The 229,721-nt window shown below is 41.6% G+C and overlaps 5 protein-coding genes across 19 annotated transcripts; 4 read left to right on the top strand and 1 right to left on the bottom strand.

Moving 5' to 3' along the window:
* The first annotated feature begins 42,634 nt into the window (after positions 1–42,634).
* RUBCNL (rubicon like autophagy enhancer) lies at positions 42,635–64,857 on the top strand. Of its 4 annotated transcripts, none has more exons than XM_013104430.5 (16): positions 42,635–42,784; positions 44,405–44,503; positions 46,724–46,832; positions 48,750–49,427; positions 53,165–53,250; positions 55,979–56,186; positions 57,000–57,104; positions 58,405–58,447; positions 58,833–58,965; positions 59,347–59,492; positions 60,012–60,076; positions 61,146–61,384; positions 62,120–62,181; positions 63,486–63,639; positions 63,760–63,850; positions 64,366–64,857. In XM_013104430.5, the coding sequence occupies exons 2-16, from the start codon at positions 44,444–44,446 to the stop codon at positions 64,476–64,478; spliced, it is 2,292 nt and encodes a 763-aa protein (XP_012959884.3). In that variant the 5' UTR covers positions 42,635–42,784; positions 44,405–44,443; the 3' UTR covers positions 64,479–64,857. The 4 variants fall into 4 exon arrangements, with proteins under 4 accessions (XP_012959884.3, XP_005024861.3, XP_027327565.2 ...); XM_005024804.6 differs by lacking the exon at positions 42,635–42,784 and adding an exon at positions 43,836–43,884; XM_027471764.3 differs by lacking the exon at positions 42,635–42,784 and adding an exon at positions 44,110–44,235.
* Positions 64,858–72,690: 7,833 nt separating this feature from the next.
* LRRC63 (leucine rich repeat containing 63) lies at positions 72,691–95,655 on the bottom strand. 5 transcript variants are annotated; one of them, XM_013104433.5, is made up of 11 exons: positions 95,531–95,603; positions 93,475–93,592; positions 93,052–93,160; positions 88,640–89,479; positions 85,550–85,684; positions 84,789–84,949; positions 79,456–79,554; positions 77,782–77,918; positions 76,926–77,009; positions 76,091–76,330; positions 72,691–75,345 (listed from the first exon to the last, which is right to left on the bottom strand). In XM_013104433.5, exons 4-11 carry the CDS (start codon positions 89,445–89,447, stop codon positions 75,186–75,188), a joined length of 1,824 nt encoding a protein of 607 aa, XP_012959887.2. In that variant the 5' UTR covers positions 89,448–89,479; positions 93,052–93,160; positions 93,475–93,592; positions 95,531–95,603; the 3' UTR covers positions 72,691–75,185. The 5 variants fall into 5 exon arrangements, with proteins under 5 accessions (XP_012959887.2, XP_071888649.1, XP_071888648.1 ...); XM_072032547.1 differs by having other exon boundaries at positions 72,697–75,345; positions 93,042–93,160; positions 93,439–93,592; positions 95,531–95,601; XM_005024811.6 differs by having other exon boundaries at positions 72,697–75,345; positions 93,042–93,160; positions 95,531–95,601.
* An 89-nt stretch (positions 95,656–95,744) lies between these two features.
* On the top strand, positions 95,745–141,008 carry LCP1 (lymphocyte cytosolic protein 1). Of its 2 annotated transcripts, none has more exons than XM_038173425.2 (16): positions 95,745–95,801; positions 121,238–121,320; positions 123,241–123,392; positions 124,265–124,394; positions 125,528–125,660; positions 126,224–126,305; positions 128,238–128,403; positions 131,797–131,939; positions 133,154–133,249; positions 133,876–134,071; positions 135,346–135,424; positions 135,626–135,740; positions 136,590–136,723; positions 137,631–137,754; positions 138,210–138,334; positions 139,575–141,008. In XM_038173425.2, exons 2-16 carry the CDS (start codon positions 121,254–121,256, stop codon positions 139,705–139,707), a joined length of 1,875 nt encoding a protein of 624 aa, XP_038029353.1. In that variant the 5' UTR covers positions 95,745–95,801; positions 121,238–121,253; the 3' UTR covers positions 139,708–141,008. The 2 variants fall into 2 exon arrangements, with proteins under 2 accessions (XP_038029353.1, XP_005024862.1); XM_005024805.6 differs by lacking the exon at positions 95,745–95,801 and adding an exon at positions 111,885–112,124.
* Positions 141,009–149,856: 8,848 nt separating this feature from the next.
* Positions 149,857–166,525, top strand: CPB2 (carboxypeptidase B2). Of its 2 annotated transcripts, XM_027471848.3 has the most exons (11): positions 149,857–150,011; positions 153,558–153,633; positions 156,173–156,297; positions 156,391–156,499; positions 157,065–157,166; positions 157,721–157,825; positions 159,676–159,792; positions 160,500–160,590; positions 163,957–164,159; positions 166,049–166,133; positions 166,269–166,525. In XM_027471848.3, the coding sequence occupies exons 1-11, from the start codon at positions 149,941–149,943 to the stop codon at positions 166,451–166,453; spliced, it is 1,269 nt and encodes a 422-aa protein (XP_027327649.2). In that variant the 5' UTR covers positions 149,857–149,940; the 3' UTR covers positions 166,454–166,525. The 2 variants fall into 2 exon arrangements, with proteins under 2 accessions (XP_027327649.2, XP_027327652.2); XM_027471851.3 differs by lacking the exon at positions 153,558–153,633 and having other exon boundaries at positions 149,865–150,011.
* Positions 166,526–167,932: 1,407 nt separating this feature from the next.
* ZC3H13 (zinc finger CCCH-type containing 13) lies at positions 167,933–215,254 on the top strand. Of its 6 annotated transcripts, none has more exons than XM_038173407.2 (20): positions 167,933–168,238; positions 173,974–174,096; positions 174,539–174,648; positions 180,014–180,125; positions 186,768–186,876; positions 189,477–189,616; positions 190,380–190,540; positions 191,851–192,048; positions 193,397–193,570; positions 196,852–197,162; positions 198,154–198,618; positions 199,493–199,672; positions 201,882–202,425; positions 203,472–203,575; positions 203,913–204,926; positions 205,959–206,468; positions 209,375–209,530; positions 210,437–210,637; positions 214,010–214,173; positions 214,776–215,254. In XM_038173407.2, the coding sequence occupies exons 2-20, from the start codon at positions 173,980–173,982 to the stop codon at positions 214,944–214,946; spliced, it is 4,941 nt and encodes a 1,646-aa protein (XP_038029335.1). In that variant the 5' UTR covers positions 167,933–168,238; positions 173,974–173,979; the 3' UTR covers positions 214,947–215,254. The 6 variants fall into 6 exon arrangements, with proteins under 6 accessions (XP_038029335.1, XP_038029338.1, XP_038029332.1 ...); XM_038173410.2 differs by having other exon boundaries at positions 167,956–168,238; positions 173,971–174,096; positions 209,375–209,524; XM_038173404.2 differs by having other exon boundaries at positions 167,956–168,238; positions 173,971–174,096.
* Positions 215,255–229,721: the final 14,467 nt, after the last annotated feature.

Genomic DNA, 229,721 nt, shown 5'->3' with positions numbered 1-229,721 from the left:
GTACTTAAAGGGGGCTTGTAAAAAAGATAGAGAGCAACTTTTTCCTTGGGCTTATAATGACAGGAGAGGGGGAAATAGCTTTAAACTAACAGAAGAGAGATTTAGATTAGATGTTAGGAGGAAATTCTTCCCTCAGAGGGTGGTGAGGCCCTGGCACAGGCTGCCCAGAGAAGCTGTGGCTGCCCCATCCCTGGAGGTGCTCAAGGCCAGGCTGGATGGGGCTTTGGGCAACCTGGGCTGGTGGGAGGTGTCCCTGCCCATGGCAGGGGGTTGTAACCAGGTGGTCTTTAAGGTCTTTCCCAACCCAAACCATTCCATGATTCAATGAAAATTTTCTCATGTGAAGGAGTGCTGCCTGCCTTCAGCTTTACAGCAACTATTACAAAGCTCTAGCAATACTAAGGGTGGCTAGAGTTTAAATGAGGTTTTTCCCCGTGTATTCCTTGCCTACTATTCCTCTCAAGGCTCATTTCATAGCTCATTAGAAGGAAGAGCAGCAAGGTAGGCTGTTCAACCCTCAGGTTGCAATCTGCTTGCAATCTGCTTCTGTACTTAATGCAAGGCACAACAAGCAACACCAAGGGACAGGGGAATTCCAATTATTTTGCAGCCATAAAAGCCTGTAATGGTTGCTTTTAGCTGCAGTGCTGAAGGGAGCCATCACGCTGGCAGTCACTTGAGGAGCAGTTCCTCTCAGTGACAGCTCATGCAGTCCTATTTGTTCCGCCTGCCCCCAGAGTTATCTGTGCAGTGAGCCAAGCAGGGAAATGGACTGAACTTTAAAGCAATTTTGCTTTGGTTTGTTTGTTTTGCTTGGTTTTGTTTCTGCTGAAGGTGTAGAAGTCAGGCTGCGTGTTTGGACTGGGGGGGAGAAAGACAGTAAAAGAGTTCAGGGAAGAACAAAGAGCTAGCAGGCTGACACTTACTTAACATCTCCTCCTCTGCCAATGCCATGCAGAACACTGCTGGGTAAAACCTTGTAGCCCCCCTAACATATTTATTTTATCAGCAGAATATTTTTTTGTTTTGTTTTGTTTTTTGTCATGATTTTTGTAATGCATTAACATCTCCAAATACGCAATTAAAGCTGCCCTTACTTAGCATTGTATTTCCAGAAGAGAATGAGGGGAGCAGTCTGTTTTGATTAACAACTGGTTTAATGTTTCTGGGACCAAAGGCATTGCTCCGTAGTAAACATTGCTGCATTTATAATTCATAAGCACGGGGAGTGCCAAGTCCCACAACAAGGACAAAGGTAAGATTGATTAGGTGCCTTGGCTGTAAATTTCCATATGGCACTGTGTTTTCTTTAGGTTGTTTTCTGGTACATTGATTCTTTACTCTGAATATTCTAGGTTTGCTGTGCACATTTGTACCATAAGGAAATTATTTCTGTGTTTCATTCTCACCCTTTGTAACTGATCTGTATTCCTAACCATTGCCTCAAATGTGCCTATTCCTTAGATTTCTGTTTGGTTTGTTTCCCAACCATTTTTCATTTTGTTGTTGTGATAAGAATGACTGGTCAGGAAAGTTTCAGCTTGCTGAATTTTGGCTAAGGACTTGCTTCCAGCTGACCACTGCCCTGTAAACACCCACTAACAGCCAGAGAAAGCATCACCTCCCCTGCAGTAAGGATGACCAGACAAGTCATGAAGCCTTTTTGAGTCTTGTTCACCGTTGTTTTAAAACAAACAAACAAAATAATGCAGAAAATAACAGAAGAAAAGACCTTACTTTGCTTTGTTGAAACATTATGAACTTTAGGAGGTTCCAATTACATGTGGAGCTACCATCAGCTGCCTAGTCTACCTTCTCTAGGTAGAAGGCTCTGGGTAGAAGGCCCTACCTTCTCTGCCTCGTGTGTGGCAAGCCCAGGAGGGCTGGATGGGATTAGTAGTGATGCATGGAGGCCAGGGTATCTCCAGCTAGGAGATTTCTCACCAGGCTTCAAGATTTTTCCATCTCCAAGCACTGAGACCACTGCCAGCAGTAAGATGTCCCTCATAGGCAATGCATGCCCAGAGGAGCTGTGGATGCCCCATCCCTGGAGGTGCTCAAGACCAGGCTGGATGGGGCTTTGGGCAACCTGTGCTGGTGGAAGGTGTCCCTGCCCATGGCTGGAATTAGAAGATCTTTAACCATTAATCAAACCATTCTATGATTCTATAATTCTTTGATTAGCTGGGAAATCAAATGTGGTTCCTTGTAAGGTGCTGGTGCTACCAAAGAGAGGATCCTTCTTACACTGTATGCTTGGCATACATAAAAATAAAAAATTAGCTTATATATTTTCCATAGTAATAAATTCTCATAACTGAGAAACTTTAACTGTTAATTTATCAAAAAACAGCTTGAACTTTTCTCAAGCTGCATGTGAACCTGATTCATTCTTTCAAAGTCATTTTTTGAACCAGAATCGAAAGCGTGGCTAAAAAAATGTATCTAGATATTGGTTTAAAGCCGTGGTTCGTTGAAAAATGATGTGGTAAGGCAGGTAATTTTTCCTTTTCCTTGCCCTTTGCCCTGCCCTTCTAAAGCCAACCACAAGTTAATTCAACAAGCTGAAATGCATTAACTTGCCGATTAAATCATTATATGTTCGTGTTAAAACACCTTCAGCTGCAGCTGAACCTGGATCAGAAATAATCTGGAAAATACAAGAGTGCATTCCTAAATTTTGCAGGCTGCTATGGGAACATATTCTCATCTGCTTGACAAACACATAAAAAGTGAGATTGCTCCATGATATTATTATCTATCAGATGAAAGGACTACCTAGATGTACGATACTTAAGGGGCTCAGTTCTCCTCTCCACCATTTCACTAACTGGACTCCATGAATTTACATTACTGTCGATGTAAAATAAATTGGATTTTAACAGAGGGGTCAACTGGTTACACCAGGTCACATCCCAGGTCACCCACTGAAATGGCTTCCTGACAGCCTGCATTGCTGGCAATGATTTCTGCATCCACAAAATCTCCATCACTGAAGCGTGCATGTTTAGAGGCCACTGGCAACACACTGGGATACATGAGATACTGTCAAATTGGTACAAAGAATTGCCAGATCATAAAGGATAAAACTCAGTATTGTCCAACCCATTCTTTAAAACCCCTGTGTGTTTGGCTGCTTTACTTAGGGACAGGCTTATTTTGTCATAAAGTATTCCTGAATTTCACTAATCCTTTTTTTTCCTTTTTTTTTTCTTTTTTTTTTCTTTTTTTCCTACAGTTAGCTGCATATGGGCTAAGAATGCTCAAGTATTTGGGGCTTTATTTACATTTGATAAATGAGAAAACAGCACAGATCTAATCTTATCTAATCTTAGCTCAGTACAAATTAAGATTTGGTTGGTGAAAGTCCCTAGATTTTGCAAGCCATTGTAGAAACTTATTTTCAGCTTCTTGGAAAGCACATGAGAAGTGAAATCTGGGCCAATGCTGGACAATAAGAGCAGCACCCAAATGCTAGACTCCCTATTATTATTTGTCTCCTAAGTGACAGATCCAGAGGAGACACAGATGTCTGAAGGTGGCCTTTGGCAGAATTTGTCATCCAAATCCAGAGTAGCAATGCTGGAAACAACTGGCCAGTCCCCACGTGTGCTGGAGGGGGATGTCAGCAATTTCAAAGCTGCCTTAGCTGGCTGAAGGTGTATATCTGTGCCTGAGCAGCAGCAGGGCATTTGGGCCATGCTGAACACATCCTGGAACAGGAAGGTCCCTAAATCTTCATAGTGCCATTGGTGGCAGATTGTGGGGTAACCTTACACTCCACACATAACAGAGATGCCACTTTCCTTAAAACCTGGCCAAGTGGATTTATTGTCCCTTATTAGACTGGTGACCACCCTCTCCATGACACTTTCCCCCTACTTTTGTTGCCTGGGGCACTCTGCACATGGATGAACTGCCCATGACATTGTTCCCTAACACAATTCAGCCAAAACAAGCTGCATTCACTTAAAAAAATTTACAATAAATAGGTCTTTCCTGTTGAAGCCCAACACATTTCACCTGAAAATGGATTGGGGGTGAATGTACAAGCAACCAGACTATCTGTCCAGCAATGGCAAGGACACAGCAGCAGCCAGAAGCCTACGACCCCGCTGAAGGCAAGGCAGAAGCTTTTGGTGGGTCTTTGGTGTGTGACCAGGGCCACATCCACTTCTGTGACAGGGAGCATGGGAAAGACCTGGGACAAATCCTTGTTGCATAATTTGAGATCCTCATAGAGAGCTGTCTATACCTGAATTGGCACCTCTATAAGAAAAGGAGAAAATAAGACACTTCTAAGGTACATATCATCTTATTTTATACGCTGCCATCTGTCTTGTCCCAGATTTTTTTTCTCTCTCTCTAGCTTTCACTGTCTTTCTAAGCTCTGTCAAGCAAGGTAGACAGAGGCTTCCCCACTTGCATATAGGGCAAGTGCTCATCATGGAAAGAACATGAGATACATCCTTCACCGAGGCGATGGTGTGGGGCCTGTACTCAGCTGGACACCATGGATATCCCATGGAGAAGGGTGGGAGGTATGACCGAAGATACCCAGCCCCGTGGCTGTGCTCCATCCCATTTGGGCAGGGCACTGTGTCCATTGGGGTGACACCAGGGGCTGGAGCAGCATCAATCCCTTGTCACAGCGAACACCTGCGCAGCTCAGCGCTGAGATACCAGCAGCACAGAGGCCAGGTTTGCCCTCAGGGTAGGCAACGAAATCAGGGCACTTCCCTGCTCCTATCCCAAGCCACCTCTCCCCTGCCGTATGCTCCCGGAGGCACTGGCTGGTTTTGGTCTGGCTCTTCCAGTTTTGCTGCATTCCCACCAGAAGCACGACTATCTACGATCACAGCAGATCCTCCAGCGTGATCTGTCACATAAGCAGGCAAACCATGGGTCTGGGCAGCTGCTGTGTGTACAGCAGGGTAGGAGAAAGCCATTCTGGCTGCTACGCAGTCCTTTTGCATACAGCTTTTCTTTACTTTGGACCATATCCTTGTGGCTACGTTTAAGCAAAACTCTGTCTGAAGCCAATGGGTGTTTTCCCTCTAGAAAATGGGAATTTTCCATAGCTTTCCAACCCATTTCAAAGCAAACCTCTATCTGGCCCGGGATGAACCAGACTGGTCTGGTTAGGGAAATCCTGAGTCTGTTCATCCCTCTGAAGAACATTCCCACCTGCCCTCCCATCCCAGAAAAAAAGGTGCTTCCTTCACCCCTGGGGGCGTGGGACCAGTCTTATGAAACCAACAGAGACAAAAATTTGTTGGCTTTCTCTTCCTCTTCTTCTTTTTCCTTTTTTTTTTTTTCTTTTTTTTTTTTTTTCTTTTTCACCACAAATAAAGCAGGACGGACTTGTTAGCTATTGTGGGGTTTCCTGCACAAAAACACCAGAACTCCGTAGTTGCAAAACCTGCTTCCCTGACCAGATTTGAGCTGTGCAGGCTGCTGGGATGGAGAAGAAGCTGGAAGGCTTCCAGGCAATTTTGTCTTCTCGGAGACAGGCTGCTGCGACTACGGTACTGCTCATTTGTCTGAAAGGATCAGCTCTGCAGGTGTCATCCCCCACCAAAAGGGACGAGGACAAAATGACCCGTTCAATCACCCAGAGAGAAGCGTGCATTGCAAATAGTCATAGTTGCATTACCACGACTCCTCCATCTCAGGGAAGGACGTGGTGTTTCAAAAAGAAGTGCTGGAATAGCCAGGCTGGAATACCAGTCCAGATCAGGACTAGAGAGGAGGCCAGGAGTGACTTAAAGGAGGAATTTTGGTGCTCCCCCCTAATGCACCTAGCATTTATCAGCTTCTGATGAAGTATTCCCTAGCCAGTGATTTCAGAGCTGCCTCCCTGAACCCACCGGTGCCTCAAAATCTCTTCTCTGCAGCTCAGGGATCCCAGAGGCAGTCCCCACGGTGCACACAGCATGGATGCTTCCCCCCCCAGCCTTGCACAGAGCTCCTGATTCATTCGCTCGCAAGTGGATTCATGTTTTCCTGCTATTTATACATACAGAGTCATCCCCGTTGTGCAGTAGGGTGCATGATGCACGCTATCATGACCTGACATCTTTCCCCATCTCTGTGCATGCTTGACGAGACCGTGAGTCAAGGCGAGCAAAACCACGTGGGATGCTCCTTTGAGTGCCAGGCATGCATTCAAAACTGCCATCTGTTGGGACCTTCTATTAAGATAAGCTTTCTGTACATGTTCACCAGCTATTATATGGTGCTCTATCATATCTGAACGAACCAGGCTTTCTATTGAATTTAAATGAATGTATCCATACAATGCTCTAAACATAGTCACAGGAAGAAAGCGAAACACAGAAAGATCACACCAAATGTTTTCAGTGGTGACCCTCAGTCTTGGGCACCTACCATGCAAGGTTTTTCTCCTGTGCTTGATATTTCTTTGTATCCCTCTTTGGCTTGTGTTGACAACTCCGCTATTTACTGGGTTTTGCATGTAAAGTCCTAATTAATGTCAGTAGAAGTTCTGCTTGCAGATAAGGGAGGAATATTAAATAGATCTGCAGTGCAGAGAGAGATGATATTTTAGCTCATTTTAAACATTTTACTTAGAAAATAACCATCTAGTTGACTGGTACCTGAATTCCAGAGATTTCAAAGTACTCTGCTTGATACCCAGGTAGAAGAATTCCTGCCAGTGAATTGAGGCTCCTCCTGGTGTGGCATCAGAAGCTAAATGACAACCTGCCTTTCAGGAAAAGTCATCGGAAAGAAAAACCAGCACAATACAAATGAGGTAGAGTCTTACCCAAATATACAAGATCTGCCATATCTGGATGAAACAGGTAGGCCTGTTCAGAGCTGGCACCCCCAGGCAGAGCTGAGGGGCTGAGCTGAAGGCACATGAGCAGTGCCATGGACCACAGTCCAATTTATCCTCAGTGCCTGCAAGAGTCTTTTTATCAGCTACCAAGACCAGGGGCCAATCTGGTCTGTCAGACTTACTTACAGCCCTGAACATTCACCATTCAAACCAAATCATTGGGAGGAATTTGTACCCATCCAAAAGAGGGCTTCTCATTTGGAAGAGATTTATCAGCCCAGTCTGAGTATCAAATCTCCAGGCTACAAAGCCTCTCCCCAGATTTCTCTGGTGGAGCTCTTCTTATATAGCGAAGATTCAGCATCAAAATGATCTCTTGCTCTTCCTACCAGCTGGCTGTAAGACCCACGAGGATGACCAGCTACTTTTGAATCTCCCTCTTTTGAAGAGGACAGCAGTTCATCTCAGATGGATGCTTGTAGAGACGCTCAACTGTTTTTCATTGCCATTATGGGCAATGGAGGCATTTCAGATGTCTTTTTAATACCTCCAGGGTACCACACTGAATATAGCAGGGAGTAATTCAGACGTTTTTCAGGCACTGAAGTGGAAATAGCAGTGGGCTCATTCACACAAAAGATGAATGTGCATTCTCAGCCTCCCTTTCTGCTGACTGCTGCTCAAATTTATTAGAACTAGACTTTGTCTGCAGTGGTGGGGATGGATGTGCTTTTAAACACTGTTATCATAACACTACTTTTGCCTTCACTTTCTAAAGTGTTTAGCTGTGTACACCTCGTGCTAAGAAGCCAACTTCCCTGTTATCAGTAGTCAGGTCTGGCTTTGTCCTCAAATCTCATTCTCACCCTCCTTTGAAAAGCAGAAAATCCAAGGAAGGCAGCATTTTGGTGATAAGCCTATGCTGGCAGGAACACCGCTGTAAAACTTGCAACAAAAGCTTTCCAAAGCCAGTGCAGTGCCATAGCACTTATTTTCAGAGCCTATCAAATTATAATTCTCAGAGCACTGAGGGCAGGAGAACTTGTCATGCCTCTTCACACCTCCCTGAACATTTTTTTTTTGCCTGTGCTGTTTGACTGGTTACAGAAAAGGACCTTGATATGGCCAAAGCCACTCCCTTTGCTAAGGCAAATATTTACAGGAGGTTTGTTGAATTGGTTGTTTATGTCTATGCTCCTGTCCATCTAAACCTTTACTTTTAGCACTGTCATCAAGCAGGGGTAGGAAATGAAAGCTTGGCAGCTAAAAAGAGGAGAGGTGGCACAGAGGAGATGGGGAGCAGGAAGGCCACCAAAGATGTGCAGGAGACGGGATGCTCCTGATAACCAACAGAGGGGCATCTGCCCCAGCATTGCCTTTCAGGAGGACATCAATGCCCTTCTCCTCAGCACCTCACCCCTCCAGAACCTTGATGGGGCCAGGAGGGGTTGTCCACCTCGTCCCTAAGGGCTAATGGAGCAGGTGCAAGCAGCTGAAGAAGACAAGGAGGCAGCAGATGCAGCAGCAGCAGGCAGAGGGGAAGGAGAAGCTGGTAAAGATGCTGGGGATTGCCCACCAGTCCCACAAATCTCCCTGGGGATCTCTAGGCTGGCAGCATCCCTTCCCCTTTTGGGCTGCCTTAGCGTAATTCTGCAACCAGACGTTTCTTTGCAGCTACATCCTAGGGACAAGGGGAAAGTCCAAGAAAACATCTGAAAAAAAAAAAAAAAAAAAAAAAAAAAAGCAAAAATTAAAATAAATGGGAGGTTAGAAGCAGTGCAAGCATGAGCAAAAAGAGAAAAGCATGATGCTTTCGCAGGGAGTTGTGACGATTCTGAAAATAAAGAAAATACAGCATGGAGCAGGCAGGGTCTCAATGAAGGGTTGCATGAGAAGGTTTCTACTCCTGAGAAGCATTCTGAGTTTAGCAACATCATCAAGCTCAGGATTTCAAACCACATATATCAGATCCTTGAGAAGCAGGAAGCTGGATTTAAAGCCATGAAACGTTTTCCTTTGTTTGCTTTTTGGTTTTGTTTTTAAATAAATTGAAGGTTCTTTCAGTTTGCCTTCTGATTGCTGAGCCTCTAGAGCTGAATAGATTTGCATTTTCAAGACTTATTATATAACAGCCTTTAAAATCATAGTACCATAGAATTGTTTGGGTTGAAAAGGACCCTTACAGGTCATCCAGTCCACCCTCTTGCCATGGGCAGGGATATCCTTCCCTACACCAGGTTGCTCAAAGCCCTTTTAAAAATTAAAAAAAGAATCGACTCTTCCCAGTAGTGGCAAAATGCCAAATAGTGTGATGATGGTGATCAACGAGCAAGATGAAGAACTTAAATTTAGTACCGATAAAGATTTCTGATAAGGAACAAGTAATTAAGAGTGATTACATCAATTATTTTTACACACTGTTGACCAGGATGATATTGTAAGTGCTGAATATGTGCTGTAAGTGTGGTCTTTTGATACTTCAAGTATAATATATATCAAGAAAATTGATGGTATTCATATATTTATAGATATACTGAAGATTGGGAGTTAATGGCATGCTGAAGAATGGCTGTAGTGATTTGATGAACTTCAGTCAGCCCTGGGGATGAGGAGGGCTGGTAATATGCAAAAGAAGAGAGGCACCAGGCGACTGTGACTGGGGTGCACATATTTTGAGGGATTCCCGGAGAGGAACTGTGACCCAAAAGTCACATCTGGAAGTGTGCAGTTCTGCCTGCCTTTCTTTAAAAGTGGGCTGGCAGTAAAGGATGTAACTGAGGTATGTCTGCTTGCAAAATGGGTGAGATAAAGGAGCTTGGGCTGAAGTGGAAAAGGAGATTTTAAGCTGATTGTGGTAGGGTGGAAGTTTGTCCTTTCCTAGAAGCTCATGAGACAAAGGTAAAACAGGGCCCCTTTTTCAGAAGGCTCTGAAAAAGGTGTCCATCCCTCTGAGCTGCTGTCCAACAGCAATTCTTCAGCATTGCTTGAAAGAAGCTTTTTCTTCTGTTTGTTTTATTTTTGTTGTTGTTATTTGTTTGTTTGTTTTTTCCTGTTTGTTTTTGTTGTTGTTTGTTTATAAATAAGGAAACTTTTATGGACATTATTCTTCACAGATGTCGTTCAGTATCACACCAGAACATATGCAAAATCTAATCCAAGGATATTGTAGATCAAAGTGCTGCCCCTGCTGCTGCCTCATATCAGATACAGCTTTTGCAGCAGGGCTCAGCTTGGTTTTCGCTTTTTAGATAATTCTGCTTCAATATAAGACCAACAAAGAAAAAAAAATGGAGAAAAATGCTGTTACTGAAATTAAAGCTTTCCCTGTGAGCTCATATGCCAAGAGACCCCCAGGTATTAGCATGGGAGAGTGAAACATTTGTTTGCCTTAAGAAAAACAGAAATGGTGCCATCTCTCCCTGTTAGCTCCTCACATGCCCTCTCTCTGACTTTGAGAGCTGCCTGGGTACCTGTTTTACAGCACCTCTGCCAACCTGTATAATACTAAAGGGGATTTTTTTGGATAGGAAAACATGAGTGTGAGAAATGGTCTACAGCACCTTTGATTCGTGCTGCTGCTGCTGGGATGCATCTCAGGGCCACCAAGCTGTTTTAAAACTTTGCTGAGAGCAGCTGTGTATCTTAGACATTCCTGCAGCTTTCCCGTTTTGCTGCAGCCCGTGTAATTCTGGTGTTGCTAGGATATGTCATCTCCGAGAACATAAACCCCACAAAGCCCGACTGACAAGAGGATTAGAAGAGCCTGTCTACCAGTGGATTATGCATACGAATGAAGAACAAAATTAAATATAGAATTAACTATCAAACACTTGTTTTCTGGTGAAAATGAGGTAGCTCTGTGCACGCAAACATGACATAATCATCTGTTGTGCACCCCCAACCGATAATGCTCTGCTCCAGCTGTTCCCTCAGGATAGGTCTCTGCAGAAATCCCGTGGCTGTTCAGACACCACCACAGACTTCTCCACCATCTGATTAAAGGCAGACAAATCTGAAGCACACGTAACTAGTCACCACTTGAGCTAGTCACCCTCGCTTCCTCTTCATTCAGTGGAGAGAACCACACGCTCTCAGGGAGTGCGTCATCCCATCCCACGACGGGTCAGGAGTTGTGCCATCGCAGTGCCCATTTCTCTCCACCGCCTGGGAAGGATTTCTGGGAGGCCCAGCTCTGATGGCGACATCTGCGTGTGCACTCAGATGTTGTAACTCATGGCACGCCTCGGAGGATAAATCAAACAGATGGGGCTTTCACCCATCGCTCGTGTTTATAGCTGGAGCCCAACCAGGAGCAGTCTGGATTCATTAGCAGGGCTCTCCACCAACCCCACAGCTCTGCTTCTCCAGCATCCCACCCCGCGCTCACTCACCAGCTGCTACCCAGCAGCATCAGCAGAAAAAATGTGTATACACTCCTCCATGCACACATACACATATACACAAATATATGTATGTACATATGTGCTTATACATATGACCCAACAAAATAGGACCTGCTTATATATGTGTGTATATGTATGTGTTACATGACCTATGTTTTTTTATCCATCAGATTCAGGAATCTCTAATTTTAATTAATTTCCTCTCTAAGCATTAAATGGGAGCTGTTAGAAGAATTGTACCTATACCCATTGGGTCAGTAATTGGTCAGTAAACAGAATATTTTGTTGCAGAGGCCTGATGATATGCCACAGATCTTTGTGCCTGAATGCTACAGATCATTGTGTTTGAAACACGACTCACTGGTACTGAGCAAACCATGGGCACAGGGAGACACGAAGAGCTGGAGACACGCTAGATTTGGTGAATTAGTATTAAATCTGAATGTTCAGCTGCTCCTCTGCAGTGCATTGCAGTACGTATGTGTCTGCACCAAAAAGATGTGGTATTTGACCTTGGCTTTAGATTATGACCTAAACTCTGACCTAGATCATCTCTTTCCCATTTACCATCTTGACCTTGATCTTTTGGAAACTACAGGTAGCATGGGATCTGTCTGCTATTCACTTCTTTATGAAAGTTCAGGAGGTTTCAGAGTCTCTAAGATCCCCGGCGGCATTTTTTTTAGCCTGTGCACCAAAAATAAATAAGTAAGTAAGTAAGTAAATAAATAAATAAATAAATAGACACAGAATTCTAGTCCTTATTTACCTCTGAGATTCAGTTTTGTTTCCCAATACTCAAGTTCTCAGACTCCTTAAGGTTGCGAGCTCAGGAACTTATCAGTCATACAGCTCTGCATCCCTTCTTCTACACGGCTAAAAGTCTGCATTAAATATTACTTACGGCGTTAAATAGTGTGAAAACCTCACTTTGTTTAGGTTCATCCCTTGACCCAGTCATTTCTATAGAACAACCCTCTTACCTTTGATATCTCCCCAGTTCTATTCTCTGTAAGCACCGTGACTTCTTCAGGCTATCACAGGGAGACACTGGGGTGGTGACAGGTTGCAAGCACAGCCCCATAGCTTTTGGCAAACCAGAAAACACATCGAGGGGGGCAGGCCAGAAAAACTTGGTGTGCTTCCTCACACCTCATGCATGCACACTCACGGTGTGCTCAGCAGCAGGCACCCATATGCAAAAGAGAGCTCAGATTCAGGTAGCTACAAATCTTAGTTATCCTGAGCAGGCAACGACAGGCAGGTTCCTAGAAAGAGGAGATCTTTAATATATCCATGTGCCATGCTGACCGGACAGCAAAAGGAGTAGCTAAGGCAGACACAGCGTTCCTAGAGCATCTGTACTGTCTGCAGGGGCATGCACAGCTCCACATTTAAGGTTGGAAAGAAAATTAAGGTAAGTCCAGGCTTTCTCCATCAGAATGAGCTGAGGGTTAGCAGAAATCTGTGCATGACTACTATCAAGGTTGCTCTTGGACAAGACAGTCTGAGGTGATTTTGGCCCTAATGAAGTAGGGTTCTCCAAGATTTGCTGGACAAAGAGCTGCTAATTTCCATTAATTTAATCAATTTCTGGATTAAATCCATTAAATGTGATGAAATCCATTTTCATCAGGACTGAAGTGAAGGCAGCGGATAAAATCCTGGGACAAACGGTTCTCTTTCAGGTAGGCCAGGTCAGAGACAAAATGTCTTGCAACACCTGGGAGCCTTTGCTGTGGTTAAGGCAAATGCAAAACTGGCCAGCGTGCTACTGTTCAGACTGGCTGGAGGGTTGCTCGTTCTTGTCCATCTAGCTCTGCTCAGCACAGCACAGGACAGGCTAATTTCAGACTCATTAGTGGATGTCCTGGAGGTGTTTGAGGTCGATGCCTCAAGACAAAGGAAAAAGGCTTGCAGATCAGAGGAGAGCTTTGATCATCCAGGACGTTATTTTTACGAGCTGGGCTAGGGAGAAAGAAAAAAAAAAGGGGGGGGAGGGGGGGGCATAGAGCAATAGGTGGCTTATCAGGAGACTGAAATTCCAAATTCAGAGGTGGCTTTCTCAACTTGGCAGCTGCTGAGTTGTACAATTTATGGCTTTGCATGTAGGAGGTAACTGCTGTTAATAGGAAGTGACCTACTGGTTGAACAGAAGAGCAGGGTGCCTGTGGCCCTTGGTGTTGTTTCCCACATCCTGTCTTTTGCTGCCAGTATTATGTTTCAGATCATCACTTCAAAGGTTAATAGGAAGCTCTGCATTTGTCTGAAGAGCCATGAACCCAATACTGGTTGGGGAGTGATGCATCGAGTTGGGTAGCAATGGGAATCCAGCTTTGCCCTGTAGATGAAACCAATGGCACATACAAGATAAGGGACTGGTCCTCTATATGTGAACCTATGTGGGCTGCCAGAGCTGGGAAAAAGGCATGGGGGAGGTTGTAAAAAGGAAAATTGTCTTTGTCTTAACAGGGTTGTTTCATGTTGTGGAAGATACAGTATGGGTGGAATGTCTTAGTTGGGTGACCTCACTGGATGAGCCAGAACAGAAAGCACATAGGAGAATGGTGTGGAGTGGGACTACGTTTCCCAAATTACATTCTTTTTTGCTCTGAAATATATATATATATATTATATATATTTATATATATATATATATATATATATATATATATTTTTTTTTTTTTTTTTTTTTTTTGTCAGGGAGAATCTTTACAAAGTTCAGATGTATAGGCTGTGATATATCTACTAATATCCTCCAGTGCTGTTACTAGCTATAGATATTTCTCTTCATTAGACAGATACATACATATTTGCATTGACATATACTCTAATGACTTATTTTTGCAAGTGCACTGTTGCTGGGCCAACTTCATCCCTTGGCAAGAGTTTTTTCTTTGTGAATGGTGCCTGTCTTTCCCGGGGTGCAATGAGTCCGAAGAGTTTTAAGAGGAATGATCACAACATCAGCTTGCAACACTTATGGCCAGTGATTGGTAGAAAACCTATTCTTTGTGTTCAGAGAAATATTAGCAAGATGTCCCTGGACTGCAGAGGCATGAAGTATTCTCACAGTGCTTCAACAGTGCATGCCAAGGTCACTGAGACAAAATCTGTCAGCAAAAGGAGACGTCAAAGTTTTGTCCTAACCCTTCACTGTGTTCTGTAAGCACCCATCATTCAACATTCATAGCATTGAATATCTAATTTTTTAAATCACTCTGACAGACACTGGAGGCCAAGCTTTCAGTCACGTCTCAGCAGCTTCAGATCAGTCAAAACCATCCAAAGGGTTGCTGGGATGGCTGCGTTTGTCGCGCGGCTGCTGCTGGAGGTGACAGGGCTGCATGGGCCCGATTTGCCGCAGCTCTTCCGCTCCAAGGTAACGAGGGGTGGTGAAAAGTTTGGCAGCCATCCAGTAACTGCAAACATGAGTTGGAAAGGGTGGGAACCACTGACCCAGTTTTATGTATGTCCAGTTAATTACCCACAGGAAAAATTCACACTGAGAACAAGCTTTTTTTTTTTTTTTTTTTTTCCAAGCTTGAGCTACTTGGGTAAACAATTAAAAAAAAAAAAAAGGATTTCTTTTCCTGACACTCTCAAAAACAGTCATTGTTTTCCCTCTTCCTGCGCTGCTAAATCACGGTGCAAGTCTTATCACGCTTTGGCTCGGTCGGACAAGTCACATGTCAGCAGCAAGGCAAAGTCATCCTGAAAGCAGCACAGCCCTCGCCTGTAGACAGACCTATGCCTGTAGCAATGCCAACAAGCCACAGCCTCTGCTAAAAGATTTGCAATACTTGCTTCCTGTCCCTGCAGCCCACAGTGTATTTTCTAAGTCGGGAAAATCATGTAAATAGTCCCCTGTGAATCACAGAATTGCCTTTCAAGTGGCAAGGCAGAAGTAACCTGTGCTGCACAACCCGCCCCTTGCCCACAGCTAAAGGAAATCAAAGGAAGGCTTTTGTTGTTCCAGTGGAGCCAATAAATGTGTTTCAGGGGTCATTAATTTGAAATCCATTCTTTTGGAAAAAAGATTAAGAGCACTACTGTACCTTATCCTGAATCCCCTGCCAAGCTTTGTTTAGAAATAGCATTTTACTGATATCTTTTATTTTATTTTTTTTCCGTGAGAAAAAATCTTCCCGCACACAAGGAAGCCGACTACACATAGCAAAGAGCTCAACTGCATACCAAGTGCCATCCTATACTTGCAAAAGCACACTAAAAAAGCCCAGCTTCTCTTTTTATTTTGGGATTTGTTCAGGCAGTGGCAAGCAGTTGAATTCCTGCAGCTCAGCACGCAGCACTGCATAGGAAGCGAGCTGCTTTTTGGCCAGCTGCCTTTGGGGTGGCTGAGGTCCCACATCAGCATCTGCTGGCTTTGGGCCACTTGCATCCTGCCAGAGAAATTCACCCAACTCTTCTTCTCCTTTAAACCCTTCTGACGAGAAACTACCAATCTCAGAGAAATGAGATTTTGAGCAAAGGGCTAAGGATGAAATGTGTCATTTGGCAAAGGTGCTGGTAGAGAGGCAAGAGGTGGGTGAACATTACGGCTGGGCAGGGAGTTAATGGCTGAAGCAGTGCTCCTGGGGAAGGAGAAGAGGCAGTGGCTGGGAAGTGCGGGGGCTGAGGGAGACCGTGGTGATATTTCACAGAGAGACAGCCGGGCTGAGGCTGTCAGGGAGCTGTGGAGGCCCTGTCCCCAAACACCGCTCCAGCGCAGGGTGCCCAGGGCCCTGTGCAGGCGCCTTGTGCCGCTCTGCCAGGAGGAGCCCCCCCAGCCTCTCTGGGCAGCCTGGGCCAGTGCTCAGCCGCCCACCCAGCACAGAAGTGCTGCCTGGTGCTCAGAGGGAGCCTCCTGCCTGCCCCTTGGTGCCCACTGCCCCTGGCCTGGCGCTGGGCACCCCTGAACAGAGCCTGGCTGCGGCCTCTTTGCCCCCTCCCTGCAGGGATTCCCAGCCCTGGGGGAGATCCCCCTGAGCCTCCTCTTCTCCAGGCTGAGCAGTCCCAGCTTTCCCGGCCTCTGCTCACGGGAGAGGTGCTGCAGGCTCACAAAACTGTGCTAACCCCACTGCTTGCAACAGGGCAAACCCACATCTAGGCCTCTCACAAGGAGGAATGGGACAGAGCAGAGCTGAGCTAACCTGAGCCTCTCCACCTGGCCAAAAGAAATGCAAGAAGAGCAGCGTTAGGGCCTTGCAGGAGGAAGGACGTTTTTGGGTCTGGAAGGCCATGGCAGGAGGCCGTATCCAACTAAAATACAATGAGCATCAGAGTATCTGATGGGCATCTGAGATCACAATAGGGGCAGGATTCAGCCTATTTCCTACTGCAAGACTCCTGAAACATGTTCAAACAGCTGTGCTGAGTCTCCTGATGTACAATTAGTCTTATGCAAATATGCTGTATCCAGCTTTCCGTCAGGCTGAAGCCACACAGGAGAATTTACACAGCCTTGAAAGTCAATTTTTTTTCAGATAAATCATCTTAGACTAAGGACTTCTCTTTGCTGAAATTAAAATGTGAAGATGAGTACTTGGGTATGTGAATAAAGTCACTTTTTTTCTTTAGTAAGTGTTTTAGATAAGAGCTATAATTATGACAGAGGAGCCATTTATATCTCGTGACTTACTTCTCAATGAATGCACGACATAATTAACTTCGGCACATATGTCATAAGGCTCTTAATTTTGAGGTTCTCATAGAACATAATCTTGTGGCCCATTGTGAAAGAAATACAACACTAAACTTCTGATAATACCCTTCTGTCAACCACATCTGTGGCTGTTTAAGAATTTAAAAATGCAAATGAGAAATCTTTATCTAATGTCCAGTGAGATAAAGAATCTCTTTATTTGTTTATTTGTTCTATTTCTATTACTCTAGAAAATATTTTATATTTTTTATAATACAACCATATGGAGATAACCATCATGCGGAAACATACTTTGATATGTCAAGGATCTAAATTTAGCCAAAATGGAACCTCTCCTGCATTTCTAAAACTCTTGGAAACCAAGAAAAGGTCTTTGTAAAATTTGTTAAAAAGCTTTTAAAATCAATTGGTCAATGTAATGTACTTCACTGCATAATGCTATATGAGAGGCTGGAACAGATAGAAAAAAAATACCATTTTCTTTTCTGCTAGTCTGTAATCAGAGAGGCATCTTCAAAAGTTAGCATTTGCGTTATCAGAAGCTACTGATGACACCTTGTCAGAATTCAAATCATTCGAATGTATTCACTTTTTACATTTCAGCACATTCCTTGTGCTGTTTCATCACCGCATTAAAAATGATAAGTTTCTGTTTCATGTTCATCCTGTACTCCGGATAACATGACAGAAGGAACTTTCATGGTTATTTTTGTATGACTGGCTTTAACTGGGGCAAATCCCACCTTGTGATATGGCTCCAACAGCAAAGACACTGAGATATATAATAATATATCATAAAAAGAAAATCAACAGGGATATTTCTGGCTCATCAGCACCAGAGGATTACATGCAAAGGATTTGCTGACCAAGAGGTGTTTTACCTTCCTGGGACTGTGGACAAGGGATTAGCCACGTGGAGGCTGCCCAGGACTATGGAGGAGCTCAGACCTGCCTTGGCTTTGGGCTAGATCAGTCGTGCTCAGAGCCAAAGCAGCAGCAGCAAGGAAATTTTGGATTACACGTAACCTGACCGTAGGGGAGACGCCACAAACCATTGATGCTGGAGGGAAAATAAAGGAGAATGGAAAGCAATTTCTCATTACAGTGACAGTTCTCCCTCAAAGGCTTTGAGAAGAGGACTCTGTGTCTTCTTTCGGCTGTCCTGAATGGCTCGGCAGATAAGGTGATCTAAGCAGGTCGTTTCATGATGAGCTGATGATCTGTGGTCTGTCCCTCAAGGTACATTTAAGCATTTGCATTCCCCTCAGCAGAGTTGTGACTATGCAAACTGAAGGCTGAAATCAGCCCATCAGAAGTGAGTCAAAGCAAAAGAAACTGGTTCTCCCTTTGGGCACGGTATTAAACAGATCTGTCATCCTGGTGCTAATGTTGGTGCTGCACCAGAAGAATATTCCCCCACCTCCTAGGTAATGCCTGCCTGTGTGTTTATTAATGACCTTTGCCTTGGGCAGGTTAAATTATCGGAAGGCAAACCTAATAAAAGCCCACATCTCAAAAATACAATAACCCACCCCACCCCCCGGCACATCTCATTCTATTTATAACTGTGATATTTCTTGCTGTAACTCTATTACATTAGGAAGTGGTTTTCTCCCTGTTTTGTCTCAGTTCTGCTCATATGGTATAATATATACCCAACCAGGGTGCTATGAAAACCAAAGGAAATATAAATGAGTCTAACGCTGGTATGCCGGCTCTAATAGCACAAGCTACCAGTAAAATACCTAAGAAAAAAATGAGAAATAAAATGCAGAGGAAATTCACGTCCTATGAGAATCTTAAATTAATCAGGATACTGCTGACAAGTTGCACAGCCTTTTCTGTGGAAGTGAACCTGGTACATCAACCATCTTGCTTGTGACCATGCATTAATGCTGTTATAATTCGCTTTGCGTATAGGCCTGACACAAAATGTACACAAGTCTGGAGATATGCACCTCTCATAAATTATAAACACCCCTAGCTGAAATGGTTTTACAACCACTCATGTCATCCAGTTTTAAATTTCATCCAGTGAAAGGGCTGGAGAAGCCCTGAGGAGAGCTATTTGAATAGATACTGATTACACAGCTATAAATGTGAGAAATACGGGAATTTCATGCACTAAATTGATCATTGCTCCAGGAGCTACTGTAAAACAGGGGAGAAATATGAGCTGATGAGGTGAACTTGCTTAGTTAAGAGAGCCTGGCCTTTGGGTATACACTAAATTGTTGCATAAAACCTGGATACCGATATGGCTGCAGCATTGTCCTGCACTCAGACCAGTCTCTCAAAGCAGTCCAGTGTGGGAGGTGGGAGATGCTCTGCTTGCTCTGGTGGAGGCACTGTCCTTAGAAGAAAGGGGAGAGTCCCCACCAGCCAGTTGAGCTCCCCAGCACCAGTAGGGCCGGTCCTGCTCCCTCCCCATTTGCCTGCACATGAATGTACCTACACATAGCACACACCACAAACATGCACCACACATCCCTGTCCCGCAGAAAGCAGGAAATATTTTGGAACCAGTGTTTTTTCTGGTCTTTCCCAGTCCCAGGAACCTAGGGCTCTTCTGAGGTATGTTTACATGGGTATAATCCAGGTGTGCAGCTAAGAATATGGCGATATAACCCAGATATGTTGATGCCCCGACACATGGCTGGAGGTGCTGGGAGCTTCACCTTTTTCATCTGGCTCCAACCTGCAGCAGCATCCTCTGGACTGAGAGTAACCAGAGATTTTTAGTTCATTAAATCGTGAAGATATGATGAATATTCTCAGAACAGAAGATTTAGCCCAGACTTTCTTCCTTTAGTGAGCAAAATAAAAGAACTGTTTTCTTTTAATTGTTGTCAGAATGAAGGAGAGACCTGTGGAGGGGTTGCCTGGGGAGTTTTCCTGATGGGGAGATAAACTCTATCAACGTCGTTGTCAGAAAGTCTGCTCTGCACTGAGCAGCCCACCGGAGGTGATTTATGTCTGGTGATTTATAGCCATCAAACCACATATTATGTATGTGTTGCCTCCCTTTAGTCAGGGAGGACAACAACACTATGCTTCTGGCATCATCCTCATCTTGTTTATCCAGCTACTGAAATCATTTGAAGTGATTTATGCAGAACTAGTATGATTTTAAATTTCCTTCTGCTTCTTTTTTTTTTCTTTAGCCTGCATAATTTGTAAACTTTTGTTATGCTTTTGGAATCATAACATCGTGCTAAGGCACTACGTGCACAGGAACATACAAAGGGACATGTGGCCTTTTCCTAGCCATGCAGACTGAGGTGGCTCCACCACAGAGCTGAGAGTTTTGGAAGATGCCTGCACAGGGTGGGGTTGTGCTGTTTCCACAAAGAAATACCAGAAACATCCAGGAGGAGACATTATGGCCATAGTTTATCAACACCCAGCAATGATGGATGGCATTTAGGGCCATTCTGACCACTTCTTCTGGCTGACATGGTGTTCCCTGGATCTGTTCTTGTTTCATATCCAAAGACCTGTGATGGTGTATCTGGAGCTGCCCTGTTCCAAAGAGACTTGGATTAAAATGCACTGTGCAAGCACTTAAAATGCAAACACTAGGGACCTGTTGCTCCTCAAAACTGAAACTTTTTCTGAGATGAGAGCCAGTTTACCTTCTACTTGCTAGACCAAGCTAAGAATGGAAATGACTACAGCTCAAGGGAGAACAACCTCCTGCTCCTGCACAACATTGCCCTAAGCTTATGTACTCCATACACATATCAGCTTTTTTATTCACAACATCACACTCCAGCTGTTTATTCCCTATGGTTCCTTGAGTATTTTTAGTTGTACGTTGTCTTCTGGGCTCCCTGCTCTATGGTCACTGGCGCTTAGCCCCTGCATGACTTGAGAGGTCAGGGGCTGGTGGGAACCCTTTTCTGTCTCTTCAGACAAGCTATAGAGTAGGGCTGATCAGTTGGGTCATGTGGGAAAAGGCTTGTCTGTGAAACCACAACGAGCTGATGGATGACTGCAATTTGAGTCGCCTGCCAGCTGTACGGACTGCACAGCCTTGCCCTTGCAGCTACTGAGAAGCAACGTTCCTCCACTGCTTGCCACCCAGGAAAACTTCTTCCAATAAACTTCATCACCTTCCTGCCCCTTAGCAAGCGCCTTTTATCCTCTCTTTCTGAAGAGCGTGATTATTTATATATATATATATATATTTATATCTCATAAAGGTAATAAAAATACTGCTTATTCTTCCTGGTCTGAATTCTGCAAGAAGGAAAGCAGAGGACTTCAGCTGACATTCCACAGTCAGGCACTGGAGAATTAGCAGGAACTTCAAACTTAAATCAACAACTCAACCAACTTAGAAAAGGCAAGCTGTTGAATATAGCTTAGAAACGCACTGTGATACATCAAGTTGTTATTTAGGCCATAAATAATCATTCATGGTGGCAGAAAAAAAAAAACAAAAAAAAACACACGAAACATAAATTATGATAAAATCTGCTTCATTGTGCTTCTCAACTGAAAATACAAGATGTTGAGATAGGATTCTTTCATTAAAGCTTGCTGAGAAATTTTCAATGAAGTGGCTTTTATTTTTTTATTTAGTTTTTAATCATTATATGCCATTTTGGCTAACTTTTTCATGAAAACATTGTTTCAGTGAAATTTAAGTCAAGAAGGCTCTTGTTTCCAGGAAGGTCTTTGTGTGCACTGTAAAATAACTCACAGATCTATGGTTTAGTGCACATAACTAAAACACAAGAGACCCCCCTGTTTGAATTTATTTTAAATTTTAGGTTTGGAATCCTGAAATGCTTTAGGAGTCACAAATGACAAAAAAAAAATATAAAATAAAAAAAATAATCACACTTTAGACTTTACTTCCAGACCCCAGGAATGAGGCATCCAGCTCTTTCCTTCACGTCTTGCTGCAATGGTAAAAGACCCTCACATAAAAATTCCTGCCTCATTTTTAAACTTTATTGTTGGTTTAAATGAGCTAAATTACAGCCATTTATTTCCGTTAAGGCTCGCCCTCCAAAAGAGGCCTGCATTTTCTCTCAGTCAAGGTACTTATGCAGTACGATGCTGTCATCTCTTAATTTTATTTTTGAGATGTTATAAAAAAGGACTCTCCTGTTTGCTTTCTTTCAGGTATTTTTTCAAGTTCTTGAATATTTCCATGACTCTTCTCTCTGCAATTTTCAACACTTTTTTTTTTTTTTTTTTTTTTTTTTTTTTTTTTTGCATAAGCCCTGCAGATGCCAGACTGCTTTGCTGGGGCCCTCAACTCTTGGCCCCAGATGCTCCTAACTAGCTGACTCCGTCCCTGGCCACGGCCTGGAGTCTTTGTTCTTACTTGGATGTCCTTTCATGTGGCTGGGCCAAAGCAAATCAAAGTCTACAATAAGACCTTTCAACAAAATTGTTATTAATATGTATTACGGCGGTGCCCGGAGTTGCCAGTTGAGATGGAGACTGTATGTGCTGTCTCGCTAGACATTGTCTCTGTCCTCAAGTGGAGACAATTTCTTGGTAAAGTCTGCCACACTCCCCTGGAGTATCATGTTGCTCAAAATCACTAGCTCCATTGAATTCAGTGGCACTGTCCATGCATCAAAGAACATTTTTTTCATGAATGACAGCAGCAGCAAACAAGCCAAAGCAATCTGGTTAAGTTTAGAATTACCCTGTTCCCTGGATGTGTGATATTTCTTGAATTCATTAGGAAAAACAAGCTGAAGAAGAAATAACAGAAAAAGAAAATTAATAGGGCTGCTTTCAAATCCTTTATAAAAATCATATTTCTTCTATTAAAGCAGTATGAGACATTTTAAAGCTAGGCTTTTGGAATGGCAATTCATTAAACTGGTAGACAAGGACATAATGTATGTCCCTATGTGTGTGTCTATTGAGATTTGAATGATTCAATTGATAATGCATAAATTAACTGATTAAAAACTTTGATGGAAGATTAGTATACGAGAATGACACCTGCCTACTCTGTTTCTGCTTTACTAAACTCCATTATTAATATATTCTGGCTCTTACTGGGTTATAGCACTGCATAGGGGCTTGCTGACCCAACAAGCCTTTAGAGTTTAATTAATGACAACAAACTGCTGCATGTAAGTCTTTCAGATCAGGTAGTAAATTGTATTTAAAATCTGTGCTTGAGCATGAATAAATTACAGATTTATTCTCATGGGTGCTACATCCTTCTCAACAGGACAAGACCTTGGTCCATGGTCAGAGCACTTCTGTTCTGCTTCAGAAATGTTGATGGGACCACATGGCCCTGGGAGCTAACTTGAAAAATGAAAGAAAGATCACGGCACGTCCTGAGTAACTGCCTAGTGCATAGTTCCTTTGTCTCTGTGCTCAGTCTCATTCAAAATGGGTAGATAATACGGAGGATAAATGAGCCATTAATATTAATTTACTCTCATTTCCAGAAGGGCTTCTGTGAACACTGCAGAATTCCAAACTTCTTAACCCACAGCTTTAAAAAGATCATTTATACACGAATTTGAAATATAGACAGAATTATAAATATAGAACAATAATTTCTGTCTCTTTTAAGACAATGACACAATAAATCTTTTTCGTACAGATTTGCTCAGCTTCAGACAAGGTAGGAACGTCTAGATCTCTTTGCCTAAAAAAAAATTTCAATTGCTTTGTTCTTTTTCTTCCTTTTTCTTCATAAAGAAGCTAAATTACGGTGCAGAATTTTTAGAACTATTTTTTTCAAATCCTGTGCAAATCAGTTCAATTCTCTAACAGCTGAAATGGACTCCTGTGTCATTGTGTGCTTTGGGGATTAACTCAGAGAGGAAGATGAGGATGCCAAAACCCCCGCAAGCTGGTAGTGAGATCCACAATGACTTTTGGGCACCGTGATGCTCATTGCTGCAACGTCTATAGGATGATGGGCCTTGGAGAAGAAAGCAGAGAGTTTGGAAGGAGTTTGAAGCCCAACCTTCTTTCAACAGGAGCAGAAGTAGTGTTCAAACCTGTATTTTCCCCATCATGCCTGGGGGAAGACTCTGCTTAGCCCTGTGAAGCTTTGCAGCAAAGACTTGAAGGGGACAGCAGCAGAGGGGATAGGAGAATGAGCAGAGTCCAAGGGTTAAGAGACCCACCCAGGAGGTCAGAAAACTAGCTTAATCCCTACTTCAAGAGCTGTTTATGCAGAGGAATGCAAAACAGGTAAGCTGCCTGTGGAAAGGACTGGCATGATAGTACCGCTCTTCATTGAGGAGTGAGCCCTGATGGGACCAGGAGTAGCAAGGATGCCTCTAAAAGGATGTCCTCTCAGCGATGCTGGGCAGCCTGAGGACTCTGCAGGGCTGAGGGAGGGTCAGGCACAATTCCAGCACTGATTGCAACAGCAACGAGACGGAGCCCAGAGATTTGGAAGCATTTGGGATGAAAGCTGCTGCATACAGCCAAATGACTGTGTAATAAGGCATCACTTTAATCCATTAAATCTCCATTATGGGCTAAGTATGTTTCTTAATTACTGAGAGGGTGACTTAGGAGAGTGGCTTAACCACATGATTCTCACTCACATGAAAGAGAGGCTCGTTGTTGCATCCTCGACTTTGCCTAATATCTTCATTTCCCACTTAAAGCTGTGCCTGCAGGCAGCAGTCAGAAGAGAGCCATTTAAGGAGAAATGTGTTTAGCATCAGCATTCAGGATTTAGTGCACAGAGCTTGATCCTCTTGTCATTTGTAATTCCCTGTTCAGTCGTTTCACTTCTGCGCTGCAAGAGCATCCTGCAGTGCTCTGACCAGGCCAGGCCGAGCAATAACATTTGGTGCAATTATAGCAGAGCTGCTTTTCCTGGAGTTGAGGAACGTGAACATAGGATTTTCTGGGCCTGTTCATCCTTATTTTATTTATTTACTTATTTAAAATCAGATTGTGTCAAACACAGAACGGGATGCAGAGAACAGATAGGGCTTTTAAGGTCTTGTTCAAGCTCCCTTGGGCTTCCTTCAGTATTATCATCGGTGCAAAAAGCCTGGTTCTCCTATGGTTTGTGTTCAGCTGCTGTGAGCTGCTGCCTCCCTCCCCCTCTGCAGCCCCCTCAAGGGCTTTGCAACAGCTGAGAATAACAGGAATGCAGCGGCTCAGGTCACCTTTCTCTCCCTGCCCTCCCAAATGCTCCTCATCCACAAAGGAAAGCCATGGCTGGGACTGGTAGTGTTGCGCTGTTTGGGAAATCTCCCCAAATTCACAATAAGGGGGGGAGAGATTAGAGGTGTCAGCGCAGAGCAGACATCCCTGCCAGTGATAAATCTGGTTGAAAAACACTGCTCTTCTCTGTTTCCACCCCTCCATTCCCCCCACGTGCTGCAGGCTGCACTCCCCCCGGCTGTGCCGAGGCAGCTGGTTTGGGGACTGCACTGTAAACACGATCAGCTAACCGATCTGGGTTTAAAAATAACCCTTTTCTTTATTCCTTTGCTTAAATTACTCCAATAATCCACTTTACAGCCCAGCCACCCAGGCTGTTGCATTGCTCAGTGGAGGGGGAGCTGTTTCTCTGAAGTACAGACCCGCTGTCCCATCAGGTTCAACACAACCTGGCTGTTCCTGTGTCTGTGGGTCATTAAAACTAATCAGGACACCACTTGATTAGGCAGCTGTATGAATTTATGCCCAGGCATGGACACACCATTGGACATCTGCTGAATCTGTGAGATAAGGCACTACTGAATGTTATTTCTTTATACTTTCCCCGGGTAAATAAAGACTGCAGGGACAAAGTTACCTCATCAATATTTCCAAAAGTGTGAAATTAAGTTCAGTAAGGGGAAATAAGCACCTAAATTGAGCCCATAATTGGATAACGACTGCTAGTGTTTTGGAAGGAGACCCTACAGGAAGACCCATGGCTATTCAGCACTGGTGGCTTCTATGTCGTGGCATCCATAAGGAAAGGAACCCCACTTTTGACTATGCCAGTCTTAGGCTTCAGTGCCCAGAGGTGCTAACGAGACCTTTTGCCGTATGTGAGGCAGCCCATGGAAATGGCAAAGAAGGAGAAGCAGCTCTCTCCCAAACCTCACCTACGTAACACCGTGCTCAGAAGTATTCAACCAAGATTGATATCAGACATTGGGACGCAGACTGGAAGAGCAGGGTGAGGCAGGAGCTGCTTGACAGACCAGTGAAGAGAGAGCCCAGTTCATTTAGGTCACAACTGAAAGATCATGAGGCTCAGTGAAGGTTTTGCCTGGATAGTGTGTGGTGCAGAAGGCGCTGGTGAGGATGAAAGCTTTTGTTTGAAAGCAAGCTCGAAATACAGAGGTGTGTTTCTAGCTGGGAGCCATCACTGGAATTGCTCAGCTCTTGTGCATCCCTAGGTGATTTATCCAGATCAAGGATTAACCATATTGCACCCAGGCTGGTTCTGTGAGAAATGAGCTTGGGTGTCTTGGTGCAATATTACATAGGTTGAGTTCAATCAGGCTCATAAACCCCAGTGCACCAAGGCACCACTGCTTGTGCCCTCCCCAGCTCCCCTGCAATCAAAGACTTCTCACTGCTCAGCTTCAGCTGGAATGAATGAGACCTACAGCAATGCAAAGCCGGTGGAAACTAGGCCAAACGTATCTCGATGTATGTACCTCACACGAATCAGCATTTCCACGAATGTCATCTGAAACATCCAAATGTTAGCTACTAGATGGGAAGTGTACATATATGCCATTCCACGAAAGCTCAGGATGTTGTTTTTTTTTTTTTTATTTCTCTGCAGTGGAAACAGGCATAACTTGAGGCAATAAAGTGACATTAGAGAATGAAAAATTTACATTAAATATGAGCAGTAAAATAGTGCTGGATTATGCAGTGCCTTCCATGAGGAACAGCCTGGATTTCTTATATTCAACAAAGATCGGATTAAATATTCAGAGTGCAGCATTGGGGTATAATTTGTCATAGAAGATGAGACAGACACAGAGATAAATGCACCGGTCTTCTTCCCTGTCTACTTTCCATGATTCTGAGAATGATTAATGGATTTATTTCCACAGATTCTGTCAAAAAAGAAAAAAAAAAAAAAAAGGAAAAAAAAAAAAAGGATGAGCACTTTTTGATTTGCCTGAAAATGTCATTGCAGCCACTGCCTTTGCATCTGAGTCTGAGCCAAGGCAAATTTCTAAGCTGGATCTACAGCACACCCTGCTCCACACATGGGTTTTATACTGATTTTAACTACTTTGACCCCAAGGAAGTTAAGCGCCACTGCCCTGGTGCAGATACTTAGATTGTATTTCTACTTGCAGCTCCCATAAGGAGGGTTGGCTATTTTTACTAAATCCCCATCCAACCCAAGCGAGGGGCTGACATGTTGTGTGTAAGCAGTCCTTGCATTATTACTGACCTGAAGCCAAACTTCCTCAGCCTTTTTTCCTCCAAGGACCCAGAGCTTGGTTGCTTTGCCCTGTTGAATGGGACAGCAGCAAACATTAGCAGACTTTCCTTGACACTGTATTTAACTTATTAAAATGGATATTTACTCTTCAGCTAGTCAGGCAACATCCTCACTCACCACCTGCATCTATTTATCTGACCCTTTTCTTGCTTTTTTTCTTTTTTTATTTTTTTTTCCCCATGAGTAAACCTTCCTCAAAGAGACACTGTGACTCAGACAAGGTCCCTTGGAAACAACTTTGTCAGAAGCTTTTTCTGTGTAACCCTGTTGTTGTATTCTTACATTAGAGAAAGGTATTAGGAAATGTTTCCTATCGATTCTTCTTTGCCTTTGGGTCTCAGCTGCATGTATGTCTCCTAGCTATCACTTCCAAGGTACTTGTTATTCTTCATTAACAGTAAAATGGAGCAAATAAGTCTAAATAAGGAATTCTAGATCTCTCTGCTGAAGCCAGGTGCATTAATGAGCCTTGAGCTTAATGCAGGAACCAGATATGGGAGACAGGAATATTACATATTGAGTTTGTCCTTGTAACTCCCCATGAGGCAGGGAAATACTCTCCTTATCTCACAGGATTTTTGATTATGCTATTGTTGGCTCAGAAAAGCATTAACCTCTGCAATTTCTCCTTTATTCCATTTCAGTTCTTCCTGAACTATTTTCTCCTGATATGCAGTATTGATAAGGCTTACATCATGAGTTCTTGTGACTGAAACACAATTTCCTATGCATTTTGGTAAGTTACACAGCCTGAACGCAGAGGGATTCACATTTTCTGCAAATATCCCAACTGTAAATGTGAATGGCAGCTTTCACTGAGAGCAGGCACTGACGCCAGCAAGCTGTGCCAGGCCAGGTGGAGGCAGGAGAAACAGCTTACCTCAGTCATTTCATACCTGCCAGCAACATCAGCACAATGCTTCATTATTCCTCTGCTTACTTATGGGATTTGTATTTTCACCCCTGCAGTATCTGACAAAGTTAGTACTGAATGTCCATCTTCACAACTCCTCCTCTTCTCTGAAGTGGAAATAGGCTTTGGAAAGTGTAGGTATTGTGTCTGCCCTCTCCTATCTTGCACTGCTTGAATGCAATCTTCCTAAAGAAGTGGTTTCGTAGAGATCTTTCTGTGTAAGGAAATAAGCTGGCACGAGACAACATGGTCTAGATATGATCCTGATTGTTGACACTGGTTATGCAAACATCTCTCTCTTTTTCACTTATTGGATTTGGAAAAATAAACAGACCCAAGGGTCCTGGCCCACTTGGCTTGCTCTGTATTTGGAGGACAGGTTGGTTTGTCAGACATGCTGGAGCATCACCAGCCCCGGCTCTATCACACGCTTTCTTTACATGGATTACTTCTGATGGAGAAGGACACACCTCAAAATGCTGGAGCTGACGGAGACGGCTTTGGTTTCGGCCGGGCTTTGAGGAGCTGAAGTTGTTCGTTCACGCATCAGGGATGCTCCACTCGTCTGTTAAGGACCAGTGCGGTAGCGTTGGGCTCTGCCTCCCTCTGCTGGGCACTCCTAAAGCAAACCCCAGCTCTGCAAAACCTCTTTGACGGGGAAGCTGCTGCTGTCTTTGGCTGTTGTCCTGTGGCATGAGAATAACCCAAAGAGCTTTCACTGGAGTCCCTGCTGATAGTGTGCTGCCTTCATGAACTTGCCAAAGCCTTTCGGATTTTCCTCCTGCCATCCGATGTGAGGAAGATGGGTTTATACTCCAGTTGTCTGTATTTCAGAGCATTTTAACATGGTAAACACAATATAAGTCTACTCTGCAATTTCCAGCATCCCAGCACAGCTTCATCCATCTGCTCGCCAGGCACGGGTGGCTATATAACAATAACAAAAGCACGATCAGGATCTGAATTCCAGTAATCACTCCAGGGGAAATTAGTATACAATGTCCACTGGTATTAAGAGCACTTGCCATTATTTAATAACCTATCAACAAAGAAGCCTGTATGAGGATTTCTCCATAGATGTTTCCCCTTTCTCAAATTCGAAACTTCAATTTTGGGAAGTTGGTGCACAGACATGGCACGGAGCCAGATCCCACAACCGTGCATTGCCACCCATGTGCCCACCAAAGCAACCAGAGCATGAAATAAGAACCAACCACTCTGTGATGCCTTAAACCCATCTCATCTGCGGCTAACATGGTCATCTCTCTCTCTTTCTTCCCTCCCTTCCCAGAAGGTGGCATCACTGGCTTCAAAAGGGACATATGACCCGCCCAGCTGAGGAGCTGAGGATGTAAATTTAGTTTAGAGATGTGCCTGCAACTACTCCTGGGTATAATGAATATTTTACTGCTGCTGCCTTCCACCAACAAGTAGAAGTTATTTCAGACAGCCTGTCAAATTGGGGAACTGAAGAAATATAGCAAAAGCAGAGGGATTCTTCTACATATAGCTATTCTACTTCTAGCATGAATTACCCCTGGCTTTTCTGTAGACTTATAAACTGTCTTCTTGATAATGGTGAAAGAAATTGGATTGTGCTTGGAGCTACCCAAAAAATGACACTATCCTCTCCTCAACACCACACAAGAAACAAAGAAAATCTCTGTGACTTTTTGTCAGTACTTATGTGCAATGTTTTTTTTTTACATGCCTGGTCTAATGACTTCACTCTAATTCCTTGGACAGCAGGCATGCTGCAGCTGCAACCAAATTACCTGCAGCAGGTCAAGCAAGGTACAACATCAAGGCCCTCCAACCCTCCATGTGACTTCTAATTAAGCTAGTACTTTTCCTAAATAAACCTGGAAACTGTGGCATACTTTCTATTATCCGGATCCCAGCACATTTTATTCCACAGATTGATTAGATCACCTAAGTCAGTTGACCTGTACAAAGTAGGTCTTGCCAAGAAATGGAACAGAAAACATTCTGGAGAACTCATCGTCCCTTTTTCTTTAGTGTGTGTTTTGATTTATTATTTTTTTTCTGGGAAAGCAGTAACTGGAAATCTTAATCTAAGTACCTATCCTTTTTTAAAATATATTATTCAAAGGTTAATTCCTCCTTTCACTGATATAAATGCCTAAAACACCTTAAGTATCAATTCAATAAATCTAGCACGTTCTTTGCTCAGTTATTACCACGTATCTCACTGCTGCTAAGCAATGCTGAGAATTGATTGGGGGTTTCTGTGCTCATCTACCTCCATAACAAGAAACCCATGTTGCTGCCAGTGCCTTCATTATTAATTATTACCAGTTATTTCCTTCATTCAGAGTCTCAGTTGATACAGTGAACAATTTAGCATTGCATGATGGCTTTAGTTCCCAGGGAACGTATGGGCTATGCTTTTATGCCTATGACCATCAACGACAACTGTGTTGGTCTCAGCTGGAAAAAGCCAGATGCTTATCAGACCAAAATAAAAAAATAAATAGTTCTATGGTTCTGGAAGAAGGGGTCATAGTGCCCTACACAGGGAGCAACACATCACTGTGTTGGGCCATCCCCAGGACCTGGAAGACTACTACCACTGAGCTGCTGCATAGACCCCTGGTAGGTGATAAATATTATCCACAGGTGATAAAGATTAGCCACATCTGACTTCTAAAGCCCTGCCTGGATCCCACTATGGGGCTGGGAGAGCTAGGACTGGCCTCTCAGAGGGGATAAGAGAAGATGGCAGGGCTGTGGCCTGCTCTGTAGGCTGACCATGGTTTAGGGACTACCTTGGGGCTGGGGAGGAACTAGATGGGGGGGGTATCTGGCATACCCCAGGGCCAGGTCCCACAGCATTTGTCCCATGGCTCAAGACATCCTGAGATATCAGTCATGGAGCCACAGGAATGGGGTTTTACCATGGAGGATGAGCCAGGAGCAAGGGCTGACCTAGGCCCAGGCTGCACAGCCATGGCCTCACAGCACACAACAGGGAGCTGAGCAGACTTGGTGATGGTAACCAGTGGAGTGGGGATCTTTGGACAAATTCAAGGTCATAAGTCTGGTTTAGGTCAACCTTTGGGCCCAGGACAGGGGTTCCTGGCAAGGCTGATCAACACCTAAGGCCTGTTAGCACTCAGAACCCATGGAGGTGTAAAAACCCAGCACCTCTACACAACCCCCTCGGTCCTTCCTGGTTCCCTCAGAGCTAAACGCAGCACTGGTCTCTTTTATCTCAATGTAGATCTACTTCAACTTAATTCGCTGAGATGCTGGTCTGCAGCAGCTGGTTTACCACTGCAGAAGTACCAAAATAGCAGGAAGCCTTGGCCACAAGTGGGATTACCAAACTGCTCTCCAACGCCGGCCTCGGTGGCACGCTGCAGAATAGTTACTTCATTCAGCACGGCAAGGCTTGTAACCCAAGGCTCCAATCCCATGAAGTCAGAACGACTCTTTTGTATGTTCCCATATGTCATTAGCTTTTATAAAAAGGAATCAAAATGTCAAGCAAAGGGAAGAAAGAAAACAAATATAAATCACTTAAATGGAGAATAGAAAGTAAATAGAAAAAGGGAAAAAGAGGATGTAACAAATGCTGTATGCCTGAAGCAAAAGAACAAACCCTGCATTTACTTGTGGTATTCAAGTAGAGAAAAAATTTCCACTGATTTCATTGAGAGCAGAACCATACCTTGGCTTGGTGCCTGCAAGATTGCAAGAAAGGATATCTATGTTTTCCATTTGGAATAACCTCCGCATACACAAGTGATTTCTGAAGATTCAGTGCTTCTCTGTTTCGTCAGCCCTGCCTATTGACAATTTTTCATCATCATCACTCTTGCGTTTAGAAGGGTGTGTGGTTTCGTGAGTGCATTTCAGGGATGTTTGGTGACCCATGCAATCCTCCTGTGTTTCTGACAACCACTGCCACACTCGTCTCTTCAAGCAGCAAAGCCACCTGCTGGGGTTTCATCCAGCTTCAAGGTTTTCAGTGGCTACTGAAGTCATAACAAAACCCAATACCTTCTCTCCTCATAACTAAGTCATGTATCTAGGGTCATCTATAAATAATCAAGATCTCTGCACTCAAATTAGAACACTGATTTTCTATGAGGGCTCTGTGGACTATTTGAGTTTCGAAAAGTAACTAAGAAAAGCAATGGTATGGACAGCAGACTTCCATCCACCACAGAAGTTTAGTGCTCCTTTGAAAAAAGGATGTTTGCACATCAGAACATTTCAAAGGCCCTACAGACATAATCAGGAAGGAAAAAAAAAAAAATCAGAACTGAAATGAGACAGAGAGGGAAAGATGTAAGAAGAGAGGCAGCTGTCCTAATGGGTCACCATTACAAATGAAGATAAAATAGAAATAAATAGAAATAAAATAGACAGACATGACCAAACAGGTCCTGTCATTAGTTTTCACCAAATCCATTGCTGAATGCTGGATCCTTTGTTGTCAGATTAATGCTTCTTCAGTTAACCAAGGGTGTCTGGTGTTTCTCTTCTGTTCAGTCATTAAGTTCACATACAGTAGACCATCACACCTCTGAGACTGGATTTCCTGTCAAAGGCACTTTGTGCTGAGCATGGTTCAAATTAAGGGCTGTCTCCCTGTCCCCGCACCCTCACACGAATGTCCTGACAACTAATCTACAGCCTCAGCTTGATCTCTTTTGGGGTTTTCAATGACTTTTTTGTTTTATGTGGCATCTTCAGCTAGAAGGAGACCGAACATGAGCACATCCAAGCAACCCTGAACCTGGTGCCTGAGGCACTCGAAGCTACGTGCTCTGTGTGTGAGAACCCTCCCAATGAGGAAGGAATTGAATCCACCAAACCTTCAGCTTTCTCTAAGAACCAGACACAAGAACACTGCCTCTTTCAGAAAACCCAGCTCTTTGCTTCCCCATCAGTGAAATGTAGCATTTTCTTCAGTTCCCAACGAGTTTTCTGTAGAGCAAAAGTCAATTATTAATCTTTAAAATTTTCACAAGGTATGACTGTGACTCTTGTTTTTTTTTTCAGCTGTTGAGATGGACAGACAAATAAAAACAAGACTTTTTCAAATACGGCTACCCATATGCTAATAAGTTGTTAATTCACAGGTATTGACACAAACCTCCTTGTGGTTAACATAGTCACTGCGTTTGCAGCATATTTCTCAGAGCTGATAAAAGACTGCAAATCCAGAAGGTTGCCTGCTTTATCTCTATCTAATGTCAGTTGTCCTAACGAGCAAGGAAACTTGTCCTTCCTTCCATCCTTGCTTATTCCAAAATTTGAAGCTTCTTAGTAGCTATTAACAGATCATTTTAGAGGACACACCCCTAAATTTCAAATGTAACAGTGCCTCTATTATCAGGCCTGCATAGAAAGGTGATGTCCTCTCCCTTCCCAGTAAACAGCTTTCATTATCTACTGAAATAATTTACCTTCACCATGAACTGATTTTTAAGAATTATCCAAAATTTCACTCAACTCAAGCCATTTAGATACAACCAGTGGCCCAATTTCCAACATAATTCATGCATTCTAGATGTTAAATGTTCAAAAAATATCACAACCTCAAGCACTCCTTCACAAAGCTTTCTTCCCTATTTAGTGGCTTCCCTTTGCGGTACTACAACATCTATAGGTCTAGTTTTCTCAGTAGGACTATACACGTGCTAAGCTAGTGCAACGAAGCAGAGAACCAGGCTGCAAGGCACATATTTGGAATTAAGTTGCCCCTTGAAGAGTTATCAGATGTTCCTTATACATTTTTATTGACATATGTTCCCCAGACCCAATGAGATGAAACCCATTGCAAGACTAGCTGTTGGCTGATGCTGGGAACTGAAGAGTTGATTTGGTTTGGCTTTTCACCCTTTGCACAGATCTTATTAATAAGAGTTTGGATCCAATTAAGGTCTGTTTCCAGCAGACTGCAGAGCTACGATAAACTCCGTGCTTGTGTGCACACAGCGAAGCTCACTGACAAGTCTGTACCTGTGAACAGCTTCAACCCAAATTCATCTGGCAACCTGGGCACACCTGGTATTTTACTACTCCAGCTTCTGCCACCCACCGCCCACTGTGGATTTACAAATTGGTGTCTAATTGACAAGTAATTACGTAGAAACCTGGATCCTCTCCTCTGTATTGTGAAAGAAATTGCCTTCCCCATAACCAGTTGTCCTACGTCTTACGGGCACTTTAGATTTTATCTGGACTAAAGGACGTTGCCAGCTGAAGTCCTGCTAGCACAGGTTTCTGCTGGTGGTTTTGGAAAGCTGCCCAGAAAGGCACCTTGAAGCAGCCGTGGAGAGTGCTAGGGAAGATGGCAATAAAATCTAGCAAGATTCACTGCGTCAATGCTCAGAGTAAAAATATATACCACAGCTGGGCTAATCTGAAACCTCTGGACACTAAAATGGGTGATGCTTTTCACTTTTCCTCCCCTACACCTCTCTCATTTTGCACCTCCCAAGGCCACGCTTCCTCCCATTTTCACTGTGACAGGTCTTCTCAGACATCTGCCTCTGCCAGTTCAAGTCCCTAACCCAAGAGATAGACAGCTATTTATCATTGAGGGAGATGGTTTCCCTTTGACAGCAGTGAGCTGTTAGATCAGATTGGGCTGAAAAGTGAGAATTTGCACATTTGGGCATCTCCTTTGCTCAGAGATGCTCTTGCAAATAATCTGTCAGTCCATAGGAATCTTAACTAGAAACTTCATAAAAGCTCATTTGTTCAGCTGTCAAAAATACATTTTCCCTAACTCAGAGAGAACAAAATAAGGTTAAAAATTACAGCAGGACCTATGGACTCATTGAAGATCTTTTTTAATGCCAGGTGATCAAAATAGAGCATTTTGGATTTGCAGGAATTTCTGAAATTTAGTTTGCTTCAGGTCAGTATGTAAGCAGTTTTGTAATTTTTAGCATCTAAAAGAGGTGCTGCGTACTAGGATTTGGTTCTACTGATATAAACTATATACAAGGTAGGATTTTTTTTCACTTAAATTGTGCCTGTATAATATTTCAGCAAAATTTTTCAGCTACAGACTTGACCTAAAAAACAGCTGGTTTTAATACCTTGGAAAAGCAATGCAGTCTCAATTGGTGATATTAGAAACAGCTGATATTCTCATTTATGCAGTAACAGAAAAAATAAAATAATTTGATGTTCTGTTCTGTATCGTAGTACCTAATTTGCTATCTCAATGTTACCAAATCGAAATTGAGATGCTCCTTGTCATTCTCCTCCTTTCAACAACAACAACAAAGACAACTAAATTGTTGGCAAAAATGCCAGGATTTCATGGAAATCCTTTTGTTTTGACAGAAGGTGTTTTTGAAAGAAAAATTACATGTGGAAATTTATTCTGACCTGCTCAAAGTAGCAACAGAATTATACGGATATTTGAGGGAGGATGAAAGAGATATCTAAGGGAGAAAAGCAAAGGGCTGCTGCTGTTAAATATTTATCCACTGACATTTAGCTCTGAAATTAAAAGGAAGAGTCAGTGATACACCAAAATAAGCACTCTACCTTTTACGGGACATGTGATGATTTTGAGTTACGGCTCAGCTCTCTAATGGATTTAATCGATTTAAACAGAGAAAATACCAAAACAACAGTCATAAACTGTGTCATGGAAGAAGCCATTGAAACAATGAGGCACAGGGCTGCTTACTCAAGTGTGTTGCTGCCAGGAAGGTCATTTGTTTCACCAGCTACGTCCCTTTCCAAAGCACACGAAGCAGCCAGTGAACTGAGTTCACTCCCAGGACTTAGCATCTGAGCTGCAAAAAGATCATCACCATTGGCGAAGTGCTGCAAAGTCTCAGCTCTTCCCGAACTGCTCTAATGAAAGCAGTGGGATGGAGAAGCTCAAATAAACCTGACCTCCACAGCAACCTTTCCAAAAGTTCATGAGTTGACCAACACCATGCAGTTCATCCTGAAGGCATAGCTGGAGCTTCAACAAGACATATGTAGCACCTGAGCATTTTCCCTAGCAAGATGTTCTGATTCATTTAAATTAATTTATGGCCTCTGAAGATGTGGTTGTGCCAACTTTTTTTTTTTCTTTTTTTCTTTTTTTTTTTTTTAATTGGCTACGGAGCTCCCATTCCCCTTGCAAATCCTCATCTCCGTGTTATCCCTTTGCTGAGGCAGATCAGGTGTGTGGGCAGCCCCATGGTAAAACAGACCAAGGAACTGATTGGGCTGGAAAACAACCTCTACCTGTGCAAACTGCTGTGCTGGTACACGGGTGGATCAAGGAGGTGATGGGAACAAATGGTTGAGAAGAAAGGAGGGAACTGGGCTGGGAAAGCAGCTTCGGCAGCACTGCCACCCGATGTGAAACTGCTCTGGTGCTGTACGAGTTGCAAGGAAATGAAGGAAAGCCACAATAGCGTGCAAACAAGCGCTGGCTTACAAGCCCCTGGCACAGGCTCAACCACATGCAGGACAACTTAAGGCCCAGCCCTGAGCCCCTCACATTGCTGTTATAGAAATCTTTAGGCTGCACAAAGAAAAATGGGAGGAAAACAGAGCTGTAAATAAATTTGGTGAAGTTAGGTCACTACTGTCACCGTGTAAGTGAATTCAGGAGTGGATGTGCTCACGAGGTATCTTGGTGAGGGAGAGAGAGAGCATAAAGCCTGCAGCTGACACACTTGTAATTAGTTTTATCCCATGATGAGCCAGGCCAGACTGCTTTCTGCTCTCCCATTCAGTAAAATGTTTTAAACAAAGTATTCATTCTTTAAAGGCTGGAGCTGGGACCCTAATTTAGACGTCTGCAGAGACAGTTTCTAATCTCTTTTAGATGTCTCCTCCTAGGAAGAACTGAATCACATCCTGGACGTGCACGAGCACCAGTCTGCCTTAGGATTTTGGCTCAGAAGTGGGCACCCGTGATGGAAGTGCTAGGTGAATGCGTGCCTCCTCGTCTGCAAGATGGGAACGAAGCACACAGCCCCCTCTCTGTGCCGTAGGGTGGGTAACAGCAGCCGACGGGACATGAAAAAGTGTGAGAGAACAGAATCCCCCAAACCAAATGAGAGGTTGTTTGTCCTGAAGCAGGTCATGCCGAGGAAATTAATAATAATTAAGTTTGCTTAAGAGATGGCCATCAGCTGGATTAAATAGTAACCAGGCAATTACCGGGAGACTTCTGGAAAAGGGAGAGAGAGCCAGCTTCAAAAGAAGTATAAACAAAAATTCATAAATTCATCATGAGGATAGGAAGAAACAGCAGCCCAACCTGACCTGATAATGTGAGAAATGACCCCATTGGCGTGGGGTGGGTGTGTTATGGTTGCCTGTAGGGGGGCTTAAACTTTGGGGGATTATTCACAGAAGGGTGTTGAGGTATTTGTAGGTGTTTGTTAACATTTCCGCTTGTGTGCTGGGTTGCTGATACCAATCCTAAATGTGGAGCACAGTGATTTACACATAATTAAGTGTCATTAATAAACCAATTATCAATTATTGCTGCCACTGGCAATAATGCAGACTGAAATGGAAATAATCATAGAACCATTGAGGTTGGAAAAGACCTTTGAGATCATCTGGTCCAAACATACCCCCACCACCAATATCATCCACTAGACCGTGTCCTTAAGCACCACATCCAACCTTTAAATAAATGATATAAATATTAATATATACTATATATTTATTATATACAATTTTAAATAAATATAAATAATGCTGAAAAAACTTATGTACAAGTTTAGTCATGTAGTTCTTCCCTGAAACACTACTCCTTCTGGAATTCTGATCTTTTGATAGTAATATAACTAGGGCAGCTTGGATAATCTGATAAATTTCCCCATATGGGAAAGTATCAATATCAGATGATGAATTCCACTGTTTCTTCTATTTCATGCCAGTAACATGACTTTCTTCATCATTACTAAATTCAATGATGGTCACAAGCTGTTTTTGCATTTCTAGTTGGAACTACAACGTTTCTTTTTTAACCAGCAATTTTCAGTGACAAATATAGGATTTCAGTGCATGTGTGCGTGTGCGCATTTCATCTATGCCTAGAATGGAAATCCTCTGAAACTTAAAAGGAAACTTAAACCAAGCACTTTTAATGTAGAGTGTTTTCTCATTCACTGGTATGGGATTTGTGCTGCAGCATCTAAGAGTACAAATTTCACCCATTTGAAGTGTGAGCACACAAGATTATTTCAGTGATATTAGAGCGTACGAGACGGTGTGACGGTGGTGATACAACACCAGTGCTGTGGTCCCTGGGGGCTGGTAGATGATAGCTGAGGCACCATAAATTCTGCGTGGACAAAAGTGTCTCTGCGGAGTATTTATTACATTTCAGTGGCATTATGAGTTTGTATGAGACTGCTCTCAATGAGATGAAGGGCTTCTTGTGCTCATGAAAGCCAGCCTGTTCTTCACCATTGAATCATCTGGGCTAAGAAAAGCTATTACCTCTCACTGTAGGCATTGCCTCTCTTACAGACATGAGACGGTTCAGAAGTTTTCTTCTCTAAAATAGCATCTTTCTGTGTTCTCTATCACCAGAGCAGTGCGTTAGCAGAATATATTCATTTTATGAATTAGACTGCTCTGTTACAACAAGAAGACTCCACAAGGAGCACTCAGCTGGGTTGCTCCCATTGAGCTTGCTTGGGTGGACAGCCATGTCTCAGTAGTCCTCACGACTTCCAGGGGGCTCTGTGAGCGAACACTACGCCAAAAACAAGACTTTTGGCTCTGCCTCTAGTACAAACACCACACTGATTTGTCGGTCAGTCTAATTTAAACAAATGCATGGCTGTCCTGGAGTAAAACGTCAACTGCTTTTGCTAGATTTGTTTAGTTAAACAACTTACTGATGCAAACAGCGAAAAGCAGAAGTTAATAAAATAACCTCAGCACATGGACTGGTTCGTGTTACAGCTGAAGGGACAGTGGATATCTAAATAGCAGAACTCCTGTTTAAAAACAGAACGCAGAAGTAAGCGAATGACTAGTCAACTGTTTCAAAGATGCTGAACTGTGAACATCTGCATTTCCATCAACATTGCTAACTGTGATGGAGTGTACCAACAGTAATTACTTCACAATCTACGATGAAGACAAAAAGCTGGGAAGAAAAAAAGACTTCTTTGTTAAAATTGTGCATGCCTTGTGTACTCTGCCATGCAGATACTGATGCAAAACAAGTATCTTGAAACTACTGAAAATATTTTATAATGTGATGTCACTTTTTAGCTTCTGCTGTTCATCATTCAAATGTGATTTTTTTCATGATCCTTTTTTATTTTTATTTTTATTTTTATTTTTATTTTTATTTTTATTTTTATTTTTATTTAATCCATAACAAACAGCAGATGTCACCAGGATTTATTTCAGAAACTGACTTTTTAAGCAGAGGCCCTGCAGGCAGAGGAAATGGCATGAGAAGACATTACAGAACGCTCTCTGGCATTGATAGAAGCTTTGTAGGATCTGCTTCTGACAAGTGGACCTCTCTAACACTTCATAGGGTAAGGCACCCTGCGAAAATACTCAGTTCTTCCATTATGTTTCCTGAGAACTGCTTCTCGCCAGAACAGACCAAGCGTTACTTCCTCATAATGCAGCTCTCCAACTCTGCAATTACAAGGTTCAGACATCAGAAGTCAAACTTGTGATGCTGGGAGCAAAGCACTTATCACTTATCTGTCAGGAACTAAGTACTTGAATCAAAAATAACTTTGCCTTTCCTTTTGTTCTGTTTAAATGAATGAGAGGGCTTACTGTAAATTTGGTGCACTAACCTCACATCTTCACATTATTTTCCTTAATGTCCCAGCAAAGACTGGAGGAAAAGAAGCTGTGTCTATTGGCCTTGTCTGTTAAAAAAAAAAATAAAAAATGCAGTGAATAATCCTGCTTAATCTTTTAAATTTATCCATTTGCAAAACACAGTTCTTTATATTTTTATTTCAGAGATGCCTTCCTGCATTATCTAGTGCAGGTGAAATCATTTGAACTTCTACAGAAGTTTCATCCGAAGGGTAAATTCTTTCCTGGTAGTAAGCTATTCAGCATCTGTGCTGGGCAAAATCAAAAAAGAAAACACATATTTCTAGTAGTGATTAGTCTAGTGATATACAAGTAGCTGTAGTTACTTGATCCATTTTCCTCTGTGACAAAGGTGCTTTAACAAGCAACCTACATTGCCCCATCTGCTTTTTCTTCTCACACACACACTCTTCCTCAGCTCTATTAGTCTGATCGCTTGTGGATCTGTGGATTGCCAAATAATGAAATTTAATAATAACCTGTATTAACTTCTTTATTTTATTTTAATGTACGGCCTGAATTACAGTGGCACTGGAAGGAGAAATAAACTGTGAGAGTCGATGTGGGAACACATAGCTATGAGACAAGATAGGCAGCAGCAATGACAGGAACTTCTTAAGCCAGTTTTACCATCTGAGAAAATGCATGGTGTATTTATTCCAATGAGACACAGAGATACACAGTGCCGTTAATGATATCTCTTCTCCCAGTGAAGTCACACATTCGTGCCAAGAAACTCCACAGTCGTCAGCAAGCGGCGTGCAAGCCTGACTCTCACCCCACGTAAAGAAGCCTTGCTACAGTAGGGTGTAAATTCTCGAATGTCCCCATTTCCTGTGTCTTTAAGATCCTGTGTGATTCACCCTTCTCCCTTTTTCTACTCAATGCACCCTTCCGCAGATGCTTTACTTCACACATCGCTATGCAAATCATGTCTTTTAAATTATTAGGGGGCTTAGCTGTCCTCCTAAGTAATTGCTATGTCCTGAGCCATGCAACAGGTTAACCAACAGAAGGTAATTATATATGCATGTACATAAGGTATTTTAATGGCTCTGAAGACACAGTATATTCCCTGCCTCAGCAGTTGTATTAGTACACAGTTTGCTATTAAAAAACATCCAAAAGAGGTGTTTTTTCAACTGTTTCTGATGTTCAGTTCATAGCTTCAAGGATTAGTCTTTTCCCTAAGATGCCAAGTTTCCCATCTGCCTTGCAATGGATATTATTGGAAAGCTGTTTTTAAAGGAAAACTGCAAGGTCTTCATTATTCTTTCTTTCACCTCTCGAGTCCAACTCTGCTCCTTCCAAGATTAGCTCTGCTAATCCTTTGCTCTCTGACTTCCACCGATTAAAGAGACGTGTGGACAGAAACTTGGTTCTGTATCGTGAGGACATTCACTATAGCAGCATATAGACGGGTTTAATCTCATCTAAAATATGAATGTGTGTTAGTTGTTCGATGGCAATTGCAGAATATTGGTAATGTGAAAGTCAGAGTTCTTGAACAGGAAAGGCTAAGGTACCTTCAGTTCACCTTGCCCTTCCACCTGCAAAACAGCTGTCAAACTACTATGATTAAATGGTATAGTCACAGAAATTATGGTCTTTGGCTGCAAGAGCATTTACTCTACATTTGTAAAGAAACACCCACTTGATGAGAGCAGGATGTGCGTTGTTTTGATGAATATGTGCTTCAGTACCATAAAATCCATCAGCAAACTAAGGCTGACCTAGGAGTGATGTGGCCAGCCTACCAGCAGCTGGATGGGGAGCTGGGGACACTGTCACAAGCTGTCATCCACTGCCAAAGTACCAGCATCCTCAGACATGTTTTATATTTTAACGCGGTTGCGTGCATATCTGGAATTCTTTAGAGGGTCAGTTGACCATCAATTTCCTGGATTTGTTTGGCTTGGACTAGTTATTCTTCCCTTGTAATTATTTTGTTTCCATGTGTATTAATTTTATACTTCCTTTTCCAAACATATTGTAGATATTTTTAACTTATACCCATTCCAGGTAGCTTTTTCCTTGAGAATTAAGAAACATTACACTTTTCAAGCAGCAGAATTCAAAAGCAGGCCTGCTTCATTCACACATTTTGATGTATTAAACTCCTGTCAGGAACAAAGCCTTGAACTTATTTAATTAAACAGTATTAGAGGTACCGTGGATATTTGCTTTCAGTTCCCTCCACTGTATCCTCCTGTAGCTGAGATCCCACTTTTTGGCTAATGCTGAAGTCTACAGTCTGTTTATTTCCTTGACCCTGTTTCAGGCTGCAGGAAGTAGGAAAATTCCTCTCCAGAAGCACACTTGTGTAAGTTCTGAATCCACCACCTCTGCTTCCTATCCCCTACTTTTATTATTTTGACATTACTCTGGAAGGGTTTGTCCAAGCTCTTTATTTTGGTTAATACATATACCATATAGCTTGATTTGCCCTCTTCACAATCCAATACAAGTTGTTCTGGAGTTAGGACAAGATGACATTCTGGTGTACCCTGGCTTTTGCTGAGTTTCCAGCTTTAAAAAGAGGCTGGCATTTCCTTCCCCTTTTTCCCTGCGATTGTGCATCTGCCCAGTTGTCTTATACTTGTCTTGGTGACATCTGCAAAAAGTAGAGAGGCTTTTAATCAAATCTCAAGCAAGAAGTATGAGACAATACAAGGGTTCCTGACCATACACGTATATATATAAAGAGAGCATCAAGGAGAAGAAGAGCAACAACTAGGTATGAAAGTCTTTCACACTCTTCTTGCATTGCATTGCTTTCAGACATGTTTAGTATTTTGCATTTATGTAACGCTTTTCATGTAAAGATTTTGGAAAACTTTATGGGGATGAAACACAAATTACCTAGGTGATTTTTGTGAAGCCTTAGTAAGAAATCTAGCACAACTAGGAATGAGTCTATAGCCCTTTTCACCATACAACCTGTTCTTTCGTGCCTGAATATGTAGATTTTGCAAACGTAGAAATATTTTTACAAGTAGTGGTGTGAAAATACTGCTTTATACTTGGGAATTTGAAACACACAGGATCAGAGAACACAAAGACCAAGTTCAAACAACTTGGTCTTTTGCAGCTTGGCCAGCAGCTAAAACTAAGTTTACACAGCCCAAATCCACTGCGCTATTTACTGGCCAAGTCAGCATCTGTGCTTGAATTATGCCACACTGATAGAGAAAGGCAGGCAGCTCCTCCATCACATCTGAAGGCTCACATTTTCAGCTGCGGCTCTGTTTTGCATTTTGCATACTGCTTCCAGATACTCCTGAAGGGCACAATCTGCGCTCTGTGTCCTTTCTACTTCCTCATCCTTTGCAGTTTCCTAAGCTCCTGCACACATCTCTTATTTTTTTGCATTTTTACAGGCAATCAGCAATTTTTTAGATCCACAAATACAGCTCAGCTTTCCTTCAGTGTTATTTTTAGCCCAAACTGGCTACTAGGAACCACAGTTGGCTTGTTCTGAGCCCACTAAGACAGCTGACTCGGAGATGGCAGATATCTCAACCCTTTTGTAACTCTAAGGGATAACGGATTTGGGAGGACAATTTCTGTCAGGACGTGTGGCCCCAGTACAGCTGGCTGTACGAGGTGTGTCCACACGCCTCGCCTGTGGTGTCCCCCACCCCAATTCAGCAAACACACCACATTCACTCCTCATTGATTTATCTTTATGGGGTTGCTTTTGTTTTGTTATTGGGTTGGTTTTGTTTTGATTTGCTTTCCCTTAAATAGTGCTGCGGCAGCAAGGGCTGACTCGCAGCTGACCGCTTGCAGGGCCGGTGCACGCTGTTCACTCTGCGGGACAAAGAGAAGAGCCAGGTCAGGCTTTCGGAACAATCCCATTTTATTAATGCCAATCCCTCCAGCAGGGATTACCCTGGTTTATTTCACCTAAACTCTCACTCCTGCAGGGGATTAGGCCGAGACCAGTCCTGACTGTGGCGTGGTTGCAGCCTCACTCCACCAGCGCTGGCCTGGCCGCACCCCACACCATCGACCCCAAAACACCCCAAAATTTATTAACTCGTTTCTTTATTTCAACAGAAAACAGCCCTGACCAGGCTGAGAAGGAGGCGGGCGGGAGGAAGGGCAGCACCGCCCCGTCAGGGCGTCCCTCCCCGCCCTCTCTGAGGCCTCACGGCCGCCTCAGCGCCGGGACTGGGGCTGCAGGTGGGGACCGGGCATGGCCGGGGGGGACCTGGCACGGCAAGGGGGGACCCGGCACGACAAGGGGGGACCCGCCAGCCCTGTCCTGGTGCGAAGTCAGGGCCGAAATCGCTTGAGGACAATGCATGCGGAGCCTGCACGGAGTCTGTAATTCTTTCCCGGTTGCTTGCAGGTCCGAGAGCGGCAGGAGGAAGATGAGCGTTTCCCCACCATGTCTCTCCATGCAGTGGCTGTAGCCAGCTACAGCGGGGTCTTCAGGCACTCCGGCAAGGTAAGGCTCCGGGCCGGCTCAGTGTCAGTAGCTGAGAAGCTTTTTTTTTTTTTTTTTCCACAAAAAACGGCTTTTAGATGCTAGCGGTTGCGGTAAATACCGCGTTTTCTCAGCTGACTTGGATTTTGGAAATGCCTTCCCGGTGTTGGAGGGGAAAAACTGGTTGCTGTGAAAAATGTGGAACTGTCAGGCGCTCTTATTGAGTGTGCCTACGTGTTTTTGGATGCCTCATGCACCTCTCTTGTCTGTTATAAGTGCTCGTTAATTACTTCGTGTTGTTTGGTAATCAAATACTGAGAGATCTTTCCCCCGATCAGTGATGTAGCCGAAGTCGCAGCGCCCTGAAAGTAAAGGGAAATCTTTGATCAAAATTCTCCGAACACAAATTGCTTACGATGCGATATGAGAGATGGGAGGTTTGGTGGTTTTTTTTTAAGATACAATCTTGACACTCAGCACTCTGATACTTGTGCCTACTGATAAGGTCCTTGCACTTAACCTGGTGTCAGATAGTTATGATATAAGCATCCTACGATGTAGAGCTGGTTAACTTTTATTTTTTTTTTAATCAAAATAATTGCTTAAAATGAGTTCCTGTAAGAATTATTTTATCCAGTAATATCCATAATATTATATTCATGTGTATAAAGTCTGTCTGCACAGCAGTTCTTTCTGTTAGTGAAGGGGTGGGGAAAGCACGATCAGATCCTAACAGAGCGTTTTTCCAAGCACTGACGCACTCAGACACTAAATACTTGAAATTCAGCATGTTATTCTCGTTCCAAAACGTTATTCTTCAGTTAAAAGGGAAATACTTTGTGGTTTTCAATTTGGAAACTTCTGCTTTCCGTGATCTGCTATCCAAGTCCCCTCACTCTCTCGCAGGACCACATTAAGGTCAGCGTGGGGTGGTGGTGGGCAGCTCACCTTTTCACTCCTTTCTCTCTGGGATCACAGCGATCCTAGTCCTTTTAACAATGTTTTCCATTTAACTCCTTCGATTTTCCTGACTTCTGTAATGTATTCTGCAGATCCACAGCATGCTGAAGCAGCAGGAGGTGAATGCGTAGCCCTTGGACGGAATTTATGAGCTTAGGGAGGAGACCTGTTGCTTTGATGGCCTGGGTGTATCCTGCTCCTATATTGGAGTATCTTGGTGTATCCTACTCTGTCAGGATCTGTGCTAACCTGCTTGCCCCAGTTCGGCTCACACTGGTTTGGCAATATGGTAAATAAATCTGGCATAGAGGGTCTAAATAATCAGAAATATCATGTCCGCACAAAGCAAAATGCTGATCTGGTACGAACCCGCTCAGTCAGTTCAAACGTGTTCAAAACTTTTTGTCAGCTTATACTGGCAGGCCGTATGCCAGGTCAACTATTATCTACTTGTGTCACTCCTTGCTTCGTTCTGGATCAACCAAGTTGCTGACGTCAGCTCCATTATCCTAATGTTATATCAAATTAGGCTGCCAAGGTGATGGGACCACACTTGATCACAGTCAATACTGCTGGAAAATCAGGCAGCCTGTGGATTGTGGCCTCGTTTATATATTCAGTTCGTAGCTCGTATGCATCCAAACAGGCCTTTCCTTCCAGCTACACATTGGCGTCTCCTTGAATTCTTTCGCCCTTCATTACTGTTGTTTTCACAAATATGTAGTTATTTGAATTCAGCATTTTATCTTGCATATCCCTTACACACATTTAACTCTCAGTACGAGGAGTGCCTTTTAAACCAAACCAACCAGTGCTTGTGATAAAGGAGGCGCACATGTGACTGAGTAGTTATGGTAATTTCTCTTGCAAGAAAATGAAAACATGCTTCTAAAAAAATAAAATAAAATAACATCATTGCCTTGCTAGGTGGGAGAAAACAATCACTCTTTTGAGACTTTGTATTATTTTTGGAACTTGTTATTTTGTAATTAAATGCTCAGGGCTATAGACAGTATGAGCTTGGGTGTTGAAGGTCACTTACCTTTTGAAGTGAAATGCAAAACACAGAGTTAAGATGCTAATGCTCTTTATACCATGCATGATTTTTGGGAGATTGTCGGACAACCAGAATTATAGGCGCTGGCAGTGGTTGAGTAAGTGCCAGCAGGCCTTGGCACAGTGTTTTTTTGTGTCCCCTGATGGCATGTTTGTGAGACTGAGGGTATTGCTACCAGAGTACTGCTGTCTTCTAACCAAATTGCCCATGTGTTCTTGTCCTAGTTAAACCACAAAAATCTAAAGGTGGCTTTCACAGAGTCAGCGTTTTCTTCAAACCCCTCAGCAAGGATTAGCTGTCTTGCTCCAACACCTCAAATTTCAGTTCTCTCAGGTAAGTCAATTTGTTCTACGATGTCTCCTTCTTCTAGGGAGCTTTACTGGTGCTTGTAGTGATAGTAAATGCTATTTATCTTGGTGTGTAGCTGTAATCTTGTTAGAGAGGCAACCCTGCTAATTGACGGGACAACATCAAAGTTGACTGTACAATTTCAAAGGAACAGTTTCTAACAGTTTCTTAAACTTTCACGTTACCATAATTACTCACATGAGTATTTGTTGTAAAACTGAAACTGATTTTTTTTTTTTAATTGGAACCAAGCTATTCCCAGTAGTAGCTTAAAATACAGCTCTTTGTTTTTTCCCCAGGCTCGGCATTGCAGAAGCCTGAGTTAAATTTTTAAAATTTGATCTCTTTTCTCTTAACAAGTAGAACAAGTATTTAGCAGATTAGGTCGGCATGGCTGTATGATTTGTGCTGGAGATGCTCCGTGATGCTGGTGTGGTGGAGATGACATAGGATGAGAGGGAATGGAAAGGCTGTCAGGATGGGCTTTGAAATATGAAAATATTTCAAATGAAAATATGATAATATATGAAAATATGAAATAATTTCGACCTGGCTTTACAAGGACAGCATTGCAGGAGCCCTTGCAGGAACTCTTGCAGTGCATCTTGCACATGATATTCTTAACAGTTAACGTTTTCAGTTTCTCTTGATGCGGACTGCTCTTTATAGACTTGCTTTTCCAAAGTGCATTGGGTTTTTGTTTTGTTTTGGATCCCTGCATTAGTAAACTTTCTTATCTAACAAGCAGTTTGTGTGCATGCTGGCTTCCAGGTGAGTGACTCACGGAGAGGTTTGTTGTTGTCAGATGAGGTATTTCCAAGGAGAGCAACCTCTGGGCAAAGTCTGCAGTCTGCAAGACCTGCTGCTTTTTTCAGCAATGGTGTTTAACATTCCTTGTGGTCCTAACTAATAGGTCTGTGCCCTGGAAATGAGTCTCCTTGATTGTGCCTATTCTTAGAATTTTACAACCGACTTATCTTCCCCAAAGGAGACAGTTGTTAGCTTTGTCGTGATACGGTTGATAGTTTCTTCTTGAGGAACACAGACTTTGTGCCTAATCTGTCCATTGCTTGGGTGATGGCAGTTCCTATGAGGCTTTTTTTGTAGAAGGCAAAACTTCAGTTTATTTGTGAACAGCCACTGATCACAGTGCATGCTCCTACATCACACTTCTGTTGCCCTGTTTGCCAGTAAAGGCAGTTTTCCCATTTTCTGTTGAATCTCAGTTTTACAGTAGGTCTCTTAGGACCATGGCTGGCAGCATTCTTGATTCCTCCAAGAGACATAGTAATGAGCTCACTGTGACAGAGCTGATTTTCTCTGTGGGTTCCCATAAATGCTGCTGTTCCTCTGAATAACGAGCTGAGGGTTACTTTCCACATGAGCAGGGGCATCAGGCCAAGCTGAAACATGCAAGCTCATGACCTTTTACTACTAAGTGTGCATTTCTTTTCTTATTTTTGTTTTGATTCTGTATGTGTCTTGCTATTTAACGTGTCTTTCTATTTCCTGGCAATAGAGCCCAACCAAGCAGTCAGTAGCAGGGCTGTAACAGTTACTTGGCTGTACCTCGCCCAGTCTTGTGGAAGTGGGATGTTTTTGAGCACACTGACAATCAGACCCCATTAAGGTATTAACTAATTGTTTGCGTTTGGCTAGAAGCAGCGTACTTTACTGCTGGTTTATTACCTAACCTTATCAATGACTGAATTGCTTCCTGATTGCATCAAGCAAGATCTCTCTTGAAGGAGGAGGCAGGACGGAGTGGTGTGTGAATTCGGTTCTTCCCTTTCTTCTTGCTCGTGCTGAAAACGACGTGTTTTATTCATGTTGTAAATTTAAATTAACTTTTTTTTATTATTATTATTGTCTCCTAACCTCTCTGTTTCCTTGTTTGAACAGACGAGTACTCAAGGCCAGCTGTAATTGGACATGCTGGAAGTTTTGGATCGTACCCAGATAGCGCTGAAGCCATCAAAGACATTCTCGTCTCTGTTCTAAGTGGATCTGGCTTGAAACCCTCTCTGCTTTCGGAGCAGAGCACCATGCAGGGAGCTGAACAGCCAGACAGTGACATGGAAAGGTGGGAAGAAAGCAGCGATGGGGATAACAACGAGGACAGCGACAGCGATTCTGCGCATCACAGCGCTGCCTGTACGCAAACAGACATCAGGTTTACGAGGCACCGGGCGTGCTGGGACAACACGGACTGTGATTCCTCCAGACCTTCGCTGGATACTTTCTTTCAGCCACGTTACTCTGACAGGGACCCTGCTACTTCTTCCCTGAATGGTTTCACCCTTTCGGACGTATCCCCTCTGAAGCGGGACTGCTTCACCCAAGTGACGTTAACAGGAGGCACCGTCACGTCGGCTGTCGTGCATCCTGTAAAAGAATGCCAAAATTCCCTAAGCTCCCCCGAACGAGACGTGACTTTTACAAGGCTTCTGCCAGATTCAGCCATCAGTAAGCCAGCAGCTCTATTTAAGTACCCCGCAGCTTCCGAGCCTGCAGAAGTCAGCAGCAGTGACAGCAGCTCTCCCCCTGTGTTTCCCCAGTCAGAGCCTTTCAGTCGAACAGGTAACTTTACGTTCCATTTCTGTTTCACCATTTCTGTGCTGAGAAGGAGAGGCGTTGGTAATTGAAACTGAAATGGACCTTGCTTATGGTGAATGCTAATGACTGTACAAATGCTGTCATTCGAAGTAGGGGAGAGGGAAGAAAGAGGAAGCTTCAAAATGAAGGAGAGCCAGTGAAACAGGAGGCATTCTGGCTTGCAGTGCTGTCTGCTGACACAAATGCTTCTTTAATATGCACCCTCTGGTAAAATGGAGAAATCACTGAGCTTTGATCAGCCTGGAACACCCCAGGATGAGGTGCCAACTAAAGGCTGTAGTGAAGTGTATCTGCTGAGCTGGGCTTCCTCCTGTTCCTGCAGCTCGCTGCGGAACAGCAGAAGAATACTGTTTTTTAATACCTAACATTTATATTAGGAGCCTTTGCTGCAGCATGGTGAAGCTTTTTATTATTATTTATAAAGGGTGTTACCAGTTTAAACCAGTATCTAATGGTTTAATCTCACTAGATGCTGAGCCCCAGATAGGTGCAACTGAGATCTCATTTTTTACACTGAAAAAAAAAAAAGACAAAACTCCCATTTCCAAGGTCTGGTACTTCCCATATATTCCTTCAAAGCAGCTCTCAGGCCTGAAGCTGGTGGCGAGACCTCAATTCCCCCATCCCTCTGGAAGAGTGGGAGCTTTTACCAGTAAGAAGTTTGTCATCTGGGGCAGGATGGTGGAGATGATGGCTGTTGGCTTCCGCTGGGGAGGTTGTTTGCTGACCCGTGCAGGATGGAAACCACACCCCGTGGTTGGAGCTGGGCTCAGCCAGTCGTGCAGGTTTTCGGGAACTCCGTCTGGGAAACAGCCAAGCCTCTAAAATGTCATCAGGGACCACAGGGTGCGTGTGTAAGAACAAATAAGTTGCGTGTGACTCAGTTTTCTGGCACAAGCAGGACGTGTCACAAGCTTCTCTTGGGTCAGTAACGCTCCTGGTTCTCTGCAAAGTGAACAGAGGAGCACAGTGGCCAGGTGACTGAGGAAGCAGTGCCCTTGTTTTTTATTAACAAATAATCCTCGAGGGAGCTGGGATCCAGTTATACACTGTGCAGGCAGGCTCTGTCTGTGGCAGTCTGAGATTTCTGTTCAGTACAAGTGAAAAAATTCTGCACTTCACTCTTCTTTGGTGTTTCGAGCTGTTTGAATGACTGATGCGTGGTCCAGAATGGGGGGTTTGAAGGTTGTGAAGTCAGATTTTTTGAGGTTTCTTTCTCCTTTTTGTGATGTTCTCCAATGAGGACAGGGAAGACAAATGGCAAACTGAAAAAGAAGAAATAAAATGTGTAATTTGAAGGAAGGAATTACACAAGAGCATCTCCTGATTGAGGTTCCTTTTGATTGTTGTTTCAAAGATGGTAGATTCTCATTTTCTTGGAGGAGAACAAGTGAGGGATGCACAAGAGGTAGGAAAATGACAGTCCCTGTGGCTTAAATCAGAGTAAATATATATTTTTTTCAGTGGGATTTAAAGAAGTAGTTACTTCTGCTGATCCTGTGAGACTCCTGTTAGGGCTTGTCCCATTTTCATGCTTTTCAGGCCCACTCTCCAGTGGCCCCATGCAACCTTGGAAGAGGCTCCATCAGTGCTAATGAGGAGTCTGTGACAGAATTTGGGGTTTTCTGGGGGCTTTGTTGTGGCTGGTGTGTCACGGGCATTTCACAGGGCTTGTTCTGCCTTCCAACCTTGGTGAGCATCAAGGGCATTTCCTTCTGCAGCTCCTGAGCAGCCTTTCCCCAGCCTCCAGGCATGCTGCTCAGGAAGAGAAGGGCAACCACAATCTTCTGCGTCAGGCCCAGAGCTGCATCCCGTTGCTGGATGCCCCAAGCTCCTGTGCTGCTGAAATACCAGCTGGAAAACCCTTGTCCTTGCCCGGGGAAGGGACTTTGCCTTGCTCCAGCAGCTCCTGCAAGCCTTGCTGGGTTGTTACTCAAGCTCAGAGCCAAAAAAATAAATCTCCTTATGTCATCTGTAGAGAATCCCCATTCTTTTAGATTTTTGTCTGTCCCTAGGCCCTCTTTTGTCTGTGTTTTATCTTGTTGAAATCAATTCCCACCACTTTCTTTTCATTTCGTGAAAAAGAAGAAATCTCAACTCTGAATTTTACCCTTACTTACGTTACCCAGCGGCATTAGCAGCATACGACGTGCTGGAAATCTTCTGTGGTTTTGGAGAGATCCCTACGCTGTTTGTTTGTTTGATTGCTTTTCTGTATGGCACCCAGATGTCCTGTGGAGCAGGACTTTGTTTTCATGCAAAATGGAACCAAGTTTTAGTTAAAATTACTAAATCAGAGTGGTTTTTTGGCTTTACACTATTTTAGCATAAAGGTGGAAGTGAGTTGTAAAAAAAAAAAACAAAACAGGTAAGCAAAAGAGAAAACGCATTAGATTTTGAAATAATATGTAAGACCACTTGCATCTTACATTTTAAAGAAAAAGATAATTTTCCCATTTCCTTATTTCTTCTTATTTTTAATTCAGAGGATGTTTGTTATCTTAACTGCTGAGAAAGTAGGCTTTTACCAAGCTGTAGGGTCTTTAGCACTTACTTGTACTCCCCACACACGACTTGCCCAGTAAGGTGAATCATCAAGTAGGTAAGTAAATAACCTAATTAGCTAGTGACTTTGCTTCAGTGATTAAAATTTGTTTTGAAAAATCAGATCGGCAGCCTCTCCCATTTTTCTCCATGGTATATAAAATGCAGGTGTTAATAATTCTTTATAAATCTCTACATCCATCTCATCTCACCTCCTCACATCAAAATACAGCGCTGACTTCTCAGCCTGATTTCACCAATGCTTAGGGGCAGTGTAATGAGGTTTATTTACGTAAAACTGTATAAAGAATCCAAACTAGGCCTGGGTGTTCAGTGTTGTTTGGCTGGAGAAAAAAAATCATAAATTATTCTCACATTTTTGGGGGTTTCTTTACCCTTTATGTGACTTTGGAACGATTCATCAGTGGCAGTTTTGTTTTAGGAAGAGCCTTGGGTTACACCCTGTTATTTGTAACAGCTATAAAGGGCGTGTGATGGCAGCATTTAGATGTGGTATATTTTATTCTATAAGCATCGCCACAGTGAAACAGAAATTGATTGGTATAAGGTCAAAGAAGAGGCAGCGACTAAACACCAGCCGGTGTTAAAAATCAGAAGTCTTTTCCTTTCCTATCTCCTTAGCATCTACATCTACAGGCATTATGTGTGATCTTCATCACACATCTCAGCAAATTTCACAGTGGTTGCGAGTGATTTGGATGCGAAACGTTAGGGCATGGTCTGACACCCTCAATTTTTTGGCAAAGAAGGTTGGGACTGCGTTAATTTATATGTAAAGAGCAGCGTAAGTCTACAGAAAAACAGCTGTGTTGCGCTGCATAGTGCAAAGTTAATGGGAAAAGAGATGAATTTTGTTTCACAGACGTAGCAGGAAATGCCAGGAAAACAAAACTGCTGTTTGGGAAGCAGGGAATCCTACAGTTAATGGATCTGCTCCAGTTCCATGTCTTAACACGTGGTATGGGTTGCGTTTGAAGACAGGAGGGAGATTCCCTCACAGGACGGAAACAGAGTGGCCAAGTTTCTTCCTTCTTTGCTGTAGTGACTAAGGGAATCTCTGGTCTGGGCATGTAAAGAGATGTATCAAATATTGGTGGTTATTACTATAGCTAATAAAGTTGTTTTTACACCCACAGGTTCTGCTTCACTTTTGAACATAAGCGCTGTACCCTTGAATCGTTCTCTGCAGGACATCTTCGTGCTTCCAGAAGATGTGGAGAAGGTGAGGATGACAAAAAAAAATTGCAATATTTTTCCATTTTTATAGTAGTGAAACCAAGTGACAGGAAACATTTCTCAATAATTGCTGTCATTTATTACTAAATCTGTGTAGGCACTCGACTCTCTGTTTGACTTGGTTATCAGCAAGCTCTTTTTTTCCTAATTTTTACAACTACTGTATTTTCCCTGTTCTTCCCCTTGTGAGTCAAGCTGCCTAAAATGCCTACTTCTTCATTTGGTTTTACTCTCAGTCCATAACTATTATTTAAAAATAATAGAAAGATTCTAGAACATTACACACTTCTTTTCACTCCACCTTTTTCGCAGAACTACAGAATGGTTGAGGTTGGTAGGAACCTCTGCAGGTCATCTACTCTGTTCCCCCCTGCTTAAGCAGGGCCAAGAAATATGTTTTCCCATATTCCTTGAGACCAAACTTTAAGATTAGTGTAGTCACAGTAAAGTTACAGTACAATTTGTTGCAGTTACGTGCATGTGAATGGGATTAATCCATGATTTTACAGTCATTTTACAGATGGGGCTGTTTTCTGTGTTTTTCTGCTCATGAGGAGCCTGTGAGATTGCTGTAAAGGAATCTCAAAAAACTGCAACATCTGCAGTAGTTTAAGCTTGGCAGCCCATTGGAAGAGAGCTAAAGATGACAAGATAGTCTTGTAGCACATATCTCTGGGTGCTAAAGAGGCTCTTAATCTTTTCCAACAGCTGGGAAAGAAAGGCTAATGTTATAATTAATTATAGCGAAGAGTAGGATTTATTACTAAAAAAGTTTGGAAGTGTGCCTGGAAGAGGAGCTTTTTTTGCTGGACTGCTGCTTTGCATCTAGTCCCATGTCTTGGGCCCAAGAAGTAATCACTGTGTGCAGCACGGGTTTTACTGGAGTGGCAAGTTCTGCATTTGACTTGAAGCTCTCGTTGTTCCTAGGGTGCATTTAAAGCAGAGAGGGGAGAAGAAAAAAAAAGAAAGGGCTTGTGAGCTGGCTTTTTCATGTTGCTTTTTCTAAAAGACACTTCAGAAAGGAGGTGACATTTCTCCACCTGTGATGTAGGAACCAATACCAAAGCAATTTGCTCTCAAACACCAGAAGACCAGGGAGTAGATTTAAAAAAAAACCACTAAGGTGCATGAAGTGTCAGAAAGTCTGAGAGTCGTAGTCCTGCGCCAGGAAGGAGGTGGGCCAGATGGACTAGGGGGACTTTCCACTGAGATGTGAGTGGGAGGGAAGAGAAAGGAGAAGGTTGATGTGTCACGACCCAGTTGGGCTCCTTCTTAGGGTGACAGACCTTACCAGCAGAGCTGAAAGCTGATAGTCATGCTGAGTGGAGGGGTGCCTGTATTTTGTTCCGTCATTTTGCGACAGATACTCTGATAACAGTTTTTATCAGCAGGACGTGCTGATACGCTGTGCTCTGCCACTAACTTGGGGTTAACCAACGCCACGCAGTCTTAGACAAAAGATAGAAGTTTCTTGAAACACCCACAGGGACTCGTGGGCTCTCCCTAACGTTGAGATGAATGTGGACAAAAAAATTAGGCTGTGGACAATCAGAATGCACATGCAAAATCCTAGGGAGCACAGCAGCTATATCTAAACACCGGTGCATATCTTCACACTTCCTGTACAAGTTGTAGGGGATACTGGCAGGAGCGGTTCAATTTTCTGAGCATAATACATTTTTTAGAAAAATTTGTATTATTCTGCACTCAGAACCTCTAGCCTTAGTACAGCTGTGGTGTTTTAGAGGTCTAGTTTTGGACAGCACAGGCATGCACAGTTGAGAGGAGGGAGGGAGGGTATCCTGAGTGTTTCGGGAGTTTTTAATCGCACACCCAATTGCACCTATGCCTCCGTCACATGTTCACTTTTGGGCTGAGCCTCTTGGACCGCTGGAGAGAGGATACAGCAGTGCCATTGGGTAGGGAACCCCAGATTTATCTGGAAGTCTCAGTGGCACTGAAGGTGGTCTTAGTTCCTTTTTCATGGAGGATGGATGACCCAGGCAGGCAGACTGCTGAGGAACCCTACGGGGAGGGTAGCTTCTGGTGTGGAAGTGCCATGGTGAAGCTTTGAAATTACAAGCTTTTATTTAAAGCAGGGGATGAGCTTTTATTTAAGGGCAAACTTTCTATGCAGCCTTGAGTTGACGGTAAGCTATCCCACTCCATATTCCCTGCCTGAACTCTTGAACACATGAAAACACTTCACTGGCTTCTGTATCGCCTGCCAGATCTGAAGAGCCACAGTCTGCTTTAAACCTGGCCCCATCCAGGTTAGCATGCATGCAAAACTGTTTGTACACAACTGACAATGATTCTGTAACTTGAAATTCAATCCTTTTAAATACAGTACGTGGATTAATACTTAGATACTAAAAAAAGCAGCGCACCTAGAAGCCCTAAAATGCATCCGTACTCATCAGTTAGGGATGTAATCAAATTTCTTTCCAACTGGTAGATGGACAAGATAAAAGTAAATGGTATGCTTTCATCAAGGGTGAGACAATTATCTGGGCAGTTGCCTTCTGCTTATTGTCTCAGAAGTGCTCTTGAGGTGGTTTTCTTTCTGGTGTGTGTGCAAATGAAAGGCAAAATAGCTTTACATTTTCACTTCTTGAATCGGAAAAGTACCGGGAAAAACTATATATTTAATTTCCCCTTAAGTGAATATAAAGTATGCTGCTTATTAATGAGTGTTCCTGTCTTGTGTCCAGGAGAACGCGCACTTCTTCGTTGCAGATATGATTATAGCATCCCTGGAGAAGATGAAATGCAATATCCTAAGCCAACAAGCAGAGTCCTGGGGTGTGGATGAAACAAGCGGATCGGACGGCAGCTATCACACTGATTCAGAGTTATCCTCTTACCCCGGGGGGAAGAAGTCTGATTCTTCTGTTGCTTCTTCAGACAGCGGTTATGAAGGCAAGTTACTTAGTGTGTAATGCAGCCTTTTCTGACAGCCGTTGCTGTAAATTATTGTTCAAGAAAATAAGAAAGGAATTTAGAACCAACGTTGCTTAGAACCAAATGCGCTATCACCTGGTGTGAGTCTCTCTACACTTAGAGTTGTGTTCCCTGAGGATCTGTATTCCACCAGTGTTTTCCCCATGGGTCAAATTCTTCCTTTTGAATATTCACATTTGTGTTTTATATATTATCATTTTTATTTTTTTTCCCCATTCTCATGAAAGCAAGAATATTAAAATTGAGGTGGCCCATAGCAAGCACCACTCTTGATAACATGTGCCTGCCTTCTCTCTGCTTAAATCCTCTTGCAGGATTTGAAGCGTGGCTCTTTTCTTCTGTGCATACTTCTGCAGTCTGCAAATCCGATCACCCAGTGGATTTGAGTGAAATTGCCCAGAGTATTCATGCACGTGTAGTCTGAGGCAAGATAATAAGCGCTCCTGGCATTATAAAGCTTGTGTCATCACTTGGGTTTTTAAGTAGATTTAAGTCTTGAGTGATGCAAATCTCCCACATGAGAACAGGAGAGACTCCTATTAGTACAAAAACTTTTATTTCAATTTCTAGAAACTTCTCCCTAAAAAAACAAGAGGCTTGCTATATGACAGGTTCTCAAGTATTTGCTCTGTGTGCATGTGTAAAAATTGCTCTGTAAATACAGGCTGCGTGCTAAAGTTTTGGGAAGTGGAGAAAAGCGATGAACATAATAATCTCAGCTACTCTGTAGACGCTGGATAGTTTTATTGGTGCCTTCTCTGTTCTGGACAGGCTGTGCTCTGCTGCCTGTCAGCTCCTCAGCACATCTACCATCACATCATGAGGCTGCCAGGTTCCCCTGCCACAGCGACTCAGAGGATGAATACGTAGTTATAGGTAAGACTTGAACATTTTATTTCCTGAAACAGCTTTATTGTTCAGCTGAATCTGTTGCGTCGTTTGGAAAACTTACTGATTTAGTAGGTGGAGAAATGACATGACAAAATGGAAAGAGCTGTGTATGACTCCGTATTAGAATTCATGCAGAAACCCCAGAGTGGTGCAGGATTTCCTTTCTGCAAAAGAATATCTTTGCTGGCTTCAATGACTACAACCCTTTTACTGATTAAACCTGTGAATGTGGGTGAGCAAAGTGTGAAACTCGCATTTAATCTGCAGCCTCAGACAACTATAGCAGCATTGTTTTGGGAGAATTCAGGACAGTATGTTATCAACTTAACTGGAGAGTGATGAGTTTTTAGGCAGCTCTACCTTTGCTCCAGAGCAGACTGTCTTTGTCCTATTAGTCACTATATTAGTCACCAGTGTTCTGCTCCTCTTCAAAGGATCCTAAAGTTTCTCTGCTTTCTGTTTTTTTTTTTTTGTTTTTTTTTTTTACATATGAAGAAATACAAACACTTAAAAATGGCCTGGGTGATGTTCAACCTCCATCTCATTTTCTCTTGTTAACAGATTATTTTATTATTATTGCTTCCTTCTAGTTTTACGGAGATCCACTTATTTTTCACCTCCTCTTTCCCCATCTAAGAATGGGGAGCTATCTCACAGAAAAACTTTATTTTTTGTTATCAAGAGTTATTTTGATATGGATGAACTGGGAAGCATTTGTCTTCAGAACAATACACATGGCCAAAGCTGGTGCTACCAGTGTGAACACCTTGTCTGCGTATTTTGTCCATATTAACATAATAAAGAAGTGTGCTTTGATTCCCTTCATCTCACCTGTTAGCTAACTCATTTATGGCATTATTTGGCATGTTTGTGATTGGTGTCTCCAAATATTTTTCAGCGTCCAAAAAAAGTGATGTAAGCACTGTTATTATGCATGTTAATGTTCATGTCCAGTTCCTTCTGGCTGGGCCTGGATTCAAGCACTCAATCTCTCTGTATTGATTCCCCTGCCCTTGAAGGGAGGCTGATGGAGATATTTGATGCCTTGCTGTTAGGAAATACTTTTCCTCACCAGATATCACAGCTCTGCAGAGGGCATCGGGCTCCGTGTGCCCATTTTACAACCAGGGCTGAGGTTATATCCCACATCCAGCAAGGCTATTGTAAAGACAAATACATTTGAGACTGACAGCCATAGTAATACAGAAGGTGGACATAAAACTGTGCTGAGTAACAGAAGCTTTGTTTCTCAAATGGTACGATAAAGCTTTCTCCTTTACTGCAGAACTTGAAGACCTTGAAAATCTGTCTGTCACCCCAGATGAAAGGTAATGCTTTGTATTTTAATGTAGTAGCCCTTGCCATGTAAACCCAGTACAGCGGTGCAAGGTTTTTTGCTGGGCCAGCTTTCTGGTGACTCTTGGATGGGGCGGGGAAAGGTGTGGGAGTGCTAAATTTGGTACTCGCCAAGGAAGGGGAAGGAATGCTGCTCAACAGCAAATGTCTTTGTGGTACTTGGCTTCACAGAGCATTCCCTTGGTCCTGGAGTCTTGCTGGAGGGTGGTGGCTGTGGCTCTGCTAGGGCCTGGGTGTATCAAAGCAAGGGAATGGGAATGAAGGGATGGGAGAAAGCTTTTCAGGGATGCAGAAGAGGCAGTGGATCTGCTGATGACACACTGCTATTTTTCACTGTCTTTCTTGCTTAACTTCCAGATCATCTTTTGAACCAGGCAGCAATTCTGCTGAAGCAACAGCTCAGGAGTTGTGCAGAGCTTTCAGAAAACACTGGTTGCAGACAGAATCTGCAGTGCAACTGTCTGGTTGCCTGAGCTCATCTAAGCAGAGAGTGAGTCTGAGCCGAAAACAGCAGGCTCTTTATCCTGTTCCCCAGATAATCATTGTCTCGCTGCAGCTGCCTCACTATTAGGGGAAAAGGGAAGCTGCAATTAAAAAATAAAATGCAGGCAAATACTCACAGATTATTAGTTAATTTTAGATAAATTTTTGGAAAATACCCTCTCTTATTAGTAATTTTCAGCACAATTGAGATGTGCAGATATGAACAGTGTACTTCTCCTAGGACTGATACAGAGGAATTTAACAGAGTGGGGATTATGTGCTGGTGAAAACCAAACTGTAAAATCCTGGTGTATAAAGGGAGCAAATTTCTAGCATTTATTCTTTGTCCTGCTGACTGGCTGTTCATGAGTTTGTCTTTTCCCAACAGTCTGTGCTGAAAGAAGAGATTCCGAGAGAGCTTGAGTCCAGTGTGAGTCTGGCTGAAGAAATAAAGATGATATCCAAATTAAGAGGATCTTCAGGCTGGACCCCACCGAGATCTCAGATTATATTTAACATTCACCCTTCAGTCAAGTAAGTCTGGTGGAACTGAGCACTGCCAGTAAAGCATGGGGAGCTGTGTAACACCTGCTGAAGCTGATGGAAGGAGCCTGGGTGATTTAATAAAAGCTAGGATTAGGCCTGTTATTGCATGGCACAGCCTTCTGCTGTGTCTGTCATCAGCTTTGCTAGAAAGCAGATGGCATCTTTTTCCCCTCTGCTGGCACGTCCTGATTAACATGGTGCACGCACTTTTACATGTGATAATACACATATTGTTTGGTGCTACAGTGGCAGTGCTTACTGGAATCTGAAGAATTCCGTTTTGTGAGATTAACTGGAGTATATTTTTAAGGCTTTCCTTGCTTCTTCCGTGCTCACATTTCAAGGGTGGTTTTCAGAAAGGAGGAAGAAAGGTAGTGTTTGGGGAAACTGCTAGTCTCACTCTGCATTAAACCATATTAAATGCACAAAATAGGCAGGACTTTGGGGAAAATTGCAATAAAACTGCATTTTGTTAAGTGAAACGTAACAATTTGTCTCTGTCTGCAGGAGAGATGCAGTGATAGCTGCCCAAAACTTTACTTGTGTTGGTTGTGGAACCCCAGTAGAAAGCAGTAAGTATTATCAAAAGAAAAAAGAAAAAAAAAAAAACTATCCATAACTGGTAATCAGCTGTGATTTTCATCAACGTAGATATTCCACAATTGTGAAATCTGTCTGAGCTAGTAGGAAAATCTTACTGTTGGATGTGCCTGCAATAAAATGGGCAGTGTAGCCAATTACCACTGCCTGAAATTTCTCACTGTAGATAGAATACAGCAGTTGATAGATGTCCTTCTCACAGTTAAAATTAGTAACAGTCAACAACAAAACAAGAAAAGCTTATAAAAATTAAGCCTCTGGGCTGGAAAATGCTATTTTTTTTTTTACATTTTCCAACAGTTTCTTTCAGTAATTCTATCTCTCTGCCAACTTACTCATTTCCAAAAGTCTCTAAAAGCAAGCTGATGGAATGTGTGGTTTTGTTCTTTTGGGTTTGTTTTAACAATTATTTTCCCTCAAATCTTGATCACAAAATCCTGCTTGTATTTGTGATACTCTGCAAGAACTGCTTGAAAGCATGGTGATTTTCACGTCTGGTAACCAGACCTTACCTAAGAAATCTTTGAAATGGCTTTCGAGACCACTTGAAAGGGCCTGCTGACAAAGAACAGCATCTGTAATGGCCTGTAAAGTATCAACAGTGATGGCGCATGGGCTTGAGCAAGCCTGAGATGCTGAGATAGGTGAAAAAAAAATCAAAAATGTCTTTATATGGAAAAAAATAGCATACAAATGTAACACCGAGATCAGCTTGTCTTTCCTTCGACAGCAGTATTTGCTGCTGGTTTGTGTGTTTGGTTTGGTTTGTGTGTTTGGGTAAAGTAACGATGGTTTCTCTAAGACCTCATGGTGATGGATATAATAAGCTCAGTCTGATAGATACAGAAATGAGGAAAAGTTTCTGTTCTAACAGAAAATACAAACCTTAGGGATGTGTTTACCACAATAACAACCCCACACCTCAAATAAAAAATCAAAAATAGAAAAATCTTGCCACTCACTCCAGTAGATACAGGTTATTTAGACAGGAGGTGTATCCCACAAACATTCACAGTGTCACTGCCATCTGTGTACCTGCAGAATATATCAGGAGACTCCGCTACTGTGACTACCTGGGGAAATACTTCTGTGACTGTTGCCACAGCTACGCTCAGTCTTCAATTCCTGCCCGAATACTGATGAAGTGGGACTTCAAAAAATACTACGTGTGCAACTTCTCCAAACACCTCCTAGACAGCATATGGCAGCAACCAATTTTCAACGTGTTGACTATCAACAAAGCCCTCTATACCAAAACGAAGGAAATGGACAGGGTGAGGGTAAGTGTGGCTGTCGTTTTTTGTTTGTTTTTATATTTGTGGCTCTGTGGCTTTTGGAGAAGAGCTCTTTGGGACAGGTTGTCCTTTGCTGTGTAAGGGGGGAAAGAGGCAGAGTTGTCTTCTCTGCAGTTCGATTTGTCTCATCAACACTTCTGGGACTTCCTCTCTCCTCACAGATGAAGCAGGGAGAAGTCTCCAACCTATGCCAGAGGTCTCATTTCCTCCCACGCCTGGGAGGTGTTTCCAGTTTCAGTTCAGTGTGGAGCTGGGCTCCTACAGTAAATATTTACTTCTGCTTGGCAGTTGGCTGTTGGAAAGCTCCAGAAGTTTTGAATGACTCCTTAGTGTTGTGGCCCATTAGGAATAACACCCTTGACTCATCTGAGGATTGAGGAAGGGTGCTGTGCAGACAATTACAAGCTGCCTGCTTGTCTGAGGAGACTGTTACTTGTTACACGTGTTTGGATCTGGCACCTTGGTGTGACAACATGGAGCACTTTGTACCATTGGAATTGCTTCCCTTGTCAGCAAATCATCAAATAAAAGTAGCATTTGCACTCCTTGACCTGTCACACATTAGAAAATCCATTTGCTTAATTTGGTGTGAAGTTCTTCTTTTTAGATTGTGACTGATATACTGACAAGGGTTGCTGACTCAAGTAGTGGTTTTGTGTTTTTATTTTCTCACAAATATTTAAGTAAGACTTACTGTTTTATTTCTCCTTCATCTTTTAGGAGGCACAGGAACAGCTTTTTCATTTAAAAAAGCTCGTGAAAACCTGCAGGTTTGGTGAAAGGTATGGGCCATGATCGTGCATAAAAAATAGCTTATTAAAACGTACATAAGGTACTTACAGAGCCTTCTCTAGAAACATCTGAATGCAATTTTCAGTGAGCTTTTTTGATCATCAGAGAAGATTCTGGTAACAGAACTTCCTTCTGTTGCACTGTGAATGTTGAGTAAAGAACAGCTTTTATGTGGTAGCTTTTTGTTTCTCTTAACATCATTAGACAAGTGTTTGTTTAAGTTTGAATGATTCTTGCTAGGTGTATATTTCCTTTCTTTGTCCCTCTCAGGTTGTCACCTGCTCTTGAAAGGCCAGAGATATTTATTTATATTAAGATATTTATCTACATCTCTGGGACAATTTGTCTTAGTAAAAAAACAAACACACATAAAAAGGAGATCCTTGGAGTTTAAAGATTTCTTCCAGAAATCTGGCATATGCTCAGTTCAGTTATTGTATACACGTACTAAAATGAAAGTAGTAACCTAACATGATAAATACCAGAACATGAGAAGGTAAAAAGCTGACCTTCTTTTTGCTGCAAGTTAAAGGTTTTTGGCATACACGTCCCCAGACTATGGGCATAAACAGCGGTTAGACATGTGAGTGATGAAACCTTCACCACAGAATTGCTGACACTTTTTTAAAACGCTCATGAGCAAAGGAAGCTTTTAAAGTAGGTTCTCTTATCTCTTCAACAGAATGTCTTCAAGAAAAGCTTCATGTAATTGTTGTCCAACAAAATTAAATAGATATTTTAATGTTTCTCTTCAGCACAACCCCCTGTGATTCTATCACAGAAATAAGCATTTGGATCCTTTGTAGCTTCTACATTGGGCATATGTGAGAAGTTTTAAAAGCAATAGCCATGTTTTCAGTGTTCACATGCTTAGCAGAAGTATAGTTTCACTTCATAGTGATCTGTGCACTACAAAAACAAAGATCTCCTGGCAAAAAAAGTAAATAATATTTTTTTTTTTTTTTTGGCATTAGATATAGTATGGGATTTTACATGCTGAGGTAGAACAGAGCCTTTTACCCATTATTTGAGAATTGCTGGGATAACTTCACATGGCAACTTCAGTGCCTGAGGAATGCACATTTGGAGTAGACATTTTATTCTAAATCCCAAACCCTGCATTTTCTTGTTAATGTGAACTAAGATTGGGAGGGGAGGTAGTATTTAGTATGAATCTGCTTTGTGTGATCCCGGGGTGACTGGAGAAGTGAAAGAGGCTTATTTTAAATAAGCTTGAAAGACATCTTTTGTAACTTGATTTGGATTTTCTTTTTTTTTTTTTTTTCCTTTGCAGTGTACTGAAGGAATTTGAACAGGTCCCCAGCCATCTGACAGAGGAGCTGCATCTCTTCTCATTGGATGACCTGGTGAAGATCAAACGAGGGCAGCTACTGCCTCTTCTTAAAGATATTCTGAAGACCTCCATCTCTCACGTGGATGGCTGTGAGGTAAGGAACAGTCAGGGCTCTTAGTGTCCTCAGTGTGAGCAGCATCCCTGCTGACATTTGCAAATACTATTTTCTTAGATTCAACTTAAAAAGTAAACAACTTTCTTTTCGTTCTCATAGCTCTGTCAAGCCAAGGGGTTTATCTGTGAATTCTGTCAGAGTGCCGATCTGCTCTTTGCATTTCAGATTGCCAAATGCAAAAGGTGCACAGGTATGTTCCAGACCAGATTTTTTTCCTCCTTCCCTGAGGGGTGTTGGTGTGTAAAACAGTTCCTACTTCTATTTTAGGAAAACACTGAGAGCTTGCTTTGTTGAAAGCATGTTTATTTGAAAACAATGGATAGCATGTGTGTTTGACAGCCAGCCTGTGGTGCCTGTGTTACACCAGTCCATTTAGAGGTCAAAAATATGAACTTGTTCGATCCGTAGTTATGTTTGCAGGGGGAGGCTGATTTTTTGGGGTCTGTGCATGAAAGAGAGCCTGGGACAGTGCTATAATACTGTTGCTATACCAGAAGAATTATTACATTCACTGTAAATCCTGGGAATCTTACCAAAATGGTTAGTCATAGTTGTTACAGTGGTTATTGTTGTCCTGGTCTTACACTTGTTCTGTTTACTTTTATACTTGGGTGAACTAGGTAGGAAATTCTTAAAGGAACATTGCTATTGATACTTTTTTTTTTTTTTTTTCCTGAATGTTAAACTGCTTGTATTTATAAACAGAGTGCAAAGCCTGCTTTCACAAAGCATGTTTCAAGTCTGGAGGCTGCCCCAAGTGCCTGCGGATCGCAGCTCGGAGGATGCTTTCAGAAACTCCATCAGCGGTGCCTCTGTGAAACTGGATTCCTCTGATGATGATTGCCCATGTCAGACAATGCTCGAAGACAAATCTTCAGGTGCTTGACTAAGGATTAAATAATGTTGTTTTAGACATTACTATTCTTAATGCACGTCTCCTTTAGGGGAAGAAGAAAGAAAAAGGAGGGGGGGAAGAGAAAAGGTTTTTAATATCATCCTTGAAAACTCTCCCTAAAGGAGTTTCATCTTAACTGGTGACCGAAAGACAGGGTGTTAATTCAGTGAGCAGCATTTTTGTTGCTATGTTTTGTCTTTGTATGTAAGATTTTTAATATTATATTTTTCCATGTAACATTGATTCTTCTCTGTAATTATGCAAATAATGTAAAGATAGTAAACAAGTGATGGAAATCCTTACCTGTGTCAGATTTTGGAACAGAAAAAGTGGTAAAATATGAAGTCATTTTCTCATATGGCTCTACAATATAAAAACCTTTGTCTGTTTCACCCATGACAGCAGTTTTTAAGTGATCTGCCTGTCTTTATCTTGGTCCATGAGCTTTTACATCTTATTTTCTCCCCTTGACCTGTTGAGGAGAGGGAGTGAGAGAGCAGCTGGATGGGTGTTTGGCAGCCAGTGGCGGTAATTCCACCACAAGGTGCTGTATGCGTCTGCTTTGCAGATAACTAACAATCTCTGTCATGGGCAAAACAGACTCAACTGGAGGAAAAATTATTTATTGTCAATTAAAAATGGAGTAGGAGGGTGAGCAACAAAGACAAAAATTACAATACCAACATCCTCCCTTTTTTCCAAGGCTTAGCCTTGCTCCTTCGTTCCCAGCTCCTCTCCCTTCTACCCCAGGCAGCTCAGGAGGAATGGGATTTGTGGTCAGTCCATAAAAGTTCCTCTCTGCCACTCCTTCCTCCTCACACTTTCCCCTTCTTCAGTGTTGGGTCCCTCCCATGGGATACAGCCCTTCATGAAGTGCTCTAAGAGCAGGGCTTTCCTACAGGCTGCAGTCTTTCAGGATCAACCAGATCCTGGGCGGGCTCTCCACAGTTCCTTCAGGAAGTATCCACTGGCTCCTGTTCGTGGGCTGCGGGAAGATATCTGCTCCTGTGGCTGGAGCAACTTCTGCCCCTCCCTCTTCTCTGACATTGCATGTACTGAAGCTGTGCTCTCTCCAACAGGCTGCTCTTGGTATTTTGCATTTGTCATTCTCATTTTGCATTTTGTTCTTCCTCTCCCCACCTGCTAGCTCCAGGTTTGTAAGGAAAAGGACAGCTGTCTGTAAGCAGGGTCTGTTTAAGTTCACCTCCACAATAACGCTCACACCATGCAGAAGTAGTGAGCTTGCTAATTGTTCTGCTTAGCTACTTTTTCTGTGGCCAAAACCAGATTAACTACTTACTGCTCAAGCAAGATTATCATCTCTTACTCAAGATCACCAAACGGATACTGAGGTAGGGTAAGACGGAGTGAGAAGGAGCCTGCTTGTGTAGCCGACTGCACTTAATGTTATGCAAGAGTAAATTCTCATTTACGTTGCATGCACAACTAACTGAATCACATGAAAGGCCTTGCTGTAGGGATTTTCTTCTTACAAAAGGAGCTCTCTTGAATAATCCTTCCGTGGGATAACCTGCGGGGCAATTTAATACATCTTTTTCATTATTCACATATTTAGAAGAGCTAATCTGGTTTCTGGCTGTGCTTTTCACAAATGTAGGAGTGACTCAGATGTATGGAGGAGGGGCAGAGTCAGGGAGGGTGTTTCATGTATGAAGTGCTGGAACTCTGCATGTCCTCATCAGCCGAGTGCAGTGAAATACAAGAGAAGATCCCTGATGAATGTGAGGAGCTGGAGGAAAGCAGAAGACCCAAGAGGATCTGTGCTGCTGTAAATAAAAAAAAAAAATCATGAAAATGTTCAACTGCTGGTGCTAAAGCAAGGTTGGAAGGAATAATGGGGATTGTTATTTGCTGCTTTGGAGAGGTTGATGTTAGGCTCTGAGGAGGATCCTAACCAACACCATGTTCTTGTCTGCTGCTGTCAGCACAAGATACTACAGGAGCGTGCTGAGACCATGGTCCTGCTTCTCTGGTGAGAAGCAAGGTTTGGTTGACAAGCCACAGTGTGGGCAGGAAGGGGCGACTTCATGTTATGCCCCCTGTAGATGTCTTTAGGGAATAGCTGTGTTCTCTGAATTGAGTTGTGTGGTTTAGTACTGACTTAAGAAGCTTAATTTGCTGCTGCTGAGCATATCTCTGTAAGTAAGTATGGAGTTTGAACATTTCTGAGGATAAACTACACCATAATGCAGAACTAAGATAAGAACTTTCTAAGACACAAAAGCCATATGGCTACAGTGGGGGTAGCTGGAAGTAAAGTCCTGCACATGGAAATTTCTCTAAATTATTTGAGAGAAGAAAACGAGGATTAGATTGCCTTACCAAAGAATCAGGCACATTCAAGTTAAGCTACCTGCTAACTGGAAAGCTGAATGTATTTCACAAAGACCAGTGATGTAAGAGACACAACTCTTCAGCTAGAGAAAGAAGGGGAATTGTCTCACCTTTCCTTGGTCAAGTAACGAGGACCAATGCCCAGCCTTAATAGTGGTCACACAACACGAGCACCACTGAGATCCTACTGGATCTATATTCTTGGGGACATAGGAGAAGGATAAACCTACACCTAAAAGCTGCCTGCCTCACCCTGCAGGCAGAATTCAAGTTAAGACAATTTAATTACTAACTGCTGTAGGAGCAGGTTTTCAAAGGAACATGATACAAATACCTCACTCTCATTGCTAACTGTTTTGCCTGCTTTCCCTGCAATTTTGTTTGCACTGATTTGTTGTATTTTTGTAGTTTCAGCTGTAAGTTGTCCAGAGATGCAAGTGCTTTGCTAAGACTTTGTACAGTGCTTTGCAGCTAGGATCTTTCATGATTCGTCACACAGTTGTTACTGTAAATAATAGAATAATATTAATTGCTAGGTGTAGTATGGACTCACAAATACAGGTCTTCGACTGTAAGCAAATATGTCAAGCAATTAAGTAGCTTTATGGGGCTGACTAATTCTAGGGACGTCTGTCACACCCATCCTCTTTAGGAGAAGAAAATATTTCCATGGCTTATTAGAAATTATATTTTGTCAGGTTTTACACACAGCAAGCAAACTCCTTCAGCAGACCTCTTTCACCTCTTGATGTGCCTGTTTTTATGTTTTAATTATATTTTTTAAAAATTTACCATTATTTCCTCATTTTTGCTCTGTGACTGCTGCTTAAGGTGCACTTGTTGCCACTTAATAGAGTGCCTGGCCTAAAGGCCAGCAATCTGCATACTCTGAAAAACACCTCGTGTCTTCTCTCTAAGACACAAGCTGTGCTTTTTTAGTTTATCATTGATGTAATCATTGGTGTCCTTTGGTCTGGAGCATCTACACCCGCCAGGGAATTCTGAGCGAAGCTGAAACACCTTCACTTTGTACATGTAAGAGCCATATTTGACTGATCATGTGTTGCATATCTGCCTGACTGCAGCCTAAGTCTTCCACATTGCAAAACCAGGAGGTCATTAAAGAAAATCTAATCATTACAGGAGGTAAAGGGAGAGGTGAGGAAAAGATTTAGAAGAAGGACTGAGGTCTGGCTATAGCATTCACTTCAGTGGAGCATGGAAACAGCATGAAGCAGTAAAAAAGGGATCTTCACAGAAGATTTGCATTTCAGTGTGATAAAAATAAAAATGCAGGTTAGATTTGTATCAGTAAATTGAACTTGCCCAGGACTGCTTCTCTGGTACTGAAGGCAGTGCAAATTCACATACCCCATGGTTTTGTTCACCATGGGGTCGCTAACACCAGCATGCCAGTTGTGAGTGGCTTCTGGTTCCATGCTAACTCATCTGCATTTGGCAGCATGGGCCAGGATTGTGCCACATTTATTCTAACAATTTGCTGGTGCAGACATCAGTGTTGCAGTGCCCAGAACCACTCCTTAATTTATGTGTTATGGAAGTCCACCAAGCACAGGTCTCGGGCTCTTCCCTTCCACGTGGGTGCTTGGACTGCAGGCCAAGAGACATCTTCCCCTCACCTGTTCCTCTGGCTCCGTGACAGTGAGCAGGTTCCTTTGGTGGTCTGTGATGTCCTGATGTCTTGTGAAACAACCCCTGGTGCCAAAAGGGGCCTTGGTCACAAATTCCTCAGCATCTGTTCTGAGCAGTGAGTTGTTATGTGGAGGATGAGAGCTGCTGGGGGTTTGGAGTGATCACAGATAACAGCTGGAAAGGAGAAAGTCAAGGGCCTAGACTTTTAGGTTGTGATCAATACTGGTGTTTCTCATCAGCAAATGGGGACTGGGCTGAAATAATTCATTTTTGCTGTGTTTCCTATTTAGAAATTAATGGTTTAATTTAGAAGGAAATACCTGTGGCTGTCACTGGTTGGTGTAACTGCTCATCAGGAAAGCTTACAGCTTGGGAGCTGCTGCTTTCTCACTTTCCACAAAATGATGGTGTCCCCCTAAATGTGTTTTTCCCCCACCAAATTCCTGAAGGTTTGTTTATTCTGACTTTTTGAGTATGTCTCAAGGAAAAAAAAAATGTTTTCCTCCTTCCATGCAGATTTCCCCTCAGTGTATATCATTTAATGTTCAGGGACTTGCAATCAAACCAAACCCAACCAATGCCAACCTAGTAACAGCTGCTCTAAGGGCAGAGCTGGCCAGTTTGGGGAATGTTGGGCTAAATGAATTCCCTAAACATGCTAGATATACCAGGGAAGAACTAACAAAGCACTGTCTGCCTGAAATAAACAGCTGAGTTACGCAGAAGAATCAGCAAGTAGCCAAGGAAAGTGCCCAACTCTTTTTGGTGAGCAAGAACCCAACTTTGTATAAGGTTTGTGGACTAAAGGGTGAGTATGTATGAAAATACCTTGGGGTACCTTTGTAGGTGAGATGTAGAGAGATGATCTCAGGGTATGATTAGAACATCACACGGGGCGATCTGACGCAGGGAAGCAGCAGCAGTCAGACACCAAACTGTCCAGCTACAGGGGCTACATCCATGGCAGAGATCTGTGGTGACAGCGCTCGTTCCTTGGGCCTAGGGCGGGCGCCCACCTCCCCGTACATTGCACAGGGACAGACACCAACAGCCTGGATCCAATAAAAGGTTTTGAAATCGTAATTAAGGAGAAACTGAGTCAAAAATGGCAGTCTTACAGAGATGTAAATTCCCAAGGTCCTTCACAGTAAAAATTTCCCATTGCCTAGAGGTCACCTCCTCTTCCTCAGGCCCCAACTGTCCTAGGATGGGCAGCTCACTACCAGTTTCCTACTGGACTAGGATTTGGAAAAGGGGAATTCAGCTTGAGTGATGGACTGATCCTTGCTGTAGCAGAACTCAGGGAATGTTTGTGGGGGCAAGTTTCAGCTAATAGCTAAAACGTGATCTTATTGAAGTGCCCAGCATTGTGCTGCTGATGTTGTGAACAGGGAAGCACCCAGAACTGTTTGGACAATGGCCATTTGTAGGACCTGAGCTGGACTGACAGCTTGTTTTTGACAGCTTGTTCTGTGCCATTTAGCTGAAATAATCTGAGTCGCCTCCCTTCTCCAAAGGGCAGAAGCAGTTCTTGGGTTTCCTTTCTCTATTTTTCAGTCAAGGCCTTTCCAGTCGCCCACAGAGGCAAACTTAAACCAAGAGGCAAACATCTAATGTTACCAGCCTCTCTTCTCCTAGGCCTGTTTTCTTCACTAGCAGGCCTTAAATTAAGCCCAGCTGAATTTCTTTGTCAGACGTGCTTCTCGTAATACAATATTTTGTGGAATGACTGGTTTCTGTATGTGAAAATGCTATTCCATAACGTAAGAGTGATACTGAGGATGATGTTAGCAAAGAAAAAGGAAGCAAATTCATCGTGGTGGTGTCAGCCAGAAGAAAAGAAAAGGCGCTGTAGAGTTAGTTGGACAGACGGGTCCTTGGCAAGGCCTGGAAGGGCCTGCTGCCCGATGAGACAGCACGAAAAAGCGTTCCCAGGAAGACATCAACATCAAGGTGCCTCCCAGGAGGAGGTGTTGTGGTCAGTTCAAAGCAAGCCAGCGCCTCTGAAGCAGCTGACAAACGCCGCTGTTGCACATCAAGGAGCACGGTGTGGGGAAGGAGAATTTATTTGCCTCACCTGCAACCGGGAGCTGTTTTACTGTGCTCTCATCTGAGTCCAACAGTTACTGTAAATCGAGTTCCCTCTCCCCAGTTTCTCAGAAAGTGAAACTAAATCAAGCCAGGAATGGTTTTACTGGCACAGGACGTGTTTTCAGGCCTCCGACACTTTTCATGGATGAGTCAAAAGAATGTGAGTAGTATTTTTGTGCTCAGACAGCACAGAGGATATATCCGCTCTTCTCCTATAAGGGAGGATTTCCTAATCTAACTGAGCCCCCAGTAACATCTGGTTTCAATAGCAGTGTTCCCCTTGTGGAAAAGCTCCTTGGCAGGATACGCTACCTAGCACAGTGCTGACAGTTCATTCCCATTTCAGCTGGGAATGAAATCCACGTGGTTCTACCTCATCCTACAAAAAGTGTGGGGGTCTGTGGCTGAAGCACAGCCCCGTGGTGGCTTGGAAGCGTAACAAAAGATGGAGAAGACACCGAAATGGGAAAACCTGAAGAGATGAGCGCTTTGAGAAACGTGTTAGTATCATTTTGCAGAGAGCAAAGGGAAGCAGAGTGGGGTTGCAGCAGCCTGGAGGAAGCTGCTGGTACAGCTGGAAGCGTACCGTGGGTCTGGCCAGCATCCTGAGCACAGGTGCATCTGTCTTCCTTAACTTCTGGAGACACAACAGTGATAGAGGGAAATGTTCTCAGGAAGGATGAAATGCACAGGGAAGGGTGAAGAAGCCCTCTCTATTCCTTATAGTGAAGAGAATTTTGTTTCTTTCACGTTTCATCAGTTTTAGTCAAAACGTTAACAGCTCCACTTGTCAGCCACCTCTCACAGAATATGCCCAATGTGGGGGATCCGAGTGCCCCAAACTCCCCTCTAAATGCCTTTAAAGTCACCTAGCTCTCTCCATGTTGCCTAGCACTGCGTTTGGGCTCCTTCAGTCAGCCCCAGTGGCCAGGCACAAGTTCTGTACCAGTGTTAGGGAGGCCAGGCCAGACCCCCTGACCCCAATCCCCAGGATCTCGGTATTTGGCAGGCTGATGGGAAAGCAGAAATAACTACCAGCCCATCCTACTTCAAAAGTTCCTATTTCAAAACTGTTTTCTGGCTGGCTAATGCGTGCACTTCCCATTTCACAAAGCAAATGTGCAGAACTGCTGCTCCAGCAGGTGCTGTATGGAGATGGCTGTGCCCTCTCCCAGTGGCTCCTGCAGCCCCAGTCACCTCCCAGTTGCTCCTTCCAAGAGATGGGGAGATCCACGACCAGCACATCTGCTGGCTCTGGCCTCTGAGCCTCTGGTGCTGGGTCCAGGGCACATCTCCATGAAGGTCTCATCCCAGCAGTGTGCTAAGTGCTCACCAGAGGAGAGCGATGAGTTTCCCTTTATGTTTTCCCAGCAATATTCACTGTTTGCCACTTAACTTCTGACTGACCACAGATATTGTACAAAACCCTCCAATAAACACCAAACTTGTGTCGATTCGGGACTTCACTCGTGAGTTCTGCTTGGGTTTGGGGAAGGAGGAACAAGAGAAAAGTTGCTGACGCCGAATCAGTCTCTGTGAAATAAGAAAGGATCCAGGGATTTCCTGCTTTTTGCAAAAGGTTGGGTGCTTTGTTCCCTCCCTGTTAAGGAGGGAATGAGGGGTTAATGGCTGCATTTGCACGGAGTGAGAGGAGTGAGAACGGAGACCCAGGGCCCTGCTGGGAATGGCTGGTGATGGTGCCAGGGTGCTCCTCAAGCGACAGCCTCACGTGGCAGATGTCCCACCATGTGGCGGTTTGTACACCAGGGCTGCAGGAAATTGTGAAATCTGTGCATAAGCTTCAGTTTCTAGCTGTGTGCTGTTTGTCAACTGCTCATACAAACCCCAGGAGGCCAGTCTGGTGTTCAGGGCCTGTACAAGATTGTATGTTGCCATGCCCAGCCCTGGGTTTCTCAGCCACAGGCAACCAGATGCTGAAAAATAACTCGTCACTTACATTTTGCACTCTGCATCACCCAAAGACTTTGCCCTGAGCCAAGATGAGGGGTAATAAAGGAATGAAGAGGAGTGTTTTTTACACATCTATGAGAAAAAGGGTCAGGGGCCAGAAGCTGGGCACAGGACAGACCGAGGACAGCAGGGATCTGTACCTGTGAGATCAGTCAGAGGAGGAAATGAGGAGCAGAAAGGAATGGAAAGCAACAACAGGAGCACGTCTGTTGAGAATTTTGTAAATGTGATGGGGCAACAGGACGGAGCAGTTAAGCACAGAGCGTTGCAGATTTTCCTGTTGTGAACTCCACTCCCTGGCACATGCACTTCTTTGCTGTGCTTGCCTAACGCACAGCTGTGGTGCTGTGGTGGCTTCCTGGGAGGAGGACTTGTTCCAGAAGGGACCAGATGACCACAGTGCCTGCTCCTGATGGGCAATACAGCCCTGAGTCTTGGCCCAGAAACCTCGCTGTATTTCACAGGTACAAAACGTAGCCACACGTTTTATCAAAAGATAAATAAGGCTTGAAGGCTTTCACATAGGGGATAAGAGTTTGAGTTGAATTGAAAGCTGTGTATTCATCTGCCAAGCAGCAGCTTTGCTTGGTTTGATCACAATTTTCATTTCACACTTGGATGGAAACTTCAGGAGGTAGCTGGCTCCCTGAGCCTTGTTCTGTTGGGCAAGCCAGCCTGCAAGTGAGTCAGGCAGTTTAACTCACAGTCGTGTCACAAACCCTTCACACTATGCCTGATGTGTAAAAAGCAAAGCAAGTTTCCCAAAACATTAAAACTTCACAGAAAACACCACTAGAGGGGGCTGGTTCTACATAAGCCAGCTCAGGTTTGTGCAGCCCTAATGGACATCAGTCTGTGCAAACACGCCTGTGTGGCGATAGCTACAAAAATTGCCAGACCTGCCCAAACCAGGGGAAAACCCAGCGTGCTAACCTCAGCATGTGGCATTGCTCCTTACTCCCACACCCCCAGACTCGCCTACCTCTATTCCCACATTCCCTGAAGTCTTAGGCAAGAGAAAGCAAAAAGCTGCTGGAAAGTTTACCGTGGATCTTCCTAAATCCTGGATTTGTGATGCTTTGAAATTGTTTTGAATAATCCGCTCTTCAGCACGCACAAATCCTCTGGACTACATTGGTCCCAGACAAGTTTAAAGAAAGATAAAAATCTTCCTTGTTTCTCTACCATGGAGTTTTCTTCCCGTTCCTCTCAAAATCAGGGGGTGGTTGCTCAGGTCACCTGCTCTGTGGTAGGCACTGCAGCTGCTGGGGGGCCTAAATCTATTTCCTACTCTGCATGCAAAGACCTAAAACTTAGCAAATGGCAGTCTTCATGCAAGTGGCATTTCCCTGTTTTTCGTGTTTGAATAATCTTTATTATCATTTGCATAAAGTCCTTCAGATCTCTCTTCACCATAATGCCCATGGGTTCTCTTAAAAACCTCTGAATTCCCTCTTTCGGTTCTCTTTCTGGAACATCCATTTCTGCTTTTGCATTTACATTTCTCTAACTTCTTTCCCAGAGCAGGCTGCTGCCTGACCCCATTCCTGGCAGCCCAGGGCTGGGCACTGAAAGGATATTCAACCAAATGAACTGCCTCCAGCAACAATCCTAGCACAGACAAAGTGCTTTGGGGTTTTCAGTGCAATTAGTTGAGCAAGTGGAGAAGGAATCACAGCGGTGCTTTCATTGCTTTCATCCTTCAGCTCCAAAAAAGCAGATTCCAGGTGCTTTGACCTGATGGAGTGAAGCCTACCTCCATCGTTGGTTTGTCCTTTGTCCACAGGTGCCTAAATTCTCCTTGCAGCTTGCCAAGGCACCCAACTGCACCTACCTACTCATACAGATCATCATTCTGCAGGAGCCACACAAAGACAACACCGAGTCCACCCAATGCTGAAGACAGAGCAGCAGGAGGTCCATGTATTGGGCCCTGCCATTGACCTTACAGATACCTTTTATCTGACCATTATTTTGGGATAAGTTCTGTAATCTAACCACGGGAGCAGAGGCGGTGGCCTGTCCGTGGGAGTACTTGTGCACAAACAAGGCCTGTGTCATCAGTTTTCCATTCTCCCCTATCTTTTCCTTCTCCTTCCCCTTGGGCTGCCTCCGGGTCCTAGTGGCCTTCATAAGGGATTTTTGTCATTTAACTAAAACTATTTTGTAGTTCAGGAACAAAATTATTCATTTTCAAAGCAATGACAAGTACAGTGATGTAAAATGGCTTACTGGTAGCAGCAGGGGAGAATCTCTACCTTGTTAGGTATCACTGGAGGAACATAAGGTCAGCATAAACCTTCATTGATTTTGCATAGGGCCGAGTCTGCCTTTCATTTCGTATCAATGAGTATGGAGATGAATTGAAACAGACCACTCAGAGCTGAAAGCACTTTAAGAAAGACATGCTGATGGTACACAGCAAGTGATCCAGCACTCCAGCAGAGTGCCAGGCTGTCCAACAGAATAACACAACATGAGATCAGACATTTCTGAACTATTTTGTCCCATTCATAGTTTCTCTGCTGTAATCCAGATCGCTTTTCGCAAAGTACCGTTGTCAAGCCCCGGTCTGAGACACAAAGTTTCTCAGGCACGATGATGAGCAAGCATAAAAGTAAAAGGGAAGCCTTCCGAATTTAAATACATTCCTGTAAATTTGGATGAGCCGAAGTCCTTCACCATAGCGAGGTCCACTGCAGCAGTCACAGACAGTAAAACTGCAATGGGAAGAAACTGGGTCAAAAACTTTGCATCATCCTTCTAAGACCATATTCACACGGACAGCAGTTCAACTTCCGCACTCACAAGCACAAATGAAAAATTATCTGGCCTCAGAACATCTGTGGCTCATCGCTGGATTCACGGGAAGGGAAGGGAAGGGAAGGGAAGGGAAGGGAAGGGAAGGGAAGGGAAGGGAAGGGAAGGGAAGGGAAGGGAAGGGAAGGGAAGGGAAGGGAAGGGAAGGGAAGGGAAGGGAAGGGAAGGGAAGGGAAGGGAAGGGAAGGGAAGGGAAGGGAAGGGAAGGGAAGGGAAGGGAAGGGAAGGGAAGGGAAGGGAAGGGAAGGGAAGGGAAGGGAAGGGAAACACCCCCATGTGCAGCCAGAACATGAAGATGCAACACACATTTTGTCTGGAGAATGGGTGGCCATGTAAAAAAACAGGAATATTAAATAGAAGAATTTGCATGCAGTGTCCAATAAATTTTAACTGTAATTTAATTTTCATACAGATATACACAACATCTGAACTCAGCATACATACATGGGCACTATTGTATACACCACAGTATGTAAGAGCATACCACTGACCAGCATCAATTTCATGTGAAACAGTGGACAAAGTAGTAACTTCCACACTCCTAACACTTGTGGAATTACTCATCAGGGGCCAACTATGCATATTTCTTGCACACAATACTCCTATGGGGGGATCAAGTGAGAAGAGCATATTTCTGTTACTTACTCATCCAATATTTTTTCAATATCTTCTGTGATGTCTGTGTATCTTTCCTTTAGGTTATTTCTGGAGAAGCAAAGGGCAGCCAGATGAGTGAGCTTCTGAGGTTGGTTCTGCACCTTTTCATTCCATAACAAGGGGTGTATGAAGTTATTCTCTATTCTGAGGTATTTTAGTGGAAGATTCAAAACCCCAGATGGCAAAGCAGAGAGCTGGTTCCCTTCAGTGTTCAAACACTCGAGCTTCCTGCAATTTTAAGGACCACCAGGCATTTATTGATGGGCTGTTCACATTATATCCTACCTTGACCATGCTTATATAATTTCCTAATCCCCATTAGATGAACTACTGCACTGAGATGTGCATAAAATGCTCTGTGTTCCTCACAGTGCACTTCGTGTACTGGACACAACTGTAGATACAATATTTTTCTAATTATAGTTTCAATAACTGAGTTATCTTGTAAGGGTTCCATAGAGCTGGGTTTTAATTCTTGTCTAACCAACACTTCACACTGCTTGAAAGCCACCACACATGGTTTAGAAATGCATTTTCTTTTTCTTCATCATGCAAATCAAGTTTACATAAACACATACGGTCCAAATGAAAGAATGATCATATTTTGCATGGGAAAGGTTGACTTACAGCTATCTTCAAGTGGCACAATTATACAACTGCCATCTACTGTTTCAGCTGAAATGAGCCTTTCACATGGACAGAAGAAAGGGAAGAGAGGGTACAGTGAATATTCCCCATGTATTCACTGATAAAATCAATATCCAAATATGATTTATGGTATTATGCTGTAGAGAACTAGTTTCATTTTATGTTGCTTACATACCTTAAGTTCTTGATGTCATTAGGAATAACTCTAATACCATTATAGGCAATGTCCAGATTCTGGAGATTTTCTAATAGAAACAAACTATAATAAAAGAAAAGACAATGATGAATTAGAAACCTAGATGAGAGAAACAAATAATATCACAGAATCATAATAATTTAGGCTGAATGGTACCTTTGAAGCTCATCTAGTCCAACCCTGGAGCTCAAATCATTCTTAATTATTGCACAGTGTGTAGGTCTCTGTTTTATTACCTGCTATGAACATGTATGGTGACTTAGCTTCTTTTCCACATCCAAAAATAGGGTTCAGCTCTTCTGTGAGCTGAAATGATCTCTAGAAGTATTCTCTCCACTCAGTGTGGATGCTGAGATGGGTGCCTTAATTAAATATCTAAAGCCGGGGGGATAAAGCTGGGTCTTAGCAATCCAAAATACTCTAGAAATGGAATTTTGCCTCTGTATTTCAGCATCTCAACAAGACAGTTATATTTTAGTTTATTGACTAAATTTTAAAATGCTACCTATTTTTATTGCTACACAAAGGCAGGCAGTAGAGCCAAGGATGGAAGCCACAAGGCCATTCTTCTTTAAAATATTTTTAGTCTATTTACTGAAAATGAGCTACAGCAGACTAACATATATAGATGTAGTGAAGATTCACAAGGCAAGGTATTTTAGCTCCTTCGATATTTCCATCTCCTAGTACTATGAAAAAGTCTTTTTGTTTGGGTTAAAGGAATGGCTAGAATCAAAATTAGTGAATGATTATAATGTATAAAAATGCCAAGACAGAAATCCTTGTTTGTGCCTGTAAATGTGGCAAATCTCTCGATTAATAAAAAATACCTTACCCAGATGGAAGATCTGATAGTAAATTGAAGGAAATTGTAAATTTCTTGAGTGACTTCAGTCGTTGAATGTCATTTGGGATTTTTCTGATGGGGTTGTTGCGGAGCACAAGCACTTGTAAAGATTTAATATTAAACACCTGAGAAGGGAAGGGGACAGGGACTGATAAAACCAACAGCTGTTTATTGTAAAGCATGGCACGGTTCTGTTCTAAGTATTCTGCATTTCTAGTACCAGCAAACTATGCTGGAAGAACTAGGAAATAAATATTATAAGATTAGCTAATACAAGTACTGCATATGTAGATATAGCTAACTACTCAAAGTATTCCTGCAGATACAATATGAGACACCATTGTCAATCACTTTCCATATCACTTAAAACATTGTGATTGAGAATTGCAGGCAGAGCTGCTAGTGCTGCTGGCTAAGACTGTCCAGCATTTCTCTTTATAAGCCTTATTTTTGCTCCTGACATTGCATTTTACCTTTTAGAGATTAAATTCTTCATTTCTATAATGTATGATTCAAAAATGTTTTTTGCTAATAAAGATATGAATGGAAAGCAGAGGAAAAATATTTTGTTTGGTCTGCATTTGAGAAGACCCTAAAAAACAACCTGATAAATATTCCTGGTTTTGAAAGGGCTACTGCAGTGTTTTTCAAATCATGGGTAAGAATGACAAAAAGGATAGTGAAAGTTTTCAAAAGAGATTGTTAACCACTATAAGCACCATTATTTAAGTTACTCATCTCATTTCTTAAGGTCTTGTATGCTTGGCTGCATAGAGATGGTGAGTCAGAAAGGCAGGGAGTAGGGAGGAACATATTTTGGAAAAAGTTTGAAAAATAGCATTTTAGCTCCACAGCTCAAGATACCTCTGCTGTTGAGGAAGACATCTGAAGGTCTAAACTGGTGCTGCTTTGAATGGGGGTTTGGACTAGAAGACTTCCAGAGCCCTTCAAGCCTGCATCTACAACTTCAAGTTGGCCAAGGACAGACTTCGCCATGGCAGGCACAGCCCTGGGCCTGAGCTGGAAAGACCATATAACCATGTAGCTACTCTTGCATCAGGTAGCTTGGCAATGTGTGTGTTATCCTGGACAATTCTTGTTTAAAACAAGAAGCAAGGAAATGCCCACAGTCCCCTAACGTGGACACATCTGTCTGCATTGTCATGAATTTGCTCAAACTACAAGTGTCTGAAAAAAATATGTAGTCTGTATATGTCCACTAAACCTTTTCTAAATTTTAATAGCTCCTTATTCCTAGTGATTCTGTCCATGCTAAGACTGCTCGAATTTAGGTTTGCCCAGTAACTGCAGGTTTTTGGCAGCTGCAGATCATGTCTGGATACCTTAAGCGAGTTGGGCAGACTGAAACTATTGGGAGTTGTAGTTACAGATTGCTGGGGGGAGAAGATGGATGAAGAGACCTGTGAGAGCAGACAGAGGCTTGGGAGGACAGCCATGAAGACTTCTGTGATTCTTCCCCTGATTCTTACTGACCCCAAATAACCAAAATGGTAAAGAATTTGAGTATTGGAAGTTATTACTTTTAATATCTGTGCTATTACATTTGTGTTTAAATCACAGTTTGTCGAAAGTTACTTTTCATATCTAACCTGTAAAATTTCATCCTTATAATATTTTCAATGGAAAATAAGCAGTACATACCTCCACAGGAAAGAAGAGTAAATTATTGAATGACAGGTTAAGGCAGACCAAGGTGTCCATTAAAGGGGTCAGGTCTGGAAGGTGAAACAAAAAGTAGGCCTAAAAGATATATAAAAAATGGGTCAGCTGTGTAAGGAAGCCTCTCAGCCTTTTGATTTAAATGAAGAAAAAAAAAGTAACATCCATAAGAACAGTTCCTTGGGGCTCACAGATTTGTCATGAAAATCAGAAATACCACAACTTGATTCTCCTATGGATGAAGTCAGCTTAAGCCCAACCCATCTTACCTCTTGCCATGAAATCCTTTAGTATCATTCCTACTCCTTTCCATCACATCCAAATAACCTGTTGTTGTTTTTTTTTTCAAGAATGGACACAGTCCAGAATTTGACTTTCTGCTAAATTTACCCATTCAAGGAGCAATCAACTCTTGCTACATGTTATGTGGTACAGGGTGGCATGTGTCCACATTGCCTTGCTGACCTGCTTGAGAGCTGACTGCACTTACACTATTTAGTACTTGGCTAGGGGGTCTCCCCTCTGCTTTCATGGATAATTGTTATTCTGGAAGTTTTTGTTGTTGTTGTTTCTTTTTGTTGTTGTTGTTTGTTTTTGTTGTTGTTGACTTTAGACAGCAAATTCTGAAATAATTAAAAGGCATTCCCCGAAGTCTGCCATACCGGTTTCTTAATAGAGGGAACAATGACATACAGGGGGACAAGCCCTAAAGCATTCAATGAATATGGAAAAGGGAGATAAATCGGGTGCAGTCTTGCCCACGCTGCTTATTAGGTTGGGCCTTGCAATGAACCAGCCCAACACTACAATACAGTTTTGTTGTAGAGGGAATTGTTTGTGCACACCAAGAAAAACTGGGGATGAACGAATATTTTTGCAATGTAGATGAACAGGGAAACAACATGTTTGCACAGAGGGGAACTAAGATACAGGCACACAAGATCTACACCTGCAGCCACTGAGAACACCAGGGTCCTCTCTCATTAGTGCTCTGGTTCAGGCTGCTTTCCTAATTGTGTGATAAAATAAGTTGCCCAGTTTTGTTGCTGCCTCTAAGCTCTGTGATTTTTGGCTTACATTTTCGTTTTATCCCACTCTAATGTTGTTCAAGCTGTGCTAGACTTTCTTTCATAACCTTCTTAGGGTGTACAAGATATATGAGCTGAGGAAGACTTGCTAAGTTCTGGAATAGACTATCTGTTAAAGGATCCAAAACACCCAAAACATGCAATACAAAACATCTCCAGACCCAGGCAGTGAAACTCTTGTTCATTTCGTCATTCATTTACTAAATTCTTACTTTCATTTCTAACCTAAGAAACTTTGCACAAATCTCTGCTAGGAGAGATTTATTTATCATTATTCTGACATCTCAGGAAAAGCATAAAGTTATTGTTACACACTGCCTGAAACTACATAGATGCTGAGATAATATTTAATTAGTGTCACACACAATCTCAAACACAGTTTAAGATATAAATCTAGCATCTGGTTCCTTGCAAGCCAGAATTAATTAATAATTTTCATGACAGATAAACAGTAAAGTATATCTACATAACACACACTACCTACTAAATTGCCTGTAGTCATATCAAATCTAATTCTAAGGATTACAATACAAAACAATCTAAGACATAATAAATAGGTACATGAATATAAATAATGAGGATTATTTGAGTTCAGAATTTTCTCAGATTCCTGGAATCTGTTTTGCAAGAAAAACAATGTTTCATCTGAAGATTTCTCATGGTTATGCTACTACTAGATTGTCTATATTTCATTAAATTAAAAAAAAATAAAAAAATGAAAATTGTTCTGGATGTTAACAAAAATCTGCAAAATGTAATTCTAAATATGGAAAATATTTCCAGCAAAAAATGAAAATCCACTGCAGATGTTCCCACTGGTAGTTGTGAAATATTCCAGAGATGAGCAAGGTAGTTTGAGATACTGGAAGGATTTTGTCATGGAGTTCACATTTGTTATGGTGACGAATTGTTTCAAATTGGGTAGTTCATGAACAACAGATAAGAGCTCTCAAATATCAGTTCCTCATATGGAACAAAGTTCACTGATTTAGGAAACAGCTGCGACAATTCTTTCTGATTTTAAGTAACTGTCCTCGAGGATATAGAAGCAAAAACAGAAGCACTTTGTCTTCTAAGCAATATGATAACCCTGAGAACCAATATCTTGACATTTACTGAGCTGTGTGAATTGTGGTGGCTCCGCTTCACGTGCAGGTCCTTCCCTTTTTCATTTCACAGCATTTCTGTTTTTGAGCGTGTGAATGATGAGAGTATCTGAAACAGCAGCAAACCCTGGAAATTTGTCCTCCTTCAGCCTAAACCAGATGAACGCATCAGGATTCCTTGGTGGGCTTAGGCAGGAGAGCTGGCAGTCAGTGGTGTGGAGAAGACGAATTTCTGGCCTCCTCCTTTCTTCCGGAGTGCTCTGGAGTCAGCAGCTCCTGGGCCCTGTGCAGCAGGGGGAGTTTGGCTCTTTCATCACATTCCCCATTCAGACAAAGCTCTTTTCCTTGACTCCTCAAGGACAAGACAGTGGGCTGGATGCTTTGGTCCCCATCTGCTGATAGGATCATAAGAGCTTAAAAGTCAGGCAAATTTAGAGTCATGTGTCTCTAACAACAATCTGTGGGCAGGTACCACTTAGTCAAAGGACTGCTTTTTGCTGGAGCTTCTAATTACATCTTCAAGCACAAAAGCAAGACTTAGTGCAGAGTTGCATGAAAACCTGTTTTCATATCAAATATGTTTCTGAGACACTGAAAATATTTCCTGTTCCCAATAGAAAGCACTGTCAATAACATTTAGTACTGCTTTATATTCAGCAAATTTAAATTTCTTGATGACTCAGAAAGATACTAGTTTTATTTCATCCTTTTATGAACCTACAAACATTTTTTTTTAATAAATAATCCAACATGTTAAACAAAAGATGCCTTAGACAAATAAAAAAATGTGTTTTGCGAAAGAGAAATGGAAGAAAATTGGAAGTTTTGACAACTTCTGTAAATCAATCCATTGCAAAATTTTGGACTGTTTTTCTTCAATGGTGGCCAGGAAATAGGTGGAACACCAGAGCACTTACTCTGAACTGAGGCCCCTCCCCGGTTTTCATGTTGATTTTAAAGTCTGGCATGACTCTTGTGTATTGATCATGCAAATCCTTTACACACAGATCCTCACGGCTGTACAGCATACCAGAACACAGCAACCCAGATTTCTGGAACTTTTAGACACAGTGAATTTCCAGGAACAGAACTTCAACCTCAGAGAAGCATCAGGTCTCTCAGTTCTCTCATAGATAAAAAAAAAAAAAGGTGTAATATGACAAATCTTCAAATTTCTGTTATTGGAGCTCTCAGCAGACCTGCACAGATCATTGCACGCACAAGATCGCAGTAAAAGGAATTGAATACTTATGGCTAATTTACACAGAGCATTTGCTTAAGAGTGAGGTGTATTGCACAATGCTGTGATATTTAACTAGTCTGAAGTAGTTTAAATTAATTCAAGTAGCTACCCTCCAAAAAGTGTGAATGTAAAGAAGGTTTCACCAGTGATGACCATGAACCAAGAATCTTTTTAGTATGTGGCGATGCCTGACTGCATGCTAAAAATAACCTGACAAGGCTTGTCTTTCCCCAGTGAGACCTCTCAAAACGTCAGCAAAATGACAGCAATGTCAGCAAGTAATTCTCTTAACAATTACTAGGTAAAATGTAGATAAGTTGAATAAGGAGGAAGTGTTGTCCGAGGATCTCAGCTCTCAGCAGGTAAAGTGCAGAGTAGCTCCATTGATTCGGATGCTTTGGAGATGATTTATACAGCTGAGGAGTTTATATGCCATACGCTTTTCAGCAAAGAGAAAAAAGCTCTATAAAGACTTTTTTTTTCTACACCCATTATGGGGTATTGCTGGCAAGAAGGTGAAAAATCAATAATTGTTTTTTATAGCACCGAGAAAGAGAACTGTCAGCACTGTTTGCTCATGATGGTGGTTCTGGTATTTCCAATTCTGTTACTGCCACTTTCCATTTTGATGAAACTTGCAGAAATGGATAATAAAGTGACATAAACTGTTTGATTTGATAATGACACATCTTATGCATATGGTCGCCGTGAACTTCAAAATGAATAGGAATCAGACAAAATCTGTACCATATTGATAACTGGCAAACAACTCGGGGTACTTCTTGTCACGTCTTCCAAAGAGCCACATCACAGCGTGACATTTTCAGATACTGAGCAAGTTCACAGTGAATACTGACATTTCAACAGGTTTTCTTGATGACAGAACAGGAGAGAAAACAATAATACCAATTATTTCAAGATCATAGTAAAAGGAATTGAATACTTATGGTTAATTTACACAGATCATTTGCTTAAGAGTGAGGTGCATTTAAAGTGTATTCAGTTAGTATTATTCCCAAAGTCCCTGATCAATTTTTCCTGATCACCCTTCTGACTGGATATATTTATTCTGAGATATTAAAGTTGATACATAAAACCCATTGTCTACCTCCAAGAAGGACTTTGCTTATCCAGGTATCAACTGCTACTCCAACGGAATCCTGCAGCAGACAGTGGGGGGAAGCCTACAAACCATTTATAGAGCAGTGGCTTAGAAAAATATTTCCTCATGCTAATTTATGGACAGAAACAAAAATTCTGCCAGAGAATCCTACATAGAAATTTGGTGAAGCCTTCTCTGTCATGTTCAGCTAGGAGACTACAACTGCTCGTTCAGACCCATCAAGGGAAAAAATTTAGATCAGCAGACAAATTCCTAGAAACCCCAAAATATTAAACCTCTGCTGTTCCTTCCCAAAAGCAAAAGGAACCTTTTCTCATTGTCCACATCTGACAACCCTTTTGCATGGTGCTGACATAATTTAGGTTAAATTACAAACGTTTTTACAGAAGATACAGCACTGATCAAGTGCCATGAAAATTATGCAGGATGCATCAGAAAGAAAATAAGACACAGTGAACATACAAGAGAAATGGGGAAAGGAAGTGAGATAGAAGAAGAAATAAACAGTGGAAAATGTAGGCATGGGAACTACAGAAGAAAAGCATGTGAAACACCTATCTGTACAGCTGCTCTACTGTTAAAAAGAAAAAAAAAAAAGATTTTTAAGTCATTCCAGGCATTTCTTTTCTCATGCAGTTGTCCAGGAAGAATTTTAAGATGACTTTTTCTGTGGATGAAGTTACAAAGCCAAAAGATACTTTGAATGAAAGCTGCTCTTAAGCACAGCAATGTTAGTGCATCTTTAAATGATTTACCTGCAGGCTGAGAGCAGTCTTCCGATGCAAGGAGCAATGCCATACTTTCACTTGGGATCTGAACATCAGTTTTTCCTCTTCATCTTGCTTGCTTGCTATAAAGTGGAAAGTGGTTTCCCAAGCATCGTCCACACTATTGCCATCAGGGGCACCATTAGAGTCTATGATATGAAAAAGGATGCCAAGCATTACAGAATTTCTTAGAGGAAAGCAAACATTAGAAAATAAAGACTGAATAAGAGGTGTTCAGCAAACCTCCTAAATCTAATCATTTCGATTCTCTGTTGCCATACTCAGATGAGATTTTCACATAGTAATTAATTTAACTCATGAATATCTGCATAAAAATATAAAGATTTCAGGGTCACAGGGAGTAGATTTGGATTACGGCCTACAGTAATGGCAGCAGTTTGCCTCCTTCCACAGTTACCATTTGGAGTGACGGAGACGACAGGGTTCTCATTGTGCAGAACTGAACCCAACACGAAAGGGTTCAGAAGTGGAATCTTTCTCCCAAGTACTTTAGGTCTTACACCTTCAACCTCATTGTCACTTCAAAGCCAAGCCAAGATTGCAAATGATTTTGTTACACTATAATTTATTTTGCTAATGCAACAGCATGTAGTGGTAGTCCCCTACAATCTCGAGTTGTCATGGCACATTTCTGAGAATCTGATTTCCCGAAGTGCCTCTTTATGACTGTCACCCCATGCTGTTCCTCTGGTTTCATCTCCCAAAACTGACATATATCTTGTTCCTACCTGTAAAGGGTCCTTCTTCTCTTCCAGGTTCAGTTAGCCTTACATAGTGTATAATATATGCTTTTTCTTTCTTTTGTTCTTGCAAAAGTTGCTCTGGTGAACCAGATTTTCTAATTTTCTCGTGTGAGGTGATTTCTAAAGAAAAAGCAACAGCAGAAGACATTGCACACAAGAAATACAATCCTTAATCCAAATGACTCATAATTTTATTGTGTTAAAGCCTTGTACATTGTACAAATGCAGTAAGAAAGACCTCCTGACCACCTCATTTGGCCTCAGCTGGAGTGTATCACTATCTGTCTTACACCGGGGAGCCCCAAGTTGGACAGAGTACTCCCGACGTGGTTTAAGAAGTATTGAATATGAGGTTACGGACACTTCCCTTGACTTGCTGGCTACGTTTGGTTTAATACAGCCAGTATGTGGTTGGCCATCTTTGCCACAAGGACATGATGCTGGGTCATGTTCAGCTTGTCATCACCAGAACCCCTGGTGTTTCTGTGCAAAGACACTTTACAGCCCGTACTGGTGCTAAGGGGTAATTACGTCCCAGGAAATCTGAGCCTAAGATTGTGTTGTTTATCGTAAAAAGGTTTATATTTAAACAACTACAAAATAGTTTCACAAAAAAAGCATTCTCAGCATTAAAACTTGAGATCAAATACTAATAGGGCTGACCACTAGCAGGAGATAAATAAATATACAGCTTAAAAGCTGCACACACTCATGTACTCCTTCTCTCAATCAATCTGAAGGAACACCTCCCTCTAAGCCACAGTCACCAGATCTGTGTCTGTGGTGTAAGCAACCAGTACGGAGCCTCAGCACTGGTTACAGTGAACAGCTATGAGTTTCTGTGCCTAAAATAGACCTGCTATGGTCTGCTCCTTCTGCAGCGGGCCGTGGGTAATATGACAGAAAGCATAAGCCAGCAGATGACACTGCAAAGCTCTATTTTACTATAAATGGTCAAAAAGTAGACATTTGTTTTGTGCTTCATTCATTCCACCCATCTTAGGTGTTTACCTGGGGTTAGTAAAACTTGCCTTCTGGAAGTTTCTGTCCCTCTCTCCATAGCTCAAGGCAGAAGCATGCATTACTAGTCATGATTTGGGATTTGAAGTTAGGAGATATGAACTTCCCCCTTGAGGTTTCAGTTTCAGTTCAGTGCAGGAGACTCTGCACTGTCACTCAAGGTAGCAGCGCTTGGCCAACCTCAAAGATTATTATTTTTTTTAATGTTTTGGCCAACACCCACAGGCAGGAAGAAAAAGGGATGCACCTGCCTGAGAAACAGCGGGAGAAGGGGACACTACAGCGTCAGCTGTTCCCAGCTCTGATGATGCTCCTCAAAGGGACTGGAGAGGCTGAGAAAAGGCCCCAGAAAATACTTTGGATTTATTATACTTTTCTTCTTTCCAATGCAGCTGAAAAGAAACACATCAAAGTACCCTTCTAACAAAATACCTTTCCAGAAGGGTGAAACCTCCATGTGTTACCATCCATTTCCTCAAAACCACCTGTCTAGTTCCTAGTGACACAGCACCTGTATTCCCACCCATGCAGAGTTTGGACAAGTGGTGTGCTCAGGCTATTTAATCTAAAGAAAAGCCTGTGGCAACCACAAAATGCTGCTTTTATACTTCCACAAGTATAGGACTGGATACAAATAGGAACATGAATGCTACAGTCAGGTGTCTGTCACCGCATCTCATCAGAAAAATTGAAGTTCTACTTTTTCCTTCCAAAATGTACATTTCTCAAACTCTGACCACGGTGAACAGAGTTCCTGCCAGCGGAATAGATGCTCTCTTCAAGTTGTGTCCATGCAAGCTGTGTGACAGAACCCGTCAGCAATGAGAGTCACTTCCCCCGTACCAAAGCACATGTAAACCCCAAGTGTGATGATTTCTTGAGACTGTGCTTTCACTTTATCACCACACACCAAAACACCATTTCCACTGTGAATGATTCACGGTGGAAGCACAGAAATAACTGTGAACCTGCTTCTAGACCACCACAGCAGAAGGATGAGGAAAACCCCTCTTCCCATAGCACAGAGCTACTCACTACCCAGGAGTGGACAAATGGTACCCAGGAACTCTACATTTGAGACTTGGCTACCAGAGAGCCAAATACATCTAATGTGAAGTAATTAAAAAAATGTCAACTTGTGGCAGCACCTCCATGAATCTAAATCCAGTTGTGCAACCCTGCTTCACCATCAACGCATCTCAAGATGGAACCCATGGGGAAAATTTTCTCTACTATCACTGTGACGTTTCTGCTGGAAGGAGACCTGGTTCAGAAGCACTGACAAACCCGTGGTGTACTACACATAGTCCTCTGGGAAGGCAGGACTGTGGTTGCCCTTGGAGGTGTTCATCCCTCTTCCTCCAGCTCGGGCACAACCTCTAGTGCTGAGGTTTCATGCTATGATGGGACTGGAAGCAACACAAATAGAGCTTTTTTTAAAAAAAAATGGATAAATTTCTTGATCTCATCTGTAGCATGGCCACATAAGCACTAGTTTCAGTGCAGTTGTAGACGTAGATGGTAAATGGTTGTGAAGGGGAAGAAACAAGATGCCAGTATTTATTTTTAAACCTGCTAAACATGAGACCTGCTTAACATTTAAACCTGCTTAACACGGCTGGAGCAGCAGCACAATGCACCAAGAACACTCAGTGCTCTGTGGGTAGGAAGCCTGGGCTTACAGAAACTTGACATAAGCTCATTCTCTCTGTATGCATTTTCAAAGATTTACAGCATGGGACTTTTCACGGTCCCCTTTTACTATAATTTATAATTAATTTACACATTTACATTTAAATCATCGTTTGCTGTAATCTGAAAACACAACATTTAATTTAGTTAGCACAAGCTGTAATTCTCCACTGACTATTTCTCAACTAATGAGGACAAATTCCAAGACCCACACAAATAAAAACCCACACATAAATGAAGGTTAGTTGTTGTTGTTGTTGTTGTTGTTTTTGTTTGTTTTTCTCCCTGCAAGAGATGTTTAGGAAAATCTCACAATAAAACACTGTACCAACAAAAAATACTATGATATTTAATATAAATTACCTAGGATTTTCTGTTGCTCTGGCTTTCTTGTTTCAACTACTGGTAAATCGATATCAGACAACATCACTGTGTTAACTTCAGTCTGCAGGCTCCTGTTTTCAGTCATTAATTTGCTACTGAGGACTTCACAGTTGTAGTGGGAAACAAGTGGCTTTTTGAGCGTTGTCATCAAAGGCAGATGGTGAAAGGATGAACCTGCAGCTAGACTTTCCTGTGTAAATACAGGAGGAGTGAAATGGTCGGGGACAGTGCTCTGAAATTCTTGGTGCTTCACACAAGAGGATTTATGATTTTTGCAAAAGGCAAAGTTATCAGGCAAACTGAGATTTTTAATAGCAATAAAATTGCTCCTAGGAGTTTGGACAGAAAGGACGTTTTCCTGTTCACTCTGGTTTGGCATTTGGCTGCTTGCGTAGACAGGAATAATTTCATATTGGTCACGGAATTTCCTTTGGTCATGCAATCCTGTAGCTTTGGGCTGGATCTCTATTTGCCCATGGTTACTATCTTGCTTAAGCTGACCTACACGTCTGTGTTGGAAATGCATTGGGCAAGAAGAAACGAGTTCAGACGGGGGTTGGGTACTGCCAGGTAGGAACTGAGCCTGAAGGAGGTCTTTGAGTTGGACTTGTGTTTGATCGTGGCAAATCTGATGAATAGACAGAAACGTATCTTTGTGCTGGATTTGCAGCAGACTTTGGGACATCTGACCATGGCTGAGGGAAGCATCCTTCTGCTTGACTTGCCCTTGAGCACTGACATGACCTCCAGACACTGCTTTTCTAGTTTCATCATTTGTACTCTTCATCACTCTACTTAGATATCGTCCAGAAACCTTGCCTGTTAACGACAAAAGAAAAAATAAAAGACATTTAGAATGATGCATACTCTGGCGTTCTTTTCAAGGAAAAGTTTGTGTGACAAATCTCCATGCCCTTTAAAGATTTTTCTTCAGAGGAAATGAACAAATGGTTAAGACTAAGCATCTCAGCATTACCAATCACACAATAAGTTCGTATTTTTTTCCACACAAACAGAATTCACCTATACACTATATTGAATGACACGCAGCATGCAGTAGAAGGGTTAGATAACAAGCAGGACAGAAAGGGCAGGTTTTTTTACAAAAGGGCAGGTGAGTTATGTAGCTTAAGGAAAAATGAATGAGCAACGTTCTGCTGCATGTGAAATTCGTGGCCACCAGGTCCCTATTTAGGGATCCTGCATCTGTTCTGCTAGGTGCAACATGACAAGGCAATGAGAGCTGTGGGAAGGAGATGGGATTCCTTCAGTGAATGCTCCTCTTTCTGCTCTATTCTGTTCCAGGTATAATCTAAATCCCATGTTAACGCTACTGAAAAGGAAGGGGGAAAACATTTAGGAAAGCTCCATATCAAAAAAGCACCATGGAGTGGACTTGTGGCCAAGTCAGTTGTGGCCAAGCTGTGAAAGGAACAAGGAAATCAGTTTCTGGAGATTGTCTTAAAAATAAGTGCAGGATCTTTTCCAAGCTGTAGACAGCTTCAGAGAATTTATCATTCTTTTGCAGAAGCACTTCTATTTTGAGTCTGGATTCTTTTTTTCTGCTGTTGGGCACCCAGCCAAAACAGGTTCAGAAGCCTGTCTGCTCCTTGGTCCTGTTAATAATACAATAGGATATATAATTCCTCTCTTTGGGAGGGCAGAAAGACCCCTCAGAGAGTGAACCAGATCTTCGGCCAGCTAAACAACTCACTGGAATTGCTAACCTCTCTTCATTGACTACTGAGAGGCTTAGAAATATAATTTACCTAGCTTATTCACCTCAGTTCAATGAGTAGCATGCGTGATGGGATGGTGCTGAGCACTTGTGGTCCCACACCACTGAGAGCTCATTTCATACTCCTCACGTGTGAGACAGACTTTGCTACTAGGGCTATCCCTAAGACCTCATTCTGGAGGTCTGTTGGCTCCTTAGCTAGTTCCCAGTTTCCAACAGTACCACACCCAGCAGTCATTTAGCCCTGGGCATTTTTATCAACAAAGAAATACTTGGTAAATGACCTTCGTTCAGCCTGTGCAGTTCCACAAGCTTGGTGCTCTGTTTGCTTTCCTAGGGACACTCATTGTCAGGGTCCTGCTGAGGGAGAAATCATTCTCTACAGCTCTTCGCTACAGCTCAGCTCTCAAAGAAAGCTGGGACTATTCTGTGGGCTCATCTCCCTGGCTTTCGTGCCCCCCAGCATTGTGGTTGACCACTTCAAGCTCTCTACCAGGCACAGGCCACCACCACAACTCCCTGAAATTTCTTCTGCATTGTCAGCCTACTGCTTAATTGTGTTACATCCTTCCCTTTCTACAGTCCTCTGCAGGGGAAGACACTCATGCAACACCATTGAGGCTCATCTTTTTTTCAGAGCTCAGAACTCCTGGTCCCAGGTCTCAGTCTCTTCATGAAGCACGAATCAAGTCCGTCCCCCAAGACGATCAAATCATCGTTGCCGAAGAGCTGCTTTTTGATCAATGCTCATGCTGCTGCACAAGTATCTATCACATGCAATGGTTGCACTTGGAGAAATGATCCTTGAACAAACTTTACTGTGCAGCTCGTAGATTCTTGTCAGGTGTACTATATAAATACGCAATCTATAAATAGCACCCATCACTAATCATCGTGCTCTACTACAAGGAGAGCCATCATAATAAAACTTTGTTTTGGGATAAAAGGTTTATCTATCACTTTTAAAATGGTTTAAATCACTGAAGCACAGCTCTGGTACTGAGCCAGAAATATTTACATCTGTTTCGGCAGCGCCAGGCTGTGTTGTATAGAAATAGATTGTACCAGCCCTTCAAAATAATCTTCAGAAGGGCCTCATCATATCAAAGGATCGATCTTCACATCTTCGAAGTTTTCAACCTTATTTCTCTAATTTAATTCTCTTTAATATTTTTAATACTGTTATAAAGGTATTATTCTTGATATATTATTGTTGTTCCTTTTAAGTTAGTGTTAAATATTCATTAATAACAAATATGGTATGACAGTGTTCTAACAAAAAACAGTTGTAACAAGTCTGTAAGTCAAACATCAAAAAAATTATTATTTTTTTTTCTTTCTGGTGGTCTGTCTTGGTGATCATGTGAAGATTGAGCAGTTCTAGCTATTTAGATACTCTAACAGGAGATGTTTTAGATACTTTAGGAGGTTGTATGGAATGTAGAGGAAAATAAAAAATAACAGCTTGCTTTGGTTTCTTTAGCCCAGTTTGTAAGGACAGCACTGTTCTTTCATGTGACCTTTATTCTTTCATATTACATTTATTCTAACATAAAATTGACAAAATGCTGTACACCATACTTCTACAGCAGATCCTGGGGCATTGTAGTTTTGACTGTAGCCAGTTAATAAGTTAGCATCCTTCTTTACAGATCTGTTTTCGGTATTGGTGCCTAGTCTCCATTTTTTATTTATTTTTCATCACTTATGTTAAAAATATTTTGATTATAGATCATGTTATTGTTTTTCATTTTTATTTTTAAATGTTAGTGCTTAAATATTTAATCACTAGCTACTTTATATAAACTGGAAAGAGCTTTTCATTCACGTATACTGGCACACAAAATGTCTATTTATTTCTGAACCATACTGCACCACAAGTCCTTTGTTATAAAATAAGACTTCCTGGATGCCTTTAAAATAATATAAGCCAATATTTGTCTTTGAACATGAATGTATATTCTGAGAAGACCAGGACCATCCTCCCCGAACATGTTTCTTCATTTTGTCTGAATCGAAGTTGTATCTCACATCCCCTATGGTATGAATTGATCTGTTTCAATCTAGCTTTTCTTGAAACCAGCATTTTCTCATGTTTCATTGTATATTTTCAGATGAGCCTCTATTGTCCAGTAGGTAGTGTTCGAGTCTGACAGGTAGAAGACTCAGGTTCCAGCACACGCCCCAGTCACCCTTCCACTATTTTACATGAACAGCCTCGCAAAGAGATACAAGTCACACGGATCACCATGAAGTCTTAATCACAAGGCTTTGCACTGGTTGCTTACAACATTTGCTGACAAGGGTTATGCAGATGAGATTTATTGTTTGCTGAACAGCCATAGCAATTAGAAATAGAGACAGCACATTTTGTGCTGGGGTAAGAGGTTGGCAGGCTAGCATCAGCTCAAGTTAATGTGTCTGCAGTGCACATTAGCATATGGAGCCTGTTCTAGATCTCTGACAGCACTATCCAGGAGCTTCAGCATTAGAACTGGCTGACTGGAGCCAGTGTGGGTATCTCCAAGCACTCCACTGAGTATTCATAGATTAACCAATAGATCCATCTTCTTCTGTGTTAATTTTAGAGAGCACATGGAATCTGAAACTATGCACTATACGATCTATTTCTGTACAATTTACCTTTACCAACCTTCTCCCTTGGTGTAGATAGCTTAGATGGCAGCTTAGGAGGCAGAGGTCTACGAAGTAGTTTCGGCTGTTCATCCATTTTCTGCTTTGCCTCTGATCCTGACAGATGACTGCAGAGGTTTCAAAAAAATAAAAATAAATAAATAAATAAATCTGACAAGTCAAAACAAAAGACACAGGCATTTCCAGTTTAATGTGCTGAACTATTAATGTCTGCTCGTATAAAATGGGTGATAGGAGAATCATAAAACAGGACAAGTAGCCAAAAAGGGAGATTTGTTCTCTTAGTGACTGATTCAGCAGTTTTTCTAATTATCATTAGTGTTTCAGGAAATAAATCAGTGATATTATTAAAAAAAAATAAATCTGAAAGAGCTATTCTATTAACCTTGAAACGTTTGCATTAAAGAATGATTTTCAGCACCTCTGTCACAGGAGGTGAAGCAATCAGAGCTTCTCATCTCTGAGGAAAAGGAGGCACAGGAAATTAGAGAAACACCCCACGTTAAGCATTCTGAAATCTCCCGGAAACAGGTTTTCTGCTGCATAAACAGATTTAATAAGAGCAACAGTTAACCCTGGTAAAAAGGGGAAAAAAAAAGGCCAAGTGTGCAAATAGCTTCTGTCTTCTTATTAGTTCATGAATGCCCGTAATGATACTGAATTCAATCACAAAACTACTAATTTGGTGTCAGAAGTCCACTCATTAGTAGCTAAGTTTAGCACATTTCTGATTTCCAGTAATTTTCAAGATTATCTATGTCCCAAGTTACAGGGCTTAGGCTTTTTAATTTTTTGGTGTAGGACTAATGACATGTAAGACATCACACACTATAAAGACTCTGCCCTAAAGAACTTGAAATCAGAAGGGGAACACAAAAGACAAACCAATGATGAAAGTGACTTTGAAGAGAAACTAAAAGTGCAATCATCAGGAAGCTATTGGCTCACAGGAAGATACACAAAGATTAAGAAAATTCTCACATACAGTTAGAAACAACGGATCTGTAGGCAAAGAAAAAAAAGTTTCAAATATTTATTGGTAAAGTACATAAACTTGAGACTTCAGTACAACTTTGCATGTGGACAAGATTCACTTAAATAAAGTGCAGCATTATGCAAATTGTGATGAAAAGAACAAAAATATGCATTGAAGAATGAACACAGTCCTGAAGCACGTAAGGAGGTCCAAGATCAGATTTGAGACAGCTTATGGACTAGTAACTACACTGACTTACGTGGTACCTAGAACGAAATAAGGGGATGGAGAAAGGAAGAAGCAGGAGAAGCTTAAAAAGGGGGCCTGGAGTTCAATTTTTATGTTGAGTTTAAATGGTCGAATATCACAGGATGAGCTACCACTGCACAAAAACAACCAGAATGTGGCATGGTTCACACCCACTAGAGGCACAGTAGGAACATAAACAAACAAAAAACCTGGACAACAGAAAAAAACACACAAGGCAGGAATTATTACAAAGCCAAAGCTGAATTTCAAGAACAGGAGAAAAACACTCCATGGCTATGTCTGGTCTTCCCAGGTGATACATTGGGATATCATCGTAGCCTTTCACTCTTCAGGATAGGGCTTCTGCCTGGCACCTGCCACATAGATCAAAATAATTCATGTTGGGCCAGGAGGGTTGACTACAAGGTCCGAGCAGGTTACTCTTACTAGTAGAGTTGCAAAGAGTCTGATCTTGAAAACCTCCAAGGATGGAGACCTCCCAACCCTCTGGGCAACCTCTGCACCTCCTTCCAACGCTGATATAAAAATCGAGACGTAGAATTCATACCCGGAAAACGCACACATCTAAACATAGAAATATGTTCTTGGTTTCTTTCCTGTGTAGGCAGCCTGGGTTGAAGCAGGCTGGCAGGTCGAGGAGGGAGAGAAATGCTCTCAGACTTAGTTAAGAAGGAATCATCAGTGCCTTGAGCTCAGACAAGAAACCCTGCTGTTTTTGGCAGGGCTGGATGCAAGAGTTGTTCCAGATGCTCAAGACAGGAAAGATAAAGACAAAGGGAGCGAGAACTTGATTTTCTCATGAGATAACACCGGCCACTATAAATAGCCAAATTCTAGGTAAAAATCCAAGTGAGAGCAGAAGCAAGAAGTTGAAAGACTGTGGCCACAAAAACACGGCTGTGGTTGCGACTGTAGGGCTAATTTAGCTCGGGAGAGCAGTCAGCAGAGCCAACGATGCTGAAGACGGGAAGGAGCACATCAGAAGCGGGGAAATTCAGCCTGGTGAAGGCAGAGACCTTGCGATAGCAGCAAAGCCAAGGGCTGGAGAAGGGGAGACAATTTATGGACGTGTCATGAAGAGAGATTTTAGACGAGGATCCAAGGAAGCCTTAGATGTAGCTACCTCCTACCCTGACCACAACAAATTTTTGTGGTTCACCCATTCCTGGCCACTATGTGCACCCCAATAAGCCCCCCAGGCACCCCCCTCCCCATGAGCAGCCCCCCGCACCCTGCTGGGCGGGGGCTTCCCCTCCGCCACACAAAATGGCGGACACCCTCCCGCCACGGGGGGGGCCCCCACAGTTAGAACGCGGTGGGCGGGGCTTAGCGACGGGGGCGTGGCCTAACAACAAAGGGGGCGGGGTTTCGGCGGGATGGGGGCGTGGCTTAGCGGCAAAGGGGGCGTGGCCTGGCGTGGCGCCGGCGGGAACTGGCAGCGTGGCCGCGGCAGCCCGCCCGCCCCCCGCCGGCACCGCCTGCCGCAGCGTGCCTCCTCGCCGGTAATTACCCTCGCTGCCTGTTCTTATTTATCACTATTCTTATTCTTATTTTATCATTTTTATTTTCTACGAGGGGGGAGGAAATTCAATTAATTAATTAAATTATTAAATTAATTTAAAGCGAGCCGCCGGGCGCTCGCACCGCTGTGCCGGTCCCGCTGTTTGTAGGGTCGGGGCGGCTGGGAGCGTGTGCCGGAGCCCCCCCCGGGTTGGCATCGAGCTGGATGGAGCTGCAATATAGCAGAGGCATCGCGGGGGGTGGAAGCGCCGTGCCCCCCAGTGCCCGTCCCCGCAGGGATGGGGGTGCGGTGCCAGCCGGGGCGAGGGGGGGCAGAGCCCGTCGGTGAGCCTCGGAGGCTGGGTTGGTGCTGGGAGATCCGGCACTGCAGCCCCGAGGTGGGCAGCCCCCCGTGGATGAGGTGCGATGGAGGTGTCGGTGGAATAAAGTCAGTTTTGAAGGGTTTGGAAATAGGGGAGAGGGTAAAGAGGGGGCCAGGAGGGTTTGGAGGCAGGGGGAGATGCTCTGAGCATCTCTATGTGCTGAAGGCAGGTTGTGTTTCGGGACTGATGAGTAGCCTGTATCTGGGTTGTGCCAACGCTACCCACCCACCATCATCTCCCGTGTCAGAAAGTACTTAGCCGATACCTTCAATCCTAGTATTTATTTCTTAAATTCCTTTTTGTCCACAGGGTCCCACTAAAGACAACTTCTTTATAAGCAGTAATAGTTTGGAGAATATCTGAAGGTCATTTCTTTTGACTCACTATGGAAATGAAGAAGCTGTTTTGCATGTTGCAGATGACTCTGCTGTTTGTCCCCTCTCTGCAAGGTTATAACGTTTTCCTACCAGACTGGCAGCAATCAATGTCCCTGTCTTGCCTCTGCTTCTGCTCCTCCCTTGTGCATATCGCGCTGCGTAAAGGTTAGTGAGTGGAGTAGGCTGAGGGAGAAATTTGGGTCTCTTTCTACGGAAGAAGCCGTGTAAATGAAATCAAAGGTATGGCTGCAGCCCGCATAGCAGGCACCAGCGAGGAATTATTTACGTAACGCACCAAGGCATTTACATTTTCTTAACGTAGTCATCACTCAAGGATCGATCCTGTGCCCGAGTGATTTATTGGATCGTTTGCTTCCGTGCTTGGCGTTACAAGCTGAGAAGCAAAGTGGCACAGCTAAGAAATACCTCTGATGTCCACGCCGTGAGCCCTCCCGTGTTAGACTGTAAGCTCTTTTGAGCAGGTCTGGTGGTGGCACCATCAGCACCACAGCAGTGTTGGTGGCATCCCCACCCAGGTGTGGCCACCGGGGGCCCGAGGTCTGCCTGGTGGGACACCCCACCTCCAGCTCTATCACCCCATTCTGTGGGAGGCAGCACGGGGGTGGCTGATGGGTGCCTTGGGGTCTGGAGGTAGGGTAGGACCAGGGTGAGCATCCAGACCTGGGAGCACATCTGGGCTCCCGAATCCTCTGGTTGGATGCAGGCATATGTGCTGAAGATGATGCCCATGAGGAAGGCTAACCAGAAAGAGACCGGAGTCCTCCTGCTGAAAGATTTCAAGTGTGTTTGTACTGTTGATGACTGTATTGGCTTGCAGTCTTCCCATTGAGTTAAATGTGAGGTTTTTGTGACTGGCAGTAGGCATAATCCAACAAACCCTAGCCAAAATTGGTAATTTTTCTTTGCTTGAGCAGGGTTCGTAGTTTTGCTAACATCCACTGAGCCAGGTGTAGCTGATGGTGAAGCAGGTGATGGTAGCACGGTGGTGTGACCCCAGTGGCCGAGGTGTACTGGCTCCTGCCAGGCTGGAGGGGTCCTTTTGGGCAGTGCCACTGGTCTGTCTGGGTTGACTGGTTGGATGGTGTGTCTGCAAGCTGCCTTCAAAATTATCCCTCTGTTCTAATGATCATTAAGATGCACTAATTGTGAGTGAGGAGGTCAACAACAGCCCTGTAATAAATCTACATGTTGTTCCCGAGTTAGAAAACAAGGTGCAGCTCCCTTTCCACAGTGCTTCCTTTCTGCTAGTGCCTTCTTCCTTGCCACTGTCTTGATGACAGAGCTGTGATTCCTGAATTTTCCTGCCTGCAATGCATGTTTCAGATAGCCCTTGCTCCATTAAAGGTGTGATGATAAAAAAATATAAGCCCTGAAATAACTCATACCCTCATCTATGCAAAATCAGGAGGGAGCATCAGAGAACTGTAGACAGCTCTGTTGGGAGCACATGTTGGGAGATCCAGGGGAAGGGCTTGGAAATAAACTTCTTTTGCCACTCTGCCTGCACGTGTAACCTGTGCTGTTGCTAAATAACACAACTTTTAATTCTGAATTTGTTTTACAGATGATCATCATTTTTTTCCTCATGATTTGTGTAATCATTCATCAGAAATTTTACTCTTTTCCGTGTTATTACAGAATCTGTATTTCAGTTTTGAGGGCTGGGTGAAATAAGTACCAGTCACAGCAGTGTGGGTAACCAAAATAGACTGATTTTATCTGAGAAGGCGCTAGACTAGCGTGCTGCAAGTCCGCCTGCTGACCTTTAGTGCTGGAGACCCAGGGAGCACGACTGGAAAATTCACAAATCAGTAATAGCATTACGAGGTGGACTTGAGGGATGGTTTTCCAAATTGCTGCTGTGGTGTGCAAAGAAAACATCTGCTGCTTTCCTCCCTGTATTCTGCTTTTCTCAGCCTCTCCCTGTGCTGCCTGTGAGCAGGGCCCTGAGGTTGGTCCTGCTGCATGCAGGTGTAGGGACCTGAGTGGGATGCTCAGTGCCAGGGGGTGGGAATACTCCCAGTGTAAATAAATGTCTGTTGTTCGTGGGCTTCTTCTCCTTCCCACTGTCTGTGCTCTGGTGACCCTTAACGTTTACAGTGCACTCATTTCTTAATGGGAAGACAGCTAGTCCACTTAATCATCATTCTGAATAAACCCATTTTATGTTTTAATCTGTTTTGGCCATGTTTAATGTGTTCCGATTGTGATCATCCTTACACTTCCTTTTTTTTTTTTTTTTTCTTTTGTGGGTTTTAGTCTGAATCTATACTTAATGTATTTCCCCAGTTCATGTTTTCATGAAAATTTATGTATCTTTGTTCATTTTTGTTATTGAGCCTCAGACTGTGAATGTATGCCCTTGGCAACTACTGCTTCAGGAAGCCAAGCAAGTAGTTTTTTAGGGTTTTCTTCCGCAAACAGAAGCTCAGAAGAAGGTCAAAACATTTCTTTTTGTCCTGCAAGCCCTTATCCTGCAGAAGGTCAATCATTTTGGCTAGGAACAGTCGTACCTATGAGCTGAGTAAGCATGTGTGCTTTCACATCAGAGAAGTTTCCTTCCTCATAGCATTGCATTTTCATGTCACCCCCAAGCAGATTTGAGGAGGTGACTCCAGAGGTCCCTTCCAACCAACACATCCCTGGTCCTTGCTTGTTAGCCTGTTAATGCTGGGTACCACAGGATGGAAAAACATGGTTAAAAGTCCTGTGTCAACATATTTGGGACAGCAGAATGGCAGCACATGATGTTGAAGTCAAGTGAGGTCCGAAAGGTTTTGAAAAGGAGGCCAGAATCATTTCTGTAATTGATTTCCCCATAGATCAAGCACAGTAAAATTGTGGTAAGGATATGTTTGTTTCAGAGACTTGAGTATTTTACAGAATGGCTTTGCTCCTGTAAACAGAAATAGCCGTATGTCTTATCAAAACGGAATGTCTTGCCTTGATACAGTTCCTGTCACCTTCCTGTTATGTTGATTAACCTAGAAATGAAAGCAGTTTTGTTAACTTGTGTTTTATTGTTGGTTTTTTTTTCTTTTTTACAAATGCTTGTTGCTATGTTGGGATGGAATTCCTGATCCTTATCAATAGCAGAAAAAAAATACAGGAGAATTTTCCTTTTCTTGCACGTACTGATAAAAGGGAAACAGCGTGCTGGGTAAGAGTGGAACCGAGCGGCATTACTTTGGATTGAGGAAAGGATGTGTTCTGGGGGAGAAAAAAAAAAAAAAAAGAGCTGCTGCTTTTTCTTCTACCTTTTTTTTTTTCTTTCATAGTTTTATATGACTTTATTCATCATGTTAAATAAGGAAAAATGCGAAACCCAACAAGTGTCTTCTCTTAAGCAGAAGTCTCGAGTTGAATCAGTGAAGACATATCTAAAAATAGAAGCAACTTCTTTATTTCAGGGTTACAAAAAGATATGTGACTAAATGCTCTAATTTTTATATAAACAGAAGTTTCTGATTGACTCTAGGAAGTTGCCAACGCAGTTTTTCTTCTGTTGCTTATGAGAAGGAACTCAACAGATGAGATTTCAGTGGATCTTCCAGGCAAACACTTCTTTGCATTTGTAATGAAATAAATGATTTAAGCCTTATATTGAAATGTCATTTCAAGCTATACAGCCTTTTCCCTACTTTTGAATTTGGAAGCATCTTGCTCCTAAGTGTCAGCAAAATTTTCTAGCATTTCTGCCCTGTTGTTGTACACAGCCCTGGCTTGCCGATGTTCTGTAAGGAGAAACTTGAAGTACAGTTCGTGATATTTTAATCATGAAATATTGATAATAAAGGCTTGCAAATGTACTTAGTAGTTAACTTTGGCAGACTATTTTTTTTCTTCTTTCATGACCCATATATTTGCTGCTACGTTTACAAAAGGGGCATGTGGCTTCAGTCCGTAGTTTTCCCACCTGTGTATCTCAGAGTTTTCAAAATAAAACTTAGGTTTTAGAGTTTAAGACATAAAAAAAAATAATAGACAAATCTCTGGAAAGTGCTGACAAGCTGCTGTCAGAAAGCTGTGCTCTGTAAGGTCCAAGGGAAGAAGATGCATGCAGGCTTTCTGAAAGTCTCATGGACCAGATCTTCTTGGAAGTCCTCCAGATCTGGCCCTCAGAGTTCGCGCATTTCCACTCATGGTTAGCCCAAACAGCAAAGACCATACAGGATAAGTGGAAATAGCTTGAATTAAGCTTTGCAGGTACAGGGAGGTCATTTGCATGTATGTGACTTGATCAGCTTGGCTTTAATGAGCAAAGCTAATCAGAGCCATGATTAATACAAGGAGTGCAAGCAGGGACAATCAATGGGTGATAATCCTGGAATATGTATTTCTGCCAGTGAATTAAAATGAAGGAGTTTAAGTTTTCCTTAAATAAAATAATATGGTTTCTCCTAACAACTCTATGTTAAAATACACCCACTTGCCAAGCAGTCTGGTGGGATTAACCGTGTACAGGAGCATGGTGATGTCCCTTCCCCCTGGTGGGAGAGCCCTGCGATGCCATCAAGTGATAAGCCTGGGACATCTTCTGCCTGTAATCTTCTGCAGTAGTTACACCTCACAAGAGAGAGATGCTGCAAGGGGACAGAGGAATTAACACTGTGCTACTCCCTTCCTGATGAGGTGGGGTTGGCAGCTACTAAGGGTCTCCCGTGCTCATCAGATCTTGTTTCTCAGAACTAGCACCGACCAGAAACTCTAAGAAGAAGCTATCTTCAAATATGCACATCCTGATATTCGCACGAGTTGCTGGATTTTACGTAGTACCAGAGTTGTCAGTGTGTCAGTTATTTGGGGCGAATAACTGAAAGTCCTGCACAGGGAAAATAATCTTTTGCACATTTTCCTTTTTGACAATGGTAAACATTGTACAGGGTGGGGCAGTAATCAGTTCTGTTATTTTTATATCACAAATAAAGATCTTGTATCTTCTGTTTGCCTAAGACAAATTGCTTTATCAAAACAGAGGTACTTGTCAGAAAATGAGAAAGATATCTATAGTCAGAGAAGGAAAATGCCCTTTCTAAAGATCCTTTAGACTCACCTTCAGTCTCCTGTAAATATCAGGGTAACTGCCATGTTTTTCATCCAATTTCCAGTATCAGAAGGAATCAAAATATTTTACGGACTACCATCCTTCCCCCACCTTCTTTTCCTTTGGGGTGTTCACTCAGTTAAAAAAGCGATACAGTCTTAATGCAGTGACAGACCAGAAAGCCCCTCGGATGCTCCCACTAGTGATACTACGTACATAGGTGAAAAAAACATCAGTTTTTCAAGACAATTAAAAAGCAGTCCTCCCATGAAGATTGCCATTTTGCACTGATTTTCAGATAACCCCTCCTGCCCTCGCTGCAGAACTTTGCATTTGCCTTTGTGTGTGGTTCTCATTTGAATTCTTATTCAATATCTACTTTCCTAATTACGTGCCCCACGCAGACATGTGGCAAGTTTTGGGCAAGCAAAGAAAATTTTAGGAGAGGATGGACTGTCCAGTGGTTAAACCACTATGCCAAGCCACGAGAGATTTCTCTCATAGACATACATACATGTATGTATGTCTATATATGTAATATATATGTTTTTTAATAGATACATGATACATTAATTAGTTGCCACAATATTACTACCAGCATTTGAGCTAATTTGTTGAAGGTGGAATTTGAAGACTCCTGCATTTGCCCAGGCACACAGAAACCATGTATTTATAGAATATTTATAAAATATATTTATAGAAATATTGGGCAGAAGAATGTGACTTTTCCTTAAATGCTCATTTTCAAGGATTTTACTGTATGCAGTGTAACTTACCTCCCTTTCATTCATTACCCAACATCTCTTGCAACATTGCAGGAATATTGGGTGTAGAATAGCTTGAGAATCATGCCAGTTGTCCTGTTGGACATGGCCAGAAATGCACTTACCAGAGGTGTCCCTGAGCTTTAAGGAGAAAAACTGCGTACCAAAGTCTCACTGGGGTGTGGATATGCACTTGTTTTTAATATGAAAGGTAGCAGCTCTTCAGGAAACAGAGCTTACAACACACAGCTGAAACTACCGAGGAACTGTAAACAAGCTGAGCTGCTAAATCTAGTCTTTGCAAGGGCACCTGCAAACCCTCTTCAAACATGATTTGCAAATCAGAGCCTCCAGCATGCGGTCACTGTATCAGTGTGCTGCATGGAAACACTGGGTCTTACTCCTCTTACTGTGATATTAGGCAAGATCTGTTCGTGCTGGGTTGTTGCAGGCCATCAGAGCCATCCCCCAGTCTTTTCATCCTTTTCCTGTTCCAGTTGCAGGAGAAACTCATTGCTGCTTGTATGAAGCTTGTAACTCACCAGGTTAAGAAAGGGAAAGAGACTCCTGAAGGAGCGTTAAACCAGCCAAGGCAGGTGTAACCAGCAGGTAGACTGCTTCTGCCACGCTGAAGCCCTCTTTCACTTCAGCTATTTGGTGATTTGTGCCAATCTTTATCTCAGTGGTGCTCTCTCTCTCCTACCTGTGTGTCCTTTAGCCCTGGCTAGCAAAAGGGATCGAAGTGGTAGTTGATGCTGCCGCTTTCTCCTTTCCTCCACCCTAAGCATTTCTGCTTCTTGGGCATGAGCATGCAGGCAAAAGAAGGTCAACACAAAGATGCTAAGATGCAAAAACTCCACAGCCATCTCCCTGCCCCAAAAGTCCAAGCTGTCTGGGACCCCCCAGTTGCTGATGAGGCTGAATGTCACCACAGGCATGTGAACAGCGAGTCCTGGTTTGTAAGGCCACCTCCAAAACGTGTTTGGAGGCCTCTTTGTCTTGGAACCAGAAAATCCTACTGCTCAGGTGGCATTCCTGGCACCCATCCATCCTCCATGCACCAAACCTCCTCGGGGTGTCCATGCAGGGAGCTGCTTGGCAGAGCTTGGCTTTCATCCATGGCCTGTGAGAGCACAGAGGGCCTTGCTGGGATGCCTGAGGAGCATCACGAGGGTAGCACGGGGCTCTCAGCTCCAAGCTTTGCTGGCTCAATGGCTTGGTTTCTGAATTCCTGTCACCATCTACACACACACACACCATCACTGTGGTTGTGGTGGTTTCTCGTGCTGCCAAACTGTTTAGCACTGCAGTTGCCCCCATGCCTTCCGAGTGCTGTGTCTGAAGAGCAATTAATGTTTGCTTCAAATTCGTCTTTTAGGTAACACTCCAGAGCTCATGTTTTGTGCCCTTTTCTAAGAGCAGTTGTTTAGGGGCTCTTTTGAGTCTTCTGGCATTTGAAAACCCACCCGATGACTTTGTCTTGTTATTTTTTGGTGGCACAGTGGCACAGAAAATTTTGGTGGCACGGTGGCACAGAAAATGGAGCAGCCAAGAGCGAAGGCAGAGAAGAGAAATTGTTCAGCTTGCTTGAGGGTCTGCTCTGCCCATTTTCCAGGAGCAAAGGCTACTCTTCTATGACACCCATTTGTAGCAACACAGGTAGCATCTCTGTGAGAAAACTCACACCACCTAGTACGTGTCTGGCACTTCACTCTTGGTACTTGCCTTTGAGTGGAGGATCTTCCATCTCTCTGCGTGCTCCCTCAAAGGTCTTCCACCCTAAGCAGTCAGGGAAAATAAGGCCTAGTTTTCTTTTTCATATCATGTACCTTTTGTATGATCGCTAACTTAATTATTACCCCAATGTTTTAGGTGCTCACAATGTTTGCCACTCTTGCTGCCAAAACCTGGCTACCCGTGGACTTCAGAACAGGGGAGATGTATCTTCAGACTGGTTCCTTTTGAGAGCATGTCCACATCTCTTCATCCTTGTCTCAGCTGAGCTTCCAAGAGGTGTCAATGCCAACCACTGGGACAGGAAGGAGTTTGACCAACAAGATGAAAAGAATGCAAAAATCTTGGTTTTGCTTATTTGAGATAAGCAAAGCTGGTGCTGGGAGCATGAAGGAATCAAAAGTCTGTCTTTGTGGGGCTTGGGCTGAAGCAAAAGACCAGCAGTAATTGGTGTCGTAATTACTAGCTGGCAGAGAGGTGCAGAAATGTTTCCCCCTTCCCATTTTTTTGCCCTCTTTTTTGTTACAGAAGGGGGCAATATATCCCAAATATAAACTCTAATTCTAGTGTTCTTAGCCACCATCTAAAACCATTACTGAGATCAGATTTGTCAGGAAAAAGGGTGGCATTATATACATCCTTTTTCCAAAAATTGAGATACATCAGGTAAGAGTCTCTTGGATTCACGATCTTCATATTAGGGCTTTTGTCAAAAGCCTGGCCTCAGCTACCTCCCGTGATTGATTTCTGTCCTAATGCCTCCATCAAAACAAACAAAAAACACAAAACACAATCCAACATTTTTATTTATTTATTTTTATTTTATTTTATTTTTTGTCATCCTGCAGCTTCAGCTTAGTTCTGGCTTTCATCCTTCACCTGTAGAAGGGTGGTGAGCACCCCGATGCAGAGCCTGCTCTGAACACAGCTGTGGTGAGACTGGAAACGAAACCCCATGGTTTGGGCATTTTCTCTCCAGATTCTGTGCTGAGGTTTTGTTTTCTTTTTTTTTTTTTTTTTTTTTTTTGGCACATATGGGAGAAACACAGCAAGTTCCTCCTGGGGGAGGCAAACTTCCCCTCCAGACGGGGAACTAATAACTGCTTTAAGGAGTTTCTGAGCTGCAGCGTGCTGTGGTTTCAGTGCTGAATTTTGGGCCACTGACCACAGGCTTGGAAGATGCATGTGAGATGCTGCAAGAAGTGGGATTTCTAAGCTGAACGCCCTTGGAAATATTAAGAGCGTTGGCAGCAGAGCAGCATGTGGGAGCAAGTGAACAGAAACTGCTAGGGTAGGAGTCCAAGGAGTGAGGAAATGGCAGGAGATAAGAAAAAATGCAGAAAATGTGCAAAGGGAAAATGAGAGAATAAAGGGAAACATGGAAAAAAAAAAAAAGAGGAAGAGATACAGGAATATGGCTTTTAAAGAAGCTGAGTGATGAAAATTAAAAGCAAGTTCACAGCAAAGCAAAAAGTCTAGGAAGTTAGATTTTCCAACATTGAAAACCATTTAAAATCAAAGCGTAGTGATAAAGTATAGAAGAGGGTATATATGCAAGCCTGCCTGCATGCACACAACATTTTGTTCAGTCATGCAGGTGTTGGTGTGCAGGTTCCCTTCTGGATATAAAGCAAAACTAATCACTCTTTTCTGAAACCCTTGGCAAAAAGCCCAAAGAGGAGAACTTGTTCTGGAGAGCATCTGTAAACATTTTCCCCCTGCCCTTGCAGCAGTTAGCAGCAGAAGACAGGTCCTTGAAATGCTTGTGGTAGAATTGCGGCGCCTCTGCTCCCGGCACGAGTGCTTTATCTTTGCCACGACACCTTCCCCAGGCACACATCCTCCCCTTGCCTGCACCACAGGAAGGGGAGGATGGGTTGGGAAGCCCATTTTGCTGCAGTGCCAAAGCCATCAGAAAGTGACTTTGAGGCTGTGAGTCTGACAAATAGATGAGAAGGTCACGTAGCTATGAGACAGCTTCTCAAAAATGAGATCCAGATGCTCAAAAATCATGGCTATGTTTCCTCCCGTCTTTGCAAAAGCAACTGTCATAATAATTATAATTAAAGTATTTTTTCCTTCTGTTTCTCTATGCTTTTTACTTCTGCAAGCCTCTGAGCCACCAAAATCACGTTCTCACTCTTTTCTCCCAATCACAAAGCTGAGATATTTCCTGAAAGAAACACATAACAGCTTGCAAACCGGCTGAGTCAGGGTCTAGCTGAAACTCTGATTTTCACAGGAGTGAAAACAAAATCCTGAGAGCCAGTATTGTTCAAACAGCATCTGAGAATGCTACTTAAGAACCTCTTTCCTTCTGGAAATGGATTTATCAGCTCATAGGGTTGCTGTTAATCACTATTTGAGACATGGGAATCCAGTATTTTTCTGTGAGAGCCTGAGGAGTGTTGCTGCCTTCTCTCCACTTCATCCAGATCCATGGAAAGCTGCGGCCCTGGCTGCTCTTTTTTGCATTAATAATGGCCAGACTTTTCAAACCTCTTCTTCTTTCCCCCCCACCAAGTCAAACCTAAGATTAGCTCATGTACTGTTATTAATATTTCACTAGAACTCCCCATTGCAACAAATGGATAATTCTGCTCAATAATTCATGCTTGGGTGTAGCCTATTAAATTTGTATTGGGGTGTACACTTTCATGTTACTTATTTATTATTGCTTTCATTTTACTGGAGGTTTTTTTTCTATGCTATTTCAATTTTCACTCGCTTAAATGCCTCTCCTTCAAAGTTCAGACTGCTTGCAGGAAATTAAATCTCATTCCTTATGCCTTGTAAGTAAGGCTGAGCTCTTCCTGGAAGCGTCTTGGACTTGGCCATAAGAAAAACCTTCAGGCACAAATGATTTGATGGAGCTAATGATGGTGGGGCAAATGATTTTGGAACTTGGGTGCCAAGACTGGCAGCCAAAAGTTCACCCACAACCTCAGAGCTATCTGGTTTTTGCTTTACGGAGACGTTTGGTTACTTCTGTTGAGGGAGCATCCTGCTCCAAGATCCGTGATTGATAATTGCACAATCTGCTCCTCTGCCAACGGGCACTGTTCTCTTCTAGGTCTTGCACATGTGTTTTGGGGAGAGTAAATCTTTCTATGCTGGTTGTACCCTCTCTTTAGGAGTGATCTTTTGCATTGCTTTGTGGAAACCATCTCCTCACAACACCTTTGCTCTGTGTGGCTCATCTGGATTACCAAATAGGACAACGGGTCAGCGAAACCAAAGTGAAGATTTCCTTACAAGACTCAAAGCCAGGTTTTTAGTTAGGAGTTTGGAAACTGGGAGCTACACAAGCAGGTAAGATCATAAAAAAAAGGCTCCCAGCCAAGGTTTAATAGGATGTTATCATCATGGTCATGCTCTAGGGGAAAGGGTAAGATTTGGAGACACTGCTTCTTGGAAAGACCCCACCAAAAACACTCTTCTCAATATGAGATAATTTTGTTTTACGTGCCTGTATCTCCGTATGTGGCAGTGTACAAGCCCAGCTGAAGCTCCATGCAGCACAGCACCGCTGTGACTTGGCTGTTAAAAGAGGTCCATGGGCATAGATGGGTCCTGGCATCTCTTGGTACACCTGGCACCTCTTGATCCTGGTGTTGGGGATCCTGTATGTCAGGGAATGAGAGCATGGTGGCATGTTCCAGCTGGAGAATCACTACTTCCCACAGGAATAGATTGAGACAAAGAGTGAGACGCTCTTGTTGCACCAACAGGTATTTCGTGGTATCATGATATACCCCTCAAAAAGACTTCCAGTATCTGTATTGTGACAGGTTCAAGGGGATCAACCATCACAGCTTTGCATTCTCAGGGCTTTTTCTGGCAGATGTAATGCAAGGTGAAAGCAGCATGAAAGGCATTATTTTTATATACATTCTGCAAAGTCTCTCCTGCAGAGATCACACGTGGCATTTCAAGACACATCGCTAACATGGGCAGTCCCAGCAGCAGAGCAGCCTGCCCAAACAGATGTTACAGGTCGAATTACCAGCCCCTACCCGAGTGCTTGCCATCCGAGTAATGACTCCTGCTTCACCAGAACCCATTTACCTGTCAACAACGTTTAAGTTCATGGGTCCGCTTTCAGAAACGAGGCAGGAGTGTCAGTGCCGAAATTGCTAGTGGCTGCAGGAAGCGTCACCGACTTTAACAGGGACAAGAACAGGGTCACACTGAACAAATATGTCGCTCAGATTGCATCAAACTGCAGTGGGAATTAGATTGGGTCCTCCGTATTTTTATAAGAACAAGGTAATGCTCTAAATGAGTTCACTTATTAAATAATTTCCATTAATTTTGATTTGTCCTAGTTTTTCACAGACAACGAGGCTCCCCTCAAAGGGTTCATTTAAAATTGTGCTGTCATTGACACAAAGATATTTTGCAAGGTCCACAGGAAGCTTCCATGGACATCTTGGAAGATGTGTGCATCTGTCCACACGCCATGCCTTTCCTGGCCTGCGTATTTTCTTGGATGGACAACACGTACACAACCTGTGACTGTACCAGCTGTGGTACGCTCCATCCACCGTGATGGACAGCTAAACTCCACCACAACTTCTCCCTCACTCCCCCTCCTCAAAGGGGAAGGGGAAGGAAGGGTTGGAGCGAGTCCTGATGTGGTGCCAGCACTGCTCAGCCACAGACACAACGAAGGTGTTGTACCCATGCTGTTCTAGCTACAGATGCAGAGCACAGCACTGCATGGGCTGCTGCAGGGAAAGGTAATTCCATCCCAGCCAGACCCAGAACATCAGCAGAAGCAAGGAAGGTGTTACATTATGTGAATGTGTGATTTTCCAAAATACGTCTTTTGGAGAAATTCATTCAATGAAGCAGAAATGGTTTAAGGAAAGGCAAAGCCCTTGAGAGACTGCTGTGGGCAGTTACAAACACAAGATCCAAGATGCGGCTATGCCAGAAGAGGCTGCCATGGGAATATCATTTATTAATTCCCACCAGGAAACTGTTCTTCCTCAGTGAGTTATTAGACACAATGCTTGATAATTTATGGCGCTTACTTATGTAGACAATCTTAGCTGGTTCCTGATGTCTTTGCAACCCCTCCCTAACTCGTCTGCCTTTTGTGGAAGCACATTTCAAAGTAGCTTCGTTGGGAGTTTGGCCCTAAAACTGGAGCTGTAGGTCAAGTATATTATGTTTTTTAATGCAGGAAAGCCATGGGCATTTAACTCAGTATTGCAGTACATCCTATTGTGACACCAGCTTGTCCTGCTAACTGTAAGCGTGCCTTATTGCAAAATACAAGCTACTTATTTTGAAGAGTTATGATTTAAAACTCTTCCAGAAAATAAATACTCTTAATGATTGCCTGCAGCATTCTGCCCAGCATAAGAAATTACAATAGAGGGATCATTGGCATACATTGTCCTACAATCATATATTATCTGCAGTGCCACAAATGAACATCACATGGGTACAAGTGAACCAGCTGCAGGTAGGAGTTGATCATTGTGTTGTACCAGCTAAATGTAATTCAATGCTGTCCAATGAAATTGTTATTTGTATGACGTTTCACAGATATACAGGGCAGAAATCAAATAGGGTACTGTGCCAGGACTTCAGCTGGAGTTGTGTGTAAGGATTACTTCAGTTTTATAACATTTGGTGAGGCAGCATGATTGGGTATGCACAGAGACATTCCAGCAGGCCTTGAAATAAGGCAGAAAAAGGGAATGGAATACATGGTCTGCATGGTAAATGCATCAAAATCTCTTGTTTACACTTGCTTTTAAATCCCATCTCCACTGTACTTGTATTTCTAAGCTTGCTAAAGCATTGTTTTAGCACAGCTGGTGCATACTGGGGTACATGCTGGTAAGAATCAGTGCTGTGTACTGATCACACAGGACTGAGTTCAGTCTAAGGAGGACGAATATAAAGTTACATACATTAGAGTGGAAAATCTGAGTCTCTCACCTACCATTTATATAAACTATAACAACCCAAGAGAGGATGTTGCAAACATGTCTGATAAGGAAACATATACCCCTGGTTTTCCTGTGCAAGGTGTTAGATTTTAGGCATGCAGTATAACACCAAATAATGGCACAGAATTATCCATTTGGTGTCCTTTTCCCTGTCTCAGAAGAGATGTTGTAGCATTCAAGGGGATGCTGTGCAGAGAGCAACAGAAATAATAAAGGATTTTTTAAAAGCCTGCAAGGAGAAAGTTGCGGCAAACCTTTATCAGGCCGCTGTCAAACAGCCTAGTAAACATCGCAGAGAAGTTGTGGCTCTGTCTATCAAATAATGAAATACCATAGAGGAGATAGAGTAAGAGTGTCTCCTTGCCTAATAATAAAAAGCCAAAGAGACCTTGTATTAAACTGAAAACCAATTTAAATCACCATTCCTAATCTGCATAGTCACACCTTGAAGACCTTCCCACACTGAGTGTGATGTTAAAATACGATGTGTTATTGCAATTAGAACAGAAATGCTCAGGGACAGGCAAAAATCATGGTAAATCTACAAGTGATGTCTGCACAGAGTCACTGTAAGAATATCAAAGGGATAATTGGGCATTTCTTTTTCTGATGGAAGGAAGTCTTCTGTTGTCAAAAATGCCTCGAACACATTCCAGTGTAATTCTGAATATAGTGAACCTACGTGTGCTTGGATGGCATCTTAATTATGGGGATTTGTTCATGCAAAGTTTTTTCTGAAGTCCTCTGCATCAGTATGTAGCTGATGGTCCAGCTGGTCTGACGAATCACGAATGACAGTTTTTTCACGAAAGACACTCAGTTTGTTTCTTTTTTTTCAGCTGTATTATTTCAGAGGTAAAAGTCAGAACAGAAGTTATTTAAAAAGCTGAAGGTTGTCTTCTGGCCTGTGGAAAGAGGTGGGAATTTTGCTGTTAAGGCAAGAAATTTCTTAAAATCCCCACGGGGCTGCTGAATCACTTTTGTATATTGATGCTGTATTTTCAGTTCTCTCAAGGTTCTCTTAAACTCTGCGTCATCGGTGTTGAAAGGCAGCTGATGTTTGCATCCATTTTAAGCACTTTTTCCACTTGATCCTCAAGGTACCTGGGAAATGTGTCCTTGATGTTGGTGTCAGCTGTGTGGCTGCGTGAGTGCCTTGTCCTATTTGAGGCTCCCCTGTACAAGGAAAACTGTAGGGAGCCACCAGGATGGCCAGGGGGATGAAGAACACGAGGTATGAGGAGAGGAGAAGAAGATTTGTTCAGGCTGTGGAGGAGAAAGAAGTCTGAGAATGGCCTTCTTGCTGTCTACACCTGCCTAATTGGAGCTTATAGAGAAGATGGAGACTTTTATTTTTTCAGAGGTACACACTGGAAATAAAAGGTCACAAGTTGCAGCAAGGGAAATTCCAGCTGCATGCAAGGAAAAAAAAAGTTTTCACAGTCAGCGTAGTCAGAGGTTGGCAGGTGTTGATAGAGATGCTGAAGAATCTCTAACCATGGAGGCAGTGCCGCGAACGCCTCAACCTGACTTTACAGCCAGCCCTGCATTGGGTGCAGGGGTGGGGCTGCAGGCTTTGATATTCGGTGATCCTAAAACGCAGCTGGTTTTATCATGAAAGAGAGAAGGTGTAAAATCGTGTGTGTGTATGCGCGCACTTAGTGGGAGAGAAAGGAACTGAAGAGGGGGTGAAAGAAATTATGAGGAAGTGGCGCGTATCGGACCTATTGTATGAGTAATGAGGTGATGAGGAGGGGAGACCAGAGAATGCTAAATTTCCTTATAAAGACAAAATCTATTTCACTATGATGTTTTGTCACCAGTCACTTCCCTCACGGGGCTCAGTCTTGGGCTTGCAGTCCTGGGCTCAAGCGGTTGCTCTGCAGAAGATTTTCTAGTCACGCTGTTTCGACATACTCCTCTGCAATTTACCAACTCACATTCAATTTTACTTTTTTAAGAAGTTCTCCCCTTTCCGTCGGACTGACGAGCACTTGCTCCAGCAGTTGGGACCCACAGCTTGAGCCCGGGAGGTAAGATCCCAGCACCTGCTGTTTTTTACACCCCTCGTTGAGCGTACGAGCAGTTGAACTGCACAGGAAATTGTGGTCGCCATGAAAAAGAAGTGCATGTTCAGTGTAAGCGTAATTATTTTCCAATTATCTTGTGCAGAGCGTTTCTGCTGACCTTCGGGAAAGTATTTGGTGGATTTAATGGAGTAGAGAGGTCTATGGCTGGGCAGAGTGGCAGTCTTTGGACTTGCATTCGATGTCATTTGATTAATTTGGCGGGTTGTGAGATACTAATGAGCCGTTGTTTAGGTTGCAGAGTGGATCCTTGTAAAAGGGTGATTCTAATTCCAGCAGTGAAAAACACTGATTCTCAAATCTGATGTATTTTGGCCCGTAATGTGTGCACCACACTGTTAGGACATTCATTGTAGGCTTTTACAAATTTGCTCTCAGTAAATCAAATTGATTCATGATTTTGGGGCATGATTGTAGTAGGGGCTTCTGCTTAAAAAATCAGTAATATGGTGTGGTCCTAATATTTTATTTGCCTTTGAATATTTTGAGTGTTGAAATTGGTCTAACTTTCTTTGGGATTTTAGATCAGGCTTTAGATGAACTTTGACTTGCAAAAGTCTACAAAAATCTTAGGTAGTGCCATTGTGAACAGGAACATTTGGGCTTGTATTTTTGCTCTGTAAGAGCTGTAGACTTGTTGTTTTTGTCAGGTAGTAGTTTCCTCACTATGTGCATTTGGTTTGAACACTGTAAACTGACTCATAAGCCTGCAAGCAAGTTGACTTTTCAATCAAACAGAACCTAAGGTTTTCGTAGTGTTGGCAGTCATGTTGGCTGACTGACCCCTCACTGCTGCAGGTACCGAGTGAAGATGATCTCTGTCAAATGGTAGATGAGATGGTGCTGTCAGAGGTGCAGGTGGGTGCTCAGCAGATGGCTCTTCATCTTGATAAACACCCTGAAACCTCTTGTGTGGAGATGCACCAGCATGAACCACCTCCCTCCCCTCCCGCTCGTCAGACAGGAGGGGTTCGCCCTCTCAAGATGGCGCCAGAAGGGCTGCAGAGGTGCTGGCACCAGGGATGGGGCTCTTCTGGGTGAAGGGAAGACAAGAAAACCCCCTCTGTGGTGGGAAACTCCGCCACGAAGGGATGCTAGAGGCAGGAGGGACTGGGAAGTACCTACTGGTAGTGATGGGGATTTCTGCTTCAGTCCTGACTGTGAGGTCCAGATTTACTTAGCTCTGGAGATGAAGAAAGTGCTCACACAATAGGTCAAAACAAAACAAAACAAAACAAAACAAATCAAACCAATAGCAGGGATTCCATTACGTTAGGATTTTTGAATCTGCTTCCTCAGTTGAAATCAAGTAAGAGTTTGAACTGAATACCTGTATGGCTACCAAATGTTTGAGGTCCTATATACAATTAGTTGTATTTAAACAAGTGTAGTAGTGCTGCTTCTTCTTCCCTGCTCACAAAATCTACCTTGCATGCCATCATGTTTTATTATGCCACCGATTTTCTTAAAATCCTGTTCCCTTCTAATTACAGTTATAAGCAGCCTAACACTCAGCTGTGTGGCATGAGCAGAGTTATCTTGATAGCAATCCTACAGTAAAAATAATTACTATACTTTTTTAATGTATGAAAGAACTTCAGAAAGAAGTTGAGTAACAAGGAAGGGGAGAGGTCAGGAAATTATAAGGCATTCAGAAATGCAGCTGATTTTCATACTCTTATCCCTTTATGCAAAACATCAAACTCCAGTGAGATGTTGATACATAGCATAAAGTACTCCTCAAAAATAAAAATATTTATGAATGAAAAATGAAATGGCATTTAGCATCCTGAATCCAGCTGTGCTGTAGGGCTCTGTACTGGTCATTCTGTATATCTTTTCAGTCATCAAAGGGGAGAACTGCAGGACAGGAAATAAATTGCTCTAGAGCTTGCATTGGTTGAGCTCAGACCATTTCAAAGTTGCTCACTGTGATGAATTAACAACGAGCATTAATTACCAAGAAATGTAGGGTGAAACAGGCATAGGTGAGGCAAAGTGCAGAGGAGAGGATCATGGGCTCAGGGAAGCATGCCATAAAGCCAAATTTTTCTTCAGAGGGAATGGGCACAAGAGGATTCAGCCTTCTCCTGTTCCAATTACTGCTGTGGTTTCCCAGTGTAGACCCAGAGACCCTACAGTAAATCCGGGTGGAATCAGTCAAGTGCAAATGTATATTTATAATTTATATCTAAAAACAATATCTCCATCTCCTTTTTATGGCTGGACTGTGTTTTTAATATTTTCCATGCGTGTAGGAACCGTTTTCCTGCTAGTGATCTGGGAACACCATCCATGCTCTCCTTCTCTTGTATCAGATACTGGGTTTTTGCAGATTGGGGTCTGAGTCACAGGATGCTGTGACCAGGCTTTCTGCCATCGTTTTGCGGCATGATGACTACCTTACGGGAACAGGAAGAGAGGCTTTTATCTGTCTGCCACAGGGTTTTGTATCCTGTCTGCCACCCTGGTCGTGATGGGGCAGGTGTGGGGTAGCTCCTCGTACCAGCATCCAAAGCAGCCCCTGGAGATGCTCTCCTCTTCCGCCACCATAGTGAGCAAAAGTGGGACTGGGTGGGTCAGGGCCTCCTTTCCCAAATAGGAAATCTGCTGAAAGACTGAAACTGTCAGTTAGCGTGGCTAGGGTTGAAAACCAGCTTCAGTCAAAAAAAAATAAATCACCACAAGCTTTCAAAAATCAGAATTATTCCTATTTTTATGGGGATGTGTTTTCACTTAAAAGCTTGCTAGGTTTTGTTGGTAAAGGGACAGAGAAGACAAGTTACCCATCAAAAAATGTACAGTCGACTGGCTCAACATTTTTCCTTTTTCAAGAAAAATTCTGGAGGCTCTGATTGTGTAAACAATATGCACATATATACAATATACACATCTCCCTGGTAGGATATATCTGACACAAAAGGACAATATTTGTGGGTTCACAGCTCTACGTCCTGAGTGCCTTAATTTCCCTGAAGGACTAGCACTCCCTACTGCTGGGCAGTATATTGGGAAGGGTTCTCCATTCCTCTCTAAGTTCTGTGGATTTTCCCTTCCTAAGGCCTGCTGATTTGTATTTGATTTTGGATTCAGGCACTGCAGTGACAAATGAAGTCCTTTATAAAATGGAACATTATGAAAATTACGCATGGAACATGACCAAGTTGTCTTCTAAACAGTGGTAAATGTCTCCTCTCTGTGTTTCTTCAAATCCATAGTGAATTAAATTATGTGAACCTTAATAATCCCAGTGTCTGTATGTACATTGCGATTTTGCTGTTACAGACTCTTGGCTTTTAAAATGCTTTTGAGGCAAAGATTGTCATTTACTGTGAGCTTAATTGTGAATCTCTAACATGTATCAGGGAGGAACTATTTGCCACACCTTCAGAAAGACTCCTCTTTGTATTACATATGATGATTTAAACATCAAGATCCTACTTGGATTGAAGCCACTGTGAGATTTTGGATAAATTATCTATTGCTAATGGAACCAAGCATGTTTCTACCTTAGCATTTAAAATTTCATTTAGCATCGTTAAATAAGAAAAACCTGTTATCTATGTGTGTATCTGTAGCTATTTAAATAGGCAAATAGTCATACCACTAAGTGCATGAGTTGAAAAATGAACTTTTTCAACGAACATCATCACCTGTTCAAATATGTTGCAATTCTTCATGCATCTTCAATGATTTTCAAAGTTGTTATGTGAGAAATGCATCTAATTGATAAGTGCCTCAAAACCTGATGGTATTTGCTAATGCTATCAGTCATGGTGAGTAGCTGGATAGCTGAGTAACTAAACAGTGAGGAAAAAGGCATAGAGACGTGTGGATTCTGTTTGTTATCATACATCACTAGCAGAAAAAAAAAAACCTATCAGAAGTGTTGATGCAATCTGGCTGGAAGCTATGACACCGATCTAGACTAAAAGACCTTGATGGGACTGTGTGCTTGTCTAAGTTTGTTGGATTCCCTGGAGCCATCACGACAAATTATCACTACTCCAAAGTGGCAGTAATTCTGACAAAATTCAGTGTTAATGCTGCTATCCTACTTGGCTGTGGGTGCATTATGGATCAGAATTATTATTTAATCAGAACTGTAACAACAGCAATAGGTACTAACAAATGTATGAGGAGCATGCATGAGAATAGCACATGTGCCAAGAACATGAAGTTTCATGGGGAGATAAACTATTCTGGGTTATGGAAAGCAATATGTTTTGCTGAATGCCAACAAGATGGTTTTGCCTCAATTATTTTAGTTAAAGTTGTTTTTTGTTTTGGTCAATGAGCACAAGATGAAACTTTGAAATTGAGGAAGTTCTAGGCAACGCTGCTGTGCTTATAGCATCGATTCTTCTTTCAACATGAGATCCACTGAAGAATTTCTCTTTTTCTTGCTCCTTTGTGAGACCAAAATTGCCACCACTTGTCTCCAGCCATACAACACTTAAAAGAGCCTTATTCATAAATCTTCTCCTCTTGTCTTGTCCTTAGTCCTTCCATACTGTAGAAAATATACTGATTGAGACATAATTTGAAGAGAAATGCACGAAAAAGGGGTGGTAGCTGTGTCAGGGCACATATGGACTTGGGGGGGGAGGAGGGAGGACCTTACAAGAGAAAGGTAGAAGGAAATATTTCTGGAATGGAATATCCTATTGGGGATATTTCCATGAGCACACAGGAATGAGGAGGGTCCCAAGAAGAATGGGATAAAAAACAAATTTTCTGGCACTTCAGATGTATCTCAAGAGTTTCTGGACAGTTTTAGGGGCACCTCTCGTATTTCTGCCTGCTGGTGCCATTGTCTCAGGTAGGCTCTGCATCAGGAGAGGGATGCTGCTCCTGTCTGTCTGATACCAGCTGGAAGAAAAAGAGCTGGAGAAGTACTCCACAACCCTTGCGGAAAGCTAGACATTTGGAAACTGAAATTGTGGATGAGAGAAGAAACAGAAAAGAGAAGGAGCTGGAGCTGTGAACTCTAATAAAGCAAATGACACAATTTTGTGTGCAGGGACTTTTTTTAGGGGGGGAAGGGGCACAGTCTTGTGCTTCCCCATGCAATTCTAACAGCTGTATTTTGCAAGACTGAAATGCTTGGTGTTACATCACTTTCAGAAAAAAAAATAAACAAGTTTGAAGAGAAGAAAGCAGAAGAATTGGGGAAATTCTGTGACAGGGAACACACGTGCAATCCATTATCTGGTCACTCTCTGACAGCTTAGAGGGGTGATCATGTTATTAGCAAAGTGCTAGTGCATTAACGAATTAAAACCCTAATGCTATGAAATTAGTAGATATTAGTCATTTATTCAACTTTATCAACACCAGATTCACGGTTATATCGATCCTGATCACTTAATATCTGTTTGTAGAATGTAATGCTGCCTCATGAAATTTGTTTTTTTTTGCTTTGGGGGAAAGTGAGACTTTAAGTGTATCTATCAAGTGCAGTTTTACGTCTTCAAGGTTTTCATTTTCTTGCCTATAATAAAGCTTAAACAGCAGAGAAATGGAGGGAAATATGAAACAAGGTAACCATTTAATATAAGTCATGGAAACCTTTAGGTTTTAATGGCTTTGCCATTTATTATTTAGATTGCATCGTGAATGCACGCTTTGCTAAGTAATACATAACAAGGCCACTTCGCAGGCCCTGGACTCAAAATCGAAAGAGATGAAGGTTCATCAATAGTGCTGTGTTTCAATTTAACAGTAATGTTAGGGTTTTAGTTCGTCCTTTACATTCCTGACAGAAAATAGTTTGTTATCAGATCTCCTAAAACAGTTTGATAGTAGGTCCTTCTGTAAGGTCAAATAAAAGGAGGCTTATGGCATGGTTTTGTCTGGATATGACAGCAGGAGAAATAATGTTTCGTAGAGGGTGTTTTAATATCTATTTTTTACAGTTCTCAGCAGCTCACATGAGACCATTTTGTCTTTTTTACGTAAACCTGTAACTCAACAGTCTTCTGTTGAGCAAGGAGTGTATTTGCACAACAGCTTTTTTGCTTTTGCAATAGTGGGCTTATTGCTGTTTGGCAAACAAGAGTGAAGTGTCATGTCCAGGCAATGCATGTTTCAGGTGTTCTGGTAAAGATCTGAAGCTCACTTTGTCTCAAGGAGTATTGTTCTTCTGAATTTTTATCACCTTCCATTTCTTTCTTGTTGGCAGTTTCACTGTCAGCATCCTGCCTCCACATCCAAGCATATGCTGACTTTCATCTTGTTCTCTCTGATGGACTTCAGTGCTTTCACTGATCTTCAGCCATGCCAAACTCAAGATCCTTCCTCCCAGCTGCTGATGACCTTCAAAGTCTCGTTTGTGCTGATAGCTAAGCTGTTGTTTGCATTTGTTCCTTCTTAAATTCCCTTCCCTCTTGCTATCCCTCCCTCCTGCCCAGCTTTTCTCTCTGCTCCTTGTCATTCATCTCTGTGCTCAATGTCATTGCTCCTGTATCATTCTCTGTATTTTTTTCCCTTCATCTGTCTCGTCGTGCTGATTTTGCGAATGTTTTGTAGCAGAAATGTGTACTTACAATGCCTTGTGGACTATCAGTAACTGGATCGTTCCTAGAGCTGTTAGATAATTCTCTTGATGGGGTGCCCAAGGTATTTCAGGACAATGAGGTGCTAGAAGTGTTTGACCTCTAGAAGCAAAGTATTCTGGTCTTGGCTGATAAAATCAAAAGGAAGATATAGGGCCTGACCTTCCATACCGTTATCCAGAAGCATTTTGCATTTCTATGTGTCTAAATATAGTTTACTCTTAATGATCAGAGCAAAGTAGGCAGTTTATATACTGAAAAGAAGCTTTTTAAAAATGTACTTGCTCATTTGCTGTCTGCTCCTGTCTGTTTCATTGGACTTTTATAGCTGCCTCACTCTAGATTTTCCTATGTTCTGTTTTACTGCTTAAACAATTTCAGAAATGATAATGACTTTTAATAGCGTATAACACAGTTGTGTTTTGGAGCAGGCCATCACTGTACCTCCATCACTCAAGTACAACCAATCCTTGGGTGATGTAGGACCAGTTCTCACCCTGAGTTCAGTGTTCCCTGCTATGTGTGGCCACCTTTACAAAAGAATGGGCAATACTGACCTAAATAAAGATATCAGAAGGGTTCACTGCAGCAAAAAAAATCATCCTGTTATGTATTATTAGTATAAGCTCACATAAAAGATATGTACTATTAATAGGATTCTGTATTTAACTGGTTGGGTGCAATCAAGAAAAGACCAGCTTAGGTTGGTGATAAGTTGTGCTAGAGGCTATAAAACTCTTTGCAAAAGCAGTAGGCAATGTCCTGTTGTGTTTCTTCCCTGTTATGCTCTAGAGTCTTTAGTGCTATTAAAAGTTGTGTTGCAAATTGTATTGCTTGATAAAATGACTGGAGAGGAATGGGTGATCTTGCAGTGGAATATGGATTTTCACGCTGTGATATGTGTGGTGCAATATTTTCATGTGTCCAGAAGCTTCTTAGGTAGTCTACATGCTGCAAAAACATGAAGAAAAAAGAGTAGTAGTGAGGAATTGTGCGGAAAATAGATGAGCATAACGGAGGAAGACTATGGATCTCATGGTGCCAACATAACCCACGTTGTTAGTGGATCACAGGGAGTTTTACAGACAATCCTTGAAAGCATCACTGGAATTACTTAGTACTTCAATACCAAACATCAGCCCCGTTGTGCTGAAAACTGCATAGACATTCATGGGCCCTGAGAGTGGGTGATTTATGAATTATGCTGTATTCCTTTACTTACACAACCTGGAGGTAGTAGCTGAACAGATGTTTCTCTGGAAGCTGTTTCTAGGCCTTACCCCAAAATCACAGTGATGAGGCAGCTAACGCATGACACCACTGGGACAGAGCAGACAAAAAGCCAAGAACAGGAGATTGCCTTTGGGCAATTTCAAACCCATTTCCATAGTGATGCTCACTAATCAAGAATCAATGCATGAGTTCAGGAGAGCATTAAATGTGAAGCCCAGATACACTGTGCACAACTGTGTGTTTATAGAGGGCTGTAGAAAATCTGCCATTTTTTAATTCTTCCCTGAATATGCTTATATAAAGTTTGGAATCCAAGTATCCAGAATGCAATGGTGCTTTTATTCTGGGAATGTGCTATTTCTGAATTTCTTTTCCAATTTTTTTTTAAACCCTGGAACTGCAGCCACCGCTTTCCAAGAACAACTCAGGTTTCCATTCTATTTTATTTAAACACTTGTTTGCTTAATTAATACTTAAAAAGACATAGGACACTAAAGTCATTTTCACAAACACAGAATAATAAACAGCTTTTCTTCTGAATAGTTTCCTCCATGAGGAGATATGAGGGACAGCAGGTGAAGTAAAAAGCAAAGAGGTAATTATAAAGTGCATCTTATGGCAGCGTGTTGGATGATGTAACAAGCAGAAGTAAATTTTCCATTTCTAGGCACCATTTTTAATAATCAAAATAAATCTGAGTTAACCCTTCCTCATGGCTTTGATGAAAGGCAGGAAAACTTCTTTCAGCCATCCGTCCCTAATATGCTACCTAGTCTTAGGCACATCTTCAGTGGGCAAGTCCCTAACCTCTTCCCACAGCCAGAAGGAGGGACATCCATCTGGGAAGCCTTGTGCTGCCAGGGCTGCTGAAGAAGCACCCTGAGCTATGACGAGTTGTGTCTAAAGGGGGAAATACAACAAAACAGCATCATTTTGTTTGCTTTTCTCCATAAGAAATGAAAGTGAGGGGTAGGATTTAATTCCAGTGAAGTTAGTATAAATAAAGCTGGTGGGATTTTGAGTAGGATTTGGCAAAACAACAGGAGTGACATGGATTTATGCCTCAGGTACCCAAGATTTTAACCCATCACTTGGTTTTGGGATGCAGAGAGGAACTGGGCTTTCCGTTATGGAGAATCACTATGACAATTTGTATCCATGCTGTTAACTCCAAAAAATTAAATCCATAAAGAAAATCTCTCTCTTTTTTTGGTGATGATTACAAACCCAAAAGGGAACCGCACGAAAATGAGTGCTTTCCTCTTGCAGATTTTACAGATAAAGCATGGCGTCGACAGCACACTTCTCAGAGGAGGAGATGGCAGAGCTCCGGGAGGCTTTCAGCAAAGTGGGTGAGTATGAGCGGAAAGGAGTGCGAAGTTGTAGCTGGCTTTTTGCTCCAACGCTGACCATCCGTGGTGAAACAGAGTTTACACCAGCACTGATCTGCTGTGTCACAGAAACCACAGCAAGTCCTGCCTGCCCCTGCAGACCTCCCAGCCAAAACCACAGCAGCACGCTGCAGAGCAGTACTAGGGGCAGAACAGCAGATGTTAGGAAATAACTTGAAAAAGCACCTATACAGAAAACCATGTTAGAAATACTCGGAAGTGTTTTCCTAGAAATGCTGTTTAGTCCTGGAAAATAATTTGGAAAATAATAGGTTTTTACTTTAATGTAAATTGAGTGCTCCCAGGGAGGAAGAGTCTACAGGGAACAAAACAGCTACAAAATTTGCAATCCCTTTACTGTGACCTTTTAAGCCCTAGTTATTTTTCAGCTGTGTGCTTCCTTTATGAGCCTTCAAAGGTCTCCACTGATTTGTTTCCCTTAAAGTCATGCGGATCTATCACTGTCTACCCAAATCCTCAGAAAAAGTCTCTCTCACAGCTGATTTACTTCTATTAACAGATCCGTCAGCCTTAGTGGATTATGTGTTATCAGTTGTCCTTACTGATTCAGATGATCTTTTAATTTCTGAGCACACAGCAGTCCAGGCAAAATTTGAAACACCTTGTCATTGTGTGTGCCAGTGTACCCAAAGCACTGGGCTGTACCCAAAGGCTGGAAGGATGCTCTCATTCCCTTTCTAGACATTTCCCTCTTCAAGTTAAGATCCTTTTGTTGTATGACTTCAGAGACGGGTAGGATGCGCTCTGCAATCTGTATTAATCCAAGCTGCGGATGCTGACAGCTGAGGGCTCAGCCCTTTTTGCAGCGTGCAGCGACTCGGTTTGCAGCTCACCACGCAGGAAATTGACACCCGCCTCTTTGAAATCACCTCTGCCTCTGGGCTGGGGAAAAAAGACTGCAGAATAAGAAACACATAGACAGATTAAAAAAAAAAAAAAAAAAGCACTTACCATCATGGGCAAAACTGACTCGGCATAGGCAGATTAATATAATCTTTTGCCTATCACAGGCAGACTAGAACAGTGAGAAACTAAAAGCAAACTAAAAACACCTTCCCCCCATCCACCCCCTTCCACCTCCTCCCCCTGAGCAGTGCAGGGGAACGGGGAATGGGGGCTGCGGTCAGTCCCTGAGGCTTTGTCTCTGCCGCTCCTTCACGGTCCCTCTCTGCCCCTGCTCCCCATGGGGTCCCTCCCATGGGATTCTGGCACCCCCAGCCCCCTGCTCCTGCGTGGGCTCCTCTCCACGGGCTGCAGCAGGTCCCTTTGGAGCCATCTGGAGCTGGCTCTGGTCTGACATGGGGCAGCTGCTGGGCTCTGCTCACAGAGGCCACCTCTGCAGCGCCCTGCTTCCAAGCTCTCGTAAATGTGAACCCAGTACACACATGCATTTCCAAACCTCTTAACTCATAACTTGTGATGATAATAGATGCAAAAAACAGGCCAAAATCACAAGTTACATCTATGAATACACGCAGATGTAGTATCTAACATAATATCACATCAAGTCCATTTTCTTAGCTGCTCCGTAGGCAGGATAATCTCTCTATAAACCATGTGTTTTTCTGTATGTAATCTGTGAAAAGTCCGTGGTATCCATCTAAACATAGCTTTGTTAAAACATTATTGTGTGTCTAAAACATGTAAATTCACCAGCATGAGTTTTTGTTTGTTAAATGGTGACTGTAATTTTTTTGGGGTGTAAATGCCACTGCAGTGCTTGAAAATAATGAACTTCAGGATAACAAATCTTTATATGTAATGTACACTTCTTCAGGTGAAATAAAAGCAATGGCCTTTGTGTGCAGAAAATTTCATTGGGCTGGTAGAGAATCTCAACATTCTTTTTAATTTTTGCAGATGTTAGTGGGAACGGCTTCATCCATGCCAACGATTTAACAGATGTGTTGAAGGCAGCCAACCTCCCGCTCCCAGGATATAAAGCCAGAGAACTCGTTCAGAATTTGACAACCACAGAGGATGGCAGGATCAGCTTTGATGAATTTATTTCAGTAAGTGAGATATTATTTCAGAGAATAAATACAGAAGAAGACAAAAAAAAAAAAAAAAGACCATTTTAAAATAACAGAGTTTGTTGGGAATTTTCAGTTCATTGTTTTAGCTGAGAATACAATTTCCACAAAACTGACCTTTTCTGTGGATAAATATTTATTTTTCCCCAAAATGTTTTCATTATCAGTGGTGTTCAGAGTGGTCCCTGGGGCACAGGAGAGCCATGAGCACAGGATCTCATGGGCATATCATTTGGCCAATGTGTTCCCTTGCTGGAGAAGACGAGCAGGATGTAACCAAACTAGAAATCCTGCAGTTAGCTGGGACAAATTAAATTAATGCAGCTGTGTATTGAACAGGCTTAATATCTTTCAGTTTGGTTAAGGTGATGGGATGAAGTTATAAGTTGAAAGAAGATAATGTTATGGCTACATGGATATGAGAAATTTCAACAGGATACAGGATGAAAATGAAAACTTTATGGGATGCTTTTTATATTAAAAAAATATATATATTTTTTTTTCTGTCCTGAACTGTGACAAAAGCAAAAGCTAAAATTTCCTTTGGGATAGAGAAACAGATTTTTACTTGTCCTTTTCTCAAACCAAAAACTTCAAAAGCACTCCACCTGCAAACTTCAGCTATGTAGTTTCACATTATATATGCTTCTGTCACTTAGCTGATCTTTGTTCATGGCTTTGAAAATATAAGAGCAGATAACACAGTTACTACACAGAAATATGCTAAATAGCACAGAAGCTGTGCTTCTATATGTGTAAAGCAGAGGGGATGTGTCTTACAGCCCAGGAGAGCATGGTTTTAGCTTGGTTTAACTCTCTGAAAATGTAAAATTGTCTCTTTTACTTGAAAGATTTTCCAAAACCTGAAGAGTGACGATGTTGCTAAGTCATTCCGAAAACAAATCAACAAAAAGGAGGGGATCTGTGCTATTGGTGGGATGTCAGAGCAGTCCAGCGCCGGCACACAGCACTCCTACTCAGGTAGGTACAGAGGTCCTACACTGGTAGCAACCAGGAGCAGATGTCCTCATGGGGATTTGTCTGCACCTTATCTTGGTGTAAATCCAAGGGCTTTGGCTTCTGTGAGGTTTGGCAGCTGTAGAGGTTGCCCAGGAGAAGATGATTTGAGGCAAGGAGTTGTGAAAGTGACAAAACACCAGAGTTAGATCCTTGTCAAAAATAGCGTGAGCAGCTTTACTGGGGTGGACAGAGCTGGGACTAAAGAAGAAAGCTCCATCTGCCTTAGCTTCTCCCATCAGGAAAGCCTTGCAGCATCCTGACATGGCTTCAGCTGCATGAAGACTCTGGCCCTTTGCTGTCCCTGCTCACCAGCAAGGCAAGGCAAGGAGTCCCTGATGTTGCTAACCCATTTCCTCATACATTTTCCCTCTTCTATAGTAGTCCCTCTGTAAATCCATAACCAAATGGTTCCTGACCTTTTTGCTAAAGAGGGCATAACCCCACCAGGGCTCAATGCATTCAGATCACTGTGTAAATGCAAATTATGCTTAGCAGAGCATAGCATTCACAACATATAGTTGAATCATGGAAATTTCATTACCCATCTCAAAACATGCTCACCCACAAGACGATGGGCAACCCCATTCAGTGGAAAGGAATATAGAGGTTTGAATGTACTGAAGCCCATTGCTCTTGTCAACTCATTTTGTCCATTTTTCTACTCTGTGCTGGGCTGAGCCATGTATATTCCCCCATACTGGTCTAGCTAACTCAGGAAGACATATATTTGCATTCTCTTCATTAACTTAGGGATGAACAGTTACACAGCTCACTGATTCACTCAGCTGAAGTACAGAACCCACCTGTACAGAATAAATGATACCCCCTGCTTCCCTTCATGACAAGATTAAGTTCTGCTCCCCTCTCAACAGCTGTGGTCAGTCACCCTGTACATCCTTCTTGATCCTTTCATGAGTTTCACAACCTCATGCCTGTTTCCTGTCTCCTCAGAGCCTTCTTCCCTTGTAGAGGTTCTGCAATTAGTCACATTCAGATTTAGGAGAGTCTTTTCCCCCATGAGTCCCTCCTTTGAAAGCAAAATGATGGTGGAGATGTAACACAGCAAACTGATGGATTTGATGGTGTGTCCACAGAGGAAGAAAAGTATGCCTTCGTCAACTGGATTAACAAAGCTCTTGAGAAGGACCCTGACTGTAAACACGTGGTCCCAATGAATCCAGAAACAGATGATCTCTTCCAGGCGGTCGGTGATGGCATAGTGCTTTGGTAAATAATACCTGTATTTCTCATGAATGCAATAAGCTTGCAGAAACACACACCACTGCTTACATGGAAGCTGCTGACTTCACAGTTAGGCTCATGAATCTTTGCAGATTCAGGGCTAGTTTTGTTGCTCCTTTTCTCTTTATAAAGATGAAGCTTTTTTTCAAGTTAAATTAGAGTTTTTCTTTGCCTCCAGACCCGTAAAATGAGATGAAGTCAGTGAAACTTGCCCTGAGTAATTACTTGTTTCTATTTTTATTCAAGGGCTTTTTGGGTTTCACACAAATCAGCATAAGTTAGTGAGTGGTTTCACAGTAATTTCTGCAAAAGAAACTTCTTATACAACTTTACGTTATGGTATTCTTGCCTGGCATTTATAGTATATTTGGCATGTGACTCAAAATAGTTGGTCAAGTTTTGCATGTGTTAATGTATATGTAAAAGGTGAAGGCTGACTGTGCTCACTTTGTAATTCTCCTCCTCTTTAACTGACTTTTTCAGTGTAGTGATAAAAGCTCTGTCTGTATTGTGTGCATGTGTAGCTACTAGTGTATTTTTTTTTCCAGTAAGATGATCAACTTTTCAGTCCCGGATACCATTGATGAGAGAACAATAAACAAGAAGAAACTCACACCCTTCACGATACAGGTACCAAAATGTAACAGGATTCCTTGCTTTTTCACTTAGGATGCTCCAATGTAAACGTTTGGAGCAGAGGCTGGAGGTGGTCCTGCACAAAACAATCAGGCAAAGTTGTTTGTGGCAAAGTGAGATGCTCAGGATTACATGGTAAAGAAGGTTTAGATTTCTGTTTCTTTGTAAGCATTTAAATAATCTGGCTAGACAAATTTTGTGTTTGTCCTTAAACCAGTATATAAATATTTACCAGGACAAAGGTTTGGATACTTCTGTGGAAGACGTCATATGAATGCAAGAACAATTAGATAATTTGATGATAAATTCCAGCTGCAGTAACTCTCAGAAAGCTGAATCCCCTCTCCCAGGTTACCCAGGCATGGCCTTGGACTTAAATTCACAGCTGTCCTGCTGCAGTCTGATGCCCTCACCCAAATACTAACTGTGGTCCAGGCAGCACTGTGGTGCTACGTGCCTGAGGTGGAACCAGAGCCTTTGCCTGTCCTTTACAGTCTGTGCTTTTTCACCTTGAAAACTGAATCCCTTATTTATTGCTATTATGTACACATAGATATGATTTTAAAACCGGACAAAAAGGTGAATTTTCACCTATTTAAAGTTTATTGTGTTTCTCACACAGCAAAATGTAGAGAGATATTTTTATATGAACAGAGTCTATATATCTGAGTACAGAATATAAATAGATATTTGGAATGGATGTGAACCTAACCCAGTTTAGCCCTCAGCTACTCTGATTAGATGGAACATTAGCCAGGCTCAAGTAAGCTCAGAAGCCATTAAATTGGATTTCTGTGCTGTATACCACATTTTTCAGTTCTAATCGTTTTGGTCAGCAGCATCACTTAGCGATGCAGCCCAGATCAATCCCTGTCACATGTAGACATGATTTGATCAATACAGCTTCCACTTTAACTTAACCCTTTTACAGCTGTCTGGTGGAGAAAAGATAATTAATTTGAAATGCTCCAATTTTTCCAGCTCATGAGAATTTACACTATGTCTCTCCATGCATTTTGTATCTAATCAAATCTCTTTGTCATGCTAGCAGCGGTGAAATTCAGGTGAATATTGCAAATCTGTGTGATAAATGGTATTTGCCAGGCTTTTTTGTCTGCTTTAGTTTCCCTGTTTACCAAGCCTCCTCTCTGAATATTGCATACCTGTGGGTCAGGTTTTCTTACACCCTTTGTTTTAAATGGGAAGGAAGTGGTGAAGAAACAGCGTTCCTGAAACATTTTCTTCCTGCCCCTCACTGTGAATTACAGAAGCCTTTTGCCTCCACTAACTAGTCCTAGCCCAGGACTCCACACCCCAATGTTCAAAAAGAAAATACCCAGGCCTGACCAGTTCTGATGTTAGCTTAACCACAAGGTTAAAAATACAACAGGTTTATTCATACTGATTCTTATGACCAAGTATTTTTTGTATACGTTGCCAACTAGACACTTACTTGTATTTTGGCTGTTAGGACTTTTGCTTATCTGGAGTACCTGCTGGTCAGCTCCCTCATTCCTGCATGTGTGCACGATTGAGTGGAGGAGAGTTTACCCCATGCTGAAGCCAGGTTTGAATTTGAACATGTGCTTGTGCATCACCGATGTGGCTATGAGGAGAGCCTGGCTGTAACTGAGCCAGAACACCACTGCAAGTGCAGTCATGCTCTGAGCATGTTGTGCCTTGAGACACAGTGAGACCATCCAAGGCTTTTATCTTTCTCAAAAGGATCCTTTCCATCTTTGTGTTGGGACTAAGAATTTATCTGTAATTCTAGGAGATTCTGGGTTCCCCTACCCATACACCCAGCACAGGACCCACTTCTACCAGTGAAGTTGCTCACAGATATCAGTAGATTTGCCTGTGTACCCTCTTGTACCCTCAGCTCTCCAGTTATTGTATCATTCAGACCTTCTCTTTCTTCCTTAGGAAAACCTGAACCTGGCCCTGAACTCTGCTTCAGCCATTGGGTGCCACGTTGTTAACATTGGAGCAGAAGACTTAAAAGAAGGGAAACCTTACCTGGTTTTGGGTCTTTTGTGGCAAGTCATCAAAATTGGACTCTTTGCTGACATAGAGATCAGCAGGAACGAAGGTAAGTGTGGCTCTTGGTTTCAGAGTTGTATTGTTATTACTGAACAGTCTTTGTAATACAGCTTTTTTTTAAAAAAAAAAAAAAGTCTTAATTCAAATTTTTTATCCAAGTCTTTGTTGACTGTCTTCTTGATTGCTGACATATTTCTTGCTTTCCACAAGTTCTGGCACTCCAAACTCCAGAGCTGTGTGTAGGCTTGTATGCGCAGAGCCAATTTCATGCTCATTCAGTGAGGACTGATGGATTGATGGTCTACATCCAGGTATATTGGGGTTTTGGCTCTATGGTTGACACAAAATTAATTCTCTCTATATCTAGGATCAAGGAAATGTTACACTGCATCCAGAAAGCTTTACTTTTTTTTTTTTTTTTTTTGTCTTTTGACAAAATCAGTGCCAAACATCTCATTTACTTTGAAAATGTTGATTTATATGATCACAGAATAATTTAGGCTGGAAGGGAGCTCTGGTCTGGCATCCAACCACCAGTTTACAGCAGGACCAGCCTCAAGATTAATGAGGTTGTTTAGGGCCTTTTCTTGTGCTCTCTGGGCAACCTGTTCCAGTGCTAGCCACTCTCACTGTGATTTCTTTTTTTTTTCTTATGTCTTGATTGGAATTTCCCTTCCTCCAACTTGTGCTCCAACTTCTTGTCCTTTTGCAGTGCATACCAGGAAAATACAGCTCCATCCCCTCCGTAGTTGTTGAAGTCAATAGTTAGTTCCCCTCTCAGACCTCTTTGCATGCTGAACAAACCCAGTTTTCCCCAACTTCTCATGTTTCACGTACTCCAGCCCAACATCTTGATGTCCTTCTGCTGAACATGGTGCAGTCATCAGCATGTCTTGTACTGGGGAGCCCCAGACTGGACACAAAACTCCAGATGTGTCTTGCCAGTACCAAAGTTCTCCAAGAACTTGCTTCAGTGGGAAGCCATGGATGTGAACATACAGTCTACATGGCATCTCTTCTTGATGCTTTGTTTCCTGCCTCTCTGGATAGCCTGCTCAGCCAGTAGTGGCACCACTCTCCTTCTGTTACCATACCTCCTTCAGCTATTACCTTCACTGCTTCACCCCTTGCACCTTCTAACCCTTTCATATCCAGAGAGACCAGTTTCCAGAATTCCCAGCTCCCATGCCTTTGTTACGTAGCAATGGTGGTCAAGCTGGCAGCCTTACCCTGCTCAGTAGATCTTTTCCCCTAATGGTATTTTCTTCTTTACCTCTCATCTCAAACTTCAGTTTGTAGGGGTAGACAAGCCACCATCATTACGATTTCTTTTCAGGTTCTCTCTTTCCCTGATAGCCTTCCTCTACAGCTGTTCCGGGTGAAATTCCCGGGTTGAGATGAGGTTAATTTAATTAAAGGGAAAGGAAAGAGGGAAAAATCAAGCAAAGGCAGCACAGAAGTACAGAGAGAAGAAAAAAGAAATATTCTCTACTTCCCATCAACGAGCGATGTTCAGCCATGTCCCAGGAAGCAGGGCCTCAATACGTGTAGCATTTTTTTGGGAGAACGGATGTCTTCATAACGAGAGCTCCCCTCTCCTTCTCCTTTTCCACCTGAGAGAGAAGGCATGGAATATCGCTTTGGTGAGTGCAGAGCACAGCACTGCACGGGCTGCTGCAGGGAAAGTTAACTCCATCCCAGCCAGACCTGGTACAGCAGCTAGTACCACGGCAGTCATACATCCCAACCTCTATGGGAAATACCCGGGGTGCACTAATATAATGTTTGTTTTTCTCTGGTCATATCACATGGTGGCTCAGATTAGCTCAGGGGACATCTAATACAGTCAGGTTGTGCTCATCCTCTATTCGTAATAAGAAGCTTTTGGCTAATAGGGGGTATTCATATTAATTCCCCAGTGAGTGTCTTTGGACGTGGTACTATTGAATTTCAGTCAATTTCTGTTACTGACTGCCATCTAGTTCTTCCTGTCTGATTTCCTGACTGTCCTTCGTATTAACTATGCCACCTAGTGCATAATATCATAATTTTTTTTGCACATTGCTAGTATTTGTGCCGAAATAATTCTTTCTTTTTTTTTTTAAATAAAACATTTATTCAAAAATCCACCCATGATATACTCCACCAGAATCCTTCTTCCATTGTACTTCTCTCAGTGTTAACATTCTTTTCTTCATAAAAAACAGTGTCTACTTTATAATGCTTCTATTATCCCCTTCTGGTTTGGTTTAATCCTGTGGCACCCTATATGAAATTATCTGTGGAACTCTAGATATATTAGATCTCCACTGTTTTTTTATGTAGCAAATCCCCATTTTGTTCACGGTGGTATGACATACTGTTCCTTTCTAAACCAGTGGCACATTTCATAATGCTAACAGTGAACTTCCACATTTTTAGTTTCTTTTCAAAACTTTTTGTAAAGCCCTTCATGCTCTAGAGTAACAGCTGAATATCCTGCAGTTGCAAGGGTCAGTTTTTTCCTCCTGCTTCTTCCTCCTTTTATAAGCATAACTATTACACTAATTTTCCTATAGAAATGGGATGTCTTCTCCAGTTTGACAGATGTGACATCACTTGCTAATGAGCCTGTGCAGTCATGTGCAAGTTCTTCAGGATTCCTGTGTGGATCCAGTTTCCGTGTGAAGGTCCTGCAGACTTGTTTCACCTAAATTGCAGAAAATCCATGTTCTTTTTTTTTTTTTTTTTTTTTATGCCCATCTTGCTCCTGTGCTCCATATCATCACCTTTTAATTAGAATCTGAGGCAAGGAAATCAGGTAGTTTTTAGAGCGTACTGAAACTGTCTTGCATTTATACATGACTGACTCCTAGATCCACGACTAACATCCTTGTCCCCTTTTTTAATTTATTTATTGATGAGATCCTTTTGTTGTTTGTATCCTCTGTCATGCAACTTTACCTTGAATTTTGGCAATTCTTTTTGTTGCTCAGTTAGAAACTAGGTAGCAAAATAGGTGAGAAAGAAAATAATTATACATTCTCCTCTACAAGTACTCACAACATCAGTATCAAAAATATCAGATCTAATGGTAGCCTTATTCTGCCTCAGCCTCTCTTGTACAGGTGGGTATTGCTACTACCTGTTGGCGTCTGCAAGACCAGGATCCGTGACTTGCAGAATAATTTAGTTGGAAAGGATTGCTGGAGGTGATCTAGTCCACTCCCTGTTCAAAGCATGGCCACCTCAGATCAGGTTGGTTGCTCAGGGCTGGGCTCAGTTGAGCTTTGAGTGCCTCCAGGGATGGCAATTCCACAGCCTCTCTGAGGAACCTGCTCCAGTCTTTGACCAACCATTTGGCAATTTTTATTTTTTTTCATTTTTTTAGGAATACAGTGAAAAAGCAAATATGGCAGTACGTGGCCTTTATTTATTCATTTTTTCTTCTGTCTCTGCTTAGCCTTGATTGCTCTTCTGAGAGAAGGAGAGAGCCTGGAGGATCTGATGAAATTGTCTCCAGAGGAACTGCTGCTGAGATGGGCGAACTATCACCTGGAGAATGCAGGATGTAACAAGGTCAACAACTTCAGCTCAGACATCAAGGTATAAAGAATACTTACCAATGTTAGCAGAACAGCAGCTCCACACCCAAATCCATGTCCCTCAAACAAAGGTCATGTACTTGCTGAATGTCCCTAAATTCTTCTAGATCTGTCTTTAATTTGGCTGAACCTTACCCAGACATGTAACTAGGTACGGGGGAAGAGGATGGAGCTCTTCCAATTCCTCCATTTGGTGTTTCCTTCAGTACAGCACAAGAAGTCATTTACTATGACTTAAATGACATACAGAAAAAGCATCAGGGAAGACAACTGGAGAGTCTGAAAGTCACACTCAACATTACAATTTTTATTGTAACAGATTTTTGGTTCGCTGTGTGGAGTTTACTGCAGGATATCCATGGAAAGGGGTGGAGTGGGGTCTTTCCCATCTTTGCATAGGCTGGCTGAGAGGACTGTAATGTAACTGATTAAATCCTATCTAGGATAAATGGTATTTCTCATACAAGAAGGAATACAAACAAAAAATAAATAAAAAGAACAGCTCATCTACTTAATATTTTTGAAGAGTATTTGTTGGTTTAGGTAGTCAAGTCCCCAGACACTAACATGCAGCTTTGTTTTCAGTTCTTTTTTGAATTATTTCTGAAGTGATATTAATATTTTCCACACATGGAAATAACTTTCACAAAAATTTAAAGACACGACATGTTAAATCCTTGTCTTGTTCCTGCCCTTTTGCCTGAAAAAAAATGCTGATACTGTTGTTGTTTTCAACTTTTGTCCCTGAAATTTGTGTTCTCTTCTATAAGTGTTCCAGCATTTCTTTGAAATCTGCTTTAAACCTCTGCTTTCTCCTTCTGCATTTTCTTTTCTTAAATGCTCAGCAGCCTGACTTCTACAACATTATAAAGGTATACTTTTTTTTTTAAATCTCTAATATCGTGTTCATATTGAGTCAATTCTAACATCTCTTTGTTGTTGCTGTCCTTCTTGTAATTGCAACGCAGCATTTTGTCTCATGCTTTGAGCTTTCTGTAGCATGTACGTATTGGCTTAGGGAAGAGGTAGATCCAGCAAACACAGCATAGAGTGGGGATTGTTAAGTGCTTCCAACTTTAGTAATTTAATTATGTAGCCCAATGATTGATGTAATAAAAATGAAGCATGCATGCACATTGTTCAGGAGAGTGCTGGAATGCAAAATCTGGGCTTTAGATGTAATTTTTCTCCATTTAATTTCTCTGTCTGTCACAGGACTCAAGAGCTTATTACCATTTGCTGAACCAAGTTGCCCCCAAGGGAGATGAAGAAGGCATTCCAGCTATTACTATCGACATGTCAGGATTAAGGGTAAGATGAGATAAGTTTAGAGTAAATGCCTGTATTTTCTGTCTGTTACTTGCGTTGCTGGCCAGCACAGAGTTGCATGAGGGTACCACAGAAAGCAAACTCTTTTTAGTGTTGCAACATGATCTTATGTTTCAGAATTCAAAGCTGAAGAATTAAATAAAGTGTTTTGCCTTTCATTAGATATTTATAGAATCACAGAACAGTTTGGGTTGGGAGGAATCTTGAAGACCATCTTAGTCCAACCCTCCTGCCCTGGGCAGGGATAGTTTCTACCAGGCCAAATTGCTCAGAGTGCCATCCTACAGCCACTGAACCACACTGATAAACTACTAACATGTAGCAAGTATATTAAAATGCAATTATTTGGGAATTAATTCCCTTTTATGTGAGATACAAATAAAAAAGAACATGGTGAGATGGCTGGATTGTAGATAAAGCCCATCTGAAACACTGAGTTGATATTATTAAAGGTGGGAGAGGAAATTGTTATAAATTCAACAAGGACCTATTTTAGCAGCCCCACACCTAGCACCACACACAGGGAGCCAGAGTGGGTTGGTGTGTGCATGGTGCCAGGCTGTGGGCTGATGCTGATGTGGTTTCATCCTGATTTTTGTCTGGCACAGGAGAAGGATGACGTCCAACGTGCAGAGTGCATGCTGCAGCAGGCAGAGCGGCTGGGTTGCCGGCAGTTCGTCACGGCCACAGATGTCGTCCGGGGAAACCCAAAGCTAAACTTGGCATTCATCGCCAACTTGTTTAACAAATACCCTGCCCTGCATAAGCCAGAGAACCAGGACATTGACTGGAGCTCTATTGAAGGTAAGAAAAATTCAAGTAAAGGATGTTTCTGGCCATTCGTGCCACAGTATCCCCTGCTAACATGATATGTTAAAGATGAAAATGTTTGTGGGATGTCTGAACCTGCACTGACTATTGAGTGTGCTTCTTAGTTGAAATCACAGTTGATCTGGCATTCTCTTAATTTAGAACATAATTTAAGAATCTGATCTTACATGGACCCAATGCCTGCCTGGTCTGGTTTAGGGTCAGGACCACCATTGTGTGGGCCATTCACTGAGCTACGGGTCCTTCTGTTTGACCTGTGCTCTGGATCTCCCAGTGGCCTCGTCTTTTGGACGACTTCAGCTCTGAAGCAGGTGGTGATTCCTGACAAATGACCACTTGAAAATGCCTCTCTCGTCTCTCTTGCTTTACACCTTCTTAAAGATGCTGCTCAATGAAACCTTTCTATTTCTAATACTTATAATTTTCTGAGACAGGGTCTGTCGAGCCATCATGAAGCAAGGCAACAGAAAAAAAAATTCCTTTTATGGTACCATTTGAAGATTTTTTTTCATACACAAAGATAACTCACAAAAACCTGAATTGAAAACATCTAGATTGTTTCTGGGTCTAGTTGTCATTGAGCAGTAGTTGTTCTGATATTTTAGGAGAAGGCAGCCTACTCTTTGTATGTGATATTTCTAGTAAAATAGCTGTGCTGTTGATGACAGCATATATAAAAAAAGTCTGAAACAGTTCAAGTGGCAGTTAAGGCAGTTAAGACTGTTAATCTTTTGAGGGTCTGAGCTCTGTAGTGTGAGTCAGGAAAGTACTTAATCATGTACTGACAAATAAGAAAATACATGGTGTCCTTGGGGTCAATGGGACCAGTTTAATAACCAGTTGAGCATGTACTTGAAAGCTAAAATGAATGGAAGTGCTCTGTTCAGTCTAGCATTTATTCAGTGTAGATCGTGCTTACAAAGAGACCCACAGAATAAATCTGTGTTTTCAATTATTTTTAAGTTTCTCAAAAGCTTCATAACAAAACTATTCATGCTAGGGCACAGGCTATTCTTGAATTCTTGAAGGTATTTCAAGGCCAGTCTGCCTAAATACTATAATATTTGGGGCATGAAGAAATATTAAGTGCTGCACTGTGCTCTCTTATTTCTCTTGTCAGCCACCGTCTCGTTCTGTTTATGGTTCAGTGCACTGTAAATTCTGAGTTATGGTTTCATCACAAGACACTTATTTTACTGGAGTGTTGTGGTCTGCCATCCTGTTGATTGATATATCTGTTGTTTTAGGTGAGACAAGGGAAGAGAGGACATTCAGGAACTGGATGAACTCCCTGGGTGTTAATCCACGTGTAAATCACTTATACAGGTAAGGGGAGGCATTACACTTCCTTCAGACAATACATGCAGCCAGCAAATTGTTTACAGAAAACATATGAGAACTTTTGGTTGCTGTAAGAATATATATATATATATTATTTTTAATAGAAAAATAAATTTACCTCTACTAATGGTTGAATTCCTTTCTTCAGTTCTTTGGTCAATGATCTACCTTTTTTGTTGTTTTCAGTGACCTGTCAGATGCCTTGGTTATCTTCCAGCTCTATGAAAAGATCAAAGTGCCAGTAGACTGGAACAGAGTGAACAAACCACCATATCCTAAACTGGGTGGCAACATGAAGAAGGTACAAATAGCTGGAATAGCTCCAGTAGCAATGCCTTACCCTCAAAAGACGTCTACATAATTTCACGCAGTAATGTGGGCACTCATGTGTTGCTCTCAAGTCCCATCAAATGATTCTTTCTGTCTTGTCAGTGAATAATTCTTCACCCTGAAAATAAATGTATCTGACTCATTAACTTTGTTGACAGGTAAACAGTATGTGTGACATAAAAAGTCTTGACACCTTTTGTATCAATATTTAAAAACTCTATCTGCAGACCACTTTTGCTGAGGTTTTAGTCACCAACTGTAATGCATCTTCAGCATGAGTAATATGGCACCAGCTTAATTGCTGCTGTCTGGACCATTGCCCTCCACATGAAATGAGGACAGTGATAATCAGCATTCTTCACCGTGTGCCTCAGGAACTGATTGTGGAGTTGCTGCTACATACACAGATTTCTCCCAGCTCTCTGGTTGAGCAGCTCTGTACAGTTTGGGCAGGGTGACTAACTGGCCTGAAATATTGGCTGGGACACCGATCCTTTGTCTCAGTGCAATGCCATGTTACTGGAGGTACTTCTGAGCTGTAGATTCATATTTTCCAGGGTAATGTGTTTTATGAGCCCTGATGATGAAGTATAACATTTCCTTCTAGGCTGATTCTTATCTTAGTATCTTTGGGATGGTGCTGGCTGCTGGTAGTTGAACAGCTGTATTATCTATCAAAAAAGATAGACCTGTTTGCCCAGGAGGATCTGGGCTAAGTGATTGAAAGAATTTAAAGTAGCAGTGGATGTCTTGATAGCCACTTCTTTTTTTTTTTTTTCCTGTACTTTTGAACCATATTAACTGATCTTCTCGTTAACAGCTTGAAAACTGCAACTATGCAGTGGAACTGGGAAAAAATCAAGCCAAATTCTCCCTCGTTGGCATCGCTGGGCAAGATCTGAATGAAGGAAACCGTACACTCACACTGGCCTTAATCTGGCAGTTGATGAGAAGGTATGGTGATGAAAGACAAGTTTAGGAGTGTTTTGGTACACACAGTTGGCGTGGTAATGTTTTCTTGATGCGATTGATGAGAAGGCTTTACAGGCCACAGCTTTTTCTCTCACTTGTTTGCACACATATGCAGAGACAGAGTAACCAAGTTAGGGATGTGATCATGAAGTACATTATCTTATGGCCAAGAACATTACATTCAGCTCATGCAGAAGTTTATTATTGTCACTATCCATATAGTGTGAATAAATGTTCACTGCACAGAAGAGCGAAAAACAAGATGAAACATCTCTGTATCAGGGAGTGGGGAGGATATACTGGAAATTAAGAATTGATGCAGAAATTCTGTAATCTGCTACCTAGAGTGGATGCAGCTCGGTAGCTCTTCCCACTTTCATGTAATTCTTTGTGTGGATTATCAGGCATGTGATTAATCAATGGATGTGGTGATTACTTGCCATCAATTTGGTATGTCTTTCCAGAATATATGCTGTCATATAAGCAAAATATTCCAGGCCTGTGTTTATGCAGAAGGTCAGTCTTAGAAGGGTACAACAATTTCCTTCTGCCCATAAAGTCAGTGATTATTTTTTAAAGCAGTGTGTGAACGAGTCATTTACACTGAGATCTGCTGGATGGGACCTTCTAGGAATTTTGAGAAACACAACCTATTGACACTGCCAGAGCAATGCTTAGGGAACTGGGGGTGAATGAGACCCATTAGATGAATTAGCATGTTATAATATAATTCATTCTCTAAGTGTGGAAGTGGGAAGCTATTGGGTGTAAGAGGATTGTTGGGTTTGTCCAAGTCAGGCTATGCATGTACGAGGGTGGTTCTGAGGTAGACTGGTGGTTCTGGTGGTAGACTATGAGCTAAAGCAAGCATTCTGGCTTCTCTCGTAAGGTACACGCTGAATATCCTTGAAGATATTGGTGGTGGAGAAAAGGTCAACGATGAAATCATTGTCAACTGGGTCAATGAAACACTGACTGCAGCCGGCAAGGATTCAACTATCTCCAGTTTCAAGGTAACAGATTTTTGTTAGAAGTCTCTGTTTAGGAATCTCTTACACAGTGTTTTTATGTGTATATAGGCATATATAAGTATATAATCACATGCTATATTATGATATAATTAACTACATTGTTTAGATATTTTTCATTCCCTCTTAAAGGCATTTTCAGATACACAGATTTTATTTAAGGGCCTTTATTATCAAGAGGTAGCAGAAACATAATATGAACATAACAGAAAGCTGTTACTTTGAATGTTACTTTGCCACAGGAAATGAAATTATGGAGCTGGGAATGATGACTGGTATTTGGCAAGACCTGTTGTGTTGTTGGTTATTAAACAATAGCAATTAGAAATGATAGCACTAAAAACAACAGTAACAGTACACGTGTAATCTAGTAGTAATCTGGCTTTGTGGGAGACATGTCTTCCTGTTCTTGCATCTAATTGCATTTTTCATCTATGCAGGATGGCAAAATCAGCACCAGCATGCCAGTCCTGGACCTCATTGATGCCATTCAACCAGGATCAATCAAATACGACCTCCTGAAAACAGAGGACCTGAATGATGAGGAGAAACTAAATAATGCTAAGTATGTTCATGCCAAGTGACACTTACCACCAGTTATGTGCTCAGCCTTGCTTGACTGTCTTTCAAAACACTCTGCTATCATTCTCATCTGGCACATCCTCAACTGAGAAATACCTCCAGAGTTAGAAACATGAAGGCTAGAAGTCAGACAGTAAAAAAAGGCTATCACCAAAAATGAAGTGTCACAGTTGCTGCTTTATAATTCCCTTCACGGGATCAAAATCACTTGGCTTCCCAAGCTTCTGTTTTCTCTTATTAAATTTAAAATTCTTCCAGAGATCAGGGAGCAGCACCAACAACGCAAGCTGTTTCCACCAGTGATTAGAGGTCATGATACCTCCTTAGTCACATACAGGTGGAGCATGGGCATATTTAAGGCAGAAAGGGGAGGACAGGATTCATGCCTGAAAAACTGTTTTTGTGGATGTGGATATTGATTTTTTTTTTCTGATTGCAACCATTTCCTATCAGGAAGGCAATCCTGGGAGCATCTCCCTGTGATTTCAGTTACATGGATCACCTCCCAGTTTGGTTATCAGTTTAGCTTCTCCTTCACTTTGTGGCAACTACGAAGGAGAAAAGGATGACTGTAAGGCAGTCACAGCTGCCAATATTTATTATAATGACTTTTCCCCCTGTTCTTTTCCTCTCCTATTTCCTACTAACTGTTCATTTCTTTCTGTGCTGTCTTCTGTGTGCTTCTCTCTGTACTTCATCCCTCTGCTGATGTCTTCTTTTGACTTTTTTCCCCCCTTTCTTTCCCATATGCATGTTTCTCTGCATTTTTGGAGGGGAGGGGATTTCACAGATGTGTGTGCTCTGTAATGGGAAGAACCCAGGATTTCTCAAGTATTTTTCAAGGAAATAATAGAGAGAAGACACATACACACTGGAGAACAGCACACTCTGAACAGGGGTTGGGAAGGTCAGCTTGCAGATTCTGGGAATGACTCAAGCAGAAGTTCCTAAATAATGATTTCTGACAACTCTGATCTCCACCAGCATCAGCCATGTGCTTTTCCTCCTCGGGAATTTGCTAAAAAATGTAGTTCTTTATGAACTGGCTCATATGTTCCTACATAAAAGTTGAATTTTGGTGTATCAGTAAGAAAGTTCCCAACACTCTCTGGTACTGATCATGAAAAAACTTTTCAATGAAGAACTTCTTAACATTAATGCTACTGCACTAACTTACTTCTTTTTTTTTTTTTTTTTTTTTTTTTCCTCCCCCTGCAATGCAGATATGCCATCTCTATGGCAAGAAAAATTGGAGCAAGAGTCTATGCCCTTCCAGAAGACCTGGTTGAAGTAAAACCCAAAATGGTCATGACAGTGTTTGCTTGCCTTATGGGGAAAGGCATGAAGACAGTTTAAGCACAAAAGACTTGCACTGATGCCTGGTATTCACCCTTCTGATTCCCTCAAACTGGATGCTCTTTGTATCAAGGAAATATGCAGGGTGCTCATGCTTGTAAGGCATGAATGTTGTACGTGGTTCCAGATCATACAAAACTTGTGTATCCACCTGTATCCAGGAAATGTTTTAGTTTGAACAGTACTATGTGCTTGATTTCTTTGCCTTATTTTCCACTTTACTAGATATAACCATTTCATATTCCTGAATGACTTTTCCAGGAGGTCTATACATAACCTCCAGTTAATAGATACCAGGGTTATCTGTCAGAAGTCACCTGGAGGTCTTTGTCTTGGGAGGTACAGACAGATTTTAGGATTATGAAATGTTATATACTGCTTCTGCCTGAAAATGTCTTCATGCTTCTGGCAGTATTTCTGCCATACTTTCCTTCAATTTGCACCTGGGGTTTCAAAAGGGATTTCCCCAACTAATACAAGTATTAGTGACTATATTTTTGGAATTAGGAAATTAGGAAATGCTCATGGAAAGAGAAAAGTGTTTGGGGTCTGCTGTGTGCTGCTGGTATGTGATGTGTGCAGTACCTTTCCCTGTAAGCTTTGCCTCTGCCATCACTGGAGTTACTCACAGAGCACATTACCATTCATGGGACAAACCTTACTGTAACCTGGTTCTCCAAGAAGAGCCGAACTCTGGAGCCTTTACAAGGAGTGCTCTCCAAAGGTTAATTCACTTTTATGCCATAATACACTCAAAACGTTAGCAGACTGCAAAGCACGATAGAAATGAAAACCATGTTAGGGAAACTAAGGGGGTATACTCAGTTAGTAGCAATAATAAAGCAGAGGTAAGAAGTTAACCAAAGGGATACAGAAAAAATATATTTATGTACTGAGGAAAAATTAAACAATGAACTGTACAGACATGCACTCAAAGGGCTGTTGCCCTGATTCAGAAGAGCATTTAAATGTTTGATTACAAATTAAATGCTTCCCTGAACCAAGGCCATGATCCCCAACTGAGCAGTCTACCTCGGTTGAGGACCTAGCCCCATCCATGGATAGTCAGTGGGATGATGGCACTGAACCTCTTCCATGGCATGAGTCATTTTCTGTCCTGGCCTTTATGTGGATTTTACTGTGGTGAAACGCAGAAGGAGGGAATTTTGCCTTAATGTGATCCTGTTGACACAGTCTCAGTTTCCTTCCCCCCCTCTAGCCCATTCAGAATTGCCTTAATAAAGAACTGATATCCAATGATGTGAGAAGTCTCTCTAAATAAAATGTTCTACAAAGCCAAACGTGTGGTCTTGGCTGTTAGCAGTGCGTGTGCTAATGGGAAAGTGAGCATCACAGAGCTGAAAGTGGGACAAATTTAGAAAACAACACCGTGGGCTCACTGAGGACATCTTACATATTGTTGTTGAAACCACAGATTGTGGGAAGTGGGAAGAATGGTTTTCTAGGCCATTTCTGCACATGCCACTCTTGAGATACTGCCAAAGATGTGACAATGCTGGACGGACCTGCAGCCTGAGCCAGTACCATTGTCTGGTACCATTTGGTATGCAATACGAAATTTTTATTTGCAATACCTGTCCTCCCCTGCCTTTTCTCATAAACCAGTAGACTTTGCTTCTTTATACATTCTGCAATGCAAACGTGCCATTTGGTTTCTGTTCTAATGATACTTGGGAGAAATTAGGGGGATTTTTAGAGGAGCCTGCTCAGGCAGACAGGGAGAGCAGGCTTTCACGCATCACCCATTTCCCATAGGCAGGATTTCAAGAGGTTGATGTCTGGCTCTAGCTTTGGCTCAGGAGAGAGGCCAGGGCTTGTACCGTGCTATTCAAAATGTGTTTTGTGGTGGGGGCTGCTTTTCCTCCCAGTATCCCAGCACCGGAGCCGGGTGCCTGACCCAGAGCCGTCTCCGTTGCTGGTCCCGTTTCCCAGGCTGCGTTTTGAGGCAGTATCTGTGCCAAATTCTGTGATCTGCATCCAGTTCCAAAATTCTGTGATCTGCATCCCAAGCTGAAGCTCTGCACCAGCCGGAGCCCTGACACCAGTGCAGCAAGGAGAGCCAACCACGAGATGGCAGTCATCTAAAACTCATCTGGAGTTTAGAGACTGGCACTCGTGAGCTCCGAAAATGCTATCCCTCGGGAAATGGAGAAAAAATTGGGATATTTAACCCTAGGCACAACGCAAGCACCTGTCAGTGCACAAAAGAGAACAAGATCTGTTGGCAGGGATGCTCCAGTAAATGCCTTACCAGATCTTCACCCCTATCTCTAGAGTCTCCTGTGAAAAATAAAGCTGTCATGGACCTGAAGGTGTGGGAATACTTGCATTCTGGTACAGGACTATAAACATTTTCACTTTTAACCTTTATTATATATATATATATATATATATTATTTTTTTATTAACTTGAGGTTTTGCTTTCAGGGACTGGTAATATTAGCCTGTAATAAAGCTCCTACCAACCCTGGAAGAGTTAATCCCATGACAAACATCACCCCTAAGCAAAAAGGGGATCTGATTTTTTTTTTTTTTATTCTGTTGCTTTTCTCCAACTTTTTCCATCACTCTCAGAGAAAGCAGCTGTCTTTGGGATTCACTCCTAAATCAAGCTGGCTTTGTAAGCACTTCCACTATTGATTTTCCTTGCACAATTAATCATAATTTTCAAAGCTTCAAAAGGGCTTAGATATTCAGATGAATAAAAGTAAAGCATCAGCAGTTAGACTAACTAGGAGAAAAAAAGCACGAGGGCAATCAATCACATGCTTCAGGGTACGGTCTCATCACCAGATGGACTCAGAAGGAAATATCCCCCCATAGTGTAGTAGAGCATAATCATGCGCATGATGAGGATTTTACACCTTGTTGTAAATCATCCCTCCTGGCTACCTTTAGAAGAGGGATAGCAAGCTGTATGACTGGCTTCTGTGGTCTTATACAGATCAAGTCATGTTTCTGCTTCCTCTGGAGGTGGGAATGAGCCGAAATCCCAGCCTGGCATCATGCCGTCTGCCAAGGGCAGCTTAGGCCTGCTGCAGGCCTGGCCACTACTTCAGATCCTGGTGTCCACCACTGCCTAACTGTGGTGGTTTCTGGGGACTTTACATACCTTACCGCAAGCCAAGTCTGAATTAAGACCAACTTTTGATTACATTCTCATTTCGTTCATATTTTTTACACAGATCAGTGGTCAGTGTAAGTCCTCTTCCACTCCTGGGAAAATCACATCGCTCTCCCAATGTTCCTTTGCTGCTCAAGAAGTGACACACAGCTGCGAGTCTTAGTTGTCCTAAAGTCTAATAACTGTTTTGAAAGCATTTTCTTTATTGCATATTATTTACTTTTTGGGCACTGCTCACTTTATGAAGGTGACAGAATCTTACGGAAAACCTAATTCCCTCCCAGGTTGCAAGCTATTATTGCTTGAGAAGTACATCACAGAGCCATAATAAATTGTCCAAAGCCTAAATGTGCCTGAAATCCCATAGGCCATGTGCTCACCAGGAAAGACATGCCTGAAATTTGTGTAAAAGGCAGAAAGCTGCAAAACTGATCATGCATATAAGCACTGCACTCCCTCAGGGCAGGCACTCATTTAGTGCACGTGTTAAGGATCTAAAGGAACACGGCGAGGAATATCTGCAAACACACGAAGCATGGAGAGAAACCCCCCCACATCCACCCAGGAAATCTCCTAGCAGGTGCCAGGGAAAGAGGCCAGTGGTTAAGCAGCATGACAGAGAAAGGCTCAACCAGCCACATTAGTGATAAGTGATAAAGATCCCTGAGGAAAAATGTAGGCCTTCACCACCAGGCCTGCCTCCTGTGCTGTCACGAACTTCCTTGCCTTGCTGAGTGTCATGTTTTTGTCTGGGATAGAGTTAATTTTCTTCACAGAGGCTCACACAATGCTGTGTTTGGGATTTTGGATGATAACACTGCTGATAACCCACCAATGTTTTGGTTGCTGCAGAGCAGTGTTCACACAGAGCCAAGACTGTTCTGCTCCTGGGGGTGCTGGGGGTGCCCCAGGAGCTGCGAGGGGACACACTGGGACACTGATGAGTGTCCCTGCAGCATAGACCTGTTTGTGCATACTGGTGCTCAGCATCAGCCAGGACTGGGATGTGCCACTCCAAGGCGGGAACCACACCGGCCAAGAGGCATGAATGAAATGACTCAGAGTCATTAAGGTTGGAAGAGACCTCCAAGATCACCTGGTCCAACCATCCCCCTACCACCAATGTCACCCACTAAACCATGTCCCTAAGCACCACGTCCAACCTCTCCTTGAACACCTCCAGGGACTCCACCACCTCCCTCGGCAACCTGTCCCACTGCCTGACTATGAGACAGGAGTTTTGTTCCATGGAGTTTCTCTTCACCAGCATCCTCAAGCAGGTCCTGGCATCCTCCAAAGGCCCAAAGGAAGTGCCCAGTCCTCTAAACTCTGCTAGATGCCATGCAAGCAAAATGGGTAAGTTCAGGCGGTGCAGAGAAAAGCAAACAGCACTGCTGATGCACTCAGTGACAGGCAGAATACACAACTTTTCCGGGGGTACTTGCATTCCTGGTATGTATATCCATATACATAGAGAATGGGAGAGGTGTGTACATGCATCCTCTTGCACCTTAGCCAAAGCATGCTCTGCACAAGTTGCATGGGTCACATTCCTCAAGTGCTCAGAAACTCTGCCCGTGGTGCTCCTGCCGCTCCTGTTGACATCCTTTGTTTAACAAAGCTGCACTTTGCTTTGCAAGTGCTGGTTGTTAAGATACAGGCAAATCAATCAATACCTCCTGGCAGTAAGGAAACGCGAGTCACTTGGAGAACATACTGTTTGGGTGGAAGCTGATAACAGCCCTTGGGGAACTGGAGATCATGAAGAAAGCGTTTAGCCAGTAGTGACACTTCTGCACCTCCCCAGCCCACAAACAAAATGAGGTGCTGAAACACTACAGCGTCTTCTCCTCCGCTGAGCCTGGAAAGAGAAACAACCAAGGAAGAATAAAAATGAATGAAGTAGGTTGAGGTGTAGGATCACACAAAGTGAACATACGTTTTCAGCCTCTGCTCATATCTAGAAGACACATGCTGCCTGTACAGCACTCACACAGGGCTCAGACATTCATTTTCTCCCAGGTTAACCCATCATTTTCTAACACAGGTAGAGTTTGACTTTTTTATTTGGGAGTAACATCAGGCAGAAATACCAGAAGCACAGAAGTTTAGAGATATCCCACAATTTCCCATCCCGGTGGTTTCACGGGCTGTAAAATTGTTTCCAGACTGAAATGACAGAGGTTGGTGACATTGGCCATGTATGTAAATGATCACAGTGTCCTACGGAGATTAATTGGCTCATGAATAAAGATGAGGAGCTGAGGTGTGGAGGGAGAAATCATTTATCAATTATATGCCTCGGAAAACTGAAAGATGATGTGGCCTTAACGGCTGAATGGTTTTGAAAGGGAGACTTGTAAATTGAGTTCTAATTCTGCTCTGCCGCATCCATAATAAAGAGCTGTTCAACTAATTGCATCCTCGTGTGGCTCAGGAGCAGCGGCACTCAGCAGCACTGCGTGGCAAGCATCAGGGATCAAAGTTTAGTTAGATTTTAGCCGTCCTTTGCCTCACGTAAGAAGGATGCTAGCCAGTTACCTTTGGCCTCATCAATAGTGATAATGCACCAAAAAAAGGGCAAGAGCCTGTAAATATTTTTCAGAAGATTAATTTTGCTCTTGAACCTGGATTTAAAGAACCAGAAGAAGAAGTGCACGGACTCACTTGGCTTTCATGTTCTGCTTCAGCACATGGACCCACAGGGGTGCTTACCCATCCCCGGAGGGACTCGTTACTGATTAACTGGAAACAAGAGGAGTTGGGAGGATCAAAACTAGAGCAGAATATGATGATCCTGAACAGGGAAAATGATCTGAGGGATGTGACTGCTGATAAAAGCCGACCTCCCCTCCTCCTGCCCCTTCTGTGTGCTTGTTAACAGGTTTGCTATTAGTGACAGACTTAGCATGGGCTCCAGCACGTGCTGAAACACAGAACTCAGGCCTGAGAACCTCCAGGCAGGATCAGCCTCGTTATTTAAAGCCTTGCTGCTGGGCACTGTGCGAGTCCAGGGATCAAAGAAGGCAGCCGTGCTTCAGTCCTGGCTGAGCTCAGAGGGAACCTTGTGGCACCTGGCTGCTGGAAGCCAAGGCTGCTGCTATCAGGAGTCATTGGAGATGCCTTAGTCATATCTGCCTGAAACCATCTCAAAACATAGGTGCCCGGCCTCTTCTGTTGCCACATTTTTTAGCACTTACATCTTAAAGCACCACAAAAACAAAACAAAACAGTGCCTGCTCTGTATGAGGTGCAACACCAATGCAACGTCCAAAGGATGTGGCTATGACCACATGTGAGAGAGGGAGGGGAGAGACAGCAGGTTCAGCCAAAGGAGTGGAAATATCTCATTAGAATTGCCTTTAAAGTGTGATTATACTTCAAAAAGCAATATAATAATGGCACCAGGAGGCTTTATGTACTGCCAGTGCCAATTCCCATAGCAGTAGTATTGAACAAAGAAACTAAGAGACTATTTTGTTAATTATCTGCTCTAAAAATTAGGGCCTGATCTTCCCTTTTTAAATAAAAGGCTGTGCATGTCCCAGGGCTACTCTAAAAGTTAACAGAAATCAGCACAGATCAAACTCTCCCCTTTACTGCAAGGCTTGTGGTTGCATGGCCTGTGGTTTGCTCAGTGCAGTGTCTGCTCAGTGTAGTAGCAATAGTTAATCCAGGTCTACATCCAATCTTTTTTTCCTCTAGGTCTTAAAAAAAAAATGTCCAGAAATGTGAGTTAGTTTCCAATAAAACTATTTAAAAGCTTTGAAATTGAATCAAAATCAAAGAGGTGAAATTATCAAAATGAAATGTTTTGACCAACCCAATTCTTTTTATAATTGTCCTTCACGGTGTTTCTCACAACCACATTTTTCTTCCCAGCCTAGCTGGGAAATACTTTCCAGGTTCTCAGTAATTCTTGAAGGTTAAGAAAAAAAAATTACTGTTGTAGGTAGAGCAAGTATATCTTAATTTATGTAGCCTGGAACACAGGAGATAGATCCTGTCCATAACGAGCACCCAAAGTGTCCAAGCAGAGGGAGGGAGACAGAATCAATAAGATTCACAGGAACAAATCCACCTTCCTATCCCCAAGCAAGTCACTCCAGCTCCACTCACCAGGAAAGAACAGGATCAGGCATTTCATTACCCTCTGATTGAGATGTCCACAGCAGGTCGGATGAATTGCTCCTGAAACAATCCCATTTCTCTGCAGTGCCTGTGAAAGCAGCACAAGGCAGCCTGCGTTGACTCTCACCTCCTACGTGGATGAGAGGAGCAGATGGAGGGAATGTCGACAGAAGTCAAAGGACAAATTATAACCCCTAACAGCTGGGGGAAAGCAAGGAAGTTGGTGTTTAAGTCTGGTGCTTAAATACATCCCCATCTCTCTCGGTTATGTCGGTAGTTTTTTATACTTAGGTTCTGTCAGCAGCTGACAAGGCTTTGGGGGTAATCAATATAGGTGGTCTCTCATTAAAGCAAACCTCAGCACCATGGTATAAATAGATTGTATCAGGAGAGGAAATCCTGAAAGGAATTCACTCGGAGATTGAACTGTCACAGAAATTGTCTTTGTGTGTGAAACGCACGTCGCACGCTGTAGATGTCCTTGTGACGGCAGCCTCCATGCTTACAAAAATCAACCCGCTTCATGGAGCTGCTCGCTGCTGGCCAGGAGCCTCATTTTAGGCACCCAGAGCTGAGCAGGATGGGTGCTGTTCTTGGGGAGGTGCTGCTGGCATGGGGCAGGGGATTGTGCTGGGTATGGAGCTGCCATTTAATGACCCAAGGCCAATGATCAGTAATGCTGGCTTTGCACATGTCCCTGTTGCTGAGGCAGGCTGCACAAGCGGGGAAGGGCATTTTCTGTGTTGTTTACATACTAAAGGAAAGAAAAATAAGCCAAAATGATCCAAATAAGCAACATCCAGCACATGCTTGAAACTCATTTTTTTTGTGTCCTACCTTGAGCCAAAACACTTCAGAGGCTTTCAGCCAAGCAAGAGCAGTGGGTATACACCTCTGCCATCTCTGTCAGTCACATCACCCATTTGTTATTCTTTTAACTCTCATTTACCTTTAGGTTCTCTGCATTTCAGCCTATGGGGTGCTTGAACCATCACAGGACTTGGGTTTGTCCTCTCAGGGTTTCAGCTAGTGCCGTTATTTTCCTCCAACATCCATTGCATAAGAGAAGCACCCAACATACAGTCATGTCTGATGTCTACCGTTTGTCCAAAATTTTATTCTCAGGTAGATATGGGAAAATATTCCCTTTTCCAGCTTAAATAACATTTTAAGATATGGATGAAAATGATTCTTCTCTTTCCTTTGTTACTAGCAACTCCACTCCATCATTTTTTTTCTTTCAATTTCCTCTGTTGTACCTATCTCTGTAGATTCAAATTTTCTTTAAATTTGTGTCTGTGCATTGGACATTTCCAGACGCAAGCACGACCAGATAGTCAAGTTTTATCTCCTATGTTTTGTCCTCTGCTGGCAACTTCTTTTTCCCTATGTGAAGGAAGCACATCTGAGCCATCAGTTTAAAAATCAACCACAGTGGCAGAGCGCTGCCCACTTCCCGTGCCAGAAACAGCCTGTGTGACTTACCGAACTTCGTGTTTGTTTGAACAACATCTAGAAAAGATAAAGGAGGAACTGCAAAATCTAGGTAAGGTGCCAGCGGTTTAGCTTCCTGTGAGTCTTTTTTTTTTTTTCTTTTTTTTTTTTTTAGTTTCACTTTGGTGCCCAGTTTGTGCTTAACCCAATATTTCCAGTTTGGAGATTTTCTGTGCTTGTGTGTTTTCACAGAGATGTTCACCTCTGCTGACTTCAGCCATCTAAAACTTAGCTGTCTGACATTTTAGCACATATCTTCCCTCCTAAGAGAGCCAGGACTGATTTTGGGCTCCGAAGCCCCAATTGCCTGCCTAACTGGAACACTGGCTCTGATCTGGACCACTCCAGAGCTGTTTGAGAGGTGGCTGGTGGATGCAACCTAGTCCATCTTACCTAGCCTTGGCTCAGGGGATTGCTCCTAGGCATTTTTTAATCCAGTTGTATAGCTACAGTGTCAAATAATTTAGTTCCCCCATTCAGTCCCAGGTCTTGGCTCCCTGTTGTCCCCACTGGATGTTTGTGGATTCACTCCCTGGTCCTCTCCTGGAAAGAAAACCCTCTGGAACAAAACCATGCTACCTTGCTGGTTCTTCATTCACCTGAAGAACATTTTATATCAGACAGCATGGATGTGTCAAATTCAATCAGCTTTTGGCATGTCCTGGCTGCACAACCACACACAGAAACATGGGATACAAATCTTGAGGCATGCAAAAATTAATAATAATGAGGTAAAGAGTCAGTGGTACTTTTCCTTGGAAAAGTGTGGCATGTGGAAAGCACAAGCTGGATGTCAGAATGTCACAGAGAAGGGGATATGGAGCAACACAAGCGATCTGAAATCCTTGGATGGATCAAGTGTTAACCAAAGAGGTAGAGACCAACAGTGGGAGATGGAGGCCCAGTCAAGGTGCTCCATCTGGAACTAGAGGAACATAGCAAGAAGGCATCCATCTGACTTGCTGTTTGTTCTCTCTCTAGCAAATACCAGCCAAAGGATCTTTTCTGCTTAGGATTCTTCCATTTGGACTTCACAACCTCGTTGCCACTCTTGAAACCAGCTTCATGCCCAGCTGTGAGGTGCTGTAGGAGTACTGAATGCAGAGCACACTGCTGGACCTCTGTAAATGTGACAGGGTCACAAAACCATCGTGCTTGGTGTTCTTCTGTCTGTGGTTCATAGCCACAAGGAAATAAAACAAAGGCTCAAATGACAAAGTAACTTGTCAATATGAGAATGTCCAAAATGTACCTTATCCTTTCTGTGCTGGGTGACCTCAATATGAACAGAACCAGCCCAGAGACTTCTGTCATATTGACTCAGCCACCGCCAGCTTGGGGCTGAGGTGAGAGGCAACATTAAATTTTAACCACTCTTTAAATAACATTTTTGAAATCAATAATGTGGGTCCTGAACCCTGGGCTTTCCAATTGCAGTGGGTTTCATTGTGGATGCCGTGAAGATGAAGTTTTACTTGCTCCTTTTTACCCTATTCAGCTGGATTCAGGAGAAGCATGTCTTCGCTCATCCAAGGTAAATACCTCCTGTGGCTACCAGGCTCTCGGCATGTGGTGAGTGGGACAGGGAAAACGTTGAGGTAAAGTAACTCCAAGTTGCGTAGGAAAACATTTGGCAAAGGCTGACATTTATTTATTGCTCTTGTAATTGGGTCTGTGGTTCAATTTAATATATAGATGGTGGAGGAAATGAAATTATTCTAAGTCTTCTTTGCATCCATAAATCCTATGTTTTTAATCATATTAAAACTATTCTTTTCAGTCTAAGTGCAAATCAATTCTGTTCATTCAGTGCTTTCGAATGCCAATAAAGGGCATTCTGAAACTTAATGGGAAAAAATAATTTGCTTCGTCTGCCTTAAAACAAGACCTTAAATGAATTACTTCTTGAGGTAGAAAGAGAAACCATTTCAGAAAGTGCTAACAATCTGTTTTCTTTCTAAAGCAGCTTTTATGATTGTTTTTCCAGTCATAAATCATTTTTGAATAACCATTTTGTATTTGTACAGTGTTTCAGAAGCAGCTTTATTGTTACCTATCGATAAACTTCAGAAATACCCTGCAACCAAATGCTTTGTTAAAACATGAGAACATATGTCAGAGAGGAAGACAGCCAAAGTGCTTTTATTTTCTATATGGGCAGCTGGCTTTAAAACCTTCAATGTCTTAATAGGAAGAACTAAAAAGATAAGCCCCTCATGTGGGGATATTAAGCAAGCTGAACAAGCTAGAGGAACCGTGATTAAACACAGCCCGCTCCCAGAACCCAAATTCCTACACAAGTAACAATGAATTGGGTCTCGGGGCCCTCTGTTACTCTGCACCCCTAGTCAGTAGCAGGACTGCGACAGGTCAATGCTTCTTGAGTTTATGCCTTAAAATCAGGGTCGTTCAACTCTGTTTCACATTGCAATCATATTTTGTTGTGGATTGCTACAAGGGTGTGGGGTTTGAAGTAGGGGGACAGTTAAATAAGCTTGTAGGTGAATACAGCAATATTGTTCTGTGCTGCTTGGAGGTCCATTTATTTAACATTTAAATAAAACACTGAATATCTGACCCTTAGAGAAGAATATGGCATTTCCCCCTGGAAAGCATGAGGCAAAACAAGTAGCACGTGTGATCCTACCTGCTGAGAGCCAGAGGAAGGCTTCCAGCTGGAGACAAAGTGGGGAGGCTTCTCTTCTGGAGACAGTGCTCCAAAAGACCACACAAGGTTTGAACGAAGCCAGGCTGTGAGTTCAGGGAGACACATCCATGCTGAGCCCTTGTTTCAAGGGCTGCTGTGATAAGCAATGCTGACGGCATTTGTGGTGACTGAGAAATGCAACGGAGAGGAGGGGGAAGGCACAGTGATGCCTGAACAGAACCGGCACTGATTTATATCTGTTTGTGAGATGGTGGCCAGGCCCTCTGAATCCTGGCAGGGATTCATCTGACTATATGGACTTTCTTCATAATGCTGCGTATGACCAAGTCATCCTTATCTTCCTATACAGCCAGTGGAGAGAAATGTGTATATTTAGGATGCAATCAATTCTGATTTAGCACACAGATCTAAATTACCTCAGGTTCTGCTGAATCCTCACAGTGCTTGTTTCTTTATTAAGAGGACATAATTTATTGAGAGTATAATAGTATAACAAAGGGTATCATATATTTAGAGGGTATAATGTCAAATTGAAACAGAGGAACCGAGAAGCCCACTGACCCCAATTCCAGCTGCTAATACCCCCATGTTAAACACTATTAGAGCAGGGGCTGAACTGGGATTAGCTTGGTTGGTGTATTCATGTCCTATGAATGAGAGCAATGAGTATTTGCTGCTAGCCTCCAGCTGTCTGCCACGAACCACACTCACCTGAACTATTTATGCAACAAACTGTGGGACAGAGGTACACACCAACCTCCTCGTTACGGCACCCTCAGCCACATCAGGCCATGGCAATCATAGGATGAAACCACATGCAACAGCCCTTTTCTTATCTCCCCTGTGAAAAGTCTCTCCCAGATATAAGAGGGCAAATTCATTTTTAAAACAGCCCTCAACACAAGCTCTGGCATGCACTTGTCTAAAGAAGAAGGCCAAGTGCCAGCCCTGCCTGGCCCTGATTGCTTTCTGATGCTCCATCAAATGATGGCGGAGGCAAAAATAAGGCTGGCATGCTGCTGGTTCTGCATGAGAAGCAACAGTGATTGCATGGAGCTCGGCTAAAAGTAGAAAAGATGAATCACCTGGTTGCCAGACGCTGTCGTGTCTCCGCTTGAAATCAGTCACAACAATGACTTGTGGCAATCACATTACACAGCTTGAAAATGCTTGTTTTGAGAGCCCTGCCTGTTTTCTTTTCAGAAACATCTCTTCAGATAGGGCTGGTGGGGAGTTAGTGCCTCTTTTATGCATTGCCACCACTGTATGCCAAATGACTGACGGGATGAGAGCCACCCCAACCCAGAAAATGGAAATAAGGGCTTGACATTCCTCTGAGTCTCCTCCCTCTGCATTATACACATGAATTACTTTAAATATCTATTCTATGCAGTGTTGAACTACATGGCTTGCAGGGCACTGAAGATCAGGGGTGGATTTACCATGTAAAGAGGTATTTTTCTTAAGGCAGCATTCAGATGACAAAGATCTCTTCAGAGAAATAAGTACTTCTCCCCTCTCATTTGCAAATTATGTGCTTCTATCACAACTGGTCCACACTGGCACAGGGGTGGAAAACTCTAAATACTAGAATCATTAAGGTTGGAAGAGACCTCCAAGATCATCTGGTCCAACCACCCCCTACCACCATCACCCACTAAACCATGACCCTAAGTGCCAGGTCCAGCCTTTCTTTGAACACCCTCAGGGATGGTTCTTCTCTAATTCTTGCCAACGTCTGCATGAATTTCTCTCCTGTCACCAATGGTGGAGTCAGGTATGGAGTAGATGGGAAGGGCCATCTCTCTCTACAGTGAGTCTGGACCACTGGGTTTCAAGTAGAAGGGGAAATATAAATTAATGGGCAAATAGTAGTGAAGACAGTGGTATAGAGCACCTGAAACACCAGGGGTAAGTGGCAGATGGAGAAAAAGTAGATCAGGAAAACTGGAGTGAAGTAGGAATGGTGATAGCAGTGGTCTCTGCACATCTACCAAAAGTTGTGCTGGGCTTCTGCAGCAAGATGGGAGAGCTCATGTCTCTGCTGAAGAGTGGTTGATATCAGGAGAACAGCAGAGCTATCTTCTTGGTCTGGGCTGGTTTTAAAGCCATCCTGCTGCACTCTGGATCAGCTGGGACTGAGAGCTGTGGTGCTGGTGCCAGCTCCCAGGAGCAATCTTGGAGTACTGCAGTAGATGCTAGCTACCAAAGCCCTGCACCAGCCACCCAGCTCTTGCATATATTTGGCTGATTGGCAGAAGAAGGGCCTGGAAATGAGCTCAGCATCTTCACTGTTGAATCTTCTTTGAGTTCTGGATGGCCAAGTCAGGGAAGAGGAAGGTCAAGGCTGCTTCTCTAGTTAGGCTCCAGTTTCAAGTACCTGTGCTTCACCTGAATACCCTTGTTTTTCAGGGATGAGGTTTTGTGGGCTTGCCCACAAACTGACGAACAGGTTGAAGCCCTTCAGAATTTACTGAACACCACCGAGGTAAATGGTTCCCTGTGGCTCTCTCATCTCTAGGCCAAATTCTTCCACAATAAATAAATAATAAATAAGAGTGCACTACTTTTTTCCACACTAGTAGAAAGATTTATCCCACTTTCATTCTTCTGTCCTACTGAAGCAACTCAACAAATACTTGGCATTTATCACTCTGTTGCCCTCTAATTTACATGATGAGAGCTCTACTTCATAACATCATTATATCAGAGCTCAGATTTCTGCAATTGATTTTGTGTAGAAGACACCACGAAACTGGTAGAGCACAGTAAGTAGAAAACATATTTGCTAGGGAAACTTAGTGCTTTAAGCCAATGCAGTCTTGACCTAGATGACTTGCACAGCTTTAAAGATCAGGGCTGGATTTACAATATAAAGTGGTATTTTTATTAAAGCAGCATTTAGATGGGAAAAAAAAATCTGTAATGCAATACTTTTTATTATTATTATTTTACTGTGTCATTTAAGAAGAGAGCATTTAATTAAAATGAGGCATCTCTTCCTCTTCAAAAGCATTTCCCCAATCGCACCCTCACTATTTCAAGCCAACACTCTGCATCAAGAGGTGCAACCATTCCCTCAGCCAACATATTTACAGGATGACTGAGGACATGTCTCAGATGACTGGATATTTTAACGGTGCCTATGCCAAGTCTTTCTCTGTCTTTCTTAGCTCCTATTAACGTTATGTCCACCCAAATTCTTACCGGTCTCCTGCTGGCCCTCCTAGTTTCTTATTCTTCCTTCCAGTTCACATAAACCTTGATACCTTTCTTTACTCTTTTCCACCTCCACAGGTCAACTCACATATTCATCTCCTTTGCTGTACTAAAACAGATCTCCATTCTTCCATCTTCTCCTCACCTCTGTTATTCTTCATTTGCTTGTGCACAGGAGCCCCAAGAATCCATGAAGAGAGGGGGAAAGATAGAGAGAAAAGGAACAGGAAAACGAAAGACACAAATGGCACCTCCCAACAAATATTCATGGTTAAAATCTAGCCAAAAAAAAGAAAAAAAGAAAAAAAAAAGAAAAAAAGGAAACAACTGAATATTGGCATCTTACACAACAAATCATCAGGCTAATTATAGGTGTTACTCCTGCAAAAGTTGGAAACCAAACATCTAAAACAAAGGAAACACTATCTGTACATCACACGTGTTGCACGTAGCATTCAGCAGAAGACCCAGATGCAGGAATGCTTATAACAGTCTTTTGTAGCTGTCCCTGGGGCAGTATTGACCCTTGCTGATGATGGGTAAAGAGACTAATAACCACATGCATTATGAAAGTTTCCCATTTACCCCCAACCTAGAGTTCCTTAGTTTTAATTATTCCCAATTCAAAGAATGCCTACATCAACAAGAAACTAAATCTTAACTGTTGTATGTGAGCAAAGACATCAGGCTAGCCAAGGCCCCAAGGAAATCGGTGCTGGTGAGCTAAGCATCTGGTTTGCTTCTTGGATGCTTTTTTCAAGCAATGCTGAGATGCATGATGGCACTACCCTGCCAGTAATGCCTGAGATTGCTACACCGAGACTAGCTCAGTCATTTGTATAGCACAAGGTAGTGATACACCTAGGGCCCAAATCTTTTGCCATTTACTGTTCCGAAGTCTTGATTGAAAGCATGGAAGGGTTTTCTGTATGGTTTTTCAAATGTGTTCTCCCTGAGAAATGAGTGAGGTAAACAGTTGATAGCTGATGTGTGTCTGGAAACCTGGTGCCCGAAGTGAAACATAATATTCCTGGTGCAATTGCACCAGAAAGGAGTAGAATAAGACCAGTGTCTAGTGACTCCATGCTGCATGTCTTTAAAAATGCATCCAAGAATTATGTTGACCTTTTCCACATTGTAAATTCATGCCTAATTTTCTGCTTGCTGTCACTCCTAGGTCTTTTGCTATTACCGCTTCTAAAATTTCACTCTGTTATTGAATATGTTGGCTTCTGATTTTATTATTGTACAAGATTTAATTTTGCCAAGAAGAATCTCATTTTCTTATTTTCTTCCCATTTCTAATCTCTGTATTGCTGCTTCATCTTGACTTATAGTCAAACCCCTTCTGGCATTTATTTCCTCCCTGATCAAAGTAATCAGCGAACACAATAGCTACAAAGACTGGTCTGATCTTCATTAATTCTCCAAATACCCTCAGGGAAAATAACTCTCAGCAGACTTGAAAACATGTAACATAATAACTGGCTAAACATATCTATTATACTAGAAATACTATCTCAATAAAGGTTATGTTCCTGTCTTTGTTCTTGATTTATGGATTTATGTGCAGAAGTCATTATAAACATTCCTTAAATACACACATTTCATTTCCAGCAGTAGCAGAATGTTATAACACAACACACATTAGACTGCTTCTTATGAGTGGTCTCTTAAATTGAAAATGTATGCTTTGATAATTTTCAAAGTGCTTACAAAATGTTAATAAGAATATTTTTTTTTCTTTCCTTGGTAAAAAAAAAAAAAAGGAAAAAAAAAAAGATTAAATGTTCCTGGAAACTTTGCAGGTCATCCTCTGGCAACCCGTTGTGGTTGAATACATCAAGAAGAACATGGAAGTCCATTTCTATGTCGCTGCATCCAGCATAAACAGCACAAAAGCTAATTTAGGAAAACTGGGAATCCAGCACAGGTATGTATTTATTTCTTGTTGTGAATATTTCAGTAAACTTGATTGGCAACACTGTCATTTGTCAGGAGTTTGTGCCCTTTCTTTGTTTTTCAGAATTTTGATGGGAGATGTTCAAGAACTTATCAAGAAACAGACTATCAATGACACAATGAACCCACGCAGCTCTTCATCATACTATCAAACCTACCACTCTCTGAAAGAAGTAAGGTGTTGTTGTACTACTCTGTAGACTTGTTTAAGGGGTGAAAGACCTCATGGTTGAGAATAGAGACAGGGAAAAGAAACCATCACCAGGTAAATAATTATCATTGTATTGTTCAACCACTGAGAGCTGTAATTAGTGTAATGCCTTTACAGAGAAGGAATGAAGCACCAGACAAAACCTATTATACACACATTACCTCAAACCAGCATTCAAAAGCAGCCTGCTCAGAACTGAAATGCAGCAGTAAAGCACCACATAAATATTTCAAACATGAAGTGAATAATATTTTAACTAAATAAAACTAAAGAGGAGTTTCAAGGCTATACCTAGACGGTGTTGTGACTATGTTTCATCATTTGGCTCAAGAGAAGTCAGCCTGGAAATTGGCCAGTGGTCTGAATTGATAGGGTTTTTTCAGCGGTGGTGGTGGTCTTTTTTCCAGTCAGATGAGGAGGTGGGAATTTGGGAAAAAGAATGACATCAGGTCCAGACTACTTTTAGGAACAAGGGAAAACAATAGGGAGAAAGTCCTTTCACAAACTGCTCTACTTCATCTTTGCAGATATATTATTGGATGGAAGAAGTAGCACAAGTCCATTCTGACCTACTTGAGAAAATACATATTGGATCATCATATGAAAAACGACCACTTTATGTTTTGAAGGTATGGCTTTGACTTACTGAGAAATCTTTCCAGGTACTAATGCGAGCAAGCGACGGGTTTTGACCAAAACACTTTCTTAAATCTATACTTAAATGCATATTTCAACAATGTGTAAACGTTTGTCTTTTTTAGAAGTTTCCTAAGTTCTTCTGATATGGTGCCATTATGTTTGACAAAGGCATTTGACCATGTTAGGTTCCTTGTTGGGTCACAAAAAAGTCACCACATCTAGGCCATCACCAAAGGCATGAAATACTGGCATGGGAGATAACCTTCCTCTGCTGCTCTGTTGCCCTGCGTAGCTGGTGATCTGATGTCTTGGAATCAGGGCCTACTGCAGTCTTGGTTGTTATGTGAGCAGTATGGATATGAATATGGCCCTCTGACCATATGTGAACATAAATGAGAGCAGCAACCTGGCCCAGGGTCAGTCTAAACACTCCCTACATCACAGGGGATTCTTTTTCCATCTTAGTTACCCTGCTCACTTTCACCTTTATGTGATATTCTTTACAATAGCGATTTTAACATTTTGTTTTGTTTTGTTTTGTCAGCTTTCTAAAGGGCAGGGAAATCCCAAAAGTGCAATATGGATTGACTGTGGTATCCATGCTAGAGAATGGATTTCTCCTGCCTTCTGCCTGTGGTTCATAGGCCATGTGAGTAGATATCATACTTGGCTACCGTTTTCAAAGCAAAGCAAACGATCTTGCTGCCATTTACCTTCTCTTCCCAATTGCATTCTAAGCTCTGTAGTGTTAATCCATCTACTTCCACAATGCCAGCTCAGGATTTTCCCCAAGATGTACATGGAGCAGTGAGTGTGTGTATGTGTGTGCATGCCAGTAGATGGAGGGGTGTGTGTGTGAGGGAGAGAAAGATACATGGGTTAAATGCAAAAGAGTGCAGATGTATTCTCAAGTACGTACTTCAAAGTGGAGGCTCAGCAGAGACTTTTAAAGATATGGAATGGTCAGGGGTGGAGAAGACATGATGTGAAAAGCAAGTATCAGGTAATCTGCCAGAGCTTTGTCTGTATTGCCTCATGGATCCAAGGAGCGATCCTGGCTCTGTGTCATGTAGTGCATGGTGGCTCATATCCATACTACTCCAACTGGCACTGCCTGTTGGAGTAGTAGATCAAAGGACACCTTTCACAAAAGCCAAGTTCACAATAAAAATAAACTAGATGAGACTGAGACTTCAAAATCACCAGCACTGTTGCCAGAGCATCAGCATAGCGGTGTCCTTAAAACATGAATTATGGTTTGTCCAGGATATCACTAAATCCTGATGATGATGATGACGATAATAAAAAGAAGAAATACATTTATTTCTGTCCTCAGCCACAACTGTAATGCCTCAATGAATATAACATTTTAAAGGAGATTGCAGGAGTTTGGGACAGACACAGCGAATGTACCTTATGACCCATTGATAATCCCAGCCTTCAAGGTTCCCTTGGAGAGAAATGCATTTGCCCTTTTCACGCTGCTCCAAATAATTACCAGCTACGCTGTCAGTTTGCCGGTGACAAGTCCCTGCAGCATTTTTTCAGAAGTAACAAGCTGAACATTTAGCTTCTCCATCCCCTTGATCTAATTTACATGCTTTAAATCCAGATTTTATTTCTATATCAGTTTGTGAAGTAACATTTTAAAATTGGATATTAATACAGGTCTGCGCACACACTAAATTCAGTAGCTCTCTCTTGAAAATACAAGGCATTCTTTATAATGTTTCCACTCTTTATCATTTAGTTTTGTTGTTAGATTGTAGGAAGATTGACATTTCTCATTTAAGTCAAAGTACATTGCCTGAGGAAAACTGGGAAGGATTTAAAATGAAATAAAGTGCTTTAAAAAAGGTATAAAGAGGAAAAAAAAGGAAAAAATATATGATTAAGGACTTAATCTATTCCAATAGAACAAAACCACTTATCTGGGTTAAAATTTATCCCTGTGTGGTAGACCAACAACCAGGTTAGGTATCACTAAAGCCTTCAAAATAGGCGGTGAGGCCAAATTAGCAATGTAGCTCTTGCTGGCTCCTTGCATACACATGCACTGAACTTATAATGAAACCAGCAGAAATAATGTTAAGTACAGCAGCCACTCGAAATGTGATTTGTTATTTTTGTGCTTGCTTTATTTGACGCTACCTTGCTGGTATTTTGGGTGGGAGAAGAGTTCCTACCATTTATACGAGCAGCAAAAGCTTAAGCCTTCAGACAAATAAGCTTCAACTCTATCTCACGGCCACCTGCTAAAGCTCAAAGACTGCAGTGTATCTCACTGACTGTATCACTTTGGTTCTCCTCTCCCCGCCACTCTGACTAAATCGCTCTTTGGCTATTTAGCAGTTTCTGTGACGTGATACGCCTCCATCAGGAGGTAGACCGGTGCGATAATTGCATGATTATTTTACATGGGCCTTCAATTGCCATCCTAGGAAGGTAAGAAAACCTCTGTTACAAATGCCTTTAATAAGTTTTTCCCGTGTTTTACAGGCAATCAATATGCGTGAGAAAGATCAGACCATGACAACACTGCTGCACCATTTTGATTTCTACATCATGCCTGTGATAAATGTGGATGGCTATGAGTACACGTGGAGCCATCCCTCTGTACGTACAGATTTTTCTGACAGACTGTGCAATGTACTGACATGCTGTTTATGGAAATTATTGTTGTGCATGTCCAGGGCATAATTTCCATCCTGGAACCGCATGCCCCAAGCCCTTAATCTGTGCTTGCAGTTTCTGCATCTCTGCCCAATTTAAACCACAACAGAGACAGTAACTAATTGGTATTTGACCCATGGTACCTTTGTGTCTTCCAAGCTGCTGGAAATGCATTTAGAAACAACTAAATCTCATTCTGGGATGGCAAAGCTTCCAGCTGTCAGGGAATGCCTTTGCAAGGTTGCAAAGCCAGCACAAACTGAATAGCACACTGCATCAGATAGACCACAGCCAACAATCCACTCCTCCCTCCTGCACGATAGCCCAGTTCTCTGAGCACATTTCGTTTCAGATAAAGGGAGGTACAACAGGTATCTTTAATCCAGGATTTTATTTATCAGTTAGGAACTCTGAGTCGCTGAGTGGTTTTTGTTTGTTTGTCACTTTTTTCATGTTTAGGCCCTACACTTAAAATGTTAAAAGGTTAAAAAATAAGTTCTTCCATTTCAGATCTTCAGTCCTGTTTAGCTTATATTTGGATAGCTACACACATACATCAAATTTCCAACTTTACACATGCTGCTAAAGATGCTGCCATCATTTTTCTCAGCTTTTTTCCCTGAACGTGCCCTGTGTGTCTCCTTTCACAGAATCGGCTGTGGAGAAAGAGCCGCTCACAGCACGGAAACAACAGGTGCATCGGTACTGACATGAACAGGAATTTTGATGCGCAGTGGTGCGGTATGACACCGTTTCCTTTGCCTTGTACCCCTGTCTCAGTTTCAGCCTGTAAAATTCTTAACTTTGAAAACATTTTCATACAAAGACCTAAACGCACCTAAGCACGTTTACAAACCTGTCAACACTTCCCCAACTTGAGATACCTATTTTTGGGACCCAGGACTCCCAAGATGTTGAACCAGGGACTAACCTCTTCCCAGCATGATGACAAGAGAGAGGGAGACCAGGACCCTGGACCATGTCCCTTGCATCACACTACAACACGCCTGGCTGTGGGGGAGAAGGAGGACAGAGGGACGAGGTGGCCCTTGCCATGTCACCCAAAGCCTACCGCACCACCCAGTGGAGTACCCAGGGCACTGTATGAACGGGGTCACCTCAGTCATCCTTCAGCAATGCTTAAATGACCAAAATTTCTTGGCTCTCAGCATTTGTTGCCAAGGCTATATCACTTTTACTTACCCACGGGCACTTTAGTACTTGATAGGTTTTTAATATTCTGCAGAACAGCTCTCTGAAAACCCCATAGATCAGGTCTGGCCTCACTCAGCAGTGTCACTAATGTCCTGCATGACTTTCAGCAAAGTAATGAGACACGTTTGGAGAGACCTGATGAAAGTGCCTTAAACATGGCAATTGCTCTGATCTTTAAACTCAAGAGGGGAATAGCATTCAATCCCTTTCTATGCAGGGTTTCTATTCTGTGAGAGGAAAAGGCACTTTTAACAGTGAAGTCAGGTATCCCAAACAGGTATTTGGGGCATATCCTTTAAACTAACAGGTTTGTTAGTCCACTGCTGAACTGGGAATTAAGATGTTTCTTTACCATGGAGAAAAACATGCATTTTTTCATGCACAAAAATGTGAAGTTTGGGACCAAATACATGTATTTAAAAGTGATATTCACTATAAATATGCCAAGAAGAGAGATCTGAAGAAAGTATGGAGAAATAACAGCAAAAATAACCTATGTGATACAGATACGAGTTTCAGGGAAAGTTTATATAGTGTGTTTAACTTGGCAAACACTTTTGGTGGTCAACAACTTCTGAAGCAGAGACATGATTCTACTTTAAAAAGAGGAGAAAAACACAGCTTAAAATGTGCTTCTTCACTAAAAGAGTCTTTGGGCAATCTGTACATATTTTTACAGGACAACCCTGAGTGTTTTACCTTAGTAACAAGGGAAATAGTCATACTATTTTCAGACATACTACAATTGTCTCTTAGACATGGATGAAAACACAGAGGAGAGAAGCCACAGCACTTTGCAGGTTCATTGGAGAGAAAAATCTGCACAGATGAATCTAAGCACCAAAGCCACATGCTTACAAGGTCTTAGGTAACTGTAAGGATTATCTAAGTAGAAAACCTTAAAGACTGTAAGGATCTCCCTAGGTTTCTATTCCTTTTAGTGGCACACTCAGTAGCATGCTGAAAAACAGTCATGTTTTTCCTAATTAGCATAAAAATGCTGTTTATAGAGGAACAGATATACCTTTGTGTGGCAATTGATAGCAGTGGTTGAACAGATTTTATCCAGAACATACTAACTGTAGGATCTCCATTATTGCTGTGGCTGTGCAAAGTGTCAGGAGTTCAGCAGGATCCTTAGAAGAGCTAAACTGGAGTTTTACCATTTTATGGTAATGTTTTAACTATTTTTAGCTGTATTAGTTGAATACCATAACACAACTGAGTTCATGGGAAATGACCACAAATTCACAGGTACCTGTAATTTAGTCTTTACTCACAAATTTTTAAACAGAGAAGAGCTGTTGTCATTATGCGAAATGCTCAGACTTTCATTAGCTTCAGACTTGCTTTCAAATATACTTAGCATCATGGCAAAATTCCAGGTTTTATATCTATGCATTTAATTAGAACTGTACAACCCTGGTTATCTGTTCAGAAACAACCTTAGGAACAGGAAAACACCTCTCACTATTTTTAGGAAGATCAAAAAGCACTGCTTAATGAGCTGATACAATATGATTTTCTTTTATGCTAATGAAGCGCAGATTTACTCCGTTAAGAGCAATGATCTAACCTGGAATTTCCTCTGTGGAACTAAAATTGACTGGGACTTGGACTTAAGTATTTCTCTGTGTTTTCCATACTATTTTCTCAGTTGGCTGTTCTCAGCACAACTAAGAATTTAGGAAAGTAGACAGAACAATCATTCAATATTGCCAGCAAACAAATCCTTCATTGCTTTCTTCCTTAGGCAGTTACTCATGTCTGCACAAAACAGACTAGCGTAAACCTTAACGTAATGATTTGGTCATTTTTGCATGATTTCACACAGATGCCATTTCCCTTTTGTCTATCACAATTACATTTTACCCAAATACACTTGTATTGAGGTGTATTTTTGAACTTCAGTAGGCTCGGTGCTGTGACCACTGCCCTGAGGAGCCTGTCCCAGCGCCCAATCACCCTCTTGGTGAAGAACCATTTCCTAACACTCAGCCTGACCCTCCCCTGATGCAACTTTGTGCCTGTATCATATGATAATCACTAGTGTTGATTTTACTCTGCAGATGCATTGGCATTATTGATTTCTGGAAGATGGACATTTGTTAAAGCGTCCCTGTGCCCAGTGAAAGACATTTGCATTTTAAAGTACTGAATGAGCTTTATTCCTGCATAAGATATAAGGATAAAGGATTGAGGATAAGATACTTATTTAAAAATCAGATTGTAGCAAAGGGGAAATTTTTCAAAATTTATTAAGACACAAGGAGTTAACATTTAACAATAAATATCCTGGTTGCTTCCAGAAACTAATTTGATCTTCTTGTCAAGATACCAAAAATGGTGAACTCTAGATGTCTTCTTGGTAATTTGTTCCAATGCATACTTTTCCTTGTTCTTAAAAATCTGATACATTACTTTCAATTTATTTGTGTTCTTTCAACTTGCAGTCAATAGTTGGCTTTCCCCCTGAGATCAAACATGCCCTTAGAATTAGGAATCTCTTCCCTGTAGTACTTCTAGATTTCAAGAAGGGATCTCGCAATCTTGTTCTTGATTAATTTGTAGAAATGGGAGCACTTTCATCTTCTCCTCTAAGACTTTTTATCCAGTCTTTGAATCATTTTTTTCCCTTAATATTTACTTTTTTTTTTTTTTTTTTTTTTTTTTTTTCCCCCACGGGAGTATAGTAGGAGAGAAATCTGAGTAGGTTTGCACTGGTCTTTGCAGGAATTAGAGTTCTTTCCACAGTATGGCAGGGTCCACTGTTTCTTGCATATTGGCACCATACTCTATTCTTTCATTAGATGAACAAGAGTGCAGAAGGAAAGAACTTAAGGAGTAAAGGGAAGAACTTAAGGAGCAACACTGTGTGCCCTTTTGTTGCAGGTAAAGGAGCATCTCCCAATGATTGCTATGAGATATACTGTGGACCCTATCCAGAGTCTGAACCTGAGGTTAAAGCAGTGGCTCGCTTTATCAGAGATCACAAAGACATCATTAAGGCATACATAACAATGCACTCCTACTCCCAGTTGGTATTGTTCCCATATTCTTACACCATGAAGAAAAGCAAAGACCATGATGAGCTGGTAAGTCTTCCTGCTTCCTTACGTTTCACGTTTATTTCAGAACCTCTTATCCTGCTTGGTTATGCTTGTAATAAGGGAGTCACAGTGTTCTGAAGATCGAGAAATTGGAAGTGAAATTTCTCCTCTTGAGAACTGACAGAGGTCTGGGCTGGTCTAGCAGTGTGCAAACCAGCCAGCTACTTTTGGAGACTGGAAAAAATAAAATATTTATCCCAGACTGATAGCACATCATCAATCCCTGACACTTTGAAGCTGTTGGTAAAAGAGTGGAGTGTCAGTTCTTTGGACAACTGGAAAGGACGTTTGGGTAAATTCATAATGAAGTCGTGTGGTTTGCATGCACATAATCTTACATGACTATGTTATATGGAAGTACTCGGTTGTGTAACTCTGAAAAATACCCTCTACATATGAAAGCAATGAGGTGTTCTGGTGGATACTTGTTATTTTTATTAAAGGTATTTTGTGAGGGATACTTATCTTAAAATGGTTCTACTGGTAGGATGGATACCATACCCTGCTTAGGCAGAATTTTAGATCCTTGAGCCACCAGACCACATGGTAAAAACTCTTCTAGAAGACAGGCAGAGCACAAAATAGAATAAGTAGCCAGTGCTTTTCCCCAGTAACTGGAAAACTCTGAGTTTCCTGGATCTGGAAAGGAGATCCAGGCTAAAATGGGACTTCTTAAAACAAAATAATTAAGCTATAAAATTAGGTGCATAGCTTAGTATTTTTATTTTTTTATTTTTTTTTAATGTAAAGTCTTCAAGCTCCTTAGAACAAGGAATTCCCTCTCCTACACTTCATAGCCCACTTTGGGTGTTCCTAGGCTCCAAGTGCAGAGGCAACACATTCTTTTATTTGAAACAATGGTTCCTGCACAGCACTAAGGAAGGAGCAGAAAATTGTGTAAAGGGGACCATAAATCTGATTTTCACTCTCTGGGATTTGGCATATGGGAAGACAGCACGTCTGAGGTACACACATCATTTCATGTGTCACATGAATCCTTACATAGTGACAAACAGTAAGAGAGTTTAGAAAGATACAGGATTGACATTTGCATATACTGGCAACAATCCACACTTACTGCTGTCATTTTCACTGCTTTTTAACCTTATGCATCTCCCAGGTCACTTAACGTATACGTTTTTTTTTAATCTTCATGTTCTATAGATAGGAATACTGTAAAAAGTGCACATGGAATGCATTGGAAGCATCTTACTTTGACAAAAACAAAAAAAAAAAAAACAAAAACAAAAAACACAAAAAAACAGACAGTCCAATGTAGTGTTTCCATTGGTAACCAGTGCCAGTGTGTTCAGAAGAAATTAAAAAAAAAAAAAAGTCAGTAATGTAAATATAGAACAAAATAATCCCAAACAGCATATGTTCTTATGCTGTCTTGGTTACGGTTTAATTTACTGAAACAAAGTATTTTATTTGCCTGCATTAAAAAATGTATTTGTGACTGTAGAGCAGAAGAAAATGCACTAATTCTGGGCCTTCAGTCCTCTATGTGGCTTAAGAGTAGAATTTCCTCAATGCAAATCACGTGCTGCTGGTGTTGGTCAATAGTACATGAATCACTATTTAAATACTGTGGCAAAAAAAGGAAAAATATGAGACAAGGGGGAATATATAGGTCCCATCTATATTTTTTATCTAGATACAACAGAAATGGAATCTGTAGCATAGGTTTACACTGAAAGTTTTAACCATACTGTTGCTTTTTTATATTTGTTTGTTTGGTTGGTTTTTTAGAGCCTTTTATACGCATATTTAACTAATATGAGATCCAGAGCAGGACGTAAATAAATCTTAACTGAATATATATTAACTATTATCACAAAGCTTTAAAGCTAATAATGTTTTGCTAATTTCAGGAAAGTCTGGCAAAGAAAGCAGCTAAAGCTATAAAAAGAACAACAAATTACATTTATAAACTTGGTACTGGTGCACGAACAATTTGTAAGTATGACTTTTTATTACAACAACAAGCATGATAGCATATGCTTGTTATCTTCAGGACACAGCTTTTGAACAGAAAATTGAAGTTATGGTTTCAAGTAACTTATCTTTTTTTTTTTTCCCTTCCTTGTGTAGATTTAGCTCCTGGAGGTTCAGATGACTGGGCTTATGATCTTGGAATTAAATACTCTTTTACCATTGAGCTTCGGGACACAGGAACTTACGGATTTTTGCTTCCTCCTGAAGAAATTCGGCCAACTTGCTTAGAAGCACTTTCTGCTGTAAAAGAGATTGCGCTGCATGTTCTTCAAAATTTGTAAAGTTTTATATAATTTATTCCACCATGACTATATTTAGTTAGGTCACATAACAATAAAAAGACTGCTGCTTTACTAGAAGTATTTTTATATAGGAGAAAAAGGAATAACGACACCCCATACACTTCATTTTGGAATACCTCAAGCTTCTTTTACCATACTTCCACACCTATGAATACAGCAGTAGTTTAATCTCTGTAAGAAAGGCACTCAAGAGTCTCTAAGAAGTCATTTTAAATACTATGTATTAGTCCTAGCACTGAAAGGGGAAAACAGTATTGATAATTTTACATCCCTTTAGATGGTTGGAACCCCAGGTGCTGTAGCATCGTATGGGCCTCTGATCCACATGCAGCATGCAGGGCTGCCCCTACCTACAGAAGAGATTCCTCCATTTGGTCATTTGTGCTATTACAGGATCTTCTGACTAGAAAACAATTCTATTCAGTACTTCTACTGTCAAACTGAAAGGATGTTCACATGAGAACTTCTTGCTGCACTTTTAGATAAAGGCAAGGACACGCAGACAACCTCATCACTGATACTAAGAGGGAGCTGCCTGCAGGCTCCTCCACTGCAATTAGTCGGTGAAGTTCATTTATCCCGTGGCCAACGGTTTGTATGCACCTCATGTGTTTGAAGAGTGGAGGCCCTGGAGCATGTCCAGAGCAGGGCTACGAAGCTGGTGAAGGGCCTGGAGCACAAGTCCTGTGAGGAGCGGCTGAGGGAGCTGGGGGTTTTGGTCTGGGGAAGAGGAGGCTCAGGGGAGACCTCATTGCTCTCTGCAGCTGCCTGAAAGGAAGGGGTGGGGAGCTGGGAGGCGACCTCTGCTCATAGTAACTAGTAATAGACTAGAGGGAATGGCCTCAATTTGTGCCAGGGGAGGCTCAGGTTGGCAATGAGGAGACATTTCTGCTCAGAAAGAGCAGTCAGGCACTGGGGCGGGTTGCCCAGGGAGGTGGTGGAGTCACTGTCCCTGGGGGTGTTCAAGGAAAGGTTGGACGTGGTGCTTGGGGACATGGTTTGGTGGTGATACTGGTGGTAGGGGGATGGTTGGACCAGGTGATCTCAGAGGGCTTTTCCAACCCTAATGGTTCTGTCCTGTACCGTGGGGATACCCATATGAATGCAATAACAATCCCAAGACAGGCTTCAAGTGTCCTGAGGTCTCTTCCAACCTAGAAATTCTGTGATTCTGTGAAGTGTGCAGAGAAGACAAATCCAACTAACTGCTGGCGTGCAAGACCATAACTTTATGCAAGCCCAGAGGGCTGGGAGAGGATCCCACCCTGTTTGGGGGCAGCGCGCAGCACCTCACCGCGGGCAGACCCCCACAGGGGCGAGGCGGGAGGCAGAGAACCCTCCCCTCCCATCCCCTCCCCTCCCCTCCCATCCCCTCCCCTCCCCTCCCCTCCCTCCCTCCCCAACATGGCGGCGCCGCCTCCCCCTCTCCTCCCCCGCTGCCCGCCGCCATCACGGCGCAGGGGCCGCCGGGAGGGGAGGGCCGAGCCGAGCCGAGCCGAGCCGAGCCGTGCCGATCCCAGCCGGGCCGTGCCGTGCCGGGCCGTGCCGCTTTCCCCGCGGCCCTGAGGCAGGGCGGCCGGGCGGTGGCGGCGGCGGCGGGCGCCGTGGGGCTGCGGGAGCGGCTGGCGCTCCCCGCCTTCCTCTCCGTGTCGCTCCGCGCTCAGGCCCGGGAGGACGGACTCCCCCCTCGCCCCCTCCCACCCTCTCCGCCCCGGGCGGCGGCGGAGGAGGCGGCGGGGAGCGGGGAGGCAGCGGAAGGAGCAGGTGAGGGCGGCCGGGCCGGGAGGGGACGGGGACGGGGTGAGGTGAGGGATGGGGGTGGGGGGGGGCGTTGAGCCTCCCGCCTGCTCGGCTGTTGAGTGTGGTTATTTATTTATGTATTTATTTATTTTAATTAATTTTTCGCTTTTATGCTTTGTTTTCGGCCTCCTCCTCCTCCCGCTTTTCCTGAAGAAGCGGCAGGGTCGCCATTTCCTCGGCGAGGGCGCGACCCCGCCCGGGGCCTCGCCGCCGGCTTTTCTCCCTCAGCCCTCGCCTCGCTGTGGGGCCTCATGCTGAGTGAGGGGCAGCAGGAGCAGGCAGGGCCCGGCAGCCTCGCAGGACCCCTTTTTGTAAGGGTTCAGCGCCGTGCCCCTCGGCAGGAGGGCTCATCCTGCCGTCAGGGCCTGTCTGCGGGCTGCAGGGGTGGCTTAGCGGGTGGCCGAGCCCTCAGGAACCAGCCCTGCTCCTCAGGGTGTCCCACTGCCCCAGCACCGTAACGTGGCTGTCCGGTTCACAGATAACATCTCCAACCTTTCAGGGCTAATCCAGCTTGGATCTGCCCCAAGCTGTCTCTTACCCTGCTAAAACATCATCTTTGAGCACGAGGGCAAGGCACGAAACACTGCAGACCTTCTTCTATCTATCATCCTAGGCCCTGGTTCTTTTATTTTTGTTACCTGTCGGATGCCAAGCGTGGTTTTATGCAGGTGGAAGCATAATTGGCAGTTCCTCATCCTTGCCAACGGAGAAAAGCCATGTGTTAAAATTAGGGGGGTGGCTTCACGTTAGCAGGGCGATGGGTTGGCAGCGTGGGGCTGTGAAAGTAAGCTCGGAATAATTTTGAGTCTTCTGTCAAGCAGACTTCTCTGTGTGGGTTGAAGATCGCTAGACTGACATCCTGTAAAAGTACAGCTAGTATTTGAGGTGTTTTGTTTTTTTTGGAGTTGGATAACTACACATTTTACTATTTTTAACACTATTTTTAGGTAGTGGAACAGTGGAGCTCCTTCAGGTATCACTGTTTGATTAGCATCATGTCACAGAAGTGTTAGCCTTGTAATTAGAAGCAAAACCCTTTCAGCTCAAAATCTCTTCATTTGGGAAAAAGAAAGGGGAGTTCTGCCCCTTTTCCTCTTTCCAAGCTGTTATTTAGTCATCAGCGGTTATCAGTAATTTAGTTTATCCTAGAGTTTTAATCGGGTTGTGTCTTAACTTGTATTAGATTTTAATTTTTCAAGTTTGATTGTTACTTTAAATGGAATATTATTTGTCATTTTACAGGTAGGATATTTGACATAATACTTAGCTTGTGTGTGGTGTACATGTATGCATGCATACTTGCCAGTCATGTTTTGGACTTCTTTAAGAGATTTCATCTCTTTACAGAGTTTTGTGAACTTTGCTTTTGTTGAATTTTGTTATGTCTTAGTTACTAGTCTACTTGTAGAAGCAGGATTGGTTTTTGCAGAGGACTGGATTAGTTCTTTTCGGGGGAAAAAAGCAGATTTTTCAGATGTGTTTCACTTGATTGTGGCTTATCTAATATCATACTTCTATTGAAGAAAAATGTCAAGCATGCTTGACCCCAAAATATAGCAATACTGATAACAAACATGTAGAATTTCAACGAATATTGTGTCAATCATACCACATTTCATTGATTTCAGTTCCTTGGTTAGTGCCTGTAGGTATCCTCAAATCTATCCACGTTTAGGATTTATTCATAAAGTAACCCCCTGAGGTATATTTCACTTCAAATTGTAGTATAGATAGTGTCCTTAACAGATTGCCACAGTGGGAGACAAAGTTCCTGCATTAAAGAATAACATAGGTTTATCTATCATTAAACAAGTTATCACAGTGTTAAAGTACTTCTGATTTATGAGAGTTATTCCTGCAGATGTTATTCATGTATGGAAAAGTAACAATGCTGTATAGTTTCTACAGTTAAAATCATAGCTCAAGAATTTGATTTATTAGTATAAAGTTGATTTCCATAGTGTCTTACCCTTCCTATTACGGGACCTAACGTATTTGTTAGTAGAAGGAAGCTGTTCCGAAGTTGAAGACACTTCAGAAACCCTAAGTAGATTTAGCAATGCAGTGCTGTGTACCTGAAATAGAGAAAATCATAAGTTTTACTTGGAAAAAAAAATAATCATTGTTGTAAGTATTTGAAATATTGAACGGGAAACCTGACTGCTTGAGGCCCAGTCCGCACTGATGCTCGGTGTTGTCTGATCCACGTGAGTGTTTGGTAAGGTGATGGTAGTTCGGGAACAGGAGTTGGATGGAAAGGAGCCATCGGTGTGGGAGGAGTAGCAGGATCATGATCAAGAAGGGTAAAGCAGTGTAAGATGAAAACGGGGAAGAACTGAGCAAGTTACGGGATTTTTTTTATTTATTTATTGGGTGTTGAATTGTAATTGTTTATCCGCCAACTTGCCACCTGAAAAATTTGGAAGTGAAATATTTCACTTAAATTTTTCTGGTCCTTTCCCCCTCGCTATGCTTTCTATAAGAAAGAGGAGCATTTCTATGCTTGCCAGTAGTACAATACCATCGTTTTTCATCTAAAATCTCAAACGCAGCATTGTTCTTATAGTCTCTGTTTATCTGACTTGCTTGGTCTTTGGGAGAATGCGAATGGGAGTGCCTGCATATGCAGATACAGCCTCTGAGATGCGATGTGTGTGTGCAGCGTGTGAATATTCCTCGATTTGTCTCTGGATAACGTGCCCAGGCTCTGATCCTGCAGCCTGCAGAACAGGTCTGTTCTCCTCCAAGTGAAATCTCATCGTGTGGTTCTGGTGGCAGGAGTGAGGCCCTTGTGTGATAACCTGTGCTTACAGAAAGTAATGAGCTGTCCAGTCCCAGCATGCTGTTTTGGTTTGCTTGAAATAGTTTCCCATGAAATATATCTTCTGTTAACAAACTATCTGTTTTTAATAGCAAACTAGTGGGTATGGGAGGGAACTAAGGACTGACAGAATGTTACCTGGTTTTTATTTTCACATTCCAAGTTTTTGTATTTAAAAGCACCTTTCCCCCCCCCCTTTTTTTTTTCTCCCTAACCTTAGAAGATTCAGGGTTGGATGGTGTTCTCTTGATTTCCTTGTAAGTAGTTATCAGGCCAAATACAGGGAAGCTGGCAGTTGGAATGAAATAATCTGTTCAGTTATTATATTGCCCTCTTAATCCTCTCCGTGTTTAAAATTACCCTTTTAAGCCTAGTCATCATCATAATTTCCTATTGAGGTGAATTCCAAGAAGGTACTAGTTACTGGGTAAAGGGCAACATTTTAAAATATCTGTATATATCTTTTGCCTCTGTTTTTCATGGAAATGAAAGGACCTTCAAGTTAGGAGGCCAAACATTTGTAAATTTTTCACATCTGTATACTGCTGTCACGTCACTGTGCTGTACTTATGTATTAGGTGCACCCATTTTATCTGTCTTTCATGTGTTGAATCCCCCCTCCCCCTCTGCCGTTGCCAGTGCCGTTCTTCTAACCTTTTTTTGTTTCAGATATGGCTCTTTTTACTGTAACTGTTTAAACCAAATTCAGTATTTGGTATGTGATCGCCTATAATAAAAATGCTTCTGCATATGTCAGTATATTTTTGTATCCTCCGAAGGGTGTAGCTGCATGGAACTTGACAAATTCAGCGGGTTTTTTGCTAAAATACAGCGGGGATCAATCCTGAAACGGAAGGGTGCTCAGCTAGATTAGTTGTGGTATTGTTTTGCTTTCTAACTTTAATGGTTTATCCTGTCAGACTTTATAACTACTGCTGCACATTGAGCTGTCCACAATGACTCCTAATTGTTTTTCTCGGAAGACTGGACTAATTTGAACTCATCAAGTATTTAGATAAAATCATTTCTTCTTGTGTGCATTACATTATATTTATTTGCATTTCATCTGCTGTTGTATTACTCGATTTCCTAACTCAATTAGATCTCTCTGGAAATCTCCACAGTTTTTACTAACCCAAATAATTTCCTTCTACTGGCAAATTCTCCTGTTTCACTGTCTGCTTCCATCCTCAAGAGCACTAATGAATGTTAACCATTGTTTTTAATGTCTGGTACACACCACATGGTTAACTTTTTGCCCTCTGAGCATCTTGGTTAAGGTCTAGGTTATGTCAACCCTACCCGGGTGATTCTTCAGATAATCCAAGGCTTAGAAGTAGTCACTAGAGCTGAGAAATCTCACAAATACATAGCATAAGCTTTCTTCTGTTGTCTATAAAATGAGGTAAAGTACTTAGCAAGAGCTTCAGCCCAGTTTTGTTTGTAGAAAGTGCATGGATGTCAGCTTCTAGGGAGGTCTCGCCATTGAAGTAACAGTAGGATTCAGAAATTTCACCAAGCTACAAGGAAAATAAGCAGGTATTATCAAACTTTGAAGTGTAAAATGTAAGTTACAGCAGTGCTACATTTTGTATGCAGTTGTACACGTTTATACCTTATTATTACTTTTTTTACTGTAGAATGGAAGCTTACAGTCAATGCTATGGGAGTGTGCTGCTGGTCAGATGAGTGGCATTTGGTACTAACCCAGCGTGGTGGGGGCTAGTTTAAAAATGTATTCTGACTGTATGGACGAGCTTTTTTGTCATTTGTGGCTCTTGTTTGGGTGTAAGAAATCAGCTGAAGTGCGTGTGCACTGAGCGCAGTAACACGGGGATGGGGCAGAAGAGAGCAGAAGGGCAGCAGGTCGGTGTTGAGCTAATCATGTTACATTGACTAATGAGCTCCAGAGTGGTAGCGTTTGGCTGTATAACAAAGAGGTGGCTTCTTGAGCTGCATGTAAATTGTCCTGCAACTGGCAGACTTTCCCAAATTTGTTTTGTTTCTGTGCAAGTTGATAACACTTAAAGCACAACAGATCCTGGAGCCCATCGTCTCCTTTTTCAGTAACCCGTCTCTATTGCCCAGTATCATGCTTTATTTTTAGATTGTTTTCTTCCTGTTTTCAATAACTTCTTTTTTTTTTTTCTCAGGTAAGATAAATGATAAATTGTGACTTCTTATTTGTCAAATGTGTGCTGTATTTGCTTCAAAATCTGCTTTTTTTTTTTTTTAATTAAACATAGTTACATCTTGGGAAACCTAATAGTAATATTACTTTTTTTTTTTTTTTTTAATATACTTGGCTAGTTCCAAATAGTTGAGTGATATAAATCAGTAAGAAGTAAAGAGTGTGGATGATGTCAAGGTGGTTTTCAATAGGCTGTCATGCATAACTAAGGAAAAAAAAAAAGGAACTCTCATTTTCAGACACCATTCTGAAAATGGGAGCCATTTTCAGTAGCTGGAATCTTTCGGAGAGGTCGGTGAAGTGATGTTAAAAGTTCTTTTCACTTGAAGTCACTTGAATTGATGCAGAAAAATACATGATCAAGGAAAGCATCTGCACTGTGTGTTGTGTGCTACCTAAACGAATAACATTATATGATCTTTCCCAAAGGGAAGCTGAAGAATCCAAAGCAGGTCATAAAATAAAGTGAAAAACGATCATTACTGGTGTTCTGCTGAGTAGTTTGAATCAGAGACGTTCCTTGTAATTAAATACATTTCACTCATTTATGACTTCTGTTTCTTTCTTCATCACCTCTGCAGCAACTCTTGCAACGTGTATCATACTATTTTATTCATGTGAGTTCAGTGTCAATAGCCCCAGACTGAAGGATTTTACAGTTTTGCTTTTTTTTTTTGGTTGAAGTAGTACAAAATGTCAAAAATTAGAAGGAAGGTCACAGTGGAAAATACCAAGACCATATCCGATAGCACATCCCGAAGACCCAGTGTGTTTGAAAGGCTTGGACCCAGCACTGGAAGTACTGCAGAGGTGAGTTGTGAAAGCATTCTTCTTTTCCTCCCCACCCCAGCATCTTCTTTTCCAGGATTTAGATGGTGGGAAAGCGTAGCTCACAAGTGCCAAATACTCAGATGTCACAGGTGTTAGTAAAGGTGAAAAGAACTCCTTAACTCATGGATGTTCAAAATACTAATGCTAGAGTTTTCAAATAACGTGTGTTGTCCCAGCTTCTGGACAGGAGCAGTAGTACTGTACATTTTAATACTGTTTCCACCAACCTAATTTTTTCTCTGCCAGACCTGATTCTCGTTGTTGATCTTTTTTTTTTTTTTTTTTGAGTTATATTACTGGTGGACAGAAAGTAGAGATAAATGGGAGTTAATGTGGAGTCATTTGTTTGTTCTGCCACACTCACACCGATGGTATTTCCAGAAATGAGTGTGAAATTCACCCAGTGATGTCTGTCTCTTAGACACAGTGCCGTAACTGGCTGAAGACTGGCAACTGCCTCTATGGGAACACATGTAGATTCGTACATGGCCCTTCACCACGAGGTAAAGGCTATAGCAGCAGTTATAGAAGGTAAATCAAGAACTCACTTTGAATTCTTCACATGCTGTAGGAAAATAGCTTTTGCAACTATGTCTTCTGTTCTTTTGTGTTTTTTGTTTTTGTTTTGTTTTTTTAATAATGAAATGCTGTGGTGTGCCTAATGGTGTGTTTTATCAATAACCACTTGTATTGTGAAGCTGCTCAAAACAGTTGATTTGGCAACCTGCAGTGGGTTTTCCCAGGATTTTTGTGTGTATGTAACTTTAAAAAGACCACTGGATGCAGATTAATTCCTTACATTGCTTGAAATAGGGAAATCAAGAATCATAAAAAATTATTTTTTATATGTGTAGTGTCACTGCAGCTTCTGATACACCTTTCTGTCCTTTACTAAAATACTGTTTTGTAACTACTTACAGCAATAATTGCGTATTTGTAGCCCTTCTGCCTTCACTGTACTGTTTGATTACGGTGTATAACCTTTCTAGCTGTGAGAAAACACTTCTCTTCAAAACATAGTGTTGTAACTTCGTTAGCTGTAGGCTAAATATCCTATATCAAAAGAAGAGATGCTAAAAGTTACCACTTTTTTCAGAAAACAGAATTTTTACTGTTACTCCCACGTTACTCTCATTTTAAAATGCGTTTTTTCCCACTGTCCTCTGTATGGTGTAACACCGTGCTTGTCAACTGAAACTAAACGTAGCAGTAAGTTTGTACTATTAATTTTATAACGGACAAAAAAAAAAAAGAACAAACATAGTCATTTGTAGAGAATGAAGACTTCATAGAAAGGGTAACCATGCAAAAACTGTGCTGTTTCCTGAGCTACAGTGATGTCAGTGTTACCTTTAGATTACAGACGGGTGCACTGAAGCATCAAAACGTAAAGCAACTTGGTGAAGGTCAAACAGGAAGGTTGGCTTGATGTTCTTTCCTGCTCTTGTGCCATACTCTCAGGATGATCTTGACTTTGCTTGTTTGATCTTCTAACGTGGCAGCCTCTGGGATACGAAATACATCACTAAGCTTGATGTTTATTTCGCTGTGTGAAAAACCTTACTCTGCTCTGTGCTGAATGTTCCAAATGGGGGCAAAAAAAACAGTGATTTATTGGTAGAGATTAAATTAAAAACCTTAAATGTAGCATGCTGCTTTCTCCTTGCTTTCAGAGTTTGGAACACACAGTTTGTGGTTCTGCTTGGTCATTTGAAGAGAAGTCACATTTCTTTTAATGACTAAAGCCTTGTTACTGCCGCACTGTCACCACTAACACTTAAGACCAACTCTGATTTACTTACTACTAACTTTTTCTTCCTATTAGGAGTGTACTAAAAAAGTCAGAGGATGGATCTTGCTGCTCATTTGGCTGACATGTTCAACATTTTAATAAAGATGTTCTTAAAGGAAAAAATAAAAAACAAGGGGCAGGGGGCAAGCCCTCCTACTGAAACAGACAAATGAAAAAAGCACACGTGTCTTCAGAGGATTCTACTGAGAGCTCTTGGCTAGGCACAGAAAAAGCTGTTTTACTTGCATAATAGAAGTTTTTATGCTATTAAACAACATTTTACAAATGTATCCAGGTATTCTAAATGTAATTTTATTGGCTTTGTGCAGGTCAAGCTAATTCTGATTCCACACCAGTTCAGTTTAAGCAGTATTCCTGTTCACATGTCTGGGACGTGCTGGTGGTGTGGCCACACGTGTGTTCAGCGTTCACTGCTGGCAGTCTTTTGTCTGCTTGGCAGGCAGTTTGGTAGGACACGGCACATCATTATCCCTTCCTTGCTCCTCCTATTTCATACCTGTCTGAATAAAGTCTCATTGTTAATGGTTTTTCTGACCATAATTCTTCCCTTGGTTCAAATTATCACCAGACAATAGGAAAATTTGACTCTAAAATGTGAAAAAAGCCTTTTAAAGGTAGCAGCATTAATGCTGCTTCTCACATCATGAGTTTTCATCCTTCTGTTTAAAACAACTAGCATGTTTTTGCATGTAAAGCTTTGCTGATAAGCATATTAAGAACCCAGTACTAGACCTGCCCTTCCAGGCATCTGAAAGAAGCAGCAGCTAATAAAGGAAGAGCCGTGTGTAAACATGCTGTCCCGCGAGGAATTTTGCTCTGCCCATGGATTGGCAGCTATCCCATCCGTCTTATATTGTTGTCAGGATCTGTGCCATCGTAGTACCTGTCTCTTTCCTGAACCTCTTAATTCTGCATCCTTACACAGGGTTTAAAAAATAAACAAGCAACAGTAGGAGGTAAGAATGTATGAATCTTAAAAAGTACAAACACTGTTGCACAGGAAACTGAAACCAGAACAGTGTCTCATGAGCACTGAGTTATTATATACATGAAATGCTAATCTGGCTGTACACACCCACGTGCACACACACACAAATTCTCTGCTGGGCGTACTGAAATGTGTGCCTGCTGCTAGCAGACATCTCCCAGTGTTGGGAGATAGGTACAGAAGCAGATGGAGGTGCTGTTCAAATGTGCATTTCTCCTGGAAAACTGAGCTGCAGCAGGAAGCAACGCTGTTTAAAATCACATCACTGCACTGCTTAAAATTGGAAATGGTGAAATTCAGCGGGTTTGGCCTTGCTTAAAATATGGGCCCCTCCCAAAATGTTAATTCATTAAAGTTATTTTTCATTTAGTTTTCTTCTTTCGTTGTACAGTGGTAACACTGTGCAGCCTTTTGTGCAGAAGGCTCTACCAGTTACAATGTGAACTTACAGTCTTAAACTGTAGAATTAAAATCATGTATTTTGGGGGGTGAAATTCAGCAGCATGCATTACCTGGAATAAACAAAAGCCCCTTTTGGAAGGGAAGAAAAAAGCAAGTGCGTCAGTAGGCCATTTATAAAAACAAAAATTGTGGTGCACCTGAAGGGAAAACTCGTTAGTAGACCAGCTTGTTTTTCTGTGCATAAGCCAAAGCATCTGAAAAAGAGCCACAGCTTCCTGAGTAATTATTTCCTTAATAACACGAGATTGAAAATTTGGCAAATATTTGATATTTTTGGCTTTTATGCTATAATACTTGGGGGGAAGGAGGGCAGTGTGGAACGACTGGATGGTTACCTTGACTTTGCTCCAGTCTTCTCCCAAAGCTGTAAAACAAAACAAAACAAAAACAAAGCAAACAAAAAAGACAAAACCAAAACAAACAAACCCAAGAGCACAACACAACCCTGAAGCTGTAGCTTTTTTCATTCCTGTGATTTCTTGATGACTTTCATAATCTTAAAGCAGATTTAAATGCTATTTTAATAAACTAAGTTTTTTCTTCCCTCCCTTCCACATTGGAAAAGGGTGTTAATTGAAGGTGATATGGTTTGCATTATTTTTTCCAGTCCAGCATATAACTTCAATAAATATCACAGTATTATACGTCTGTCTAGAAAATGTGTGGGCTACATTGTAAGTTCTCTTGCTTTCTCCTTCAGCTACCAAGTTTTCCTGAGAATTGCTCTTCTTGAGGAATAATAATTACAAGTACTCTATCTGTAATCTCCTTGCCTTTGAAATTGATTTTCAGTTTCACAAATCTGGATCCTTTGTGCCATACCTGAAATACTATTAAAAATCTAAGCTTTGAATTGCCACTTTAATATTGAAAGCTGGTCTACATGTGGAGGTAGCTGATGGTTTGGAACGCCTCAGAGAATTTTTGTCATACAATGGAATTCTGTTTCTAAGATGGGAGGGAAAAAAAAAAAAAAGATACTGAATTACAACCTTTACAAAAGCCAGATACTTTAAAGATGATATAGTCACGTGTGCAAGGAAGGTAACTTGTTTATATTAGTATGCTGGATATTTTTTTGATCCTTGTTAGTGCTGAAAGAAGCAGCACGCTACTGTTTTGTACCATTCCTCTGATCTAGACTGACCTGTATTTGCAGTTTTATGAAGAATTAAACGCATTTAAAAATGAGAGCAGTCATTGGTCTTTTTCTTTTTATGTACTAAGGCACACAACATTGTGACATTGTTTAAAGAATTAAATACAGGTAACATTGCAAAGGAGGAAGTAGAAACAAATTACTGTGTTCCAAAGGTGCACGGGTTGAAAATGAAATCATGTTAATTTGAATATTTTAATATGCCTAAGCTGGGAAGTAAAGTTTTCCTACTGTATGTTATGTGACAGGAAGGATGGAAGAAACAACTCTTTCTAAATGGAAACTAATTCAGTTTAAAAAAAAAATAAATGCAAATTACATTATCCAAATATTAGATAAACTCTTTTAATCAACTAAAGTAGCATTTTTAACTCTTTCTTCAGTGTAAACCGATGGGTACAGATCCAGTACTTCCATATAACCATTTCACAAAAGAATCTGTAATTAAAGCTTAACAGCCATCACAGAAGTATCAAATTTGGTTTCAAGACAGATTTATATGAAGAGAAAATTTGTTTTCTTGAACCAAAACATCATTTGAAGCAGCTCCAATGTCCCTTTTGCTAAGGAACTTGTCTAAATGCAAGAGTTGTTCTCCTTTTAACCTGTAGTGTATATATATACATATACATATATGTATATATATATATATATTTAACCTAATCTATTTAACCTATAATAAGAAGTTGATAAATCAACTTCTAAATCCATACAAGGAGGCGATGAAATTATAAAGATACCTTGTAGTAGTGTAGGATATTCCCCTTCCCACGTCACAGTAATACATTTTAAGAAGATAAACAGTTGTAAGACTAGTAGAGTTTTAAAATTAAATAATGAAATAGTTATATTACTGCAGGATGGAAAATGAAGGAGGCCTCCAAGAATGAATTTCTGATGCACGGCCTTGCAGCAGCCATTCTTTGTGTAGCAGTCTGACCAAGGTCGTGGGAGGATGGCAATTAGGGCAGATGATCTCCACTTCTGCATTTGGAGTTGTGCTTTTGTGTGACTAACTGCTAGTCTACAGTAGTTTGACTCTGCAATAATTTTATGTATATAAATCAGTGCAGCTTAGCACATGGAGAAGGCTAAAGATAACTGGAAAGACTTGGTCTGAATGATTGTGAAACGTTTGCATGATGGTCAGAAAAAGAGGATTTGTTGTGGCTAGGATCAGCTAAAGCTGATTTAAAGTGGTCAGTGAGCCATGACATAGTACCATGTGTACATACAAGTAATCTTACTTCTTAGAGTCAAGTCTTCCTTGATGTTCTGAAAGAGTTTTGGCTTTCATTTGTTTTTTCTTTGAGTACTTAAGCCCATTAGAACTGAATACTTATTTTTCATCCTTATTGCTTTTGGTGGGAGGTTTAGATCTCTGTCTATATTAATGACAAAAATAGTTAAAAGATTGTGTTTCTTTAAAAATGATCCCATAGAACTGGTCATATCATGTTTCTGTATTATACAGGTCACCAGAAAGGCCTACTGGAGATCTTCGGGAAAGAATGAAGAACAAACGTCAAGACGTTGAGGCTGAGCCACAGAAACGAAGTACAGAGGAATCGTCCTCTCCTGTTAGGGTAAGAATGGAGTTTGCAGAACTCCAGAATCCCTCAGTAGCAATTGGGCACTGTGTCCTAGAAACCTGATCGTGGTGCTTTGTAATACTTGAAATGTTTAACAAATTGATGATGTTGTACATAGTATGTGGCATATTTCATTATGAAGTGTCATAATAGTTGTAATTGAAATTTTATAGCACTGTTTGGTCTTTTGGTTCTCAGAGATTTTATAAGTCCTACAGACTAAAATGCCATAAATACTGATGAACAGCTATTTAATAACAGTGCAGACTCTTCAATATTACCAAGAAAGCATACTGACCATTGTTCAAATCATCCATTATTTTTCCCCCTGACATTTATTCATATCCATTGTTTATGTGCATCCTGACTTCAGTTGTTCATCTCAAATTTGCATTTGATGAGACAACACAGTTATTGTTGTGCTGGTCCATTTCACCTTCCTCCTCACATATGCATTAGCCATCCCGACTGCTCATTTTTGGATCTTGCAACAAATTAATTTTTCATCATTCTCACTTCATAAGCATCTTTCTGCAATCCTAACCCCCCTCAAATATCAAAATTTACTTTAAAATTATGTTATATATTTCTGCACTGATGTTGCAAATAGGGACAGAGTTGGTAGTGTGATCCTGCCACCTGTGCTATCAGCATCAGTTTGTTCTTGTATCATGTTTTTTAAGACTTCCTATGAATAATGGTTATTTTTTCATTTTTTTTATTTTTGTGGAAAATCAGTTTTGCTTCTGCAGGTATTAACAGTATTCTTTTTTTTTTTCCTCTGGATCTGTTTCTACTTGCTGTGTAAAATGAATTTTTCTGTCAGGTGTAAATAAATCAACAGCAGCTGCTATCATTAAATTAACAGAATGGCTTACCTTCCAATCATGTTTTCAGTTGCTGTTAATTTGTGTAAAATTTCAGTCTTTTCTTTTCTTAAATGTGTTTCTTTTATTTTCTAATAGTTTGAATAAACTGTTTAGTTACTAAGTACATGGTTGGTGGGAAAAGTGTTTTTTTTTCCAACCATTATTAAAAATTTATTGTAACTTCTCTCCTGGTATAACTCTTAATTTTGATGTAATTCTGGGTTTGATTAGTTAACCCTGCTGCTTTTTATAGTGTTCTATTCATGTAATAATAAAATACTCTTAAACAACTAAACCCCAAATAAAGGTGAACTGGAAACAGGAGTCAAAAGGAACTGGAGAATTAGAGCATCTGTTAAAGTACCAAAGAGTTATTTACAGGATAAGCACACTGCAGAGAAAAAATTGCTCTGCTTCAGTTTCATAAAACAGAAGGCTGAGGAAACTGCTGAGGTTTTTGTATTAATTGCACGGAGGCAACTGTGGAAAATATGGGATATCCAAAGAAAATATTCTGGAACAAATAGATGAAGAGGGACAGTCATCAAGAGTTGCATTGCAAAGAACCAGGATATCCAAAAGAACAGAAGACTGAAGTAACTGAACTGCTTACAGAAATCTTGCTCCATCATTAGTTACTCTTACGGTGGAGATCTAATGATTCACGTTCTCATCTCTTACTAAAGCTGCTGGGATAACTGAGGAAACGGATAAGAAGTCTTAATTTCATTTTGAAATAATGCAAGGTAGCTTGTTTCATGAAAAGTTTCATAATTGTGGTTTGTTTGTGATTTTTTTTCTTTTTAAATAAAGAAGAAAGAGCACTGTTCCTGCAGTCAAAATTTGTGCTTCGCTGATCTACTAGCATTGAAACTTGACCAGAGAGCAGAGGTTAAAAGAAAACTGATATAAGCAAGATCTTAAATAGCTTCCTTTGAAACAAAGCTTTTGAGGAATAGATAGGTGAATAACAAGCATAATATCAAAAGTTTTAGAAGCCAGATAAAGGGAAAACTTTAGATTAATTTAAAATGAGGTTGCAGAGAATGCTATGGTGCTTCATCTAAAGAGATTCTACTTTTTAAGAATGGAAAAATGATGGACATCCCAAATGTTAAACTTTGCAGAAGATATGAGGATACTAACTGAGATAAATAAAGTCAGAGGAATGCCATAGGGACTGCGGAAAAGATTTTCAACAGTACAATGGCAGATGAAACATGGTGTTGGCGAGTGCAAGGTAATGCACAGTGAAGGAAGTACTTACGACAAAAAATATATTAATTAATATTTTTAAAGTAACCAAAACCATACAGTAGAAAAAAGTTATTGTGGACAGCTCAATGAAATCATCTGTTCAAAGTACAGTCACAGAAACAAAATGCTCAGTAATATAAAAACGGAATAGAAAATTATCACTGCTATGCTGTAGGAATTAATGGTCCAGTTTTATTTGAAATGCTGTTTGGTTATGATCACCTGTATGCAAGACAATACAGTCCAAGGTCTTTTTGAAGTGAGCAAAGGGTGGGGAGGAGACTGCGGAGAGGAGAAGAAAGGAGTTGTGGCGAATGCATATAATGTATGGTTGAGAGAATGTAAACTAGACGCGTCTTATTTGTACTTTATCCCAGCAGAAACAATAGCAAGTTTGAAAATAATGAGGGGAAATGCTATTTACATTATATATGACAATTCTACCTGATTGCTGGAAGATAGAGGTAAAAACATGAATAGGTTCCAAAAAAAAGTTGAGGAAGTAGAAGAGAAGAGATTTTCTGTGTTTGGAGACAGAGCTTTTGCTGGTTATTTTATATTTAGGAAGAAACTTCATATATCTGGACAGCTTATAAAAATATATTTTCTATTATTTCTTCATGTCTTGTACTATTATTTTCAGAGACAATATGCTGTGTTACGTGGACAAGTACAGCAAACACAGTTGTTTTTGTGTTTTTAGGTTTGTGTTGGGAAGTACTTCAGTTCTGATGTTAGTGTATCAAATATGTTGCAAATAACTAGGATAGGTTCTTGCTGTTACTGTATTTAGTTGGAAATTTTCATGTTGAGATTATCTCCGAATTCTGAGATAGTTGCGTTGGAGTATTTGAAGCATTACATAAAGCAACTTCTGGGAGGTTTGTGTGATTTGGGAAACAGTGGGAAGAACTTAATTTACCTTTAGGGAAGGTTTTTGTAAGGAATATCTATCACTTGTTTTATATCTGCTTTTTGTCACTGTGGCTTTTGAATATCTGCACTGGAAATAGAGGTCAGCGTTGTCTTCCATCTCTGAAATGGAATCAATACCTGTTCATTTCAGGGAAATGGAATACATTTTCTTGTACGTTTGTGCAATGTGCTAGTAATTTTCATTATAGAGGTATTGTACGTAGAGCAAAACAGTACTGTGCTTACCCAAAAGATGTGAGCTGTAATGCACAATAGTTTGTTCCAGAGTTAAAGTGAATTCTGAATTAGTTTATATTGCTGCTGCATGCACATGTGCTGACAAGGCTGCAAATGAAGCTTCTGCCTTGTAAGAATTGTAGACCGTAAGCCTTATATTCTCTTCATCAGTGTTGGCAAAATAACACTTTAGCTAGAAGCATGTTTTGCAGACTGGGTAAGTCCTTTAGTGCTTGGCCAAACTCTTCTGGCCACAGTGGGAAATTCATCCAAGGAGACATTGAGTCTTGTGCTGTACAGGGTTGATTGTCTTACAAGGTGGGGAACTTCAACTTAAGCAGATGTTTAATTAAATAAAGTTTCATAGAAATCAGTCATAAAGTTGTGGTTTTTTTTTTTTCTTAAGTAGCATTTCTCCTGAAATTCAACATTAAACTGCAATAATCTATTCAACACACGTTAATAGTTTAACTTTGAGCACATACGTGAAAACAGCGTAGACAAAGTCTACCAAATTATTATCTGCACTTAGGACAGTTAACATTTTTTTAAGTAAATAATTATATTACTATAAAAGTTTGTTTCTATTCTAGTAAATGGAGTCTTTTTCAGATACAGTATCTTCTAGTACAAATAAAAGACATGCTTTTGCCCTGTAGGAGTTTGACTTATTTTATTCTTGGCTTACTAAGGTAGAGGTGCAAAAAAAACCAATGTAAAATATAAGAAGGTCTGTAAGAAGGTCTGATATGAATGAAATATTTACTCATTAACTAACACAACCCATAGTATGAGGGAATGAAATGCCTTGCAAGTGGAACAAACGCAATGAAAGGAATATATTGAAGACTTTTCCATGAGCAAATTTCAATGTGTTCTATACCGTCATAATTTACATTCTTGAATCATGTGCCCCAGGAAAATATACTCAGTTTCTAAGCACAGTTTTTTGTGTTTTTGTTTTTTTTTTCTTCCCAAGATGCTGTCTTACCAGAATTTTTCTCGTGACAACTCAAGTTGCTTAGTGTATGGATGGGCTTGGATCAAGTTGTGTTGGCTTCTAAAATAGCGTGCTTGCATTAAAATTGTCTATTCTCTTCCCCTATATTCAATAATGCAATAAAATTCCTTTCATAGATGATTTTGTTCTCAATTCTTCTTTAGAAGTATGATTGTCCCATTGCTGCCACTACCAAATGTCTCCCCTGAGAGGAGAAAATACGGGCTGTTTCAATATGCTTGTGTGGTGTTGTAAGTTTGGAGGTGTAGGTGAGATGCGTGTAGGTTATGTACAGCTTCTAACGTGGAGTATGAAATGATTCCTGAAATTATTCTTGAAACATGCAGTTTACTCAGAATGCTCTTTGTTAATGAGTTATTTGGTGGATTGGCCTTGAAGTTTTTTGTAGTTAGTATGTATAGGGTATGACCTCACATGCATCTTGTGGCTTGCTAGTACCACGTAGGGTTGAATTAATAGAATTTAGTACATGTATTTAATGTTTTTTTTTTTGTTTTTTTTTTGCTTATAGGGACTAGTATATAGCAGAAGTAAACAGTTTGCAAGAACAAATTCAGCATTCAAGGAGAGTAGTCTAGAAAAATGAAGGTGCTGTACGAAAAAAATAATTGTAGGAGGGGCTTGTTGATAAAGCTGCAAATTTTGAGAGTTATGAAAGTCTATTTTCTCTTGAAGTAACTTGCTTTGGAGCTCGGTAGAGTTGTTGCTGTTAGACTGGAATGCGTTTGGTGCCTGTTGTGATGGTGGCTTAGTTGATGTAGACTTGTCTGCAGCTGATGTCAGAAACCGATGTGGCCTGATAGGTTAGGGTCTTGTGCATCACTTTAGAGATCCTGTCATGAAGTAAAGAAAACATAACTTTACCTTATTCTACAAGCTGCTTTTAGTTACACTCGACTCAAGTTAGTTCTTTCATGTGAAGTTTCTTTGTGTTATTTAGCAAATGGTCAGTTTTTCAAAATCTTGTAAGGGTTTGAATATGATATACTTAGCGTGTTGAGATGAGGGGCTTGAAGGTAACTGAGCATTGAAGCATTTTTCAGTTTACTAGGTAAAATAAATGCAGTACTTACTCTGTGATCACTTATTTCATTAAGCTAGTCTGTAACATTGTTAAGGAATAAAAAGGAATAGTTTCATTGTATTCACTTATAATATTGCGTAGTCACTCTTATTATTTCCTTACCGTGTTTCTGACGTGGTCTTGAGGATTTAAATCAAGTAAATGGTCTAAGTCACAATAAGAAATAGCTAGCAAAATTCTCAGGCATCTCCTTTTCTTGGCATAAAGGGTCCTACAAACCAGCACTGAAGAATCCCCAAAAGAAAGCACTCTGGGAGGTGAGAACAAACGGGGAACGGGGCAGGCTTTTGTTATTTGCTTTTTGTGGTTTCGTACATAAATTAATCTGTGATACTTCTAAGCTTGGATGTTCGTGGGTGGTTTGTCTTTTTATTTTTTTGGTGAACAATTAAAAAAAAAAAAACAAAAAACTTTGTCCTGTACTCCACTAAATCCAGGTAGATTATTTAGAGAATACGGATTCAGCAGAGGCAATGATGCAACTATGTAGCTCTACTACTGGAATATAGCAGGGGGAGAAGAGCAGCTCAGGACCAGGCGCCTTTATAAATTACTTTACACTCTGTAAGAACAGTCTGGCATCCTTAGGTATCCATAGGACCACCGGTCCTGTGCATCACATGCACTGTTTTGCCACATGCAAAGTGGGTGCTACTGCAGTGGTTAGACACGACTAATAAGATCGAGCCGATGAACGTTCAGCTATAAAGCTATTAAGAAAACTCTATCCAGTCCATTGCTTTAGATTTTCTTTCTCCTTTCTTCTGCCAACCAAGGGTTCCCCCCCTGCCTTACCACCCCCTTCTTTATCCTCTGGAGAGTTAAGTGGTTCAGCTTCTCACAGGGTCATCTGCCTTGCATATGACATCCTTATTTACAGCTGAGAACTTATTCACGCTGTTAAACTTCTGGTTTTAAGAACCCGCTCTGTTCTTTTGGTTCTTATTTTAAACTCGATTCTCTGATACGTGCTTAATTCTTGCCCTGCCTCTAAGCCTTATTTTATGAATTCCTTCTTCCTTCTTTTTCCCCATCTGCTATTTGCATACTGATTATATGAAATTGCATTAGAGTATTTTGCCTGTGGAGTCTCTGCTTATTTAAGAAGGTATTTTTTCAACAGGCTGAAGGGGAAATTGCTTTTTGTACTATAAAAAAGGAACAGCCAAAATACCATGTAAAATGTACCTGCTTCTTCAGGCTTCTTTTAAAAATAAAGTTGTTTACTCTAATGCAGCATTTTTCCCTTATAGAAAGAGTCTTCACGAGGAAGACATAGAGAAAAGGAGGATATCAAAATTACAAAGGAGAGAACACCAGAAAGTGAAGAGGAAAATGGAGATTGGGAAACAAATAGAGAAGGTAAGCAAAATTAAACTAATGGTCTCCCTGCAGCTCAGAGAATTGCACTAATGCTGCACTGCATGTAAAGTAAAATAGTTAAAGATTCGGTCTTTATAAGTAGAGTACTTCTGTGCAGTAGCCATTAAGATTTATTTTTGGAAGAGGGCAAAGAAGCAATTTGATTTGGACTGCTATAATAGTAAAAACAACTTCTTTTAGAAACATTCTGGTTTTGAATCCTCAGACAAGGAACAGGGCCATTGGCTATTTTGTGGTTGAACCACAAAAAATCATCCAAGATGATTTTGAAACTGATCAGTCCAAAAACAGAGCATGACTCCTTTCAAGTCAAAAGTCAGCAGGGTTTGCTTTTTTGGTGTAATTTGTATTAGTGCGGACTATCTCATTAACCAAGTATTTAATTAGAATGCATATATCAACAGCTGAAGGGGACAGTTGGTGAACTAATCATCTTCTGAAAATACTAGTGGGGTGGTGAGAGCTTTGCTACTGTAGGCTCTTGTGCTTGAAAGGTGATTTTACTGTCCTTGGTGCTGATAATATTCATCCATTTACTACACAGACGGTTGAGGAAAAATCTGTATTGTTTTCTCATCCCTCTCCTGAGTCTTTCCTTTTTCCTTTCAGGGCCAAGTTAAACTGCCACTGAAATCTGGCAACTTGTAATAAAGTGTGGTACTTACATAGTTTTGTAAGTATCAACGTTTCAGCAGTTACTAAAATATTGCAAGACAGTGGGGGGGGTTCTGGTCCACAGTTAAGGATTCTTTTTACCATTCAGTAGCGATGCCAAAGAAAGAAACAGTCATTTTCCAAAGAATTTATAGCTCTTTATTAGACAAGATATTAGTTATAAATAATTATATTAGAATACGTATCTACATTTTGTTCCTATAACCACAGATCTTTTCAAAATGCACAAATGATCCTGTATGGTCAACACTTTTACTTATGTTTATGGTTATGTTCTGCTGGAAGTTCTGCATGATGCAAACCAAATGCAGTCACAGTGCCTTCCTAAATGAAAGTGTTTGTAGTAAGCATTTGGAAGGGGGGAAGCATGTGTTATACACTGAGAGAGATGTGTGATTTTCACTTAAATTAAGGTGCCTAAAATTTACACAGTCATAGCAAAAATCTCTGTCAAATTAGAAATCTGGATATGCTGTGGTTTACCTTTTCTGATAACGTGAAAATAATTTTGACTAAACATATAAATGGAATTGTTAGTTGACTTAAGGTTGCTTGTCTAGTACTTTATTGTGACGTAGAAAACTGTGATATAGTCAGTGTAGAAAATAAAGTTTTAATAGTCCAAGTGGCAGACTTTGTTTCTGGGAAGGAAAACAAAAAACAAAACAACAAACTAGAAATTTTTCAAGTGAATTCGGATATAATGAATCTTTTCGCAGTAAGATGTAGTATTAGTTATTTGTGCTCTGACTGTCCTATGGTGTATATGCATGGAAATGGAATCTAAGTTGAAGAAAATTTGCAACAGAAAAACATCTATTTTTATATAAATATGTAACATGAATGTCTTAATTCTTAGACATGGAGGCTTCTAGCTTGAGAATTATGAATTTCTCAAAATAGTGCTTTTCGTAGTTATAACCTCTATGGGTAAAGCAGAATTGGTGTCTGTGAAGTTGTAGTGTAATATAATTGGACAGATGGACTGGGAAAGAACTTATGCTGTTAAGAACTGCACCTTTCTGGAGGCTGTTCTCATGCTCTCAAGCCACATGAAGAGAATTTGTAAACTCAATATAGTTACTGCAAAGCTTTTATATAGTTCCTGTGTGTCAAAAGGGGGGTGAAAGCTAATGAATCTTTAATGAGGTATCTGTTCTTGGAAGGTTCTTTTATCAATGTGCTTTCTGAGTATTTGACTGAAGTAACTACAAACAAAATAAGAAGTGTAAACAGTAAGACTGCTTCCTTTTTCAACAAGATTTCAGTTGTGTGGCCTGAAGGGTGTGGTATGAACTGACAATGACTTAATGAAAAAGCGAGAAAAAAATGCTGATGTGAATACCAAGGAGTAGGAATGTTTTAAGCGTGGTTTTACCCAGTGAAAGAAGTTATGCAGGCCTCTTCTTTTATTTTAAAGTCGATTTATAGATGTAATTAGACAGGTGTGTGAAATAACATGTTAAACAAAAAGCCCTAGTATAGTGCATTACTACTTTAATCCATTTCATGTGAGATTCCCAATTAAGCAGGGCTCCGCATATTTTCAGTCTTTGTGAAAAAACTCTTTTGGGGGAATATTTTTGTTATATAAATGGAAAGAAATGGTGTACTGGGTTTCCCGTGCTACCTTAGATGAATAATTGACACAAGTCTTTAAAAGAAGTGAAGTGTTACTAATGAAGTTTAAGTATTTTAATGGTGGGTCATATGGGACTAACTGGAGTTATTTCAGGTTCACGCAGATAATTGGAGAAGAGATTTGGCTTAGCCTTGTTGATCCATTTATGCGATGCTGAAAAGTCACTGAAATATTTATGCTTGGCATCCAGTATGCTAAAGGAATATTATTTATTTCCTATGCAATCCATTTACTAGTCTGTTTACTTTTTGTTTTAATTAAGACTCTGATAATGGAGATGTTAACTACGATTATGATCATGAGCTGTCTTTGGAAATGAAGCGCCAAAAGATTCAGAGAGAACTCATGAAGTTGGAACAGGAAAACATGGAGAAACGAGAGGAAATTGTCATTAAAAAAGAGGTTTGTATTCTGTAAATGCAAAACTAAACACTTCTTATTGTTTCCTAAAGACCTGAGCTTTCTGGATTACAAAAGTTCTACTCTGCACATAGTAGTAGATAAGTGGCATGTTTATAACTTGTTGTGTGACATGGATATTAGTTGCAAGTCACGTATCATCTGTTCAGTCATCTGGCACCATAAACAAGTTTTCTCCTCTATGAAGTCAGCTATTAAATGAATAAGCAACTTTGCAGTTTAATGATTTAAAGCTAATAAAACCTTTAACAGAGATGGTGTAGGAGAAAACGTAAGGCATAACTTATACCAAGTCCCTTTTCCTACGTGTCTTGTGGTAACTGAGGGAAAGTAGAGTGACAGATGGGCAAAGCTGTTACCAAAGTGCTAGAAGGACTAATTTTGGAGAAGACTTTAAAAAAAAATAAATAAAAGAAGTCTGAAACAAGGTCCTTCTTTTCTGGACAAACTTGAATGCTAGCTGGGATCATACTATCTGGGATTATACTAACTTCAAAATTTTCGTTACAGTTTTTGCAAATCTTTTCTTCCCCCACCGTTTTTTTGGCATGTTTCATTTATGGTGTTCTTGTAAGCTAATAAACTGTTTTGAAAACTGTACGGTTAGTTTATTGGAGGTAGATGTATAAAAGTTTAAGATCTCACATCTCGACTGTTACTGTTTTTACATATGTGACATGTATCAGCATACAGCAAAGCTTTTGAGCATCAGTCTTTTAACATTTAATATATTCTTTACCTCAAGATTTCTCCTGAGGTGGTTAGATCTAAATTGACACCATCACCATCACCAAGAAAGTCTAGCAAGTCTCCAAAACGAAGATCCAGTCCCAAATCATCTTCTTCGGCTAGTAAGAAAGAAAAGAAAGCGTCTGCTGTATCTTCCCCACTTTTGGATCAGCAGAGGTCAGTCCGTACAGATGCATCTTGGGAGAACGTGGGAGTGGAGAACCACATTGATTTTTATTACTGGGGCTTTCATAATTAACACAGTTTTTCATTTTCCTTGCTTTCAGAACTATTGATTTTATAACTTTAGGGAAAAGTCTCTAAATTATGCAGCGTGAGTCATCTACTGTGGAAAATTGCTACATGCACGTAGTTGTCAGTTGACTGATTTCATGCTTTACAGCAGGCCTTTTCTCTTTGAATGTCCAGAGTGTCTGGGATGTGATGAGGAAATAAAAATAACTAAAGTGAGAGACAGCTTTCTTTGAGATGCTGCAGCCTGCAAAGTAGCTCATCTAGACTGAAGTGAGATGTTTAAAATGTGACCATCTTCACATTCTGTTGGTATTGCATGTTGCTGTTTGGGAAATAATGTTTGATTTTAAAGCCAGAGACTTTCTCAGGCTTCAGGAGAAGAAAAGAAGAGGCGTAATGTGGGTGAGGGGAAAAAAAAAAAAAAGCACAGGAAAGGGTAAGATGCATGAAAGCTCCAGGAAGGTCAGACTGGGCACCTTGCCACAAAAAGTCAGTCTCCTGAAACTACGTTCTTGATGGCTGCAGGAGCTTTCAAATGACTATTTGGTGCTTTTAGATAGAGAAGAAATTAGAAATTTCTGGAACAGTATAAGCAGACACGTCTGTATTTGCAAAGCAAACAAAACCTTTAAGAACAAACCAATGGTTTTTGCTACAGGAGGATGGAGCATGGGGATAATATGCTACTGGCATGTAGTACGTGGTAGCATCTAGTTCGTAGGGTTTATGTCAGTGATAATTTATATGAAAAAAAATGGTGTAAATTCCTTTGTAATGTGAAATACATACTCAAAAGCTTTATCCTGCATCAAGTAGTTAACGGTAAATCTAAGACATGAGTGATTGAAGTCATTTTCCGTGCTTGAGTGGGGTGTTGCATTGCAGAATTGGGAGTCTAAACAGACAAGATACTCCAGAGTTCTGGTCTTGTGGTGTATGCAGTTCATGCAAAGGCATTGTAACCTTGGAAAATAGTTCTTTCTGAATGGGAGCAGTTCCTATTTTTGCTTCAGAAATAAAGGTTACAAATTGCAGAGCTCGCTGTGAATTTTTACCACCTGCATTCACCCTTCAGTCAAGTTCCTGAGCACTGCTTGCTAATGGAGTGGCAAATCCTATCCTAAAAGCTTCAAGGCCCTTTACATTGTACTTTCCTGCCAACATTTGAAAAATCATTATTTGAAGTAGTTGGCAGTCCTTCATTTTTTTTTTTCTTGTTGGTTTATATCTAGGAGTTCTAAAAGTAACCAGAGCAAAAAGAAAGGTCCTCGTACCCCTAGTCCTCCTCCTCCAGTACAAGAGGAAACTCCGTTAGGAAAAAAACACAAAGAAAAACATAAAGGAAAAGAACGTTCAGAGGAGAAGACGAGGGAGGTGAAAGAGAGAGGCCGTGACTTTGAAAGGCACAAAGAGAAAAAAGAGAAGCAGAGGTAAGTTATAATGCATTATTAGCTTTTACTCTTAAAAGCAAGGTTACATTAATGTTATCAAAACACAGAGTAATAAGGGATTTATACCTGCCTTGCCAACAACCATTTCAGTACTCATTAAATATTTAAATGCCTTATGTAGTTTAATAAACTATAACTAATATATTAACAGGTTTAAGTTGCACAATAAGGTTTTCATATGCCCTTTTGAAAGACTCATTATTTTTCAGAGAGTTGGATCTTCACCAGTGAAACAATTCATTTGCCAAAGTCTTTATCAAAGTCATTTACTTGTCTGCTTGCCTGCTTTTCTGAAATCCTAGAGGACTAATATCTTTCTAAATTGGCGGTGGCACATTTAGACTTTCCCTGACCTTCTGTAGGTTAAAAAGTATTGCTGAAGTCAAAAGCTATTGCAATTCTAGAATTTCATCACTGATACATAATGTGTGTGTGTGTGTGTGTGTGTATATCAAATAGTGAGCTTACATGACTATTTCCATTATTTTCTGAAGTTTAGTTGTCCATTTAAGTTGTTAAACATAACACTTGCATTTTTAAGTCCTGTATTCCTTTGATGAAAATAGGGTATGTGGTCACAAGTGCATCTTTTGTAACCAGTATAGCAAAGACTAAGAGGTTGAAGACCAGTAAATTGTCTATTTTTAATCAATGTAGTAAAAACACAGTAATTTGTTTAAAAATATTTTATTTCACTCATACTTGCCCACTCTATTACTGGAAGGCCATAAGCAGTAGAAAAAAAGCTCTAGGTAGTGCTGAAAGGGTCAAGAGAGTAATTGGCTCATGGTTGTACTATATTTAGGTATTGCTATGGTGACTGCAACCTTTAATTTCAGTATTGGATTTTTGTTGACTTTTTTATAATAGAAAATCAGACGTAATGTCAGTGCTTCGTGATGTGAAATAGCTGAAGGTTCGGAGATATTTTAAATTCATTTGAAATTGCGATTAGTGTTTGAAAATGTCTGTGAACTTAAGGATTCTCAAATAAAATGTTAACAGAAATGTTTAATAGGGCAGCAAAAGAGTCTCTATTAATAGGAATTTTGTTTCACCACTGCCTGAAATATCAGGTAAAAATATAAATGTATTTTGGTTTTACTATCTTATAGTCCTGGATTTTATGATCCAGAAATCAGGAAGAAATTTAGTATGGGTCTTGCATTCCTTAGTTCTGCTAACTTTCAGGTAATTTCATGAAATTACAGATGGAACAAAGCATTCTTTAAGAGTAGTTTTTGACCTCGTAAGCACAGGTTCATTCTTGGAAATGTACTGATGTCCTGCTATGCCTGTTGAACAGACTGCTCTTTTTGATTCCCAGAGATCCTTCTGAAGGCTCCCATAGGCAGAAGCGTTCTCCCAGTCCTGCAGATCATTCTGGCAGCAACTCCTCTCCTTCCAGAGAGTATTCACCACCTGCTGCAAGGCGGCGACAAGCCTCCCGAGCCCCAGCAAAGTCAACTACTCACAAGCATAACTTTTCCCCCTCTCGCAGGTAGGTGGTCAGTTGCAAAGATTTTCATTAATCTCGTTTAGAAACTTCCTCTGTTGCTTTGCCTATTTGAACTTGAGCTCAGAGGCTCCTTTATGTGTATTGGTGTTGATGTGAGGTTTTTTGGTTGTTGGTTTGTTTTCAAATATTATAGGTACCTTTCAAGTCAGGAACACAAGTCATTGTGCAAGTTGCTGTTTGTCAGTTCCTCTCAAATGTTTTGGCTTGGGGTGGAGCTTTAGAAGTTTGATAGGAGACAAGCTCTTTCTGTGATGCTTTGGGAATTTTTTTTCCTCTTCCTCCTCTCGTTGCTTCTTAAAGATCACAAAATCTTTAAGAAAATTTTCAAAAATTACAAAAGCAAGTGTGTCTGACTTACACAGAACAGTTTCAGAGACCCTTCAGAGAAGATACAGTTCCTATTGGTTCTAGGAGCCTTAGAGGAAAACCTTTTGCCATTCTGAGAAAATTTACTGGAAACCACCTTTGCAGCGCCTCTTTCCCCATTTTTTCTAGCCTACTCCAATGTTCTGCTTGTTGCTACTTGCAGGGAGGTTCTATGCAGATATACAAAGTGTTGTGGAAGGGAGCTAAGCTGGGAAGAAAAGTACCTCTTGCCTTCTGCTAGAGGCAATGAAGCAGGTTTTGAAATGTTCTGTTTGTCTCCAAACAGTTGATAGTCTTCCACGCAAGCAAATTTTGGTTACCCTATGTCTGTTACATATGCTTCGTTTAATGGTGAAAAGTAAACGCAGTCTTTGTTTAAAGACAGTAAGTAATGAAATTAGATTTTGTCAGTTCTGGCTGTTACAGAGTTTCAATTTGAGTGCTTTGGAAACTTTGCTACTAAATCCAGGCTGTTTTAATTGTATGTGAGCATGTGTACAAATGGTCATTGTAGAGGCATGCAGGCTACTTGTTCTCTCAGGGAAAGTGTCTTCTGCTTTCAGTGGTCAAATCTTTCCTCTCGTGATAGAAAGCTACAGCCAGCATAAATATGCAGTCACGGAAACAAAAAATTGAGTTTACTCTTTCCTGCAATCCTTGAGGAATGCCTCCCTATAGCATGCACAGGAGACTTCGAGGTTTTTTTCTTTCTCCAGACAAAAGAAGCTACACGCAAACATCCTGGAGGTCAGACTGCACGTAGACATTCAAGGCATCCCTAAGCTACAGGAGTGCATCAGCTGGACCCCATGCACTCTTACTTACACAGACAAGGAGATGCAAATCTTAGTCTACTGCTGAGGACTACAAATAGTGTCTGGCACTGACCATCATAGATGCATCTCAGTGGGATAGTTTCCAGGCCTGGCAATATCTGAGCATACAGGTTCACAGACACTGTATGAATTAAATCAAAAAACAGATACAGCCTGTCTCGACGTGTCTCAGTTAAGCGTGTTATAAAGGCTGATTTTACTTATTTTTATCTCACCCCTTTCTTTCTGACATTTTCCTGTGTGTTTTTCTAATAGAACCAAAGTGGTTCTGTTCAAATGTTGTTGCAGCTGTGCTGTAAAAAATTTTGTTTGACTTCCCTCAGTTGACAGGTCTGAAGTTGAAGTGCCTCAAGGAAAAGTCACAGTGCATCCGTTAGTGGATATATCTGATTCTGTAATGGAATCCAGGTGTAGAACCAACACCTTTGTGAGACTGGTCCTGTGATAACCAACGCACTGCTCCGTGGGGCTCTGGAGGCAATTTTCTTGAGTCACTGACATTGACTATAAGGAAGGATAAAACACTGATATTAATAGAAGATTCCCACTGTGATGTATTTTACCTAAAAAAAGACTTCCTTACAGAGTTCCTACCTCAGGTCGCCAGTGATTTCACATAACATTCTGTTCTCAGAGCTTTGCTCCTTGGAAGCTGAATCATTGCTCTGTGTTCTTGACATAAGGAAAGTCTTTCTAGCTGCACAATGTCTGGGTCTTTTAGAAAATGGCCTTAGCTGTGAGATCCGCTGCTGAACAGCATTGATGTCTGTCCATTTGGGTCCTGGAGAGCATTGCGACACTCTGTAAGCCTGCTAATCTGAATTATTTCAGAGCTCCTTCTATTCAGAGCCCAACTGACATCAGCTACCTTGCTGAGACAAAAATCTTGACATTTGCAAGGTACTCAGCAAAAGCTGCATTACCTATATAGCTGTAACAACTGCTGAGCTATTATGGAGTACTGCAGGAAGGTCCTGCCTTTGGTAAAGTGCTCCTTCCTTTGTGAGTCACCTGAAACTGAAGAATTCATCTGGATGATCAGGGTATTTGTTTGAAGTCACTGACACTTATAGGCATGCATATTCAGAAGCAGGAACTAAATTGCTTAAGTGATTTTTTTTGAGAACATATTGTCTGTGTGTGGTTATTCTGACTCTTCTCTTTGGAGTCTCTGAAATTTTGTGAAGTGGAAGGCAGTTGGGAATAAAGGGCAATGCGTATTTCATGAGAAACGATGCTTTCATGTTGCTCAGATGCTGATAAGTAATGAAAACTACTGAGCTCAAAGGCTTGAAGCGTGGATGTGTCCACGTTAGACTGCGCATATGATAACATATTATGAGGAAATCTGTTCACTGGTATGTAAATGATATTTAGCTAAGCTATGGGATTTCCAAGATGAGAGACACTTGGTATATATTTTTTCTTAGTCTATTAGATAAGAGATCTCCCTGCTTGTGGAAACATTAATGCTTGCTAAATTTTTAAGTAGATATGCTGTTTCTAGGTTTCTAGGATTCAGGCCTAAGTAGTTCAAAGGTCAACGCTTGTAATAAAAGAAATCAAAAATAATAAAAAAAAGGAGACACCACTGTTCTCTGAAAAAAAAAATGCTATTTGGGAGGAAGGGGGGATGCTTTTATGTAACACCGTATAAAAGGTATCTGCCTAATTTTATCACAAAGACCAAGAAGTAGCATATATTGAAGAAAACAATTGTACTTGGTTCATGGGGTGGGAGAAATCGCATTTTTTCCGACTCTTCCCTCTCTTCCCCTGGGAAAGCAGTCTAATCTATGTAATGCAGTATATGTAATGTAATTTTGATTGAAAAACTTGTTCTGGGATATTAAATAAACTATAACCATTTAGAGATAAGTATACTTTGAAATATACGAAGGCAGATTAGTTGAATGTTATAGACACAGCACTTGTTTTCAACAGGACAGAGGATAGAGAATGCACAAATCAGTTTAATCCCTCTATTTTGTGTAGGGTACAGTAATACAACTTTTCAAATAAAGTTATTTCATACGTGGCTATTCTAACCCTTCCTTGCAGGTCTGCCTCTCCGTCAGGTCAGCATCATTCTCCCATATCCTCCAGACATCACTCCTCTTCATCGCAGTCGGGTTCTTCTGTTCAAAGACATTCTCCTTCCCCACACCGCAAAAGAACCCCTTCTCCCTCCTATCAAAGGACAGCTTCCCCGCCTGCGAGGCGGTCATCTTCCCCCTACCCCCCACGCTCTTCCTCTTCTCCTCAGAGGAAGCGAAGCCCTTCAAGGCACCGATCTCCTGGAAGAGAAAAGGGAAGGCACGATCGTGATCGGACTTCACAGTCTCACGATAGGCGCCACGAAAGGCGGGATGGTATGAATAAAAATAACATTTCCAACAGATGTTTGTTTGCAGATTGCATTTTGAACAAGATTTTCGGTTTGTGGCATGATCTGCACCTATCCCAGTGGCCAGGTGGTGAAGAAAGCACTGGTAGAAATCTGTATAATTCTTGCTGTGTTTGTGGTGTTGTTTTCAGGGACTGTGCAAGGGCATTGTTCCTGATAGGACTGCTTAGGTGGTAGGCTCAGCTGGTTCAAGAGATCCTGTAAGCATCTGTTTAGATATTTTTTGTGTAATGCAGTGGTTGTTTCTGTAGGTAAGTGATCCTCAGTTTGTATGAGGCATATACTAGAGGATCAGATGCTAATCCAGTCATCACTGATTGCTTTGTCCATTGTCTTTTTCACTGACATTAAGTGAGGTGTGTGCAAAGAGTCATTCCCTCTGGAAATCTTTAAAGTTGGTCGAGCAATCTGTGATGGTCAGACATGCCATTTCTCTTGATAGACAGATTATAAAGAGAACATATGTCAGCTTTTTTTAGACTGACTGTAAACTCACTTTCCTTTAGCAGTAACATTGTAAATAAATAATTTTTAAAAATGATTTTGTCAGGGCAAAGAGGTCTTAAAAGCAAGTGGTCTAATTATAGCACAAATTTATTGAAAGTGTGTGTAGAGAAAACAAAGGAACCTATGATTGTAGGAAAAGTGATCTTACCTTTAAATTACTGAAGTGTGCTTGATTTCTTATGTCTTAGAAATTTATTTTTACTATACTTACTCCCCCTTTGAACAAGTAAATATTTGTAAAGCTCAAATTCACAAAAAGATGTTTAAAGCTTAATGAAATATGTAGGTGGATACCAAGAACAATCTTACCCTCCTTCTTACACACAAAATTTAAATTAATATGTGTAACAGAAGTATATTTTGACTATTATTTTAGTGTTACTTGTCCTCTAAATTTTTGCTTGCTTTGATTAAGCTCAGTATATAACACTCCTTTAAACATTTTACAGAAACTAGAGGGAAAAGGGAAAAAGAAAGAGACACAAGAGATGATCGTGATTATGACCAGGAGCAGAGCACCTCCAGGGATCATAGAGATGACAGAGAATCTCGGGATGGAAGAGATCGGAGAGAGACGAGAGATACCAGAGATCGGAGGGAGACGAGGGAATCCAGAGACACTCGAGACTCCAGAGATACAAGGGATTATAGCAGAGATAACAAGGATAGTCGTGATCAAAGAGACTCACGTTCCACGCGAGATTCTCATGACTACAGAGACAGAGAAAGTCGGGATGCCCATAAAAAGGATGACCAGTATCAGGAGGACTCACGCAGCTATGGAAGATCCCATGGCAGAGAGGAGAGCTCTCGTGCCGAAACAAGGAACGACTCCCGAAGTGACTCCAGAAACGACAGCAGAAGTGATCGAACTGGCCGAAGTCGAGGTAGAGGGCCAGAACTATCTGATAAAGGTATTACATGATTTAAATAAAAATAAATAATAAGTGTCCTTATTATTGGAGATCAAGCACTGACACTTGTATTACCTTGTTCGATATAACATGTGGAAATGCTGCCAAATAAGAGTTTTTAGGAGCAGCCGAGGGAACTGGGGGTGTTTAGTCTGGGGAAGACAAGGCTCAGGGGAGACCTCATTGCTCTTAATTTTTCTGCAACCCAGCCCTAGGTTTTCCCATGTGCCACAAACGCAGGAGGCTTATGTGCAGTGCAGGATTAGTAGGAGGCAGCATGTCTCAAAGTACTGGGTAGCAATTCTTTGTTTTCTCGAGTGCAGCTGCGTAGGCACTTGAAAACCATCTTTCACCCTCGCCACCCTTCTTGATTGACCATAAATGCAATTTTAACCTTTGGCAGTATTTTTGAAAGCCTGATGCACTTTGTAGAGCAGCTTCACTTATCACCTTTTACCTCTCTAATAAATGGCATTTAAACATTTTGCAGTAAGAATAGGCCGTACAATTTTTACAGGGAAAATGATCTTTCTTATTCTCCTGCTGCCAAGTCTGTAAGTTTACATCATACTCGGAACAAATATGAACTGGCTTTTGGACTGTTTTAATCCTAGTCAGGAGACCTCGTGTTGTGGCTAGGGGAGGGTGAGGTAGGAAATCTTGAGTCTGTGGTTGGAAAATAATAACTTCACAATTAAAAGGTGTGAAATTTAAGAGGTTTTGGTTAAGTAGAGTTTGACAGTGCAATTTTTATTTCTGTGAACGGTTAATTCAAGTTTGTTAAAAAGTTGCTGCTTTAGTTAGATGTTATAAAACATCACTGGATTTCCTGACGTGTGGGAATTCATCTTCTATATCGGTACATCACTATTAGGCAGTCGGACTAGAAGCTCCCAGGTGGATGGTCACAGCAGTAGTGGAAACTACCATGACAGCTGGGAATCACGGAGTAGCTACCCTGACCGAGATCGCTATGATAGTCGAGACCAAGCAAGAGATTCCTCCTTTGAAAGAAGACATAGTGAACGGGACAGGCGTGACAACAGGGAAAGAGGTATTTGTATGTATATTTTTACACACAAGTATATATGGAGTTGAAAGTATATGTAGGAATATGTTTTTCTATCAGTTCCTTCCACTACATAAATAATTGCATGCTGAAACTAGTGCTATCCTTCATGTAAGTTAACTTTGTTAGTACAGGTAGCCAATACAGATACCAGTGATCATGGAAAGCATGTACAAGACTGTTCTTTCAGACACAGTGTGCAAGATGTCAAACTTTTGCACCTGAAAGAGGTTGCCGTTGTCTCTGAGGAACTTAGTATCAACTGCCACTCTGGAGAATAATTGTATTGCTCACCAATCAAGAGAATAGGAGGAGTCAAGCAAATAAAAATAGTATGGAAATGAAAGGATGTGAGGAATGAATACAAAATGAAAATGATTTTTTCTATCTTAAGAAGAGAGTTTTGGAAGGGAAAGGTGTGTTGTAGCTGTTATTCACCTTCAGTTTTTCAGAGGAATGTTTTGTATGCTACTCTGTGAAATGCTTTTTGGCTCACTGGAATGTCTGTTATCACCTATTCTTGCGAAAGGTTTTGCATTAGATTCTCTCATGTCTTCAAGGCAGGGTTTCAATAAACCTGATCTCCAGACCTTCTTTTCCTTGTCAGCTGAAAACCCTGCAGTCTGAATGTGTCTGGAAGGTTGGCTCTTGCAGACTAGTGTTCACCTCTTCCACCTCCAAACCTCCAGTAAATGCTAGATACCTTATCACATAATTTGTACGTTCCTTATCAGACCAAGTTTTTCATTTTAAAAAACCAACAATTTGGAAGTAAAAACATGTTATCACAACAAAGTCATGTCAGAAATGTTGACGATCCATGTTCAGTTGTCTAATACACTTACAGGCGTCTTGATTCATGCAAGAGTTGTGTGTAGATGTTTTGTCACCCAAAACTGACACAATAAGCAAGCGTTACAGAACTTTTGTATAAAGCCTACTACTTCTTATGCACAATAAATCAGATTATAAACTTACAGGCACCATTAAAAGAAGATGCAATGCATTCATGGAACCATTTACTTAGTCTGATCATTTAAATCTGTAAGAAAAGAAGTGTTACATCTATGACAGAAATGTTACTCGAGTTTGCTTTTAATTTTACCTGGTAACAGGGGAGCATTAAGTCATTGTTAATTCACTCAGAGATTAAAATTGATTAAACTAATGGAAATGCATGTTTTATTGACTTAGCCCTGTTCAAGCTCTGTCTGCTTGTCCCTGGTGGATATGGTCTCAATTTACAGGGAAGTACACTCAGCGTCAGAGTAATGGACCTAAAAATACCAACCTCTATTCATGCCCTTCTTGTTCTTTTGTATAATGCTTTGAATATGTATTGTGAAAGAAGTTTGACTGGTCTGTTCCTGTTCAAATGCTACAAATGTTAGCATAAAAATTGCTATAAAGTAGTCAAAATTTATATAAATATTCCAAAAATATCAAAAAATAACTAACAGAATGCAGCCAAATTTAGCCTTAAGTCTGTGGAGAATAAATACCCTTATCTAAGCTGTCTTCACTATCTTTCTGGATCAGTTGTTTTCTGTATGAATATAATTTTCTCCATGACCGTAGCCCACTGTCTGAACACTGAAAAACTCACCTTATGTGAATGCATGTGGAAGCTTACGGCAGTTATGCTTCCTGTAGCTCATCCTCATCTCTCCCTTTCTCTTGGATTTGGTTGTGTACTTCTTTGCAGGGATCTCTTCTTCTGTGAGGAGAGAGGACAATATTTTTTAGAAACACCTAGTAAAGTTACAGGAAAATAAACAGTGTAAGTTCTTATCAACTTGAGACTCTGAATTTGTGGAAGTGAAATTTTCTTATGGAAGTCTTGATACTTGGTTTTCATATGGATGTCATTCTAAGCTTTCCAAGATCCTGTAACAGATTCTGAATGACTCCGTAATGTAATAGTAATGGCTAGACTCTGAGGCAGTAAAATTAGCTTTTGAAGCCATTCAGAAATGCCCAGTAGAAAATAAATTTTTACAGTGACTTTTCTCTAAACTAAGGACAACTCACTCTTGAAATACTAGAAAAATATTTCAGAGCTACAGAACTACAACTTTTCAGTTGGCACAAACCAGTAGCTAGATTGCCAGAACACCAAGCCATGGGTGTTTTATTAGTGGAAGCAATGTACATCCCTTTAATTTCTGGTAATCAAACTTGCTTCTCTTCACAGATACGAGAGCAAGCTCACCGGTACGACATCAAGGACGAAGTGATGACCTCGAGCGGGACGAAAGACGAGAAGAGCGAAGGGTAGATCGGAGTGATGATAGGAGAGATGAAAGGGCCCGCGAGAGGGAGAGAGAAAGAGAGCGGGATCGAGAGAGGGAGAGAGAGAGAGACCGTGAACGGGAGAGGGAGAAGGAGAGGGAGCTGGAACGAGATCGTGCTCGGGAACGGGAGAGAGAGCGGGAGCGAGACAAAGACAGGGACCGTGAGCGCGATCGAGACAGGGACCATGACAGGGAAAGGGAACGAGAAAGAGAGAGAGAAAAGGAGCGAGAGAGGGAGAGGGAGGAGCGGGAAAGGGAGCGGGAGCGTGAGAGAGATCGAGAGCGGGAGCGAGAAAGGGAGAGAGGTCGAGACAGGGATAAAGAGAGAGAGCGCCAAAGAGACTGGGATGACAAAGAAAAAGGAAGGGATGACCGCAGGGACAAGAGAGAAGATATCAGAGAAGAAAGAAGTTCAAGAGATGTCCATGAAGAAAGAAAATCCAAGTGAGTGGATCTGACTGTTCCTTCAATAACATCAATAAAAAACTCTCTTAATATTGATTTTGGTAAGATAGTAAGCAGGGGAATATCACAAGGAAGGAGAAGATACCCTTCAGAGGTGTGATCTGGAGCCGTGTCTCCCCTGCATCTGTGTTGCATGTGCTGGTGGCCCCAAAATCAGATTCTAGGCTGTGTACTATGTTGGTGATGTTAGTCTGATGCTTTTTTGCTAATGCAAAATCATGGAACTGCTAAAGTCTGCTTGTTTGGCCTTGGCTTTAATAATGCAGGCGTTCTTTGAAACCTAATAGGAGGCTGTGGTACCTTTTGTAGTCTCAAGAGTGTGATAGGAACTAACTAGGTCAGGGTTCATGACTTTGTTCATCAGATTTCTGTGGAACTTACATTACCCTTTGCACTATTGAATTTTCAACACCAGAAGGCTACCAATGAAGACATCAACAGTATTTCAAGTAAATGTGTGGTGCTTCTATTGTTCTATCTAAATGGCACTGATTCTCTCTTTTTTTTTCCATTTAGTACAATAAAATTCTCATTGTGACATTGGTAATGAGCAAAGCAGTGTTGTCCTGGATGGCTGCTTTGCCTAGAAATAATTATCAGCTTTTGTGTGAGAGGAGTATGGAATCCTATAAATCATCCAGTACAGAGTCTTCCCAGTCCCTCATGGGGAGAAGTGAGCAAGCGTCTGGCTTAGCTGCCAGCTAGGGTCAACCCACTGCAAGGATCATTGCCATAGGAAAAACTTGATCTTAATTGCCTTTTGTACTTTTTTTTGTTTAAAAAATAAAAAATAGCTGTCCTAAGTGTTTAAGTTTTAGTTTTAAGGTATCATATATGTACGACAAGACAAATACTTTTGGAAGTTTTGAAATAACAACTTAGAAAGCTACAAAACTTCCTAGCATCCTTAGATCTTCTGTGTGAGGTGTTTACACTTGAGGGATTGTATTGATGATAAACTCAATCACTGAAGGTTTTCTTCAAAGAATCCTCCAGGAATTTGACTACAAATGTTTGTCCTGCAGGAAGCGTCACAGAAACGAAAGCAGCCCAAGTCCTCGTCAGTCACCCAAACGTCGCCGTGAGCACTCTCCTGATAGTGATGCTTACAACAGTGGAGATGACAAAAGTAAGTAGGAGTTGTCTCTTTCTGCTGTAGGCAGGATCCAGCTTATCCTCTGCCTATGGAAAATAATCTCTAATCTTAAAAAGAAGAAAGCATGGGGAGAGTTTTTAAAGGTCCTCTTCCCCTTTCTCATCTGTTAAGGTGTATGTTTACCAAAATGGTAGTAATCTGCTGCTGCTGCTGCAGTTTTAAAAACCAAAAAACACAAACAAAACTTGTATAACTGAAATGATGGATTTATTTTTGTTTCGATTGATACTTCTTAGCATGTAAAGATACCAAATGTGCATCCTTTCTCCTTTCTAAACTATGCAAGTGTGTTCTTTTTCCCATTGTGTAGATGAAAAGCACAGACTTCTGAGCCAGGTTGTGCGACCGCAGGAATCCCGGTCACTGAGCCCCTCTCATGCTGCAGAAGATAGGCAGAGTCGTTGGAAAGAAGAAGAGCGCAAATCAGACAGAAAGGAAAGTTCCCGGCGTTACGAAGAACCAGAGTTTAAAGAGAGAATTTCCTCAGCAGATAAGCAAAGAGAGCAACCAGATGCTTCGGAAAGCTCCCGGTCCAGGGTTCAGGAAAACCTTGGGCACCGTCCCTCGGAAGAAAGAGACGCTTCTGATAGAATGCATGATGACAGCAAGAAAAAGTCTAAAATACAGAAGAAGGCCACAAAGAAAAAGAAAGATGATGACAGTGGGGTGGAAAGGTATGCCAATGAGTCAACGACTGAGGAAAGCCAGGTCTTCTCGCCCAAGAAAGGTCAAAAGAAGAAGAACATAGAAAAAAAGCGGAAGAGGTCCAAGGGTGATTCTGAGGTTTCTGATGAAGAAATTGTTCCACATCATAAAAAGAAGAAAGGCCCAAGAACCCCCCCTGTCACAAAAGAAGAATTGGTTGAAGCACCACCTGAGAAAACTGTGGCAGAAGTCCCCCCAAAAAGGGAAGAGACAACATTTAGTGACTGGTCAGATGAAGACGTTCCCGAACGTGGCGACATTGTTGTTCCAGAAAGAAGCACTGAGGACTCCCATAGAAAAAGTCATAGAACGAGGGGAGAAAAGGTGGAAGCCCCTCATGTTACTATAGATGATGGACCACACCGTAAACCCGTGGATCAGAAGCGCAGCAGCAGCCTCGGCAGCAATCGGAGCCATGCCTCAAGCCGACTTCGATCCCCTTCCAACGAGTCAGCTCATCGCAGTGGCGATGACCAGACTGGACGGAAGAGGATCCTGCACAGTGCCTCGAGGGACAGGGACAGGGACAGAGAGAAGAAAAGCTTAGAAATCACTGGGGAACGCAAGTCCAGGATCGATCAGTTGAAAAGAGGGGAGCCCAGTCGCAGCACATCTTCAGGTAATGAGATACGTTTAGTGAGGCTGACTTACCACTTTTCATGAGAGTGCAAAGCTACAAATCCCAAATCATTCTTGTGTGGCCATATACTCTTCTAATTTGTAATTAGGGTGAAGGGAGAGGGAGGTTCTATGCAATTCATAGTAAAACCAGAGCGAATTAAGATTCCTGGAAGTGTTACCATACTTGAAAAGTTGATCCTCAGTGGGCATGATGATTACCACTTTGTTTACGCCAAAATATTCAGTCAGCTTTAGCAGTTCATGCTGTCTAGAGGATAAAGCAATTTGTAGAACAAATGAAACTGAAAGAAAGAAAAAGTCCTTCTGCTAACAGACGGTTGAGCTAGTTTTGTATAAATAATGTTTTTAAATTTGCTATTAACATTCATTTTGATAAGGAAATACTGAAATCTAGGCAAAATTGAAATGCCCTTTCGCTCTGGGAGAGAGAGATCCATTATGATCTCTGGAGCTTTTTTTAGCTGAGGGAAATCTGTTGTGGTTCTTCTCAGGTATGCTTTTGATAAATATGAAAATCATCTTTGCTGCGAATCAAAGTAATCACAATGAACTTGTTTTATTTCTGTAGTTCCTGTAAAGAAATGGGTAAAATATTTGCTTAAAATACATACAGCATCAATAGAAAAATATCTTCCTCCTAAAGCCATTTGGCTTTCTGTTCTTAACATGGTTACATGCCTGCAAGTATCTTTCTGAATTTATTATATGATAGTTTAAAAAAAAAACGTATTTTGAAAATAATTTTGAGATGATTCTTTTTTAAAAAAAAAAAATTTTATTGCTTAAATGTGTGAGTAAATTATGCACGTTCAGTTAGACTTCTGTAATAGTTGAATTAGCCACTAAAAATGTTTTTTGGGGAGTGGGAGAAATACCATTTTTAATTCTAAGATGATGCTTTTCACAAGTCCATTTTCATACCAGAATCTTTAAAACACTTTGATGTAGGAAAATGGTGTTACGTTCATGAGCTGTACTCATGCCCCTGTATTTAAAATATTTTATCCAGATCGTCAAGATTCAAGAAGCCACAGTTCAAGAAGAAGCTCTCCTGAATCAGACCGTCAGGTTCATTCCAGATCTGGGTCCTTTGACAGCAGGGAAAGGCTTCAGGAGCGAGATCGACACGACCATGATCGAGAGCGGGAGAGAGAGAGGAGAGAGGCAAGACAGAGAGAATGGGATCGAGATGTTGACAAAGACTGGCCAAGGAGCAGGGAGCGAGAGAGACTCCGAGAACGGGAGAGAGAGAGGGAAAAGAGAAGGGAGCTGGACAGAGAGAGAGACAGACAGCTACCCGATCCTGTTGAAAGAGAGAGAGACAGAACTGTTGACATTTCCTCTCAAAAAGAATCAACAAAACACAGTGAAACAAAACTGGACAGAGATCATGAAAAAGAATTTGACAGTGTTTGTCGGGATTCTGCAGCTTCAGAGAAGGAAAGGCCAGACAAAGATTTAGGACCTTTACAAGGTTTTGAAGATGGAAACGAAGCTGAGAAGGTGGAGAGTCTAGAAGGTGAGATATTCTGGGAAAGAGCCTTCACCGTCAAGTATTTCATTCTTCCCTAAAGAATGAAATGCTAAAAGCACAATGCTGAACTGTATTAGAACACTTTGCTACTGAAAGGTGTCTTGGCCCCAGCTTCTCTACTGTAGAAGCAGGATAAGGGAGAATTCTGGCAAGCAACTTCTTATTGTTAATTGTGTGAATGGTAGTGTTTCATTTCTAAAGTTTCGAGTCAAAGAGGCATTAGGATATGCCTCATAAATGATACAATTTTGCCAAGGTGTAACATTTCTGCATAGGCACTTTGCTGAAACACCAAAGGTTTGATTGCCTTGTTAAACCGTTATAAGATATATTTTTTAGTGAGGAAGTCACAGGTAATGAATGAAAAAAAAATGAGGGTTGAGTTGCAGCTGTTCTTTGGGATTTTTTCTGCAGAGCCCAATTACCATAGAAATGATAGTCTGATTAGTAGATGAAACATATGTATGGCTTGGCACAACAGTCCAAAAATTACTTTACTGAAGTAATCTTATTAACTGTAGCTTCAATTTGCCGGCTGTAATGGTACTGGGGAAAACACGCTTAGGATTAATAAATAAAGGGCCAAATGCTGACAAATTCACATAGCTTGAGCTTTGCTAGAAGAAAGAGCTTGGGAAGTACATCTAACCCTTATAAAAATGCAAAAAGCAGAAATCTAAATCCAGAGTAAGTGGTGTAAGTTATGGTTATGTTCAGTAAGTAGGGTTTTTTTTTGGTGATCGTAGTGTTGTATCCTCTAATAAGCAGGAAGATGATGTGTAGGACTTGGAATTCGGGGTGTTTGGGCTGGTAAAGCCTCAAGTCTGTAGTCTTCAGAAACAAATTAAGCTTTTGTGGCTTTCCGTAAGATACCAGCACGTTGTCTCATCGTATCTGCATTCTTAAAAAGAATTATCTTATTGTAGATACCTGTTCATTTGGGCAGTCTGGAGAGGATGAGGAGGGCTGTTTTATTACCTGCGATATCTCTTACCTGATTGCTCACAAAATGGTCATTACGGTTGACTGGTACAATTGAGAAAATTCCATTTAAGGAGATTATCTGTGGAGTGGAAGCATTTGTCAGAGATAATATTTGGAGCGAGCCTGGGGAAAGTCTGCTCTATCTTGGTACAATGGACAGAATTCATTCATTTTTAAGCAAAAGGAAGGAATGGTGTAGTAAATCTGAGAGTACAGCGTGGTAACTTCAGAGAAGAGTTGGTGAAAGGCTGTTCTTAGGTTTATCTTCTGTTTCAGAGAGGGCCTAGAGCCAAACAGACTTTGAATATTAAATGCGTTCTTAGGTCTAGCCTTTCCGCAGACTTCTTGTAAGAATCTTAATATGAATTCGTGTATTTTTCAAAGGTTGTGTGTTATCTGAAAATGATCATGTAGGAAGTTATGGTATATTAGTCTAGGATCTAGGATTCTTTCTTTTTTTTTCTTTTTTTTTAAGAAGAAAAGTCTTGTAAAATACTAGGTGACAATTTTAGTGACACAAGCTATAAACAACATATTTCTGATCTTCTAAGATGGTAGTGTATTTTATTCTCTTTCATTAATTGTTACTTCTGTTCCTTCTTTTAGCTGTGTTGTGTTCAATCAGAATTAACATAAAATGACATTTCAGTAAAAAAGCAGTAAAGGTAGTGATAATATAATTTAGAAATTATCAACCTGATTTGAAATTCAGTCTTCTTTGGATTACATATCGAGAACCGTAGATTGTTGTTTTTAATTGTTTCATACAGTAATTTTTAATGGTCCATCTGTGCCATCCAAGCATGCAGTCACAGTGAGCTGGTGGTGTACCTGCTAGGTCCATGTGGAAACAGAAAATGGGTCGTGCAGGCAGTCAATATTTAAAATCACAAGATAGAAAATGAAATCTAGTAAAGATTGCTATACTTTTCCCTTTAAAGATGATAGCAAACTAACTGAATAAAATTTCCAGATCTGGTGATGGTAAGGAGGTATCTGGTATTTATTTGGATCAATGACTGCAGTACATTGTCTAACATGATGTGTGAGGGTATAATTACTTAATTATGGTGATGTGTTGAACCTTAATGTGTTTACTTCAGGAAAAGGTTTAAATGATGCCCAAGATACTCGATGCTTCCTCCAAAGTGCTGCCAGGTGGTCTGAGTAGTTAATTTACACTCTGCTGGCACCTCTTTTACTTGTCTTTTCAGTGCTGATTTTTAGATTAGTTGAGGTGACTTTTCTTTTCCTGCAGGCTTTACAAAGGAAAAAAAAAAAAAAAGGTGAGGGGATATCTTAACACAGAGGCAGTTTCTCTTCTGGGTAGGGAAGATTGGAGAAAATAGATTAGTCATCCACAGGGGATGACCCCTGTAAATTGTGTCAATTTTGTACTGTGCAACTGATTGCAAGTACCTTGGCGGAGAATCCTAAGGAAGCCTGAATTTGAGCAGCAGGGTTTGCGAATGCTTCAGTCAGGTCTTTCAGTGCTGGGGGTGAGAGAATACCTTCAGAGGTGCCTTTCATGAGCTGCAAGCTGCTACGTTTGAGTTAGGATTCATGTGCAAAAGCATCTGGTAGAATTCATGGTGGTGCTGCATAACTACATATCGGATCATCAACTTAAATTTATTCTGAATATGGTCTTCTACAAGCACGTTGAGTAATACCGCACAAAAAATAATTGGCTAAGATGTGTGAAATTCAAACAGCCACTTTGTCTATGTGAGAAATAACTTTGTTTCCATAAGTGAATACCTTTTTTTCATTTTGAATATACTCAACCCCCCAAAAATTAACAAGCTCGTTTATGGACCCTGTTTTTTTTTTGTCAGTCTGCTTGAAGCATGTCTGAAAAACAAGAATGATTGCTTTAAAGCTACAGTCTGTATCTGTGTCTGTAGGAGGAGAAGATGAAGCAAAGATTGATGATGTTCAGTCGCTGGGATCTGGTGCTGGAGAATACGAACCAATCAGTGATGATGAACTGGATGAAATCCTGGCAGGTGATGCCGAAAAGAGGGAGGATCAACAAGAGGATGAGAAGATGCCTGGTAAAAGTACAACAAAACCCCTTTATGTTTATTTGAATATAAAGATGAGATCTGTTTGCATGTAAAGCTACTTTGTTCCTTCTCAAAATGTATTGTAATGTAGAGTAGTTGTGAATTCAGAGCACTGTTTTTGTGCTCCTCAGTATTTCTCATTTTTTCTGTAATGCTTGGGTATGCCTGTGAGGTATAGAGGTAACTAAAAAGTCCTGGGAACTTCATTTTGAAGTAATATTTATTATGTTTATAGCTAGAAGCAGCAGCTTTGGTTATATAAATGTTATAAATGAACATAAATGATTACAAATGTTAGCCCATTTGGAGCTGATCATTATTTGGAACTGATATTTTCAGGAATAGATTTTTGTCCATGCTTGAATGCTTCCCAAATGCACTGGGAAACATGGAATCTTCTAGGTCACCTGGGCTATATGATCAGGGTTCATATTTAATGTAATAAATACACACCCACAGTTGTATGGTTATTCAATGACTAATATATACCCTTCCTTTGAAAACAGCAGCATCCAGAGTTGAATAGCCAGCTTTCTAAGTATTTAATTTGGATATATCATAGCACGTTAGTGGTTCTGTCCAAATCTGCTGTCTAAGCAGGGTCTGAGCAGCCTTCCACAAAGTGATTATGATCAAAGTGAAACAGAATGTTATTTTAATCCAAGAAGCTTTATATTGTAAGGAACTGTATGCCCCTTTTCAGCACCAATCAAAGTGAGTTTGAATGTTCTTATCTGAAGTGTCCAAGGAACTGTCTTTGAGAACTGCAGAACAATGTTCATCCAATGTACATTGGATGATGTACATTTAGGAGACAGGGATGTCTGCAGCATGTGAAATTAATCAGCTGTGGTAGGGGGTGATGACATGGTAACTCATTTTCTGTCAATGTTTTCACAGATCCTGTGGATGTTATCGATGTCGATTGGTCCAGTCTTATGCCAAAGCAGCCAAAAGAACCACGGGAGGCTGGGGCTGCACTCTTAAAATTCACACCAGGGGCCGTTATGTTGAGAGTTGGCATTTCCAAGCGACTGGCAGGACCAGAACTCTTCACCAAAATTAAAGAGACTTGCCAGAGAGTATTAGAAAAACCTAAAGGTAATTATTTTTGCAGGGTTTAAACTGTCTTTTTGTGCTTAGTAAAGATACTTAACGAAATGGGTTCTAGTTCATTATTCCAGGTTTCCAGGCCATAGAAAGTGTATCCTGAGCATTGCGTAAAAAATTCAGGCATCTAATACAGCTGTATATCAATCATATTAGTGTTCCAGCAGTGTTAGAGAGATCTTAAAGAACTGCCTAAACAACATTTTTTGTCATAGTGGAATATTCTTTTGTGAGACCATCTTGAATTAATGCCTGGCCTGAAGTGTGTCGGCAACATTTGGAGAGGTAATGATCTTCTGCAGTGAACCAGTAGTAACTGTGTGAGGGGAAAAATAGGATTTCTTATTTTCTCTGAAGATTCTCTTGCTTGCTTTCTGAAGACTTTCTCCAGAATGCATAGGTAGGAGTTCCTGGTTCAGAATGAAGAACTCAAATGAAATTCGTGTATTATGTAGTAGAAGTGAGAAATTAAATGAATAGTATGCAGGTCTAGCGCTGGGTCAAAACACGTGGGCATAAGACATGCATGATGGATGGAGTGGGCAAGAACTAAACCAATGGTATTCACTGCAGCTGTGTAGGGTAAGTAGGGCTTTTGTGTGAGAGAGGGTACTGATCATCCCAGGAACCAGCTGAGCTGCTTGCAACAATTTACTTGGTAAAATTGTTACTGAGGTCTATGAAACATTTGTTGTCTATAAGATCCCTATGCAAATTACTTCAGGATCTAAATATGATAAAAGTGTGCCTTATAAATAACAGTTTCTGTAGAGTCCTTGGTTTTAGGGAATAGGTTTTTGTTTTAACTCTGTAAATTCTAGTTCTTGACATGAAACCATAGAATATCCTGAGTTGGAGGGGACCCACAAGGATCATCGAGGCCAAACCCTATTTCCAGGAGCGTTGTCCAAACACCCTGCAACAGTACTCTAATTCTTTGCAACGTTACCCTTTGTGCAGTTGTCTTGTTAACCTTACAGTAAGATTGCTTTCAAGCAGTAGAGAGGGAAAAAAAAAAATGAACTTGCTTCTCCAAGCCCTGTTAATCTTCATGAATTTCACTGCTTGCTTGAACCATTAGAAACGTATAACTGTTAATCATGGTCAGTTGCTACTGTTCCTACATTTCTTTTAAAGCCCAATTCTATGCAGACATTTTAAATGCATCTTATATAGCGTAATTTGAGGTGTGTGCTTGGTATCAGTGACTATTTTGCAGTGAGCACTTAGTTATTTCCATGCAGTATTGGCATTTTTCTAGCTTAAGAGAAAATTGTAGCTCTTATGCTTAGGAATTTAAGTAACTGATGTAATTGATGCAGTATTGTATCTTCCTGAGTATGCAAGCTGTCTGACATAGTAAAGCTATGAACTGTGTCTTTCTCCCTTAAGCTTTAATTTTGCTGCATACTTCAAAAGGAACTGCAGTGCAGAATCCACCTGGCTATTTAATACGCTGCCTGAAATAACCTCAGCAGTCTGTGCATGCTTCTCTAGAAATAACAAAGTCCAGGGGAGTGGTGATAGTAGGAGTCTCTCTAGCGCTGCCTCTGGGTTGTCTCAAATGTGCTCAGATGCAGGAGAACTTTGCTCTGGAGAGGAAGGAAGCTTGAATGCCTCTGTTAATTTCTCTTTAGCGTGTGCAGTCTCTCACTCATCAAAGTTAGTACATGTGGAAGTGCCAGTATTGCTTTCAAGCACATGCATTTTCTCTGTAATCTCCTGCTAGGTGAGATGATTCCTTGTATAGTGATTACACAGCCATAATGTGAGTATTCTAAAATAAGGCACAAATTTTGGTGCCCTGAAAAATGAAGACGTTGAGCTAGGCATTCAGTTTGTGTTGCAGTGAAAATGCAGTGCTTTCATTCTGGATTTCTTTGTGGTCATATCATGTCTTTGTTTCCCTGTTTTATTCCTGATTCTGGTGTTCACTTTTTAGTTCTTATTTATGGATGAGTAGTTCCTGGTAATACTCTGAAATGCAGAAAAAAAGGAAGTGCTGGCTTATTACTGGGATTTTTGTGTTCAGTTCCTTTTGAAACAAGAATCTGTTGTAGTATGTGATGGAATTGAGATTTGTATCTGACTTTCCCTTCCCTCACCTGTTGCATGAAGTTGAGGAGGAGCATCAAACAGTATTTTGTTGTCAGATATGCTCAGCACCTGGCACATAGGCACTACAAGCAGTTTCTGTCAGCTTTGAAGTGGCCTTTTTGTGTCTTACTTGTGCTGGTTGTCTGTTGGGGTTGTCTTGATTACTTCAGTGTAGTTCTTTAACCTGTCCTCAATATTTTCTAACTTTTTTTTTTATTTCTTTTCACCTTCTTCGAAAACTAATCATACTCAGCTCCATCACAACCTCAGTGGTTTAAAGCGGTATCCTTGCTCTCTCTTGGGTGTGTTCTGCCAAACTACAATCTTTGCTTTTAGCTGCTAAATTTTCCCCGGGTTTGCTGGTGTCTGCAGTTAGGCATTCGATTCTCTGCCAAAAACCACGTGCTTTATTAAATACAGAAGATGGGATTGCAGTTATACTAACTGCATAACTTACCATTTTTTTTTTCAGTCATATTGTATCTTCTTATTTATTGTGAAAGGATTGGTTGTAAGTCAATATACTGCAGTCTTTTGGTTTTTGTCAACATTTCATAGAAAAGATGTTACAGAACAAGCCTTGCATTAGGAGCCATCTTGAAAAGCAACTTTGGTTAATGTGTTCTAGCTGCACACTTTCTTCTGATAAATGTATTAAAGGCCTAGTGTTGCTGCTTTAACTACTATTAGCTAATGCTTTAAGTGAGTCTAAAGGGAGGGAGTAGCTTATTAGCATCTGTTCAGTTGTTCTCCTGGTTCACCACAATGGATAAAAGAGTTATTGTGCATATTTCACTCCTACTTAGCTATACAAACCCTTTTTTGACACTGGTACAGTTCTCCTACTCTTTGTAGGGAAGTACAATTTTAACCACTTTTTGATTAGTGCTAGTAAACACCTTTCTTCATATGTCTGATCATGAATGATATCCCCTCTTCTGCATCAGAGCTCTCACTCAATTTTTAGGCCACTTGGTGATTGCTGTCTCAATATTGCTTTCCAGTGCTGCAGCTACATCCAAGTGTACCCATACTTACTTTCAGATGGTGAGGAATTTATTCATTTTTTCTACAAGCTGCAATACCTTTTTTTTCCCCCAAAGCTTGGCATTATTTAAAAGGCAGAAACACCAACAGTAAAATTTCAAGGCAGTTGTTAAATCTCATGCAAGATTGTTTTTAACTCCAGTAAATTCATATTGCTGTATATTATAGTTCCAAAATGCCGTGTGTTTGTTGATCTTTGTAAATGTCATTTCCTTGCAGATGCGGAAAACCTTTTTGAACATGAACTGGGGGCCTTGAACATGGCTGCACTTCTACGAAAAGAAGAGAGAGCGGGTCTGCTCAGTAATCTGGGTCCTTGCTGTAAAGCTCTGTGCTTTAGAAGGGATTCTGCAATTCGTAAGCAGCTAATGAAGAATGAAAAGGCAAGTTGTTCACTTACAGATCTGGGTTAAAATGTGGAAGCAGGTCCTACTGTGCAAAAACTTTGTCTAGGGTGGTAATTTTAGTAGTAATTGTTTATTCTGGAGCAGATCTAGTCCTTTAAATAATGGAGAACAGATTTATTGAAATATTGTAGGGTTTTTATGTTTTCATTAATCTGGGACATTAATTTAAGATGGAGACTTAAACTATTCCTTATTGTGGCATTTAAATTCTGGAGGTGCTTTCTGCATTTAGAGAATATGTAATCAAAGTAATTGGTTAAAATACATTTTCAAGTATAACTGTTGAATAATTTTCCTGCTTAAGAGTCCACGTACTTTTATAAGAATTGTAAGATCCTGTTCTTCCGAGTTAAAAGAACTTAGATACTTTTCTTTTCAAAAACAAGAGATACTTCAGCCATTTCTTATACTACAGTAGGTTTTGTGTTCTGGCAGGCTAGTAGAAAAATCTTTAGTTCTTGAAGATTTTCTAGTGAATATGCATGATTAAACCTGTAATTATTGAGAATACTTGATGTTAATTTCTCAGCTTGCATGTTAAAAGCCACTATTTTTGGTTTTTATTTTAATTTCAATAGGGTGCAACAAAACAAGCTTACACGAATCCTGCAGCCATGGACAGTGACTTGTTACGGTTGAGTCTACGGTTATTCAAACGCAAGACTGTGTGCCAGGCTCCTGGGCAAGAAAAGACAGAGGATAGTAAAATTCCACAGCCAGCTATCCAGCAAGAAGTGTGTGTGTCTTAAAGCCAACGACCGCAGCAGTTCTTTCTAGTTGATATCCCGTTCCCAGTGTTGGTACTGTTTAGAACTGGTTGGTTGGAAAGCAGCTGTAGAAGATGGAAGGAAAGACTCTGTACACAGAAAAGAATTGGGGATTTCGGTTGTGAATAAAAGTGGTAAAAAGTAGACTTCTGTGTGAAGTTCTCTGCAAGTTTTGTAATATGAATCTTACACTAACAAAAACCTGTTTTATGGTGCATCAAGTGTAATAATGTGAAGATGTCTGGTTTTAGCAGTTTATAACTCCAGCTGATATTAAAGTGAAAAAAACAGTCTGTGTATCTCTTTCCTTATTGCGAATGGGTTTGTACTCCACCACTGCAGACCCTTCACAGGTGTCTGGAATTTCTTAAGTGGCTTGCTTCCTGGGAGTTTGTCTACCTCTGCTTTTCAAATCCCTTTCCTTATTGCAGTAGCCTCTGGTGTGGATCTGGATTTGGACAAAGCTCTAGGTCTCTATCTTTAGCAGTGATTTCCTCTGATAATTTCTGGGTGTAAAAATCTAGTGTGATAGATGGAAAGAAAAACCTTTCAGGAAGTGATTTCTGACCAGTTTTAGATGTCTGTATTTATGAGACTCACTGCATTTTGGAAATGCCTGCTGCTTACAAAGGAAGACTGGTGCACGCTTTACATTCTGTACGTATCAGGACAGATCAATTTTCTGCAGTAGCCTGAGGGTGTTTCACACTTGGTAAGTTTTCAGATGTTAGCAGTAAAGGCAGTGAGCAGTTGTGTTTTATTGGGTGTTACAGGTTCAGGGGCCTGATTGGAGACTCATCAAACCTGGGCTCAGTTTTGTAAGAATTGTTTTCAGTTTGAGAAGCGAATCTCTAGTGGGATCTTTGGATTATGCCGGTCAGCTATCTTTAGGTAGTCTGTGGAAGCCTCCATGTGAAACTGAGGCTGCTGAAACTAAATTAAGTCTTTGTGTACACCTCTATACTTGTCCCAGGTTTAAACCTGAGCTGTTGCATTGAAGTCTGCTCACACAGGGTGAGAAAGAAATCCAGAGCTTAACCCTGGTACTGGCTTGCTGCAAAGCAACTTGTTTTCACTGTTCTCGTACAGGTTAAAAATTAGTGATGAGCCACAAGTCTTTTTGATGGTTGGCTGATACTAGCTTCTTATCCTTTTGCTCTGCTTGGAACCAACACAGTGAGGGGGATGTTGTCTGTGTGTAGTTCGACGTGATGGGCTTATCTAGCATCTGCCTGGTGCTTAGAGTTGTGCTGGCTTCAAGTAAATACCCAAATACAAATTCCAATTTGGTTCAAATTCACTATTCAGAACATTAATGCAAAGCTTTCTTACCTGTAATGCTTTCCTATAATGCCTCTTACTTCAGTGACATCTTGCTATTCTACATTGAAATAGTTGTTACTAAAGAAAATGGGGGGGGGTTTATTTATATTTCGTAAGTGCCCACACAATATATGTGCCTGTTTCAAATATGAAAGATGTGAGAAGTTTCTAGTATTGGTTCGATTCTTATTAAACTAAGTGGTCCAGGCAAAACTTAATCTTCCTAGTTTTTTCACTTGTTGAACATTTTAAGGGGCTTGGTGGCTGTTTTTGATGTCGCTGGAGTTTCTAATGCATGCTTTAAAAAGAAGTATGTGTTCTTAAGCACACCAGTATCTTAAACTGAGCAAGAGTTAACAAACCTATTCAGCATTTAAATTCATTCTCACCTATTTTATAGCTACAATAATGCTGCCTTTAAGTTGAAAGTATTAGATCATTGCTTCCAATTACATTCCAGCCTATTTTAATCATCTCTAAAAGACATAAAAATGTTTGATAGCTGGGAGCAGCCTTGTCTAAGGCTGCAGTACACAAAATAGATTCACTGTTGGGTATTTAATTACACTCTGCTTACTTTAAACACTTTTCCTATAAACCAGTCAGAGTGTATATATGCACTTAGTTTGCAGAAGACTGTTCCACACTGCCCTAGAAAAAGCAAAAAGCAAGGTAGGCTTGGTGGGCTACGGTGAGTATCTTGTGAAGTGACTGTCCCATTGAAGCTCAAATCCAATGCTGACCTGTGCCACCATGTATTGGAACAGTACAAAAACCAAAAAGGTGCTGAATTGCCCCTTATTCCTCTTTGTTTTGATGTGATCTGCGGTGCTTTGTAGTGACTGTAGTTCAGTTTTTATTCTGCGAGGCTCTAGCCGTGGTCCACAGCTGCCTGTAACATTTTGGGCAGCAGCGAGGGCAAGGCTGCGTGCGTCTCAGCATCCCTTGGGGGCTCCAGCTCCAAGCCTGAAAACGTGGAGAATTTCTCCTTGATAAATTGATTTTAAGCAGCCCAGAGGCGCAGGACGGAGCGTGGCGATGCAGAACAAGCTGCCAGGTGAGCTGGTGGGACGAGGCAGGCTTTTACCCAGGCGAAGCACCGTGCCCAGCTCTCGCAGCCAGGACAAATTCCCAGGCAGGGCAGGTTTTTAGAGCCTCAAGGCACAAATGGGGCTGACACCTGTACCTTGGGATGCTGTCGAGTTCATTATTTCAGTTGGGCCATCTGTATGGTGCACTCAGAAGACAGGGTTTAGATTTTACTAAATTAAGGCTTCTGGATTTGGAAATTTGCCTCCATCAAAATCGATGCCCAAACTGGAATGTGCAGGAGAGGGAAGTGTTAAAATGGCATTCAGAGAGCAAGTAACTAAAGGTTTTGGGAAGAAGGCAGCATTGTACAGGAACAGACAGTTCCATTGCTTCTACACTATCGGTAAGAGATCAAGAGATTAAAGAGGGAAAATAAGTGTGTGCTGGGCGAGTTTCATTTCTTGATATCAGCACTCATTGTCAGGGATGTGCCTACCACAGACTGGCTTTTTCCTGAGTAATGAAGTTGTGTTTTGAAAGACAGAAGTGTTGGAAGGCGTGCTAGAGCAAACTGCTGAGGTACAAACCGAAGTGTTGCCGGATTTTGAGGGGGCATTCACGTGGGAAAAAGTCGTGTTGGTTGCGAACACGGTTCCTAAACAAGGGGTTGTTGGAGTAACAGGTATTGAAGTGGATTTTAAAAAAGCTTATGTGTTTAATGGGAACGAAAACCCCTTTTTAATTTACTTTGGGATTAGGTTTGCTGTTTGAACCTATTATGAGTATGAGGGGTTCTTGGGACACAGTATGGGAAGTACCTGAGCGAGGGAGTAGTAGAAATTAGGGGGAGAAGGGAGTAGTAGAAATTTAGCAGAATTGGGTAAATTAAATTAAAATAAAATAAAATAAAATAAAATAAAATAAAATAAAATAAAATAAAATAAAATAAAATAAAATAAAATAAAAAAGGGCAAGTGAGAAATGAAAAAAAAAAAAATGTGAACCTATGTTGCCCATATCTGCCTTTCAGATGGAAGCTGGAAACCCCCAAAGGACCCCATAGGTGCCTGCAAGATTTACCTTCTTCCCAAGCTGCAAAGTTGCTTTGTTTCAGCATGAGACAAACCTGTGGTTGACACTGTCTCGGACAAGCATTCCTCTGTCCACTTCTTGTGTGCTCCCAAAAATGCATCAGCAAGAGGCCGCCGAGGACTTTGGGATGTCTTGCACGAGGTTACTTGGAGAAATTAAGCTGTAGTGGGTGAAGGATATTTTTTAACTCGTGTCATTTCTTTAACAGGGAAACAGAAGGTAAAACAGAGGATTAAATGATCAAGTCTCATCGCTGTACAACCAGCTCACAGCGGGTGACCTCCAAGTGCGTTTGCAGTTTTGGGAAGGAGTTGACAGGGGGAGGATGGGAAAAGCTGGCAAATCACGGTTAAAATGGGAGCAAAACACGAGGAGCTTCGTTTGCTGCCATGTGGCCCGTTCGTTTGGCTCCTCTCAAATCCTTCTGCCAGTCAGCATCACGATGTGCAAATTGACACGTCGCTGAAGGGGAAGATCTGAGCAACTTCCACACCTCACGCTGCCCTAAGTTAGCACCATCCGTGCCAGGAGGAAACCTACGGTTCACAGAAAGCCTCAGCCTGGTGTAAAGGGAAACGCGTAAAGCCAAAAATCGAAAAATACGCAGAAAAATACAATGTATACTAAGGTAGAATAATGTTATATGGATAGGTTCCTAGTTCGGGAAAGCTTATTGCAAAACACCTGAGAAGTCAGAAGATGTCATATCGAAGTTATTAAAATTCTTGGGACTTTAGAAGAGATAGGAGTAAGAGCGGATATGATTAAAATGTATGAAACGGTGGACCAGAAAAAGTAGGATGGGAGATACTGTTTTCCTGCTCCATGTGACAGAGCCGTATTCACTAAAATTAAAAGCTGGCAGGCTTGAATAACAAAACAGAAATTCTCCTTCTCCTTACGGTGCCTAATCAGGCTCACAATTCAGGGCTGCAGGAACTTAGCAAGGTTTCCGAAGGGATCGAGCATGCTGTAAGTACGTGGAGTTGTTCCTGGGAGGTACACTGACGGTGTCTCAACCCTCTCACTGTCTGTCTGTGTTTGTACACACAGGGGAAGGCTTTGGGCATTGCAAACTCCCGGTACTCAAAGCCACGTTTGATGGCTTCTGAATATTCCTTTGAGCTGTCTGGCTCGGGCCACAGTAAGCGACGCACAAATTGACAGCCAACACGCCTGACTGCGGCATATTTCCTGCATGATCTGATTTTTTAATTTAATTTTTTTTTTTTGCTTTATTCAAAAGGCTTTCTTGCCAACGTATCGAAGAGCGAGTTGCCCGAATAATAAATGCGCTGTTAAATTCACACTTAGCAGTGTCTATTCCGCTCTCTGCTTCCCCTAAAGAGTGGTACCCCTCTCTGCAAGTCTCATCTGATGCATGAACTGTCAAAACATAAATGGGCAACTGTGACTTCTCCGCTGTCTGCTCTGGAATGATAGCATAATCTGTTTGCTGTATTCATCCCTTTAATTTACATTTTTATTGCTATAATCTAAACCACTTTTTTTTTTTTTTTTTTTTTTTTTGGTGCACAAATTATAAAGACCGCCTCACTTTATTCATCAGTAGCCTCTAATGTGTGGTGTGTGATGCATGGTCCTGGCTTGTTGTTTGATATGGTTAACGCTGCATTTGTAACCACGCACAAAAAATAGAGGGTGCCTTCTGATGACATCTTCACATAAATCAGGGCTCCCTCCGACTCAGGTGGAAGCACGGAATCCCATTAGATTTGAAGCTTAAAAAAAAAAAAAAGAAGAAAAAGGGTGATTAACACTACTTTTAAAGAGTTTCCAAATGTGTGAACTGTTCTTTTATGCTCACTGTAGGGATTTGGATGGGCACACGAGCACTTCCCTGGAAGGCAGCCCCATGGCATCGCCACGTACGTGGAAATGTCATCGCAGGAGAGCTGCAAAACCACAAGGTCTGCTCACAGGGAGACGCTCGAGCTAGGGGCCCACTTCAACACCTTTATAGCAAAAGCAATTTAATACTGCTCATATACCATGGTAGCATAAAATGGCCTGATTTTACATAAAGTTGCTGAAGCCTATAATAAAATGTGCTGTATCTTTAATGAATAAGGCAAGTGGATGGAGAACTTTGGAATTAGAGGTTTTTTCTTTTCCTTCTGGCAACAGGCATATATCAGTTCCAGCCGTGTACATCTGGATGGAAAGGAACAACTGCATTTATGGATGGGAGATTCAACTCTAATTTTCACCTGTACAAACCAATGTGAACTGTGAAGAGAAAGACATGATTAAATTGATATACTCCCAAAGTGATAAATCCAGTATCTGGAAAGATGTTTTCCTTCCCTGCTTGCTTCTGAACCGTAGAAATTGGTTTTCAGCTCTTCATCCGAGAACAACAGAGGAGGATTTATCAGATGCTGGGTTTGGTGTGTTTTTTTTCACACCTGGAAATATTTTGTGTTGTCTAGAAGCACCTAATCACTGTTGCGCTGATTTGTGCATTAAAAAGGTGGTAGTTTCCTTCTTCTTTTCCCTGATGGTTACTGAAATAGCTATCTATGGCTTTACTGCAGTTTGCTGTGGGTAATTTGTCCAGTCTGGCCACAGGACAGAGCAGAAAGTGGGCATTTACAGGCCTTAGAGCGTGGTGGGCTCAGCATGAAAGCACGAGCTCTGCAGCTCCAGGTGAAATATTTTATCTCGAGACGTCGCAATGGAGCGTAATCTGATATATTTTGGCACTGTCCCATAAAGGGATGGAGGGAAAATCGATGTAAACCTGAACTAAATTGAATTGTTGGTTTGTTCCCCTCTCCCTTCTGCAAGACTCGAGTAGCTTTGCAATTCATCACAAGCTCCTGATCAAGAGCTGGGGAAGGTTTTCCAGCCTTACAAAAATTAAATTGTACGTAGCTTTTGACCCGGGTAAGTGGCGGGCAGAGCAATGTGTGGCCGGGTCCTAATGATTTATTAGCTGTGCCCCCAGCCCACTCCGTCCCTCGGCTGCTGGTAAGCCAAAAACAACAGAAGTCTTAGATACATTTAAAAGTACATTTTGAAGAATATTTCAAGGACCATTGCAGAGATATAGTTGTCTTAAGTGTGGCCTCCTTTCTAATTGTCTTAGACCCCCTCTGGTTAAATGGCTGGCTTTCTGGCTCCATGGTGAAATCTACCTTCTGTTGGTAACTCTTTACGAGCAGTGCTCCTGCTACAAATCCTGAAGTGCAATTTATATTAGCAATAAAACCTTTAGCTATTGCTAAAAGAGTTAACCAGCTCGCTCAAATGTTCCCCATCTCAGATCTAGCCTTAGGAAGTTAACTAACAAACACGTTATTAACCACTGATGAGGAGCTGCTTGGAAAAAGAGATTATTGCTTAATTAATCTTTGTACTGAGCTAATAAGAGTGTTAAATGGGCTTCTCTGTTGCAGTGGGTTGTTAAGACAGATTGCAAGTTCCCTCGAGGGAAATCTGAGACCCGTACGACATTAAAGTTAGCCAGCCGACAAAGAAGATCGTCTTGGCATTAAAAATAACAAAGCCAAGCATCTTCCTCAGTAACATCACGAGGTTCAGTGGCTGTGAATCTGAGTATTTGTGTGAATTACCAGGCTCTTTCTTCTGGTGTGGAAGCTCTACCAAAAGTCTGATTTAGATTCACTGCTTTTCATCGCTCTTCTGGTGCAGCATAAATTAAAGTTGCCGCACTTATCTCCAGTGAGCAGGTCCCAGTGATCAGAAGGCAGCATCTGAAGCAAAATCTAATGTCACCTGCTTAACATAAGGAGACAAACAAGATCAAGAATCTCTTCATGTTAATGAGTCAAATAAACCTGCTACTTGATACAAGTCAATGCAACGGGAAAAGGCAGTGTACAGGTTGTCCTTGGGTGCCGTGGCATTTTTAGCAGGGAAAGCTCAGGTCTTAGCTGTGAAGGAAGGTGCCCATAGTTAACACGAAACCTTGAAAGGAATTAAAATCCCCTGTGTGAGAAGTTATCTACTGTCTTCGGCTGCCTTTCAACATACATACTACTTCTTTTGGGAGAACAGAAAGATTCTGTAATAAGAAAGGTTGGAAGGGGATAATTCACCTTTGAATGTCTGGTGTTAGTAAATAAGGAGGGATGTTGGGCTATCACCACAGTCACTTCCACACCTGTTCTTGTTCCTCATGAAACCAGCTTCCTTCCTTACATCTGAGGTGTCTACCCTGTATCCCACAATCTGAATATCATAATCAATGCGTGATTACATTTATTTTGTACAAAATGATCTCAAAAAGACGAGGGAAAGCATTTATGACATGAAAGCAGAAATATGGTAAAATGCATTCGTGCATACCCACATTTTTGATGTTAGGGTTTTATCTTGTCTGAATTCTCAGTGGCTTCAGGAGTAGCACGCTGCATCCCATCCTCTCACCAAAAGCTTGGGTGTGTCCAGATGAGGTTCTGTCTTTAACTTGAGGGCTGACTCCTTCGTGACTAGCACTTGATATCTTACAGGTTTATTTTATGGTCTCCTGCTATGCACACTTGAATATTGATGAGAGTCTTGCACTTATGGGATGTGGTCATAGTACAGATCCCCACTCAGTGGTCTGTTGACTGGTTTCTCTGTTGTCCATGTTGTCTCTAATGCATCACAGCAAAGCACCAAGGCAAAACCTTCTCGTTTAGCATACCCTTGGAGACCTCTAAAAATCGCCTCACTTCATTACTACTGCAAAATGATCAATATGCTTCGCCAAAATTAACTGTACTTTGGACGTTTCCCTTGCCAGATTACTGTGCATTTTTTATTCCTCAAGATTAATGGAGGTTTGTTCCCAGCCAAGATTTTATCATGGGTGTAGGCACGGCTGTGGAGTCTCTCTGTGCCTGTGGCCTTTCTCAGGAACAGGTCTTAGCTGCTAATCGAAAATTGTCTTTGTACAAGCACACACGATTTGTGTTTGGCAAGTATGAGTTGGAATTCATAAATGGGGAGTGATTGATTGGAATAACATACTCCTGTGCTTTTATAAACATTAGGACGAGGGCTGGAATACCTCACTTATGACTGTCAACAGCGTATGTCCACAAATCAGACATGTTTTCCCATCCCTCATTTCCTGCTGACCTTTTAATGTACTAGCTGAAGCTAATATTATGGATACAACAGCATATTGATTTGATGTGTTTGTTACAGATAATTAATATTGCTCTAGTTGGCTATGTTCTCAATTATTACTTCCAGTTGCTTCGTAGTTATTAAACTGTCACATTTTCAAGCATAGACAAGTGTCCACGATGATATACAGAGGCTTTTTAAGTGGAAAACTTCTAGGTGCCTTTTTATTACTCAGATCCCCAGGGGATACCGCTGTGGTCATGCTGTCTTCAAATATACCTTTGACCTGTGCTCCATACGCACAGCTAAAGGTTAGAATAAATATGCGTGTTTTCTCTGCTTATTAAGCGAAACTCGAGACATTAAGAGAACATGAGAGGAGGCTCTGCTGGTCTCACAAATAACACAGCAAATTGCTCATACTGCCTGCACCTGCCTGTCCCAGCTCCACTCCACTCATCCATGCCTCTGTTTCGCCATGCATGCATGCACAAAAATCCATTTGCATGGGAATATGCCTCAACAGTTAAAATTTGGCATTGGAAACCCAGCTTTAATATTGTTGGAAGTGCTCCCTGCCATGCATCAGGTTTCAGCAAACCCCTCCTCTGTACTGTGTGTTGGAGGCCCCATTGCACATCCTGCATCTTCTAGGCTCTTACATTCTGCTACACCTCCTTCCATGAGCATCACCAGGTCCCTCTTGCTGCTGTGGTGGCCAGTTGAGTTGCTAAAGTCAGGAACCTCCTAGATGCAACACCACTGACTTGTTCGTGTATTGTCCTTAGTAAAATCTCCTTATGAATGCCCCTCTGGCTGCGTCCTGTCTTTATAGATTGAGTTAGATCTCAGGGGAGAGTGAGCTTCAGTGTGGAGGTCTAAGGGACAAGGTCAAAACTGCAAAACCCTGTCCAGCTCACCTCACTGTCTTAGGGATATCTGTGGTCCTGAGCACTGTCAGCTGGCACTGAGCAGTGACCGTGCTTGAAGAGAGCGGGAGAGGAAAGCTGAACTGGAAAAGCAGGGGAAACAGTTTGATTAAATGTCCCAAAAGGAAAGTGAGCGGGTGAGAAAATGACAGAAACAATATCATTAAGTCTCTGTTTGGCAGGTAGTAAAAATCTCCCTTCTGCACATGGAAAAAATCCTTTCGTATCCAGGACAGACCCAGTTCCCAACAAAGTCGTGTTGGAGTCACGGAATTGTCTTTTACAAGCTTCATCCCAAGCAAAAACATTCCTTGGCTTTTTACCGAGAAAAGTGGTCACCAAAAGAGGTCAGGAATCCAGCTAAAGATAATCATCAATAGTCCTGTTTGGCTAAGACATGGCTCCCCCTTCCCCTCTCTGCTTTCACACCCTTTTACTTCATTTTCTCTCGTAGTCCCTCAGAAGACCATTTTGCTCCCCACTACAGCCCTTGTCTCCTTCCCCCTTTCTAGTTTGGGTACATTTCCACCATTGCCACGACCTTCATAGCTGATATATGGAGCATCCCTGCAGGATTGTTCTCTCTGACATTGAGCGTGAGGCTGTGCAATAAAACGAGGAATTAGCAGGCATTTACATTCTGAAGTTAATGACGAGGAGTGTGAGCCTTATGAACATCTGTTTCCACTGTTTTCAAGGGGGCCTTCAATTTACTCCTGGTTCTCATCTTTGCAGCCATTACCATTAACCATCAGCTAGTGCTGTCCTGGGTCTGGGGAACAGGGACTGGGCTGTGGAATAAAGGCCTCTAAATCATGGTAGGGTTTGGTTTAGGGGGGGGATAGCTGTGACAACATAGGGTTAGGAAGTGATGGAGAACTTCTTTGCAGGTGAGAAAAGAAGCACGAGAAAAGCTATCAGCATGTCCTGGTGCCGGGGGCTGTTTCTTCTTAGATGCAGGATTTTGTATGTTCCTTTGTGGAATTTCATCACATTCCTGTCGGCCCATTTTTCCGGCCTGCTGAAGTCCCCTTTATGGCAGTACAGACACCTGGTCTACCCACTGTCCCTCCCATTTATCACCTGCAGACTTGCTGGGGATGCACTCTGTCCCATCATCCAGGCCACTAATCACAATATTAAACACTTTTGGCCCCAATATTGACCCTTGGGGCATCCACAAACCTGCTGAGGGTGTGGTTGGTCCCATCGTCCAGGTCATTAACGAAGACCCCAGACAGTATTGACCCCAGTATCCAGTGCAATGACACACCACTTGTAACTTGCCACCAACAAGAATTTGGGCCCTCCAGGCCCATCTGCTTAGCCAGTTTTCAATCCACCTCACTGTCCATTTACACAGCCTGTACTTCATCAGGCTATGAGGATAGAGGATATTATGGGATACAATGTCTATGTCCTTAATAGCATAGAGATAAACAACATCTGCTCCTCTGGATCAGGTCAATCAGTCATGATTTCACCTTTTCAATTAGATCCGTGCTGACTACTCCCCATCACCTTCCAAGGGATCAAGGTGAGCTGACTGGCCTGTGCTTCCCCAGAACTTCCTTCTTGTACTTCTTGGAGTTGGGGATGATATTTATTTCTTCCCAGTCCACAGGAACCTCTCCCAGTTGCTGTGATCTTTCAAGGCTCGTTGGGGGTGGCCTCACAATGTTGTCAGCCAGTTCTCGCAGCTCTCATGGACACAGCTTCTCTGTATGCAATTCATTTAAGTGTTCCCTAACCTGATCCTCTTTCACTGAAAAAGATTTCCTTGCTCCAGACTTCCCTGCTGGTCTCAGGGGCCTGAGATTCCTGAAGGCAGATCTTACCAGTAAAGACTGTGGAGAAGGCATTGACCCTGACATTCTTCACATCCTTCCTCACCAGGGCCCCTGTCCCATTCAGCAACAGACCTACGTTTACCCCAGTCTTGCTTCTGTTATTGATTTATCTGCAGAAGCCCTTCTTGTTGCCCTTCAAGTCCATTGAGAGATTCAACTCCAGGTGGGCTTTGGCTTTCCTAGCCCCATTCCTGCATGTTTGGGCAGTGTCTCCATATTCCTCCTGGGTGACTTTATCCTGCACTCACCCCTTGTACCCTTCCTTTTGTATTTGGGTAAAATATCGACCCTTCTAATTCTGACCCATAAAAAACAAAACCTGAAAGACTCTAATGCAGAACAACACACCCAATGTCCTGTGCTGTGTTCAGGTGGCAGAGGGGGCCTTTTGGAGAGCAAAATGCCTGTAAAAAGGGAAAGAGATGGAAGAGAATGCCTAAGTGAATTACAAAGGGCAGCATAAAGACAAATCTTCTGGAGCCTCTGCCTTTGACTTTAAAGCCTTGTAAGAGGGCATGATATGCAAATATTACACCCCTCCCTGATTTAGTGGTGCTGGAAGTAGTCTTCACCTCTGTCAGTCCCCCACTTCATTGCCTTTAATAACATCATGAAGGGTAATGAAGCATTTTAGGTTTCATGTGGAGATGGCCAGTATGGTGAGGGTAGGACACGAGGGCTTTCAGACACCTGAGACAACAAGTGCTCGTCGTTTTGGCACCACACTTGAGACCCATCTCTGCTGTGAAGGAGCAGCTGCGACATGGATCATTTGGGAAAATGCTGTCGCTGAGGCTCTGTCTCATCCTGTGCTTTATTGGTCACCAAGAACATGGGCAAGGTTTCAAGATGCCTTTGAGTAGGAGCCCACAGAGAGCAAGGGCTCCCAAAGCTCGGTGGGGGGAAAGGGTCCTGCTGCTGTAGGATTTTTGACTAGGAGCCTGGGAGCTGCCCCTGTATTCACTGACAGATCCGTGGCCTTTCCTAAATTCTCCCTAGTCTGCCCATGAATTCCTACAAGCCCATGGAAGGGCTGTGGGTATCTGGGGCTGAGGCATTGCCAGGCAGCAGGTAGAGGGGGTCATCTGAGGGTTGCATTTTAGCTTTCCCCCTTGTCAAAATCTAAGCATAATAATAGCCTTGAGGCCTTTAAAAGCCTGACACCAAAAGCAGCTCTTATTATGCGTCACCCTGCTCTCAGTCTTTGAAAAGCTGTGATGCCGGTGCACACCTTAAATTACACACCTGTGACAGCTGGATTCGTCACATAGATGTGGAAAGCTTTCTCCTTTCCCCCGATAACAGGGAGAGACAGGGAAATCAACATGTCATGCGAGTGTCTGTTGGTAGTCCGACTGATTTAACAAGCTCTACACTTTTCAGTGTGTGTGTGTTGGATTAGCTTTGCTTTTAAAAGCAGGAGGGCTCTCCGGCTACAGCCACTCTCAAATCAAGCAACACTCACCACTCCGTTCCCCATACTCTCCCAAAATTTTTTCGGCTGGCACGGGCTGTCTGATGAAGATTCAGTACTAAAATGCTGCTGTTTTTTTTTTTTTTGTCCATTTCCCTTTTAAAAAGGGTAACCCAGAAAACACAATTTGCACCCAGGAAGGCTGATTGCGCTAAGTAGTTTAAGTCCATCAAGTTCCCGGTGACACTTTCTGTCTGTGAGTTTCAGATAAAGGCGGGGAGCTAAAGTAGCTTAATGGATTAGAGCAATTGCCTTCACTGTCGAGACACCTCGGTGGGAATCCGATTTCGGTACACGAGTGAAATTTCTCATTTGCTTCAGATCACCCCAGTGGCCAAGAGCCCCCGTGGAGCAGCCATGGGGTGACCATGAGCAGGATGGTGGGAATCAAGCCCCTGGTCCTGTAGAACCACAGCCTGTCACATCTCAGGGCTGATGGATATATTGACCTGCTGATGCACATGTCCCTGTAAATAAATCACCTGCCAGATGGCCTCCTCATATGGGATTTCCCTACTTCTAAAAAGGTAGCCTCCTATGGCACGGAGTAACCATTCCTTGGGGCAGATAGCCGTATTGCCAGCAGTGGGAAAGCAAGGGTATGGAAATGGCACAGAGGGAGGGAAGAAATATTGTATTGGCACAAAGCAAACACCCAACAGTAGCATATGGAAGATGAACAAGAGATGGTGCCCATTCAGATCTCCCTAAATAAACCTGCGATGCTTCTCCCAAGAGGAGAGCAGACAGATAAGCAGGAAACCTGCTTTGTCTTTCCACCCCACCAGAAGGTACTTTGAGCTGGGACTGAACTGGGCTGTCAGGGTGGGAAGTTTGTCCTGCTGTTAAATCTGCCAGGACAAGTCCTGCCAGATTCTCATTCACTTAGAAAACAGAGTTCAGACTGAGGAGGTGCTAAATGGTTAACCTTTCCATCAGACCACGGAGAGGCTCTGGCTGTGAAAACACCAGTAATTTACCTTCCATTAGGATTCTGCAGCTTCTCATCTATTTGAAGGCTGATGGAAATTGTTTTCGAAATAATAAGGCTTTCCCTGTAAAAAATACCATATGTAATGGAAAGATTAAAACAAAAGTTGAGACAGGACCAATCTATATATTCAATCAATGCTGAATGCTGAATGCAGTCGTTCTCCACTTCTGGACACATGCTACTAGGACCATACCTGAAAGCTCAGGAGAATTTCCAGGAATTGCTGCTATTTTAGTTTTTTTTTTCTTTTTTTTTTTTTTTTTTTTTAGTTCTGCTTTGAGGTCAAGAAGAGAATAATTGAAAGCTATCTAAGTGATCTGAGGGACGGGTGGAAAATCTTGCAGAGCACCCACGACTTTTCATTTACAATCTTAGCGCCACTTCCAGGCAAGCAGCACAGTTTTGGGGCCGTTCCTTTCACTTTCCAGGGTGGTTATAGAAAAAGCAAACTTTCGTAAAGGATCTGCTTGTTTCCGTGTGTAGCTGAAGCCCATCACTCCTCATTTCCCAAGACATCCCAAAGGGTCACCTCTTCATTACTGTCTTCTCTGAAGGGGAATATTACAGTTTTGTCTGGGCTGGTGATGGTACACTGCAATTTTCATAAAGAAAACATTTCTCCAGGGTAGACAGGTTTTGTCAGGAAGAAGAGAAGAAGCCCGGATAGGTCTACCCAGGATATACCCCAGTTTTACAAATTTTTTTTTCCCCACATGGTGTCTAGAAACTCAGGTGAGGGAAAAGAAACCTCTTTCTAACCCCTGCAGGTGGAGGTTGATCCCATGCTGCTGGTTGAAAAACCCATGAAATGCATCAAGGCCAGCTCTGCACAGGAATGATGCATCTGTGTGTTGGAGGAGAGAGACAGAAATACCACTTAATGCCAGATTAACCCAATGCGATTTAATAATAAAGAGCAAAGGAACATAGCTGCCATTTGCCATTGGCTTTAAAATG

The sequence above is a fragment of the Anas platyrhynchos genome, chromosome 1 (genome assembly GCF_047663525.1).
Source record: "Anas platyrhynchos isolate ZD024472 breed Pekin duck chromosome 1, IASCAAS_PekinDuck_T2T, whole genome shotgun sequence".
Classification (NCBI taxonomy): Eukaryota; Metazoa; Chordata; class Aves; order Anseriformes; family Anatidae; genus Anas; species Anas platyrhynchos.
Note: the sequence above shows the minus strand (reverse complement) of the source record. Positions and strands in the feature narration are given on the sequence as shown.

Bases quoted from the DNA above. Each gene is read 5' to 3' on its own strand.
- RUBCNL (XM_038173436.2), top strand. From the start codon at position 44,249: ATGGCCGGGGGGGACCTGGCACGGCAAGGGGGGACCCGGCACGACAAG. The intron at 59,493-60,011 runs GTAAGTCTGGTG...CTCTGTCTGCAG, and splicing joins AACATTCACCCTTCAGTCAA to GAGAGATGCAGTGATAGCTG. The intron at 63,851-64,365 runs GTATGTTCCAGA...ATTTATAAACAG, and splicing joins CAAATGCAAAAGGTGCACAG to AGTGCAAAGCCTGCTTTCAC.
- LRRC63 (XM_072032546.1), bottom strand. From the start codon at position 93,129: ATGGATGAACAGCCGAAACTACTTCGTAGACCTCTGCCTCCTAAGCTG. The intron at 89,480-93,041 runs GTAAATTGTACA...TGTCGTTAACAG, and splicing joins AAGGGAGAAGGTTGGTAAAG to GCAAGGTTTCTGGACGATAT. The intron at 75,346-76,090 runs GTAAGTAACAGA...TTCCCATTGCAG, and splicing joins ATTGAAAAAATATTGGATGA to TTTTACTGTCTGTGACTGCT.
- LCP1 (XM_038173425.2), top strand. From the start codon at position 121,254: ATGGCGTCGACAGCACACTTCTCAGAGGAGGAGATGGCAGAGCTCCGG. The intron at 121,321-123,240 runs GTGAGTATGAGC...TAATTTTTGCAG, and splicing joins GGAGGCTTTCAGCAAAGTGG to ATGTTAGTGGGAACGGCTTC. The intron at 125,661-126,223 runs GTAAATAATACC...TTTTTTTTCCAG, and splicing joins GGTGATGGCATAGTGCTTTG to TAAGATGATCAACTTTTCAG.
- CPB2 (XM_027471848.3), top strand. From the start codon at position 149,941: ATGAAGTTTTACTTGCTCCTTTTTACCCTATTCAGCTGGATTCAGGAG. The intron at 156,500-157,064 runs GTAAGGTGTTGT...TCATCTTTGCAG, and splicing joins CCTACCACTCTCTGAAAGAA to ATATATTATTGGATGGAAGA. The intron at 157,167-157,720 runs GTATGGCTTTGA...TTGTTTTGTCAG, and splicing joins GACCACTTTATGTTTTGAAG to CTTTCTAAAGGGCAGGGAAA.
- ZC3H13 (XM_038173407.2), top strand. From the start codon at position 173,980: ATGTCAAAAATTAGAAGGAAGGTCACAGTGGAAAATACCAAGACCATA. The intron at 199,673-201,881 runs GTATTTGTATGT...TTCTCTTCACAG, and splicing joins GCGTGACAACAGGGAAAGAG to ATACGAGAGCAAGCTCACCG. The intron at 209,531-210,436 runs GTACAACAAAAC...ATGTTTTCACAG, and splicing joins TGAGAAGATGCCTGGTAAAA to ATCCTGTGGATGTTATCGAT.